At 35.1% G+C, this 288,358-nt stretch overlaps 4 protein-coding genes across 13 annotated transcripts in view; 2 read left to right on the forward strand and 2 right to left on the reverse strand.

Annotated features, from left to right (window-relative positions):
• The first annotated feature begins 39,831 nt into the window (after positions 1-39,831).
• Positions 39,832-137,143, forward strand: LOC126753356 (zinc finger protein Xfin). Its single transcript, XM_050464737.1, has 7 exons — positions 39,832-39,861; positions 85,185-87,174; positions 87,250-87,651; positions 87,726-88,082; positions 121,742-121,945; positions 134,351-134,743; positions 137,091-137,143. The coding sequence occupies exons 2-6, from the start codon at positions 85,214-85,216 to the stop codon at positions 134,676-134,678; spliced, it is 3,252 nt and encodes a 1,083-aa protein (XP_050320694.1). The 5' UTR covers positions 39,832-39,861; positions 85,185-85,213; the 3' UTR covers positions 134,679-134,743; positions 137,091-137,143.
• Positions 135,640-224,093, forward strand: LOC126753358 (cytohesin-1). Of its 4 annotated transcripts, none has more exons than XM_050464742.1 (9): positions 135,640-135,885; positions 137,091-137,164; positions 207,579-207,711; positions 216,773-216,871; positions 216,941-217,215; positions 220,209-220,414; positions 221,609-221,720; positions 221,786-221,887; positions 221,995-224,093. In XM_050464742.1, exons 1-9 carry the CDS (start codon positions 135,804-135,806, stop codon positions 222,145-222,147), a joined length of 1,236 nt encoding a protein of 411 aa, XP_050320699.1. In that variant the 5' UTR covers positions 135,640-135,803; the 3' UTR covers positions 222,148-224,093. The 4 variants fall into 4 exon arrangements, with proteins under 4 accessions (XP_050320699.1, XP_050320698.1, XP_050320700.1 ...); XM_050464741.1 differs by lacking the exons at positions 135,640-135,885; positions 137,091-137,164 and adding exons at positions 138,748-139,094; positions 196,505-198,172; XM_050464740.1 differs by lacking the exons at positions 135,640-135,885; positions 137,091-137,164 and adding exons at positions 144,042-144,321; positions 196,505-198,172.
• Positions 224,094-259,038: 34,945 nt separating this feature from the next.
• Positions 259,039-260,696, reverse strand: LOC126753360 (uncharacterized). Its single transcript, XM_050464745.1, has one exon. It carries the CDS (start codon positions 260,694-260,696, stop codon positions 259,812-259,814), a length of 885 nt encoding a protein of 294 aa, XP_050320702.1. The 3' UTR covers positions 259,039-259,811.
• A 21-nt stretch (positions 260,697-260,717) lies between these two features.
• The window catches only part of LOC126753357 (semaphorin-1A), a 505,489-nt gene continuing 477,848 nt past the window's right edge, over positions 260,718-288,358 (reverse strand). For 3 of the 7 annotated variants that reach the window (XR_007666123.1, XR_007666126.1, XR_007666122.1), the window contains 5 exons: positions 282,095-282,302; positions 281,677-281,923; positions 279,398-279,451; positions 274,983-275,045; positions 266,485-266,554 (listed from right to left, as the gene is read on the reverse strand). Coding sequence is in view for 1 of the 7 variants with exons in the window: in XM_050464739.1 (XP_050320696.1) it covers positions 260,718-260,869; positions 266,485-266,554; positions 279,398-279,451; positions 281,677-281,923; positions 282,095-282,284 (713 nt within the window). In the remaining 6 variants the exon portion in view is untranslated. Of the gene's footprint in view, positions 260,870-266,484; positions 266,555-274,982; positions 275,046-279,397; positions 279,452-281,676; positions 281,924-282,094; positions 282,303-288,358 lie in introns of those variants that run through there. The other 4 variants (XR_007666127.1, XR_007666125.1, XM_050464739.1 and 1 more) reach the window with 3 other exon arrangements.

The following is a 288,358-nucleotide window of genomic DNA, read 5'->3' on the forward strand; positions in this document are numbered from 1 at the left end:
CTGAAATATGAAAGCCAAAACAAGTCAATATTATTGTGGTTGAATATAATGAATGAAGGACTAGTAAAAATGTTGATTTTTGACTGGCGACTTGTCAATGAATGTGGAAATAATTAATTAGGCTTTAGCGTGGCTTAAAGCATTGAAATGATTGTCAAAATCTTATCCCTTGTATTATTAGCTAACAAATACATATGCATGTGTATTTAAAAGGCGCGGGAAAATTTGAAGTCGATCAGTTTGGCCGCTTCTAAAAGTTTTGCAAGTCGATTACACTAAGTTGAAAAACTCTTAAAAACGCGCACATATCTCCGAAATATTGTCTTTTTTAAAATTTTTGGAAAATATTTTCAAATACATGTATGTATGCACATATGTATGTATACATATGGTGTACGATAAGTGTAAAAAATTTTTTTTTTAAACACTCAAGAAGGGGTGTTTTTGTCTAGAAAGTAAAAAAAAAAATAATAAATAATTTTAATAAGTTTTTAGTAAAAAGTTAGTAATAAGTAATAAGTTTTTACGAAGAAGTTAAAAAATTGAATCGATTGCTGGATAGCGTCAATCGCCAAACAATTTTTTCAACGAATAATTCAGTCTGATAATATATTTAATATTGTATTTCAAAAAAGTTTAATAATTAACATTTATCTTAAATAATTTTGTGTAATCATGAAATATTAATAAAGAAATGTTAAAAAATGTATGGCGAAAATATCATATAATTCTTTTTTGACAAAAAGTGGCTCGAAATTAGGTCTCTAGACTCAAATACAGCTTAATGATAATTATAACAAGTAAGGAAGGGCTAAGTTCGGGTGTCGCCGAACATTTTATACTCTCGCATGATGAAGTGATAATCGAGATTTCATTTTCCGTCATTTACATATTTTTCAAATACCGTATTTGTGTAAAGTTTTATTCCGCTATCATCATTGGTTCCTAATGTATATATTATACAGAGAAGAAGGCGTGGTTGTGAACCGATTTCACCCATATTTCGTACATGTAATCAGGGTGTTAAGAAAATATTATATACCGAATTTCATTGAAATCGGTAGAGTAGTTCCTGAGATATGGTTTTTGGTCCATAAGTGGGCGATGCCACGCCCATTTTCAATTTTTAAAAAAAGTCTGGGTGCAGCTTCCTTCTGCCACTTCTTCCGTAAAATTTAGTGTTTCTGACGTTTTTTGTTAGTCAGTTGACGCACTTTTAGTGATTTTCAACATAACCTTTGTATGGGAGGTGGGCGTGGTTATTATCCGATTTCTTCCATTTTTGAACTGTATATGGAAATGCCTGAAGAAAACGACTCTGTAGAGTTTGGTTGACATAGCTATAGTAGTTTCCGAGATATGTACAAAAAACTTAGTAGGGGCGGCGCCACGCCCACTTTTCCAAAAAAATTGCGTCCAAATATGCCCCTCCCTAATGCGGTCCTTTGTGCCAAATTTCACTTTAATATCTTTATTTATGGCTTAGTTATGACAATTTATAGGTTTTCGGTTTTCGCCATTTTGTGGGCGTGGCAGTGAGCCGATTTTGCCCATCTTCGAACTTAACCTTCTTATGGAGCCAAGAAATACGTGTACCAAGTTTCATCATGATATCTCAATTCTTACTCAAGTTACAGCTTGCACGGACGGACGGACAGACGGACAGACAGACATCCGGATTTCGACTCTACTTGTCACCCTGATCACTTTGGTATATATAACCCTATATCTGACTCTTTTAGTTTTAGGACTTACAAACAACCGTTATGTGAACAAAACTATAATACTCTCCTTAGCAACTTTGTTGCGAGAGTATAAAAACGATATGACGAAATTATTTAAAAATCTTATAAAATTATGTTTAAAATAGTTCAGCGTCTCTATTTTGTTTGTTTTACGTAAGATTGTTGGAAATCGATCGTAGTTTTATTTTTTCTCCATATCTCGAATTCGTGAATTTTCAATATCATACAAATTTCTTTCCGTAACTCGTAGTCTCTCTAACTCGAAGTTTTTTGTAAATTATGGTGAGTTAGGGAAGTTCCACTGTATAAACTTGTATAATTGCTTGGATTCCTATCCACTGGTCGACGGTTTGCACATTAGTATACATATTGACACAGTTTGTTAAGATTTTTGACAACATATTTTTGTGGCTGCCAGACTCTCACACATTTTGGAACCAAGTTTTCAGCAGTTCATTAAAGAAAACGGTTAACTTATTGATCGCGAAGGCTTCAAAACTCTTTCTCGAAAATTTTTATTTATGTTGTTATTTAGTTAGACTAGTAATATTATTCTCATCTCTCCGAAGGAGTAAGTCAGATGGTTTGTTGTTACCAAAAATCAATACTCTTTGCTGTTGTCATCGGAGATATGAGGTATTGTGAAATTTTCCGAACCATATAAAGTGCATATGGGTTTGTTTCTACCATTGAAAAGGTGACCATGTGTAGCAAGTGTATGTCCAATTCTGATGCTTATGAATGTTTTTATATTCTTACTGGTGATGGTATCAGAATAATGTGGTTTTTTGCCTGATGGGTTAGAAAGTTTATAGAAGTGGTTGTAGTGTTTCCAATCGTTTAGACTTAAGTCGGTTATATGTTGTTTAACGTTGTTCTTAATATCTGACGTATGCAAAAGTTTTTTGTTTGCTTCTTTTGTTCAGCTATTTCGTTTCCTTAGATCCCTGCGTGCCCTGGTATCCATGCTATGGTGACACCGATCTCATTTTTCAGAGATGCGTCTGTATATGGTTGTATAGTTTCTTCATATAGCTGAACATATCCCGTGGTGCTGGTAGATTGCTTGTGTTTTTGTTATGTAACGCTGATACAACATGACGATAATGTCGTGGAAGGCCGAGGTTGAACCATTGTAGAGGGCTCGTAATTATCCCGAGTAGTTTAGAAATAATTAGACAACGCATAATATTACTCGGAATTATTATAAAACTAATCAATAATCCTTTAAAGGGTTTGAAACACCGAACAAAAAATTTAATTCACAATTCTTGAAGCAAATAAATAAAGGGTGCAATTATTTCAAGGTCATAAATGACATGATCGTGTCTAGTACTTCTCATTTCATGCTTCAAAATTATGAAACAACAGCGGCTGTCAGTCTAAAAAATGTGATTTTCGGGTTCTAAAAAACAAAAGCTACTGCTGAGTGCTAAATAAAATGTTTAAAGAAAAAAATTTATATTCTTTAAAGAGGTCATTTTACTGCAGCTAAGCAAAATAATTAAAAAGAAAAAATTCTAATTTTTAAATAAAATTAAAAAAATAAAATTTAATAAAATTTTTCATTTTTTTTTCTTTAAATCGACTTTTTTCCATAAACTCACACTTAGAATGTGCTGGTAAAGTAATTTTCCGAAATATATAGCAGCGAGAAAGTAAGTAGAGTGCGTGCCCGACACACCTGAAATTTTAAACTTTTTTTTTCTAAAAACGGTTTTATCGAATGCTTTAAAATTTAATGGTAGATTCATAACATACATACATGTATGTGGTTATCGCCCGAACTAGGAAATTTGAAAAAATGTTTCGTAAAAATCAAAAAATTATGAAATTTTGGGTTTTAATGTTTACAAGTATTTAAAAAAAAATAGTTTTCAAAGTTCGTAAAAGATTTTAAAACGTTTTTATATAAAAATATTTTGTTAATTGCGAGATTTATCTGCCATCTGTCTTCAGATCTACAATTTTAGGTTAGCCAATCTGCATTTTTTTTTTAAAAGTTTTAAATTACTACCAAAGGCTTCATAACATAAAACATCATTTCAAAAATGTTTTTTAATTAAAAAAGTTCATGGTATTGAGTAATATACAAAAGTTCATTTAAGATTCTCTTACAATTATATTAGATATAATATCGGTGATTTTTTAAGAGCTTGATAACTTTTTTAAAAAAAAAAACGCATAAAATTTGCAAAATATCGGTTCTTTATTTGAAACGTTAGATTGGTTCATGACATTTACTTTTTGAAGATAATTTCATTTAAATGTTGACTCATGTGGTTTCAACAAGATGGCGCTACATGCCACACAGCTCGCGATTCTATGGCCATTTTGAGGGAAAACTTCGGAGAACAATTCATCTCAAGAAATGGACCCGTAAGTTGGCCACCAAGATCATGCGATTTAACGCCTTTAGACTATTTTTTGTGGGGCTACGTCAAGTCTAAAGTCTACAGAAATAAGCCAGCAACTATTCCAGCTTTGGAAGACAACATTTCCGAAGAAATTCGGGCTATTCCGGCCGAAATGCTCGAAAAAGTTGCCCAAAATTGGACTTTCCGAATGGACCACCTAAGACGCAGCCGCGGTCAACATTTAAATGAAATTATCTTCAAAAAGTAAATGTCATGAACCAATCTAACGTTTCAAATAAAGAACCGATGAGATTTTGCAAATTTTATGCGTTTTTTTAAAAAAAAGTTATCAAGCTCTTAAAAAATCACCCGATATAAACAGATGAAAATGTATCACAAACCGCTGCAAAAACTTGCCAAATTATAACCCAATGACGCACTGTAAATTTAATTCAGCCATATTGTAGAAATGTTTCCGTTCATTTACAATATTTATGTATTAATTTAAACCTACTTAATTGTTTCCTTCATACACACAGATGCATACATATTCATATATACATACATACATACATATGTACTCACTAACGAATCGTCCCTCAATCATCTAATTTGCTTTTACCCCATTTAATTCAAATTATTTCCATATCTCGTCACATTCCGTCTCTCTTCACACCTTGTTGTTGTAACAATTTCTAACAATCTCCATCGTATGTATTTTCCATCGCACCATTATGGTTGCCTATTGTTGAACTCTTTCGGTGCAGCTTAGTTGCCGCAGCAACACATTTGCCATCTCGTTTTTCGTCATGTCTTTGCTGCCATCGCATCGTCGTTGCTCTCCCAACCAGCCACCAAACACATTCGTCAATCAATCAACTGTCAAAAGTCTGGGCTGCACGAGACGCGCTGCGCTGCGTGCCGTGGAACCTGCTTGTCCACTTCGAAACGCAATGGTTGCTCTGCCTCCATTGTTTTGCTGTTGCTCAACTTGTTGTTGCTTTCATCTGCTCTTTGGTAATTTGACTGCTCACACTTCTGCGCAGTAAAGGCAGTGTTTGGTGGCTAAAGGTTGTTTAGATTTTGTTTGGCTGCTTCGTACTAACAGTGTTAACGGTGTAATTGAGGAGTTTTAAAGGATGGCTATATGTATGACTAATTGAGTTGTAGCGAAGGTCAGAACCTGTTTTCATTAACCTGTAAATTATTTTAAGTTTTCTAAAATTAAGATTTCTTGAAGATATACAAGTTTCGAAGAGGGATGCGATGGTTGTTTAAATTAAATAATTCTCTATATTGAATGTGGCTCTAAATAGCGTTAACTAATGTCAAAGGGGAAAGGGTGAATTCATAAGAATTAAATTTTCATATCCGGATGATATGGTTTTGAGATATCTACATATGTACATGTATGTATGTATGTTTTACCGGCTGTTATTTGTTGTCTCAAATTCTACAAGCTGGAAATGAGGGTTGGTAAGAACTTTTTGAAATGGAAAAAATTTTCGATTTGATAATGTTTTTTTATTGAAATCGCGATTTCAAAGATTTTCTTTTATAGTACATATAAACCTAATCGAAAATAATTTTCTTGTAAATTATTTACTCTAACGACCGCCTTAAATATAGAAAACTCTTTATATAGAACTATAGAAGAATATAAACCCCTTTATAAAAGCTCATGTGACTATATCGTTATGCTCATGGAGAATATTAATTCTAAAAAGAAAATTTTATATAGATCTTAGTACCGATTACTTGAGTAGAAGTCCTTCCAAAGACGATCCATACCCGAGAGAGGCAATGAAACATGTGTTTTTCATATTAATATCTTTACAAACATATGTACATATATAATGTTTTTTATAAATTATTTCACACTCAAATTTCCGTCTTTTAATGGTACAATAAAGTGGATGCAGATTAATTTTTCAACCAAGTTTCTGGAGTTTTTGGCGAGTTTATATCGATATGTCTGACCTAGCGTTGAGCTTGAGAAAACAATTTCTCTCATTTTGGGCGAAGCTGATCCTCTCTTTGTGAGTGCTTAATTCATACGCTTTAATTGTTGATCAGCTCATTATAGGTGACTACATGACAATCCACGCCACTTCCCTTCAACCGCGTTCGTTTTCGCCAATTATTATTGTAAATGATCCACTTTACAACCGTCTATTTCAGAAACGGATAAATTTTGTTGCGATTCAGCAGCGGTTTGAAGATGAAAATTCGGTTCTTGCAGATTTTTTGTGATAGTTTGCTAATCTTTTTACTTATTGTTGTTGTTTTTCTTAGATTTGAGGTAGAGGCATGCTACCAGATTGACATTGTAAAAGTGACAGTACTTAGTCGTACCTACTTGTTGCTGGTACTTGGGTGGGCCTTTCCCATTTTTTCGCCAAGTTAGCATGACTGTTAGAACTCTTAAGTCTTACTCTATTCTCAGTTTCAAAATAGCAATTCAAATGCGAACTAGCACAGGGTTTTTCTAGAAAAATAATGGTCTGAAAGAGATATTTGTGTGTATATTTTCCCATAGTGGAGTGAGAACGGCAGCAGGCAACAGGAATGCGCCACGCCAAGTTACTGCTAAAAGTTTACAACTTAGCAAGAGACAAATTCCGTCTGCTTGTGGCACTCTATACTGGGCATTACAGGCTCAAGAAACACTTGTTCAACATGGTCATAGTTTTTTGCGGAAACTCCAGAACACCTGATTCCAGATTGCCTAACAATTTGTAGAAGCAGGTCCAAGGCCATAGGACCCATCTACGTGGACAGGGATCACATCACCTCCATCGCCCTTAGCAAGCTCCTGGAATTTCTCAGAGTGCTGGCCCTTTGTGACCATAGGTCATATAGGAGAGGGCACAATAGACCATAGGTCGCAGCTAAACCTTTATTATTTTCAATCTTCTATATATCTTCTCAAAATATCTCTCGCGTATCTATTAAATGTTCTTATGTACATATATTTAGGAATATTCTCCAAAAATTTTAAGTTGGTCCGGCAAATAGTTTTGAAGATATGAGCGTAATCAAAACATTTTTTTATTTTAGTATGATCGGCTTCCAAAACTTCGAACGGTTTTTCTCGAAACGACTCGACTGATCAACATGAAATTTTCACATGACATTCTTAGACCTACCTGTCATGTATTGATGGAAGGAAAAATATTTTTGATAACAGTTTTGATTTTTAAGTCAGTCTGAAATGTAAATTTGTTTCATAAAAATATATATTTTTTGAGAAAGTACCTGTTTTGTCAAAGGTAAAAACTTTTTCGGTAGTTTTTCTAGACACTGGCTTCAGGATCTAGGAAATCCAAAACTTTTCAAAATGAATAATCCTCTTCTTTACTAGCATAGACTCATTTAATTGACAAATCTTCCGCAGAACCTTTCTCTCGAAAACTCATAACGTCGACTCGTCAGATGTTGTCATCGTCCATGCACCATACATATATGTAAGTAGCATGACGGGTATGATGAGTGACTTATAGATTTTGGTCTTTGTTCGTCGAGAGAGGACTTTACTTCTCATTTGCCTACTCAGTGCAAAGTAGCACAGATTTTGCGTCAGATTTCAAGGCTGATTTGGTTCCTGGTGTTGTTGCTGGTTCCAAGATCGACGAAATTATTCAAGACGTCAAAGTAATGACTTTGTGACGTGGGAGCCAAGACGCGAGTGCGATATCTTGCCCTCATTTACTATCAGACCCATTTGCTTCGCTGCCGTATTCAGCCTGTAGAAAGCAAAACTGACAGAGCGGTTGTTGAGGCCAATGTTATCAATATCAACGGGGTACTTTAAATTTTCACTCTTATATAATTATTAAATAAAATGTCTTTTATAAAATCACCAAAAAAGCTTTTTTTCTGACTTGAATGTGGATATAACCTCATAAGTCTATCACAAATCTTTTGATGAGGCTAATATCGATCCGAGTCAATATGATAAGAAATGGTAAGGCGCGACAGAAATGGCAAGGTCCGAGCCAATAGACTTAGTTCACCGTTATCATAGTCAGTATAGTGAAGCTCAATGCTGAAGTTAGCAGTTCACTTCATTCAGATAAATTTTGCTTTACATTTAACCTAAGTGAAAAAACATGTCTAGAAAGGCCAAGGGTACATGTATGCTAATATTTTCAACACAATAGCGAAATTATAATATTCATAAAAATAAGAAAAAACTGTACACCATTAAATATGTTACAATACACAAATCATAAATAAGACACAGCGCCGGTAGAGTACTTTTTTAATCTTGGCAATCTGCTTAAATTTTAGACGCCCGACACTACCATAAACAAAAGTAAAACACTATGCACCTTCTCTCACATACATACATATATATTGTTGTACTCATATTTTAAATAACGCCATTAGATGTTTAACTCACGTCTCACCGACGCCGCAAGGCGAAACTCACCACCCCACCAGCACGGCAGCGCGGTGGCGCAGAGCTGTCGAGTCAACCCCCATTGACTGGCATAAATCTGTCACTTTTAATGGTCCTGGCCTGGCATATAATTTTATTTATTTAATACGCACAGCTGTGTGTATGTATGTGTGTGTGCGTATATATGTATATGTGTGTGTGCGTATGCATATATGTGTGTGTGCTCGTGCAACCTGCAAAATTTTCCGCTTTATCTCCTGCCCACTGGCATAATACAGCCACCACCGGGCCAGCGAGTTATGGCTTGCCACCACCAACAAGCTCTGGACCAACTCAGACTACCTTCACACACACACACACACACGCATACATTTTTATACTGTATTAGCATTCGTTGCGCCACAAGCGCATCTCAGAAGACTCACAAATTTCATAAAGTGGCAATTCAATCAATCAATTCTGACATCTGCAACGCAACGCGCAGCAACTTGGGCTCAACGATGACTCGGTCTCGGTCTTCCGGCTTGTAAACTAGTGGGTTTGCAAAGCAACCCTCCGCTCGGTTGGCTGGCAGCGAGTAGCCGAGTGATGTGACGGCCATTATTGTTTGTGTATATATATAGATTTTTTTTATTATTTTGTTGTTGTTGTTTTCGTTATTGTTGTAATTTTTGTAGTGTTATGTTTTGCTGTGAGCGCTGACTGACAAGCGCGCTGAGGTGGAGGAGTGAGTTAGTTTACCGACTACTTAAACATTTACCGTTATGTGCACGTACGCAATTATTTACTGTTGTTATTGTTGTTGTTGCGCATTTAATGTATTTTTCTATTTTATAAAATATCTATTATGGAAGAGATGCGCTATTACAGGCTCAGCACGCTTTAAGCTCGGAAGGCCGTACACATACTTACATACATACATATGTACATATATAATTTACGTCACCAAAAATGCAAAACAACGTATCATCAAAAAATTGAAAATCGTTTTCATATATAATAACCAATATATAACCATTTTTTAACGAAAACTGTTTCAATATAACTGTTTGATAACCAATATATAACCGTTTTATAACCAAAACTCAAATTTTCTTTCAATTTTAGTGGTTTCTATTATATCGCTTTTTCTTTCGCCTGTAAACTTATGAAAAGTGATGTTACGTGGTTTTGCATTTTAGCTGACGATATACATACTTACATATGTAAGTACAAAGCTACACCCACAATCCTACTATTGTCTTACTTAAGCTTTTTGCCCTCCGAAAAGCTTTGTCTTTGCCTTTGTCCATCTGCTCATAGTGTCAGGTATGTACTCGCCTGTCATTTACATAACATTTAGAAATCCGCTCGGGGCCATTCAAGTCAAGCAATCAACCGTTTCACCCTGAATTTGGCGCTTGTCCTGCCACTTTGGCAGTTTAAATATTTTTTTAATTGCGCACACGCCAATCCAAGGAAGACCTCATACCAACCGAGCAATCCAAAGTATGCCGCTTGTCCACCCGCACAATCCAACATAGCCCACACGTCTTCAGAACAATCCTACATACCTCGCAATTCCCCCAAACAATCCCACATACCCTCTACCTCTCTCGAACCATCTTGCATACCCTCCACCTCAGCCGCACAATCTAATTCTACACCGTCAATCTCCCCTGACGCTCCGTTCGCTGCCTATTATTTTTATTTATTGCTCTTTTTGTGCTTCTTATTGTCTTTCGGTTTGTTTTGCGTCGGCCATTCGCTCGTCTCATCAAATGCCAATTGTTTTGTTGCACCCTCCCAGCCGTTCGGCACAATCTTCAATTGCCATTGCAATATAAAATCAAAGACAAATGAATTCGACAAAATTTCGTGTGCTAAATATTTTAACACAAACAAATACTGCTCGGTTGTGTCTCATTTCCTTGACGGCGTTATCCTTGGGGAGTTGCGTCCGTTGCACGCAGTTCTAAACATCTCCCAGCCATCTCTAACCTCTCCCACCCATCTCTAACCTCTCCCAGCCTTAGAGATGGCTTCCACCCACCGTCAAACTACCTGCTTTCTTGCTATAGCCTCTAAACTGCCATCTCTTGTTGCCCTCCCTTCGTTTTGTGTGTTGATTTCGCTTCGTTTGCGTTCCTCTTGGTTGCGTCTGTCAGACGCGCTTCAAATGTCTTATTGTCATTGCGAGCGTGTCAAGAAAATTGCAATTACAAACTTTTTTTCGGAATGTGTAAGTAAAGTCAATTTCGCCTACGTCGCCGCGCTTGTTTTTTGTGTTGTTGTTGGTTGGGTATTCAAAGTTTTGTGAAAATTTGATTAGTATCGCCAGTGATGGAGCCCAAGTAGAAAATCACTTCATTTCGCTTCAATGCGCCAAATGGTACGCCCGTGCGAAAGTGTTCGTATTAAAAATTTAAGAGTTACAGAGAAAGCGCTGTCTTTAAAGGTGGACTCTGACCTCATTTCAATTTTGAAAATATTCATATTCTTTAAAATGTTTGAAAGGAGCTTACCTAAAAGAACCTGAAGCTGTGATCTTGAAAATTAGTATAGGGAAAATATAATTTATATAGAATCTTACAAAAGAGATTCAAGAAAGGACTCTTTTCGAGAAAAGATTGGTGTTGATAACGAGAAAGCCACATTTGTATTAGCATTAATGAATCCTTCGGGATTTTCTGTAAAAATCTCAACTCTCCAACTCTTTATATTTCTCTATGTGTGACCTTTTTATACCGCTGTCTTCTTTATTTCTTTCGTTTACCAAACTTGACTAGAATTTACCAGCAGATTAGTGAGTAATGATGAGCTTTCGTATAGGTCAAGTAAAGTAAATGATAGCTTTTGGTTAACCAAAAGTCATGACCGTGTCAACTCCCTTCAGGGTTTAAGAAGTGGGCTATGATGCTATGCTACTTAACTTCTACATCTCGTAACTGCGTCACCCACCAGAGGGAATTTTACAATAATGATGTCGGAAATGGATATTTCTTCGACCTTTTTCGTTTCCTCGCTGCACGAAACGTAATATGTACTCTTCCCCACTAAATCCTTAGCGACCATATTCACAAACTGGACGAAGGAGTACAGACTTGACCTTAATATTGCAATATGCTCGACTGGATGCAGTAAAACGCAGACTAGGAAGCTTCAGATATGTCAGAACACTATACTCCAGACTACAACGGGATGCTTCTTGATATATCCTATCAAATATCTACGCAAGGGAGGCCCGTATGCTCCCGGTTAAGGAAGTTTCTTCAGGTAGTTTCTGCTGTGATGTTCGTAAACACCTTCACCGACTCGCTCTCAATGAATGGCGTACTTGTAGTCAAATCACCCCCCATTGCAGAAGACTAGCTGGAGTTGCCGTGAGAATCGAGTGCTGAATTGTGCAGCTTTGCTCTCGAAACTGTAACAGGTTCAACTCTTATTTATCCCGAATAGAGTCCGCGCATCACACTAACCATCTCTTTGCATGTTCAGCTAACCCTGCACGTTTGACACCTCTCTCCCTATGTTCCGACACCTTCGAAACACCACGTTTCCTGGACCTACCTTGGATGACCTCGATGACAACTTATTTGAATCTGAATCCGAAAAACGGTATCAGGTTTGGAAAAATAAATCCATTGTTTCTGTATTAAATGGAAGCTTTTAATTTTGAATTTAGTTAGGTTACGTTAAAAGGTTGTTCCTAACATGAGTCCGTTGTGGTACTTAGGTCTCCTATCATTTAGATAGTTCACAAATTTATTGAGACGGCTAATGTTTGTTTCGGATATGTCTCTTGGTTTGCGGAAGGTATGGCTGCCGAGATCTTTTAAGCTTAGTCTTCCAAAAGCAGGACAAGGGAGAAGAAACTGTCTAGTTGTCCAACTCAATTTCTTCCTTACAAGTTTGATTGTTTGCGTCCGACTGGACGAGTCTGTTGGATAATGTCCCGAACACCTACGATTTCGTCAACATGAACTTCGCTAAGGGCAAGTAGTTCATTAGATCTCTACACTAAGTCAGAAGGGTCGCGTTGAGGCTGACCGTCTACAAACATCTTTATAAATCAAGTGCTAGAATGCAAGATGGCAATTGGGGATCCAACTCGTTCCCATTCCGATGTTAGCGCGATAAACGTACTCGCTCATCGGCTATGCAGTTACCAGCGATTTCGCTATAACTATACACCCAAATTCTCATAGATCCAGTAATAGAATGCAGATTGACCAGAGATCCAACTCGGTTTCATTCTGTTGTGAGCGGAGTAAGCGTGCCACATCCTCCTAGCTCATGGCCTATGCAGTTTCCAGCGATTTCGCTATGACCATGCACCCAAGCGAGTCTAATAATGAAGTAACTTGAGATCTAGTGAGTACAGACATTTCTTCACTAACTTTGAGCGCACAGTTGGCGAGCTCAACGCCTCGCTGCTGTCGGAGTAAACCCACCCGCCTGATAGCAGCTTCACTTTGGAGCAGTAGGTAAGTCTGCTGCTACTTTAATGGCAGCTACTTCTGTTTAGTTGGTATACTCCGATTTATGTCGAATATGCAAAGTTTTGTTCGGTAACATGATGTCACTTGGAAGCTAAGTCCATAACTTTTTTTGAAAGTTCTTATTGACAAAAAAGCTGGAAAATCGGTTTTCAGAAAGATCACTTGAGGTAAATTCCATCAAAATCATGCGCCATAGACAGGACTTGTTATCAGAAGGATGCATAAGAGCATCCCAACCAAGCTTTCAGAAGTTCTGACAAGACACTATCGTATTGGCCAAAGGTGCTCATTTCTGTCCGATTGCTTCCTTCAGACAGTCCATTTTTTGACAGTACCGGAAGTCGGAATCAAGATTTTGGCTGTTGTGGAGTGAGTTCTATTAAGTTGTATGTAACCAGCGTTGCATCTGCATGTATTTAATTTTACATGAGCCTGAGTTAAATAAATAGATCCATTCAACTCCGAAATGTGACCGACAAATACAAAAGGCCGACGACACCCCAAACTCCCCTAACGTAAATAAGTATGAACAAGTAATGTTAAAAGGACAATACCACGGGCCAGGAAACGAAGTAATTAACGGCCGTGTGAGATGGGCGCTTTGGCTCGTTGCTGCGCCGTTTGAAGCCAAACGCAGGCAATTACAAATGATTGAATGTTAATTTTAGTTGAGCAAAAACAAAAAGAAAAAACAGAGCACAAGCGGGAAAGTTGAAGAAAAAGAGTTTGTTGTAAAGTTGATGTAGCGCCGACGGCCAATGGAGCAGCCGCCAAAACCAACAACCACACGAGCGAACAGCCGACTCAACCACCCGCACAGGCACATTAACTGCTCAATTCAGTGCACCGCATAAATTCTCATTATTTATAGCATTTGCTCTGTTTGTGATATTTTATTTCGCGCTAAGAAGCACAAACACACACACGCGCCAGTTTCGAAGTGCGCGTTTCAGCAGCGCCTGTCCAGGGCATAACCCCATCCTTTATGCGCGCAGCAACTCAGCGAGCTCACCGCTTTCCCCACACACACTCTTTCTTTGTCACTCGCTCTTTCTCTCGCTCGGTGTATGGGTGTGTGTGTGTGTGTTTGTGCGCAGACAAACAACGAGCAGAAATTGAAATGAGCATGAAAAACGTCGAGAACTTAACAAAGAAAAAGCGTAGGTCCTTTGTGAAATTAATTGCCGAAATATTCGTAAATTCGAAAAACAAAAACCAGCTCCAAAAAAGCAAAGAAAAATCCTGCACCAAGAACAAGTAGCACAGCAACAACAGCAGTGGGGGTTATGGGGAGGTTAGGGGGGTATAACCCGTAGTTGTGGCAACGGTACATATTAAACGAGTCAACCTAACGATTTTAATTAATAAATTGGCTACGAAATTGAAAGGATTCTACCAGAAACGAACGACGAATGCCACGACGACAGCGATGAGTGCGCATACAGCTATACTTACAAGCACAACAATTACAACAACACTTGTTGGTAGCGTGTTGGCGGTGGTATGTTCGTTTCTACGTTCTTCATACGCGAGCGTTGGGTACGCCAGTCTTCCATGTCTTGTGTTGAGTTGTGAGTCCTTTGGGCGTCCTTTTTTGTTTGCTCATTTCATATGCAAATGATTTATGCGCTCAATTAATGGACAGAGTTTGCGGCAAGTACGGCAAGTTCAGCGTATGGCAGTATATGGAGAAAAAGTGGATTAGTTGTGTGCTGCGCGCCAATTCGTTGGCGCATTATTGAGGTCATAATTTCCAATATGCTGTGTGAATAATGCCTTGACAATTGCAGCATGCAGCCCATCCATGTCTACGGGGTAAGTGCGGCGCAATAAATAGAAGACGAGCGCGTGAATATATAAATATAGCAGTAAATATATAAGAAACACATAAGTGATTATATACATTTATTTTTGGCGTATCAGTTGACAGATTGATAAGCCGAAACAATTCTGACGCCATATGGAAGTTGTTGGATATATGATATAGTTTCTTAAGGGGGTATTCTACTCTAGAATTTTGAAAAATTCGATTTTTTTTCATATATTTAAAGTTTAAACCCTTAAGAACATATTCTCCAAAGGATTTTTAAAAACTAAATTATTTTAAGAGCTACAGTTACTTTAGTGACGCAGTACCTAGCCCGGTTCGGCTAGACTCACTTTTTTAAACGCGTTTTTCTCGAAACTACTTTTTTCCACACGGTACTGGCATTATCTCAAGTTCTATACAACCGATTTACTTGAAATTTTGTGTGAACCTCCTTTATATAATCCTTTATCGTTCCTACCAGCATCGTGTCAAAATTTTTGTTTTCAATATTTTAAAAAAATTCAGGAATTTCAAAAAAAGCATAAAAAATTATTTTTATTTTCAGGCAGTCGCCATTTTTCAAAAATTTTTTCGTGTTTCCTGTGGTAGGGACTATAACAGCATCCTTACTGATTAAGAATTTCTTTTGATTTTTTTTTTTCAGACCACCAGGAGAGTCAGGTTCAATGTCACCAGGATGCGCCATTTTTTTTTACACCTGTCTCTTCCCCCCCTCTAATTATTTTAATTTTTAATATTTTTTTGTAACATTTTTTTCTGTATTCTTAAGATATCAATGAAAACACCATAAAAAAATTGATAGTCAAAATATTTTTTGGTTTTTTTTTTAAATAAAATTCAAAAAACTGCCCATAATTTAATTTCTAGACTAGAAATACCCCCTTAATATTTATACTTGCCATACTTTTTGGACTTGGTAGACTAATTTTAAGTCATTTGCGAATATTCGAAAACCTTTTTGAAAGCATACTTAGAAATAAACTACCGTTCAGTAGCTTGTTAGAGGGCTACCTCTTTTCAGAGATACCAATTTTTTTCCTCCACTGATTACTTGTAGAGATGATCTTCATAACAGTTTGTTGAACGTTAAATGAATGTCAGTATAAGAATGATCCATTTTTGAAGAGTAATTATTTTTTGAAGTGTTTACTCATGGTCATCTATACCTTTGTATGTATGTATCGTCTTGTCTTTCCCTGCTTTTTTAAAGAAAAAACACACAAACCTCAAATTTAATGGAGAATTTTTATTATCATTCGAAAGAACATTTCTTGGCATTTATTTTGTGAAGATTACCTCTTTCAAATGTTGGCCGCGGCTACTTCACAGCTGGTCCATCCGTTGAATTTAATTTTCGATGACTTGCTCAAGCATTTCAACTAATAACTGGCGAATGATCCGCGTGATGTTTTGTTCCAAGTCTGAATCGAAGAAAAATGGTCCGCATAAGCTTTAGACTTTATTTAACCCCACAGGAAAAAGTTTAACGGTGTGATATCACACGATGGCCAATCAACCGACCCAAAACGTGAAATTAACTGCTCGCCAAAGTATTCTCTTAATAAATCGCATGATTGACGCGATGTGTGGGAAGAGGCGCCGACTTGTTGAAACCAAATGTCGCCGAGATTTGGAGCTTCAATTTCAGGCTTCAAATAGTCGCTTATCATGGCGCGATAATGGTCGCCATTGACGGTTACGTTCTCATCGGCATCATTTTTGAAGAAACCACCGCCGGCCCACAAACCACACCAAACCGTTATTTTTCTGGATGAAATAACAGCTCTTGAGTCTTTTCAGGATGCTCTCCGGATGCAAGCAATTTTGCTTGTTTATACACCTATTGAGCCAGAAATAAGGCGCATCGCTGAACAAAATTTGGCTCGAAAACGTCGGAACTTCTTGGAACTTTTCAAGAGCGAAGCGATGTCGCTTGGGAAAGTCGAGCTACTTCAGTTCCTCAGCATTTAAAGTGATAAGGCACAAACCATTGTTGAAACGCCGTTAAATACTCAAAAAGTGTCTGAATCGAAAGATTTTGTTTCTTTGGTTCCAACAAGACGACACTACAAGCCATACAATCAACGAAACAATCAATTCAACTTTTGTTGATCACATTATTTTGCGTCATGGGCCTGTGGCGTAGCCTCCAAGAGTGTGCAATTTAACACCGCTGCTCTATTTTATGTGGGGTTATGTGAAGTCGCTTGTATATACAGATAACCTCGAAACGATTGACGCTCTCTATTGCTGGTATACATAAATCTCAATAGGCTGTTGACTTGAGATTCAGAATTTTGAAGAATTCAAGGGCAAATATATCGGGTGATTTTTTAAGAGCTTGATAACTTTTTTAAAAAAAAACGCATAAAATTTGCAAAATCTCATCGGTTCTTTATTTGAAACGTTAGATTGGTTCATGACATTTACTTTTTGAAGATAATTTCATTTAAATGTTGACCGCGGCTGCGTCTTAGGTGGTCCATTCGAAAGTCCAATTTTGGGCAACTTTTTCGAGCATTTCGGCCGGAATAGCCCGAATTTCTTCGGAAATGTTGTCTTCCAAAGCTGGAATAGTTGCTGGCTTATTTCTGTAGACTTTAGACTTGACGTCCTGCGTCCTGCTTTGTTTTGTTTTACATTTTTTTCTTCGCTTTTTCATTCCTGTATTTACTTTAGCTGCTGCTACTTAAACAGCACATCAGTAGATGTGACAGCGACAGCGCACAAAGTTTATCTTTCTTAATGGTTATAGTGAGGGTGACACTTTGCTTAAATACTCGGCCGTTTCGGAAAATTAGAGTGGCTCCTGCATGGCAGCGCATGGCAGTAAGAAGACGAAGATGAATTTCGTTACAATATAAAGTAGATAGCGATAAGCGAAATGTGAAATATGTCAAGGAAAAATGTTAGTAGAAAGTAGGTTGATGAAATGGGAATATACTATCTTCAAGAGGTTGTTTTATTTTACTAGTAAGGATGGTTAAAAAAACAAAAACAAAACAAACTGGGTCCACGAATCTCGTACACAATATTAAAAAAATTTCGGAAAAATTCTTCTCGCTTTAGCTTTTTATATTCATTACCATTATTTTTCTTAAGAAATATGTCTCTTCTTGCGAAAACCTTGCTTTCTTTTTAGAAAACAAAATAAGAAACGTCAACTCTCTTCACACACAAACCAGGTTTCATATAAGAACTAGATTTTTATCGGTCAGTTTGTATGGCAGCTATTTATTAGACAAGTATATCCGATCTGAACAATTTACTCGAACATTGTAGGGTTGTCTAGGAAAACAAGCCATGTGAAATTTTGTACAGATATCTTATCAAACAAAAAAGTTTCGCATATTGAAAAATGAGCTCAAGGTCAAGCCTTACAAGTTCCTAAAGGTCCATGATCTCACACCGAAGCAGCCACAAGTAAGACTTGAGAGAGCGTAGCAGTTGCTTCGCTTGGCCGAAAGCGGTCAAATACCGAACATTGTGTTTTCTCCAATTGAGCAATTCGTAAACTCTCAATACGATAGGGTTTACTTGACCGACCGTTCATACCAGAATCTAAGTCATCGGTTGGCCACCAGGAGGCAGCAATCGCCACAAATAATGGTTTGGGCCGCTGTCAGCGCAGATGGGCGCTCTCCAATTGTTTTCAACGAGCCTGGCGTCAAAGTAAATGCGACGTATTATCGGGAAAGTGTTTTGGAGGCTGCTTTGAAGCCGTGGGCAAACAAACATTTCGGTTGCAAACCATGGACGTTTCAACAAGACTCAGCACCGTCTCACAAAGCGCGAGTGAACCAAGAATGGCTGAAAAACAACGTTTCGAACTTCATTACGACCACACAATGGCTCTCGAATTCACCAGATGCGAATCCAATGGATTATTCTCTCTGGGCCATTTTGGAGAGCAAGGTCCGAAGTAAAAAATAAAGTAACAGAACGTAGTAGACAGAAAGTATATAGACAGAGAGAGTAGATTGTTAATATCGAATACATTAGAAATAAAGAAGTTGCATCGGAGAGATATGCGTGTGACGTTTTTATTACTCCATACACGAGCGAAGCTTTTTAAAATGCAGAAGATTGAACTGTACCAAAATTATAAGAGCGGAAAATGTGATACTTCATAACAGTTGAAGCTGAACACAGGTAGACTCGTTAGTTCGCTCGAAGACGGCTTCCTCTAAAAAATATAGCATTACATATTGACACCCTGTATTACCCAAGAAGTAGTACTACCAGAGGTACATAGACATAGCTCTAAAAAAGAACTCATCGCAAAATCAGTACTTTAGTCTCGTTAAAATCGCAGGCTGAAAGATATATTCCATATTGACACGCTGTGCTATTTAGTAAAAGTATTACCAAAACTAAGTTGGTTAGTTCGCTTGAAGAAGGCGATCTCTGTTCCATATGGTTTTTCAGAAGAAATTTATTTGTCTTTGCACCATGCCAGGGATGATTGGGAATTTTGTCAATTAGGTATTTAATCCAACTGACAATCATTTAAACATTTGGAATCACAACAGCTTCCGTCTTTCTGGGATGGTTCACTTCTATACACTTTATCACTACGTTTTATGAGCACTCCACTGCTCATATGTAACACCATATTTCGTTGCTCATATGAGCTACGACCTATTCTATCTTGTAAGAAAATCTGATTGGGATATTCCACTCGTTCACATATGTAGTTTGCCAAATCGTTAAGTACTCATTATTTCAGAAAGATTGACCGAAGCTCCACATTTTCTACTGAGCTCCTGATCTGTTTTGCAATGTTTAATAGTTACCATCGTTTTATTGCTTTGTCATATCGTCTCTTCTCATCGAAAGTACAAGAAAACTGGATTTGGCCTCCAGCAGCCAAAAGATATGTTTTCATTCCACGCACCTTAAAAATGCCTGGAATATTTTTTAAATAACATTTTTCTTTCATCCATTATATGTCCACAAGTAATTATATCGGGTGATTTTTTAAGAGCTTGATAACTTTTTTTAAAAAAAAACGCATAAAATTTGCAAAATCTCATCGGTTCTTTATTTGAAACGTTAGATTGGTTCATGACATTTACTTTTTGAAGATAATTTCATTTAAATGTTGACCGCGGCTGCGTCTTAGGTGGTCCATTCGGAAAGTCCAATTTTGGGCAACTTTTTCGAGCATTTCGGCCGGAATAGCCCGAATTTCTTCGGAAATGTTGTCTTCCAAAGCTGGAATAGTTGCTGGCTTATTTCTGTAGACTTTAGACTTGACGTAGCCCCACAAAAAAATAGTCAAAAGGCGTTAAATCGCATGATCTTGGTGGCCAACTTACGGGTCCATTTCTTGAGATGAATTGTTCTCCGAAGTTTTCCCTCAAAATGGCCATAGAATCGCGAGCTGTGTGGCATGTAGCGCCATCTTGTTGAAACCACATGTCAACCAAGTTCAGTTCTTCCATTTTTGGCAACAAAAAGTTTGTTAGCATCGAACGATAGCGATCGCCATTCACCGTAACGTTGCGTCCAACAGCATCTTTGAAAAAATACGGTCCAATGATTCCACCAGCGTACAAACCACACCAAACAGTGCATTTTTCGGGATGCATGGGCAGTTGGCCACCAAGATCATGCGATTTAACGCCTTTAGACTATTTTTTGTGGGGCTACGTCAAGTCTAAAGTCTACAGAAATAAGCCAGCAACTATTCCAGCTTTGGAAGACAACATTTCCGAAGAAATTCGGGCTATTCCGGCCGAAATGCTCGAAAAAGTTGCCCAAAATTGGACTTTCCGAATGGACCACCTAAGACGCAGCCGCGGTCAACATTTAAATGAAATTATCTTCAAAAAGTAAATGTCATGAACCAATCTAACGTTTCAAATAAAGAACCGATGAGATTTTGCAAATTTTATGCGTTTTTTTTTTTTAAAAAAAGTTATCAAGCTCTTAAAAAATCACCCGATATAATTACTTGTGGACATATAATGGATGAAAGAAAAATGTTATTTAAAAAATATTCCAGGCATTTTTAAGGTGCGTGGAATGAAAACATATCTTTTGGCTGCTGGAGGCCAAATCCAGTTTTCTTGTACTTTCGATGAGAAGAGACGATATGACAAAGCAATAAAACGATGGTAACTATTAAACATTGCAAAACAGATCAGGAGCTCAGTAGAAAATGTGGAGCTTCGGTCAATCTTTCTGAAATAATGAGTACTTAACGATTTGGCAAACTACATATGTGAACGAGTCGAATATCCCAATCAGATTTTCTTACAAGATAGAATAGGTCGTAGCTCATATGAGCAACGAAATATGGTGTTACATATGAGCAGTGGAGTGCTCATAAAACGTAGTGATAAAGTGTATAGAAGTGAACCATCCCAGAAAGACGGAAGCTGTTGTGAGTCCAAGTGTTTAAATGACTGTCAGTTGGATTAAGTACCTAATTGACAAGACTCCCCATCATCCCTGGCATGGTGCAAAGACAAATAAATTTCTTCTGAAAAACCATATGGAACAGAGATCGCCTTCTTCAAGCGAACTAACCAACTTAGTTTTGTTAATACTTTTACTATTTAGATAGCACAGCGTGTCAATATGGAATATATTTTTCAGCCTGCGATTTTAACGAGACTAAAGTACTGATTTTGCGAGGAGGTCTTTTTTAGAGCAGTCTATGTACCTCTGGTAATACTACTTCTTGGGTAATACAGGGTGTCAATATGTAATACTATATTTTTTAGAGGAAGCCCTCTTCGAGCGAACTAACGAGTCTACCTGTGTTCAGCTTCAACTGTTATGAATTTTCCGCTCTTATAATTCTGGTACAGTCAATTTTCTGCATCTTAAAAAGCTTCGCTCGTGTATGGAGTAATAAAAACGTCACACGCATATCTCTCCGATGCAACTTCTTTATTTCTAATGTATTCGATATTAACAAGCTGCTCTCTCTGTCTATATACTTTCTGTCTACTACGTTCTGTTACTTTATTTTTTACTTCGGACCTTGCTCTCCAAAATGGCCCAGAGAGAATAATCCATTGGATTCGCATCTGGTGAATTCGAGAGCCATTGTGTGGTCGTAATGAAGTTCGAAACGTTGTTTTTCAGCCATTCTTGGTTCACTCGCGCTTTGTGAGACGGTGCTGAGTCTTGTTGAAACGTCCATGGTTTGCAACCGAAATGTTTGTTTGCCCACGGCTTCAAAGCAGCCTCCAAAACACTTTCCTGATAATACGTCGCATTTACTTTGACGCCAGGCTCGTTGAAAACAATTGGAGAGCGCCCATCTGCGCTGACAGCGGCCCAAACCATTATTTGTGGCGATTGCTGCCTCCTGGTGGCCAACCGATGACTTAGATTCTGGTATGAACGGTCGGTCAAGTAAACCCTATCGTTTTGAGAGTTTACGAATTGCTCAATTGGAAAAATTTTTTCGTCAGAAAACACAATGTTCGGTATTTGCCCGCTTTCGGCCAAGCGAAGCAATTGCTTCGCTCTCTCAAGTCTTACTTGTGGCTGCTTCGGTGTGAGATCATGAGCTTTTTGAAACTTGTAAGGCTTGACCTTGAGCTCATTTTTCAATATGCGAAACTTTTTTGTTTGATAAGATATCTGTACAAAATTTCACATGGATTGCTTTCCTAGACAACCCTACAATGTTCGAGTAAATTGTTCAGATCGGATATACTTGTCTAATAGCTGCCATACAAACTGACCGATAAAAATCTAGTTCTTATATGAAACCTGGTTTGTGTGTGAAGGGAGTTGACGTTTCTTATTTTGTTTTCTAAAAAGAAAGCAAGTTTTTCGCAAGAAGAGACATATTTCTTAAGAAAAATAATGGTAATGAATATAAAAAGCTAAAGCGAGAAGAATTTTTCCGAAATTTTTTTAATATTGTGTACGAGATTCGTGGACCCAGTTTGTTTTGTTTTTTTTTTTTTTTTTTGTTTTTTTAACCATCCTTACTAGTAAAATAAAACAACCTCTTGAAGATAGTATATTCCCATTTCATCAACCTACTTTCTACTAACATTTTTCCTTGACATATTTCACATTTCGCTTATCGCTATCTACTTTATATTGTAACGAAATTCATCTTCGTCTTCTTACTGCCATGCGCTGCCATGCAGGAGCCACTCTAATTTTCCGAAACGGCCGAGTATTTAAGCAAAGTGTCACCCTCACTATAACCATTAAGAAAGATAAACTTTGTGCGCTGTCGCTGTCACATCTACTGATGTGCTGTTTAAGTAGCAGCAGCTAAAGTAAATACAGGAATGAAAAAGCGAAGAAAAAAATGTAAAACAAAACAAAGCAGGACGCAGGACGAAGGACACGTCTTGTCTGTCACTCCAAAATGTCACGGTGGCACCGAATACCAATGTGGAAAAATCCCTAAACAACGAGAGCCAGCAAAAACAAAGCATAGAAGCAACAAAAACAAAGCATAAAAGCAACAAAAACAATGCATAACAGTAACAAAAACAAAAAAAATAAAAAAGTGAAGGAAAAACACACTTTACACACACACTGTTCGGCTGTGCCGTGTAATAATGGCTGCTTGCTTCGAGGCAGCAGGATAATAGCCTTCTTCTTCAGCTTGGCCGCTTCTTAGCGCGGCACCGAAAGAAATGGCATAAAGTAGAAACAAAAACCAGAAGGTTGTGCGCTGATGGACTTTACCGAGTCGACGCAACGACAACGACAACGACCAACAACACCGACGAGCGTTGGAAACGTGCGAGCGAACAGGAAGTGGTGGAAATGCCAGGCGGTTGAGTGATTTATGGCGTTGCGAGTGACGAGAACGAAGCAGCATTCTTCAGCATAATGCCAAGACATAACGAGATTGTTTTATGTGCAAAATATAAATACAACAACAAACATATATACATAAATACATACATATAAATAAACAGAAACTTGACATTTCTTTTTTTGCTCAGAGGTGTGCTTATATATTTAGGGGTTTATGCGCAGCATAAGGACCTTGAGCAGCAAGCACGTGTACGCACACACATGCAAGTAAAAGTTGTGCAAAAAAACACACTTTTTGTTGTTGTTCTTGTTAAAAAGTGTCGGCAGCAAGAAAGGCAGAAATTACTTGAAGAACATATTTCACACACACAGAACTTGAGGAAGCATACACGGTGGCTACAAAGCGGAAGCACACAGCAACACACACACACACTCGTACATGTATAGCCGGTATATTAGTTAGGCAGACAGGCGCACTGCAGCGCGTACCTTCAATCAAAAGCATAATCCTTATTTAGTAGCGTCACGCTGTAGCATTTGCCGATGATAATAAGGTGAGGCGGGATTTCCAACTTGCTGAGAGTGTCTTAGTTGAGGTTGCGAAATCGAAATGTGCAATGTGTGTATGACGAGATATACATACATGTATTAGGGTGAGCCAAAAAAAAACAAAAATATTATTAATGAGTTTACAGGTTGTCTTAGCTGAGTTTGCGAAATCGAAATGTGAAATGTGCGTATGGCGAGATATACATATATTAGGGTGAGCCAAAAAAAAATAAAAAATTTGTTTAATGATTTTATGCGATGAAGTGAACTTGTTATAGAGAAAACAAGAAGACCAAAATTATAATACTCTGCACAGGTGCATTTATAATGGCATAGAAGGGTAGAAAAATAATTTTACCCTGATTTTGGTCGATCCATTTGCATGGCAGCTATAAGCTATAGTTGTATGATCTGAACAATTTCTTCAAATATTGTAGCATTGTCTTGGATAAATATATATGCCAAATTTCGTGAAGATAAATTGTCAAACAAAAAGGTTTTTCACATAGGGACTTGATTTTGATAGAAAAGTTTGTATGGAAGCTATAAGCTATAGTTGCACGATCTGAACAACTTTTTCGTATATCGTAGTTTTGTCTTGGATAAATATCTATGCGAAATTTCGTGAAGAAAACTTGTCGAATAAAAAAGTTTCCCATATAAAGAGTTGACTTTGATCGATCAGTTTGTTTGACAGCTATATGCTATAGTAGTCCGATTTGAACAATTCATTCGGAGATTGCAGCGTTAACTTTGGCAATAGTTTATGGCAAATTTTGTAAAGATAGCATGCCAAATAAAAAAGTTTTTCATAAAGGGACTTGAGTCAGACTAATCAGTTTGTATGGCAGCTATATGCTATAGTGGTCGGATCAGAAACATTTTGTTGGGGATTATAGCACTGCTTTAGACAACCATCTGTACCGAATTTCGCAAAGATAACTTGTCAATTAAAAAAGTTTCCCATACAAGGACTTGATTTGATCGATCAGTTTATATGGCAGCTATATGCTATAGTGGTCCAATTTCAGCGGTTCCGACAAATGAGCAGCTCCTTGGGCAGAAAAGGGAGCGTGAAAAATTTCCGATCGATATCTCAAAAACAGAGAGACTAGTTCGTCAATATACAAACGGACAGACAGACAAACAAAGAAGCATTCTCAGCGGAAGTTAATTTCGATTCAAAAGTGCATATATTTAAAGCATAGAAAAGTGAAACACTGCAGAAATATTTTTTCATACTTTTTTCACTAACTCGATATTAGTTTTTTGGCCCACCCTAATACAAGATTATATGTACCATGAAATATGTTAAAAACCCTAAAATTCTATATATCGGGTGATTTTTTAAGAGCTTGATAACTTTTTTTTAAAAAAAAAACGCATAAAATTTGCAAAATCTCATCGGTTCTTTATTTGAAACGTTAGATTAGTTCATGACATTTACTTTTTGAAGATAATTTCATTTAAATGTTGACCGCGGCTGCGTCTTAGGTGGTCCATTCGGAAAGTCCAATTTTGGGCAACTTTTTCGAGCATTTCGGCCGGAATAGCCCGAATTTCTTCGGAAATGTTGTCTTCCAAAGCTGGAATAGTTGCTGGCTTATTTCTGTAGACTTTAGACTTGACGTAGCCCCACAAAAAATAGTCTAAAGGCGTTAAATCGCATGATCTTGGTGGCCAACTTACGGGTCCATTTCTTGAGATGAATTGTTCTCCGAAGTTTTCCCTCAAAATGGCCATAGAATCGCGAGCTGTGTGGCATGTAGCGCCATCTTGTTGAAACCACATGTCAACCAAGTTCAGTTCTTCCATTTTTGGCAACAAAAAGTTTGTTAGCATGGAACGATAGCGATCGCCATTCACCGTAACGTTGCGTCCAACAGCATCTTTGAAAAAATACGGTCCAATGATTCCACCAGCGTACAAACCACACCAAACAGTGCATTTTTCGGGATGCATGGGCAGTTCTTGAACGGCTTCTGGTTGCTCTTCACCCCAAATGCGGCAATTTTGCTTATTTACGTAGCCATTCAACCAGAAATGAGCCTCATCGCTGAACAAAATTTGTCGATAAAATATTCCGGCCGAAATGCTCGAAAAAGTTGCCCAAAATTGGACTTTCCGAATGGACCACCTAAGACGCATCCGCGGTCAACATTTAAATGAAATTATCTTCAAAAAGTAAATGTCATGAACCAATCTAACGTTTCAAATAAAGAACCGATGAGATTTTGCAAATTTTATGCGTTTTTTTTTTTAAAAAGTTATCAAGCTCTTAAAAAATCACCCGATACATATGTGTGTATAAGTGAAATACGTCGGCCATTCCCCATACGATATGCGTGCAAAAATGTGAGCGAAGCGGCCTTGTAAATCCAGCGATTGTTTCGTCAGGGTGTATGTCTTCATACGCAAAACAAAAAATCACAAAAATAAGTGAGGTTGGCAGGTGTGTGCTTGCATGGACTTTCTTTCCTTTATGAAGCCGTCAAAACGATGATTTAGCAGAAATCATTTCATTTTCTGTGCGTGCCTGGAGAAAGCTGTGATATTAAACGTGATGGTAGCGTCTTGAAGCTTTGCATACAGCTTGCGTGGAGTGCCGTTTCTTAGCAGTAGTGACCTCAATGGCATATATGTTTAGTGAACAATTTTCTTTTTGAAGGGAAAATAGGTCCTAAGGCTGATTAAAGCAGTAATCATATCCAATTGAATTTGTGTTTTGTGTGTTGGTTATCACAAACGAGTTCAACAACTCACTCATATGTGTAGACCCATACCACAGAAGACCTTATTTTCCCTACAGAATGATACTAATTTTGAAAACAGTTAAGATAGACTCGTAAAAAAGTAGGAACATACTAAAAATTCAAGACAATAATAACCTAATTTTAAGATGATGGCAACCATATTCAAGTTAGCACCGCTCTGAAAGATTTTCCAAGAATCTATACTCAGTTCTTCACTTTGCTTCGCCTGCATTTTTAAGATATGCTATGGAGATATTACACCTAGTTGACCTTGAAGAAAATTAACGTTATGAAAGGCTTCTGGCTGCTTCATTATGCAAAAGTTTTGACTGGGTACTTACCGAGTTAAGCAGGGTTACTTACCAATCTTAGCAGAGTTAGACCTTCATAATAACCTGTCTATGTGTCTAGATCGGTTAGAACTTGAAATAAACTGTTCCTGTCCGTAACACGATCCGATTACCGATCTGTTCCTAGCAGCAACAGAGTTGCTCATTACGCTTCTGATCCGTGCGGGCGTTGAATACAACATTAACTCGAAGGACGAACACGAACTCGAAGGTATTTTTTGTTTCAAAAGTCTTTATAAAAAGTCTATTTCGTCTATTCAACAAAAAAAAACTTGGAGCTATCGTACTGCTCCGGCATGCTGCATAAATTTGATCGGCATTATCTTCAGAACACATAATCAACTTGAAGATATGATAATTAAGAGACCACAAGCTCAGTATCGTTCTCAACTGCGTCCGCACTTTGATCGAAATTTCACGTTTGGGCTTGGCAGCACCGCTGATTCCACAGTTTGTAGTATAAATATCTATCAAGTATAAATGTCAATGTTTCTCCATCTCACCTTGGAACTTCGACCTTCTTTTCCTAGAACCTGAACATTACTGATCGCTATAGCCGAAAAATTTTAACAGAAATAAGGACATCTGATATATTTTTTAGAGTAATTTTCCTCATTTCCATGGTTTAGTAAGGTTAGATTAAAATATCGATCCAAAAACGGATCCCTTTTAAACAGCTGAGAACCCCGGTTCATAGCGATATCTAAATACTCCGAAGTATTAATCGAAAATGCTCCCAAAAGTCTTCAAACCGCTTTGAACCTACCACAAATTATTCACTTCCGGCTGTTGCTCAGCTTCGGCGAAGATATGACTGCCCAAGTGTTTCGATCTCAGTATTTAACCGTACATTGTAGTTCTTCTTCTGCCTGAATGTTTCCAGCTCACATTCCTTCACATAATATTGGAAAGAAACTTCTACAGCTGCAGCAAAATGAATCTTACAGAGAGCAAACAGTTCAAAGGATCTCCTGCTTTCCGCAGTAAGTCAGGAGAATCTCGCAATCGCAAGCTCAGAGGTCTAGCGCTAGAGCGCAAGAGGGTTACAGAGACCCAAATCGTTCCCAATCTGATGTATTCGAGAGAAGAGTGCTCTCACTTGCAAGCTTATTGGCTTTCCAGTTTACAGTGATTAAGCTATATCCGCGCAACCAAAAACTATAGGGAGCAGGTTCTGCGTCATAGTAATCTAAATTTTCGGAAAAAATTGAGAATGTCCCAGTACAAGCTCTTCCATTACTCAGTTTCTCTGAGTCTTACAGCGACTTTCGCTGCAATGAACCTGCCGCCTATATCTTACATCCAAATTCAGCGGAAAAAAGTCATGGGCTACATATATGACTCGCTAGAAACTTAATCGAGCTTTGAAAAAATAACTCATCTTACGTGGTAAGAAGTGTTTATGTTGCTGGAAAACAAGAAGCTTTCTAATAAGACTAGTTTACAGTCATTTTGCGACTGTAAAGTTAGAGTCTAATTCCTTGCTAATTTTGGGTTGTAAAAACCGAAAATGATTGTAAAATTTCCAAATAGTACGTAGGGTTTTTTTGCTGTAGTCCAGGGGTTAGATATTAAATTAAAATTACCAAAATAACTGTATGTAATGTAAGAGATTTTTGAACTCAAATACCGCATAGAGTTCTCAATTGGAGATTCCTAGTGTAGCCAGATCATCTCCAACTCCAACTCTAACGGAGTGGAAGTCTTCCTCTTATAATATTAATTTCAGAGCTGAAGTGTTTTCGACCATTCGGACGAGATAACCTAACCAGCATAGCCGTTGTCTCTTAATTCGTTGAACTATGTCAATATCGCCGTATATCTCGTACACGGTATTCGCCGTTACCAATGCGCAAAGGACCATAAATCTTCCGCAGAACCTTTCTCTCGAAAGCTCGTAACGCAGACTCATCAGATGTTTTCATCGTTTATGTCTCTACACCATATAGCAGGGATGATGAGTGACTTGTAGAATTTGGTCTTGGTTCGTCGAGAGAGGACTTTATTTCTTTATTGCTTACTTAGTCCGAAGTAGCACCTTGCCAAGAGTTATTATGCGTTGGATTTCTAGGCTGAAATTGTTGTTGGTGTTACTACTGGTTCCAAGATGGGCGAAATTGTTTACGTCTTCCAAGCAATGACTATCAACAGTGACGTGGGAGACAATTTGTTTGATGACAAGAGATATTTAGTCTCGTCCTCGTTCACTACCAGACGTATTTGCTTTGTTTCTTTGTCCAACATGGAGAAAACAGCGGCTGTTATGGCCAATGATATCGATGTCATCGGCGTGCACCAGCAGTTGTACACTTTTGTAGATGATTGTCCCTTCTTTATTTAGCTCTGAGCTCGAATTATTTTCTCCAGCTGTGGATTGAAGAAGTCGCACGATAAGTAGTCGCCTTGTCTGAAACCTCGCTTAGTATCGAACGAGTCGGAGAGGTCCCTCCTGATCCTGACGGAGCTTTTGGTATTGCTCAACGTAAGTTTACACAGCCGTACAGCCGTTTTGCAAGGATACCAAATTCAGACATATGGACATAAAAGCAGTTCCTTTTCATTGGCAGCAGCTTAAAACCGAAGAAGAGGTGGTGTGGATTTGTCTCCTTTTCACGGGACTTCTCTAAGAGTTGGCGCATGGTGAATATCTCTATGTAGCTATACTAAATAAGGAAGCTGTAAAATCCACAGATACTGAGATGATGGTACCACAGTGCTGAGATTATTCGATTATCGTTATATAAAAGTGAAAGAACTGCTTTGATATTTGCAGAGTTTTCTCGTTTCCACAAGATTATGACGTCGCAACTGTATAAAATGTGCCCAAAAAGTTAAAGCAGCTTTCGGTAACATAATGAAATTTATTGTTAATTTATTGAGATTTTTCTACTTGTAACACGAATAATTAAAGAACCGGCGTGATTGCAATAGAAAAGATAATAAAAAAATGCCGGAGAAAGTCTACTCAAAAAATATTCCCAACCTTACTACCGGCGTCAACAACCTTCCTCACTCACTCTCTCAAAAAAGCATCAAAGCCCGCCACTTGTCTGTCCGTCGCTTCGGCTTCGCAGGCAATTGCACTTTGTCATTTGCGAAAGTGAATGAAATGCTAAGGAATATTCATGAGGAGATTAGAATTATTTCTCGCGCTGTCATTTTCATTTCCACTTCTTGTGCGTTCATGTTTAATTTTGTTGAGTATTTTTGTTGCTGTGCGCTTTATTTGTTGTGTTTTTGTTGCATTTTATGCGTTTTTTGCCCGCAGCTTGCGCAACATTTCACTTGCGCTCACTTGCACTTGGCGGGACAGGAAAAGCGCCAACGAGCGGCCGAAAGTGTGAAGCACAACACGCCCATTGGATCTACAAGCTTACAGTTATATAGCGGTACATATATATTTTTATGTATATGTGTGTAAATGTGTGTGTGCATTTATCAACGTCGTCTCCGCCGCGCAGAAATTATGATTTTTTGCTGCCAAAAGGGATTAAACTTGTGCTTACAGGAGCTGTGAGCTGGCTTGTATATACATATGTCTATAGGTATATATGTATGCAGGTTTGTGTATTTATTTGTATATTTGTTTGGCTGTGCGCACTTCATGTTCCTGACGACTCGCCTTGCGCCCAGCCGTTGCCATAAATATGAATCATTGTTGCTTTTACAGTTTGCTGCATATACAACCATTTTCGCTGTGTTTGTTGTTGCTGTTGTTGTTTGTGTTTGCATTTAAATATTTTTGAAAATTATTATGAAAATGCGTAAAGGGATTTAATAAATTACTGTAACTGCTACGTAACTTGTATTTCTTAGCAACGTTCTCATAACCTCACCACTCTGCCGCTGAGCCTTGCCTCCGGACTCCGTGTGCTGTAACACACGGCTCAACTTCGCTACTCGCTGCAGTCATAATTTCACTTGTTATACCCTGTACGAGGTATTTTAAGTTTGCCATAAAGTTTATAATACCCACAAGCAAATGTCTGAGGGCCTATACAGTATATACATATACATATAAATGATCAGCATGACGAGCTCGGTCTATCCGTCCCTCTGTAATATGCGAACTAGTCCCTCAGTGTTTGAGCGATCGCTCTGAATTTTTGTACACGACCTTTTCTTCCTAAGAAACTGCTAATTTGTCGGAACTGATGATATCGGAGCACTATAGCATATAGCTGTCATACAAACGGACCCATCCAGCTCAAGTCTTTGTATGGAAAACTATTTCATTTAAAAAGATATCTTAACGAAATTTGGCACGAATTATTGCTCCTAGCAGCGGTATAATATCTGAAGATATTGTACAGATCGGACCACTATAGCATATAGCTGCCATACAAACTGAGGAATCAAAATTTAGTCCTTGTATGGGAAACTTCTTTATTTGTAAAGCCATCTTCGTGGAACTTGGCACATATTATTTCCTACAACAAAGCTAAAATATCTGAGAAAATTTTTCAGATCGAGCAACTATAGCATATAGCTGTCATACAAATTAAATGATCAAATTCGAATCCTTTTATGAAAAAGTTATCTATTTGACCAGATATCGTAACGAAATTTAACTCGAGTTACTGTTTAAGACAACGGTACAATCTCCGAAGAAATTGTTAAGATCAGATAACTATAGCATATAGCTGCCATACAAACTGAACAATCAAAATTATGTTCTTGTATCAAAAAACTTTTTTATTTGTGAAGGATATAACGGTTATTCTTGTTTGTTGTTCATTTTGTTTTGCGCCTTTTCGCTGCGCTTCGTTACCGCTATAAAACGCTTCAAGTGGGCGCTAAGCGACGAAGCGGCGCTCATTGGCGAGCAACGTGGCTACGGTCGGTTTTCCTTTCATTGTTTTAGTAGTCTCTAGGTTTGTTGCGAATGCTACAGCTTCCATATATTCATACAGACATACAAATATTTTATTTGTATTTTTGTTTATGCCTTTGTTGTTGTTTTGCGGAATTATGTTTTATCCTGAATTATGGATTTTGTTTCGTTGTTTTCTGTCAAATTCATAATTCGTCCTTACTTCCCTCGGCAAATGTCTTTGACACCCTCACTCATTTACATACCATATGTTTGTTGCTCTTGTTGTGATATTGTTGTGTTCTTTTGCTACTTTAGAGACCAATGATGCCGCTGACTCCAATTCAAAAATGTTGCACCCCACTAAACCCACACCCACACCGTTGCTAACACACTCGAGCAAGTTGAAGGCGTTCGCTCTACTCGATTTGGCTGCATCTCATGGCCCATTAATGAGGATTTGTATTGGCAATATACAAATATACGCATGTGTGTATGTAAATATATATGTTTTTGGTTTGGCAAGGGGTTGGCCATTAAATAGTGCTGCGGAGCGCAGACGTGGCGCGGGCGCCTTTACTGTTATTTTAGTTGTAAATTTTCAAAAACTTTTTCATATAATTTTTACTTAATGTTTAGGAATTATTTCTGTACAAATTAGAAGTTATGCGCAATGAATCAGTGAATGAATGTTTTTCATACGCAGCAGTGTTGCATTGGCGTGTGTTTGGTGCGTGTGGCGAACGCTCATTATTCCAGATGTAGTGCCGTTTCGGGATTTACGAGCGCCGGCGATTATACCGACTCAATGCGCTTATATTTGTTTGGTGAAAATATGAGTTAAAGCGTTTCAAGTCGATGTTTGTATGCTCTAACACTCTCTCATACTCTTTTGCTCTCAAAGCAGAAATTAACTCAAACTTAATTAATTAATGGTCAATAAAAAAATTAATATTGGCCACATTTCCCTTATTATAGTCTCGTTTTATTTTTTTTCAAGTGGCAAAACATCATTTCACAAATCTTGATAAAAAATCTTGCTTATTATCTTCAATAAGCTCCTTTAGCGAATTTTGTTTTATTCTTTCGATCGACTGAAAACGGGTTTCAAGGTGCGGTAATTGCAGTTTGGGGAACAAGAAAGAATCACAAAGCCAAATCTGGAGAATATGGTGGTTGATCGATGGTATTCATTGTCGTTCATCGTGTAAAGTTCTTCAATTTTTCTTTAACAATTCCGGCCGTTTTCGACGGATGTTCTCACGCAAACGCCTCAATATGAGCAAATAGAACTGCTTATTGAACGTCTGTCTCTCCGTTACATATTCATGAAGCACCAAACCACAAATATCGAAAAAAAACTATGAACATCAGCTTGATTTTTGAGCGGAGTGGACGTGATTTTTTTGGTTTCGGCCCGTTTTTTCCCCTCCATTCCGGTGATTGCTGACTTGTTTGCGTGTCAAACGCATGATTCCATGTCTCATCGGCAGTTATAATTCTCTCCATGCATGTGGGATGGGAATTCGCACGATCAAGTATGTCTAAAGTGACCTGTTTACAGTACTTTTTTTGAAAAATATTGAGCTTTATCGAGGTGAGTCGAGCAAGAATACGTTTCATACCCAAAATATCCACCAAAATCATTTGAACGTAGTCGCAAGAGATGCTTAGCTTGTTTGCCACCTCTCTAACACGATTTTCAAGCACCTATCCTTCACTTTTTTAATATTTTTATCAGTTGAAAAGGTCGAAGGTTGTCCAGAACAAAGCCTGTCTTCAACGATCTCTCGACTGTTTTTGAAGGTTTTGTACCACTCGCAAGCTTGTGTTTTTGATAAAACTGAATTACCGTAAGCCTTTACCAGCATTCGCAATGATCCCGCAAACGAAATTTGGGTATAGGTACAAAATTTTAGAAAAAATCCTTGTAAAAATCCTTGTTCGATAATTGTATCTAAAAATTGGACATCGACGGAGTAATACAAATAACTTGCTGTAAACAAACTGGCATTGATAGATCACACTAATATTTGTCGATTCCAGTAATTAAGGACATGGTAGGACTGTGGGATAGTCTCAAATTTATACATTTTTTTCAACCTGGCGGATTTTGAGAAAGAACTAAAGGCACGAGAAAGAGATCCACAGAACTACCATCTGTCTGTCTGCTCTTCGTTTCTTGAGTTTTCTTTCTTCGTCTAACCTGAAATCCAGGTCAGATTAGGTGACTGATACAAGATGGCATGGGTTCGTATTTATGCTGCTAAATACAGTGTTTTGTCTATTCTTGTATTTAGATACTAACTCTCGACAAAACGCCTTGACCCTATCACAAATCTGCTTTATTTCCATTTCCGCTATTTCATTTGTATCTCTAAAGGCATGAGATCGGAGGTATTTAAGCATTAAGCAGTCATAGACGAGACAGTCGAGAAGGAAGTGCTGAGTTGATTCTAGATCATCTTCTTCCAAGCAGATGATGCAACTGATATTCAATAAAATTTTCACTCTTATCGCATAAATCACCAGTTGCCCAGTTAGAAGAAATCTAGACTTATCTAAAATTAAAAAAAAAAAATTATATTGAAAAAAACTGGTGATCCAAACCTACAATATTACCTTTATGTTGAGTTTATTAAAACTTCATATACTAAGCTGAAAGTGATAAATAATCTCAAATTATTTAGATCTGTTCTACATGATTCCTGTGTCAGTATCAAACTAGACTTCCATTCTAGATCAGGTTAAGTTAGGGCTGATCCTGGCACTAAAGGTGATGGCCTTACCCCAAATCAATGCGTTGATCAGCGCCCAGAAAATGCCAGGCTTTTTCAGTACCAATTGGCATTGTAGAATGGACACACTAACCACCTTGGTAAGGTTCGAAGCCCATCTAAAACCACTGTCGTACTTTGGGTCCGGCACCCAGTTGCAATGCAACTCCACATTCAACTGATAAAGTGTCAGTTCTTTCCGCATTCGATATTTCTTGCACAGCTGTGAACGCTGGGCTCAATGGATCGACGAAACATTTTCAACATGCCACACATTTTTCAATCCGGTTCTCTGTCAATTCCAGTAACTTCGCCAGGTTCACCTAATGTGTCTACCGTGTCGCTCTAGATGATTCCACCTCACTTTTTTTGACATAACACTTTCGTCCAACAAGAAGAGAGTACCGGTGACGCAGTATCTCTCTTTGACAGCTGTGAACGCTGGTTTCAACAGAACGACGAAGTGTTTTGAACATACAGCACATTTGTTAAGCCAGCTCTACATTAATTCCAGTAACTTCACCAGGTTCACCTACTGTGTGCCTACAGAGTCGGTCTATGGTTCCACCTCCCATTCTTTCACATAGCACTTTCCGTCCAACATGACAAGTGCACTGGACCAGATGGGAACCTGTTGAACCCCATATCATGACGGCGAGATGCATCTTACTAAGAGCAAGTTTTTCAGAGGATCTCTTGCGCTCCATTTTGAGCCAGAAGCAACTTCAGAAGCAATTCGATTCGGCGCGCTCACTCTCAGAGGTAAAGGTACCAAGCTCCAGCAAGCTCAGCAACTTTTTAGTTTCCAGCGATTCCTCTCTGAACCGTCATCCAAACAACTCGAATATTAAAGTAGTCTGAATCCCTTGATAGAAATGTCAAACACTCCTTGACAAGTCTGGAGGGCTCTGTCCAAGTTAACAGCGATCCAATCTTCCGAATTTGGAACGCTACTTATAAAAGGGCTAAGTTGCGCCAATTTGAGCTACGGCAAATGAGCCGAAAGAGAGTCCGGTGTGCTACTACCAATGCAACTCTGCTTAATTCCCTTTGTAAAGCATCAGAGTGTGTATTTCCGTTCGAACCGATTCAGTCGTGCATGTAATTTAAAGCATCCTCATTAAGATATAATATTAAAGTAGGTTAGTTTTTCTCTAAACTTGTCTTCAAATAACCGTTCCTCTTTATTATGTTTGTATATGTGTCCATCAGCGCTATCAGACTCTATCTAAAGCGGGTATGCTCTAGTGAGCTCAATGATTTCAGTGTAGTCAGGGTGCGCATAATTTAGCTAGGGATATACTTACGTCGGGGCACCTACAAACATACCGACATACAAACGAGCCAAGCGAGCAATGATTGCCATCTCATGTTGACTCTGCAACAATTTACCGTTACTTGTTTTTTACGAATTTTAATTTTCCGCTTGCACAGCGAAAACCCATTGTAGATGGATATTCATATTTGCGTTGACGCACCTGACTGTCACACACCCACGCGCACGCTTACGAAACGCCACAAGCGCAAGTCTCCGACCGCAGAGGTCAGTAAAGGGCAACGAGCAAACCGATATGGTTCAGGTTTTTAGCTTTCGCCTTTGTTTTTGTATTTGTATTTGTGCCTTGTGGCGCTCTAATGACGGATCCCGGCGACCTGACTGAAGTGAAATCAAACCCCTGCCAACGGACGGACAAACGAACGAACGGAGGAGTGAACGCACGCTTGGTGCTGGCGAAAACGCGCCGTTTACTCGCCACTAATGACGAACGACAACAAGCATAACGGTATATACATATATATGCATAGATGTACATATGTGTGTGTATATATATGTAAATTAATATGTGCTTGTTGTTGTTTTGTGGCTCTTGATGAGATTCCGCTGCGACATTTCCATCCACCATGTTGATAATGCTTGATGCCGTTACTGATGCCGCTGTGCTGATGATGCTGATGGGTTGCTTGCTTGACATTGTTGATGAGGGTGGCTGACTAGCTGCGGCGTGTGTTGTGTGCGAGCGAGCGAGTTATGTAAACGGTTCCATCCTGGAGGGCTGTCGCAACACGCGCTTAAGTAAACATTAGCACACACACACACACCTACGCATACATAGCGCTGTTGTTAGTATTTGTAATTTCTCCTTAACTGTCATATGAACGTGCCACATCCGCTTAGGGGTTTCCACCGACGACTATCGTTGTTGTATGCGTGTGTGGGTGCGCTAATGTATTTAAGCGCCTATACACATATATGTGTGTATAGGTGTGTGTTGTTGGTGTGCCCGCTTGTTTGCTTAATCTAATGATTTATATAAAATTTAGGTCGCCATACAGTCGTCGCATTAATTACGCCTCATAATGAGTGATTTATGCGTGCTCAGTGCTCAGTGCTCGTTGCTGCAGCAGCGCTTCAGCCTCAGCCACAGTCTCAACATCAGCATCAGCCTCAGCAGCACAACAACAACACTAACCCACTACGACTACTACTACAAACAGCTTTAAGTATCGTTTTGTCGTTTTGTCTGCCATCAGCCGCCGAGCAAGCCAGCTTAACTGTCGCGCGTGTGTTCGTCTGTGCCGCGCGTTGCTTTGGTGGCAGCAGGATAATGAGTAGGTTGCCTCAGGACACGATTTCACATTAGCACAAATGCCATCATAATTATAACATACACACACAGATGCACGCACACAGTCACACATTCCCGCCAGCATGCTGACACTGTAGCCTACACCCGCGCATCATCCCCAACATTCGGCATGAAAATGCCACGAAAAGTAAAAGCGATGATGTGGCAAGCAGCTTTTTGCTAATGTGTAATGTTTTTGTGCAGTCATAATTTTTGAAACATATTCCAAATTGCGTAGAGATGACTATTTGTTATGCGTGTTCTTATATATTTATGTGATTTTCACCATTTAGTTATGTGTTTTGAAAGAAAAACTAAGAAAAAAAATTAAACATATTTTTCACAGAAACACCAGGAATTGATTTCCGAAAGAACTATATTTTTTTGAAATTATGTTCGAAAATTAATTTTATAAATTTTCTCGCGTTTAATTGAGAAACTGTTTTGTGTAGCCATATTGGAAACATAACTTTTATCAGGAAATACAATTTCGGAAATTAATTTTCGAACACAATTTCCAAAAACATTGGAAAATATTTTCGGAAATCAATTTTTTGTTATTTTTATAATAAGAAATTTTAATAATTTTTATCTGCCGATTTTTTCAATTTTTTTCATAGTTTCGAAAAAAAATTCGAAAGAGATTTCGATTGAAACTATAAAAAAAAATTGAAAAAATCGGCTGTTAAAAATTATTAAAATTTCTTGTTATAAAAATAACAAAAATTGATTTCCGAAAATATTTTCCAAAGTTTTTGGAAATTGTGTTCGAAAATTAATTTCCGAAATTGTATTTCCAACTAATTTCGCTTTAAATTAAAGAACTATTAGGTTAGCCATATTTTTCTCGAAAAAGTCTGTTTCGACATTCTTTTTCATATTTTCGAAAATATCTTTGAAAGGGAAAGGTTATGAAAATTTAACACATTTTTAAAGAAACATCAAAAATTTATTTTCGAAAGTCATTCCCTTTTCTTCGAATTTAAGTACGAAAAGATACAGTAGTATAATACAATAACTCCGGACAAAAATTTCATAAAATTTTCTCCAAATGCTTACGGGTTTAATTCGCTCTTAATTGAAGAATTGATTAAGGGTAGCTATTTTTTTCGAAAAACGCTTCTTATCTTATCAATATTTTAAAGAAACATTTAAAACTGATTTCCAAAAGTCTTTCGATTTTTTCGAATTTAAGTTCGAATTTAAGTTCGAAAATATACTTTAGAACAGTAGCAACGGACATTAATTTTCGAGAGTTCCTTCCAAAGGTTTTTGTGTTTAATTGAATAAAGTTGCCAAATTATATTTCGAAATTTTCTTTTCAAATGCGAAATTTTTTTTCCATTTTTTCGAAAAAACTCTTTTTATTAAGCGATATGAAAGTGTTTGAAATTCTTTTTGATGATTTCGAAAATAATTTTAAAAGACAAATTTATTAAAATCAAGCACCATTTTTATCGAAACACCAGGAATTTCTTTCCAATGTTTTTCAAAATTATGTTCAAAAATTTATTTTTTAAATTTTTTTTCCAAATTTTTTCGCGTTAATTTAAGAAATATGTACTATAGTTATCTACCACCTTTTTCAACATTCCTTTTTATATTTTCGAAAATAGTTTCGAAAGAGAAAAGCTATTAAAATTTAACAAATTTTTTATAGAAAATTTGATTTCCAAAAGTCTTTTTATTTTTTCGAATTTTAGTTCGAAATTTGGAATTTTTGTTTTTACGTTTTCGGGTTTATTTGAATAACTTGACCATATTTTTTGGAAAAATTTTGGTTTTCAAAATTTAACAAATTTTTTATAGAAAATTTGATTTCCAAAAGTCTTTTTATTTTTTCGAATTTATGTTCGAAATTTCGAATTTTTGTTTTTACGTTTTCGGGTTTTTTTGAATAACTTGACCATATTTTTGGGAAAATGTTGGAAAGAATTTTTTTAAACAAATTTTTTATAGACAATTTTTTCCATTTATTTTTTCGAATTTAAGTTTAAAAAATTTTTGAAATACAGTTAGCGTTTTTGACCATATTTTTGGGAAAATTTGGTTTTCAACCGTTAAAATTGTTCAACATTCTATACCATTTTTCGAAAATAATTGTTAAAACAATATTAGAGCTAAATACATTCATAAACAAACATTTTTTTAATTTTTACCATTTATTTTTCGAATTTAGTTAAGTTTAAAATTTGAACATTTTTAGACATCAAAATTTCGAAAATGCTTCCCATACTTTGTTGGAATAGTACTTTTCAAATGTTCCCTTCGTTCATATTATTACTAAAAAATAAATTTTGAATGTTTTTCAATTATCTTACAAATGTATCTATACATATGTATATATGTATGCAGAAAATTTTAAATTTTTCTATTGTTTTTTTTTCAGAATCAGCTTCGGAAAAAACATTTATTTAAGGTAAGCATATTAAAAAAATACACCTTTTATTTAATTTTTTTGTAAACTTCTTGGTATTTAATTTTTATATTTTGGTATAAAAAAATTTTTGAATAAACTAACCGCAACTTTTTAAAAAACCCATATGTTCGAATAAGAGTTCTGCAACTATAATTTCTGTAATTCGGATCCCAAAACTTTAAGCGTGTTTTTCTCGAAACGTTCCTTTCAGAGTCGGAAAAGTTTTCGAAAAGGCTAGACCGATTGACATGACTTGTAACTTCCACCTGACCAATACGATGTTTGACAAAAGCTTCCTGCGCTGAAGGGTAATTTATTTTTTTACAAAATCAACCTGTTTTGAGCAAGTTAAAAATTGTCAAAAATTTGGCTAGCTCTTTGGATTGGATTGGTCCTTTATCTGTACTCATTTACAGTAATAATTTAATTTTTTGATTTTCGGTTTTGAGATTTAAGCAGAAAAGTCTGCCTCACCGCCAGATACCTTTTTTTGGAGATCCTCCAGGAGATTTGCACCGTAAGCAAGGAAATCTAAAATATTTCAAAATTAATCGCCGCATTATTTTTATACAGATATTTATTAAACCAAATGTCTCTCCAAAAAAAGCTCACAAAATAAACGCATTTTTTCCAAATTAAACACTTAACTCCTCTTCCTTAGAATGGCTTGCATACTACCTGATTATATTTAGGCACTCTTATCCACTGTAAAAATATTCTTCGCGTAGAATAAAATTACTATCATGTCAACATTCGTTTAAGTAAGAACACCCCTATCATTTATGTTAATATATACATAACTCTATTGCTTATACATAAATATAGAAACCAACACACACAAACACATGCATACACATATCCGTTCTTTGTCACCGTTTTTGACATTTTCAAGTTCTCGAAATTTAATGCCTCAACGCCATTTGTGCCAATGCCGATAATATTTTGTACAAAACTGAAAAGGATCGAGTCAACGTGTCAGAGTCATTGCCAGCGAAATGATTTATGGCATTTTGTCCTATCGACAACTGACACTCCGCATAAACACACATACACAACACATACACATACACGGATATAAATGAACAGACGCGAGTGAGCCAATGGACGTTGGGTGAATTATGGTTGATTGACAGGCACAAATATAGTCACACAGGGTTGATATTGCGTTGGTGTAATGTACTGAAAGTGAGAAAGAAATTATATTATGTAAACGAGTACATAAATTCATATTTTGTATAATAAATTGGGGAGAAAAGAGAGATAAAAGTTGAATGGCTGCAGTCAGCAGAATGTTTTGTAATAACTGTACAATGTACAGTTGTATAATGTAAATACATACATAAATTATAATAAAGACTGCTTGCTTATATTTAATTTGGTTACAAAATACGTTTCTATACATTAAACGCATTTCAAGTAAGAAAAAACGTTAACTTCGGTTGCACCCTTCACAGGTGCATTTCTTTAGGAACTATGTGTTCAGTTCATATGGAAGCTATATGCTATAGTAATCCGATCTGAACAATTTTTTCGGAGATAATATTATTACCTTAAGCAGTAATCCATGTCAAATTTCGTGAAGATACCACGTCAAATGCGAAAGTTTTCCATACAAGCTCTTGATTCCGATCGTTCGGTTTGTATGGCAGCTATATACTATAGTGGCCGATCTGAACTATTTCTTCTGATATTACATTATTTCTATAAACAATAACTCATACCAAATTTCGTGAAGATAAATTGTCAAATGAGGAAGTTTCCCATGCAAGCATTTGATTCCGATCATTCAGTTTTTATGGCAGCTATATGCTATAGTTAGCTGATCTGAACAGTTTCTTCGGAGATTACATAGTTGTCTTAGAAAATAATCTATACCAAATTTCGTGAAGATATCTTGTCAAATGTGAAAGTTTTCCATACAAGAACTTAATTCCGATCGTTCAGTTTGTATGGCAGCTATATGTTATAGTGATCCAATATCGGCAGTTCCAACAAATGAACAGCTTCTTGAAGAGAAAATGACGTTTACAAAATTTCTAGTTCCATACAGACAGACGGCAGTTCCGACAAATGAGCAGCTACTTAAGATATACATAATAGGGTCTGACGTTTACAAACTTCGTGACAAACATAATATGTGACCTGGTCTACGAAAAGGGGGCTAACGTGCGAAAACTAGTTTTCTGGGAAAAGCTGTTAAAAATAATCGTCAGTTTCTCCTTATCTCATTAATTGTTCTTCTTTTTTTTGGCACCTAGCCCCCTTTTCGTAGACCAGGTCACATATACCCTGTTCAGGGTATAAAAATAATTAAATATCAACTTCGATCATAAAGCCATAAGCATGGTAGCTACATGCTAGAGTGATCAATGACAACCTTTGTAAAGATTTCTTAGAAAACAAAAAAAAAAATTCTTTACAAAAACTTGATTTGGATCCATCAGTTGGTATGGCAGCTACATACATATAATATATCCTATAGTGGTACGATATACGCGATTACGACAAATGAGCAGCTTATTAGGGAGACGTGAGAAAAATTTCGGATCGATCTCTCATTAACAAACTAGTTTCGATGATCATTTAAATATATTTATACCTTTTAGGGTCTTCGACGCTTACTACTGAATGCTACAAACTTCGTAGCAACCTTGATAATCGAAGAAAACTGTCAACATAACGTTGATTTTTGACCTGCTTTAAGGTGGTTTTTGCGGCTTCGGCTCACCTTTGCCACGATATTCGGCCGATTGATCGTCTGTTTTCGCTTCATAAATACAGATTCAAGACTTCAACGCCAGTAAGAATAGGTTTCATGACATCCTGGTAATCGGAAGCATTGATTCACAGACGTTAACGCGGTCGAAAAAAACTAGTGATTTTGGTAGTAATCATTCTTTTAATTTTACTTAGGCCCGAATGATCTTTCGAAATGGTTTTCACTGATCCTTCCGGTATTCCAACGATGCCAGTAAGATCTCCGACATTAATCGTCATCGTAAAAATCGCCGAATGCACTTTATGTATTTAAGAAAGGCAAGTGTATACTAAACACTAATGATTTTATTGATGTGACATTTGGAACAAGTGGTTAGTGACACTCATAAGTCATGAAATAAACAAGAAAAATTCGACAAATGTTTTTTAAAGAGGCGGTAAACAAAATTTCTCTGCTTAAAATTATCGCAAATTCAAATACGAAAGAATTATATTATTACTATAGATGATTACATGTAATGATAGAAGGATTAGTCAATATTTTGATTTCTTAAAATTTTCTTTCCAAAAAAGTCGTTATTTGTGAAAAGTTTGCACTTCAATTCAATTCAAGAAATTATCGTTTTTTGAAATTCGCAAGTGAATAAAACCACCTTAAGTTTGTAAAAACTATTGAGAGCTATCTGTGTTTCGTATATTTTTGAGATTGTGTTGGTCTGTTCAGTTAATGCTTCCACTCAGCTTCAATTGAAATCTGGTTTACGTACATTAAAAAAAGCTCTTAAACACGATGAAGAATTCAACACCGACGCAAGCAAAATTCCCTTTGGAAAGCCCAAAAGTACAAGAATCCACCAGTCGACTTCAACGTGCTTGGTTGGAAATATGAAGAGGAAAAGCCTAATTTTTTTGCAAATCACATAGAAAAGGTATTTCAACGTAATTGCCCAAAGAACAACTTTAAGCTGTCAATCTTACCCAACACAGCTAATGAGTCACTCGAGTCTTTTAAGACTTCATCTTCTGAAATGAATAGAATCACAAAAGAACTTAATTCAAAAAAGTCGCCAGGATATGATAATATATAATACAATATTGAAAAATGAGCTCAAGGTCAAGCCTTACAAGTTCCAAAAGGCCCATGATCTCACACCGAAGCAGCAATAAGTAAGACTTGAGAGAGCGAAGCGGTTGCTTCGCTTGGCCGAAAGCGGTCAAATTCCGAACAATGTGTTTTCTGACGAAAATTTTTTTCCAATTGAGCAATTCGTAAACTCTCAAAACGATAGGGTTTACTTGACCGACCGTTCATACGAGAATCTAAGTCATCGGTTGGCCACCAGGAGGCTGCAATCGCCACAAATAATGGTTTGGGCCACTGTCAGCGCAGATGGGCGCTCTCCAATTGTTTTCATCGTGCCTGGCGTCAACGTAAATGCGACATATTATCGGGAAAGTGTTCTGGAGGCTGCTTTGAAGCCGTGGGCAAACAAACATTTCGGTCGCAAACCATGGACGTTTCAACAAGACTCAGCACCGTCTCACAAAGCGCGAGTGAACCAAGAATGGCTGAAAAACAACGTTCCGAACTTCATTACGACCACACAATGGCTCTCGAATTCACCAGATACGAATCCAATGGACTATTCTCTCTGCACCATTTTGGAGAGCAAGGTCCGAAGTAAAAAATACAACAGCCTCGAGATGCTCAAGAAAGCCATTGTCCGTGAGTGGGCCAAAATACCGGCAAGTCACATTCGGGCAGCTTGCGATTCGGTTTTTGACCGTCTCAAGGCCATAGTTAAGGCAAAAGATGGTCATATCGAGCAAAAATGAATTGGTCCTGAATTTATGATTATTTTCAGACATTTTGTACTTTGAAATAAATAAAAATAATTGTCCAAAGCGAATTTATGTCTTTTTTAATTGGTTACACTTCGAGTGCCGGAACCTGTAACGAAATAAGAAAAGCATTTGAGCAGAGAGAGTACTGTTCAGCAATATTTCTAGACGTAGCTCAAGCGTTTGATAAGATGTGGCCTGAAAGCCTTTTATTTAATATTAAAAAAATTCTATCTCTGCAATTGTATAAAACATTGAAGTCTTATTTAAGTTGAAGTAAACGATTTATGGTTGAAGTAGGAGATTTCATATCTGATGAACGACAGATGAGGGCTGATGTACCAGAGATCAGTGTTTTAGGCCCAACTCTAAACATTATATACAGCAGATCTACCAACAGCTAATAATGTTTTGACATCAACTTTTGTGCATGACACAGCTTCAGTGTGCTGTCATAAATGTCACATTATACATAGCATCAGGAATATTAGCCGAGCACTTAAGTTCTGTCGAAGAATGGCTCGGTATTTCTATGGTAAAGAAAGAAGTAGAGGACATCTGAATGAAATATATATCTAAGCTTCGAGATCACCAAAACCCATTGGCTAATGCTTTAGTACATTCCTGCGATCAAACACGCTTAAAGAGAAGAGATATGCCTGCGTACTAAAGAGCAACGTATCACCAAAGCAATTCTTAAATAGATTTAAGATTTTATAACTTACCGTTAGGCTTTTAAAAAACGGCATATCCAAAAAATAAAGGAGTATTGCAAAAAAAGACATATATTATAATTAAGAGTAACCTTTTGAAGTATTTTATAACTAGAATAATGTGTAATAACTTCAAAACTAAGAAAATAAAAAGTGTCAGCTATTAATTTAATTAATAATAAATTATTTTGTGCACTTAAAATTCCGAAGCACATTAAAGTCAAGCTGAGAATGCAGCGCTGCAATTCTAAATGTTTTTTTTTTTTTTTTTTTTATTTAGAAAAACAGTAGTCATAACTGCGTTGCTCCTTCGCCATAAAGGCTCTCAGATCCGCACTTACTTTTCCCGATTTGTTTGCATGTATTGTAGGAATATTCCTATGCCACCGTCGTCGTTATATTGCCATAATGATCACATTGCTTTTGTTGTAAGATATATAGTACTTTTCAATTTTATGTTGTTTTTGTTGTTGCTATTGTTTTTATTGTCGCAAACGTCAAGCTGCATGCTTTGGTCATAAAATTAACGCGCTCACTGCAAACTCGCTTACACTCGTGTTTGGCTGGTCGTGAGTACGAGTCACCCGCCCGTTGTTGTGTTGTTGTGAAAATCATTTTTATGGTTGTTTAATTGTTAAATTGTGTTTCATGTTGCATATAACATTTGTTGTTATTGCTCAGAGCCATTGTCACCCGCTTGCCCTTTGTAATAAGCTAAATGCGCATTTAATGCATGCATGTGTGTGTGTGTGTGTGTTTTGAGGAAACTCCCATAAACATCAACGGTTAATTTAATTTTATGACATTTTCGTTTGTCAAACTGGGTTTTAAAGTGTCACTTTTAGCGGCGGATTAATGAAGAAAGGCGATTTGGTGAGCGCACACATCTCCCGCTGTTATTTCACTTAACGCGCTTGTAGACGAAGATGCGAGCGAGAGAGAAAGCGGCGCACGGAGAGCGTGACGGCGTGCGATTATTGCGAACAATGGCATATGAAAATATGAGAAGCAATATTCGACAGCTAAGTTAATAGCTGAGCTGCTAAACTTAATGGTGTTGAGAATAGTAATATTTTTATGATTATTGAAAAATAATTGCAAAAGTATATGAGCTTACTTTTCGCTGTTTGGCGCCAATTGGAGATTCCAAGTGCAGCCAGGTTCTTCTTCTTTCCAACGGAGTGGAGATCTTCTTCTTCATACGCTTCCTCGTTGAATACTCTCAGAGCTGGAGTGTTTTCATCCAATCGGACAACATGACCTAGCCAGCGTAGCCGCTGTCTCTTAATTCACTGAACTATGTCAATGTCGTCGTATCTTCCGAAGAACCTTTCTTTCGAAAGCTCGTAACGCCGACTCATCAGACGTTGTCATCGTCCATGCCTCTGCACCATATAGCAGAACGGAGATGATGTGTGACCTGTAAAATTTGGTCTTTGTTCGTCGAGAGAGGACTTTACTTCTCATTTGCCTACTCAGTTCGAAGTAGCACCTATTGGCAAGAGTTATTCTGCGTTGGATTTCTAGGCTGACGCTGTTGTAGGTCCTGGTTCCAAGATAGACGAAAATATCTACAACTTCGCAGTTTTGACTGTAAACAGTGACGTGAGAGCCAAGTCGCGAATGCGACGACTGTTTGTTTGATGACAGGAGATATTTCGTCTTCCTCTCGTTCACTAACATACCCATTTGCTTCGCTCCTTTTTTCAAACCTGAAAAAGCAGAACTAACGACGCAGTTGAGGCCCAGCAGTTATGCACTCTTGTAGAAAATTGAACATTTTCTATTCAGCTCTGCAGCTCGAATTATTTTCTCCAGCAGTCGATTGAAGAAGTCGCACGATAGAGAGTCGCCTTGTCTGGAACCTCCATTGGTATCGAACGGCTCGAAGAGGTGCTTCCCGATATTGACTGAGCTTTTGGTATTGCTCAACATCTGTTTATGCAACCGTATTGGCTTTGCGGGGATACCAAATTCAGACATAGCGGCATAAAGGCAGCTCCTTCTCGTGTTGTCAAAAGCAGCTTTAAAATCGATGTAGAGATGGTTTGTGTCAATCCTCTTTTCATGGGTATATTCCAAGATTTGGAGCATGGTGAATAAAGATGCCTGTTACTAGTTACGGTTTTGCTATTTTGAATTGAATATAATACCTTCCGCCTTTGAGCTCCCAAATTAATGACGTTAAAGACTTTTTCGCTACCACTTCGACATCCATCTTCAGTACACTTTTAAATTGATTCTCAAGACTGTGTAAGCATTGAGTAAAAGCGAATAGAATATTATAGAAAGTGGCTGATCTCCACGGCTATATAATGTACTATCTTGCAGCTTGGCTTGTTTTCAGCTAACCGACAATTGCCTTTCTCTTCACGGCTTTGTAATGCAGCCACAGATTTAACCCACAGTGCAGCTCAGGATTCCAAACTTTTACCAAATAACCTACAGGAAGGTAAAACATCCACCTCGTAATGGCCAAGATGGATGAGGGGAAAGCAACACGTCTAGCGAAAGTCTTTTAGGATTTAGGAACTCAATTCACATATTAGAAAAAAGTAAAATGAATAAAGTTTTATGCGTTGGCTGTCTAGATCGATAATATTTATACCCTGAACAGGGTATATTAAGTTTGTCACGAAGTTTGTAACACCCAGAAGGAATCGTCGGAGACCCTATAAAGTATATATATAAATGATCAGTATGTCGAGCTGAGTCGATTTAGCCATGTCCGTCTGTCTGTCCGTCTGTCTGTCTGTATATATACGAACTAGTCCCTCAGTTTTTAACATATCGTTTTGAAATTTTGCAAACGTCATTTCCTCTTCAAGAAGCTGCTCATTTGTCGGAACGGCCGATATCGGACCACTATAACATATAGCTGCCATACAAACTGAACGATCGGAATCAAGCTCTTGTATGGACAACTTTCACATTTGACAAGATATATTAACGAAATTTGGTATATATTATTTTCTAAAACAACAATGTAATCTCCGAAGAAATTGTTCAGATCGATTAACTATAGCATATAGCTGCCATACAAACTGAACGATCGGAATCAAGTTCTTGTATGGACACATTTGACAAGATATATTAATGAAATTTGGTGTATATTATTTTCTAAGGCAACAATGTAATCTCCGAAGAAATTGTTCAGATCGATTAACTATAGCATATAGCTGCCATACAAACTGAACGATCGGAATCAAGTTCTTGTATGGACAACTTTCACATTTGACAAGATATATTCACGAAATTTGGTATATATTATTTTCTAAAACAACAATGTAATCTCTGAAGAAATTGATCAGATCGGTTAACTATAGCATATAGCTTCCATACAAACTGAACACATAGTTACTAACAGAAATGCACCTGTGAAGGGTATTTAGCTTCGGTGCAACCGAAGTTAACGTTTTTTCTTGTTTTACAATATTTTGTTTTATTTATTGCATCTGCTTTTATTTTAAACAATAAGTTATAAAATCTTAAATCTAAATAATTGATCGAGAAGTTTAGGTGATACCTTGTTCTTTAGTACGCAGGTATATTTCTTCTTTTTAGGCGTGTTTGAACGCCGGAATGTACTGAAGCTTTAGGCAATGGGTATGGGTGATCTCGGAGTTCAGACATATATTTCATTCTGTTGTCTTCTACTACTTTCTTTACCGTAGGAATACAAAGGTCTTTATGAATATTTTCATTACGCATTGTTCATTGTTCTAAGAATGTTCTTCATCTTATATAAAAGGCCTTCTTGCCACACCTCTAGAGAAATATACTTAAACAATACTCTCTGTGCTCAAATGCTGTCTCATGTCGTTAGTAATTCTATTAACTTCTTCTATCGAGCTAAAAGTTACAATAAAGTGCAAAGAGAGCAGCTCTACAGCATCATTTTGTAACTCAGTTAGCATTTTTGGGCTAATATTAATATTATTATTTTGTGATTCTAATAATTTCAAAAGGTGAAATCTTAAAAGACTCGAAGGACTCGTTAGCTGTGTTGGGTAGAATCGGCAGCTTATAGTTGTTCTTTAGGCAATTAGGTTGAAATACCTTTCCTAGGTGATTTGAAAACAATAAGCCTTTTCCTCGTCACTTCGAAATCATAAGAACTGCATTAAATATATATATTTTGAAGTAATGACCTTTATCAGTTTTGGAATGGTGTGCTTATAAATTATATGAGAAGTTATTCAAATTAAAAATATATTAGAAAATTTAGCCTGGTTTTTTCAGTGTCGATAATTTTATGAAAGATTGTTTCTGTATTTATACCCAGAAATATACACTGTTCTGCCAAGAATTTAGTAACGCAAAAAAAACGTTTTCCTAAAAAGTTGCTAATTTTTCGGAACTTCTGATATCAGACCACTATCGCATCTAGCTGCCATACAAATCGATTGAGCGAACAGCAAAATCAAGGGCTTGTATGGAAAACTTGTTCACTTCACAAGATAACTTCACGAAATTTGAAATGGTTTACTATGCAACTCAATGCTAGAATCTCCGACCCTGTGGGTCAGATCGGACCACAAGATCGTATAGCTGTCATGTAAACATGTAATGTAATGTAATGTATTAATAACATTTTCGTTTTGAATTTAGAATGGATTATTGTACAACGCAACTCTACAATATTCAAAGAAATTTTCAAGATCTGGCCACTTTGCCTTATAATCCATCAAAATCGAACCCTTGTATGGAAAACTTATCGTAAATTATTAGCAAATACAATTTTAAACAAAGAGCCTTCGAATTTTACCAGCGAAGTAAGAAATATTTGTTTATGCTCTCACAAGAAGAAGCAACATAAAATTCCAGTCGCACACACGCACCGTCATACTCCGTGTCAAGCGTGTAGTTAAAATAACGAAAATATTATGATTATGTGACGGCACGTCAGTGAGGTGAAAAACTGCCAACCATTGACAGCGAAGTCGAGTTCTTCAATTGTCAATATTGTCTACGCAATGTAAAAAAGCCGAATGACAGGCAGACAGACAGTTGATTGTTCGCCAATGCAGATGACCTCGACATTTATGCGATTTTTATGGGCGCTACGCGGACATATTTCAAAAAATAATAAAAACCAACAACAACAACAGCTGACAGCAGATTTCGCCTTAAGCAGGATGTTGCAACGTAGGCAGGAATGTTGTGACTGCAACGGCGCGGCTGATGCTGAGGCTGTTGTCTACGGCTGTGGCCTAATCCTCGACTTTGCGCACCTTATTGTCCAGTTAGGACGTTGTGACGGTGGCTCTTTGTTGATTTTATTTGTTTTTGATTTCGGTGTTGTTGTTTTGTTTCGTTATGGTTGTTGTTGTTGGCATTATTAATGCCGTTTTTGTTGTGCAATATTTCATGCGCCCAATATTATGGCTATCCTTGCTGTAATTTTCAGTTTTTGTTGCGTTTGTTGTTGTAATTTTTATTGTTGTTGTTGTTTTTATTCTTGTTGTTGTTGTTTTTTCGTTCTTGTTGTTGCTTTTTTGTCTTGTTCAGTTATTGCAATCGACGTCAAGTAATCGAAAGCGCTCGTAAATCACGCACTTTACGAGGTCCTAAACAACATCAAAGCATCATAAAATCAAGTGACAGACACAGTGGCCAACTCGCAAACAAATCAAAGCGTTTTGGTGGGAAAAGAGTGTATAAATAACAAAAAAAAATAATATATTTACAGGCACAAATGGCGCGGCGTTGTTTGTGAGATCGCGACTCCAGCGAAGGTGTAAAAAATTCGCAGGTAAAAATTGTTGCGAAAAAGAAATTTTGACTTGCATACGTAACTGTATTTCCGTTTAAAGCAACAACAACAAGTGTGAGCGCATTAAATTCGCCTTTCTCCTTGCGATATTAAAGGGAAAGGCACCAGAATGCCATGCTGATGACTTCATTAGTGATGCTGGCAACTACTCACATATAAATATATACATATTTGCGTATATATGTATGTATATAATTTTCCTGCACATACTATATATTTATGCATACACCAATTCCATGCATTTATATACACCAAAAATTTCACACAATCATACTCTCACTTCACACATACATTTCTACCCAACGCCACAACTGCTTGCCACAGCTCATTTTGTTCGCTGACTGTTGATCGCGCGCTGCTGATCAAGATATCGCCAACATTTGTTGTATTTGCTCATTGCGTCGTTGTCGTTGTTTTTGTAACTGTTAATGCTGTGCAATCGCTCAGCGTTCGCTGGAAATGTGGGAGTAGGTGATAAATCCGTGTTAAGTGCCGCGTTAATGGGTCCTAAATTTTTTATGTGCACTTGAATGCGGCCACCTTTGTGCTATATATTTATATGTATGTATGTGTTTGCAGCGATCGCTATAAACATTTGGGTAATTTCAGCAAATGTGGTGGGAAAAAGTATGCTAATTGAAAATTATTACTTAATTAACTGTAATAATTTTTTTTTGTAATAAATATTTTTTGTATGAAAAATGTCCGAAAAGTGCCTTAAAACGGGTGATTCAAGTAGAGATACTGTTTTTAATAGCCTTTTTTTGACAGAACGCGCGTGAGTTGTGTCAAGCTGTCATCTTATTTTTGTTAAGTATTGTTTAGCATTTCATCGTGGAAAGACTTACGCCTGAACAACGTTTACAAATCGTTCAACTTTATTACCAAAATTCACGTTCTCTAAAGAATGTGTTACACGGGCTTCGATCAACTTATGTACGTTCGTCACCCATCTTGAGACCCAGAATTCATTATTCCATAATAGTCGACCGAACATACCACGCCCAGCCCGCAGTTGAAAATATAGCAGCTATAACTGAGGGTATAAACGAAGACTGTGGAGAGTTGATTCGGCGCCGTTTGCAGGAACTTGGACTGACATGTGGTATACAAAGGCATACAAAATACAGCTAGCGCAAGAATTTAAGCCGCTCGACCTTCCCAAGCGACATGGCTTTATGGGCTATTGAAAACTTCCACGAAAATTCGACGTTTTTCAGTAAAATTTTGTTCAGCGATGGGTTTTATTTCTGGCTCAATGGGTATGTAAACAAACAAAATTGCCGCATTTGCGACGAAGAGCAACATGAAGAGGTTCAAAAGCTCCCATTTCATACAGAAAAACAGCGGTTTGGTAGGATTTGTGGGCCGGTGGAATCATCTGTGCATATTTGATTTAAAAATGGTGTCGGTAAGAATATAACCGTCAATGGCAACCGTTATCGCGCCATTATAACAAACTATTTGATGCCTGAAATTAAAACTCGTGATCTCCGCGACATTTGGTATCAACCAGACGTTGCCACTTCCCACACATCGCATCAACCAATGGATTTATTGAGAGAACACTTCGGTGAGCAGATAATTTCACGTTTTGAGGCAGTCGATTGGCCACCAAGATCACATGGTTAGACTCTGTCTTGTCGGGATATGGTGGGTGTGAAGGCATATCCCATTCAAGCTGGAAAAGCTTTTGGCGAGTCATAAAACTTTTATGAGACACCTTTTCTATTGTTCAATTCTGCCCTCCTCTGTTCGAGTGCATAACTCAATTTGTCCATCTGATCACAACACACACTTCAGAATTAATAGTGGTATTATCAAAATAATTTTTTTTGTCATTCTGGAAGCTTGATTTCCGATTTTACATATCCTCATTCATATTTTGGCAAGTTCCAAGGTATTTTACTTAGGGCACTGTTTCTACATCACGCCTTTCAAAACCGAGTAGGCCGCTATAATCGCTTTACCTAACAACCTTTTGCACATTTATCTAAGTCCATATAAAAAGTTTTCAGAAAACTTCTTTGGAACATTAGTATAGATCTCTATAGTCATATACATTAGACTTTATACTCTTATCAAGTATAATTTTTTTTTTTTTCAAAAGATACACTTCTTTTTTGCCTAAATCCACTACAATAATGAGAGATTGTGACAAGAAAAATACTTGTTTCTGGTTATGACTGTTTCCAATCAAATTCGGGCTACGGAATCTTTGAAAATGTTGTGATAGTGTTTTGGGGAATCTTCTTTTATTACGAACGCAAGTATTTTAGCACAAAGCATTCAATGAAGGACGTGAAGATATCGAAAACTTGCCTCGTGCGCGTTGTCCAACCATCTCTGTTAAAGACCGTGAACAAAGTGAAAAACAGTGCTTAATAATCATGTTGTTGGCAGGAGAGAGTTTGTGGAGCGTCTCCATACTCCTTATAAATTGACACAATACTCTTTGGTGAATGTTTTTGGTGGATGTTCAGAACCGTGCGAGTACCAAATGACCTGAATGCGCCGTCGAATTCTGGCATTGAATTTTAACTAACTTTTTGGACAAACACGAAACAAGAGACATAGCTCAGTCACTGTATTCGCCAGATTTCTTTTGGTAATGACCTCAGTCACTTATTTTTTAACTAAAAACGAAATAAATCAAATCAATTTTTACAAATAACTAACTATAATATAACCATTTTATGAGCTGCACCACCATACTCAATATTATGAGGATAATGTTGTGTGCCAATGATCAATTCCCTACTTAGGTTATGTTATTTTAGGTTAGGTTAATCTGGTAGGCCAATAAGCCACGCATACAACAGTTTCGGTCCTTTGCGATACCAAATGGAGTTCAGACGCTAGGTTCAAGAGAAGAAGTCATACATTTTCTGTTAGTAAAATTCATGCATGTCACATGAGATGCTTTGGGCTCCTATAATTGACTTCACAGAAGTTCTAAAAAGCCTGTTAAAAAATTATTCGACCTTAATCTGGCAATGATAATCTGATATCAGATAACAAATTTATCATACGTAGCCTTTCATGTTTCAAGATTAAAGAACAAACCCAAATTTTAATCATCGAAAATCGCTTTACTGTTTTCAATAACCCTTACCTTCGACTGATCTTTACTTTCGTGACTTTCAAGGGATTTCTTTCGAAACTGTGTTTTTGAAGTCGGTTGGCAAGATTTCTCGAGAACTATTCAACATATCTTCGTGAAATTTTACACATGTCTTTGAGCTACAATTCTTAATGACTTGGGCAAAGTAATTTTTTTTCGATTACAACTTTTTTCGCTGAAGTTTTAATTTTTTTGTAAAAAGGTTCGCCAAAAATTCAATTTACAGTTTTTTTTCTTCGTCTATGTTCTAAGTTAAGGTTTTAACTAAAACACGTATTTTTTCCTCTTTAGCAGATCCTGAAAGAAGTTATCCTGCCAATGCGGGCGAGTTGAAATACTTTTTTTTTCGAAAAATTTCAAAATTTCTTTGTAAATAGTATATATGGATTTGTAAAAATAAAAAATTTTAATAAAATATTTAATTTTTTAAATGAGAAAAAAAATTGAAAAAAGGCTACTTTTACACGAGGAAACCCATGTAACCCCTTAAAACTCTTATGCAACCCGGTACTCCCCGAGAAATAGTGATGAAGAAGTACTACCAATTATTTTATATAGCAGCTATATCTTATCATAAAGATTTCTAAGCATTCTTGAGAACTCTTTCTCTGGAATACGCCATTTTTCTCATTTCGTACTCTTTTTAAAACTATACATGCAACACTGGTCGCTTTACTCGTTATCCACTTCCCACAAACCATTTGCGCGCACTGTGATTGCCTGAAGTGTAACACGCGCCCACTAATACCGCGAGCCTACACTGAAATAAATTTATGTACAAAATTTTTTGAAGAAAAATTTAAAACTTCAAAGTAACCTGAGGAAATATATCACAAAAACTACCCGCTACTTTCTACGCCTGTAGCCAAGCGTTTAACGCATGCGTGACGCGTGGGCCGCGCTACCGGCTGTTAGGCTTATTTGCGGCTATTAAAGTTTTTAGTGCACACAAACACATACGTGTATACATATGGTTCACACACATGGATAAGTGCACCCTTTGCTGCCTCATAAATTTAACAATTTGTTTGATTGCTGCTTTATTATTGTGGTCGCTGATTGCCCGCCTGCTGTTGCAAGTACGCCGTTGCGATTTATGTCGACAATGATCCACCGCGATTGTTGTTGTTGTTATTGTTGTTGCTTTTACTGTTGTTGCAGCGACTTTTATTGCTGCTTTGCCGCTTTTATTTGCTGCTGCCGCTGCGGCTGCTGTGGATCTTGCTGATGCGTGCGTATGAAGGAGTACTTAATGTCAAAATACTCGTGCCGCATGTGGCAGGTTTTAAATAAAAATTGTTGTATGTCATAAATTATTATTAAAAACAATTTCAAATCATTAAAAATCAAGTGGTAGAAGAAATATGAAAAGAAAAATACTACAAATGTGGGCGCGTATTTTTTCTCATTTCCTGTTGCACCTCTGATGGATGTCGACTGCATTTCATACATATATATGTTTGTTTTAGACACGCTTGCTTACACTACAAGCTTAATGAATGCAAGTGTTGTACATATACATTATATAGTCATATGTGCCACAGACTTTCATACAAACGCGCGCTGCTCTCCAACACTGCACACTGACGCCTTTGCTCATCATTACTACGCGCTGCGCTGCACGCCGTTAGACCGTTAAAGTCAATTAAGCATTTATGCCACTTTTTACTACAACTCATAAGCTTTATAAAATATTTATTTAGCGAAAATATTCGCCAAATATGCGTAAAGCAATACCCACTAGACGTCACATAACGTTTGGCGGACAAGCCGTTTGCGAAGCGCCACCAACGAAGCTTCCTCTTCAACGCAGTCAAAGTCTAATTTTACAGCGGCATTAAGGATTATAAATGTAATTTTTATAATGCTTATAGAAATTTAGAAATTCTTCGTCAACATTTAAGCGACAATGCGAGGAAATTTAATATTAATTATTTTGCGGAATGTTGAATGGTGAAGGAAGCAGGTATGTGAGCAACAGCAAGACACAAATATACATACATATGTATTACAGTTATATATAAGAATGTGTATATATCAGTGCTAACAGCAACAAATATTTATATAGTGATTATATATTCTTCCTCTTCTGCTTTACTGGCGTAAACACCGCTTACGCCGTTATAGCCTTGACAGGCGGCAGCGTTAATCCGGATTAACTGCGCACTTAATCAGATCCAAATTTGTAGGTGACAGACGGCAGCTATGCGAGTTTGAAACTCTCATCAACAGCTCATTGTCCTTTTTATAATATTTTCAATGAAAATTGATAGAAGATTAACATTACGGTTGTTAGCCGACAACTTTTACCAAACCATTTTTTATTACAAAAGCATATCAACACATTATTTTTAAAACTGCATCATAACATAGAAGTTTTATTGATATTATATTGAGAATTTGATAAACAGCTGTCAGGGTTGCTTGTATTTCATTCACAATAGATGAAAATTGGCCATTTTTAACAATGTTGCCAACGAAAATCTCACAAACTCCCTAAAATTTTGAGAGTTATTTTTGGATTCAGCAACGGAGTTAGCTGTGGTAACTCCTGAATTAATCCCGAAAAATGCAATTAATCTGGTTTAACGCTGCCGTTTGTCAATGCTATTACGGGCAAGTTAACAACATTTATATATTAGTTGTCATTATTGTCTCTGAATATTTCTATAACCACCTGTCTCATTCCTTTTATTTATTTTGGCTTTAAAGAATATTCTTCATAAAAATTCACTACTTTAAAAAGTAATAGTAACTTTGAAGGAAATGTGTCGCCTGGATGTTTTCAGCTAAAATCTTCTTCTACAAAAACTGTACTAAATTTTAATCTTTTATTATTAACCTTCTCACATCCTTGTCCGTTGAAAATGTCCATTTCAAAAGAAGAAAATTAACCCCTTTTGAAAGAGTCCATATAAGTGAAATGCTCCACAATATTTTTGCGCTCGAATTTTGCTAGTATTCCAAGAACTAGGTGATATAATGGGATAGTTTTATGCTTCTGCAACATGTTGCTACAGAGCATAACAGATTTGTTCCCCTAACAGTTCTGCGTATCACTTATAACTAAGCAAGATATGTATATAATTATGTACAGGGTCCGGCACTCGAAGTGTAACCAACTTCAGACGATGGAATTCAAACGTATTAGTCTGTGATTGCTTTACATTTAGCTGGAAAATCACAGCCAGCAATTGTTCGTGAGCTCAAACATCTTAATGTGAATAAAGTTTTTGTTTATCGCACCATCACTCGTTGCAATGATACTGGCAAAACTCGCAAAACGCCATGGAGGTGGTCATCAAAAGACTGCAACGTCACGTGAGATGGTTCGGAAAAGAAGAAGAAGCGACTTGAGCGAAATCCACGACGAAGTGTCAATCAAATGGCTAAAGAACTGAAAATATCCGACCGCAGCACCCGACGCATATTGAAAAATGAGCTCAAGGTCAAACCTTACAAGTTCCAAAAGGCCAATGATCTCACACCGAAGCAGCAACAAGTAAGACTTGAGAGAGCGAAGCAGTTGCTTCGCTTGGCCGAAAGCGGTCAAATTCCGAACATTGTGTTTTCTGACGAAAAAATTTTTCCAATTGAGCAATTCGTAAACTCTCAAAACGATAGGGTTTACTTGACCGATCTTTCATACGAGAATCTAAGTCATCGGTTGGCCACCAGGAGGCAGCAATCGCCACAAATAATGGTTTGGGCCGCTGTCAGCGCAGATGGGCGCTCTCCAATTGTTTTCATTGAGCCTGGCGTCAAAGTAAATGCGACATATTATCGGGAAAGTGTTCTGGAGGCTGCTTTGAAGCCGTGGGCAAACAAACATTTCGGTCGCAAACCATGGACGTTTCAACAAGACTCAGCACCGTCTCACAAAGCGCGAGTGAGCCAAGAATGGCTGAAAAACAACGTTCCGAACTTCATTACGACCACACAATGGCTCTCGAATTTACCAGATGCGAATCCAATGGATTATTCTCTCTGGGCCATTTTGGAGAGCAAGGTCCGAAGTAAAAAATACACCAGTCTCGAGATGCTGAAGAAAACCATTGTCCGTGAGTGGGCCAAAATACCGGCAAGTCACATTCGGGCAGCTTGCGATTCGTTTTTTGACCGTCTCAAGGTCATAGTTAAGGCAAAAGGTGGTCATATCGCGCAAAAGTGAATTGGTTCTGAATTTATGATTATTTTCACACATTTTGTACTTTAAAACAAATAAAAATAATTTTCCAAACCTAATTTATGGCTTTTTAATTGGTACACTTCGAGGACCCTGTATATGTAAATGATAGGATAAAAAGAAAAGTTGAAATCCTGTTCAGTGTCTGTCTTTAAAACGTGGGTGTGGTGCCTCCCTCTGAAAAGTTTAATGTATATTATATATCTCTGAAATCATTTAAGTCACAACAACCAGCGCAAATGTTATAAGAACCCCTACAGACAGGGTAAAAATGGATGAAATAGGATAGTAACCTCACTCACTCCTCATATAAGGGTACTGTTAAAAACTACTTAAAGCGCGATAAATCAATAACTGAATACGTCAGAGACAATAAATTTTACCTGCGAGATGGTAAAACAGGATTTTAATGGTTTCGGTGTTAAAATTGACCGATGGGCGTGGCACCGCCAATTTTTAGGTGAAATCACATATCTCGAGACCCACTCGGCCGATTTCGACCAAATTTTGTATATTAATTTTTCTTCATTTTAGTGCAAAAATGGGTGAAATCGCATTAAAACCACGCCTACCTCCAATATAACACAATTTTAAATTCCATTTGATTCTTTCACTTTCCAGTACGCAAATCAAGAAGTAATTAATATAACGGGATAAAATTTCGCCGTAATAATTTCTTTAAAGTATGCCACCTTATGACCAAAAACTGTGAAGTCCCAAGGTAACGAATACAGAGATTGTCCGGAAAGTAATAGGACTGATTTTCTTCCGCCACGACTGTTTTTCGAAGCGTGAGCGCACCGACTGGATTCGGTAGGGCCTAGCTAACGAACGAGCGGCTAGTCAGTTGTCTCCGAGCACCTGGAGAGTCAGGACACAATCATTTTCGCGCGGCGTGTTTCTGTTAGTGATGTGTGAAACTCGGTAAATCTGCGACGAAGATGCCTTCATTCATTCAGGCTTACGCAGATGTTGCCTTAGCAAGAAGTGGTGTGTTTCGGTGGCACCAGGCCTTTTTTGGACGGCCGGGAAGAGGTCGCAGGTGAAGGCCGTGCTGGGAGACCAGCTGATGCCCTACAGACAAACTCTTCGGATATGTACTATTAAAAGTAAGACCGTCTGAAGAAAGCAATCGCCCAAAAGCGGTCAGCTTTTGCCAATAGGAGAGGCATTGTGTTCCTTCAGGACAACGGCTGGCCACAACCATTTATAGTAGATTCGCCAGAAACTCTGGGAACTTGGTTGCAAGGTTTTTATGGATCCACCGTATAGTTTGAACTTGACACCAAGTGATTGCTATTTCTTTCTCTTTATAGCAAATAATTTTTCTGGCGAAATATTCGTCCCTACAGAAGCGAGTGCAAATCGATAGCTCCAGTCTAAGTCAATAAGGGCGATACACTATGAAATTTTTGCACAAATTATCTAAAAACTGGTTCATATTTCTCATTAATAAGTCCACTATAGAAGAAGATACTATAGAACAACGTCTATGCGAAAGCATTGATAAACTTCATCCAGGACCACGTGCTGGTTCAGAAAGGACATAATATAATTATGAGATAATAGTCCCGGTGCTTTCATAATGGGCTTCCTAGAGGCCTAGGTACGTCTTCAGATATTCTTCTTCTTATATACACACTTACTATATTGACTGAATGTTCTATCTATAAGCATCAGCATATAAGTCGGTACAGGGAAATACCAGATAAGGTCCTATATATATACCTACTAGATTGGACAGACCTCTCTTTCAACCGTTGGTACAAAAACATATAAAATTTCTGCAATATCGATTTCGCTTGACAAACCATCGCTAGTGTCAAATGCAATCAAACTAATTGCTTTTGGCATTTATCGCCCTTAAGTGCAAAGGTATGAGCGCGTATGATTGCAGGTAAGAGTTTATTTCAATTTTTGCCGCTGCAAAATATGTGTGTAACTTTTTTTTTATTTTTAACATTTTCCATTTTATTGCTGGCGGCGACGCGACACATCACTTTTGTAGCGCTTAAAACGCTGAGCAACGTTGATGATTGCCGCCAATGCATTTGCACTGCGGCTGCTGTTAATATTGGTTGCTGTTGTTGTTGTTATTTTTTTTTGTTTATTTTTCATTTAATAATTATTGCACTCGTGCTCTTACTGATGCTTGTCACAGCGTTTTGTGATATCGATTGCCATTTTTATTTTTATGTCCACCACAGGTACATTTCGCGTTCAATTTTAGCTTAACGCCGCCGCCGCACCGCGCCGCGCCACCACTAACCATACGCGCTGCAGCTTTAACATGCGTGCGCGTAAAACTTTACGACCGTTTAATACCTTTCGAATGCAACGCATCAATGCGTTCTTACCTACCCATCAACAAGAGCGCGTCACCCCAGCGCTTCCCGCGCGCCACCACCAATGTTGCGCTGCCTGTGCTTGATGATGGAATTTCGCTGCGCATTTATTTTATGATTTTTTGCAAATTAAGGAAATTTATATTGAATGTAACGTAAATTTGGCACGCCACCATCAGCGGCCGCATTGATAGCAGCATGGCAGTCAGCGCGCAACTCAATCCATTTCGTTGTCGTCCGTTGTCGACTGCGACGCGCTGGCGGTGACAGTTGATCCGCCGCGTCCATTAAATGCCAATCCGTACCAATACGCGCGTACGCTGCGCGCATCGTATTTTTAATGAGCGCATTTATAGCATGTCTGCTTGTTTTGTTTTTTTGCTTGCATTGCGCTTCTTCCTGTCGCTGCTGTCACGCGTTGGCTATGGTTGGCCGCGCTTGGCCCATGATCCCAAATTATTGGCGTTGTTATTAAATTAATGCAATCGATTTGCATTTTTATTCATGCCGGTAATTTACGCTGAATAATTTATTGCGCATGCGCTTCCCTTTACATCATACCGCACCGCGCGCCGCCTTACATACATAGCGCGGCCTTAAATTTAGCGCGCCTGTTGCAGTTTGCACGCCGCCAACCGCTCGCGCGCGCTCTCAACGGCTCTGCTTGATGAAGATGACTTGTCGCGCTGTCGCTGCATGTGCGCGTTCGTGTGGTCACTCGGCTGGCTGTGTTGATTGTCCATTGTCAGCTTTGCGTTTGCCATTATTTTGCATCTTCCGCTGCGCGTTTGTCAAGCGTTGTCCATTTGTAAGCGTCACTGCGTCCATGCATTTTTTATTATTTCGCCTTTTTTCGGTTGGCTGTTAATGTCATTCACTCGTTGTCATTGTCATAAATGTTGTTGCTGGCATAATTTTTGTTGTTGTTGTTGTTGTCACGCAACACAGCACTCATCTGCTTTATGAATATTATATTTTTATATAAAAATGTCGTAAAACTCTTGACGTCCATCAGCGCGCAGCTATTTTCGCCTGCAATCGCTTGCATCAGCAGCATCAGCAACCTCATTCACAGCTTCATCAACAACCTCATCGTCAGCAGGCGCATCATCATCAAGCGCGCCATACTCATCGCTTTCCCATCAACGCCGCTGCACACAGCACCTCTCTCTCTCCAGATCATTTTTATGGCCAATACTCAAATGCATTTGTCGGAATGTGTCATTTTATTTGTCGCTTGCGCTTGCGCGTAAAATACCGTTCTTTATGGCACTTGATTAATAATTTACTTCGTTGACATTTTTCGTTAATGACCCTTGGAATTGATACAAAAAAATGTGTGCAACAAAAATTGTCGCGTTGCTCTCCATTTGGCGTCTTAATTATGGGTGCTCTTCATGAAAGTCATCAAATTTTTAAATATGAACTTCTTCTTCTTCTTAAGCGTAGTTCTTAAATATAAACTGCAGTTGGCAATTAGGCGCATTTCTGCTGCGCTGCCTGGCAAGTGTGCAAAGAATTTAAGTTTAATATAGCACCTAAGCTCACGTTGGTTGCTTTGCCGTCTGCCCAAATCTGCGTAATTGAACACACCTTTGATGACGAATGCCTTGAATGGTTGAATAAATATTTTGAATGATTAAGAAACGAGTTCATATTTACATCATGTTTACTTGAATAATTTTAGACAAAGCAAATATGTCTAGAGATAAACAACCAATTGTCGTTTGAGGTTAGTTTTTTCCAAATTTATTAACGCGCTTAATTTATTAGACATTTGTAGTAACATGAGAAGAGTGAGCGCATTAATGTAGAGACAGTGTAAAGAGAACTTGTCTTAACCAGCTCTGCATGTACATATGTATCTCAGTTTCAAATTGAGCTTTTATATACCTGAATATACGACACTCATCGCTATTGTCAAAAAGCCAAGACTGTGAATTTTCACAAGCTTAAACAAAACACAAAACAAAACGTATTTTTCATCAGAAAGTCATTGAATCATTAAACATAGATATGAAAGTTTACTAATCCCTTGGTGACAGGTCCTCACTGTAAGGTGGATACATAAAAACCATCCAACCAAGCTAACAGAGCTTTTGTTAAGCCACTATCGATGTGTGTAGTATCTTCATGCTCTGCTGATAGAACACAAATTCTTTTCTACTCACCAAAACTGGACCCCTATGGTCGAGGTTGTTGCAAATTAGTTTCCAGATCGACAGACCTTTGCTTAGGAATACTCTAACTCTATAAATAATTATGTTTAAATATACAAAATTTCAATCAATTGTTGTATTCTAGACAGTCGTCAAAACTTCTAGCCTCTATGTAAACATACCTGATATTATTCATAATCTTTGGATAATCAATTCACTTATTAACAATTCTTATAAGCTTCTTTTCCACGTTTTCCATTCTTTGTTCTTCTTCTTTATTGGCGCAGACACCCCCTAATGTAGTCATAGCCGAGTTTACAACAGCGCTCCAGTCGTTCTTCCTTTTCGCTGTTTGGCGATAATTGGAGATTCCAAATGTAGCCAGGTTCTTCTTTATTTGGATCTGCAGCTCGATTTATTTACTCCAAGAGTAGATTGAAGAAGTCGCACGATACGAAGTCGCCTTTTCTGAAGCCTAGTTTGATATCGAACGGCTCGTAGAGCTCTGGTAATTGCTATTCGTACTTCTTTATGGTCGTTCGCTCCATCGTCATCGATTATGGAATCAAGTTCACCATCTCCTGGTGTTAAGCTTTCACTGTCATTCAGCAGACAAGAGAAGTGTTCCCTCCATAATTTCAGTATGCTCTGGGCATCAGTCACTAGATCACCTCTGAGGGTTCTTCAAGAGTATGCTCCGGACTTGAAACCTTCTCTTAGTCGTCGCAACTAAAACACTGGAGACTTCCGTCTATCACAACTTGATAGATCTGGTTGGTGGCTTTTCGATCTGGAGACCGCCAGGTAGCTATGCCGGAATCTAGTACTACAGATTACCATACATCAGGCTCACGAGGCTAAATCGATCAGCTTCAACCCGCTTGAGTTTGTTTCATCATGGAAGCTGAACTTACCGACCGTTGTGCCCAAGATACCTTCTTTGCTCACCCTGGCGTTGAAGCCGCCTACTCAATTTTGATATCGTGGCGAAGGCAGCTCTCATAGGTGCGCTCCAAGCGCTCATAGAAGACATTCTTCGTTCATTATTTCCAATAACATCTTTCACTTTCTTTGACGTCATTATTAGGCACACAAGTCTTCCGATACTTACTTACTTCAGATTCTAAGAAGACATAGTTATTGAGCCTCTTAGAATTATTTCACCATTGAACTCGTGCAAGGCTTCCAATGAAAACTTCCGTAAAAATCAAATTACAGCTTAGAATTAGTAAATGGCTTACCTAGTAATCCTAGCAGATCTTCCAACCAATTAAATGTTTTAATTTTCATTGGAGACAAAAGCCGCAATTTCAAGCGAAGTTCCTAATAATAATAACGAGCTGGGAGATTTTTTTTTGATAAAATTCATCAGCCATTAGAACACGAGGTAAAATATTCAGGACAAACCAGTCGAAAGTTTGTAGATTCTCAACTTTTACATGGTCCCCAGTTTGCAGAGCAAAGCTTTAAATTTAAGAACCAAAGATTTTCTCTACATACTATCGTAAATACTTGCAGCTCGTTGGTGACATTTTTATGATTCCCGCGCCTGATCTTAGTTACACGAAAGCAGGGAAGAAAGTTTCTAAGCTTTTTAGAATAGCTTTTGAAAGTTTTGAGACTCTAAACCTTTTAGAAAAGATTTTGAAAGTGTAAAGACTCAGTTAGGAATCAATAAGACACTTTACGAGATTTCGTCGTCTCTATTCCTGATCATAAGTTATTTAACAGAGCGATTTTATCATTTTACGACTCTCAAAGAATCAAGCTCTCGCTGTAAATTTTATTAATTTTGTACAAGTTATAACCTTAACAGGCTCGTGAGTCATTATACTGGATTCCATTATGACTTCTTTTTATTCCACACAATGCGTGAGTAAAGTTTGGGCTTACTGACTCCAAAGACATTTTCTCACACAAGACCTTGCCTTGGCGAAACCCTAGAGAAATTCCTAAAGACATTTTTTCATACAAGACCTTGCCTTGAGGAAACCATGGAGTAATTTCCTATACTTTTTATAAGTTTTGTTATGACCTATCGGTTCGTGAGACGTTTTATGGGAATGCGGTCTGTCAAGTCTTCTTAACAACGCAAATAACTCGTTAGAAATAATTGTTGTTTTCCGATACTCAAAGATATACAAGGTCTGTCGCAAAAAACAGAACTTTTTAAATATAACTGTTTCTGGTGGCGCCACCTATTGGTGGGTATATGAAATAAAAATTTTGATCTCTTGTTGACATTTCGTAAAAATTTTAAGACAATTGGATAACTACAATCGATGTTATCGATCAAAAAGTGACAGCAGCTTTTGGTCATCGGTCGAAAAATGCAAAGAGCAAATATTAAATTTTGTTTTAAACTTGGGAAAACGTTCACTGAAACATTTTAAATGATGAAAAAAAGTTTATGGTGATCAGTGCCTATCCCGTAGCAATATGCATGAATGGTTTAAGCGATTCCAAGAAGGTCGTGAGGACCTCTGTGACGATCAGAAGTCGGTCGTCTTCAGAAGTCAAAAATAAAGACAATGCTGATTTGTTTTTACGATTCCGAGGGTATTGTACACCGAGAGTTCGTCCCACCTGGCCAAACGATTAATGCTATGTTTTACCTTGGTGTTATGAAGCGTCTTTTGTTACGCATTCGGCGTGCTCGACCACAATACCGTGAGGCAGGGTCCTGGCGCCTGTTGCACGATAATGCGCCGTGTCATCGGTCGACGCTTGTCACTGATTTTTTGACAAAAAACTCCATATTAACCATTAATCACTCACCCTACTCACCTGATCTGGCACCCTGTGATTTTTACTTATTTGGAAAACTTCATTTGCCCATGAAAGGACACTGGTTTCAGGGCATTTCAGCTATTCAAAAGGCGACGACCGATATTCTCAAGAGCATTCCGAAAAATGACCTTAAACACTCATTTGAAATGCTAATTGACCGGGCTAAACGCTGTATCGAAGCACAAGGAAACTACTTTGAATAAAAAAATATACTTTTGAAAAATATTAATTTTTTGTTGTTTTTTTTTAACAGTCCTGTTTTTTTTTTTTGCGACAGACCTTGTATTTCGTCTCAAGACTTTATTGTGAGGAAAGCATAGATAAATCTGCTAAACTTTGTTATCAAATACAGGCTTGTAAGTCATTTTTCTGGATTCCGTCGTGTTTTCTTATTATCCCACACAATTCGTTAGTAAAATTTAAGGCTTTCCGATTTCTAAAGATATTTGCTCATTCAAGACCTTGCCCTGAAGAAACAATGGAAGAAATTTGCTTAATTTGTTTAAGTGTTGTTGACACCTAAACACCTGGGAGACGGTTTACTAACTCGTGAGTAAACTTTGAGGCTCTCCGACTTCTAAATATTTTTCCATGCTCAAGTCCCTGTTCTGAGGAAAACATGGAACTTTTGCTATCGCCTACAAGCTCAGTTAACCTACAGCTTTACTATTTTATTTTACCGCTTGTAACTCTTGTAACTGAAGCTGACCTTGATGCCTGCAAAGGTAAAAGTAAAGACTGTAATTCCGTTTACTGCTTTTTCAATCCTAATCTAAGCAAGTTCATCTAAATTGTTTGGCTATTTTAACCACCATTTCGTAGTTTCCCAAACTAATACGGCTGCGCTCAAACCCTTTAGGCAACTCGTAACTTTTTCAGCCCTCTTTAACTCTATTTTATATGACTGCTGGTAAGTTTTTTCATTGACTCACGTGCCACATTCGACAGTGCTTGCAAATTGACTAACTGCTAACTGGCGGCGACTGACACACACTTAACGCAAACTTCCGCATATGAGGCAACAACAAATACAAATACAAAAGAAACAGAAACAGAAACAGAAAGCCAAACAATCACGCGTGTTATTAGTACTCGAGCGCTCACTCACTCACTCGGGCGCTCAACCGCCAAAGCAGCCAACGCGGCATTCTTCAGTGTTTTACGAACTGTCCAAAATGAAGTTTATTACGTCTGTACACCGCAGAATGTTGGGGGCGCATGAGCGCGTGGTAATGGCGCATATTACACAGTGCGACGCATGGAGCCATCAACTGCGGTGGAGGATGGTGAAAACGATGGTTGTGACATTGTACGCTGGAGCTTGCGAAGACACTTGTAAACGGAATTAGAAGTGTCATTCCGGCCATATGTGACACAACGGTATTGTGGCTATGCGTTGCATGAGTGTGAGTAGCAAGGTGGGAAGTGAGAAGATACACCGTCGTGTCTATGGCAGCGTGACGCATGTCCTGCGCGCAATCCACACATGAACGATGTTTCTATTTCCACTGACTGCTTGTGTTATTGTTCTATGCTAGTTAATAATTTTACGTGTGTGTGCGCGCGCGCCAAGTGTATGAAGCGCGCAACAACAGTGTACTTGCCGCAGCACACCATAAAATGCCAAGAATTCATATGAAGTCGCGCACTGTCTGTGTCTACGCGCTGAGGTTAAATGCTACGTTGACAACACTTACGCGCGCACAGGCAGCGGCATATACACAAGTATATGCTGGCTTGTGTGTGAGCGCGCGCGCGTAAGTAACGTGTGAGTTGTGGCACGTTGCGCCACAGTGGTAACAGCAAACAATTTCGCCATGATGCACAGCTGCCACATTGCTCAAAACAAACAAGCAGCAACAACGAGTTGTAAGCGGCACTCATACGTGTGAGTACTTAGTAGGCGTACAGCACTTCCTTGAAGCGCGCGCGCGCTGTGTATGACCACGCCGCACCGCGTCTCCTACTACAGTGCGGCGCGGCAAATGCGCCTTAGTTAGCGGTGACGTTGACGCCTTACAGTTGGCGCAAATGGAAGGTCGGTCACATTGCTCATACGCAACGGTGTGTGCGACAGTTATATGCAACAACAACAACAACAACAATTGCGGTCATGATGCTGGCAAAAGGGCGCGCGACAATTGTCCTTGCACGTTTACACTTTTCCACTTTTCTAATTTGTTATTGTTTTTGCTGCTAGCGTTTTTGTTGTTGTCATTGTCTCTTTACTGTTTTATGAGTGATAAACGTTGCTACGTTTGTTTAACAATTAACATTGCGTATGAAACACGTTGCAGTTATTTATACGCAATGCGACGCGCGGACGGATGTGTGCTGTTTCGCTGCGCGCATGTGAGCGTAAGAAGCTACAGTCAGGCGCTGTGTATGTGGAAGTGCGCGCAAGTGTGTGTGCTTGTTAAAACATATACTCGCATGTATTTAAACAACATTTTTGCGCTGCTAATTAGTTGACTTGCTGCAGATACACAGTCATACAAAGACAGATGTGTGTGTATGTGTGTGCGTATGTCGCTCTAACGGTTAATGGTTGGAGGTAATGAATGTATTGTTGCTTCTTCCACTCTGGCTGTCTGTGTTGATGCTGCTGTTGACGTTGTTGTTGCTGTTGCTTTTGTTGTTGCTGTTGGTGATAAATGATAATGGCTTATTATGTACGCGCGCATGTGTGGCCGCTACACGACTTTTGTAATTGCTTTTAAATAGCAAATTTTCAGCAAATTTACGAGTGTGCGCCGTCTGCTGCGCTCACACACAGCCACTCACTCACATAAATTACAGCAAATCTGCATTCTTTGTTCTCTTACATCACACATGCATCTTAATGGCTCAAAGGGTTAGCTAACCAAGCTGAATTTAGATTATAAAGCACTTTCGGTTTCATTGTTGCTTTCATAATTATACTCCTTCTACATTCTTTAATGTGTGAAGATGGTGCTTTGGTTTCTTTTGTGACATTTATTTGGCTTAGAAATATGTGGACTGTTATTTAGTCGCTTGACAGCTGGTGACAGGTACTGGAAAGTGAGAGAGCGAGGGAAATGGATTCAACATTTTGTGAAGTAGACTTCTTGAGTAGAGTTTCCTTGTTATTTAAACTGCTGAAGCACGAAAGCGGTTCTATGGCAAATTTATCACCTCAATAAGTATAGAAGTAAAACCAAAATTTTGATAAAAGAAAAAAATATTTACTTCGGCTTACTCAAAGCTATAATGACTTCTTCAGGTGCTTTTCTTATAGTTTGATCCTAAAAGGGTATAAAAACATCTTTATATTGGTTTATTGACCAGTTTGTATGGGAGTAGTCCGATCTGTACAATATGTTCGGAGATTGTCTTAAACAATAAGCAACGCCAAAATACATGAAGATACCTCGTTTCTTCCAGTTTCCCATACCAGAACTTGATTTTTTATGAGTTTGTATGACAGCTATTTGCTGCTGAGGGTGTAGAAAAATGGATTCCGCATCATCGTGCCACTTGCAGGCCACTAAAACCCCTTTCTAAGGAACCGACGCCCACCCTGGGACCACACTTGCATTACTTCACGGAGGCATTCCATTTTTCTCATTTTTCCAGGTCCCGCTTTTTGCTGTGTAGCAAGATTCCAGTATGACTTCACTCTGCAGTATAACTGTGTTTAAATTGTCCGCGTTTATTGGGCCATCCAGGTCTTCTACGGGGTGCGTACTCGTTGCCGTGAACGGATAACAGCTGGTTTGTGTTAAAATCTACTTCTGCGAATTTATGGCTTGTCCATGAGTCTAGATCTTTTATTAGCCTGGCCGTCCATCTGCCGCGACTTTTATTCGCTTGTCTTTGTTGCCTTATTGTTATAGTTTCTTTCTTTATTTGTTCTATTGCGCTCTTGTTATTATCGGTTGCTTTTTTTAGCTCCCACAGCTTTTACGTTTCGTATGCTAAAAGGTCAATTGGAGCATTACCGTTTATAACTAATATTGCATCGCCTGACACTGTCCGGTAGGCTGACGCAACTGTGAAGGCTGCGGTGCGGTGCGCTATGGCCACTAACTTTTTCCTATTCAAGCACGTCTGCCCAGATTCCAGCTCCGTATCATAGGACGCTGATTGTCGTCGACATTAGGAGCTTCCACTTTTCTTGGCTGGGGTCTCCTATGTTGGCCATTAGTCAGCTCAGTTGGGGGGTGATCTTCGCTGCCTTTCCTGCGTGCCCAGAAGGCTAGTCTGGGGTCCACTCTTACACCTAAGGAGCTTACAGCGTTTTGTGTACTAAGAATATCCGTAGTCGTTTGGATACTTATTTCAGTGTCTCTTGCTGCAATTACTGCTGCAATGTCGTCCGTGTAGCCAATTAAGTTCGTCTTACATTTCGAGTTTTAGTATAGCGTCGTAGCTGATGTTCCACAAGTCTGGGCATAAAATGGATCCTTGTGCTGCTTTTTACGTGACCGCAATCTGTCGTGATCCCTCTCTAGTTTAGTAAAGCAGGTTTCTGTGGTAGTCGGGTATTTTAAGCTTTTTTCGAGAGCGTCGATCATATCCACCCATCTAGCGCTGTTGAAGGCGTTTCGGACATCTAAAGTCGCCAGCAACACTATTCTTTCGTTTTTATGCTATCTACGCTGTAAGGATTCTACACTTCTCTGCCGGGCTAAACTTCTTCTAGCTCAATTGATCTGTATGCATAGTGGCAAGTTGGGATCTCATTTTTTCCTTTTAATTAAACCCTTTCTGCTGCTTTCACTAGATTTTCGAAAATCTTATAGTCTGGGCTAGATCACTAGCTCTTTTTGCATGTTTGGGAAACGTTTACGATCCATTTTGACTATATCCAATGTTGCTAAAGGAGGAGTCTCTAGTTTTTGTTCACATTGTGTTTTCTAAAACTAAAAGAGTCAAATTTATATACCAAAGTGATCAGGGTTCGAGTCTGGATGTTTTAGTAGCCTTTCATTTTCCCGTCCCGCTGTAGTCAAGTATTCCCGCTTGGCATAGTGGTTAAAGTGGGATCTCATTTTCCTTTATAAACAAAAAATATTAAACGCTTTTGAAACAAAGGATCGCATTAGAAGGGCATATTTGGACGTAATTTTTTTGGAAAAGTGGGCGTGATCCGCCCCTACATTTTTATATATCTCAGCGAAACTACTATAGCTATGTCAACCAAACTCTACAGAGTCGTTTTCTTAAGATATTTCCATATACAGTTCAAAAATGGAAGCTAATCGTAATAACCACGCCCACCTCCCATACAAAAGATTATGTTGAAAATCAGTGCGTTAACCGACTATAAAAACGTCAGAAACATAAATCGGAAAAATTGTACTGCATGGCTTTTAAAAATTGAAAATGGGCGTGGCCTCGCCCATTATGGACCAAAAACCATTTCAGAACTACTGAGACCGATTTCAATGAAATTCGGTATATAATATTTTCTTAACACCCTGATGACATGTACGAAATATAGGTGAAATCTTCACAACCACGTCTGGGCTGGATCCATCTTGCCTTCTCTGTATAATATATACTTACATTGAACCAATGATTGCGGAAAAAGTACGTTTTTGAAAAACATGTAATGATCCATTCTCGATTATCACCAATCAGCTGGTATAAAATGTTCTCGAACGTCCCTTCCTTTTGTTTCCTTACTATTTCATACCCAAGAGCCGAATTTAGAACACCGGCGATAATTAGTTGACCTTCTCCTGGCTGTGCCTTCAATATTTTCGAGCTTTTCTTGGAGATTTTGTATGTTGTCGGTTGGCGTCAAGTAATTACTGTGAAAAGACACATCTTGCTAAATATCGATTTCAGTCTCTTTTAACTCGAGGCCCTTGACCAATTAAATTAGCCATCATTTTTTTTTTTGCTTTTATGCCGAATTAACCAGATTAACTCGACTGTTCCTTGGTTTTTGGTGTTCACCAATGGATCTATGTTTCATCGGTGGTCACGAAACGATGACAAACTCTTTCGAATAGCGCTAAAGCAGCGTTAAACTCCTGTTGTTAAGTGCTCTCGCAATTGAACTTATAGTTGGGAATAACCAAGTCTCGCGCCAATAATGGCAAGAGTTTTTAGGTGTCCATTATTTTATGCAGCATATAAATCACGCAATCTTCGGAGATACACACTGTCTTAGTCATTTCACGCAAAATATCAGACACCTCTTTGATCCGCGGTTTTTTGATCTGTCAATAAGAGATCGTGGACTTTTGTCACCTTATCATTTACATTCTAGCCACTTAGTTGTAGCTCTTCGAATTCAATGTGCGCCTCGTTAAATTACTTCTTAACGGTCGTCATAGAGAAAGAAGAATCTCTATATACAGCATCTAAGCATTCTTTGGCTTCACTGGACATTTTCTTTCCAAAAAGCAAACACCAAATCACCAACCAATACAACTGCTTTTACTTCGGCCTATTTCCTCGATAAGCGCTTGTGAGGATCATACCCAAAGTTTTGTATTTCGATTTGCATTTGATCACCAGATATTTAAAATTTTCTGCAGAGACTTACTAACAAACACTTGCATCATGCTTAACAAGGTGTTGGTAATCCCAACCATCTAATAAAAAAGATTTTACATTTGAATTAAACATATTAATTTTGGTGTTTAAATCATGAATGGGCGCCAGAGCTTTACAGTCTCTACTAAGCAATGATAAGATCGATTCTGTAAGAAGTGTTTGGTGAGATCTGAAGGATGTGGTATATCATATGCTTCTAAAACCTAGTCAAACTGCTAATACTAGTCGCTACAAACAACAAATGGCTAACTTGAACCATGCAATTATTATAAAACGACCAGAAAGACACGGACGGATCTTCTTGGACTTTTCAAGAGCCCATAAAGCGAAACCATGTCGCCTGGGAAGGTAGAGCGGCTTCATTTCTTGCACAACCTATATTTTGTACGCTTTCAATTTAAGATCTCGACGTAAACTGCGCTGAGACGTTCCATAGGTCAGTCCGAGTTGCTGCGAACAGCGCCGAATTGACTACTCACGGTCTTCATATAAACTCTCAGCTACGGCTGCTATATTTTCTTCAGTGATTGCTGTATATAATCTATTCGGTCGAATATTATCCAATAATGAATGCTGAGCCTCAAGGTGGGTGATGGTGTTGCGAATAGTATGCTCAGTAGGCCGATTATTTTAACCATAAATTTACAGATCTATCAAAAAAAGGCTATTGAAAAGAGTAGCTCTACTTGGATCACGCGTTAATGGAATTTAGTGGGTCCAAGGAGAGATCCGTCCTATGAAAAAGAAAAACATATTATTTCTATATTTCCTTGAATGCCCTTTATAATTATTCTGAGATTAACCAAACGGTTTTGGAGGCACTAAATCTTATGAAACTGCCACCAGTATATTTTTTTTTAGTCACCCACCAAAATGAACTCTGTTTGTTTAAATCTATATAACTGTACATGTCTACAATTGTTAAATCACACATTTGACCAACAAACCAAGGCAATTTATGCAAAAGCAAAAAAGTATTTCATTTGAATTTAACGAATCATAATGGTTTTTAATCCTATTCGCTCGTTCGACTGGTCGATTGGTTGGCAATTGCGCGAAATTGAGTGGCCTTCTGCGTCAATTCGAATATTTTGTCGAATTCTGGTGTTGGCAATTAAAAAATCCTGAATTGTGACTGTGCCACATGTTGTATCGCCGCCACTCACACTGACAATAAGAGCGGATGACCCCAACAGTGCTGAGCGGCAATTAAGTGGGTTACTTTATGTGTTCTAAGTTTGGGGATAATATTTAAAGTCTACATTTCGGCGCGGAAGTAAATTTTGAATTAAATTTTACGGTGTATTAGAGAAATCGTATCCTTAGATAAGATAGGAATGGAAGACAGACATATTTGTCAATCAAGGATGCTGAAACCCAAGATCCATAATCCTAGATGAATGAAAAGATAAGGACAAAACCGATCTATATAGGGAACTGGGAATCCCAAAAGCCAACTATTCTGAGTTTCCAGTAGAAAGCGGTGAAATTTCTGTTCCATTACCCAACTAGGGGAAAGTTTATCAGTAAATCTATAGATTAATATAGAATAAGAAAGCTGCAGGTGCCGTTAGTGCAAAGATCCAGCTATTCTAAAATAAGGCCGAAGGGTTCAGAAAGATAGAGCACGAAACGTATTTTCGCAGATAATTACTGTTTCTCTTGATGAACGGAATTAAAAAAAGAGTTGAAAAGCTTGAGAGATATCATATTAGGATGATCACCCATTAAGAAAAGGAATAGAAATGTTTTTTTAACTTAGTGAATACGAAAATCTCAAATTATGTAATAAAGAGCTTTATCAACTGATGAAAATTAAGGCAGATTGTACCGTATAAACTGTGCTCGCAAATATTATATTAGATTATACTGACTGGCTGTCGTGCCATACACTTACCTACAGGTCCTTTGTAATCTTCTTCTTTATTGGCGTAGGCACGCTTACACGGTCATAGCCGACTTTTCAACAGCGGGTCAGTGGTTCTTCCTGTTCGCTGTTTGGCTCCAAAAGGCCGTTTTCTTTTTTTTATTGTGGGTGCACAACCCTGGGGAGGGATGTTTCGGCTTCTCACTATAGCTCGCCTTCAAACGGATATTTTTTGGCTAACCAGAGGATACTTGGTCTAAGACCAGATGTCGTGAGTTGCTTGAACCATGTGTAAAATAATCGTTTTTAGCCACTCCCAAAAGAATGGCGCTCAGAGAACTTTCCTCACTTGCGTGAAATTCTAGACATGGCCAAACCTCCAGTAATACCAGATGAACTTTACTTCCAAAAGAACGTCAACTCTTTTTATTATATATTTATTATATATAAGCCGAGCTCTAGATAAGGCCCTGCAGAAGTAGGGAAAACCATCCAGGGTCTCTCAAATACCTACTTCCATGCACTTTCTACCTTGATCTTGGCGATTCCATCTCGTCCAGATCCATCTTTCAGGCCTTTTGGAATTTTTAAATTTGTATATCGTTTTAATCGACTTGCGGATTGCCTGAACTGGATTCGTAGCCCAGCGGACTTTTGGCAATCTCATCGGCTACTTCGTTTCCTGGAATTTGTATTTGGTACCTGTTTTGATACACCCCGAAAAGTTTATGCCAGGAATTTTGTATTTCCAATGGAACCAAGGCCATGGAATCGTTGAAAATGAAGTATTTTGGAGAGTCTACAATATCACGAACAAAATTATTTGAGTGGCAAAGAGCATTAATTGAGGGTCGTCAAGTTATCGAAAACTTGCCTCATGTTATGATAATATCGACAAACTTAAGGAAACGGTGCTTGAAAATCATCGTATAGACATCAGAGAGATAGTTGAGTATATCAACATGTCTTACGGATCTACTCAACACAATTTGGTTAATGTATCGGGTATACGGAGTGTAAATCCCAGACTCGTACCAAAAGATCTGAATATTTTGCAAAAATAGCGTGAAGTATAAGTCACAAAAGAGATGGTTGACAGCTGAAGATCTTTCGGTCGCTGTTCACACGACAATCGGGTCTACGTAACCGGAACTGGCTCAGATTTTTATCCGAACAAGGGCTGTCAACTCGGCAGAATTCTGCCGCTACAACAACAATATCCTTCAGTCAATAAATGCTGGTGCATGCATGGTTTAAAAAACATGACCTCGAAATTGTCCAACAATCTATAGAACGACGCTCCAGAAATGAGTCGAAAATGCACAAAAAACCTAAATTTTCTGAAGGCACACAATGTATGGACTATTGTATTAAGCGTTATAAAGCTTGTATTCTCTCAAAAGGTGCCTATTTTGAAGACGATAACAAAGGTTTGTATTGAAATACGAGAAAATTTAATTTTTTTGACAGTCCGGGTCAAATTTGATCACATGCCATATGAACTTTTGAACGAAACAGTTAGCTTAGTTATGTTTATGTTATATTCTTGACAGTTCGAGTCAAATTTGATCAGAAGGTTTGGGAAGTTTGGGATGAAGCTGGGAGCTTTACGATTAAGCTGATTTAATCAAATCGTCTAAAGATACGGTTATAACTACCCAACTAAGAACCGAAAGCTTAACACCGACTTAAACTAATTTTGAAAAGTCTCTAGATTAAAGGAGGTCGAAATATTTGAAGTCGCGTCGGGATTCATGTTTCTTGAACTTGGTGTGTCGTCATGATATAAAAGAAATTAAGGAATTTGAGGCTCAAGAAACATAATTTTTTACTAAAAGTGAGCGCTCTCCTGGCAGCCGGGTCTATGAATCTAGTTACAGATTTTTATCCAGCTGAGGGCTGTCAACTAGGTAGCATTTCCCATAAATATTTTGCAATATTTGTTTACGCCGCTATAACAACAGCAACATTTTTGGAGAATCTAAAATACAAGTATGTCAAGCCGCGCACAAAAAAATGTAGTGACCCTAGTATTCAGATCATACAACTCAATTGTGGCGATTTTTCGAGTAGTTGTTGTTTTGTGCTGCAGTTGTTGCTTTATGTTTATATAGCACTTGCTGTTGTTGTTGTAGTTGTGCAGGATAAACTTCTAAATTTGCCGGAAACGTCAGCAACCGCTGCTGTACAATTCACCACATACAATTGTTGTTGCTGTTGTTTTTTCTATTTCTATGCAGGAATATAAATTTGTGCGGATTTTTTTTTCTCACCAACAAAACAGCCACACCCCATGCAAAAACCCGCGTGAGTTGGTGTTAGTGGTGACTGCAGCTGCATGTTTGTGTGTGTGTGTGCGCCACGGCTTGTGGTACTAAATTGGGTGATAACTCCTTTTTAATGGTCGCCGCGTTTTTGTTGTTGTTGCTGGCGAATGTTTGTTTGTGTAGGTTTATTTGTTTGTGTCGGTGTGTTGGCGCAGTATATTCCAATTGGCGCGCCGCGTTGATGTCGCTTTGACGATGTTGTCGCTGCTGTGGCTGTTGCTGTTGTTGTTGCCACATAGCCGTGTTATTCGCTTTGCGATTATTGCCACAATGCGTTGCATGTACAGCGCTCGTTGGTGTGAATATATGGTTATCTGATGTAAAAACACACATACATACACCTACATTTATCAAGCGCGCTTGTGTATGCCCGTCGTCGCCACTCAGCCGCCCGCGCTATTGCACTGTTGTTGGCTGCTGTGGCAGTTAGTGCTATTGCGCGCCGTCATATCTCGCAGTCGTAAATGTTGTTGGTACACCCTGAACGGGGTATATTAAACTTGCCACGAAATTTGTAATACCAAGAAGGAAACGTCGGAGATCCTATGGCAGCTATAGCATATAGCTATCATACAAACTGAACAATCAGAATCATGTTCGTATATGGAAAACTTTTTTATTTAAAGAAATATCCATACGAAATTTGGCTCGAGTTATTTTTTAAGAGAACGGTACACTCTCTGAAGAAATTGTTGAGATCGGACCACTATAGCTTATAGCGGCCATACAAACTGAACTATCAAAATCATATCCTTATATGGAAAACTTTTTTATTTGATGAGATATCTATATGAAATTTGGCTCACATTATTTTTTATGGCAACGGCATAATCTTCGAAGAAATTGTTGAGATCGGATCACTATAGCATATAGCTGCCATACAAACTGAATGATCAAAATTCGAGTTTTTGTATGGAAAACTTTTTTATTTGAAGATATATCTGCACGAAATTTGGCTCGTGTTATTGGTTAAGACAACGGTATAATCTCCGAAGAAATTGTTGAGATCGGATCACTATAGCATATAATTGCCATACAAACTGAATGATCAAAATTATATCCTTATATGGAAAACTTTTTTATTTGAAGAGATATTTGCACGAAAATTGGGTCGGGTCATTGATTAGGACAACAGTATAATCTTCGAAGAAATTGTTGAGATCGGATCACTATAGCATATAGCTGCCATACAAACTGAATGAACAAAATCCAATCTTTGTAAGAAAATCTATTCAAAATCAAGTTTTTGTAGAGAATATTTTTTATTTGTTAGGGGTATTATAGTTTCGCTACCATCAAAGTTAAGATTTTTTCTTGTTTTTGTTGTTGTTTGTTATTTTTACGCCGTTGTTGCTTGTGATGTTGATGACGATGCCGTCAGCGGGTGTCACAAATGCAAATAATGGTCGCAATTGTGTTTTTGCACTTTTGTTGCCCTACCAACAACACCAACACCCCGGCCAGCGCGCACATCAACAACAACAACAAAGCTATAGCGACACTTGTACAACTGACATTTTCGCCATCAACCCACACCCGCTGGCTCAATGCTACAGCGGCGCTCCCAAAGCCCTTACACTCATTGCCGCTTTACGCCACTTATTTGCATGTATATGTGTAAGTTTGTGTGTGTATTTGCGCCTTCGCAATTGTATGCTTAGTATTGTTCTGTCATTGCATTCGGTGTTTTTGTCGCCATCATATCGTTTTTATTATTTAATTCCTATTTTGTGAAATAGAAATTGCCGTGACGATAGTCGCGAATTATGCGCATTGTCTGATAGCAGTTACCAACGGGACCACACCAATGACAAACACACACATACATATGGTATATACTGACATATCATTGCCACATTGGTTGGTGTGTGTGCACTTGTCGCGACAAGTGCGTCTGAATACCTTGTTCGACAACATACTTTAGGCCAAGTCGCAGCGCAGTTATTATAGCGAGTGGTGTGGTGGTCGAGGGGCGAAGGGCTGCTTGCAATATACTTGCTGGATTTCAAAGGATATCAGTAAGGCACTAATTATACAATTTATTGGGTGTATATGTTGGGAAATAAAATGTTTTTCAGGCTGCAACAGCTTACTTTGAATTAACTGTTTTATGACTTAACGGTGTTTCAGACGACGAAAAAGCGAGCTATCATGGTCCTATACATAAATATGAATAAATTAGTTATATCTAAAAAAAGTTTTTGATATTTTTTTCATGAACATACGTGTAGATTTAATTTAAAAAGTTTACTATTTCCGAAAGTTGGTAACTCTATCCAAAAATTTATCCAAAGAGGATGCTCCACGAACAGTTTTCTGCAAATCTTTTTCCGATTGGCACACATTTTCGATTACTTCCTAAATCTTAATATTTTAGGTATGTGGCAACTCTGTGCCTAAAATCGTCTAAATATAATATCTTAATATATACATATGCTATCATGGTTCTATACATATTCATGAATAAATTAAATATTTATAAAAAATTTTCTTGATATTTTTTCAAGAGTATACATAAAATATTAGTTCCAACAGTTTTACTATTTCCGAAAGTTGGCAACTCTATCACAAAACTTTTCATAAGAGAATACTTCACAAATCTTTTTTCGATTGGCACATATTGTTGGCTACTTCCTACATTTTAATATTTTAGATAGGTGGCAACTCTGTGTCTAAAGACCTGTAAAGTATAATCTCTGAATGCTTTCCGTAATTAATACTTTCTTAAATACTTTAAATAGGCACATATTTGATGTTGTTGCTTTAAGTTTTGCTTTTGCCGAAATGTGGCAACTCTACCAAAAATAAATTAAAAAATACTTTTAACACTATCCGCAAGGCTTTCTTACGAAGGTGCACATTTCGTAATATTTTAGCTAAGTGGCAACTCTGTTCCAAAATAAGTCGAAAAATCTCGTAATATCTGAATACCTTCTGGTTGGCTTTCTTAAATGGTTTCACTTTGCAAAGTTTTAGAATTTCCAATAGGTGGCAACTCTACTCACAAAGAGCAAACTATTCGATTTTTCTTGTGATGGGTTTCATTATTTAACACATACCAATTTTTAGTATTTCACATACATGGCAACTCTACTTTCAATTCGTCTGAATTAAAATTTCCACATACGCTGCGCAAGACGATCTTATAATGTTTACACATTACACGGTACACTTTTTGGTTTTAGTCCAAAACAACAAAAATTATCCGCTTACATACGTCCCGCAAGGCTTTCATAAATGCCTTTATTTTTAAAACTTATTTCTGAAAAATGGCAACCCTATTAAAAAACTAAAAACCATAATATTTTCTGCAAGATTTTCTAGTTATAGCACACATGTTTTAGTACTTTCAAAGTTGAAAAATTTTACAAATCTGGCAACTCTGTTCCGAAAGATATCTAAATTATAATTTTTGAATATTTTAAAGAATAATTTTTAATGGTGACGTGTATTTGGTTTTATTTTGTGCAGTTTTACTGTTTCCAATAGGTGGCAACTCTTCAAAAAAAATGTTTAAACTTCCTAAATATTTTCCAAACTGCTTTCTTGTGAATTTTTATAACATTTTCTATAATTTTTTTGCAGTTTTAATATTTTGCGTATATGTGTATGTGGCAACTCTAATCCAAAATTTGTCTAACTTAAAATCTCTTAATACTTTCAGCAAATTATTTTTATTGTCAAGCAACTTATATGTAAAAATTTTTGTTTTAATTTTTATTCTGTTTCAGATTTTTCGATAAGTGGTAACCTGATTATGAACTGTAGTATACTGTAAAAAGGGTGATCCATTTCGAGATTCACTAGTTTTTCACAAAAACTTCAAATTTAATGGGAAATGTTTTTAATCATTCCAAAAAATATTCTTTGGCATTTGTTTTTTGAAGATTATTTCTCTCAAACAATTTCCTCGGCTACGTCTTAGATGGTCCATCCGTTGAGTCCAATTTTCGATGACTCGTTCGAGCATTTCGACTGGTGACTGGCGAATGAATCGCGTGATGTTTTGCTTCAAGGCCTGAATCGAAGTGAGATTGTCCGCATAGACTTTAGACTTTACATATCCTCACAGGGAAAAGTCTAACGGTGTGATATCACACGATCTTGGTGGCCAATCGATCGGCCCAAAACGTGAAATTATCTGCTCACTGAAGAGTTGTCTCAATGAATAGTATAATAGTCGGTTATCATGGCGCGATAACAGTCCCTTGAATCTCTTCAGGTTGCATTGGACATTGCGCCAGAAATGGGCCTCATCGCTGAACAAAATTTGGCTTGAAATCGTCGGATCTTGGAACTTTTCAAGAGCTCAAAGAGTGAAGCGATGTTGTTTAGGAAGGTCGAGCGGCTTCAGTTCTTGCACAAGCTGTACTTCAATTGAAGATGCGCCAAGTTGTTCCATACGTCAGTCTCAGGCATTCTCTTGTAGTATTCAGTCTCCATCCCATATTGCTCAAAGGTGCAACTCAACTCAAACTGAAAATATGTAAGTTGCGTTGAGGTCAGAAAATCAGATGGAGTTTGGACAGTGCCATGCTCTTATCATCGCCATGTATGCACGAGGTTCTTACTATATTTCTGAATAGGGTCTGTTTTCAATCCATTTGGAAATCGATAATCACTTCTTTCTGTCTCCCTGTAAAACTAGGAGGCATACCAGTGATGCTGAGGTTGCTTTAAAATCTGCGATTAGTTTCAGGTGGTTGTGTTTTTGATTAAAATACCTATTCTGCTTATATCTGAGTCATAATCGAACCCATTAAACCATATTTTAAAGTTTTATGTCATGTTTGATTTTTGTTTTCGACTACTAAGTCATTATCATATGCATTTCACTATCTTTGTGCGATAAAAACTGAAACCCCTTGAAGGTTTCAAACTGAAAACCAGCAATACTTTGCCATAAACACAGTAACTATAACTTAGCGCGCCATAATTTTACTCTCAATGAGTGCTTTATCGGCGCGCATTTCCTTTTTTACATTTATTTATGCGCTTAGCTCCACTACATTGCCGCGCCTACTACTATACTTCTGTGACGATTGTCGAGTGCCACAATGTGCTGCTAATTGCGCATAGATTGTCAGATGTGTGAACGATAATCAGCAGCGCCAATAGCAACGTCATATCTGCGACAGTGATCGCTACGAACTAATCTCTTTACCGCACGTGCAACGCCACGAACGCGGCACTAACAAATGTGCTGCTGTCATGAAGCTTCGCACATCTAAGCACGCGCACATCAATGTTGCGCTGCCTAGCTATGTGGTGGTGCGACAACTCTATTCGCACGGCGGGTATGCGCGCGTCGGTAACGATGGTCGCTGATGCGCTCCCACTGCAAAAGTGATTGCAACGATTCGGATCGCGCTTATTTATTTCAAATTGACTCATTTGGCAATATTAATAATTTAAGGCGCGCGCGCAGACGCGAACGCACCAAGCGCGCACGCATACCGACTCGCGTTTGTGTGCATGTAGCGCGACTAAAAGCCACATTAATTGTGTGCACTTTGTTTCACCCTTTAAATCGTAACTCTTATGAAGGCAAAGCGGCAAAATGGAAAGCATAGGCCAGGCGTGCGTCATCTTGTTGGCGCGGCATGAATGAAAGCCGGTACGCGCGTGCGACAATAGCAATAATCAAATAGCGCGCTGACCGATCGCTTCACAAGCCGGCATGCATAAGTTCCAACATTCAATTGCGCATCATTTCTGTGTGCAACGACGCGCAACATGGCTGACCGGGCTTTCTGTTGCCAGCGCGCAATACTCATAAGTTGTAGTGAAAATGTTGCACATTGTACCTGCTGAGATTTGTGTGCGCCTTCACATCATTTCTCTGTGCGCGCGCACGCTGCATCGTCCAATGCGTTCAAGTTGTGCGCGCGCAAGCAAAGGCAGTGATCGGCGGTCGCCGCTTGTAACTCAGAAATCATTAAATAAGGAATGCGCGATACTTTATGGTTTTGCGCGTCGCAACGGAAATATACGAGTGGGCAGTCAGGTTAGTTGATTTCAGCGCGCGGCATAGTCTACTCTGCAATAAATGCACGATGTGACTAGCGTTGGCAATCGTCGGCACGCTGTCATTGCCATGGCCAATAGGGAGACAGGAGCGTTGAAATGGTATGCCTAAATTATGGTTAACGATTTGTGCTGTTAATATGCCTCGTAATTTGTTGTTTTCCAACAATTTTTAACGATTTCATTTCGCCAGCGCGTTGACGAAGTGCTGCTGTCATGCGATGCGCGTAAATCAATGGCAAGAATATGCAGCGCTTCGGAGGCGCGAGAGAAATGTGTATGCAGTTGTTGGAGTAGAAGGAAGGGTGGCTAGTTGTTGATTAAAAATGTAGTAAGCAAGCACGATTCTGTGATTGTAGATGAGCGAAAAGTTTTTAAAACAGCAAGTGATATTGATGACGGCATATTTAGCGTGAATTTCTATTATAAAGTTGTTTTCTAGTTAAGAGAGAACTGTACAGTTTTCAGGTATTGCTTTTCCTTTTCCACAATTCATGCTAAAAATATCTAGAAAGCTCACTAGAGATATCTGGCAACCTCAAACGAGCTGCAAATTCGCAGCTCTCCTTCGAAATGATTTTTGGAACATACGAGATCTTGAAATCTTCCTATAAAAACTTTCGAAACACAAAATGTTTCTAATTCATTAAAAATAAGAAAAATCTGACTTCGGCTGCACCGATACTTGAATATCATCATCACAGGTGCATTTATTATCGCTCAAAATTGTATCAAAATGTCCAAACTTTGCTTACGATTGGTCAGTTTGTAAGTCAGCTAAATGTTATAGTGGCCCGATCTGCACAATATGTTCAAAGATTGTATCGTTGTCTTGGACAAAAATCGATGCCAAATTTTCGTGTTCGAATCCAAAATTTTTCCGCACAAGAACTGGATTTAGATCGACCGTTTATATGGCAGCTATATGTTATAGTAAAACGATCTGAACAATCGAAGATTATACTGTTGTCTTGGGCAATAATATGGTACATGCCAAAATTTCGTAAACATAGCTTGTCAAATGAAGTTTTCCATAGAAGAATTGCATTCCGATTGTTCAGTTTGTAGGGCAGCTATAAGCTATAGTCATCCAGAATAGGCAAAAACGACAAATGAGCAGTTTCTTTGGAAGAAAAGGAGGGACTAGTTCGCGTATATACAGACAGGAGGCTTTTCAATAAGAGCACTACAAAAGTTTTTTTAATTAAACCAAAAACGGTTTGGGATATCAAATATCCCTGTGAAAGTACATTCAATGCCATTATGTATGGAACTCGATTTCTTTTGCATGGCCACCATAGGCACGCTTGCAGAAGTCCAGACGCTGAACCCAATTTTCGACAGTTTTCAAGCATAAATCGGCCGATACTCTTGCAATTTCACGTTCGATATTCGTACGAAGTTCATCAATCGGCTTGTTGGCGTAGACCATGACATAGCCCCACAGGGAATAGTCTAATGGCGTCAAATCGCACGACCGAGGCGGCCAATTAACTGGATAATTTCGTGAGATAAAACGTTCACCAAACTTTGTTTTCAATAAATCGATTGTGATATTCGCTGTATGACTTGTGGCGCCTTGCTGTTGGCACCACATATTGTCCAAATCCATATCATCCAATTCGGGACCAAAATATTCGGTTATCATTGAGCGGTAGGGATTCCCATACACAATAACGTGCCGGTCTTGATCATCACGGCAGAAGTACGGCCCAATGACACCGCCGGCCCACAAACTGCACCAAACCGTAATTTTTTCCAGATGCAATAGTGACTCATGGAGTACGTGTGAATTTCTGCCTAGCTAATAATGCATATTTTGCTTATTGACAAAGCCATTCAGCCCAAAATGAGCCTCATCGCTGAGGATGATTTTTCGATTTAAATCTGGATCATTTTCAATTTGTTGCTCAGTCCGATTTACGAATATATGATGATACTGGTGGTCAAGCGGCTTCAGTTCTTGCGTCAATTTGATCTTGTAAAGGTGTGAGCTAATATCTTTTCACAAAATTATCCACAACGACGTGTGAGAATCTTATTTGGGTCTTCCTCAATTGATGTGCAAGTAAGAGCAATATTATCGACACTACAAGTACTGCTTTGACTCACTGGCTCGGGCACATTTTCTGCTATGCCTGTGGATTCAAATTTTTCCACTAGACGATTGATCTGACAGACCGATAATGACGACCATAAATTGGACCAGCGCTCTTAAAGTTGAGTCCTTTGACACCGATTCGGTAGTAAATTTTAATAATTTTGACTCGCTTTTGGATCGTATATCTTCGCATGATGAAATAGCAAACCTTACTGAAGATAAATGTCTTATTCGTAGTTCTCTCCTAAAAATGGGTCAAAAGCCATCGGAATCTTCAAAGCTCATATGAAACATTTTGCTTCTTAATTTAAACAAATATATCTTGCTTAAAGTCCACCTTTCATGTTCCCTTGTTTTCCGTTCCCTTTGATTAAATTTTCATATAAAACGACGCATTACTGAATTTAAGGTTTTTAATTCTTTAGTTCCGCACATGCCTAGGGGTGAATGACGAAGTTGGTGGGTTCTTCAAACATCATGAAATAAAGACGTTTAAAATTCGTTCTCTTAAGAAACGATCGCTCGAAATATCTACTTTTGATAAAAATGGATTAGAGTAAGAAAAATGGTCGATCAGTACAGGGATCTCACTTAGATAGCTTTTAACGTTGGTCCCTTGAAGTACCTAGAAGTTTTATAAGGCTATATAGATCCTCACAAATTGACGAATCGCTTTGAGCAGATCATTAAGGGGTTGTAAAACGGGTTCGAATCCGCGCGGTACATCCTGGGTAACGTTGAATCATTTACGATCTCTACTTTAATGAAATACATATATGTAGTATATATATATATTTTTGTTTATTACTTTCAGATTAAAATCTCCAATTAGCGAAACGCAAAATGATCGAGCCCGACTTGGACGACACACATCTCTGCATCAAATGCAGCTCTACCATTGTTGGACTGGAGGCATATATCCAACACCGAAAAACACAATGCACCAATCTCAATAGCACCGCTGCAAGTAGTAAGCGGGAGCACACCACTACGCACACGGTGCACTCGGAAATAATAACAACGCCACGTGCACATCTCGATCACACCTATGACGCGTTCACTTTTGCCGAGCCGGAGTCGTATGTCAAAGATTCAACACACGGTGGTAAAACCTCAAAATCGCTGTCCGACGCTTACGAGCTGCCATACGAGCTGGGCGCCGATGTGTTCTTCTCCTCACTGCAGCTACAAAGCGTACAAGCAGCCGGGCCCTCAACGAGCGGAAAGCAAGGGCTGAGCGCGACGAGTCAATCGCTGAGCAGTCTGCAGCAGCGACAACAAAAACCCGATCATACCGTACATATTGGTGCTCCAGATGAGCCTTGGATGTCAGATGCGCAAGCAAGCAGCAGTAATGTAGAGCAGCAACAAAAATCCTATGAAGTTTTTAAACCGCTTACATTCGTGCACGAATCACCCGACGCAAGTGAGGAGGAAGAAGAGGATGTGGATGTGGAAATGGATGAGGATGATGATGACTATGATCCGATAGCAGATGCGCATGCGAATGGTGGCAAGTGGAAACCACCAACAATGCGTCACTCACCACCGGTGGTGCCCGAGACGCATACCGGTGGCAAATGGCGACCCGAATATAGACCCGAATTGAATGTTACACATGCACAGCTCACACGGCTCTCACCGAACTGGGACGAGGCGGTCGAGGAAGTGGAAAATGTCGAACTGCTTGAAGGTCAGCATCCGCCTGCCGAACACACGAAAGGTAAATGGATACCCGGCACCAAAATGCAACGGCTCGAATATAAGGAGGAAGTAGTCGAATTAGCCAAGTCGGCAAATCAAGCATACTGGTGTAATATCTGTTGTCGACGTTTGAAGAGCAAAACAAATTACGAGAACCATCTAAAGACCGGTTATCACCGCAAACGTGCGGAGCCCGAACGGCAGCTCGAAAAGGCGGCGCTAGGCAATATACAACGTGTTGAATTAAGTAAAAGTTTATTGGCAGCGGCCTTGGCGGAACCCAAACCAACTACCAGCAGCAGTGGTGTTGTAAAAAAGCGTAAACGTCGTGCTACCTACATTAAATGTCAACTCTGCAAGCACAGCATGTTGCGTCATCTAGTGGGCAAGCACTTGATATCGCACTTTCACTACCGACGTATGCAGCTGAATCCCACGAAGTCACTGCACATGATACTAGACAATATACATTCGGTGGTGCTGCAGTCACCATTCCAGTGTCGCCCCTGCCGCTTCTATACGAACACCGAAGAGATGTTTCTGCAGCACTGGAGCTCGCCCACACATTTGGACGCCACCGAGGGGCTCGGCAAATTTTGGTGCAGTTATTGTCACTTCGAATGCGAGGACAACAATCAAATGCGACGCCATCTGCTCAGCGCCGAACACAAGGAGGTCATATTGGCCATTAATCGTTCCGTGCCCATTTGCATTAGCAAAAAATTGAGCATCGACTGCAATCGTTGTCGTCAGAGTTTCCGTTACAACGCCGAGTTGCGACGACATGCCTTGCTCTGTCATCCCGACAAGGAATTGTGCGGCACCGCATCGGACGGCTATCAAAGTCGTTACAAGTGTGAGTTATGCGCGGACAGTTTTCGTTCGAAGGTCGCGTTACAACGTCACGAGAAGAACAAGCACAGCGTCAGTAAATATTTCTGTTCCATATGCAAATTGGAATTCAATACGCCTTGCAAGGCGCGCAGGCATCGCAAAACGTTGCAGCATCGGAATTGTGCCGCAGCAGCGGAGAAGAATGCGGGTGTGCGACGTGTGGCGGCCGCGAAGGACGTCAAGAGTTGTGATAAATGCAATTTCGTGTGAGTTAATTAAGTTATTTAACAAGATTTTTTTTTTTGAAATAAAAATAAATCTATATTTCATCTCACTTACAGCGCCTCATCGGAGGTTCAAGCAATGCTACACGAACTCTCACATCACAAGAGCGGTATTACTATGCGTAATGTCGTGATTGCCAAAGCTAGTAGCACCACAAGCACCAGTAAAAACAATAAACTCACCGATAAAACACAGAAATCTAAAGTAAACGAGCAACCCAAACTGAAGTGCAAGGACTGCGAAGAGCTCTTCGCCGACAAGGCGGCACTTAAAGCACATCGCGAAACCTCGCATCCGCTATTATGCCACGTCTGCTTGAGTTGTGGTCAGAGTTTTGCGCTGGCTCAAGCGCTCGGCCGTCATACGCGCAACTGTCAGCCAAAGCCTAGCACTTCGAAGGAAGCACAGGCCCAGCGCGGCACGGCAAGTGACTGGCGCTGCGACAAGTGTGATTTCAGGTTTGTAATACTTAAAATGTATTAAACTCATTACTAAAATTATTAATATAACACCAACCACTTTGCACCCACAGCGCTGCTTACGAATCGGAGCTAATCTTTCATCGTCTCCACCATACCCTTGGTCCAATGGCTAAAAATCAAATTATCGCTTGTCCAATTTGCACGAAAGAGTTTCGTAAGCATTCGTTACGTTGCCATTTGCGACAGCACACGAATGAGAAGATCTTCGCTTGTGAATTGTGTGAAATGAAGTTTTCACGGCGTCACAATCTCAAGGATCACGTGAAGACTGTACATAATGTGCCGGCGGCAGTGCCGAAGGATTTACAAATGTCGTCCGCTGGCGAGGAAATCACAAAAGTGAAGAAGAGAAAAATTGATGGCGACAAATTTGCTTGTGGTCTTTGCTCCAAAGCATTTAGCACAGAGTGAGTAGACGCATTTTAGAATTTATGTTCCTTTGAACCATCGTCCATGCCTCTGCGTCATATAGCTAATTTGTCTTTGTTCGTCGAGAGAGGACTTTACTTCTCAATTCCCTACTCAGTCTTATTTGTTGCTGACCTTGTTGTTGGTATTGATGCTAGTTCCAAGATAGGCGAAATTATTTACGACTTCGAACTTACGACTATCAACAATGACGTGGGAGCCAATTCCCGAATGCGACGTCTGTTTGTTTGATGACAAGAGATATTTCGTCTTGCCCTCGTTCACTACCAGACCCATTTGCTTCGCTCTCTTATCCAGTTTGGAGAAAACAGAAACAATTGGTGTTGAGGCCAATGATATCAATTTCATCGGCGTACGCCAGCAGCTGTAAACTTTTATAGCAGATTGTACCTTCTCTATTCAGCTCTGCAGCTCGACTTATTTTCTCTTCATTTGGTATCGAACGACTCGTAGAGGTCCTTCCCGATCCTGACGTAGCTTTTGGTTTGCTCAACGTCAGTTTATACAGACGTATTAGTTTTGCGGGGGTACAGGCTCCTTTTCGTGCTGTCAAAAGCATCTTTAAAATCAGCGATGAGGTGTCGATCCGCTTTTCATGGGTCTTTTCCAAGATTTGGCGCATGATGAATATCTGGTCGGTTGTTGCTTTTCCAGGCCTAAAGACATACTGATAAAGTCCAATCAGTTTGTTGACGCTGGGCTTTAATCTTTCACACAATATGCTCGATATAACCTTATATGCGATGTTTAAGAGACTTAGCCCATGGTATTTAGCGCAGATTGTGCAGTCTTCTTTTTGTGAATTGGCAGAGCTCAATTAATTTCCCATTGTCGAGCATGCTTTCTTTCGACCATTCATTTATTCTCCAAATAAGCTGATGCATGCTTCGTATCTGCTATTCGTCGCCGTATTTGAATAGCTCGGCCGGCAATCCATCGGCACCCGCCGCTTTGTTGTTCTTCAGACGGGTAATTACTATTCGAACTTCTTCATGGTCGGGGAGTGGAACGTTGGCTCCATCGTCATCGATTGGGCAATCGAGCCCAGCATTCAGCAGGCTCTGGACATCAGTCACTAGATCACCTCTAGGGGTTCTCCAATAATCTGCCCCGGTTTTGAAACCATCTGTTAGCTGTATCCTTTCGTACAATTTTCGAGCATTACCTCTGCCGAGGTTATAAAGCTTTGCAAATGCGTGCCGCTTCTCTCTACAACTCTCGGTATCTGTCCATTATGGTCGTTTGTGACGTTGCGAGATAGGCCTTCGTGATATTATTAGCTCATAATAAAATACGCCCTTTAGAAACCCCAAAGACATAATATTATCTTGTCGTCACGGCGTTTCCGTTGAGTTTGAATTGCTGGTTTCATTTGACCAGGCTTCGTCTTCTATAGTGAGAAAAAAATAATAAGACAATAGTGCCAAATGTCACATCAAAATAATCATTAGTTTTTAGTATACGCTTTTCTTTCTGAAGTACCTAAAGTGCATTCGGCGATTTTTTTGAAAGATCGTTTGGGCCTAAGAAAAGTGAAAGCACGATTGGTTGCAAAATATCAAAATTTTTTCGAAAAACAGCATTCCATTGACATCTGTGAAACAGTGCTTTCCGACTAGCAAGCTGTCCTTAAACGTATTATTACTGACGATGAGTCCTCGGATTTATGTCTACGACCCGAAAACAGACGATCAATCTGCGCATATTCTGATAAAGGTGAGCCGAAGCCGAAAAAGCCATGTCAAAGTAGGTCAAAACCCCAATGTTATGTTGACCGCTTTCTTCAATTATCGATGTGTGGTGCACTCTGAATTCCTTACGACTGGCCAAACTATCAACAAGAAAGATTATTTGAGTGTCATGCGTCGTTTGTGCGAAACTATTAGTAAAAAGAAGCTGGAAATGTGGACCGACAACTCTTGGTTTTTGCACCACGATAATGCACTGTCTCATACTTAATCGATTCTTCGTGATTTTTTCGCCAAATTTTTAACCAATATCTTGCCGCAACCACCATATTCGTCTGATTTAACCGTGTGACTTCTAGCTTTTCAACAAACTCAAACGATCGCACCGCAGAAGCCGTTTTGGGTCAATTGAAGACATTAAACGTGAATTCGTGCATTGAAAAAAACGTTGGCACAAGTTTATTGGGGCCAAGGAGGTTAACTTGGAGGGGGACGACATAGATTTTGAGGAATAAATTAATTTTTTTTTTCAATTATGAAAAAAGTTTTACTAGTTTTTGTTTTGTACATAGTTTTTAATTAGAGAACCAATATCATCCTCGATACCCTTAAACAAGTCCTTAGCATTCAAGAGGTGCATCCTTTATATCTGAACTCCGGTTTCATCCTTTATATCTAAGCTTTAAATATTATTTCCGGTTTCTAATCTAGAAAATGATGCCTTAAAAGCTTAAAAGCCTTAGCCTTTCTTTATTCTCTCTTTTCTCTATTTCACCCCCAAACTTATTTTAAATAACTGTCAAAATTAATTTAAAATTTACGAATTCTACGCAAACCATTCTTGGCGACAGCTGTTTTTCCCTCCGGTCGTTTATTTCTTCGCCATAATTATTTTCTATGAAACATGTCTGCAGTAACTAATAAACCGGCCAAGCGGACCCTCAAGTAAAATGACTAATATAAATATTGTAAAATAGTGAACAAAGACTTATATTAAAATTCGTCCTTCTGTGTATGTGTATGTGTTGACCAAAAATAGTTTCAGGAGTATATTACGACGGTACCCTCATTAAAAATAACAACAATATTACGATACACCACAACGCCATGAACAGCAATGTCGCCAATATTTGTGTACATAAAATGAACGCAAAAAAAAAATTTGGTTTTGCAAAATTAAATGTCGACCAAATTAAGAAATAACAACACCGACCACAAATTGAAAATTCCTGCCCGAAAAGCGGTACGAAAAAATTCAATACAAAGTCTACAAAGAAATGAAAATAACTAAGATGCCCAAATAACTCATTAATATGGGGGTAGAGGTAGGTGTGTAAAGGGGTAACTAGCAAACACACACGAACCTTTTTTGCTGCCTTACACACAAGTTTTGCGCCAAGGACTGCTCATATGCAGTTGTTTGCTACGAGAGCGGGTGCTAAACGCCTCAAAGTATGCAATGCATGCACAAATCACATACGCGGTTTTCGGCGTAGCATGCAAAACGCCGCTAAGCAAAGCGAACCTTGTGTATTATTATTATTGTTTTCTTTTCTTTCACTTTGCCTTTGGTCGAAAATTTACTGCGCATTCGAATTGCACTGCAGGCCATGGAATTTGCATTAGTAAATGCGCTTTATAGACACTCAGGCGTATTATAGTGTGACAACAAAAGGAGTACCATAATTTGTGGAAAAAAAGATTGCGTGCAAACTGCATAATTGTGGAAAAGCGTTTTCAAAGTGTATGCGATAAATCCAGGTCTTTTTGAGTCTTCTCTAGTTAATTAGAAAATACATACCACATGAAGGGGATACTGTTGTTCTATCATCACTAAAAAGTTAACCAGTTTGCTCTCACCTTTCATAAATGACGAGAATTATTTTCATACATTTTCTCTATTCCGTTCCGTTCCGCTTTTTTTTCTGTTTTGACATAACAAAACAATGTTAACTGTTCTCTACTATATTATTGCTGAATAAAGTCATAAATCGCATCACATCTTTGTTACATAAACTTAACTATTATCAGAATAATGGAATGGAATCTCCGATCCATCGTAATCGATTAGAAAATCGGGTTTACCATCTCCTGAGTTATACTTTCACTGCCAGCATTCTGGAGAAGTGTTCCCTCCATAATTTCAGTAAGCTCTGGGCATCAGTTACCAGATCACCTCTGGGGGTTCTACAAGAGTCAAACTCCTCGTATTCACGCATTTCGTCCCCTCTTTGTTTTGTCTGCAAATGCGTCTCGCTTCCCTTTTTAACTCGCGGTATCTATTCCATTCCGCACGTGTTGTGGTCGATTGTAACGTTGCGCGGTAGGCAGTCTGTTTTCTCCCACTGCAACACAGCACTCGTAATCTTACCAGCTGTTCTTTTGCATTTTCCGAAAACCACTGGTTTCACCACAATTACCTTATACCGAGTTGCTGATGAGTGCGAGTGCGTATACAGCCAGGTGGCTTGATGAATTTTCTTATTCTATCATCCAGTACTACAGATAACTCTATTTCGGGCCCCAGTGAAGTCGATCAGCCTCAACCCATTTGGATATGCTTCATCGTGGATGCTGAATTTACAGACCACTTACCCAAATATACCTTCCTTGCCCTACCTGGCGTTAAAGTCGCGCTCCAAGCTCTCATAGAAGGCATCTTTAGTCACATCGTTTTTCTCTTCCATCAGGGCGTGGGCGCAAATTGGCGACATGTTGAAGAACTTCGCTTTGATGAATTTGCACTCCTTTATATGGCCACTGCTGTAAATGGCACAAAGACCTACTCGTCTCAGTCTTTGTCTTGCGATGATGTCAGCCAATTAAGGGACTGGACATTCCAGGTGCATGCTTTTAAATCACAATGCTCAACACGTCATCAAAAGAAGGGTTCTCATCTTCTCATCATCCACATCTGTTTCCTTCTTTTCATTGGTAGTGTTTTTTACGTGGCAGGTCCCAAACCCAGCACACAACCCTGGGGTGGGGATGCTTCCTTAGACTTCAAACGAATGTTTCTTGGCTACCCAGAGGATACTTGGCTTAAGACCGGAAGTCATGAGCTGCTTGAGCCATAGGGAATGACGCTCAGAGAACTTTCCTCACTTGCGTGAACTTCTACACATGGCTCTATTCTCCATACATTTACACTTACCCTTCACTTTTATGCTTCTTCTTTCCAAATGGAAGTTCATTTAATTTTACCCAGCTTCTTTTTCGCATTTTTGAGGAACCGTTCGAGAAATACTACTTAGTTGAGGAGAAGCCAATCCTTTTTATAGCTATAAAAACTGCATCTGACATCTTTATCTATCCTTTGATTGATTGCTTGGAAGGTAATGTCGAAAAACGTTCATTAGGATATTATACTCCCAAGAGAATCTCAACTTAGTACAATTAAATAACTTTCTACTTTTGTTTCCAATTCATATTCGATTCATAACCATCAGAAGGATGGCTACTCGTATTCGCAATCGCACTTTTTTTGTTGCTTAAGCCACCATGCTTTATTTGCATTATGCAGATTTAGATTTATCAAATTTCTAGAGGTAAACACTCTGCGTTGCCCCTCATATTACTCCATTTCCTATTTCCTAAAAGTAGAAACCTTTTAGTTTGTTCACTAGCCTTTTTTTCTTCTTTGGCCCTACAACCGTCGACCGGTCTGAACCGAGAACTCAAAGCTTCGCTAGCAGCTTTTATTGCTTGCCAGCTGGCAGCTGTACATTCCAATTGCAGGCAAGTCCCTTATACATTTGGTTCTTCTATTTGGTGCGTAGACGCCCTTGCTTCCGTTGCCCACCCTTAGATCATGAATATAAGGATCTTTTCGCTGGAGAATCCTCTTCAATGCGCACGACATTGTCTAACCTGCATATTCGCTAAATTTTTATACACTTAACTATGTATATCCATGTCGCCGTAGAGGTCTTACTGCTCGTCACTCGGATGGCTCCACAGAGTTTGCAAAGAACAGTTCTCTCGAATGATCTAAGTGTTTTCTCATCTTGGTTCTTCGTCGATGATTCTAGGCCGCATAAAAAGACAGGAAAGTTAAGTGACTTATACAGCGTATAAGCAACTCCTGTCAGTGCAGTCGAAAGCGGTAGCGGAAAGTTTTTATCATCTTCGCTTGTTTTAAGCAGAAATTGCTGGTTTTGTAGTAAAAAAGATCAGCAATTTCAGGGGAATCAGGACAGTAATGGAAATTGCTGCCAGAAACAGGAAACTTCACTTCTACTGGGTAACACGTCCCAGTAAAACGTGATCAACATTGCGAAATTCTTTGTCTATATGACGATCTGGACAGCAGCATTTTAAAGAAAATCAAAAAACGAGCTACTCGCGTGCAAAACTGCAAAAGTCATGTGCAAAGCGGTACATCGGAAGTACACAAAATTCTTATTAGCACTCGATAGAAAAAACTGTGGGAACATGATAGGAATACTAACTGGTTGCTGTCTGGTGGCGACACACGCCCGCAGGATGGGGCTGACAGATTGCGAAGTCTGCGGAAAATGTCTAGAGTAAGACACCTGGGAAACAATGGAGCATCTCTTGTGCACTTGTTCCGTATTGGTAGGACTACGCTGTAAGCATCTGGGGTCCTCACGGTATGTTACACTGGAAGAGGTATCGATAGTGGCGCAACAGAGTTTGTTGAAATTTGCGTCAATATCAGGCATCCTAAAGGATGGTTACTCCTCATGATACTACTAACTGAACTCCAACTGGTAACGCAAAGAATCAAAACTGGTCTATGCGTGGCTCATTGGCCTACCAGACTAAGTATGACTAGACTAATTTAATTGATTCTTCATTATCTTATCGAAAAAATTCTTTAAAATATACTTATAACCTCAAATTCTTATTCTAGCCATTTCAATTATTTTCTTTCAAAGTATTTCTTACTTTTGAAGAATAAAAAATCATAATTTCCTTCAAAAAAAAATTATAAATATTTCTTTTAGTCTCTTGAATAGTCTTCAGAAACTTTTTTCAAAAAAAAAATCTTACAAATTCATAACCTCAAATTATCCTCGTTGAAAAAGCTTTGACTTAATACGTGAATATTTCATGTTCGACACATACATTGTCTCCTAAAGTATTTCATACATTTGTAAATTAAAACCATTGAGCTTAAAAATGCAAAATCTCATGGACTTAATGATGCCACCTCGTCACACATGCAACACCGACAAAGCAAACCCGCGCCAAATTACATAAAAAAGAATAGAATATTCCTCAACGCCCGAAGTGTTGCATAATTGCACAAGTCATAGTCACCAGTGCATATGTAATGCAAATGGCTCCCGTACTGACCATTCTTGTGCCTGTACACAAGAATTCTATGTCGGATCGCTGCAAAACTAAATAAATAAATGCCGAAATTCTGCATTCCCGGTTGCCATTATGCGCTCTACTTACAACGCTATCTGCAGGCTTATGAGATATGTATCGGCTGCTCATTGGAGCTGACACTATTTGTGTCGTCCTTTCGCATACACACATACATATGTAACCGATTTCATTGTCGTCAGCAGCGCCAACACAATCACCATCACCATCCATAACAGCGTCATTGTCGCTGGCCGTCAAGCGAAGCGCTTGTTGGCGCTGGCTGTTGAAATGAAGTTTTGTTAAATTGAGTCTCAAGTGACGAACATCACACAAAAGCACACAAAAAAAACAAAAAAATAAAAAAAAATATATAACGAAATAGCAAGAAAAGTAGAAAATAAGAAATGAAAATGAAAAATTCTTACAACGAATTCCTAATGCGTGGCGCTGACAACTAAGCTGCTGCTGGCTGGTGACTGGTGGCTGCCGCAGGATAACGCGGTGTGAGCGCGGCACTGTAGCGCATATGAATTGATCAGGATTGCGGCACCACATCAATGTGTGCAATGTGCACTGTCTGAAGCATTTAAAGTGAATCGTAAGTTGGTTGGTTGTGGCACTGGAGGCCATTAAAATGAATTGCACTGCACTTTGTGCCATCAACAGAGAGCTGGTGGACCAGCGCGTATTGCATGCAGCAGCGCGCTGGAGTTGGTGTTGGTGTGGTGTACCAGAGACTGTTGTTAGAGATGGCAGTGTTTGTGTGAGCGACATAAAATAAACTCCCGGACAGAGCACTGAATGATGCAATATAGAAATAACTAAAGCAAAATACGTTCAAAATAAAATAAGTGGCGAGCAAATGCAGAAAGCAACAACAACGACAAAAGCACAAAGTTGTGAAAAATGAAAATGTGAATTTGAAAAAGGAAACGAGAAAAATGGTTAACTTCGTTTGCACCGAAGCTATAATACCATTCACAAATGCACAATATTCCACGGATGATTGATTTTGATTCGTCAGTTTGTATGGCAGCTATATGTTATGGTGGTCCGATCTGAACCATTTCTTCGGAGATTGTATTGTTGGCTTCGGAAATAATTCTTACTAAATTTGGTTAAGATATACCGGCAAATAAAAAAGTTTTCCATACAAAAACTTGATGTTGAACGTTCAGTTGTATGGCAACTATATGCTATAGCCGACCGATTTGAGTAATTTCTTTAGAGATTGTATTGTTGGCTTTGGAAATAATTCTTGCTAAATTTCGTGAAGATATCTTGAAAAATGAAAAAGTTTCCCATACAAGGAGATGATTTTGAACGTTCAGTTTGTATGACAGCTATATGCTAGAGTAGTCCGATCGGAACTATTTCTTGGAAGATGGTATTGCTGATTTGGAAATTAAACCATACCGAATTTGGAGAAGATATCTTGCAAAATGGAAAAGTTTTCCATACAAGAGTTTGACCCCGATCTTTCAGTTTGTATGACAGCTATATATTATAGTATTCCAATATCGATGCTTCCGACAGAAAAGCAACTTCTTGCGAAGAAAAGCATGTGTGTAAAATTTCAGAGCGTTATATGAAAAACTGAGGGAAAAGTTCGTGTATATACAGACAGACGACAGATCGACTCAGACTCAGATCCTATTGATCCTTTATGTATATCTATTATATGTGTTACAAACTTCGCGACAAATCGAATAAATCCTGTTCAGGGTATAAATTGAAAAAAAGTAGAAAAAAAAGCACACAAAGCATCAAAGAAAGTAAAAAGTTAGAAAGCTCGCTCTTCATGCGGCCGCTGCGTGGAGAACAGCAGCCAACTTCACAACACATTTGCGCCATTTCAATAAAAGTGAATTGCTGCGCATTGAAATTGCAAAACACAGTCAGAGCGTGTAGGGGCGCGGTGCGGCGCTAGCATGTCAGCGCAGCGCGCGCTCGACTGATGAGGAAGTGTTTTGGTAGTGGGAAAGCTTTAAATTCTCAATGCTGCCTTAAGTGCAGTGGACCAATGCCGCAACGACTGCAAGACTATACGATGTGGCGCACTATGAAATCTAGCACTGCAAATGCACGGCGCGTCAGTGAGTGAGTGACGACCTCAAACTTAGAGACAGCCAGCCAACCAACGAACCAAATAGCCAGTCAACCAGCCAGCCAGCAGTCAGTGTGCTAAACAAGCGTCGACGTCGACGACTTTTGTTATTGCCACACCATTGCTAGCAATCGTCCAGTACCATCAACTCACTAAGTAGGTTGTTTGTTGCACACCCAACCCAACCCAATCCAATTCAACTCAACTCAACCCAAAATGGGTGCAGAAGAAATGTGACCACCGACCACTGACTGCTGACTACTGCTGCTGCTGCTGCTACTCTTGCTAGTTAGTTGGCTGCATTGCATACTTGCTGTCGTCGTTTGGTCGTTAGTCGTAAAAGAAAAGTATCTACATCAAAATACAGCGACAATAATTTTAAATGAGCACTAAAATAAATTTTACCAAATAATCACTATACGGGAAGTGTTCGTCGACTAGTAGTCGCAACTTCTAGAAAATCGTAATTTTTTTTCGTAATTACTTTTTATATTTCTTTTGCGTCCATATTTTTGTTGAAAATTCCATTTGAAGGAAATGTTTCTAATGAAGTTGCAACATTAGAAAATTTACTGTTCTGTTGCAGCTGCAATTTCGGTGATCTTTAAGTAATTAGTAGCCTGATGTTCTATTTCTAGTACTCGTCTCTAATTTAAAATGTTCTCTGAACATCAATATTTACTTGGTTAGTTCAATAGCAAACTAAGGTGGTTCGAAAATGTCTGACCTTTCCTCAATAGCGTACAAGTACTTTGTATGAAAATTATTTCGAATATCTTAGCGTAGTATAACTTATAAGAAATGTAGTGTGGTTGAGCTTTTTAAGAAGTTGGCCTAAATGACTTCTCATACATCTCGCATTCAACACAGATGAAGTTAAGTTTGGTTAGATCAGTTTTGTTTGGGTTCTACCTTTGGTCAGCCTGATTTGTGTTTTAGTCGATTACGGAACTTTTGACTTATATAAGTTGACGTTATAGAATGCTCTCATGTCAGTTGTTTGTATTCACCTCGATTCCTACTTTATTGTGCGGCTTTTGGTGGAATCTTTTAGATTCGAAGCTCTTTGAAATATACGGGATGTATATATTCTTTAGTGGCGTAGACACCGCTTACGAGGTTATAGCCCAAAACCGATATATATATTAGCAAAATAAGGCAGTGTAAACTGACGTTAAGCAATACCAAAATCTCAGTCAGGATCGGGAAGGACCACTCCGAGCAGTTCGATATCAAACGAGGTTGCAGACAAAGCGACCCCTATCGTGCTACTTCTTCAATCTACTCTTGGAGAAAATAGTTCTAGCTGCAGAGCTGAATAGAGTGTACAGCTTATGGCGTACGCCGATGGTATTGCTATCGTTGGCCTCAACAACCGCGCCGTTAGTTCTGCTTTCTCCAGAATGAATAAGGAAGCGAAGCAAATGGGTCTGGTAGTGAACGAGCACAAGGACGAAGTATCTCCTGCCATCAAACAAACAGTCGTCGGACTTGCGACTAGGCTCGAATCGTCAATGTTGACAGTACATAACTTCGAAGTCGTAGATAGTTCCGTCTATCTTGGAACCAGTATCAACCCCAACAAACATGTCCGTCTCGAAATCCAACGCAGAATAACTCTTGCCAACACGTGCTATTTCGGACTGAGTAGGCAATTGAAAAGTAAAGTCCTCTCTCGACGAACAATAACTCGCGTTTTCAATAATTAATTACATATTTTGTATGACAAGAGAAGAGTATAAAGTCTTGGTTGATGTGTAAATTCGATTAAATTTAGATTTTAGAATATCCACATATAGTGTAAACCGAAAAAACTTAAGTGAGAGTATCCCTATAAGGTGTAAACCGAAAAAAAAACTTTCTGAAAATTAAGAAAGAGTCTCATATTGCTATCAATTCTTAATTGAACTCTATTAGACTATATCGTTTACCCACTTTGTCACTCACCAGTAGCATAGGTATAGTATAATCCTTGGAACATTTCAGAGAAATTTCCATTCGGTTTTTGGATGATTAGAAGTACATCCAACACATCTGATCAAATTTAACTCGGACTGGTACATTTAAGCTGCACGTGTGAACCGAGTGAGTAGCGACTTTAACGCCAGAGTGGTCAAAGAAGTTATCTTTGACAGAATGGTCGGTTATCTAACATTGACTCGGACCACTATCTAAGATAAGAACCCGCCTCTGTGCAACAGCAAACGAACGTCAAGAAACACAAGGAAGATTCGACGTTGAGAAGCTGCAATCACAACAAACTGCCTACCTCGCAGCGTTACAATCCCCCACAATAAGTGCGGGATGGGATAGAAAACGAGAGCTGGAGAGGCAAGGGACACACATTTGAACTTGACGAGCTGACCGACAGGGGAAATGCTCGAAAATTCTACAAAAAGATGCCGCGACTAACAGAAGATTTCAAGACCGTAGCATGGCTCTTGTATAGCCCCCAGAAGTGATCCAGTGACTGATGCCCAGATCATACTAAAGGAGGGAACACTACTCCAACCTGCTAAATTGTAATGAAAGCATAACACCAGGAGATTCCCAAACCATGATTATGGAGTGGAAGTTCCATTGCCGGACAATGAAGAAATTCAGTCTGAAGAACAATAAAACCGTGGGCCGATGGATTTCCGGCCGAGCTGTTCAAATGCGGCGGCGAAGAACTGATAAGGAGCAAGCATTAGAATCTTTGTAGAATACAAGAATAGTCGAACGAAAGCAGAAACGATTAGAATTTAAGTACGCCCTGTCCAATCCACAAACGACGACCTCATAATCTGAGAAAGCCAGCTACGGCATACATCGCGTATAAGGTTCTCGAGCGAATTGTTACGAATGATTAAAGCCACCGTCAACAAACGGATTGGATCTTATCATTGTGGCTTAAGGCCTAGAATTGTAGAGAAAATATTTTCTAACAACGATTGGTGCTTTACCAGTAATTACAAGGTTCCGGAAGTCCATAGTATACGAAGAAGTATCTACTAAAATCCTTAAGTCGTTCAGACGTGATTTCAACAGCGGACAAGATACAAAGAAGAAAAGTGAAAAATGAAAATAATATTAGTCAAGGGTTAAAGCTCCACTTGACAGGAGTTTACTTAAATTTGTAAACTGCTGTTTTAAATAATCTTTGTCGCAACAAAATTCTCAAAATACTCATACCTCCAATGAAGTATCTCGAATTGTGTTCAAAGTACTTCACAAAAATAAATATCCAAAAATCTTGCAACAAAATATTTACCACTTTCTAGCAAATCCAAGGCATAATTTTTGTATGCAATGCGCGAATAACGGCATCTTTGCCTAGAAGAATGCTTGAAGAAACTTTCCTAATTACAAAGGCAATAATCCGTGCTTAGTATGGCGCGCTGACAATGATGGAGCTGATGCCCCAAACGAATGAGTGCCAGCAGGCAAATTTTGCTGCCAGAAGGAAGTGTGTGTGCGTGTGTCATTTGTGAGGATTGGCATTACAGCAGACGTGTCAGGACTGATAGTTTAAAGGTAAACACATGATACTTTGTGCACCAGCATGCCAAGAGCGCGCAAACCGGAAGCGCGTGATGTGTGTGAGCGTGTGTTTCTGTATGTAATTACTCGCACCGACGGAAAATTGTGCGAAAAGTGCAAGGATATGTTGCAAGATGGCAGGCACAAATAACGGTAGATGCGTCTTATTGGAATACGAAATTAACAGACAACAGCAGCAACAACAACACTAACATGTCGCAGAACAAACGTGAACTGCTGTGTGTCATAAATATTTATGCGAGTTTTGGGAACATCCAACACAATGTGCCGAAAAGGGGAGGAGAACGACTTGCTCGAGCAACTTGAGATCACGAAGATGACAAAGAAGGCAGTGGAGTAGCTGCATTGTAATGCAGATGCTGACAAACATTTAGTTGTTTTAGTTGGAGTGTATGAATGTGTGGGTGAGTGTGTGTGTTTAGGAGATGCAAGACGTTGAAATAACTACACTGACAACATATTCTGACAAGGCAATCACAATGCAACACCCACCTATCGACTGAACGAAGTAAACACCTGCTTTAGGAGGCGTACTACTTTGGTTTTATACCCAGGCAGCATGTTGCTAGAGTAAAATAGTTTTGTTCACCAAATTGTTGTTAGTAGCCAAGCGAAGCCAGGTCCTTCTCTACCTAGTCTTTCCAACGAAGTGGAGGTCTTTCTCTTCCTCTACTTCCCCCGGCGGGTACTGCGTCGAATACTTTCGGAGCGGAAGTATTTTCGTCCATTCGGACGACATGACTTAGCCAGCGTGAACCATGTCGTATATCTCATATTTTTTGAAACAGAGAATCAGCACAATGGTTCCTATGCTATCAAATTTTTCCATCTTTTTGACTCTTAAAAGAACTGTGCCGGCAGCTTGGTTGGCCAAAAATAAATCAAGCCAATTGTTCTGATGTGAGGGCGTCCTGCATCGACCAGAACAAATAGCAGTCAGAAGAAGCAAGGTCGAGCCATGTCATGATGGAAAATAATTTCCTCGTATCTGCTCACAAATGCTGGATGTTTTTCGGGAATCGCTATCTTATATTTGATGAGTTATCAGTTACGTTTCTCATTAAACCTATAATATAGCAGGGTGTTCTCAATCACCAAATTCAATGCAATACTTTGAGCTGAGTTCAGGCCACAAGTTGACGGTCTAAGCTCCAAATTTAGCTGTGAACATGCAGCAAACACCCTCTAACCAAGAGCGACAGGAGTGGAGGGTTCGGTTAAAAGATCTGAAATATCGTACGAATATCCAGTCACGAGGCGAATAAATGGCGCTTCTACTTAAGCAGCCACAAACGCGGAAAACATACCCATAAGAAGGAGGCAAGCCGTTAGACGAAAAATTCCCAATTACTTAGCTCATCCGGGATGACAGAATCCGGACAGTGAACGTTCTGCAAGACGTAGGCAAGGTGTGAAAAACAAATAACTAACCTCCGACCAAGAGTACAAACGTTAAACTAACGAATGAAACAACAAAGCAGGACCACGATTTTGAAAAACGATATCTAAATATTGAATTTGGACCGACCGCTGTGGCATTCTATTACCTCAGTAAGTAAGAGAAACATCTTGCAGAAGTGGCTTTCATGATAATATCACAGGTGCCTATGTCCCATTACTACCATGGCAGTTCCTCAAGTACGTTCGATGTTACGTCGTTCAGACTCAGTTGATTTAAATTCCATAAGGTTTCGTGTCAACCATCGTGCGGCCTCCTTACGATGCACAAATTAGCACAGGGACCAAAACTGAAACTGTACGATCCCGCGGAGATAGCGACTTGAAGCGAGGGCCCTTACAACATGAATAACGAAAATAATGAAAACAAGTAAGCAAGGGCTAAGTTCGGGTGTCACCGAACATTTTATACTCTCGCTTGATAAAGTGATAATCGAGATTTCATTATCCGTCATTTACATATTTTTCAAATACCGTATTTGTGTAAAGTTTTATTCCGCTATCATCATTCGTTCCTAATGTATATCCTCGTATTATACAGAGAAGGCATCAGATGGAATTCAAAATAGCGTTATATTGAAAAAGGGCGTGGTTCTTAACCGATTTCACCCATATTTTGTACATGTCATCAGGGTGTTAAGACAATGTTACATACCGAATTTCATTGAAATCGGTCTAGTAGTTCCCGAGATATGGTTTTTGGTCCATAAGTGGGCGAGGCCACGCCCATTTTCAATTTTTAAAAAAAGCCAGGGTGCAGCTTCCTTCTGCAATTTTTTTCGTAAAATTTAGTGTTTCTGACGTTTTTTGTTAGTCGGTTAACGCACTTTTAGTGATTTTCAACATAACCTTTGTATGGGAGGTGGGCGTGGTTATTATCCGATTTCTTCCATTTTTGAACTGTATATGGAAATGCCTGAAGGAAACGACTCCACAGAGTTTGGTTGACATAGCTGTAGTAGTTTCCGAGATATGTACAAAAAACTTAGAAGGGGGCGGGGCCACGCCCACTTTTCCAAAAACATTACGTCCAAATATGCCCCTCCCTAATACGATCCTTTGTGTCAAGTTTCACTTTAATATCTTTCTTTATGGCTTAGTTATGACACTTTATAGGTTTTCGGTTTCCGCCATTTTGTGGGCCGATTTTGCCCAACTTCAAACTTAACCTTCTTATGGAACCAAGGAATACGTGTATCAAGTTTCATCATGATATCTCAATTTTTACTCAAGTTACAGCTTGCACGGACGGACGGACAGACGGACGGACGGACAGACAGACATCCGGATTTCAACTCTACTCGTCAGCCTGATCACTTTGGTATATATAACCCTATATCTGACTCTTTTAGTTTTAGGACTTACAAACAACCGTTATGTGAACAAAACTATAATACTCTCCTTAGCAACTTTGTTGCGAGAGTATAACAACATACGAGAACAAAGCCAACAAGTATAGGTCAACGAATTGAACAGACTCAATAATTTCCTAAAAATCTACTGAAAGAGTACAGCAGCCGTTATGACCTCTCATATTATGTTGTACTTGTAAATTATTACCGCGTATAGAAACCCCTTGTTTTAAGAGTCTAAGAGCTAATGCCCATCACAGATCTAGGCTCTTCTATAGAGACATCCTAAAAGTAAAAGGAAGGAAAATGGCAGAGCCACTTTACCTCATAGCTAACGACCTCTCATCGGAAACCGTCTGCACTAAAACCTTGATGATCGAAACGACGCTTCGGATAATAACGAATACCGCAGTCGATGGAATGATGACCTGCACGAGATATACAAATGACAACATTGGTACAGTTCAGCAAAGACCTCCCCACTCATTTGGAAAGACCAGGTGGAAAAAGACCTGGCGACACTTGGAATCTCCAATTTGGCAGTGTTAAGCGTTGTCTACGTCAATAAAGAAGCGGATAAACAGATTAAAAGTTGACTTAGCAGAAAATCTCGAGAATGCCGAGCTCACAGTCGTTGTAGTCATATTTTCTTTTTTTTTTAATTTTCTCATAGAATTAGGTATTCAAAGCTGAAGTATGAAACTTCAAACCGCTAAACCTGACCCACTCTGAACTCATGCCACTCCCACAGAAGCACTGGTTTCAGTATTACTTCGAAAAAGTGACGAGTCATTTTAATTATCCTCTGTGATACGAACTGACTGACGGCGAATCTGCTGAAAATGCCTCAGTTTTGTTTCAAAATCGAGGGCATCGAAAAATACTTCTTCAAAGTGTTCTTTGAACCCAACATGGGTCAGACAACGTATATAAATCCAGATGCCTTCCGCTGTCTTAGATCAAACTTGCGCATGGACCGGCGGAAGATCTAGTATATCTAACTATCCGTTTCACCGAAGAGTGAATGCTGTTTTCAGAAATACCTGAATTTCGGGCATCTTGTCGTCAGTTCGTGTTACTCTGATAGAGCACCAATGAAAGTGCAGAATGTGGAGTAGAGCAGTACAGTGAATGAAATATGTGATGGAATCTTAAAATTTAAACTACCGAAGAAAGCTACCTTGGTAACTAGATTATCTCAATATAGAGTATAATGTTGGTAGTGGAGTCCAAAGATAAATCATTAGAAAAGCTCTAGAATTGATACCTTGTTTGACAGATTTTTGAGGTTATAGATTATATAAATCCGACATCTTTCCGATTTCTCAAACTAACGTTAGATCTAAGATCCGGCCGACGATCTAGTATATCTAACTGAGTGCAGATTTCCTAAAATATCGAAAAGAGTTAAGAAACGGGTTTTAACTGAGTTTCTCTCAATCAAAAAAATCAACATGCTGCATTTTGTTTCGAGGGAGTTTTTTAATCCAAAAGAACGAAAGAGAATCCAAGGTTTCTTGCTTAAACTAGTATTTTTCTGAAATAAGTATATGAAGTTATAGAGTTTTATAACCAGTTAAGCTTCCCTATTCCCAGTTTAGATTCTAACAAATATACGGACGGTTTCAAAATAGTATCCGGTTTCACACGAACTTAGTACTTCCTTCATTTACTTAGCAGTATTCGTCTTGTCACTATGCTTCTGCCGCTATAACCCAAAGAACATCATCCGACGTCTCTAACCCCTTCCGCTGCCAGAAGTTTCCTTTGTCTTTGAATACCTTGGAGGCGAAAGCCACTTGCCTGCCGCCAGGGTTGCATTCGCTTGCGAAATGAATGACATGCTCAAGTTGACAGCTGCAACAAGAGAAAGATGCCACAGCCACAACAACAAAAGCGCGACAACAACGCGCACACCTGACGCAAGGCACACGCACACATATGAATGTATGTGCTTAGGCGGCGTAGCGCTCGAGGTGCTAATGTTGCAGCTGTTCGTACATGCCAAGATTGTCGGGCATTAAGCGCGCTACACATACACACCCACATACATACACATACAACACCTATACAAATAAATGCAGCAGCATCACAAAGGCGCACAAAAACAAAGTAGCTGCTTGCGCTTGTGTTGGTGTGACGGTGTCGTAGTGGTGCAGGCAATCACCGGTCACAGTGCAAAAACTTGACATGGCACAACAGCAAAAGTTTACGCCTTCAAGTGTGAAACATTTCGTCAGCCATTACCGTTTGTTTGTCCGTCCGCGCCGTCGCTCCTTGCTTTCTCATAGCTGCCGCTTTGAAAGACTTGCTGCGGGAGTATATCTGAAATATTAAGATCTTTCGCCAACTTTATTCCTGTTTATTCGCCATTCGATTGTATTGTGCTGCTTAATCTTCGTCGTCGTCGTTGTCGTTGTCGTCGTCTTCGCTGGCTCTGTCGTTCTCGTTCTCATCGTCATTGTCGTTCACCATATCCCATTGTTCTCTGCCGCGCTTTCTTTTGCGTAATATCTGCGAAGTTTACCTTTTGTATGCCATCGTTATTGTTGTTGTTATAGACATATTCTCACAATGCGGAAACGGAAGCAGTACGAGTACTATGTTGTGTAAGCGTATAGATTCAAAGGTGTTGGTACGGCTTGAGCTTAGCATTGCTCAACTTTATTCGCCAAATATGTGAGAATTTCGGCGATTAGCGCATTGAGAATAAAGTTAAAGCTATTTTTAGGTGCTTTTATCAAAAATATTTGTGACAGTCGATTTTCTAAAACAAATTTGAAATTCAGGAGCGCCTTTTAAGCCGCTATGTTCTCATTTAAACGGATCTTAAAGTTCTGCAAAAATCTATTTATCCTTTTTGCTCAGGCTGAGGGTAAAAAGCTTTACTAGTAATCGCAAGTTTCAACGGTATGAGTTCCCATTAGTTAGATTAGGTTACGTTAGTTTTAATGGCTGATTCTCAAGATGCGCATCGCACTTGGACTACTATATACAGTCCTTTTTTAAGCCTTAAAATATAACTCTTAACTTTTAACTTATATCTCGACAACGCGCTTTGAGTTCAATACAAATCTACCTAAGCGTTTTATATCTAATCCCACAAGCTCAGCGGAATGTATGAAAGTGTGCGCTCTCAAAATTTTTGATCTCATAAAGGCGAGGCACTCAACCAGGAAGTATTGATATGTTTCTACTTGGTGTTTTACCAAAAAGTTTCTGGAATCAGCGTCCGGCAAGATTCTCAACCTTAGCGCGTGAACACCCATAAGGAAATGACCACTGAAAGCCTCTATAATGGGGAGTAGACTAGCTGTACTAAAGACGACAAGCACACTAGATCTCTTACGATCCTCCTGGGTTATCTCACTTGTTGAAACTGTCCGTTTTTCATATCTGCCTAACATTCTGATGTTTATCGTGTCATGCCAAAACATTACTATTAAACAAAAGATTTTACTACTCCGAAATTTACTCCCATTAATCTCAATATGATAATACTAAAATTTCTCGATAGTTCTAAAGAATATATAAAATGGATTCGTAAAGGCTACATAGGTAGGAGTGCCGTGAAAACGGTAATGAAAGATACTATACTATATATTAAAGACTGATGGAGACAACGCTGCTCAACGATAGAGGTTCTCCTTCCACAATACTGAAATTAAACTTGCGCTTCCCTTCCACTTCGAGGACCAAGGCAATGATTTTTTATACTAGTCCAAACGGAGTTAGGTCGCCAAAATAACGGCCCCTAAACGGAAAAAATCGGGCTCAATTCCGGTAACGTGGAACTGGTTGTCGTGGTTCGAGACTGTCATTGTTTTTGGTGTTAATTCTGGTTCGAAGATAGACGAAATTATCTACGACTTCAAAATTATGACTCTCAACAGTGACGTTGGAGCCAAATCGGGACTGCGACGACTGTTTATTTGATAACAGGAGTTATTTCGTTTTGCCCTCGTTCGCTATCAGACCCATTTGCTTCGCTTCTTAAGCCAACCTGGAGAAACCAGAAGTAACGGCGCTGTTGTTGTAACCAATGACATTAATATCATCGGCGTACGCCAGCAGCTATACATACACGCGTCTATATATCTTATAGAAGATGGTAACTTCTCTGTTTAGTTCTGCAGCTCGAATTATTTTCACCAAAAGTAGATCGAATACGTCACGCGATAGGAAGTCGCTTTATCTGAAACCTCGTTTGATATCGAAGGGCGCGGAAAGGTTCTTGCCGATCCTGACTGAGCTCAACGTCAGTTTACACAGCCGTATTAGTTTGCGAGGATACCAAATTCAGATACAGCGGCATATATGTAAGTAGGTGGTGTCAAAAGCAGCTTTAAAATCGACGAAGAAGTGGTGTGTGGCGGTCCTCTTTTTAGGGGTTTTCTACAAGATTTGGCGCATGGTAAATATCTGGTTGGTTGGTGATTTGGTGGAGTAGGCTTATCCCACGGTAGTTGGCCCAGATTGTGAGGTCTCCCTTTTTGTAGATTGGTCAGAGCACACTTAAACTCCAATCGGCGCGCATGCTACCGTCCGACCGTATTCTACAAAGAAGTTGATGCATGCTCCTTATCAGTTCTTCGCCGCTGTGTTTGAATAGCTCGGTTGTTTTTCAGGCGGGTAATTGCTATTCGAACTTCTTCATGGTCGGGAAATAGAATGTCCGCTCCATCGTCCTCGGTTGTGGATTCGGGTTTGTCATATGCTGGTCTTATGCTTTCACTGCCATTCGCCACATTGAAGAAGTGTTCAAACCATAATTTAAGTCACTAGATATCCTCTGGGAATTCTGCAAGAGTATGCTCCGGTCGTGAACCGGTCTAAGACCGGAAGTCGTGTGCTGCTTGAGCCATATGTAAAGGAATCATTTCTGCACCGTCCCAAGTAAATGGCAATCAGAGAATTTTCTTCACTTGGTGAACTTCTACATATGGCTATATCCATATACTTGTAATTCGGTACCGTTAGCGCTTCCTTACTATCTTCCTTCTACCGCCCTCAGCTACCCCGCAAGTCATCACTTAATCTCTCGCTGTCAAAGCGCTTTAGCAAAACATCAAACGAGTATTGCATATAAATATTCCAAATGCTCGTTTCCGTCTGCTGCTCATTTGACATTTTCAGCGTCAAGCGAAAATGAACACAGACAACAAAAACAACAAAAAAACGCAACTACTTTGCACTAGTAATGCGCAACATTAACAAAGTTTCAATCTTTAATCTAAATTTGTGTTTACGGCAAACGACAACTAACCAAGCAACCAACAAACAAAAACAACAGCAACACTCCCCCACCCCTAGCACATGCCCTGCAGCATATTTGCCAGCGTGGCGACTACAACAGCAGGCAACAATTTCATGCAGGATAACGTTACACCGACATTGTCATGCATTTCTAATGATAACGCTGCTGCTGCTGCTGCCCGAAGCACAACAATCGGATGCAGTCACTAACGACACCGACAACAACAACCACAACAACAACAAATAAATAGTTTAGCAGTTATATGTAAGAGTACAGGTGCGGTGCCAAGGTGCCAGCGCTTCCTCTGCGGACCGGAGATGTTGTTGACAGTGTTGATGCCGTTGACGGTTGATGTCGGCTGTTGGCTGTTGTTGCAGCTACCGCTGCTGATATGTGAAATGTCACATTGTATTCGCGCTTTGAAAAGTCGAAAACTTTAATTCGTCGCCCCGCCCCCCTTTCGCTCACTGTGTTGGTGTGGCGCTGAGCTTGAATGCATCACGTCATCGCAGCAAACAAAAGGCGGCATTGAGTTGTGTTTTGGTGCAAGGATAATGGCGACATTACTGCAAAGAAAACGAGCAAATCTATGGAGAATTACAAGTTGTTGATATTTTTTCTTGTTTTGTTGTTGTTGCACACAATGGGCTTAGCAGGCAAATACCCTGCGCTCGCGTATGCCCGCAATTCGCCTGGTTAACCTGCCTCAGCAACGTTGCAGGCAATGTTGTTGTTGCTGTTGGCTCAAAATTATCTCAGCTTTTAAAGCTTTTTTGTTGTTGTTGCGTTGCCTTTTTGTTAAATGGTTTATAAAAATGTTGACTTTTAATGCGCTCATAGAGTGATTGAGTTTCGTGCTTTGAATGGCAGATGTTTCAGGCTTAGAAAGAAAGTGAGGACACCTAGCAGACGGAGTACCGTTAAAAAATTTAATGAAAACGAAAAAATTTTAAATATATTTCTTTAATATAGTCGTGTTGTCATGTTTTTAGAATGATATTAGATGGTCCATCCGTTGAGTCCAGTTTTCGATGACTCGTTCAAGCTTTTCGAGTGGTAACTAGCGAATGACAAGCGTGATGTTTTGCTGCAAGGCCTGAATCGAAGTGGGATTGTCCGCATAAACTTTAAACTTTACATATCCCCACAGGAAGGAGTCTAACGGTGTGAATGACATGATCTTGGTGACCAATCGACCGCTTCAAAACGTGAAATTATCTGCTCACCGTAGTATTCTCTCAATAAATATATTAATTGCTTGATGTTTGGGAATTGGCGCCGTCTTGTTGAAACCAAATGTCGCCGAGATCACGAGCTTCAATTTCAGGCATCAAAAAGTCGGTTATCGTGGCGCGATAACGATCGTCATTAACGATTACGTTCTCACCGGCATCATTTCTGAAGAAATATGGATTGATGATTCCATCGACCCATAAACCACATTAAACCGTTGTTTTTTTTGAATGAAATTGCATCTCTTGAATCTTTTGAAGTTGCTCTTCGTCCCAAATGCGGCAATTTGGCGGGTTTACAAACCTATTGAGCCAAAAATGAGCCTCATCCCTGAACAAAATATGCCATATTTTACAGTCTTTGACTCTAAAATGTCGAATCTTCATGCAACTGTGCAAGGGACCATAGAGCTAAGCGATGTCGCTTGAGAAGGTCGAGTGGTTTTAGTTCTTGCACAAACTGTATTTTGTATGATTTCAATTTAAGATATCGATGTAAAATGCGCTAAATCGTTCCATACGTCAGTCCGAGTTACTGCGAACGTCACCGAATCGACTCTCCACGGTCTTCGTGTACACTCTCAGCTACGGCTGCTATATTTTCTTCACTGCGTACTGGACGTAGTCTATTCGGTCGAATGTTATCCAATAATGAATGTTGTGTCTCAAAATGGAGGATGGCCTTGTGAGTAGTATGCTCAGTAGACGGATTGTGTTGACCACAAGTTGAGCAAAAGGCCCGAAACACATTCTTTACAGAACGTGAATTCTCGTAATAAAGTTGAGGGATTTGTAAATGTTGTTCAGGCGTAAGTCTTTCCATGCTGAAATGCCAAAACATACTGAACAAAAATAAAATTAGCGCTTGACACGACACACGCATGATCTGTCAAAAAAAGGCTATTGAAAAAGTATCTCTACTGGGATCACCCACTTAACGGGTGCTTTTAAGCTTACAATCTAAAACTAATCATATTTAGATTATAAAGAGTTCGACTTTTCATCAGTCTTTCAACTGGTTTGAAAAGTTTTGCCTTTTTGCAGCCTTCTGAAGACTCTCAACTATTTTGCAAAGCATTACCTTGTTATTATTATTATTCAAACATTATAAAAAGTCTATTAAAAAGAAATCTAATTTCCTTTAGACGGCCTTAGTAGTATGTATGTATATCTCCTTCAATAAGTGCGATCGGTTGTCGCTAAGTGTATGACATTAAGTTAGGTTAGGTTAAATATCTGATCCCCATAATGGCGAGAATCACAGTTAGACTATTATATAGAGTCCTTTGAGTAGTAAAACAATAAACTTCTGTAGTTGGATATGAACTAGCGACAAAAACATTCGAAACCTATCACAAATCTGTTCTGACGTTTTATTTCTATTTCCGCTATTTCAACTTTATATCAAAGGGTATGAGATCCAAGATAATTTTGCCTTAAACTTGCAAAAGCGAGACATTCGAGCAGACAGTGTTGTGGTTATTCTAACTCACATTCTTCCAAACAGGTGATTCAGCTGGCATCCAGCAGGATTTTCGATCTTACTATAAGAGACCCGATCGGACAGTGTTCAGTTAGAACTCCTACAACCATTGAGAGGTGGCCTTTAGTGAGAGCGAAGAGTTATATACACCTCTTACAATTTGCCAGAAGGTCATTGCGACTGCACAGCTGCTGGTAGCTGACCAATGCTTGCTGATTTTGTCTGAGGCTCAATCGTCCCATAATGAACCGCAAGAAGCCAAAGAAGCTCCTACCAGATGGCATTCCGCATTTATGTATTGAAACTGGAATACCTGAAATTCTCAAACAATTTAGCGATTGCTTGACATAGTGACCAGTAAAGCGTTAATATGTCATATTTCACAGCCTTTCATCGCTAAAATCAAAAATGCAAGCCAGGCAACCGAAAATCTGAATACTGTTTATAGTTTTAATACCGTAACTATACTGGTAATTTTGATGTCAAAGTTGCACCAAACTCTGAAAAACTAATAGAAAAAATGTATCTAATAATACAAATTGTTGTATCCGACTTTCATTCATGCAGAGTTTCGGAGCCAAGAAGCTAAGCGTTGCACAAAAAACAACTTTAAAGAAGGCGGGAAATAAAAAAGCTCGATGTATCGCTATCACCCGAGTTAACGCGAAAATAATCGCGGACCAAATTTCCATTTGCTAATCGCAACAAAATGGCCAAAGTAGGATTTTACGGTTCGAAAAGATTTGCTATGGGTTTTTTGGGATTGGCATGGCAGCATATACTATGAACTGCTCCCTTACTTTCAAACTCCTAATTCTGACCTCAACTGTCAACAATTAGACCGACTGCTAGAGAGAGAGAAAGCTAGAAAGCATCCAGTTTCAGCCAGAAGGTGTTCCATTAAGGCAACGACATACTATACTCATCGATAGTGGCTCGCAAGAAGTTCCGCCAGCTTGGTTGGGAGCTTATTATGCATTCACCTGGCAACAAGTGATTCTTCTTCTTCTTTATTGGCGTAAACACCGCTGCATATCGTTGTTAATTAGTGACTTGTAGAATTTGATCTTTGTTCATTCAGAGAGGACTTTATTTTTCAATTGCCTATTCAGTTCGAAGTAGCACCTGTTGGCAAGAGTTATTCTGCGTTGGATTTCCATGCTGACGTTGTTGTGATAACTACCTACTTATTCCTGTCTATGGCGAGAGATTTTGTTGGTAAAAAATTCACATAACAATAAGCCTTTGAAAATTTACAGTCCAAGTGTTTTTCCATTAGAGGGTTCTTTTAGGAGTATGAAAATCGACTATGAGAGCAGCATTATGACGTTAAATTATTTTTATTACTAGACCTTTTATGCATAATATCTCAACATGTTACCACAACTCCGAATTATCGGCTTCACACATGGTGAGAGAGAGGGACAGACAATATGATCATTTTCAACCCGATCATATTAATAGACCTTACCTTATATTTAATTTCCTTCCCTCCTTATATTATAATTCCTTCTGATACTCTTGGTATCCTGAGTCCGTTGGGTAGATTAGCAAAACTTAATTCTTTAAACAGCTTAAAAGTCTGCGCAAATAAACTTTAGTATAAGTCTTAGACACTCTTAAATTCAGTTTAATTATACAGCAAGGGAAACACCAAAGTCTACTCCAAATTCACCACTCCTTTTAATTATTTCTTAAAGCCTCTAACAGCTTTGCGTTTTCGTATTCCAATTGAAAAATCAATCAAATTATATATTCAGTGCATGATTCACTTCATTTTTCTCGAGTTTCTCGAAATGTCACCAGTAATTAGAAAAACTTTTGTGCCGTCGTCTGCTGGCATCTGCATACAACCAAGCCACCTTCAACTCCATACCAGTGGTGTTTACAACACACGTACAAGTATGTCCAGTAATCACATACATATGTATGTACATACTACATAGATATAGGCATTTACATAAGGGGGGAGCAACAAAGGATTCACTTTTAGGTCGAAAAAGTTGTTAGACACACATTCAAAAGTTTAAACTGGACTAAGGTTGGGACACATACGGCAAATGAGTAAATTGGAGTCGGTCTATCTATATCTTTACAAATTTGAAACATCGCAGAGAATACTGTGCCCAAAAAATAAGGTGACATTGTATATTTTCAAAATTCTTTATTTATTCTTCCAAATCAATTTCATCCCCTTCAAAGCCAACGAATTTTCCAATCTTTGAAACACTGGTTGTAGTCACTTTTCGGGATTGCCTTCAGTTCCGTCTTCGCTGCGGCTTGAATCTCCTCTATCGTATAAAAACGGTGTCCCCGGAGCGGTCTTTTTAGCTTGGTGAACAGCCAGAAGTCGCACGGCGCCAGATCAGGTGAATACGGTGGTTGCGGAACGATATGGGTTGAGTTTTTGGCGAAATGATCACGAATTACGAGGGCAGTATGGGATGGTGCATTATCGTGGTGTAAAAACCAAGAATTGTCTTTCCACAATTCCGGCCTTTTTAGGCGGATAGCGTTACGCAAACGACGCATAACGTTCAAATAATATTCCTTGTTAACTGTTTGACCGGTTGGAAGGAACTCATAATGCACAACACCACGATAATCGAAGAAAACAGTCAACATGACCTTGATTTTTGAGCGACTTTGGCGCGATTTTTTTGGTCTCGGCTCTCTTTTGGCACGATATTCGCTCGATTGATCGGTTGTTTCGGGGTCGTAAGCATAGATCCAAGTCTCATCGCCAGTTATAATGCGTTTCATGACACCCTGGTAGTCGGAAAGCATCGTTTCACACACTTCAACGCGACGCCTTTTTCCAAAAAATTCAATGTTTTCGGTATCAATCGAGATTTCACGAGCTTGAGGCCCAAAACATCCTTCAAATAATCGACGGTTTTTCAACACTAAATCTTTGATTTGTTGAACGTGAGCTTCGTCGGTTGAGGTTGATGGTCGCCCTGGACGCTCTTCGTCTTCGACACGTTCATGGCCGGCTTGGAACTCACTATACCACTTGTAAACATTTCATCAACAAAGGCTTTCTGCTCCATACCGTCCTATCCTCAGTCCTAAAATCGCCTCACAGATTCTGAAGAGATTTGAAGCGAATAATATGTACACCTTCTTATCCCTATCTATATATCTCCTTACAAATTTGAAGCGTCGAAGAGAATGTTAAACTTTTCTCAATCTATTTATCATTACCATTAAGATTCTTTTACATATGGCTAAAGCAGCTCAAGACTTTCGGTCTTGGACTAAGTATTCTCTAGGTAACCAAAGAACATCTGTTTGAAGGCGAACTAAAGTGAGGAGGCGAACCATCCGCCCCTCCCCCGGGTTGTGCATTGCGTTTTCTACCTTTTTAATCATAACATCGAAGTCGTAGATAATTTCGTCTATCTAACAACAATATCAGCCTCGATAGCCAAGGTAGAACAACTCTTGCCAATAGGTGCTACAATCAGGTGAATCAGTCCGAAGATTTAGGCCATTGAAAAGTAAAGTTCTCTCCCGACCGACAAAGACCAAACTCTACAACTCCCTCATCACTCCCGTCCTACTATATGGCGCAGAGGTATGGTAAATGACAACTTCTGATGAGTCGGTCTTAGGAGTGTTCGAGAGAAAAGTTTTGGTGAAGATTTATGGTCCTTTGGCCATTGGCAACGGCAAGTACAGCAGTCAATGGAACGATGAGCTCTACGAGATATTCGGCAACATTGACATAGTTCAGCGAATCAAGAGGCAGCGACTGCGCTGGGTAGGTCAAGTTGTCTGGATGGAAGAGAACACTTCAGCTTTTAAGGTTATTTGATTTAGTACCCGCCCGTTGAAGCAGAGGCAGAGAGGAAGAGTAAGACCTCCACCTTGTTGGAGAGAACAGGTGAAGGACGACTGGAACCCTTTTGTTTTTGGCTTAGAGACCACGAAGCAAAATTTTTGGTTGAGAGCCAGAGCCAGAGCCAACTCTACATTATAGCTATTTTTCTTGGTGAAAATATTAACATCCAATTAGTCGAACTTCCATAGCACCCTCTCCCGCTTAAAAATGCACTTCTTTTGCACCAAGCAGAAGTTCTTCTATTTTTTATGCGTCCAGTGGACGAGCAATGGTCACCCCACCTTCTAACCGACCGTCTGTTGTACCGATTAATTAGCATTCGTAATTGATGTTTGCAAAAGTTTTGCCTACGATTTCTACATTTCGGACGTTTCAACACAAAAATGTGTCCAACTGACCGTACATCTCTTGGTGTGTCTCCGCTTTTGGCGGCCGGCTATGTGTTGTCGGGAGTTGCCCTTTTTTGCGTGTGGACACAACGCGCTGTGGCTATGTTTGGTATTACCTCGTAGCTCACGGTGATGTTATTGCAATGGAAGTTTTGCAGTTGTGGTCCACCGGTTTATGTAGGTTTGTATGCACTTATATATGCGGATGAATGTTTTCAGTCCATTGAACGTGCCGGCGTACATTAGTTTGGTACGTGACTTTGGTGCGAATTACTTTTGCTTTGATTTAATGTAATTAAAAAATTTGTAAGCAAATTTTAAAAATAAATACATATGTATGTATGTACACACATTCGTATGATTAATTAAATGATGCCGAGTGGCAAGAAAAGTAGTATAAAGTGGTGGGTGGATGAGAAGAATTATATTTGCTTTTGCTAGAAAATAATTTATTAATCGCTTTTACGATTGATTTCACGCATACTTACGTATGTATCTAGATAACATATCAAATCTAAGAGAATGTCAACTGAGGAAGCTCTATTATCGTTGTTGCGGTCATTTCATCATCATCTTCTTTGGCAGAAGTTGAAATGTAAACCTTTTCAGGGTCGCTTCCAGAAGATTGTCGCGGCTTGCGCCACACTACACTCTACAATGTATTTTAAGATAGAAATTCTTGCTTTTGATCTAAGGGTCTTCCTTTGTAAATTTAATTGTGTGTTGTAATGAAAAACAATAGTTTACATTAGTTTACATATCTAGGTTTTATGGCTGATTCTCGATAAGGATACCTCATTTCAACAATTTGAATCATTTTAAAAATACTATATATTTCTGCGGTGCCAAAAACCAATGCAGATAAACTAAATACTCGAATAATTTGGACATATTAAGTCCATCAAAAAGCTGCAGAGACAGTTAATTCCGTTTCTACTGAGTGTATCTGTAGAGCAGAAGATGAAAAGCCAAGTTTTTTTTTAATATGAGTCGAGCGGGAGGAGCAGAGGGAAGTGTCCAGCTGATTCTACCACTCCAAGGCTTCTACCAGAATTGGCATTGGTTAAAATTTAACTTTAAAACTCGTGGGATATGATCTTTTAGGAGCAAACAGCTCATCCGACTTCTTGTCATTCCCCGATACTAAAGGATCTTCAAATAGTATAGAACAAATACAGCAAGTGGACGTCGAAACTCACGTCTGTCATAGTCTGATCTTAATGAGTATACTCTATTTCTACTGACTGATTAGCACGCCATACCCAGACTTCTCTATATACCATAAAAATACTAATAAATAGATATATTGCTTTAACAGTAAATTTAAGATATCGGTTTCCAAAGCTAGAATGATCCATTTTTGATCAAATATGCACCGTTTTGTCCAACTGTTTTGTTTTGTTTTTGCATTTTGAATATAATTTCATAACTCTTATAAAACCGCTGTTGTTGTTGATGTAGCGGAAGAATTCTGCCGAGTTGACAGTTCTTGGCCGGATAAATATCAGGGTCCATTCTAGTTACGTAGACCGACTGGGAACGGCTTATAAAAACTCTCGTTCTTATCGGCCAAAAGCTAGGACAGGTGAGTTTCATCAGCTTCTCTTGATGCGAGTTTTTCGTCAGCAAAATCATTCCTCATTGAAATCATTTGGTAGAAGTCCAGACTATAAGGTGAATGCATAATAACCTACCAACCAAGCTCCAGCAGCTCTGGTAAGTCTAATGACCTGACCTTGTCTTGATAGAACACAATTCCTCTTGACGATTGCTTCCCTCAGACGTCCCAATTGTTGGCAATATAGGCCCAAATTTGGGGTTTGGCGATAGCAGATCAGCTTATATTTGATGGTTCTGGACCGGAGAATGACTCACCAAATCAATGTTTTGAGTGCTCAAAAATGCTGTTTTTTCAATCGCTGTGTAAGCGCCTAGCATTGTAGTGGTGAAGAGTGATTCCGTCTTCGGGGGTTGGTTTTCTGCTTTCTTGAAAGACAACTGGCAAACAGATGGTTGTCTATCACTCAGAATTTACTCGTTTGCGTTGTTTCAGTGGCATGATTGCGACCTGTGCGGTTTTTCCAAAAAACCCAAGCAACCATTTGTGTGAAAGTGCTTCGTGCTCGAACAACTTTAGTTGAATTCGGCTCATCTTGAAACACCCATACACACCCGACCAATCGACACGAGCCTTTTTTTGAGCGATCGACAAAGTAAAAAAAAATGTGCACAGTCAAGTGTTGATGCAATAGTAAATGTAAGAGTATGTATGTATTCTGGTCCCACTAATGCCCATAGTTGTCTCAACCTCACGATAGGTCACAGGACGTTCTGGCAATATTAGTTTGTGCACAGCATCTATAGTTTCCTGAATAACAACCGATTTTGGACGACTTTCTCGAAATTCGTTTTGGAGTAATCTTCGACCACGATTGAATTCGCCATACCATCCATAAGCACTGGTCCTTGATGGAGGACCATCGTTAAAAATTGAATTAAATTCATCTATGTATACACTGTGATGAGTTAATCCACGTCGAAGGTTCTAAAAAATAATCACGCGAAAATTTTCCGATTTTATTCCGTTTTTTGGTCGAGAAGAATATTTTCTCGTTCTTATGTCAAAACGTTCTAGGTATATATGATACTAGCTGACCCCGCAGCCGTTGTCCTGCGTGAAATTATGTGTTTTGAAATGAAAAGAAAATTAAATTTATTATTAAATTTTTGTTTTTTTTTTCAATGTAACAGCAGCTTGATAAACAACATTTTTTGGTTTCTGTTCCGGTGTACAGAAAAGATGGTTTTCCAACTCGTGAGCACGCCACGGCCGTGTGAAAAACATAACATTTCCAAATTTATGCCTCACACTATGCGACTATCTTTCGGTGATTGTCATCTCACATGCAATTTTCACTGGAAACGAAATACGTTTGAATTGAAATGGGAAATCGTTAGAACTCAAAGGAATTCGTAGAATCAAGCATTCTGCCCCTTGTATTCGACAGGTGCGTCACAATCAGTCGGGTTCCATTACACAGTTTCGGCGCATGATGATTGCGAAACATAATAACGACCGATCCTACTTTGAGACGCAAATGATGCGGTGGCATACCAAGCCTGTCCAAAGAATTTAGAAATACCACTGGATAATTCACGGCGCCGTCTTCATTGTCAAGACGATCGATCGATTTGTATGAGCGCAAGTCCCCCGGAATTTGACTTTGAATCTTCCAGTTTAAGTCAACAACACCGGTATTTTTGGCACCTAACATTGCGCGTGCACTTAAGGAATCGTAGTTACGATAATTTGACCAATGTCCGAACATTTGTGATGAGTTCATCTTTCGTGAATTGACAAAGGGAAGATGGAATTGATATCGAACCACCGGAAGTATCAACCGAAATTCTACCATTTCCAATTTTTAGCGAAGGACATGTAAAATGTCTTCGGCAATGTCTTTTTTGTTCGTATCCCATAATTGACGCGGATTTGAAGGCTGATATGTCGAAATGATTGTCGCGATGATTTCATTCCAGTGATTAACGTGTTCCAGCAATTCACAGTAAGCAATGACTCAAATAAAGTTGAACCGCGTACATTAATCAATAGCAACCGAAGGTAGAAGCAGTCGTCGTTTTTCGGGTGGATTGTGTAAATTCGTCCTAATGCATTAGTTGAGAACACATCTGGATGTCAATCTACTGGTTGGCCTTGCTTTCTGCGCAACTATTTCTTCGACGATGCATTCCATGTATAATATCAGGGTATTTCCGAATAGAGCAACGTTCTCGTAAACGGATCACTGACGAAAGTTGAGAAAAAACTCGTCAATGTTAATTTTGTTGCTGGCGGTGTTTCCACTGGCTGTACTGTATTCTGTATTTTCATTAATGTTTAAAATGTAGGTTTTACAATAGTTGGACATATGCCACCGCGGAGTTTTTTGTAGACATTATGATGTTCTTCAATATTGTTGTGCATTATTTTGTTCTATCGCTAATAGTTTCGGCAGCGCATTCGATGAAAGACATTTTAAGACTCATTTTTCTACACCTTCGGTTACATTGTTCAAATTTTACCAAGGATACCTAATTTTTTTCAAAATGAAATGTAGCCTATGTCAAATTGGAAGAATGTAGCATTCTATTGGTGAAAGAATTTTTTAAAACGGCCCAGTACTTTTTGAGCCTATTCATTACAAACATACAAACATACAAAAATAGGTAAAAATCTTTCCTCTTTATAATATTAGTGTAGATCAAAAATGTAAAACTTTAAGATAAAATTGTGAGTTGCCAGATTGCAAAACTAGGGTTGCCAAATCCCGAAATATAAAAGGAAAACTACGTTCTAAAATTACTTCTTCTCCGGATGAGGGGCTAGAAAATGCCTTCCGTGTCATCAGAGCTGTCGTCCCAGCATTTGTATGTGCCACTTGAAGGTCACTAAAAACCTCCTCTCTAAGGAACCGTCGCCACCATGGAACCGCGTTATATTTTTCTCTTTGAGAATTCACAGCTTTTTGTGTTTTTAGAGTATCCTTAGTCGTTTGCATCTTTATTAAGAGAGGAATGTGCTTATTCATCAGCAATAGTAGCTCTGGAGGTTATGTTAGTCGATCATGTCCATCCATCGCGCGCTATTGAAGGTGTTTCGAACGTCTAAAGTCGCCAACAGAACTATTCGCTTGTATTTCGGGTATCTACGCTGTGCGACTTCTACACTTTCAATGACGCTTCGGATTGCGGCTAGAGTTGACCTTCCGGGCCTAAAACTGTGATGTCTGGGGAGAAATCGCCAGCGTCATTGATAGCCGCTTCCAGTCTAGGTTTAACATATTTTTTACATATTTAAGTGTACTTCGGCTGGTTCTGCGGCGATTTCCTGCTGAAATCCCGTCCAGGCTGGCCGATTTATTAGTTTTGAGCTTGTCAGCTGCCCGTTGCAGTTCTTGGAGGGTGAACTGGGGGATTTCCGAAAGTCTTATAACCTTTTCTGGTTCACTGACTCTTTTTTCATGTGTGGAAAAGAGCGCGTTAGCGATGACATCCATTTTGATAGCGTTTAAAGCAGCGGGCTTGGTTCGAGCTCCGAGTTTCTTCATAACTTTGTTATACTGGAGTCCCCAGGGAGTTTTGTTAACATCCCCGCGTAGTTGCTCTCATTTCTCCCGTTTGCTTGCCTCGATGGCATACTTAAGCTCTTTTTTCGCCGCTTGATATTGCTCTGCTTCCTCGGCTGTTGCTTCTCTGTGCCTAGATCTTGTGTATGATTTGCGAAAACGAAGACATGTGCGTCTAAATTGAGCCATCGATTACTAAAATAATTAATTTAAACCTTATTAATAACAAAAAAGCTTGAGGCAATTAATATGTTATTAAACACTCCTTAACTAGTATAGAGCGGTGGTTTCGCTGTCCTATCCGAGAAACTACCTACTACTGTCTAACGGACAATGCTAGTAACTCCCTACTAACAGAGCCGGAAATTAGAGTTAATGAAGAGACTTACTTACTAATATTCATCAATTCGCGAGTTGGAGTTTTACCCTATCGACAGGCTGTAGAAGAGTAGCTGCCGTCGAGGGAAATAGTTTTCGGAAATTTTGTACATAGCTATATTATAGCTATCGGATAGAACTCATCCAGTGTTACTCGAGTACATGGTTTCTTTTTTAACAAACAAAACCAAACTTTCACCATAAAACTGCGTCGACTGTCAAAGCAATCGCTTTCCTCAAGTCTCTAGCAATATATGTATTTAATACCTCAATTCAAAGTAGGTGGTAAAAATCCATTTAAATTTGTTTTAAGATCTTTTAGAATAAACAATAATATATAGTTCTTTGCACATTCTTTCCATCGCTCTCTCTCAGTTAAACACCTATTTATTCATACAAATTACTCTTCTAAATATCTATCTTCTTATGCTTCACAGTTACATGCTGAAAAAACATGCTGCGAGCCATGCCACTTTGCCGTCGGAAAACGCTGAAAATACTTGTAAATATGAGAATTGCAAATATGTTGCCGCAAATGCAACTTTACTGCGCGTTCATGCGGCATCACATGCCAAGGAGCAGCTAAAATGCAATGAACCATCATGCAACTATGAAGGGAAAAGTTTGCTGCACTTAAAGAGGTAAGCGATTTAATATTTAATTTCATATTTATACCAAAGCGTCGTCTTTGATTCGGCCAACACTTAGCAAATAGTGAGTAGCGAAACGAACGAGCAACTTGCATAAATACAATAATTGGACCAGTGCTATCCAGAAGCTGTCTCAAATGTGTTTAGAGGATTTTGAAGCTTGGGAAATTGTGTTCAAAAGTTTTAATAAAGGACATTGGTACTGTCTGTTTTAAGAGACTATTCTAGAGCCATGCAGCGGCAATTTCAGTTTTGGGGAATAAGAAAAAATTATACGGGGCCTTTTGGCGTTAAATTCGGTCACAATCGTTGCTCGATGCGAAGGTGCATTATTTGTTCTTCCACAAATCCGGCCTTTTACGACGTATGTTCTCACTTAAACTTGATTTTTGAGCGGCTTTGGTGTGAATTTTTAGTTTCGGCTCGTTTTTTTCTCCATTCCGATGATTGCTGACTTGTTTGCTTGTCGAACTCATAAACCCATGCCTCATCAGATGTAATGACCTACATGAATGTGGGATCGAAATTCGCACAATCAAGCATGCCTTAAGAGACCTGTTTAGGGTAGTCTTTTAAAAGAAAGTTTAGCATTATCGGGACAAGTCAAGCAAGAAGCTAGCGTTTCAAACCCGAAATATCCACCAAAATCATTCGAACCGACTCGCGAAAGATGCTAAGCTCTCTTGCCATCTCTCTAACACTTGCTTCACGATTTTCAATCACCATATCCCTTCACTTTTTTAATATATTCATCAGTTGAAGCGGTCGAAGGTCGTCCAGAACGAGGCATGTCTTCAACGATTTCTCGATCATTATTGAAGGCTTTGTACCATTAATTAGAATATAAGTTTCGTCACGCACCTCACAAATTCCCTGTATATTCTGAAGATCCTCTGATGTTTTTCAAGCAGAAGTGGCGGCAATCAAGATACTTCTTCGAACTGTAGTTTTTTTCAGGGTGGTATGCATTCAGTCCGATAGCAGACTGCTATACAGGCCTTGAGTTCGCTGACAGTGCGCTCAACTATAATCAAGGGGTGTATGAGCCACTAACAGAAACATCCAGTTACTTGCAAGTTAGACTTTTCTGGGTGACTAGTCACAGTAGAAAAAAACCCTTACCCAAACCAAATCACATCAAGTTGGGAACGAACCGGTGTATATCTGTCTTCATACATATGTTCTGTACCTATAAACCGTGAGCGTGAGCTCAGCAATCGTTCGTCAGCAATCAGCACTTGTACGGTTGCGAAATCTTTTTGATCAAGTTTGGAAAGTAAGAGGTCTATTGAACTCTCTCTCTTAGCAAAATTTACATAGTCGCAATGATAGGTGTTGTTAATAGTCCCCAGGCGGGGAGGCTAAAGACTTTGGATGACGTAACTTATCAAAGTTGAATGGAAACGGCTGGACACTTTCTTCTCCACTGTTCAACCAGAAGGTTGAAGCATAGTCATAGTTTCTACGAAGCTAAATGGCTAAAATGGATTTCAACCATCTCAACATGTGTAGCTGGCTCAAAGCGAGCACCTTGTCGATATACGACAGATCTTTTTGATCCATATCCAGGAGTTTTGCGCGAGCAGGTATCTATTGTCTAAGTGAGATTATTCGTGGCCTTATCAATATCAGCCTTTCTCTTAATCTAACCTAAGGAACCTGTGAAAGACTAGAAGAGTAAGGTCTTGAAAACATATCCGTAAAAGAGCTTCTAACGTGGCGAATTGGCTAAAATTGATAATAGTTGGTTCAGTAGTTTTGTAGTAGGCCCATCTCAGTGAGCCTTTTGTCGAGTAATTTTGTGGCAGCCTCAAGGTGGGCGCTTTGTTGATACGCGAAAATCTTTTTGATACCTATCCAGAAGTGCTGGACATTATGAACAGGCATTTCTTGCTATCCAAGTCGTATTATTCATGGCCTCACGATTATCGATCCATTTACTGAATATAATCTAAAGAGCCTCTAACCAAGATTAGGTTGAGTAAGGTTGAAGCATATCCATATGAAGTAAGTGAATTTTCTAAAATTGATATTAATGGTCCCAGTAATTTTAAGGTAGTAAGGTTTGTCGTTACGGGACGGTCTTTTTGATCTCTTCCGAGGAGTTTTGGGTATCACAATGGACAGACCTCTCTAGCTGTCTAATTAAGATTATACGTGATCTCACGAATATCAGCCTGTTTACCCAACCTACCATAAAAAACCTCTAACTGAGGCTAGGTTGAATAAAGTTGAAGCATCTCGTTTGTCATCGCGGTCAACAACGGTCTTTCTGATCCATTCAGAGGAATTCAGGGAATCACGGTGGACAATCGTCTTTATCCGTCCAATGAGGATTATACGTGGTCTCACGAACCTCTAGGAATTGATAACAAAAAAATTAAAGTCTTGTTGTTAGTTGATTTCTGAGCGACCATCTTTCTTTCTAAGTTTAGCCACAGTGATATTTTTTTCCCAGTTTGAAAAAAATCGTATATTCTACACAGCTTCACCGCCAAATACCAAAACAATGTAACTGAATGTACATATACCCTGTGTCTACGAACATGAATATGAACGTGTCTCAGCGCTTGGACACGCATGTAAAATTGTAATAAACCAAACAATGCAGCCAATGATCCAAATCAGAGGGAATCGCGGCTACCAACGAGCGCATATTTCAAGGTTAAATTGACTTCAATAACCGCCACCGCATTTACCCACCATTAACGTGCGGGCATAGGACCACGAGACGACAGCATCGACAACCGACAGACGCGCCAACCAACAGCCAACCAACCAACAAAAAATGGAAAAGGAAAACCGAAGAATGAAAACTGTCGCGCCCGCGCTTTGGCGATCATCGTCATACGCCACTGCAATGTCAGCAGTACAACAAAGTTTTCAGCAATGCCTCGGCATGGTAATCATTGCAGCATACGATTACATGTCGTCGTCAACGTACGCGCGCAATCCAACACATCTTCGTGCTGACTTCGGCTCACATGAATTTTGCGCTTGTAGCTTTTGCCTATGTCATCGTCATCGTAGTCTGCTTCGTTGCCGTGTTGTCGTCATCAGCATCATCGTCGTCGTCAACATACACACACTCGCCGCAGCATGAATGCGATCAGGGGCGGACAGCGTATTGCAACAACAACAATGCTACGAACAACTACTGTAGATACTCGCTGCAGTGGCAAATGCACAGCGCAGAGCACACTGCAGCCGCCAATTGGCTGAAGCCGGCGATATGAGCTGCTGGCGAGATCGTCTCAAATGGCTTACGGGGTAACAGGGTGGCGGTGGTGGTGTTGGTGGCGTATCGACTCTGGCGAAATATTACAGGAATTCAATGCGCATATCAAAGCGATCGATAAGTCACGATTCCTGAGGGTATGGCTTGGAATTCGTTGTCGGTTGGCTGTTTGCTTGCGCGGTTTGTTTGCTCGATTTGCTCCGTAGCTTAGCTGGCATGGTGCGCGCTTAGTGGCTAACTGCCAGCGCTTGCTTTTATTTGCCTGCGCGTCGTTAAAATTTCTATTTGTTTTCTTTCTTCAACTCTTTTTGCCTTTTTGAAGATTGTATTCGAGTGCATTTATTTTTTTTTTCGCTGCCGAGTGGTTGCTTCTAAGACGGCGGCTGGCCGCGGCCGTCGCACGACGATTATGCGCTGCAACAAAATGTCAGTAGCGGCAGCTGCGATTTGCGAATCTGCGCCTTCGTTCATTGCTTTGCCTTCATTTTTTTGCTGTTGTTGTAATTTTTTGTTACTATCGTTTTTGGTCAACTTGTAAATGTTTGCCCATCAATTTATGCATGCAACGGCAAACGGTTGCGCGCACATTGCAATTATGCCTTCGGTTTCTCTCTTCCAGTAGGCTTATCTGTCTTTTGTAGTGCCCGCTGCTGGCGCTGCTACCAACAATGCACGCTTCGCTGGCAGAACGCGTACTTGTGTGCGCGGAGATGAGTAGCTGCGTAAGGTCCAAGTGGATAGCGCCAAGGTGACCAAAATAAGTAGCGAATTATGCTGATAATTATTGCCAGTCATTGGGAGAGTGATGGTGCAACATAAGCAGTCAATGTAGTGATTAGTTTCGGGCAGACATATGCCTTTGTAGTTATATATGTAGATGTACAGATGTGTTTACCAGCGCATATATGGTAGGTGTAGTAAGTGAGAGTGGTTGCTAGAAAGACTTGTAAAAATTTGTTTTATTAATTAGTCTCTCACTTTGACCTCTCTTCTCAATTTTATATCTCGCTTTGACACCGAAAATGCTATAAACGATCAATAACGACTCGGACCTCATATAAAAAACAGTAGAAAATCCGTTATTTTGGATTTAAATTGAAGGTTTTAATGGGTTGTCAAAAAAGTCTTGCGGTATTTTTATTGAATTTTTTTTTATTGAAATTGAAATGAATTTTTGATGACTCATGCCCAGCTCTTGACCGATGCTACGGCTGCTACTATGCCGGTCTCTTTCGACCAATTTTTATATTTATTTTATATTTAGCATGGTTAGAAGAATCCAATTTAGTGTACCGTTTTGTCTAATAACCTGTCGCCATTTTGAATAATGTCATAGAAATGCTTATCCTTATTGGAAAAAAACTGGTACAGTCGATTCTCAATGGCTTCTCTTGAGACGAATTTTTTAGCAGTAAACTTGATGGGAACTGGTAGAAATCACTTGGTCACAAGTTCGTACTATGAGATGACTGCATAAGAATCTCCCAAACAAGATTCCGGAGCTTCTGGCGGGTCATGTAACTTGGTGTTGTCCTGTTGGAACTCTATTAATCTCCTACTGGCCAAAGTTAGACGCATCTGGGCAATAACTTCCTTCAAGTGAACCAATTGTTGACAGTACTACTTCCAATTGAGCGCTATGAGGCTAGCAGATAATTCCTTGTCAAATCTAGTAAACAAATACCAAAACATTCTGATCGTAATCCCTCTCCCGTTTTCGCTGGTTTTCCGCGTTTCGACGACGACATTTTTCGCTTGACGTTGTCATAAGTGAGCCACTTTCCATCACCAGTAATCTTCCGCTTCACAAATGGATCAATTTTGTTGCGATTCGCAAATGGAAATTCAGTCCATGAATTAAAATTTCGTAAGATAGTGTAGGAAGTCGACACCATCTCCAAAAACTCCACTATATTAACTTTCACACGATCTCTTACGAACATTTACTGATCCATATTCCTTCATGGTTGCGAAACTACATAAAAAGGGACATGAACATACTTTTAATATAATTTATTTATCTTAGTAGTGGGGGAGGCTGCAGCCCTAAGAACCTCGCGATTGTTCCTTTAGTCCTTTGTACACCTGTAGTTTACTATACTATGGGTCAGTTGGGCCTTAAGAGAACTTAGCAAGTACTGAGCAAATCTTCTAACATTTGTAAATCACAAGAGGACTAGTGAGCTTCCTGCCATCAGAAAGGAAGTGCAAGAAGGAATATCGTTAGATAAATTTTGGAGCTGCGCCATTGGAAAATACTTTCATCAGGATTTTGAAATTTTCTTATATTTGAATCAGGAATCTTCAAATGGAAATCTCGCCCTCATTCAACATTTATTGGTGACATTACCGGACTTCCCTTGTAAATGACATATATTTGAAAAACCTAATCTTAATAACAAACTTTTCCTTATGCATTTGAAAGCATTACAATTCAAATATTCCTACTTTTTATTAACCAGAAGATTGCGAACGTTTGAAGCAATACGAACAAAAGATAGAAAGACTTTTTAGTTAGAAGGTTTTCAGGACTCTTTACTGCGAGGGTCACTACTTTTTAAAGGAAAAAATACAGAAACTTCATATTTAATGGGGAATAGAGAAAGGAATTTATTATCATTTGAAAAAATATTCAATTATTTTTTGAAGAATCCAATTTTCGATGATTCGTTCGAGAATTTCGATTGGTAAGTAGTGAATGCGACGCTTGATCTTTTGCTCCAAGGCCTGAATCAAAGCGGTTCACCGAAGTGTTCTCTCAATAAATCCATTGATTGAAGCGATGTGTGAGAAGTGGCGCTGGGTTGTTGATTAGTCTAATGCTGGTTTTGTGATGTCATCTTAGAGTTTTTGATCTTTTGCTGCCGTAATAATCCTACAAGATAAAAGCTTTGAAAAATAATATTCCTAAGCGACTAAGCTTTATAATACCCCTTAAAAAAAACAAGATTTGCAAAAGCTATGTTCTTACCAACCTGGGTTAAGAATTTATAAATTGTTTAAAAATACTATTTCTGAGGCAATAAATTTTTGAGCTTTAGCTAGCATAATTTTTTACAAAAACCGATATTATAGTTTTTCAAAACACTATTCCTGAGCCACTATGCTTTGGAGCTTTAGTTACCAAAATATTATTTTAAACAATCAAAGACTATTCCTGAGCCATTAAACTTTAGAGCTTTGGTTATCATATTACTATTTTAGAGAAAAAGCTTTACAAAAGCTTAAGTTAGAATTTAATAATATTATCCCTTCAAAACAAAAGCTTTGCAAAAGCTATGTTCTTGAAAATCTGCGTTGAGAATTTATAAGTTTTTCAAAATACTTTTGCTGAGCCACTAAGCCTTGGAGCTTTAGTTACCTTGACATCACTTAAGAGCAAAATCATTGCAGAAGCTATGTTCTTGGAAAGCTGTGCTAAGAATTTATATGTTTTTCAAAATGCTTTTCTTGGGCCGCTAACCTTTTTAGCTTTAGCTACCATAATACTATTTTAAAGCAAAAACTTTGAAAAAGGTATATTCTTGCAAAACTCTTCTGATCTTAGAAAGCTGTTTTAAAAAGCTTTTCAAAATACTATTGTTTAATCACCTAAGTTTTGGATACCAAAATACTCTTTTAGAGACAAAGGCACTAAGTTTTGGAGCTTTAGTATTGTAATATCCCATTAGAGCAAGCAGAGCTTTACAAAAGTAATTTTCATGGGTCATTGAGATAATCGGAACTCAAGTTCAGGCACATCAGGTGGTTTGTATTCCAGAGTGACAGTGACAGTATATTTCAAAGTGACAGAGACAAGAAATGAAGATGATATTCCCGCCGTTATGCAATCGTTGAACTTTCTTTCTTTTTTTCAAAAAAAGCTCGGGCTTCAGAAAACATAACTTTCATCCAGTTTATGCTGATTTTCGGAAACAAGAAATCATTTTTATTTTTTATAATTGCATCCGACACATTCACCAGGCGTTAGTCATTTTCGTGTTTGTCACAAAATATGTTTTAGCATTACTCGCAAGCAAACTAATTGTGAGCAATAGGAATATCTGCAATTAGTGATCGCTGAACAGCGTTTATTGCTTCTGTTGTTGCGCGCTTTGCTGTTGTTGTTGTTAAGCATGCACATGGACTTGTGAATTTCCCTTTCTTGTTCACACACACACACACACACACACAGGCACACATATCGACTTTGATCTGTGTACGATTGGTCGTCGTTGTGCTGCTGTCAGGGCTGGATTGTGGCCGCAACTCCACTCCGAAATGAGGTGGCGAGGCACGCAGACCATTATTTGCCGCTAATTAAGCTCACCGCGTGCGCGCACAAACCCACACACAAACATACATACAGTCATACATACAATCGGACATATTTACGTAGAATTTACAACGAACTGAACGCAGCGCAAAATACCACTTGCCAATTCCAGCATAACACGCGTTCCACCGCGCGGCAGCTGAAGGTCCTCTGGCGGGCGACAACAGCGGTGCGCGCCGACGGACGCACGGACGGATGAACGTACCGAGATACAACAGCAACACCAGCACTTTTGTTGCACTGCGTTTTTTGTATGTTTTTTGCTTTTGTTGTTTTTGTCCACTATCGATTGGGCAGGCGGCTTCTGGAACGGCTTTGGTGGCAATTAATTCCACCATAGCAGTCCGAAAACTGATAAATGCTGTGAATGTGCGCGCTGCGCTTGGCCGGTGAATCGATGAATTGATGGCGGGTCGCGCGGCGCTTACATACATACTATGTATGAGGACGGTCCGATAATGACTTAGCTTTACGAACCGATAGCTTTAATATTGGAAAATAAATTTTCTGTCGTGTACGATTTCTTAAGTGACCGCTGTCAAAATATAGGGAAAAAGTCGAGGACATGTGGAACAAGTCAAGAACGTGTGAAATAAGTCGAGAACGTGTGGAACAAGTCGAGTTCGCAGCTTAAAAAACCCGTAGAAGAGCTAGTTCAGTCGGTTATTCGCTTCTGGTTTTTGAAAAAGAAATCGTGTGGTGAAATCAAAGATTACTTGGATGCTCTACCCAGTGATTCTTCTCCCACAATATCGACTTTAAAATTGGTTTAATAAGTTTCAAGTTGGTCGCACGTCGGTTCTTGGTCAATCATACTTTAACTGTAATGTTTAAGTGCAGTCCGAAGTAGTTTTGGCCTTACTTCACGACCGTCGATAAGATATGGATCCACTAGTACCTACCAGAAACTAAGGAACAGTCCAAACAGTGGACTTCATCGGCGAACTTGCTCCGAAGGAGGCAGACGACTGTCATAACGATCATAGGGCTCGTCTATGTAGAATTATTGATGACTTCGTGGCCGTCGATAAGACATGTATCCACTAGGACTCACCAGAAACCAAAGGACAGTCCAAACAGATGACTTCATCGAGGAAATTGCTCCGAACGAGGCACAAGACTGTCATAATGTAGAATTATTGGTGAATTCGTGACCGTCGGTAAAATATGAATCCACTAGTACTTACCAGAAACCAAGGAACAGTCCAAACAGGGGACTTCATCAGTGAACTTGCGCCGAAGGAGGTAGAAGACTGTCATAACGATCATAAGGCTCGTCTATGTGGAATTATTGACGACTTCGTGACCGTCGATAAAACATGGATCTACTAGCACTCACCAGAAACCAAGGAATAGTCCAAACAGTGGACTTCATCAGCGAACTTGGTCCGAAGATGGCAAAAGACTGTCATAATGTAGAATTATTGATGACTTCGTGACCGTCGATAAAACATGTATTCCCTCGGACTCACCAGAAACCAAAGAACAGTCCAAACAGTGGAGTTCAACTTCCTAGGGGTTTTATATGCAGAATTATTGCTCGGATTCGGGCTCAATTTGGCGAAGACTTCCACCATGACAAGACACCGGCTTACAACTCTGCTGTCACTATGTCCAAATTGGTCGAACCAGACTATAAACTGCTCTTCTTCCTCAGTATTCTCAAGGTTTGGCTCGGTACGAACTCTTTTTTTTCGGTGCTGAATAACGAAAAACAGCCCGATTTTGCTAAAACTAAAGTGTTCTTCTACCAAAACAAGACACCGTTTAGAAGTCCGCTTTCACCTTGAACAAATTGGTCGGACCTATCTGATCTGAATTATCCTCAAGGTTTGACTCTTTATATTTCCTTTGTCACAATAAAACCACTCGTCGGGGTGGAAATTTAATCGAATGTGAAGACATTTTCTCCGACGGAATGATGAATTTGTAGAATATTCTTCTTCTTTATTGACGTAGACACGCGGTTTTAGCCGAATTTACAACAGCAAGGCTGTTTTCTTCTTTTCATTGGAAGTAATTTTACGTGGCGGGTCCCAAACCCAGCATCTTCTCACTTTAGCTCGCCTTCAAACGAATGTTTTTTGGCTACCCTATACTGGGTCTAAGACCGGAAGTCGTGAGCTGCTTGAACCATATAAAAATGAATCGTTTCTGGCCACTCCCAAGTGAATGTCGCTCAGAAAACCTTCCCCACTTGCGTGAACTTCTACACATGGCTCCATCCTTCGAGAATGATCTCAAAAATCGCCAGCTAAACTTATACTATTCCGAGAAATAAAATTCCATGCTTCCAAAATTTCCGTCATCCTTTGTTAAGCAAACTAATTATCGAACCAACCTCGTATGTGTGTGTTGTTATATGTTATGTTGCAGCACCAGGCACCAGTCGTCGTCGTCGTCGGCGCGTTAGAGTCGTGTTTTGGTGATTTTAACTCACATTTCATTTCATTCGATTTGGACATTTTCATCTGATTTCAGTTCACTACAGCCGAATGGCGAATTAGTTTCGTTTGTACAACTCTTGTTGTTGTCGTTGTTATTCCCTGTAGCTACTCGTACAGGACGAGGCAGAAATTCCTCAGCGGCTCATTGTGGTCGCATATGGCCATTGATTAGCTGTTGCTGCTGGTTTATATGTCCAGTCGCTTTGGGTCGCTATTCGGCACCGTTTGGGGCATGGTGCAGCATGTACTCGCTGGTTGTTGTTGTATTTCGTGCGTATTTCTCATTATTTATTTCCTTATTTCCTTGTTGGAGTTGAGTTGGGTCATTTTGCGCGCGCGGCAATGATGTGTCGTCCATCGATAGATCGATCTGTGGCGGTGTGCAAGACTCTTAAATTAACAATTAACTGAGGTTTTGTGCAAACTTTCGTTGCCGATTGCCAGTTTTACGCTTTGTTTACTACCTACTTGTTTGAATTACAAGTATTTATGCGATTTAAACCGCGAAAAAATACTCTAGAAAAAAGAAACCGTGAACGCTTGGTGGCTGCCTCACACTTTATCCCTTGCCAAAACCACATTGATCCTTTCTTAAGATAAGCAGTGAGTAGCTTTGAGCTCCAGTGGTCAGATTTGTAATTACGCTTGGTAGCTTTCTCTCTGAAAGCAGCTTGATCTCTGAGTTTTGTCAAAATATATTATACAACACTTTGAAGCTTAAATACCGTTGAGTTTTCTCAAGTGGTGATTCAGATTCCCTGCTCTGATTTGCTATAGATTTGCCAACTGAAGCGTGAAATGCTAGAAAACGATCGATCGATTTATACTAATTACCATCCACCGAGCTCGCAGATACTATAAGAACTCCAAATCTACATAGGTACAAGCGCTGAAAAGAACTTCCTTTCTTGAACTTTACGCTTTAATATTGGCTTAAGCTCCATGCTTTTCGAAACATCTTTATGTTCTTGTCCAAGTACTCTACTGGAAAATACTAGTCAACGATGCGCGTCTTACGTTCATTCCTTTGTAGCCATTGAGAATACTTCTATATCGCAATGAAGGTCTTTTGAAGCTTCGGTCCTTTGAATTTTCGACGTAAAGGAGAAAGGATGGCATAAATGTTGCATAAAGTTCCATAATCAACTTCCGTGGAATCACTCAGATAGAATTTTTGGCTTTATACCCATTACTTCGTTAAGGAAGAAGTGTTCTATTCTTTATTCTAATTCCCTCGTAGCTTCTTTCGTGGTCAGTGAAAATATTTCAGTACGCCTTTTTGGAAAATGGAAGGTAAGAGCATCTCTGCGAAGCGTTACTTCGTGGACTGTGGCAATTTACCCGTCTCACTTTTTGGAACATTGAAAGTTAGATAGTGTATTCCATATTTTTTGCTCGGAGTTCCGGAAGTTAGAGTTTTTTTATCTCAGAATCTTACATGGGTTCTAAGCAGGGAGCAGTGCTTAACCAATGAAATAAAGATGGTGAAAATAATGGTCTGAAGCATTTTGGGATAGTTTTCTGTTTATTTTATCTGGATTAGTGTTGTTGTTGCACCTAAGTCCTCTTGGCGGAAAGCGCATTGAATTCACTTAACGGTAGGTCCAGGAAAGGGGCTGTTTCTGCAGGTCGAGTGATAGAAAAGAGGTGTGAGCAAACCGTTCCCACGACAGTCGGGTTCATGTAACCGGAACGGAGCCGGATTTTTATCCAGCCAAGGATTGTCAACTCGGCAGATTTCTGCCGCTACAACAACACACAGAAAAGAGGGAGTTGTTTTGGCGAGGCATGCAAAGAAGTGATAGTAGTGTAATGCGACTCTTTCCTTGCAGGACATACATACTTATATGTTTAGTATATCAAGGTCTAATCTGATCTATCTGCGATAGGTGTTGTTTCGACTCCAAAGACATCTTTCAATGAAGGAGTCAATGAAAGTATTAAAATTTCCACTGTGAATGGCATAGGTACTCGTCAAATTAATTCCCACCACAAACGGTTAGATGTTACTCATATATTATGCGGGCAAGAACTGTTATTGCAATGATCTCGGGTCAATTCGGGCAACGTAGAAAGATCTCGACAAGTTTCTTCATAAACGAGAGGAGCTGTCAAACTTTTATAGTACGTGCAAACACAGCTTTCCCCTACTTTTATTTATGAGGTCCCGGACTAATATATTTTTCTGTCAAACGCTCTCTATGTCACTCTTGAGAAGAAGTTCCGTTCGGCCTGCCAAAACGTAGGTGCCATATTTTAAGAGAATTTTATGATTAATCCACGGAAGGTCTACTGCACTTTTTGGCTTCCTGAGCTTTACTTTCCGTTATCTGTACTGTTAAAAGAACTTGAAATAATTTATAAAAACCCTCTAACTTCTCTTTTCCCGATTGCAGGCACTCACGCACCCACCTAGCGCCATCTAAGTGGTTTACGTGCGACAAGTGTGAATTCAAGGCGCGCATCAAGGGCCACCTCAAACGTCACATGCGCACACACACAGGTGAAAAACCCTTCCAATGTCGCTACTGTCTCTTCCGCTGCAGTACTTTCGACAATTTGCGTAAGCATGTGCTCAAAACTGGCAAACATCCGGGCAAATTCATCTACGAGTGTGAACATTGTAACAACGTCGGGCAAAAGAAGTCCTACAAAACCAATTCATATCACGAGTTTCAGGCGCACAATGCAGAAATGCATGGCACGAGAGTGCAGGCTACATAAGTAGCGCGGAGGTAGTAGGAAGGAACGTGTTCTAGTCAATTAACGCCAGCAATTAATAACATAAGGTAAGTCCCTGCGAGCCAGCTATCGGTTAAGTCACCGGTTAATTACGAAACGGTGCTACCGGAGATTTCTGATAACGTTTCTTTGACTTTTTAAGTCCGAATTCAAGGCACTGCAGTTTTGATAGGCGGGTGAGTGCGGCAAGAAAATCTACTTTTTGTGCTTTGTAGAAGTCGCTGCTAATACAGGTTCGAAACTTAGCTAAATTTGGTTTACAGCACCATCTAGTAGTGAGTTTGACATTTGGTTCATCATCTATCTTTATCTACACTTTATCTCACTTTTCGAAACGTCAAACTACTTAGCACGCCACCTCTAGATGTAGCGACACCTATTTACCTGAGCACGGTTTGTGACCGTACTAACTCTACTCCCTTTATTTCGAGTTGAAATCTTGAAATAAGGTGTGTCTGTCATTTCGCAAATTTTCTATAACCTTACAAAATTTCATTAGAAATTTCTGAACTGTAGTATGAAAAAGATTGAAAAATAATATTTTTTTCCATAAAATAATAATTTTTAACCTTTAAATCATTTTGAACCTTAAATTATATTTTATTTTACAGTATAAAATTGGCAAAAAATACAAATATTCATACAATTTATGCACCCTGTTTGGCACAAATAATGGGAAGTAACAAGTAACCAAAAATATTAAAGTTGCCATTTTCCATTATGACTTTACTTAATCTTTTTGTTACTATTTTCCGCAGTTTAGTTCAAACAAAACAACAAAATTATTGTTAAACCTCTACAAACAATTATTTTATAGTATAAACTTTACTTTTACACCTAAATTTCTTTAAAAAAAAGTCGCATAACATTCTTTATTTAACAACTGAATGTCAAAAACTATATGGCATCACTGTCACAATTTGACTTTTCTCTATGTGAAGAAACGAGAAGAAATAAACGCGTCGAAACTTGCAACGAAAAAACTCCGATTTGTGTTCAATTCTTCTATTTGTGTATTGTGTGTGTGAAAATTGTGAATATTCATAATGAAAATAATTAATTAAATCTATAAATTAGTGCGGTAAATAAAGCTGTGCGTTAGCTAAAATGATTAGTGCGATGGATAATCGGTCGTACGGTGCGATTTCGAAGGCGTCCACCGCTGGACGTAGCGACTTTACAGCGCCAGGTAAATTGAGAAGGAAAAAAACGAAAAAGCAGCAAAGCAAAGCATAGAAAAATGAAAATACTGTTGGAATGAAGTACTTGCTACAATATAAATAATTAACCAATTGTGTAAATTCCAACATAATGAAGTATGTGCCTCATTACAAAACAATTGTATGCTATATGATAAATAAACATGAGCTTATATATGCAAATAACAACATATGTATGTATATAAGTACATAGATGTATGTGCAACAAATTTGATGCTAAGCATTTTGTTGACGTTCATGTTTTTATTGGCAGCCAGGTGAAAGTCCAGGAGCATAAAATATGCCCAGTTTTTTGAATGGATTGAAACTTGTGTAAATACATGTGAAATAAACGGCGTTTATTTAACTAAAATGTTACAAAAACACAAATATTTATAGAATGTGTGTTCCTTCATTAATTACAATATATTAATCATGCAGTTCATTCCCTGTTGAGCAATGTCTTTTGAATTTAATAAGCGCTCATTGAATTTACAGCGGGACACTCCTTGGCTGCCAACGTTCATTGACGTCCGTCCATATTTATTGAACACAGCAAATTAATTCTAGGCTGTTTTGGTACGTAAAGCCATTTAGCAATTGGCTTAATTGGCGAATTGGGGAGGTGGCTTACCTAATTTGTGTGCGACAACAAAGGTATTAGGAAAGTAATTGACACACAAGAACTAGACGCACATAAGAGCTGCTTGTGTCAACACTTTTGGGAAGTGTACAAAATACGAATATTGTGGAAGTTAAGAAATTTTAGTGTCATTCTAAATTTATGACTGGCGATTTATTACGGCGAAAATGGGTGAATAAATATTTGCTGAAAAGTGTTGTTTGCTTTTAGTTTTATTGCAATTGAATTGTGCCACAAAAATATAAACAAGAAGAACTGACACAACAAGAGTTTGTGTTGCCTTTCTTTTGTCATAAAAATAATATTTATATATAATTAAACTCATTGCCGCTAAATATTTGTGCCAAATATAATATATAAATGGCTTTCATAAAAAATAAAATACTGCCAAACAGCGTACCGCGCTTAACACTGTCTATTGCCATTCTCTGTGGCATACTTTGCGCATTTCACCTGCCACATTTTTACTATGCTTGCTTACGGTTGTGCTATTTTTTTAATTTTGTCTGTCTTAATTGCCATAATTTCTTATTTTATTCTAATTTCTTGCAGAATTAACTCCTGAACAGCAGAAGCTGTTAATTGAGCTACGTCGAAAAAAGCAGGAACTTTTGCTGGAAATTCAGGTAAGTGCCTTTGCTAATATTAGCATAAAACTTGAAATTTTTCGTTGTTCTTACATACTCTTCCATAGTTCATTAACTCCAATTGGCTCATACAAAAAGCGTGTCTTATCTTCCTGCAATTAATTCGTCATTTACTTCTGCTGCTCTCAAATCCACTTTTTTAGTGTCAAAATGAGTCATATGTGTAGTGTTCAATGCGAAAAGATTTGTTTTGTAGCTCAATTCAAGCCGTGTGCAGATTAGCTGCTCAACCGCGCCTTGTAAAGTCAGACTTTGCTTCTTTGGCTTTGATCAGGCTGCAGTGCAATGTCGCTGTCGCTTTGTTTGGTTTTGTTTCTAATGTCAAACGTTGTTTTTATTGTAAAAAAGACACTGTGTTTTTTAATTTGTTTCGGAAATAATGTTTCCATAAAGCAAGTAACGCTGCCCCAGCACTTTTTATTGGTTCGTCTTAATTTGTAAATACATCATGTTTTTTTTTCTTATTGTAATTTTGGCATTACCCCGCTTTTCTTTGTTTATTTGGTTTGCTTGTTTACTAATTGAGTGGCCAATTCGCTGAAATGTTGAATTTTTTCAGCTTATTTGCATACATGCTTTATTGTATGTTTCCAATTACTCATTGACACATTTCCCATTTCTCCGACAGTTTGGCTTCTCTTTTACAGTGTCATGTGGGCAGAGTTATAAAAATTCATTACATCCTATACAAAGTTTATTAAGTTTGCCATGGAGGTTGTAACATCTTGAAGGAAGCATCGGAGGTCCTATGAAATATTATATGTAAATGTATAAATGATCAGCTTGACGAGATGAGTTAAGTTGATTTAGCCTTGTCCGCCAGTCTGTATAAAGTCGAACTTTCCTCAGTTTTTGAGGTATTGCTCTAAAATTTTGGGCACGTCCGTTTTTCTCCAAAAAGCTGTTTATCTGTCAGAACTGCATACATAAGTATGTAGTTGCCATATCAACTGTACGATAAAAATAAAGTTCTGGTATGGAAAAAAAATTTATTTGATGATATATTTTCACGATAATTGTGCAATAATGTCCAAAGATATTATTAAGATCGGAACACTATAGCATATAGCTGTAAATTAAAACTGATCTATACTCTTGTATGTTGTAAGAAATCAGCTGTAAAACGTATTACTATTGCTTTAAAACAGCCGCAGTTAACGTTTTTCTTGTTTTCATTAAATTTTTTTTCAACTATATATCTTATCACACCAACAAAATACATGCTAAAAACCGCATCACGTCGTTTACTCACGCGACTTTGTTTTTTTTTTTTCAAATATGTACATACATTTATTACAGTGGGCGTGAGAATTACGTATTTGTCGGCGAGACTTACCGGCGTTTTAAATTAGAAATAATAAATTTTTAAAATAAACACAAGCTGTTTGGGCGGTCAGCGCGTGCCTAACTAGTTATGCAAATTTGTAACAACGTGCACCATAAAAAGTGACCGATTGCAACCAGTTTTTGTTTAATATTAGTGATATAGTTGCACGTGCTGACGTCCGAAAGCAAGTAGTAAACAATTTTGTTGTTTTTTTTTGCTTGCATTTTTTCACTATTCCCTTTAAAATTGTTTTTCGAGTTGCGTTTTAACTTTTTTTACATTTGCTGAGTCGACTTTTTCGGCTAGCACATGGATTTTTTTTTTGCCGGAAAGTCAACTTGGCAGTTGTAAGCGCACTCTGACAATCCAATTGTCCGAACGGTAGTTCCCGCCTGATTTTAGTGCTAATAGTTAGTTGTTCGTTGCAAAATTAGTTAATTGTTCGTTGCCAAATTAGTTAATTGTTCGTATGGTCTTCCGCGTAAATTTCCAAATGCAAGTGCTCTAATGTTTTAAATTGTAAAAATTATGAAAGTAATGCAAAAATTAGTCTTTCGCAGAAAAGTGAAATACACCATACAGGTTAGTAAATTTTGTTTTAATTACAATAATAAATGGTTTGTAAATATATTTCTATAATCGCATTGTTTTCGTTGTGTTAACTATAAAGAAAACCACCAAAATAGCTGGTGTTATCAGCGCATTAAGTATGTCAATGTCGTAAGAAAATTAATTGTATTTTTATTTTCTTAAAAAAATGTTATGAACTGCTAGTGCAAAGATAAGCTTAGCGCACTTGCAGACATATTTACATATGTACATACTTATGTATGTATTTACATTAACATACATACATATGTACGGGTAGATATGAACAAAGAAAATTCAGTATCACCCGCATATTTAAAAGTGAATTAAAAAAATTGTTTTTACATTCTTTAATCAAAATATGTATGTAAGTCTTATTATTTTGGACTTCAGTGTTATTGTTTTAGTGCTAGACTAGAGTCGATAATATTTGGAAACAAAACCAAGAAAAAACGTAATCTGCGGCGGCACCGCGTTATCTTTATCTTGAACTAGTCAGTTATATGCTACTATAGGCCGATTTAAATACTTTCTTCGGATATTATACCAATTGGGAAAGGACCTATGCAAAATTTTAGATCGATATCTCAAAAACTGAAATACTTATTCGCGTATATACAGGCAGATGAACAAACGGCTATAACTAAATGCCGTTCTCACGACAATTGGATACACGTATCCGGAACGGAGCAGGATTTTTATCCAACCAAGGTCTGTCAAACCGGCAGCATTTCTTCAAATTACTTCAGGAATGTTTTCTGCCGCAACAACAACAACACCAAAGACTCAGCTTATCATGTTGATCATTTAGAAGGTAGAAGATAGAAAATAATTGAGGCTTTGCACTGCGACATATAGTCTATTATGCGCTTTCCTATATCATATATGGGCAAAGATGTCCAGCACTCTGAACAATTCCAGGAGCTTGCTAGGCGCCACTGAGATGATGTGATCCACGTAGATGGAATCTAGGGCCTTGAGCCTGCTTCTACAAATTGTTGGGCAATCTAGAATCAGGTGTTCTGGAGTTTCCTGTTCCATGTCGCTAAACCGGTAGTTTGAGAAAGAATATTCCCATGCTGGGAAGTGCATCCTGAGCCTGCAGTGCCCTGCATAGAGTGCGACAAGGAGGCGGAATTTGTTTCGGGAGAAGTTGTTCATATCTTTAAACTTTCAAGGTTGTACCCTCCAATACTTAAATCCGATCTAAACGGGGTTAGATCACCGAAATAATAGCCTTTGGCCGGATAAAATCCGGGTCAATTCCGGTGCGTAGAACCGGCTGTTGTGGGAATTGATAGCGACTCCGATGTTCCCATGAGGCTGTTAAAAACTTCGTGCCAAACTTAATATATCGATTTCAGGGCACACAAATCGTAGTAGAATGAAACCCATTGGAAAATGAAGATAAACTAAATAATATTCCGGCGGATTTGAGTCGATCAGAGGAAGAGGGATGGTAACATTTTCAAGGGTATAAACAGTTTAACTAGATTTCCGGAAAATAACTATGGAACAACATGGAAAAAATTTACATGGCAAAGTTGTAGGTAATAAAATATCTACAATTTTCTTACTAACAACTTAAAATTTATGTGAAAATATCCAAGTTTTCAGATTTTGTTTTTATATATGTGACCTGGTCTACGAAAAGGGGGCTAACGTGCGAAAACTAGGGAAAAGCTATTAAAAATAATCGTCAGTTTCTCGTTATCTCATTAATTGTTCTCCTTTTTTTTGACACCTAAGCCCCCTTTTCGTAGACCAGGTCACATATGTATAAAAAAAAAAACAAATATTTAACTAATTTTGGCGATCAGAGTTCTGGAGACCTGACTATCAATGGTTTATCTCATTTACCGGCGAAACTACGAGTCCTATAGAAAAAACTGTATGGCAAAGTTGCAGATAATAAAAAGATCTGTTCCAAGACAGTCAGCTCTAGGTAACCGGAAAGGACCCGGATTTTTTACCCGGCCAAGGACAGTCAACTCGCCAGAGTTCTGCCACTACAGCAACAACACAATGAAAATAAATATACATTTTGTATACATACTTTTTTCTCTTAACCTCAAAATTTATGTGAAAAATTCACATAACCCAAAAACCGTAATTTTCAATAAAAAAAAAAAATTCTGAAGTCTAAATATCTATGTTTTTTAAGAAGTCAGTAGATTTTTTGTTCGTGGAAGTCCATACTTTCAGATGGTAAGCCTTCTCTAAAATGCAAACAATTTTGTTTGAATTGAAATATTTATTTTTTCACCTAAAACTATTTTAGAGAAAATTCTCACATCAAAATATCAGTTTTTTTTTTTTAATTTGATAGGCTTTATTTTCGGTAATATCTCTGTATGTACATACATACATATGTGTAGGTCTAACATCACAGTTTTTAAAAAGTTTTTATTCAAACAATTTCTATATCAAATTAAATCAAAGAATTCATCTGCTTTCAAGCAACTTTTCATGCGCCCAAAAGTATGCAACAACATTTGCCTATGTTCGTAATGCTAACGCAATTGTATGTGTTCACATTCAACAAAGAGAATTTTATTATTAAAACTTTTAAAGAGAAAGTCTATAATCTTATTGTTTATGGCTAGAATTCGCACAATTCATTTTCAAAAATTTTCGTTAGCGCTGATAACAAGTGAGTAATTTGTTCATTTGTAGTAAAAATTGTTTACTGAGAAGCTTGCAATGATGAATTAATTAGTATCCATGCGGATTGATGCTTCATATGCGCTGCGCGTATGTCGCTGAATGAGTCATATTTATTCCGTTAATGAAACTCAATAGCGCTTAGTAATTGTAGGTACTTAAGGTTTGGGCAGATCTTTATTTAATATATGTATCTTTATGATTTTAATATCGCATTTCCGTTAAATTTTGAGGTTTTTCGTTGAAGATGCAGAATGGGAAATTCTGTGAAATTTTTGTATTTCTGTTTTTAAGTGCTGAGAATTAGTTAAAAAAGCTTTGTAATGTATGTATGTATGTACATATGTATATCTGTATGATATTGCACACCTCTCTGCATATTCCCTCGAGTCCATTCAACTAACACACCTTTCCATATATGTACATACATACATATGTATATCACCTTCACCAAACTCTCTTTTAAAAGAGCAACCTTTATACGATGTTGATGATGACATTCAAACTTACGCCTAACCACATGCGAAATAACTGTTAAATTACAACAACTGCCACTTGTGTACCCTGAACAGTATTTTAAGTTTGTAACACCTAGAAGGAGACGTCGGAGACCCTATAAATTCTATATTATAAATTACATACATACATATATACTCCAACTAGTCTCTCAGTTCTTGAGATATCGCACTGAAATTATGTGCACGTCCTTTTCTCCTCAGTTAGCTCCACATCTGTCAGAATAGTCGATTTCGGACTACTATAGCATATGGCTGCCATACAAACTGAACGAGAAAATCGAGTTCTTTTAAAAAAAAACTTTTTGTTTGACGAGATATATTCTTGAAATTTGGCACCGATTATTGTCCAAGCCAATGCCATAATATCCGAAGAAATCGTTCAGATCGGACCACTATAGCGTATAGCTGCCATACAAACTGATCTATCAAGATAAAGGCAGTGTATGTAAAACTTTTTTATTTAACAAGATATTTTCTCGAAATTCGGGATGTCCAAGGCTATGCCATAATGTCCGAATATATTCTTCAGATTAGACCACTATAGCGTATATGTATGTAGCTGCCATACAAACTGATCGACTAATATAAATACCGGGTATGGAAAACTTTTGACACGGTATCTTCTCGAAATTTGGATCAGATAATTGTCCAAAACAAAGCCATCATATCCGAAGATATTCTTCAGATCAGACCATTATCGTGTATAGCTGCCATACAAAGTGACCGATCCAAATCAAGCAAAAATACTCTTTAACCCTTTTATGCTTAAAGAAATGCACCTGTGAAGGGAATTATAGCTACTTTGTAACCGAAGTTAACATTTTTCGTGTTTTACTAAAGTTATTCCACCTCTAAATATACATATTTATTTTCATACTAGTTAATTTTTATTTAAATTTAACCTTTTTTTTTTGTAATTTTCCTTGTACCAATAACCTCTAAGAGCCAAACTTATCCACTTGTTTGTCTTCTAATCAGAAGATCTTGCCACCCGTCTACACTCTTCTAGTTTACTCTATTATCATTTTACGCTCTTTTGTAATTTTCTCTCACTCCCTGCCTATTCAGCGTTTCACTCTCTCGTAAAAATAATGCAAAATTTCATCAAAATAAACCCTGTAGTTTGACGCGTCCATATAAATATGCCAAATATTTGCGTATCTTACAAATTTATACCCGCACTTTCGCTGTACCAACTAAGCGCCGTTGATTTTGAGAGCATTTGACATGTATGCATAACTTTTGACAACCACAATGCGCGATAATTTTCCATTGATAAGATAAATAAAGTGCTAAATACTAAAAGCAAACAAATGAGCGCGTGTATCTTCGCCAAGCATACAAAAAAGTTACTGATCCATCTCAGCGTAGCGGCAATAGCAACAGTTGCCAAGAGTAGTTGGTGGCGCTCCACCAAAGAAAAACAAAACCCCAAACGCAAGTCAAGTCAACAACAAGCGCATACAAAATAAACATTGTCGTGCAGCGGCGAGAAGTCAGCTATTCAGCCGTTACTTAAAACAAACTTCCGGCAGCCAACGAGAGCGTATGAGCGTATCAAAACAAAGGCAGCAATCGATAGAGACGTCTCTGTAGTTTTGGTCATTTGCTGACTGCGAGAGCGCGCTCACCAATTGAGGGCTGCCTGGCAGATTGGCTGGTTGCTCGGGTTGTCCGTTTGCTTGTTTGTTTGACTGTAGTTGCAGCAGCGAGACCTGCTGAACGTTTCAGCTGTTATTTTTGACGTTACGATTTCAGTCTGAGTTCGAGAATCTAAACAAAATGTTGACGTGACGGTCGATAGACGCGCGCGTAAGCAACAAAACGTTGATAAAATTTGCAAATTTCAAAAATATAATAATAAACAAATAAGTGCAATAGTTAAATGAAAAGTTAGTCAGTGTATACTTTATAAATTTTTATAAAAAAAAATTATTTGCAAATTGTTTGCCAGCTTTTTCGTTGAAAGTGCGGCTGACGTGTTGGCTTAAAAGTGTAAAAAAGTGAAAAGAAAGTGCAAAAATTCTTTGGCCAAAGCAGTAAGCATTGCAAATATATAGTGAATATATAGTGTGACTGCAACAACAACAACAAAGTTATAATGAAAAGCAATAGCATGATGCCTTAAGTGCCCTTCGATTTCTTTGTTGTCGCGAATTTTGTACACTTACATACATACAAATACGTGCATAGTATTTGGCTATCGTTTGTTGTTGTTTTGTTGGCTATATTTGTAGCCATCGACCGCCGACCAAACGACCGAAGGAGGAATGCACGCGCAAGTCTGCTGCTAAGTTTTGTTTTGACGGCTCGCAAACTATCTGTAAAACAAAGAGCAAATCATCACTTAATAGTCATATGTAGTATATGGTTGTGTGTGCGCGCTTCTCTATTCTTATTAAGTGGTTTAAAGTGTGAAATTAAGTACACACTACGTATTATCTTATCATCGGCGCTGCTTATGAGCTTTTAAAAAAAAAAATAAATGAAAATAAAAATAAAAATTAAAAAAGTAACAAATTTTGAACTTTTCCCTTACAAAATGCGATTTTTGATTAAGCAGACTCGTTGCTTGCGTTATATTAACTTCAATCTATCGTACTATATACTACATATTGTATTTACATATGTATGTATGTTTTTGTGAACTTCAGCCAAATTCTTTATTTGATTATTTTGCTTTATCAACAAAGGGCAACAACACTTTTAGCGATTTAACCGGTCACCCAAGCAACTACATACATATGTATATTATGTATTTGCATTGTGACGAGTTCGCACACTCTCTACTCGCCAGGAAAAAAATAGAAAAATTATAAGAAAAGATTTTTCGCATGCCTCGCATGCAAAATGAATTGTGTTGTTCTCTTGCTATTTTTACGCATTTTTGCATATTTTTCGACGGTGCAGCCCAGCAGCGCTAGTAGCCGGAGCTTTTTGCTCATTATACACACTCTAGAAGGGAAATACCTACTATGTATATATATGTTTGTGTGATTTTAATAATATCAACGTTGCTTTTAGCAGGAACGCAGCAGCATGCTTATTTGTTGCTGGCGCTGGCCCAGAGTGAAATTTCGTGTGTCGCCAGCCACAATTTGGATAGTCTGCCTTTGTTGCGTTGGTATCTGCTTCAAAAGCGCACATGTGTTACACTTATAAAATTTTGCCTGGGCATTATAATGAAATGTTACGCTTATAAGTGGCTACAAATGTATGGCAATTGATAGCAAATTAGCTACGGCGCTATGTGAACAGTGGGTTCCCAAATACATATGTATGTACATACATCTGTGGTATTAAGTACAAGTGTGGTTTATCGGCAATTAAAACAAGAGAAATTGTTATATACTGCTGCACTGAAGCTATAATTCGCTTCGCAAATAAAGAAGTGTTCCATAGAAGAACTTGATTTTGACCGTTCAGTTTGTATAGCAGCTGTATGTTATAGTGGTTCGATTTGAACTATATATTCGGGGATTGTAACGCTATATTGGATAATAATCTGTGCCAAATTTCGTGAAAAAATCTCATCAAATAAAAAAGTGTTCCATACAAGGACTTGAGCTTGATCAATCAGTTTGTATGACAGCTAAATGCTTTGATGGTCCGATCTGAACATTTGTTCGGAGATTTGCCGTGGTATTGGATAATAGTCCCTGTCAAATTCGTGGAAATATCTATCGCCAAATAAAAAAGTTTTCATTTAAGAATTTGGTGCTTCATTCTGTGATGGTTCAGGACTTCATTTTGATGGTAGCTATGTTATTGTGGTTCAATACTTGATTTAGATGCTTCTTGGTGAGAAAAGGGTGTGTACAAAATTTCAGTGTACATACAAGTATATTCGAAAAACTGAACATTTATATTTTATAGTTCTCCGAAATAAAGAGTAGCACAACTTTAAGATTGCGGCTGGGTTCATGCCAAAATCGTATCGTTCCTGTCCTTACTACTTAAAATTCTCTGAGTCAATTTGCAGTTATTCCGTTTATTAGTTTTTTCGTCGAAATCAAAAAAATGTTTGACGTCAGTTATGGCTTGTTGTTATACATATACATACATACATATGTATGTATATATAAATGTATAATATTTTCTTTAAATGTTTACTTTTCTGTCACCAGCCATTCCATATCTATAGGTGACTCATATCTTTAGTTTACTTTGCAGTAATTCGGCAAAAAGTTCGTTTTCTTAAATTAGCAAACAAAATAATAATTTATTTTGGCTTTGTATTCAGTGAAGAAAAAATATATACATAAATAAGACAATAAATCTTGAAAAATTTAAAAGTATTTCAAGAATGTCTACTTAAGTTAGCACTGCCATATTAAAAATAGCATATTGTGTTCAAACATGTTTTTTGTTTGTTTGTTTATTTTTTGTAATTTTTAAAATATTTTTTTTCAATTTTAAATATATTTTTTTAATTTTAAATATATTTTTTTTTTAATTTTTAAATATTTTTGAAATTTTAAATTGATTTTTTAAACTTTGAAATTTCTTTATATTTTTTTTATAATTATTTTGTATTTTTTTTTATAAATTATACCTACATATTTTAAAATTTTTATATTATTTTTATATTTTTTTATATTTTATTTATTTTTATTGAAAAATTTGTTTTGTGTATCTTTATCCTTAGTATATTTATGTATATTATTTTCTTAAATGTGCGCATTTTCAAAAATTACTTCCTATAAAATTTACATACATATGTACATACATATCCACGTTATTTCGGAATTTTCTTTCCTTCTTGTTCTTATCGGTGACCTTGAAGCAATCATTCAATGATATTTGCGTCTACCGTGTATTTTTCCAGTAAGATTGTGACAGTTTGTTAATCTCTAAAATATATTTTTGTTTGTTTAGTCTGCCAGTATTATTAATTAAATTTTTATCGAAATATTTTAAATTAAAAGCTTCAATATTTGCTTTAGCAATCTCTCAAAGTAGCTTAAAAAGTCATCGTGTAGACCTGTTGCGTCAAATAAGTTACGTAAGACTTGTTGAGTTACGCTCTCATTCAGTTTTAAGAGAAAGACATACGTTTTGATTTAACGGGATTTAAAATTACGAGTTGCCTGACTTTCATTAAAGTTTTTGAACTTTTTGCTTGCTTTACTTGCAATCGGTTAATCCTCTCGAAAGAGATAGTATATTAATTATATACTTCTAGGCATATGACGTCAATTATAGTAAATATTAACATAAGCATTAATGATACGGCGTTTAGTTCTTCTGTTCACTTTATTACTCAGAAGCTGTCACTGTGCAAAGCACTGGTCCTTCACACACACCATAGTTTATAGGAAAAACCCAGTTCCGATAAAGTTGTTTACCATTTTATTTTCGATTACACTATGCTGTAATAAATCTCTATCTAGCTTGAAGGTTTTGTATGTATGTATGTAGATCACACTATAATAATGTATTACGCAATTATAACACCCGCTATGTCTAATAAATTATTATTGGTGGTCAATCACACTAGAAGCAAGCGAGAGTGGCAGCGCACTACCCGAAATTTGAATTTTGAGTTATTTACTACACCGGTCAGGTAGACGAACACACACTGCTTCAAAGGACAGCAGAGGGGTTTGGTAGAAGTAAGGTAATCTCATCCCAGCGTGAAATACTACTGGTTCTTCTCCCAAAGGACAGCATTACCAAAAGAATAAACTTCACTATTAGTTCAAGGTTACCCTTAGCAGCAAGGCTGAATGGAATGGTTCGAGTCCCGAGCTACTGCTTAGGGATAGTACAATCAAGTTGTACACCGAAGGCTTGAAAACGTCGGAGGGAATTGGTGCAGAACCACGCACTAAAATCTTCTTACATATGGGATGTTTTCGGAACATATTTCAAGCAGAGATCTTCTCTATAAGTTGGTATGTAGAGATAAACCTCCAATGCAACTAGCGCAACGAACTTATAACCATACTTAGAGATACTTAAAGCAATCTCTGCCTACGATCGGGATAGTATAATCAAGTGGTGGTGGTCAATTGGTGCAGCAATCGCAGGATCACGCACTAAACTCTCCATACCTAAGGGAAGTTTTCGGAACGAAGTTCAAGCAGAGGCCTTTTCCATAAATCGGTGCATTGAAATAAACCTCCATCGCAACTATCGCAACAAACTTATAACCATACTTAGCGACAGTCAAGCGGCACTTAAAGCAATCTCTGGCTACGAGACCAAATCGCCACTGGTGCAGGAGTGTAGCTTATCTGGGTGTCCGATCACAAAGTTATAGCCGGGAATGAACTGGCTGTTGAGCCCACTCCGCAGCATCCACTAACATGGTAGGGCCTGAAACCTTCATCGTGGTGGGTTCTCATACCATATAGAAGCTGCTCCGTTAGGAAGAAGGTATAGGCAGGGAGAGGTATTAGCAGTAATTCTATGGCATGTGCCAGACAAGTTTTTAATGGATGGTAAACACTTCAGCAGGTTTAAATATCTAATCACCCTGCCAAGGGACAAACTCAGGCTACTTTTCGGATTCTACACAGGTCACTGTAAGCTCAAGAACTAGTCCATCGGTTGTCGAGTTATCGAGCTCAAATTTCGCACACGTCCTTTTTTCTGCAAGAAGCTGCTTATTTGTCGGATCTGCCGATATCGGAACACTATAGTATATAGCTGTCATACAGACTGTACGATCGGAATCAAGTTCTTGTATGGAAAACTTTTTTAATTGACAAGGTATCTTCCCATAATTTGGCACGGATAATTGCCTAAGACAATGCCATAATATCCGAAGATATTGTTCAGATCGGACCACTATAGCGTATAGCTGCTATACAAACTGATCGATCAAGATAAAGACCGTGTATGGAAAACTTTTTTATTTGGCAAGGTATCTGCCCGAAATTGGACACGTGTTATTGTCTAAGACAACGCTATAATGTCCCTAGATATCGTTCAGATCGGTCCACTATATCATATAGCTGCCATACAAACTGACCGTTCAAAAATCAGTTCTTCTATGGATTTGTGAAGGGTATTATATCTTCCGTGCAACCGAAGTGAATATTCTTTGTTGTTATTTTGTTCTATGATTTAATTCGATTACTCCAACAATTTACTACCACTGCAACAACAATAACAGCCACATTGTTTCTATATTTGTTAACCAGTCGCTAACATTCTAACACATATGTATGTAGCTACTGCGGGTAGGTAGCCAAAGTTAAGTGATAGTTTCCTTGCTTGCGGTAAATTTAGTTGTGCCCGCATTGGCGGACCGCGGCTTTGTTCAACGGATGTTTTAGAAACAGTACATGCATACTTGCTGGTGCCTTTGTGCCTTCAATGCTTTATATTTGCAACTCACTTACTTACAAGCGTAGATTTTTGGCTTTTGGTCTGCAGTTGTGAGCCAATGTTTACACATACATAAGTATATCTAACTAACTAGAATTGCTATAAACACATATAGGTATATGCATTTGTGTGTGTGTTTCTGTGCATGAATGACGACAATTGTCGCAAACTGCTGCGCCAATCACATTGTTGATTTCCATGTAAATTTTCACCAAGCAACTTTGGATTTTGCCTTTTTACCATCTATCTATCTACATATCTTTCTATTATCCTATTCGCGTTCGTCGCATTGTTGGTGTTGCTGTTGCTGGTGGGGTCCCATTAGCGTTAGCGTCGCTGTGTGGCAAACAATGAAGCCGGCCGCCGCGCCATTTGGCCGTTGCACAATTGTAAATGTTGTAAATTGCTGTCGTAGTGACAAATGCATTCTAACGACTTGCCACAAACACAAGCACCATTGGAGGTGCTGCTGCTGCTGGTGAGTGGTGTTGTGCTGCTACATGGCCTTCCAGCGTGGTTGCAAAGGGCGCGAATTGTGCCAGCGTATTGCGGCGGGGAGCAGTTTGTGAATGGTTTATTGTAATGTGCCATTACTCCAGGCTTGTGTGCATACTGTGGGTGCAAATAGTCGGTCGTCAATAATGTTTGATAGATTGTGTACTATAATATAGGGACGTATGTGGACCGAATATCAGAAATATATGGAAAATGGATGCAAGTGTGCTTAGCTCGGGGACCTCTCCTGACAGTTATAAGAAGAATTGAAATACTCTTCGACTATCTAGCTTCTTGTCTATCTGGCTGGGTAACTTCCAAAGGATAATATATCAAGCTGAAAATGTTGACCCTGAAGATTTTTCTGAGACATTGTTGACAATGTTGTAGCAAAAAATATATTACTAGATTCTTGAAGTGTTGAACCTGGAAATTATGGGAAGATGTGATACTTTCTTCTGCGAAAAAAAATATATTTCATCTTTTTTGATATAAAGTAGCTACTACATTGTTTCATAAAAAATATTCGAGACTTGTTTTGAAAAATTAAATTATTGAAAAAAAAGTTTAAAATATAAAAAAAATTTAAAATTAATAACGAGATTTGTTTTGAAAAATTAAATTATTGAAAACAAGTTTAAAAAAATAAAAAAAAATCTGAAAATTAAGTAAGATTTTTAAAAATTAAAAAAAAAAATTTGAAATAAATAAAAACAAAAAAAATTAAAAAATGTTAACTAAATCAAAATAAAAAAGGTTTTTAAAAATTAAAAAATAGTTTAAATAAATAAAAAAATTAAAATTGTTTAAATAAATATAAAAGTAATGTTTAAATAAACAAAATAAAAATACAAAAGGTAAAAAAAAAATGTTTTTAGAAATTAAAAAGTAGATTAAATAAATAATAAAGTTAAAAATTGTCTAAATAAATAAAAACAAAAAAATAAATATTAAAATATTATTAAAATATGCTTAAACGTTAAATTCATTTACGTATGTATAAGAATTAGAATAACACTTAAGTATACCAAATTGCTAAAAATTGAGCTGAAACTTGGGTTACAAAGTGTTATACGAATACTATTTTGAGTCACTGTATGTACCTATTACTTGAAACTTGAACATTTTTTGTGTATAAAAAAGTGAAAATGAAAATGTCTCAAAACTGCACTGCGACTTGATTTACATACCTTATTACGAACAATTTTTGGAGTCACTGTATGTACTTACTACCTTAGTTTTCGAAATTATGTGTGTAGAAGAAATAGAATAATGTATAAGTGCACAAAATAGTTGAAAATTGAGCCGCAACAACTTCACAAAGTCTTATACGAACACTATTGGGAGTCACTGTATGTACGTAAAACTTGAAACTTGTACATTTTGTGTGCTAAAGAAAGTGAAAATGAAAAAATCGCTCAAAACTGCACTGAAACTTGATTTACATACCTTAATACGAATACTTTTTGGAGTCACTGTATGTACTTACTACAATAAATTCGTAAATCAAGTATAATCGTCATAAGGCATTTAAAATAACAAACTAGCTTGAAACTGAGTCGAAATTGGACTTACAAACCTTTGTACGAATACTTTTTTGAGCCACAGTATGTGTCTACTAACAAAATTTTGTAGATTATGCATTATAAAAAATGTTAAATTGAAAATAAATTGAAACTGAGCCAAAACCTAGTAGACAAAATGTTGTACGAATTCTTTTTGGAGCCACTGTATGTACTTACCACTTCACATTTGCCCATTAAGTTCGTATGGAAATTGAAAGTGAAAAAATATACACTTCAGAACATCTGAATAGACGCACAATAGTCGCGCTGAGCGGATGTGAAGTTCAGCAGCGGCGCATTGCATTTGATTAATTGGCGCTGAAAGCGGCTTTGCGTGCATTCATTAACAATTTACAAATTTTCACTCCAATAGCAACATGCGCTAGCTAAATTTACTAGCCTTTTAAACAACAATAAAAAGACAGCTAGCCTAGCGTGCGTCTGGGTCGTGTATGCAGAACAGAAGATGTGAGCAGCCGGCTGAAAGCCACTGGCCAGCAAATTTTTGCAACACTCAAACACACACACATATACATACATATGTATGTATATCTAGATGTATATATTTGTTGTTGTGTTATTGGAACAATCCGGTTGTTGGACACACCTGCCGCTTTTCTGTTGTCGCTGGTGGTTGTTGTTGTTCGGCATCTTGTGTTGTTGTTGATTTTACTGTTGCCGTTGTTGTTTTATCGCCGTTGCTGCCGCTGTTCTAGTTAGAGTGGTTGTTGTTTTTTTACTTTTGTTGTTGTGATTTTTTACGTATGTTCTTGTTGTTTTTACTTTTGCTATTTTTGTTTTTTTTTTTACTTTTGTTGTTGTCTTTTTTGTTGTTGTTTTTTACTTTTGTTGTTGTCTTTTTGTTGTTGTTTTTTTTACTTTTGTTGTTGTTGTATTTTACTGTGGTTGTTGTTTTACCTTTGTTGTTGTTTTTACCTTTGTTGTTGTTGTTGTTCTTTACTTGTGTTGTTGTTTTTACTTTTGTTGCTGTTGTTGTCAGTGTGTATTTCTGCACGTGCTTGCGAAAATTACACCAATAACGGTACCAGCTAAATTACCAACCATCGCCAACAACAACAGCTTGCCGGTCCCCCGACAGCCACACCGAAAACCATTATCGATTAATAATTTTCCGGTATGAAAAAGTTGTTGGCTTTGCAATCCGACCAGTTAGTATGTGTCTATGGGTGTGTGTACGTGCGGCGTTGTCAGGCTTAAACCCGCTGTGTTGACAGCTGAATTTATAACTGCTAGCCTACACGAGCACTTAATGTCCTTCAACTTACCACATAAGCAGATACATACATACAAACATACATATGTTTAGTACAAAGACCGACCACTCTTACCTCACATGAGTGGTGTGCGATCCTTTTGCTGTGTAAACAACACATATCCTAGGCGCTACTATTTGGCTAGACGCCATAAAGCGTAGAGCTTTTAAGCAGCCAACGCGCTAAGCGCATATCTGTCTACATAAATGCTTACCGACATACTTATGTATGTGTGTACTTGCATTAATTGCCGGGTCCACACTCAGGCGTGCATGTCTGCGCACCATAACCGGCGCTGCATGCGCACACAAACACATACATATGTACAGCACTAGTGAGAATGGCGTCATATTTTGCGCAAAATATTACTTTCTCCACAAGGCTATCTCATACACTAACGGTACTACAGTGGTCACCCGCGTTATGTAGTGCCATGTGTCCTTGGTATTTTATTAAATATTAAAGCACTTACACGCTCACATCTCTTCGCGTGCGAACTTTTCAGCAAACAACAAACACTTACAATTGTTGCTTTAAATGTTTCGCCGAATTTCAGCTTGATAACTTTTTTTTAAAAAAAAACGCGGCTGCGTCATGACATGAAGATAATTTCATTTAAATGTTGGTCCAAACAACAAACACTTACAATTGTTGCTTTAAATGTTTCGCCGACAAGTTTTCCACCGCCCCACTCTCTATCTCTCTTTCTCACACACTATCCATTCAAGCAGTCTTAAGCTGCTATCGCTACTTAGTAAATGCCGCTATTGTTGTTGTTGTTCTTACAAAGTATTGTGGCGCGCAAATTATCCACTTCCGGTTGTTGGGTGACAAATGCCCGCTGGCACTTGCATGCCAATCGTGTGACGAAGGCGAAGTTATGGCAGCTGAATTGACCCCAAAACACATTAAGAGATCAATTATTGTGTGCTTGTAAGCGTTTTTTTATTTCTTAAATACTGTTAAACGGCAGCTGTGCGCTTTGAGAATATGCTTGAGTACAGTGGTGTGACAAAATAAAGGGACAATTTTGAATTGTAATAACGCATGGCTGAAGTTCGGCTAATTTTATAACTAGAATCCTTGAGTAAACGGTAATTGAACATTCAGTTCAGCGAAGTCTCAATAAAAGTGCTCTCTGAAAGTGGGTCTTTCCATAATTTGTAGTACTGTTTCAAAATTGCAGATAATGTTTGGTTAAAGCGTCGAATTTGTGCAATTTCGAAACTGACTTTGAGAAAAAGTCTTAAGAAAAACTCTACTTAAAATTTGGTCTTCCCAAAATTTGCTTGGAAATTTCAGATCTTATTTGGATAAAGCGTTGAATTTGTGGGATTTCCAAACTAAGATTAAAAAAAAATCTTATGAAAAGCTTCATCTTAAATGTCGTCTTCACAAAATTTTTAGTGTTGTTTCGAATTTCCAGATCTTATGAGAATAAACTGTCGTATTGTTGCAAATTTGAAACTAAAACTGGGAAAAAAGTCTTAAAAAAAACTCTATCTAAAATTTGGTCTTAGTACTTTTTCAGAGTTTCAGACATTATTTGGCCATTCGAAAATTTGTTTGGAAATTTCAGATCTTATTTCGATAAAGTGTCGTATTTTTGCGATTTTGAAACCAAGATAACAAAAAAGTCTTAAGAAAAGCTTCGGCTAAAATGTCGTCTTTCCAAAGCTTTCAGTGCTATTTCGGAATTCCATATGTTATGGGGATGAAGTGTTGTATATTTGCGACTTTTAAACTAAAATTGTGAAAAAGTCTTATGAACACGATCTTAAATGTCGACTTCCAAAATTTTTAGTGCTGTTAGGAAATTCCAGATCTTATGGGAATAAGGTGCCGTATTTTTGTGACTTTGGAAACAAGATAACAAAAAAGTCTTGAAAAAGCTCGATCTAAAATATCGTCTTCTCAAAGCTTTCAGTGGCCCATTTGATCTCAATTAAATTAGTGTCGTGAATTGGAGAAGGTTTTATCACCAAATTCAAGGTGTACCTTTATTCTAAGTGTAAGACACTTCCCCACACTCGACTAATAAATGATAAAGCATAGAGAAATTCCTATAACGTGATCTTATTTTCAGGAAATGATCTGCTATTAATCTCTATCTAGCTTTTGGTGTTGATATCTTACGTCTATGTGATGTCTGAAATCATTGTAGATATTTATCCTTAACTTCCAGTCATCTTTTGTGCTAAAAACTTAAAATCCACTCAAAGTATTTTATGGTCCTTCATGTGTTCCTAACATGCCAAGATCTAATGTTTTCCTCTTCGGTTCACTCATTCAAGCACCATTCGCAGTTACTGAAAGATATAGAGTTTCAGTGTTTGTGTACTCATGACTTGAATTCGCCCAAAGTATGTAGCGATCCTTCAAGAATGTTCTCCCCATTTGGTGGTGCTATATTGGGTCTGTAATGTTTTGAACAGTAGTAGATAGTTATCCTTCAGTTAGAACATTAGTTTTTAGTTAACTTATAACTTAAAACCGCTCAGAGTAAGTTGGTATCCTTCATGTGTTCGTGGTATGTCAAGAGCTAATGCTTTCCTCCAGCAGTAATATTTCATGAAGTTTTCCTGTTTGGGAGGGGTGTTTTCTAAAAGTTTTTCTAAAGCTTTCACTCTCATTTGATATTTTATTAAATTGTATAGCTCTCTGTATATAGTAGTTTTTGTAAACGTTCAATCAGTAATTTTTTGTGAAAATTTACTATTGGATTGTTTTCTAAAAGCTTTCACTTCATTCACTTTGATAATCTACTAAATTTTGAAGCTCTCTGAATATAATTTTTGTGAATGTTCAAGCAGTAATATTTCATTAAGTTTTTCTGTTGGAAAGTTTTCTAAAAGCTTTTTTAAAGCTTTCACTTCACATTTGATATTCTACTAAATTTCAAAGCTCTGAATACGATTTGTTATCTTAGGAATTTCCCTTACTATGGCATTGTGTCCTCAAAGCTGCTCTAAAGCTTTTTCTTAAGTTTTTCTTTACATTTGATATTCTATTAAATTTCAAAGCTCTCTGAAAATAATTTTTTTAAACGTTCAAGCAGTTATATTTCATGAAGTTTTCCGATTGTATTGTTCTCTAAACGCTTTTGTAAAGCTTTCATTACATTAGATAATCTATTAAATTTCGAAGCTTTCTCAAAACAATGAATTCAATTTTTTCACAAAGATTTTCCTGTTAATGTATTGTGTGCTTTTTTCTAAATCTTTTTTAAGCTTTCTCCTTACATATGATTTTTTTCAATTTCAAAGCTTAAACAAAACAATTATTAAGACAGTCATGTAATTTTGCAAGAAATTTTCTGCTTTCCATCATCTTTCTACAAATCAACGATCACAGCGCTATCTACCGTAACATTTATTTTAAGAAAATGCCTCATCGCCGCATCGCTCATTATGTATTGGCCACCACTTGAAAAGTATTCGCATTTCCTACATTTGCTCAACAAATAACCGGATAATTCTTTGTCACTTGAACAATGCCACAGATTACATTCTACCACATCGTAAAGTTCTTAGAAAATCAAAAACAATAATTTCAAAATTGTGTCAGGCTACATTCGCACAACAACAACTAATGAAAATTGTACTAATTTAACAATATTTTTCTTCTATTTATTTATTCCACGCTTTTATTGCGCCTTCCTCTCAGTTCTGTGCTGGCATTTGAATTTTTATGGTCTTTGCTGCTGTGCTTTGTGAGATTCTACAATTAGCGTAGTGCTAAAAATTTTACTCTTCGCATAAATCAACAAAACAATTCACATAAATTAAGTTTTATTAATATTCGTGTTGAAGTTGAGATTTTTCTTGCTTCTTGCGCTACTAAAATTTGCCAGACGCATTTCTATTTAGTTAGTTTGTTTGTTTAGCTTGATAAGGAGGACTAAATGAGCATGATAGAGTGAACATATGTGTAAATATTGAGATTCATACGATCGTATATGTTTGTAAGGGAATATTTAGTATCCATAGATTGGTATACATATGTTGCTACATAGAAGTCTATAAACCTTGGTTATGGTGCTTCTTGGGCGCATGCGCCAGTAGGTAAACTTATAATTGATCTCTTGTATTTTTTTAGCTTAACTTATTTGTTTTTAATACAAAATTATATCGAGCCCTGACCTTTTTTCTGAAAGTGAATAAGCGACATCGTCCTCCGATAGCTTTAATACACAAATTTCAAGAACCAGTCAAGATATGTCAAACAAACTTAGTGGAGACAATGATATATTAAAAAGATTTTTAATGGCACTAGGACTGATTACGGCAGCTTCGCTAGCGGTGGTCTATGATTACATCTTAGTTTGCCACAAGATCATTTTTAGTCCAAAATAAATCAGAAGAAGTCTAATGAGCTCTTCGCTCTCAATAAGGTTGGCCTTCTTTTGAAGGTAGAGGTTCTAACTACACATTGTCTTATCGGAGTTCATGGGGTAATGAGAATCTTACCGAATGCCACTGTTTGGAAGAAGACGAAGTGGAAATATCACTGCATACAGATTAACCCACCTTTGCGAAATCAAGGCTACCGTGAAGCTCACACTTTCAGATATTCCGCTGACCTAGTGGATATAGAAATAAAGCGCTAAAGCTGATTTGTAATAGACCCAGGGCGCTTTACAGAAATGACTACATGTGTTATTTGTCTGGTTTCACAAAGGTCTATCTATAAGGTTTTTCAAGCACATTCGTCATTTTAAGGATCAGCCGAAAAGACTCAACTAAACCTCGATGCGGAGTAAATTTATTATAAAACATGCTCCTAACCGTCTCTCAGTGGAGCTTATAAATTGAGAGATCGAAACCCAGCACCGGTTACTGTCCATATACTGCCGTTTATGAGTCGCCCAGTTATTGCAGTAATACATAGCTTTATAATATCCGCGATCCCTTTCAGGAATTGACCCTTTAGGTCCTTTAGACCCCATATAATAAATATATACAACAGCAGCCGTCCTTCTGCATTTATACTATATATAGATATATAGCAGCCAACAATTGAGAAATCTTAATAAAATTAGAGTCAGATTTTTAGCTTTTCGTAGTATGATTTGGATTATATTAGACCACACCTTATCCTAAATCCACAAAATTTGTAATATCAAACAAAAGATGACGACGAGTTGAGCCGATTTAACCATGCCCGTCTATCTTCCTTTATATACGCGAACTAGTCCCTCAGTTTTTGAGATATCGATTTGAAATTTTTTCACAAGATATCTTCACCACTCCTTTACAGACGCCACCAAGAAGCTGCTCATTTGTATACAGAATCCAAATCAGGTTCTTGTATATATGCATATTTTACGGAAATTCATCCTTTACTTACCAAGGACCACTATATCGCACTATAGCATATAGCCATACAAACAGAACGATCCAAATCAGGTTCTTGTATGAAAACATTTTATTTGACGAGATATCGATCTGAAATTTTGCACACGACCTTCTTTCTTGCTCATTTGTCAGAACCGCCGATATCGGACCACTATAGCTTATAGTTGCCATACAAACTGACCGATCCAAATCAGGTCCTTGTATGGAAAACTTTTTCATTTGACAAGATATCTTCACCACTTTTGCACAGATTACAGCTTAAGACAGACGCCAAGATCTCCGAAGAACTTCTTCAGTTCGGACCACTATAGCATATATAGCTGCCATACACACTGACCGGTGAAAATCAAGTTACTTCTAAAAATAGAAATTACAATTCAAACATTTTTTTTGTATAATTTTTCTAATGTCATTTATTGTCAATTTCACACCTCCATCTTAATCGAATTTAATTATTTTTCTTTTATTTCACCAACTTCTACTGCACGCGTGTTCAAATAAATTTCGTCTCACTTACCTAGGTCAATACGAAAACAATATCATTGACCTACACGCACAAACAAATTGATTCAATTAATAAAAAGTGCGAACTCCATAAAAAATTTGTGGAGCGTAAAAATGTTAATTTTACTGTTGAGCTATGGCATGGTATGCCAACTGACCCTAAAAAATTTATATTTCATCAAATTTGTCGAGAATATGATACCCTTTCTTTGTTGGTTCGCTGGCATTCACAATGTCAATAGAAAAATTAATTTAGCAATTGAAATGAGCGTGAATGCGTCACTGCTTATGAGCGCTTGTGAGCGCCGCCGCTCTCACTTTATTTGTGTATTTTGTGCATTTTTTCTTGATACGTCACTTTGACAGCGCTACTCAATGGGGTGAGAGTGGCGTTGCTAAACTTTATATTATTATTTTTTTCCTTTTTTTTCAATATTAGTTTCAAGCATGAAATTGCTTAGTTTATTTATAGCATTTTCATATTCTTGAATTGCAAATTAATGTTTATGGCTCTGCGCAGAGCAAGCGGGGATATAACGTACCCCTTTAAAGTGGCTCAGCTGTTTTATGGCTTTAATTTACAGTTTCTATTAAATTTTGTTGAGCTGTCGGCTCCAACTAGCTGCCTCACGCTAATTATCGGCGTCACTTACGCACACACACATACACACGTGTCGTACCTTCTTGCCACCGTCTACCCTAACTCGCGCTCTCGCTAATGGCTTGCTAGCGCACATTTTTCATTTCAATTCATTTTTAGGGCTGTTTTTATAATTTATGTGGACATGTCAGTAGTTAAATGTAGTTATTATGCTCTAAATACATAAACTACACCAATAATGTTTTAATTATTTTATTTTTGTTTTTGCTTTTTTGCCCTTTTGGTCTTTGCAAGGTATTACATATGTAGTGCCGTTGAAATTCTAGCTGTCAAATGGCTATTGGGCCGTCGTTTTCGTGTCGTGTGGCACATAACAGCAATGTACATTTTGGCATTCATGCCTCACTGACTGGCTGTCGGCCTGACTGCCCCGCACATTGCCTGCCGGGCCATTATAATAATTAGTTTACTTAGGTCATATATTTGCAAGGGATCGCATATACATATACATACGTATGTATATTTACATACAAATTCCATATTTTAGTATTCCTTTTTGATGGCTAAAAGTGGTATTTATTGAAGCTATATAGTCGGTTTGCTTGATTTCTCACTGGAATTTACTTTTGAAGACTTTCTTCGAGTTCTCCAATAATTTCATTCGAACTTTCCGGTTTTCAAATTCTTTTTTAACTAGTATAACCAATAAAAAATTGATGTATTGTGTTCATAAAACTTCGAAGCTTTAGGGTTTTAAATAGTATATAGATATATACCTATTTTGGATTAAAGCTCTTTTTGAATTTTATTTGGTATACTGTTTTAAGGACTCTATTCATATTTCTTAAGCGGTTAGTTAGAAGATTGTTTTTATTTTTCTTTAGATTGTAGTTAAGACTTTTCCTTTTTGCTGACTAAAAGGGGTATTCATCGAAGCTATATAGTCGGTTTGTTTGATTTCTCTTTGGATTTTACTTTTAAAGCTCTTGGAGTTTTCCAATCATTTCATTTGAACTGTCCGATCTTCAAATTCTTTTTTAACTAGTATAACCAACAAAAAATTGATGTATTGTGTCCATAAAAGATAGGCTTTGGCCTTCCAATTCATTAATATTTAGTAAAACCGTCGGAAAAGTTGTGTTCTGTCCATAAAACATCGAAGTTTTGTAGATGATCTTGAAGGTTAAGGTGGAACCAAAAAGTAAGCTGAATTTGTTTACAAAAAAGTGGATTCTTTATTTATTCTTCCAAATCTATTTCACTCAAAATAATCACCCTCCGATAAGACGCATTCTTTCCAACATTTTTTCCAGTCCTCGAAACAGGCGGAATATGCTTTTCCGGTATAGACTTCAAGACCTTCTTCTATTCAGTTTTTATATACTCTATTGTGTCAAAACGGCGTCCCCGCATTGGCCTTTTCAGTTTTTTTTGGATAGCTAGAAGTCACACGCAGCGACATCTGGCGAATACGATGGTTGCGAAAAGATAGGAGTCAAGTTTTTGGCAAAAAAGTCGCGCAGAACCAATGCAGTATGATCATGCATTATCGTGATGAAGAAATCAAGAGTTGTTCGCGCATAAATTCGGCCGTTTCAGACGAATAGCTTGACGCAAAAGTCATGAAATGATCAAATAATATTCTATGTTGACAGTTTAGACCGGTGGAACGAATTTATAGTGTAACACACCACAATAATCACGTCATCTTATTTTTTGATCACACTATATGTATGTTCTTTACAACTCAAAACAAAGTCGAATCCGCTGTTCTAACTCTCTAGAGCAAGCTGCTATTTTTTTCCGACAAAGTTCGATATTGCTTCCCTTTCGTCATCAGAGCTAACAAAGTTCCCATCAGATCCCATTTATTAACTTATCAGAATAACCCGCCTGAATATCTGTTAGGACTTCTGGAGCTCACAACATACATCGTTTAAAGCTTTTTTAAGTTAGGAGGTTTTTTATCTTTTGTTCTAGGTTTATGTCTTTTGCATTTCTGAGCCAATATGAGGAAGAACTTAACTCTATGAGGTCCCTAGCAACCAAATTTCCAGGAACTCCTGGGGTTCTATGACTAGTATTCATAATTCCAGATTTCCGCCGGTACTGAAAAGTGGTCTCATATATTTTTGAGATCTCCTTATCGGGGCGAATTAAGCTCTTGGCGACTGCCGGCGTTCTTAGAGGAACTTCAAATTAAATGGCATTATTAAGCTGATGGCTTAACTGCTAGTGCTATATATATAAAATTGTAATTGTAATTTAATTGCCTTTTCATTATCTCTTTCAAACGTTGGCCGCGGCTAGTTCTCCATGCGTTGAGTCCAATTTTCGATAGCTCGTTCGAGCATTTCGACTGGTAACTGGCGAATGACACGCGCGATGATTTGCTCCAAGGCCTGTATTGAAGTGGGATTGTCCGCATAAACTTTAGACTTTAAATTGAGGACAAGTTCTCCCAGGCTCGGAGTTCTCAGGCGGACCCGGCGCTTCACAACATTCTTTTCGCATATTTTTTTGTCCCACACTTTATTACAATTCCCGGCCCTGGTTTTCTCTCCACGGCACTGATTATATTCAATAAATGGCGACCTCACCGACCATCTCTAATTCAATTACCACATTTTTCCTCCACTTTGTACCATAAATTTCCTAGCCAGTATTAAAATCATGGGCTACAACATGTCGACTAGGCTTAACTCGCTCATCTAGCATAACTATTTATATTACAGCAAATATTCATTATCCCTACGGTAACTTTTGTTACCAACGCCTGAAGTCCCAGCGCCACTCTGCTACCCTAACCACACTATTTTTCGCCACTAACACGCGTCTCTTGTGTGTGTGTGTGTGTGTGTTCGCCGTATACTTAATGACGCTGCTTATAGATTTATTACACTTTATGCCTAAGAGCTTAGAACCAAGTGCAACACTGCCATAATTTCATATTTATGACTGCAGTTACAAGCGCAGTCAGCGCGGCACGGTCACCCTCAAGTCACGGCCTGCAATGTTTAGTCTTCCTTCGACTTGCGAGCATACATAATATTTCTATATAGTATATATGTATATATTTAGCATGTAGTTAGTTAGTCCGGCGGTCGTTAGTGATATGCGCTATCGTTGCAATTTCATCTCGCTGCGCAATGCGGCGACATCCCGTACACGAAGCAGGCAGCTGATTGTGACTCGGACGTTCACGTCGCTCGCTTGTTCGCTCGTTTTGCCGCGCCAATAATGCAAATTTGCATCGGTCGCGACGTGTTGGCCCAACAGCGCCAATTTGCGGCTGCTGACGTCCAGCTTACACACAATACACAATCACAATCATACTTGAATGGCGTCTTGCGCTTTTATGACTAATGCGCGGCCGCTTGCCCTCCGATATGGGACCATCTTTTGTTGTTTGTGCATTATTTACAGTTCACATTTGTATGCTTGTTTTGCATCTTATTTGTTTTGTGCGAAATTCACACATTTACACTGTGCTACCAAGTGCGCTGCTGAGTCCTCTACTAATATTCCTTTATTGCCTGCGTCTATTATTGCGCGCGGCCAGCGGGCATGTTAGTCAATAACTCATATATAAGTACATATATTTTGCAGCAACAAGTGTTTGTCATTCGCTATTTTTCGCTCATGCTCATAAAGTATGCAATTCTTGCTGGGCGCTCCTGCCTGGACCCACCTTTGTTACCTCTACCAGCTAGCTGTGCCACTGCACGCGTTTTTCATTCGACTTTTATTTGCTTTTAGTTTTTGTTTTTATTATCTTCCTTTTATTCTCATTCGTTGTGCTATCTCTCCAATAATTTCTTGTTTTTTTTAAATATTTTTTTATGACATTTTTATGACTTCATTGACCCGGCCGCTGCTCGACGACAAATATTGCTGTTATTGCGCGTATCAGCGAAAAATTTACCTACTATATACCTATAAGTAAATATCGCGTATATGTATGGTATATATATATATATTTGTGTGTGTTTGCGTATGACAATTGTCGCTAATTTGTTTATAATAAAACTAAAAGACACTCTGAAGTGAAGTTGTTGTTCACTTGTGTTTGCTGCTTTGAAATTACTCGCGTAAAGGTGATCTTCATTGTTTTGTTAGGCAATTAGTTTTTATGCGCTGACAGCATTACTAAGCGGTATTTTTGCATAATATTTTTTTCAAACTGTTTAGGAATCTTGAAATTGATTATATATAGAAATTTTACTTAAGACTCGCTGATATCTCGGTAATAGTTCTATCACTAAATTAAATTTTATGATGGAGCGATTTTTGGCTGTTTCTATAGAAACGTAACGGTCATAATTTTATACGTTTCTGCCACATTATTCTCGAATATTTATACATCTTTTTGAATTTTCAATCCATACCACACCCTTCGAAAAAGAAGTCCATCGTAGCCCATGTTTTTCATTTGGTAAATTTTTTAAGTTGCCAAAAGTTTAAGATCTGATAACTGGCATAAATATTTTCTTTTGCCGGAATAGTGGACCAAAAATATCTATTTTACAAAAGCTATCTAACTAAAAATCCAATTTTGGTAGAAAAAAATTGTTGAACTCGTTCAAAGACTCTGGTAATTTCAATCAGGACTAAAGGGTGATCTATTTCGGGGTTCCCTACTTTTTTAAAGAAAAAACACAGAAACTTCAATTTCAATAATGGAGAATATTTATTATTGTCCGCATAGACTTTAGAATTTACATATTCCCACAAGAAACAGTCTAACTGTGTGATATGACACGAACTTGGTACCCAATCGACCGGCCCAAAACATAAAGTTGTCTGCTCACCGAAGTGTTCTTTCAATTAATCCATTGATTAATACGATATGTGGGAAGTGGCGCCGTCTTGTTGTAACCAAATGTCGCCGACATCACAAGCTTCAATTTCAGGCATCAAATAGTCGGTTATCATGGCGCGATAACAACTGTCGCCATTGGTGGTATCATTTTTGAAGAAATATGGATTGAAGAATACACAGGCCCACAAACTACACCAAATCGTTGTTTTTTTTTTTATAGAAAATGGCAGCTCTTGAATATCTTCAGATTGCTCTTCGTCCCAAATGCGGCAATTTTGCCTGTTCAATATACCCATTGAGCCAGGAATGAGAATCATTACTGAATAAGATTTGGCTCTTGGAACTTTTCAAGAGCCCATAGAGCGAAGCGATGTCGCTTGGGAAGGTCGATCGGCTTCAGTTCTTGCACAAACTGTATTTTGTACGCTTTCAATTTATGTTCTCGATGTAATATGCGCCAAGTCGTTCCCTACATCAGTCCGAGTTGCTGCAAACGGCGCGGAATCGACTCTACATGACAACTTGACACGACTAACGCGTGATCTGTTAAAAAACAAGGTTACTGAAAAAAAGTACCTTTAGTTGGATTACTTGGTACATTGTTTTGTCGCGACTTTCTTCCGAGGAACTTCATCGTTTCGCAACAACCATATTCGCCTTAGGTGGCTCCTTGCAACTTCTGGCTAAACAACAAATAATAAAAGCCAATGCGGGGATGCCGATTTGACACAATTAAAGAGATAAAAGTCGAACAGTAGAGCTCTTGAGGGCTACACCGAAAAAGTTCACGCCGACTGTTTAGAAAATTATAAAGAGCTTCACGAAAAGTGCGTTTTATCGGTTGGGGATGACTTTTTAGGGGCTGAAATTGAATAAATATAAACAAATTCACCTTAATTTTTGAACACATTATTCTATTTTTATCTTTAGATCATTTTTTCGCAAAATGGCGGGTTTGTTATATTATATTTTCGATAATTAAATAGTTTACTGCTCCATAGTGCTTTATAAATAACAATTTCCATAAAAAACGAACCAGTCATGTGAAATTTATTAGATAATATTCAAGTTTCAAGTGAATGCGTATGATAGTCTCAGAGTTCTAACGTCGTTTCTTAACCCAACAATTTCTCCGCGACAACAGATTAAACAAGGAAACAAATTTTCCCACTATTCTAGTAATTGAAATAATCTTCTAACTAAAACCGTTGCAGTCGTCTGCCTTTCTGCCTTGGCGAAAATCAATTTTATTTTGGAAATTGATAGACTGGATTAACCAAGAAATAATCTTCTAACTAAAACCGTTGCAGTCGTCTGCCTTTCTGCCTTGGCGAAAATCAATTTCATTCTATTATACTTAGTATATGAGTATTAGAATCTTCCTAAGGTTAATTTATAAGTTCGAACACAGGAATAATTTTTTTTTTTTCTATGGCTTCACAAAGGACTGAATTGTATTTAATGTGCGATCTTTCTAGATCTACAAGGTCTGTCGTAAAAGAAACGGGACTGTTAAAAAAACAACAAAGTAGTTTCCTTGTGCTTCGATACAGCGTTTAGCCCGGTCAATTAGCATTTCAAATGAGTGTTTAAGGTCATTTTTCGGAATGCTCTTGAGAATATCGGTCGTCGCCTTTTGGATAGCTGAAATGTCCTGAAACCAGTCTCCTTTCATGGGCAAATGAAGTTTTCCAAATAGGTAAAAATCACAGGGTGCCAGATGAGGTGAGTAGGGTGAGTGATTAATGGTCAAGATGGAGTTTTTTTGTCAAAAAATCAGTGACAAGCGTCGAACAGGCGCCAGGACCATGCCTCACGGTATTGTGGTCGAGCACGACGAATGCGTGACAAAAGACGCTACATAACACCAAGGTAAAACACAGCATTAATCGTTTGGCCAGGTGGGACGAACTCTCGGTGTACAATACGCTCGGAATCGTAAAAACAAATCAGCATTGTCTTTATTTTTGACTTCTGAAGACGACCGACTTCTGATCGTCACAGAGGTCCTCACGACCTTCTTGGAATCGCTTAAACCACTCATGCACATTACTACGTGATAGGCACTGATCACTATAAACTTTTTTCATTATTTGAAATGTTCCAGTAAACGTTTTCCCCAAGTTTAAAAAAATTTTAGTGTTTGCTCTTTGCATTTTACGACCGATGACCAAAAGCTGCTGTCACTTTTTGATCGATAACATCGATTGTAGTTATCCAATTGTCTTAAAATTTTTATGAAATGTCAACAAGAGATCAAACTTTTTATTTCATATACCCACCAATAGGTGGCGCCGTCAGAAACAGTTATATTTAAAAAGTTCTGTTTCTTTTGCGACAGACCTTGTAGATTGTTTAATCTTACCTAGTATCCATCTGATCTGAACTTAGTGAAAAAAGGTCTTTAGAACCTTTTAATGGCCACCCTACGTTAGAAATTGTTAAATCAACTTTCTAGAATCCGTCTGTTCTTATCAATAAACCTAAGGGCTTGCCAAATTACAATAGTATTGCTTGTAAATTTTGGTCCATTTCAAAAGGAACGTCATTCATATAATATAATATGTATAAATATCATAGTGCCTTTCATACTACTTATTAGTTTTTAATCACTCTAAAGTTCTCGACCTAACCAGTCTATAGTTAATTCTAATAATAAACTCGGCGCTAATGAGTAAATTAGCTCTAGCACAAAGCAACTCTGCGTATCATTAACGGCATATCATCCACACAGCTGTGGCTTTTATCTTTCAACACACATTTCTAGTTGCCTGTTTCGATTTGGATGTAACTGTCTGCTGCGCCAAGACCCAATCATTTCTTCCCACCATATAATTATTGAGTGCAATCCGAAGCTTTATTTATATATTGAAACATCCACTTTCTTACAATTAGCTTATTAACCTTCGCCATGATTTTTATTTTTAACTTGCAACGAGTACGAGAAGTCAATGATGCTGAGCGCTGCAAATGCATTGTGTTTACACGTTTGGCGTGCGTCGTAGATTTACTTGGCGTCTAAAGCAAACGAAACATTGCACACTAGTTGCTTATTAATTGTTTACAATATAGAATGCACTTTGGAGTATAATTATCTGTGTATGTAAATAGCTTTTGGCGCAATATTGTTTAGAGTTGTGTACGGCTGGCATCCCTAAGGAGCAGAGAGCTGCTTTAGGGAGCAGAAGATTTGCGCTTGGAGGGAGAAAGAGTTTATTTTTTCAACGAAAATGTTATTGTAAACTAATGGGTCTATAGAGGGAGCATATGGTTTTCTGATATTTTTTCCTTTAGTTGCTGCAATTCTTCAGAGATTTACCTCGTTTGAAAGTCCCTTTAATAGTTATAGTTTCCCTTATCAAGTTCTTACCGAACCGAAAAAGCATTTTATTGCTGCATCTACATTTGTATGTCTCTCTCTCTAAAATTAGCATACACAAATGCCCTGCGTTGCGCCATAAAAAATGAATCGAAATAAATTAGAAATACTGCATTCAACATGCGATCCAGCACGTCGCTTCATATAAAGCATTGCATTGTTGATACGCCCAACAAGCAATACATTTGCTCGACTAAGCTCTACCGCACTTCCGAAGGGCCATCAACGTCATAAATTGCCGCAATACCGGCATAAGTACTTTGCTCGCACATGGTAACCGTATAGGAAAAAGCTGGGTCAATAATACAAAAATTATCTTGAGGATGAATATAATTTATTGGCCCTCACCCGACTTCAAATGAAAAATATCATCTTCGAACATACATATTTCCGAACTGTAGAAGTAGAAAAAATGAGACTTATTTATTCTTTTTGGCATATTTAGAACTAGTCTTATACTAGTGCATTTGTCACTAGACTTTTTTGATGTGATATGTAACTAGTTACAAACCAGTTTTTTTTTGGTAGAAGCTATTTCTGACATAATTACACCAAAGAACAGTACAAAAAGAACAAAAAGACGGAAAACTTTCGAAAAAAAATTGGTCTCATTGACATATTTAGAATTTGCCTGGAACTATAGACTTTATTACAAGGTCCTAAACTATTTCTTCACACCTTCAATTAGATTTCCGAATTGTAAAAGTTTAAATAAGTATTTATTGTTTCTAATTGACATATTCAGAACTAGTTTTACACTAGTTAATTTGAGACCAGATATATTTAGTATGACTTGTTACTGGTGCCATCCAGTTTGATTGTTACCAGCTTTTCGACATCATTTATTTTTAATTAAACTGAGGATAATAAAAGAGAGATGATTTTCAAAAAAAAAAAATTCTGAACTAGTCTTGAATTAATTAATTTGAGACTAGATATTTTTAGTATGACTTGTTACTAGTTCCTAGTTCCTAATAGACTTTTCGACTAAATTTAGTGTTAATTAGCATAGGAACAGTATTTGATAATAAAAGTTAGATAATTTTCGAAAATAAAATAAGTGAAATATTTAGATTTGGCTAGAATTTGGTTACTAGATATTTCAGTAAGATTTGCTATTAGTTCAAACTAATACTATAGTTTTATAGATTTTCAAATGTATAACTAGCGATCGATTCATTCGATTAGTTTCGAACTAATATATAATATGACACTAGTTTAGAACTAGTCCATTTGACACTTGTTTTTATATGTCAAAATTAAAATTTTTGCTTACCATAAAAATTGCTTGCTTAGTCCATTAAAACATATATACCGCTTTTGAACTGGTATAAAACTAGTACCAATGTAACTAGTCCGTTTACAGTGAAATTACTACCAGTTGGAAAAATTATTTGCCAATGCCATTATTTCTGCTAAATCCACCAATTTTTTTGATATACCTCTTTTGAACTCGTATAAAACTAGTACAAATGAAACTAGTCCTTTAATTATAATATTGTTACCAGTTCGAAACACTATTATGCTAATGCATTTATCCATGCTAAATCCACAAATTTTTCTAACTCATTTTCGAATTCACCACATCTTCAACAGTCACCACCACCAAATTTTCCCTACTGGCCACTTTGCAATCCACACATATGCCCACATGCAATAGTATTGAGCTGCATTGAGTGATGATTAAATTGCACTCATATTTTACTCGTCCAATTCACATTAATTTCACCACTATTTATCTGCCATTTCTACGCCATTGCAGCGTTGCAGGAGTGGGGAGCGGTGCGCCACATCAATCAGCTGCATACAGCTGTTTTTGTTCTAGTTTTTCCTGGCAATTTATTTGCCTTGCACGTTTTTATTCAATTTCGATTAGCCGACAAATGCAAATGCTTATGATTGCTCTGCGATTAGTGTTGTTGATTTAGTAATGAAGAGTGCAGTTATTTTGGCTCTCGACCTGACGATGAGCCTCTTGTCCTAGTGAAATTTAGTTTAGTGGCAATAATTTTTGTGCTGTTCTACTTTCGAAGTGTTGAGTGGTATGAATTTGAATTGGAATATGCAATTACATGCAGATAGCACAAAATGAACAGGGTGACTCGATCGGGTATAGAGAGAAATGTGTTTTAATAATATAAAATTTTACTTGTGATTCAATTGGAAACTCTAAAGTTCCAAGCGAACTCGAAGTTCAATAACTTTTTTCGTGGTAAAAATCGCCTGACAAATTTTTCGCTTTATAAACAATGCATAAATTTACGAAAAAAATGTATCGATTCAGTTTGGTCGCCCAGTTTAGAGAGTCCAGTCTGGTAAAATTTGATCATATGGTAAATATTGTATGTATGAAAAAATTTCTAAGGTTTTGTAAGAACGCTGTTTAAAGGGCCCAGTCCGGGTCAAATTTGATCAAACGTTAAATTGTACATATACATATGAAAACAAATTTATAAAAATTGTAAGAAATGTTTAAAAAATAAAATTTTTTTCCATAATTAATGGAATTTATATTTTTTAACCCCTTCACGGCTTTCACGGCTTCAAAAAAAAAGAAATTTTTGATTGTCCTATTTAGTTTTATAACATCTCTAGAATATTGTCCTAAATTCTCAAGTTAATCCGTGCAATAATTTCGGAGATACAACCTTGAAAAAATTGTGCTCTCGAGATCAGCGCGAAACTGTGCTGCCAAACCAACAATTTTTACTTTTGTTTTATTGACTTGAATCTTCTTGAAATAAGTCCTCGTTTAAAGCAACTAAGTCAATTTCAGACCCTGATTTCGTTGGACAATAGTACACATTGAGCTTTTTCGGCTTTTATAGTGTAGTTTGAATAGACTTTATTCGGCAGCTGAAAACTCTAACTAAACTCGATTTTTTCGCTCTTTCATACCTTCTACCCGATATAAGGCTATACCGAGTAATTGAACTCGTTGATAGTGATCATGCAAAAGAGAGTTTTCTCCTGTAGTCGCTAATAACGTTATAACGAGTAAATTAACTCGTTAGTTTAATAGTAGAAAGTAAATTAACTCATTAGTTTACTAGTAACGAGTAAGTTTACTCGTTAGTTTACTAGTGACGAGTTAGTTAACTCGTTAGTTTAATAGTAAAGAGTAAATTGACTCGTCAGTATACGAGTAACGAGTAAATTAACTCGTTAGTTTAATAGTAACAAGTAAATTTACTCGTTAGTTTACTAATACCAAATAATTTAACTCGCTAGTTAACTAACTTCGTTCTTCCGTCTAGCGAACTCTCTAACGTTTGAACGATTGATTAACTCGTTGTGCAACTGGACCTATCAATAAGCATTCTCTCCCATCCATTGAACTAAAAGACGACCCTTGTATACGTTTCTAGTAAAATTGTCATAATTAAATATAAGATTTTGACTGAATATTTATTTTTGTAGATGTTTTTTGTTCGGCTGTAAATCGTATATAGATATACATATATTATATATGGTATGTATATTTATGACCTCTACTAACATTAAACGTCGCAATTTTCTCACACCAGCCTTAAAATGTCTTTGAAAAATTCATAATTTTCAGTTTTTCTTCTTGATTTCCTTCATATTGTTGTTCTTTTTGCATTTTGTTGTTGTTTTTGCTTTTTGTTGTTGCCTTCTTACAATTCTTATTTTCTAAACGCCCATTTGGCTGACAACAAACGACTTCATTCAACACCAACGAATGCGTTTTCCCTCTAGACAAGCGTTTCGAAAAGAGATTTTCTGCTTTGTCTTTTTGCAGCGCTTGTCACAGCGCGATTTTATCTATTGAATTTATGTTTTTCCAAAGTTTTCTCATGTTCTTCTTCGGCTTGTTTATGTGTGTATGTGTACATATGTTTGTTTGTTTTTCGACACATGTATGTTTGTGTGTGTTTGGTATTGTTTATTTGCTATGTGACATTTGCCACTGATTCGGGTTAATTGTGCGTATTGTGGGCTGCAGACGCGCAAACACACACACTCACACACATTTATGATACACATACATATTTATTTACAACGGTATGTGGCAGCGTAAAACTAAAGGCCATCACCCTGTCGCTGTTGGGGCGTGTGTTTTTGCTGCGCCAGTTGCGATTTATTGAGCGCAATTCACGCGTAATGACTTCTTTTATTGGATGCTATCTGTCACATCGCCACCGCATACGCGTGGCTAGCTGAATGCTGGAGAAATTAGCGCTTAAAAAATTTAAAAGCGATTACTCTTTTTTATTAAATTGTAAATTTCTTCATGTAAATGATGCGTTGTTAAATTATTTTATTGAATTTTTATCGATATAAAATTTTTAGTTGCTTGTAAAGTGTTGGATATTGTAAATTTTTTTTAAATCTATTTTTTAAAATTTTATATTTAATTTTTTTCTTTAAATTTTAATATGTTAGGCATTATTTTTATTTTTTATTATGCAGTTTTCTTACGCAATTTTTAATTATTTTATTTATTCTTTTTTAAATTACTATAAAAAAAAAATGTATTGTTTAATTTTTTTTTATTTTAAAATATTTTATTAAAATTTTTTGCTTTATGTTTTAAATTTTTATATTTTGCTTATAAAGTGTTGGATATTGTATTTTTTTAAATTTTATATTCCAAATTTTTCTTTAAATTTTCACTTCTTAATATACATAGGTACATTTTTTTAAATAAAATTTTTGATTTTTTGTTTTATTTTATTTATTTTTTTTTATTTATTTATTTTTTTTTTTTTTATTTATTTATTTTTTGTATAACTATAAACATATGTTTTTATTTTTTAATTTTTTATTTTAAAATTTTTTATTTAGCTTTTTGCTTTAGACCTTAAAATTTTTATTTCCTATATTAATTTTTTAATTTTATATTTCAATATCTTCTTTAAATTTTTATTTTTATATATACATACATTTTTTTACAAACTTTTTAATTTTTTTATTTAATTTAATTTTTTTTTTGTATAACTATACAATTTTTTTTATTATTTCTTTTTTTGTGTTAATTTTTAACTATTTTATCTTAAATTTTAATATTTTTAATTTTGCTTTTAAAGTGTTGGATATTGTATTTTGTTTTAATTTTATTAATTTTACATTTGAGTGTTTTCTTTAAATTACAGTTTATTTTTTATTAAAATCTTTTTTTTTATTTTATTTGATTTATTTTTTTTTGTATTACTTTAAACGTTTATTATTTATGTATTGTTAAATTTTTTTATCTAAAAATTTTTTGCTTTAAACTTAAATTTTTTATTTTTTTCTATTAACATAATTTTTTTGATTATTTTCTTTAATAAGCTGGATATAATTTACTTTTTTTTGTTTTTAATAAAAAATGTACATTTTTTAGTAATGTTTTTGGTCATCCATTTTATTCTTTTGCTAAAATTTTTATTTGCTTGTAAAGTGTTTAATCTTTTTTAATTTTTATTAATTTTAGAATTTTGTTTGTTAACTTTTTTATTTAAAAATGTTTTTAAATTTTATTTTTTTTATTTTTTATATTTTTATATATGTATGTGTGTATGTAAGTGTATTTAATAAATATACTTTTTTTATGAATCTTTTAATATGTTTTAAGTGTTTCTTTTAGTTTTTTTGTATTATTTTATTTGATATATTTTTTTTAATTTTTAAATGTTTTATTTTCCAAAAAAGTAAACAAAATACAACTTTTTATTTATTTTATATTTTACATTTTTTTAAATTATTTTATAATTGTTTTATATTATTCTTTTCTTTTCTAAGTTTATTTTTAATTTTTTGAATTCAATTTTAAATTGCGTGTTTTTCTAAAATTTATTTCCTTTGTTTACATATTTGTGTTTATTTTTTGAATATATTTTAATTATTATTTATTTTATTTGTTTTTAATTTTTTAATTTATAATTTCCTTTTTTATTTTTTTATGTAGTTTTTAAATTATTTTTTTGTATTTGATTTTTTTATATTTTATTTGCTTGTTTTTTATTTTTTACTTTTTAAGTTATTTTGAATTCGATTTTTTATTTTGAAAATATTGTATATGTTTTGTATTACTCATCATGTTTTTATTATTTTTATTGTTGTATTACATTTTTTTTATATATTTAAAAATTTTTTAATTTTTTATATATGTATATATTTATAATTTTTTATTATATTATGTTCATTGAATTTTTATTTTTAATTTCCTATACAATTTTAATTCGCCAGCACCGCTTAATTTTTGTGCTACATTTATAATGCTCTCATAAATACAAATGTTTTACAAATACTTCCCTCATTTCTAATATTTATATGTATATTTTTTGTTTGGCTTCTGGCAGCACGCGCCACTCAATGGAGCCCATTTCAAACGGATAGAATGTAAATAAACGTTCAGCGCCCGACATGGCCCAGCGGCATTTGTTGCTGCTGTTTGCCGCTGTAGCAACAAATTATGAGCTGCTTTTATTGCCTCAATTTTTTTATGCTCCACTAAAAGCAACATTTTCTATTTGTTCTTGCAGTTAAATGCCGAAAGCGTCATAGACAAAACAATTTATGTATTTGTTTAAACAATACATACAGACACAGGCATACTATATTGTGATCTCTGTATGTATGTTTGCATGTATATTTGTCTAATTTATACTTTACTTATTGGGTTAACCTTGATTTTGTACCAGCTAATACCGCTCCGCGCCTGCATGCCGGCATGAAAGATGGAAATTATGTCAGTGGCATGCTTCAGCCATGAGTCGTTGCTGTACAAATATCGCCACAAATATAAATATGTCATACAAATCTACCTAATTCCAACAGTAAATATAAAAAGCTAAAATATGAAAATATTTGTTGGGAAAACACAAATGTGCGCCTTACTTTAGGTACAACTCATTATTTAAAAAAAAATTGAAAATATTTTCTCTCATCATTGCTTGACAGTTGAGTTGAATTTTTCTCCTTTTCACGCTTTAAAATAAACATTTTTCTTCGTAATACAACAACATTTAGTGTGCGGACCAATTACAGCATATTTACCTTTTCAAAATCTTGAATATTTTTTCTTACATCCGTTTCCTATTTCAAACTCCATCTCAATTACGTTTTCAAGTGCCGTTGACAAGCACAACAGTTCACACTCCTCTCTGCTGTGTGTGAAGAGATAAGCGTAAAGTAAAACAAAAAATCTCAAATGCAATCTGAATGTGTGGGATACCTGAGAGTTGTATTTAGTCTCATATAGACGTTTAATTTGCCTTACAACGCCAGTTTATCAGATTATATAATTTGTAAACAATTTTAAAACAGTGACTTTTTCACAGAAGTGACATATGTGTGCATGAAATCTTGATTGTGTGGGCAGCCAGTTCTATTTATGTATAGAGATAAGGACCAACGATACACTTGAGAGACAGAAGGGATAAAATACTGTATATATTTTGGAAAGTTAAAAGCATATTTGTAAGGAAGTATGAGCATATTGATACTCATATATACATATGTCTGCTTAATATGTACATACACACAAGGTCAGAATTTTATTTCCTACACACACCTAATTGCTTTGTAAACAATTGAAGATTAATTGGGTTTTGAATGCTGATTGTTTACATTAGAAAAACATGGAGAGTGAGCCAGATTGTCTATGTGTTGTGTTCTATGTCCATATGTAAAAATCCGTTAGTGAAAATTTATGAACCAGAAAGAAACGTCGGTGTGACGAGCTGAGTCTATTTAGCCATGTCTGTCTGTCAGTATATTGTCCCTCAATTTTTGAACTATCGATCTGAAAATTTGCACACATGATTTTCTCTCCAGGAAGGTCCTCATTGGTCGAAACCGACGATATCGCAGTACTATAGCATATAGCTGTCATATAAACTGAACGATCAAAACCAAGTTTTTATATGGAAAACTTTTATAATTGTCGAGATATTTTTACGAAATTTGGCATGAATTAATGTCCAAGACAAGGGTGTATTCTCCGAAGAAATTGTTCTGATCGGACCACTATGTCATATAGCTGCCATACAAACTGGTAACGATCTTAAAAAAATGCAAAAATTTTTCTAGTTTTTATCTAGCGAAAACTTTTCACTCTCACAGTTATCTTTGCTCGAATTTGGACACGGATTTTATTTCTCAAAATTTTCAAAAATGGTATTAAAAACTCCAACTCGGGCAAAAATTCCAGAAAATTGTGTCAAAAGTGTACAAGATATAAGGCGAGAATGGGTTTTTTCTATGGCTTTTAAATGTCTTGATAAATTTATCAAACCAAAACCCGTTGAACGGAAAACGTTTTTAATATATATTATTATATCTTCACGAAATTCGGCATGGATTATTACCAATGACAACGGTACAATCTCCCAAGAAATTGTTCGGATCGGACAACTGCATCATATAACTGACCAATCAAAATTTAACGATCGAAAAATGCCGTGGAAGAATTTTAGCTTCGTAAGTGGAAAACTTTTTTTATTTTTTTGACGATATATCTTGGATGAAATTTTACATATATTTAATGTCTTTTAGGCTTTCAAAAATTCATTTTTAGTGTTGTATCTCGACAAGAAATTGTTAAGTTGAAGAGAGATTTCTCTTGAACCACTATAATATATTCTTTACTTTTTTTCACATCAAACTGAGCTTTCAAAGTTGACAATTATAAAGATACATTTTCACTACTATACCAAAAAGTTTATTCATCCTTTTCTGTAGTAAATATGCCAGCTCATGGATTAGGACAACGTCTTTATTTGTTATAACTTATTATAGTTTGCATCCAAAAAAATTTTGATCTTTAATTGACTTTCAAAAGAGATTTTAGTGTTGCCTTTTTTGCTAATATATCAATTTATTTTGTGACTTTTATTTTCTCTGAACTTTATAGTTTTGACATTATTTCATTTATATAAATATATTCATTAATATATTTCAGTACTCTTTTTTCTGAACTTTAGTGACTTTCAAAAATTCTTCTTATAGTTTGTACCTTCGACTCAAATAAAGTTGGGTTAGATTGAAGCGAGACTTCTGTTGTCGATCGATTCGGTTGTAAATACATATGAATGTATATTCTTCTACATCATGTCTTTCTGCAAATGTAACAATTATAGCCATTTTCATGTTATTAAACATTTTCAGTACCAAAGGCCAAGCCAAAATGTGTATTTTCATCCTCTTCTGAAGTAAAATCCTAAACTCATAACAGCCGAAACCAATAACAGTTCTGCAGAGTTTCCTCAACAACAGCTCTTAAGTTCGTTCCACATGATAATTGTGTGATCTAGTTAGCTTCCAAATGTGGATCCCACTACTGATGCTATTTCTTGCAAAACTTCTTGCATATTCCTCCCAATATGCAATATTTTGTCAAATCTAAAACTTTTGTTTTCTGAATTGAACTTGTAAACTGTTTCTGTCAGCCTGACGTTCGAATTCTTCATAAATACTACTCAAGAAAACATTTGAGAACGATGTCGCTTTGCCAATATATGTATGTATGTTTCTGAACTTCAGAGGATTTCCATATCAGTTGAGTGTTCGTTTGGCACTCGCTAAACAAAACAACACGTATAAAATCAAAACAATTATATACAAGTATTACGAAGAACAAGGGGCCTTCGAAGGTCTATATTATTCAGTTATAAATCACAAGATGATGAAATAAATATTCAAAACACAAATTAAAATCCCTCCATAATAAACAATGTAATTGATTGAGCAACTTTTTAGCGTTGTATGGTAAGCTAGTTCACTACCGTTATCGCTGCCACCCAAGGGTGTATCGGTCATTGCTTAATCATGCATGCCTAAAACTCATGTTCGCAAAGTGGTGTTATCCAGCTCAGCAGCATTGGTTTTAGGCCGCACATTGCACTCGTTTCGCTATAATATGTGGAGCTCCAGCCTAAGCGACATTTTAATCGCGCGTCGCGGCTCTAAACTACATTGAGCTCAACTCTGTGTGATAAAACATTTCCTGCTCCAGTGCCAGTTGCTTTGTTTCAAGCTGTGTGCTGGGTAGCTGTATATAATGCTGATGTTTTATCACACTTCGCGCGGGTTGCGTTCCAAATTCTAACGGTTTTTGTCGCCTGCTTATCAGCTGCTTAAAATATATACATATATATTTTTTTTTTTGATTCAAAGTCCAGCCGTTGGATGCTGAAATTATATTATATGATTCGAATTTGTAGAAATTTGTTGTTTTGTTACAAATATTTTATTGCTTTTAAATCTTTTTTGTCTTTTCAAAATATGTTTTTCTACATTTTTCCGTAGAAATTGTTTGTAGTTTTTGGGGAATTTTTTCATTACTTAAAAAGAATGTATTGCCTTTTAAAAATAAATTTTCTTGCCTTTAAATATTTGTTTAGCCTTTTTAATTTTTTTTCATTGATTTTTTAATTTAAAATTTCGTAGAAAAATGGGGAATTTTTTTCACTGAATTTAAAAAAAAACTTTGATTTCCTTTTAAAAATATTTTGTTGCCTTAAAAATTTTTTTGTCTTTCGAAATATTTTAATTCTTTCGTATAAATTCTTTGTTTTTTTGGGCATTTTTTTATTACGCTTTTACAATTTTTTTTTTGCCTTTACATTTTTCTAAATTGATTTTCTAATTAAAATTTTTATTTTAATTTTTTTTTAATTATTTTTTTTTTTTTATTTTAATTTTATTTTTTTTTTTTTTTTTTATTTATTTTATTTTTTTTTTTTATTTTATTTTTTTTTTTTTTATTATTATATAGTTATTTCATATTTATATTCCATACCACATCCCATATTTTTTTTTTTTCGTAGCAAAATGGGGAAATTTTTAATGGCTTTAAAAAAATTTGATAGCCTTTTAAAAAATATTTTATTGCCTTTAAAATTTTTTTTGTCTTTCAAAATATTTTTTTTTTAATATTTTCGTAAAATTAAAAAAAAAATGTATTGCCTTTTAAAAATAAATTTTATTGCCTTTAAATTTTTTAATTAAGGTTTTTTTTAATAATTTTGTTTTTAAATTAAATTTTTTTAAAATTTATTTTTTTTTAATTGTTTATTTTGTTTTTTTTATACTTTTTTATTCTGTTTTTTATTTTATTTATTTATTTTATTTATTTATTTTTTATCTTTTGTATGTTTTTTTTTTATATTTATATTTCATACCATATCCCTTATTAGCCAATCTGTCTTTTTTATTTTTTTTTTATTTTTTTTTATATTTTTTTTTAGTTCTTTGTTTTTATTTATATTCCATACCATGTCCCTTATTGACCTGTGATTTGTCGGAATTACTACAATTCCAATTAAAAACCGAATAAATTCAAAACACAATAACAATAACAGTTTGTATATTCTCAAGAGATTAGTGCCGCTTAAGCTTGAGCGTGTGTTTTTAATTTAATTTTCATGTTAATTATTGATAAGCAATTTCACAGAATTCATTTTATCAACACTAAAAGTTGTTATGAAAATCGAGTTTTTTTAAATTAACATTCGCTCTGCGGTTGTTTATCTCTGATGTTTGCTAGGGAAACAATTTTGCAATTTATATTTTGGTTTCGTTGGTTTGTTTTGTTTTATTCAGTAGTTAGAATTCGTTATGTAAATATTAGGTTCAGTTGACTTATCTATATACTTAAATATATTAATATTCACATATTTTTATTCTGCTTTGATTAAAGCCGTAGACTTTTCTATTATCTGCAATACAATAAATATATTATTAATTTTTAAATTTGTTCCCATTACGATCTGAGCGGAATAAGGGTGTCGCTGCTTGGGAACTCATCGGCTCTGCGGGTTCCAGCGATTCCGCTATGACCAGGCAACCAAACGTGTCTGATAATGAAGTAGCTTGATATATTAGTGTGGTTAGATCCTCCTTGACTAACTTGGAGCGCAAGGTTTGTGAACTCAACGCTGTTATTGCCGCTCCGCTGTCGAAGTAAATGCTCACCGCCATGAAAGAAGCTGCACTTCGGAGCAGTAGGTCTATTGCTACTTAAATAGCGGCCACTTTTCCCTTTAAAAACACTACAAAAGATCGCTAGCCTACAGCTAAGCTTGGTAGAGAGTTCCTTACCTAAGACTCTTCCTCCAACTTTCTCTCCTAGCTTCGCCCCATCCGTGGAAAAGCTCATTGCGTCTCTTTTCCAGCGACTTGTCCCCGTTCACTTATTCGTGGTCGGTATATAAATGAAGAAACAGCCACGAGAAGTAATCTTTGTGGTCCAACTTTTCAGGTATGCATTTGAAAGAGTAGAGAATTTCAGCATGACCCCTGTTTGGATTCCTACGTAAATATACCCAGCTTCTCTGAGATTTAGAGCCTTAGATCGATCATCGCAGCAATGCACTTGGCGGCTATATCCACAGTTGCTTAATAAGCATTAAGTGCTAGTGTGTTCCGCAGTTCGCCACAGAAGCCGTTGAGAACCGCTCTTTGAACATCTATTGACAAAATACGAAAAGACTTTTTCGACTACCAATATAATTAATTTTTTCAAGTTGGTTCCACTTCTTGTTTGTAATTTTTTTTTTCATTAACACAATTAAGTTTTGCTTTTTATTCTTTTTTTTTCTTTGTTTTTTTTTCTTTGTTTTTTTTTTCTTTGTTTTTTTTTTTTTTTTTTTTTATTTTTTTTTTATTCACTGTTATAATTTAAAAAAATGTTTTGTTTATTTTTCAATTTTTGTTTAATTTTGTTACATATTTTTTCACTCCTACTGTGTTTCCATGCTGTATTTGTTGCCTTTAAAATTGATTTATTTGTTGTTTGTTTATTAAATTTAAAATTTTTCGGAATGTTACATTAACATTTAATCCCATTGGACCGGTTGTTGCTGCGCGCTTACTAAATGGAATTTTTTGAAAGCATTGTGGCTTTTGTTTGGACCGGTATATCACTTATTTAAATGTATTTATGTATGTGCATTTGTCTATTGAAACATAAAAATTTGTTAATGGAGAAACCTTAGCGTATAAACAAACGTTCATTGCTGTATTTAGAAGCATGACGCCATAGATGAGCGCGCGTTAACCGCGTTTAGTAGTTCAGTGATCAATTGATTTCCACTATATTTGAAATATTCAAAAATGGAATATTGTTTTCTGAATATTTTTCTCATATTTATCTAACGTAAATGTGTATTTCCAATATATTTTAACATATAATAGGCAATTTTGGAAGTATCTATATCTGCGTAATGTAAAAAAAAATAATTTTTTACTTTTCTTCATTTATTACTTTTTTATTTTCTTTAATATATACATGCTTACATATTATTTTTGGATATTTTGTCGAAATACATATTATTTTTGGATATTTTATCAAAATAGAAACGGCATTGTTGTCTCTGGCGTATTTGACTATTGATTTATCGCTTTTTAGTACTTATGGGGAGTGAGCGGGGTTATTGTACGAATTCATGCATTTTCACACTTTCGTAGGGGTTATTATAGTATTTATCTTCAGAGAATTTAGTTTCTTTTGGCTTAAACAGGTTAATATGTGCATTAAACCTATTATAGGGCGGGAAATGTTGAGAAATATTATCCGGAATGCCAAACTCGACCGCCATTGTCGAATGGCGAGATCCAGAAAGATTTGAATTTATCGAACGTTGTTCATATTGTAAGAAAAAGGCTATGAGATCAATGAGATAACATCTGAGCTGACTAATAGAAAAATGTAGGAACATATTTTGGATTGAAGAGTTGAAAATTATTTTTTTATGCCAGAAAATGGTCTCGAGAGTATGTGTGAGTTATACAGAGTATGACCCACCACGAGAGGTTTAAAATATAATGGGCGAAGTATAATGGTAATGTTTCTCCTGTAGAGGCGTTGGTCCGATCCATAGAACTGAAGACATCACGGATCAGCATGCATATGTCAATATACAGCAAAATGTTAGGCTAACATTTGCAGAAGATAATTTGCCGCTATTGACTCTTTCACTCGGACAATGAGCCAAAACACACTAGTATGTTTGTACAAGAAAGGTTTCGAGTCAGTCGTATTGAGATTATAGACTATGCAGTTAGATCTCCTGATCTCAATCTCATTGAAAACCCTTGAGCTTATATTAAGGAATGTGTTTGGAAGACTAATCCAAAAACAAGAACGGTCGGTGCTCTGTATTTAAGGGTTCATGGGGAACTATATCTTCAAACAGATGCAAAACCTGTGGGCTCTATGAAGAAACGTGACTGAAGGTCATACAATGTACATATGTATAGGTATAGACATAACTGCGAAAATATCTTTCGAGAATCATTTAAGTTTACTTTTTATATGCCTCTTCTCTTATTTATTGGCTTAGACATTGCTTACGCGGTTATAGCCGAGATCTCTCATACAAGACTGTTGTGACGTTTTTATTGGGGTTGTTTTTTACGTGGCGGGTCCCAAACCCAGTGCACAACCCTTGGGAGGGATGGTTCGCCTTCTCACTTTAGCTCGTCTTCAAACGCAATGGAAAGGGACTTTTATATTTGCAATGCAAACAGAGCCAAATCTATTTAAAATTGTTAACATTTGAAAAAGATTTAGAGTGTTGATACCACCTACTATTTCATTGCGCGCAGCTGTATATTATTATATATTTTAAGTATTTTTAAATTTTTTATTTGATTTTTTTTTATTTTTTTATTATAATTTTTCTTTCATATTATATTTGTAAGAATGATATTTTTTTCAGTAATTTATTGTTAATTTTTATTATAATGATTTTTTTAATATACTACTACTTTTATTTTAAAATTATGTATTTTTGTATTTTTGATTACATTTTTCTAAATGTTAATTGACTTATTAATTTTTATCTTTATTATTTTTCATTAATTTTTTATTATTTTTAATTTTTTTCTTATATAATTTTTTTTGTTGTATATTTTTTCATTATTTTTTGTTTTTCTTTATCAATTTTGTTGCTGCTTTTTATATATTTTTTGTTGTTTTTTCTATTATTTTTTCTTTTATTTATTTTTTATTTCTTTATTTTTGCTGTTGCATTTTAAATATGTTTTCGTTGTTCTTTATTTTATTTTTTTTAATATTTACTTTTTTTCTTTTTATTTATTTTTAATCTTTTTTATTTATATTATATTTGTTATTCCTTTTTTTTAAATTTTTTTTAATTTTTTTTTTTTTAATTTTTTTATTTTTTTTTTTTTTTTTTTTTTTAAAATTTTTTTTTTAAATTTTTTTTATTTTACTATTTACAATCATTTATTTATTTTTGTTCTTTTTTATTTTTTTTTTTATTATTATTATTTCTTCTCGTTTTGCATTAACTCTGTTTTCTCTCTTCAATAGTTTCTAATTATGAACATTTGCGCATTACTGCATTGTTCAAAATTGAACGTGCCAAATCACCTTGGCGCCAAAATGAAGCGACTGCGGCATAAATGTGTTCTTAATTAAATTTGAAATTCTGTAGCGCAAACTTTCCAATTACCGCGGTTTCACGTGCGTTCTTCGCTAGATTTGTATATTTTGTTGTTGCGTAGTCAGAATGCGAGAAGTCATGAATACTGACCTGCTATATACAAACATACAAACATATATATGTGGTTTCATAGAAGCATTTATGTATATATATACATATGTATATATTTATATATACTTATATAAGCGTATTAAATTCTTGTACTTGATATGTGTATTTGTAAGTTTTTTGAAATCTTCACTCCAGCCAGTTGGGCTAGCGCTTACTCCATTCATGTCTGTATGTGTGGTGTGTTGGTTGGGTGTGTTTTTCTTTTTATTTGGGGAATTTCACACATATGCAGGCATATGGACGCATCTGTAGTGGTAGCAACACACAAACACACCTACAAAGCGTAAACAGCTCATTGAAATTCCCCACTGTGTGCCCATACATAGAAGAATAGAAATATCCAATAGAGTTTTTGAAGTGCGAGTGATTTTCTTCAAGTATTTTTAGACCGCATAGCACGCTGGGTATCGCTTGCAATTTTCGTCGTTTTTTCGTCATTACACACATGTATATATACATCTGAGTACCTTAAACTGCAGTAATGACAGTGCGGCACAAATTGTTGTTGATGTCGTTAGTTTGCTTGTTTGTTAAGGTTGTGTATTTTAGTGCTTGTGAGTGTGTGTGTGACAACTGTTGTTGTCAGTTGACGCATGTTATTGTAGGCATTTTCTTTTATTTACATTTCATTGTATTAACGAGATAGGCTGAAAAATCGCCATACGTTGAAAAATGTTGGTGAATCGATTTTGCACACACATGCTTACATATGTACATACAGACATACATACAGTGGACCAATAAAGTTTACATACACCTAATTCCATTAAATTCCGACACGTTTATTTGTTTCAAAATTAATAAATTTTGTGGTTTTTTTCTATCCATTTCAAGATATGTATATTTAACATTAAACATAGCATATCAAAATATTTTTTTTTTTTTACAGAAATAAAAAAAAATTAAAGTTAAAGCTTAAAATGAGCATAATTTATATCAAAAAAGTTTACGTACACTTATGATTGTTTATAAAACAAAAGTAATTACAATACTAAACGGTTTTTCAGGCCTACATTTTGTTGCTATCACTGTCCCTAGACATCGTTGTATGCTCCTCAAAACAAATTCTAGAATTATTTCCGGATATTTTGACCCACTAAGTCCATGATCCAGCTTTTTGGCCTTATTTTGATGAAATTCGGTGTTTTCGAATACGGTTTTCCAAAAAGTTTCAGATATTTTGAATGGGATTAATGTCTAGCGATTGCGGGAACTATGGAGTTATTTTTATTTCCATAACAACCATTCACGTACAAGATAAGTTGTGTGTTTTGGGTCGTTATCCTGTGGTAAATAGAAATGGCTGCTATTAACAGCCGATTTAAGCACACTTAAAATTTAAATTTTTTTCCTAAAATGTTCAGATACATATGCTTATCCATGTTTTCACTAATAAAGTCCAAATGTCCAACTCTAGATGCAACCATAAACCCGCAAACCATAACATTACCCCCACAGTGCTCTACCATTGGCAATACATTTTGTCCTTGCGACTCTTCATCGATCTTTCTCCACACTTTTCGTGATCTATTCGAACCAAATTTATTAAATTTTGAATCGTCGGTGAACAATATGTTTTCCCAAAACCAATAAGGTTTGTTTAAATATTGTTTAGCAAACGCCGACATTTTCTTTTTATTAACCTTATATATGTATGGCTTACGACGCGCGACTCGTCTATGATAACCAGCACTCTTCAACAAATTCCTTACTGTTTGGGGATTTATTCTTTTGTGTACATTTCAAAAATGTATAAGCATATGTATCTGAGCATTTTAAGAAAAAGATTTAAATTTTAAGTGTGCTTAAATCGGCTGTTAATAGCAGCCATTTCTATTTACCACAGGATAACGACCACAAAACACACAACTTTTGGTTTGGTTGTTATGGAAATAAAAATAACTCCATAATAAAGATATCTTGGCAACATATAATCCCATTCAAAATATCTGGAACTTTTTGAAAACCGTATTCGAAAACATCGAATTTCATCAAAATAAGGCCAAAACACACATGGACTTAATGGGTCAAAATATCCGGAAATAATTCTAGAAATTGACGTGAAAGTGGCCAGCATACAACGATGTCTAGGGACAGTAATAGCAACAAAATGTAATCCAAAACTGCGTTAAAGGTATTGTAATTACTTTTGTTTTAGTGTAAACAATCATAAGTGTATCGTAAACTTTTTTGATACCTAAATTATGCTCATTTTACGCTTTAACTTTAATTTTTTTTTATTTGTGTAAAAAAAAAAAATAAATTGATATGCTATGTTTAATGTTAAATATACATATCTTGAAATGGATAGAAAAAAACCACAAAATTTATCCATTTCGAAACAAATAAACGTGTCGAAATTTAATAGAACTATGAATGTTTTTTATTGTCCACTGTACATATTTGAAAGTCGCTTGTTGATGGCACTACACACCGTCTATATATATTTATATATATGTGTGTGTGTTTGTTGACGAAATAACTTATGCTATGCATGCGTAATTCTCTGCAAACCCTGCGCTGACATGCATATCTGATAAGATATAACTTCGTATGGCTTCGTTAGATGAGCGCCCATCACATGTGCTTGTATGTGCCTATGTTTGATGACAGCACACATGCTTACTAATAGCTAGAGCCGCATAAAATTACAATAGGTTCCGCGCCTAAAACCTTCGAAATACCACCAATTCGATAAGCCTATTGACGCATGCGCGTTTACTCATCGCATGTGTGTGTTCTAACTCATGTGTCGTTAGTGGGTTGGGTGTCAAACGATTTAGGTCTCATCAGTTAAGGTTTCTTCTGTGCTAAAATGTTCATTTAAAGTCTTTCTTATATAACTTGTTGGACTATGTATTCATAAGTACTAACCTAGCTCGTTTAGCTCGTTTACGGCCTCAAAAATCTTCTTTACTCAGCGGCTTCTTCATTTTAGAGTCACAATTGATAAGGTTTTGCTCATACTTAAGATTTTAACTAGGTAGTACTAGTCACATCCTGCAACATCCAGGTACACGACATGTCTGAAGTTGGCTTTAGAACCCAAAGATCGCACACATTCAATATTTAAATGAAATATTATCAGTTAGAGGATTTCAAGTTAACATTTATATGTTAACAAGATGTCATTAGGTTGCGAGATTGTGCTAGAATCCTTAATTCCCGATAACCTCATTCATTTGAGTGTTTTAAAGAAGAGTTCTTGAGTTCTTATGAATTATTATGGACCTAAATGTGGTGAGCTTGCTTCGTCAGCGATTTGTTAGCTTATGATAAAACGTGCTTAAAGCATACGAAAACATGATTTCCTTATAACGAATATCGGTAGGTTAACTTTGTACACTTAAGATCGTTCCCCAAAAGCTGTCACGACATAAAACGCACAGAAGCCTTATCATAGCGCGGGCTTTTAAAGAAGACGGACCACAAAAACGAGATTTTTGGAAGATTAAATTTTCGATAAGTTTTTTAAGCCTCTATATACATATATTGAAAAAACAAAAACAAGTGTATACCGCTATTTTTCATATAACTGCATACCTTATATAAATATAAGAAGCTTTTTATTTTACATTTATGCCCGTGATTGTACGTTTTACAGCAGCTGCAAATACTATAAATGTAGAAAGAAACAACCTTTTTTTCATATAACAAATATATTACAAAATTCATGTGAAACGCTTAAAAGCTTTATATACTTAAGCTTTTGAGCTTTTATTAAAACACCGAAATTCAGTTTTAAAACACATTTAGATGAGTGTTACCAAAGAAATTATGCTTAAGAGCTTTATTTCGCTTAAGCTTACTGAAGCTTTGGAGGTTTTATTAACACACTGAAATTCGGATTAAAAACACATTTAGATGAGAGATACTAAAAAAAAATGCTTAAAAGCTTTATTTGGCTAAGGCTACTTAAGCATTTGAACTTTTATTAGAACACCGAAATTCAGTTTAAAAACACATTTAGATGAGAGATACCAAAACATTATGCTTAAAAGCTTTATCTCGCTTTCATAAGCTTTTGAGCTTTTATTAAAACACCGAAATTCGGTTTGAAAAAACATTCAGATGAGACATACTAAACAAATTATGCTCTCAAAAGCTCACTTTTGATACTACTCTCAAGTGAATTCCAGGAGTGCTTAAAATCTTTCTGTCAGTTAAAACTGGTTAAACTATGAGCTTTTGCTATAACACTGAGATTCACTTTAAAAACATAATTAGATGAAAGATATAAAAAAGAGTCATGCTCTCAAAAGCTCACTTTTGATACTACTCTCAAGTGAATTCGAGGAGTGCTTAAAATCTTTCTGTCAGTTAAAACTGTTTAAACAATGAGCTTTTGCTATAACATTGCGATTCACTTTAAAATTCCATTTAGATGAAAGAGATAAAAAAGTCACGCTTTCAAAAGCTCACATTGTATATTTCTTTTAGGTGGTGTAACCGCTTGATATTCTATATTTATTTGAGCATAAAAGAACTTTTGGTTCAAAACTGCTGTATGTTCGCTTTGCCACACGGCAAGATCTACCGAATCAAAGAGGGCTACACGAAAGCTGTCAAAGCTTTCTTATTTTTATTGGAGATCTTAAAATCGTGTCTTTTGCTGATTTATCTAAATTCTTATATAAATATAATACAACAAGAATGTTATACATACATAGATATGTGTCTACTATATGTAGATATGTAAAAATATTTACATATCTATGTAGTATATAATCGCAAAGTCAATGTCTGCTTATTCATCATTCGATTATTCACCAACATATTCCAGTTTTTTTTTAGTTGACTATTACAATTTTTTGTAGCTGTTCAGCGTGATTACGCTCATTGAAGTGCGCATATAATTAAACTGTGATCATATTGTGATCACTTGTCAAAGGCGCGCTTTGCATGCCAATGTTTAATTAATCTGGGCGTTTTTTTTTTTGTTTTTGTTATGTAAAATTTTAGTGCACAAAAAAGTAGTAGAAAACAAACCAAACGTTTCACTTCGGTTACACGGAAGCTGTAATACCCTTCACAAGTAATATGTTTTCAGTAAAATCACTTGATTTTGGTCGATCAGTTTGTATGGCAGCTATATGTTATAGTGGTCCGATCTGAACGATTTCTTCGGAGATTGTAGCGATGCCTCGGATAATAGTCTTTGTCAAATTCGGTTCAGATTCCTTGTCAAATAAAAAAGTTTTCCATACAAGAACTTGGGTTGGATCGATTAGATTGTATAACAGCTATACGCTATAGTGTTCCGATCCTGACAATTTCTGCAGATATTGTAGCTTTGCCTAGCATAATATTCTATGCCAAATTTCAAGAGGATATCTTGTGAAATAAAAAAGTTTTTCATACAAGGACTTGATTTGGTCGACCAGTTTTTATGAAAGCTATACGCTATAGTGGTCCGATCCGAACAATTTCTTGGAAGATTGTAGCGTTAGCTTGGAAAATAATGTATGCCAAATATCGTGAAGATAACTTGTCTAATGAAAAAGTTTTTCATACAAGGACTTGATTTGGTCGGCCAGTTTGTATGACAGCTATATGTTATAGTGGACTTATATAGTAAATTTTTGCATATATTGTAGCCTAGTCTTGGAAAATAATCCACCCCAAATTTCGTGAAGATATCTTAACAAATGAAAAAGTTTTCCAAATAAAGACTTGGTTTTGATCGTTCGGTTTGTATGACAGCTAAATGCTATAGTGGTCCGATGCGCGCGATTCCGACAATTTTGCAGCTTCTTAATAAGAAAAGGACGTGTGTAAAATTTCACGTCGATATCTCGTAAATGAAGGGACTATAAATATTATATATAAACAGACTTCGTTAAATCGACTCAACTTGTCTCGCTGATCACTTATATACCTACATATGTATACTTTTAAGGTCGCTGATTTCCTACTGGGTATTACAAACTTCGTGTCAAACTTAATATATCCTCTTCATGGTATAGCAATCTTGCACAAACTAGTAGCAGACAACAAATGTAGTAGAAAAATGGAATGATTCTCGAGAGAATGCGGGTTTGCGTTATAGACTTGTATGTATCTAGTCATTTATTATATACATATGTATGTATGTCTTTGTATTTATGTACCTCATTCATTTTGTTAACTCAATTTGTCATTTAAAACAATTAGCGCTGGCCCTCAGTGCCGCTGATACGGGTGTGAATGCGCCGTCACCGTGTCGTTTACCGACTCTCCACTCCTTTTAATTGCGAAAAGTGAAAGCTTAGCTCAATTTACAAACCGCTTATGCGGATTATTGCACATTTTCATAAGTTCCCACTTAAGTACCAAGCGATGCAACGACATACATACGGACATACGAGTATGTATGTCTAAGGTATATGGCGAAAATTGTAAAAATTTCCACGCCGGCTGCCGAACATCAACGACCTGACCTGGTGGCAACCGCATGCATTGGTTCTTTTTCTACATCCATAAGACCGCTTTATTCACTTAATTGGATTACAATTTTTATTTATTTTCTTTTGTTTTTAATTTTCCATCGACAAGCGCTACCTTTTTTCTTCGCCAACCTCATCGTTTTTCTTTCTTCGTGTCATTCCTTTGCATTCTAAATTACTTGAAGAAAAAAGCTATAAATCACCTCTTCATGAACTCTATCTATTTGCTATTTGGACTCGTGCTACCTTGTGGCGGCGGCGGCGTCTAATCGGATTCTCGGTTCATTGATTCGGTTGTTCTTATAGCGGTTTCACCTCAATGTGGCCACTTATATGGCACACCATCACCACCAACTGTTTTCTGTTCTCGGTTGGCCCCAACCTCCATTCGCCAAAGAGTTAATTCTAAATGTATTTTGCTTGTCATTTAAGTGATTTCTGTTACGCGCTCTTATCTAGCCGTTGATATTTGGTGTGGCTTCCTTGCGGTGCGTATAGCAATTCAGCCACTAATCGGATTGTGTTTTTTATATTGCGTGCTTCTTTCTGTGTTTCGCTTTGGAGAGATTGATGGGTGATTGATTCTACAAATATACCCATATATCTATATGGTATATACATACATATGTGTGGTTACGTGCCACATCGCTTTGTTGCGCATCTTAAGCAGTTCAAGTCTGGCTTTCTCAAGCTTTTCTTTGGCTTCATTTATTTTTAACTTCAGCCTAAAGCCGTATAAAATGTGAAATGGAATTAATGCAATGAAAAGTAGTGCATAAGCATTGGAAAATTGAACTTTATAACTACTTTTTATAGCTGGTATTGAATAAAGGTGTCGTTGAGGTTGAGGAGCGAACGATTCTGAGCTATCAACTCAATATGCTACTTTTATAAACTCACATCCTTTTCTTTGAAACAGTAATGAACTTTAAACTCATTAATAAGAGAAATGGATAACTCTGTTGTTAGAGATAAAGATTCTCTGAAACAGTAAGCGATTTGAGGTGCAAACAGCAACTTAGGCCCTCAATATACATACGTCTCTTGTAAACTCTCAACCCCTAGATATTAAATACTTATAAAGAAGTTAAGAAACCCTTCATAAACTTAAAACCCATTTTTAAAGACAGTTTTGCATAGCTCGGTTGTTAGGAGACGCTATAAGTTAGGGGCAAGATTATCTGGAACCGAACGTTTTATAAACTCTCATCCCTTTCATTGAGTCAGTAATGAACTTTAAACCCCTTCAAGACAGAAATGCATAACTCTGTTAGCAGTGATAAAGATTCTCTTAAACAGTAAGCGACATGAGGTACAAACGTCGACTTAGACCCTCAATATGCATATTTTGTAAACAGCCCCTAGATAGAAACAGTATTTAATAATGAGGTTAAGAACCCATTCTTAAACCTGAAATCCAAATACACCATAGACTTAAAATATGTAAATTTTCGACCATACGAACGTACTCTAAACAAATCGGGAATCGAATTTTCTACTGCGTATTTCTTTTTAAAAAGGAAAGGAAGTTTTTCCAAGCCAGAACTTGTGAAATGTTCTTAGCAATCCGGCTTCAAAGTATTGTCTTCAACTTCCAATTTTGACTTCGTTAGAAACGAACTTGCTTTAATAAAAAAAACATCTTCATCGCGTGATTTGAATTTTCTACGGGTATTCCTTTTTAAAAAAATGATTAAAAGAGAGATTTTCAAAGCCAGAAATGGTTTAATTTTATCGAAAACTATTTCATAAAAGTTCATAAACTCTGAAATCTGACATTATTCCGATCTTATTTAACATTTTTAGAATTTTACAATACTCGTATGGTATCCAAGAAACACACCACAAGTAGAAGGAAAAGCTTAGAAATTGACTTAGCTTAGTTTTCATGTAATTTTTTTTTATCGAGGACTAAAAGGTCAGGTACTTTATTTTGGTAAGCATGAGAATAAGATAACTACTTTCATTAGAGCGCAATATATAGCCTGCTTGGGTGTATGACTTCGCTAAGTTGTTATGACTTTCATTATGCTCTTTTCCGGACGGTATCATAAAATAGATGACAGTTTATTTTATAATCTAAGTACATATCTTATTGACCTTGTCTTCGACCTGATTTCTGCTTTCCTTCCCATATGGTTTCATATGACTACTTCCATTAGCATCCAAATATCTAATTGGAGTGTGCCTTCGCTAAGTATTTGTTTCCAAAAAATTTAATTGGGTTTTAAGAAATATTTGCGGAAGTAAAACAGAAAACTATTATAAAATTTATTACTTTTCACATACTAACTACATATCCAATCGCTCTACTTTAAGCTATACACCGGAAAATGTTATCCCATTATACCCTTTAATTGACATTCAAATCTTGAAGACTGACACTATTATTTCCCCTTTTGTTTTTATGCACTCGCTAAGTGTCTACCGTGTGACTCGCCGCCTATTTGTCTTCAGAGTTCATTCTCTTCCAACGACCTTTGCATTTCTTTGATCATTTTTTTTCACTTTGCTTACAGCAAACAGGTAGCCGCTACCTGTTTATATTATACCATACTTGTCTACTATCCGTTCGACATGTCTACACGTGCATCGGCGCTGCAGGAGGGTGTGTTGTGATTTCAATTGATTGAGTGTATTGTGTCTTCTATAGACAATTTTATCGGCGCTACTACCTGCCGCCACTATCAGTCGTGTGTTGTTATTGCATACGTATCTGGATATGAGTTTATATTGTATTACGATTGTATAGCCTAGCCATATAGCGTAGCATTCTATTCATGAATCCGACACACTCAAAACAAAACTCGTCTGACGCCATTACCTTTTCGAGTCTTATTGTCTCCTCTATAGTGCGCGACGTTTTTGGTAAATTTGATATAATAATAAACATAATAATAGTGGCAACACATTCAGTCGGCAGTGTGATCGTATGCCGAGGTGTTCTCATGTGCAAATATACTTTTGGTTGTTGTGTTCACGTTAGTGTTGTAAATTGCAAAGCAAAATGAGCATAAAATACGCTACTATTTAGAATGTCACATAAAATTCGTGTTCGGGTCGCCTAACGGCTTGTTATGCTCGGTAAAAGTGCTATAAAAATGTGATTGCTGCTACTGGCAGCGTGGTCGGAAACGTTTCTTATGCTTTTGTTTGTTAAACAAATATATTTATACGGTTTTACATCATTTTTTAAGTTTATACCAGTTTTTTCAGCATCAAAAGAGTTTACAATGTTTTACACCAGTTTATGCCACTTTGAACCAATTAATCATCCGACTTTATACCAATTACTTATCCGACTTTATACCAGTTTATACGACTTTATACCGGTATATGCGCGTGTGTTTGTCACAAAATTGTTCTTATGCTTTTCTACACAAACAAGTATACTAATACTATATACTAATCAGTTAATTCAAATTTATACCAGTTTACGTAACTTCAAAATGGTTATAAGATTTTATATCAGTTTATGTTAGTCCACACTATATACCTATCCGACTTTATACCGGTTTATACGACTTCATACCATATAATTATCCGACGTTATACCAGTATATGCGACTTTATACCGCTCTATGCCCGTGTGTTTGCAACAAAATTGGTTGTTGTTCTGTGTACAGGCATCTAGGCACTTGGCGCGCAGTTCTTTATTTCCGCTTCGTCTATTTTAAATTGAGACTACCACATTTAGTACGTTGTAATTTATGCGTCGTGTAGCCCAACTCCATACACACTGCTGCCTACTTCGCACTTCGTGCGCTCCTTTATCCTTTTTTCACCGCTTCTTTGTGCGCCTTTCTTTGCTGCCAAGTTACGTAAATTAGCGCTATTCGTATGCGTGTGTGTACTCGTAACTTCGAAACTTTATTGCCGCAATGTCTTTGACGTCCAACGTCTACTAAATGGCAGTCAAAGTCATTAGTGTGTATTGTTGTTATTGTTCAAATGGGTACTGCATCTTAGTTCGGGTTCTTGGTGCGCATGCAATCCTTTTAGTCAACTTATTTGTGGCGGCGTCTCAGTCTAATTGTTGTGCCAAGAGATCATTACAATGTAACTACTAACTACCGGATGCTTGAAAGCCATCATTTGTTTGTTGGTTGTTGTTGTTTTTGTTGTAGTTGAGTTTACTTTCAATTTGATTTTAAAATATTGCAAATTGGTTATTTGCTGTAAAGTGTTGTGCGAGTTAGTTCGAAGAGTAAATCGCTCAGTTGAGTTTGTGACGTTTAAAGTGTTGAACATTAATTTTAGACGTGCGTTTTTGAAGTGATTTTAGTTGGAAAATTGGTTAATATTGAATTGTAATGTACTTCAATCAATCAAATTATGTTTTTTACTGAAAAACTAGATATAGTTGAAATAAGTTATATGTATATATAAATTAGCGACTGGAGTGAAAGTGTGTGTTATGAAAATCTAAATCGTTTATACAAGATTTTCTGCGCTTAAGTTTTCATGGCGTTGAACTCTAAAAGCTTTCTTAAATTACCTACCAACTTATGCGAGATGAAAAACTGTCATAATATCTAGTTAAAATCATATAGTTTGGCAACAAATTCTCTTATTTTACCGATGAGCAACACTCACTATAGCTTTTAGTGTTGAAAAGTGAGAGCTTTCTTGAAGCTTCTAAGCTAGAAAGCTCAAACTACTTTGAATTTTTTACCAATTGGTTTTCAAACGACTTTTAATTGTACAAAATCCATTGCATTATCTGTTAGAAACCCAAATATTTACTGTGCTTATGTTTTTTTTCAAAGAGAGTGGTTGAAAGAGAGCTTTTGGGTTTTACAAAATTTTAGAGCTAAAACGTCAAAATTATATTGTGCTTTTTATTCACTCGGCATAACTTTTCAACTCCAGTCAAGAAAGAGAGCTTTTTGAAAGCTTTTGAGCTGCATAGAATGTCAAATTACTTTGCATTCTTTAATAAATTAGTGTTAAAACGGTTTTTACTTGTATAAAATCCATTGTCTTATCTGTTAAAAAGCCTAAATCAGTCATAACAAAGAGAGCTTTTTGAAAGCTTTTGAGCAAAAATATTTAATTACTTTGCATTCAAACGACTTTTAATTATATAAAATGTTGTATCTATTAAAAATCGTCATGGTTCTCCCATTTTTTACAAAAGGGAATGGTAGGAGAGGGCTTTTTGTAATATTTCAGTCAGCTTCCCTTAGCTAGAAAGTCAAAATTGCCGAAGTCCAAAAGCTTCACTGTTAAAACCGTTATCTACTAAAGCTTATAATTGCTTTCTAAAATAGTTTGGTAAAGCACAGAAGCTTTTGCAAAAGGTTTAGTTTGGCATATGTATATTTATAAAAAGTGATCCATTTCGAGGTTCCCTACTTTTTAAAAGAAAAAATACAGAAACTTCAAATTTAATGGGGAAGGTTTATTATCATTCGAAAGAACATTCTTTAGTCCTCTCAATAAATCCATTGATTGATGCGATGTGTGGGAAGGACGCCGTCGTGTTGAAACCAAATGTCGCCGAGATCACGAGCTTCAGTTTGAGGCATCAAATAGTAGGTGCATGGTGCGATAACGGTAACCATTGAAGTTTACGTTCTCACCCTTATCTTTTTTGAAGAAATATGGACAGATGATTCCATCAAACCACACAAAACCGTTCTGTTTTCTGGATGAAATGGCAGCACTTGAATCTCTTCAGTTTGCTATTCGTTCCAGGCAATTTTGCTGGTTTGAGTCAGAAATGGGCTTCATCGTTGAACAAAATTTAGCTGAAAACATCGGATCTTCTTGGAACTTTTCAAGAGCTCACAGAGCGAAGCGATGTCGCTTTAGTAGGTCGAGCGGCTTCAGTTCTTGCACTAGCTGTATTTTCTACGCTTTCAATTTAAGATCTCGATGTAACATGCGCCAAGTCGTTCCATACGTCAGTCCGAGTTGCTGCGAACGGCGCTGAATCGACTCTCTTCGTTTACACTCTCAGCTACGGCTGCTATATTTTCCTCACTGCGTGCTGGAGGTGGTCTATTCGGTCGAATAATATCCAATAATGAATGCTGGGTCTCAAGATGGGTGATGGTGTTGCGAATAACACGCTCAGTAGGTCGATCAGGTTGACCATAAGTTGAGCGTAGCGCGCGAAACACATTCTTTACAGAAATTGAAATTGTCGAATAAAGTTGAACGATTTGTAAACGTTGTTCAGGCGTAAGTCTTTCCATGATGAAACAATACTGAACAAAAATAACATGACAGTTTGACACGACTCACGCATGATCTGTCAAAAAAAGGCTATTGAAAAAAATAACTCTACTTGGATCATCCGTTATCATTATTTTAAATATTCTTTTATTCTTTCACTTTATAATATATAAACCAAGAAGCAGTGACGCCATCGAAACAAGACTTCATAAATAGTTTCTCACGTTAAAATATTGTCGAAATAATCAAAACTTCTCAAACCCAGAAATACCGAACTTGTGGACCTTAGTGCCTATAAAACATAGCAGAGCATGAGATAGCATATTTATATGATTTATATTTAACAGAATTCAAAAGCAATTAAAACGAGTCAGTGTAACTAAAATACGCTTAAACTCCTGTGCTTAGTTTCAAAACAATTATCTTTAACATTTAAGACGATTATATAAAGATTGTGATTTTCTTAAGTGATATGAGAACATAAGCGCTCAGGTGATCGTTGTTCGGACTCTGGTGTTGTTTTTTTTTTTTTTTAATTTTTTTTTGTGTTAACTCTTTTATGCGCGCAGAAAAGCGGCATTCCACCTTCGGCCTTCAACAAACGATTTCTGCGGACTTTCTGTGAAATATATATTATATACTGTGTGTCGAATTGTTTGTATGTATGCGCGCAGATGCACTTGATTGCTGTTGAATGCTTGCTTGCATTCCTAAAATATCAAATGTAACAATTTTTTCCAATACAACAGTTGCAACCGGCAGCAGGAGAAGCCACAATAATTCCGACGTGTAATGAGCCACAGGAACTGGTTTTTGATAAGTACAAACATAGTTATGCCCATAAAGGCTGCATGTGCTTGCAATCAGACAACAAGTGGCAAAGTGATTACGTTGAAGTCGTAAAAATTTACAAAACAACAATAAAAAAGTTGAAAAGTTACAAAGGAAGTCAATTCATGTACAAAGCAAGAACTTGATAAAACAAAAAGAAACAATAATAAAAAAGTGCAACAAAATAAAAAAAAATACAACGCCGCAGGCAGGAAAAGAAGTGCAACAAATTAACGAGAAAATTATAACTCGAAACACACACAACAACGCGCAGTGCTGCAACAGTTGATATTGAGCCGACTGCAAACAAAACGTGTGTTTGCACCAGCATGGCTTCGCTGCAGCAATACCAACACCAGAAGCGGCCAAGCATCACAAACTGGTTCTCCTCGCTACGCCGACAGCCGAAGAATAAGAAAGCCGCCGCATTGCAAACCGGCGGCGACAAGCATTTTCAACGCAGCTGCATCGATCTCAGCGCCAACAGCACCTTCTATGTGCCGCAAGTGGAGCTCGGTGATAAGAAGGGGGGTCAATGTTACTTGCCCAGCGCAGGCGCATCCATCGACAATCTGCAGGACGATGAAGATGCCACAAGTGATGACAAGCGCGCTTTGGTGAGTGGCAAACGTGTCTCGCAGCTGTGCTCACGTTGTTGCTGCAGCAGCAAGTATGCGACGTCATCACGTCCCGAAACGCCGCAAATGCGGAAACGTGCCGACACAACGCCGGCGCACGTGAAAACGAAGCCAACAACACCAACTACGCCAACAACGCCAAAGCCGAAAGCCAAGTCACCGGCAAAAGAAACACCGTACTTCAGCATGGCCAGCCACCATATACCCGCGCTCACCGACAATCCCATTTATGAGGGCCTCACCTCGACGGCGCCCATCACGTTGAGCAGTCAACGCACCGTGGAGAAGGAAGTACGACGCAATGTCGATGTGACGCGCGCGCCCTGCGACGAACCGAACACGCTGCTGCTGACGAAACGCTCGGAATTCACGCGCTCTGTGACCACGACCATACAGAATACCATGGTGATAACGCGACCCGTCGAATTAGTGTTGAACGAGCGCGGTGAGGTGGTGGCGCGGCGTCCACAACGTGAGCGCGTCAAACAACGCTCGAATAGTTTGGACAACGTGCTGAATGAGGATGAGGAGTGCGGCGGCGATGCTGATACGGCGAGCGCGAATAGCATGCCAATCTGCGCGTTGCGGCACGGCGCAAGTCCGCTTAATGATGTTGGCGGCGGCGATTTGCGTTTTATTGACGACAGTTCAACGTCACAAAGTGAAACGGAACGCAGCGCGCAACAACACAACAACAAGGAGAACAATAAGCCGAGCTGCAATGGTGACAACAAAGCGTTTGCGAAGAATCTACAATTAAATTTGAATGTGGAGGAAGTAGGCGGTGGAGGTGGCGGCGGCGGCGGCGGCAATGGCGTTCTCAGCTGTGGTGGTGACACTAACGGCTATGACAACAACAATTATCTCTGTGATGACTGCCGGAATGTCTTGGTGCGGAACCGCAACAATGCGGCGCAAAATGCTGTGATACTGCGCAACAACAACAAGGTAGGTACATAGATACCATCAGTCAGCAGCGATTGTGTGTGAAAGGCAACGCGCGCCGCAGGTGTGCTGCGCGTGTTTGTGTGGTAAGCGCGCTGTAGCCAGCCAGCGTGTAAAGAATTAGCTAAGTTTAGAGCGGCATTAAAATATTTCTTAATTGTTTTGCTGTAGAATTTTATGTTTCTTAATTTTTATGTTAGCTTTTTATTACACCGAAACCGGTTGGAACGCGTTTTGAATGCGGGCTTAGCGCGGAATTTTGATCAATTACCTGTACGCCATCTCTATGTGCTTATTATATTGCGTCTTCTATTAAAAAATTGTAAAGAACTGGTTTTAATCTACACTTAGTGATCATCGCAGCGCTTTACAAGCGCGCTGTGTTTGTGCGCGCCCGCTGTCGCATGCTCTTGCTGTACGCGCCGCTTGTGCGTCTCACTGTCCGGGTCATTAATTGTCTAGCGCGGCGGCTAGTTGGCATTCGCGCATCTTTAATAAGCTACTTCGGCGCAAAGACGTTGGCTTTTAATTAACTATTGACGCTCAGCTTCGCTAAACTTTGTGCGCGCTGCGAAGGTGTAGTGTGCATTGTTTTTGTTGTTGCCGGCGTTGGCAGGTAGCAATCTATATATTTGCGCGTATTATTTTCTTTGTGCAGATTAAAGATTAAAATGCCGATTTAAATATATGGCTCGCGCTTTGCGAGAATGAGTAGCTGGCGGTATTGGCTGTAGCGCTCAGTTACAGGTGCGCGTATTTTGTTAGATAGTAAATCTTCTGCAGCTTATTTTATTTTTAAATATATATTAAGTCTGGGTGAAATCGCGTCAGTGTATAATTAATTTGTTATTTAATATTTTCGCCAGTTACAAGTTGGTGAAAAATATTTTTTTTTATCTTTCCAGTGGTTGTGATTATTGGAAATTGTCTGTCTGCTATTTTCATAAATTTCTAAGAAAAAAATTTCGCTTTCTTTCCTCAAAAAAATCGAAAAATATTTTTTCTTAGATATTTATGCTGCTATATTTGGTTGTTATAATATTTGCTTTTGCAGGTTTTAACTTTTCTTTCCATTTTTTAAAAGCGATAAGAGTATTATTTTTATAAAAAAAAATAATTATAATAAAGTTAGAAATACAAATGCTGTATATAGAGACTAGAGCTAGGGCAAAATATGAAAAACAAAAATAAAACTGTAATTCAAATGAAAATGAAAAAAAAAAATTAAATAAAAAAATAAATGAAAAAACAAAAAATTATTAAAGAATTATAATAAATAATAAAAAATAATAATTAAAAAAGCAAAACAGTAAAAAACTAATGAAAAAAAAACTAATAAATAATATATTAATTAATTAAGAAGTCAGCAGGGTAATCTGGCCTGTTTTATTGACATTTTTTTATATAGAAATTTTTATTTTACAATAGAACTTTTTTCACATATCATGAGGTATATCGTGGAGTGTATAAATAATTTTTTTCGGAAATGGCTGGGTGAGATGTGTTGTTTCACTGGCGGACATGATCATGTTTGGATCATCTGAAACACAAAAACCCAATTTATTCTTAAAAACTACGTTAATGGTTATCGTCTCTACTAGAATCATGAAAAAATGTTGATAAATAAAAAAGTAATTAACGTTTTTCTTTTTTTTTTATTTTTTTCCCATGTTTTTTTTCACATAAATTTTGTCTTAACATTGTCAATAAATTATAAAAAATTTTGAATCTATATTGCCAGGCGTTTTGTGAACATCAAAAACAATTAAGCAAATCGGTTGAGTAGTTCGACCAGAATCTTGTCCGCCAGTTTAAAAAAGTGTGTTTTGAGAAAAACGCGTTTAAAGGGGTATTCTGGTCTAGACGCATGAATTTTAGGCATTTTTTAAACTAAGATTAAGAAAAAATGAAAAACATTTTTACTATACATTTTTTTATATGTTTTTTATTGACATTTTAATAATATAAAAAAAATTGCAAGAAAAAACAAAATTCGTCGAGACACGGGCCGGTGGAGTGGGGGCTTCAAAAAAAAAACGGTGCGTCCTGCTTGACGTGATTTCAACCCTTGTAAAGATCTAAAACACAAAAAACAAGAAGATTCTTCATTAGTAACAATGTCGTTATCGGGTTGACTATTTTCAAAAAAAAAAAAATAAATAAATAAATAACCAAATGGCGTCGACTTGAAAAAAAAAAAAATTTTTTACCCGATTTTTTCGACCTTTTTGAATTTTTTAAAAATACTTCAAATCGAAATTTTTGGAAATCCAAGGCAGACACGATAGAGCAATGTATAAAGAAGATATATACCAAATTTCAAAGGAATCTGTTCAGTAGAACTTGAGATATCATGTCAACCACCTCAAAAAAGTAGTTTCGAGAAAAACGCGTTTAAAGTTTAGGAGACAGTCGTAGTGAACACGGACGCCACGTCACGAAATCGGCTGTATCTCCGAAAATAAGTCGAATTTTGAAAAATCATTCCAAGGCCATATTTTTGAAAGTCTAAACTTTCAAAAAATGCAAAAAAAAATCGAGTTTTTCAAAATCAATAAAGTTTGAGGTGTGTATTCCGAGCGCTCCGAACGTCGAGTGGTATTATAATTTTTGGCCTTTTTTCGAAACCTTCCAATGGCGAACAGATAATGCAAAAAAAAAAAAATTTTTTGAAAAAAGATTAATTAATAAAAAAAATTTTAAAAATAATTAAAGGAATAAAAATAATAATTAATCATAAAAATAAATTATTAAATAAATATGCAAAAAAATTAAAAGGCATTAAAAAATATTTAAAAAATATGAAAAAATAAAGTAAAAAATAATGATAAAAAAGCAAAATAATTAAAAAAAATAATAACAAAAATATAATGGGTTGTCAAAAAAGTCTTGCGGTATTTTTATTGAAATTGAAATGAATTTTTGATGACTCGTGCCCAGCTCTTGACCGATGCTACGGCTGCTACTATGCCGGTCTCTTTCGACCAATTCAGCGATTTTATCGGAATTTTCGACGACAGGCCTTCCGGAGCGTGGCGCATCTTCGACCACCTCTACATCAGAACGAAAACGTTGAAACCATCGTTGTGCGGTGGAAATGGAAACTGTATCGGGTCCATAAACTGCACAAATTTTATTGGCGGCTTGAGATGCATGTTTGCCTTTATCGTAGTAGTAATGTAAAATATGCCGTATTTTCTCTTTATTTTGCTCCATGTTTGCAACGCTATAACCCACGAACGACTTAAAAGAAACGACAATCAATCAAACACGTGTAAGCACGTGAAATGAGCTTTCCAAAAAGGTATAGCATGACCCGATGCGACGAATAAAATTAGAACTACGCGCTTTCATCGCCAACTAGCGCAAATACCGCAAGACTTTTTTGACAACCTATTATTAAACTAATAATAACTAAACATTAAATTAACCGTAAAACCCACAAAATTGTGCAGTAAAAACAATAATTAAAGCAAAAAAAAAAATAATAATAATAAATAATTAATTAAAATAGCCAAAAAAATAAAAGAAATGTGAGAAAAGAAAGTACAAAAATTAAAACTGAAAATAACTAAACATTAAATAAACCTCGAAATCCATTAAAATTATTATTATATATTTTTTCGTCTTTTTTTTTAATTTTTATTTTTGTTTGTAATTTTTTTCATTGTTCTGTAATTCGATTTTTTTATTTATTTATGTTTTTATTGTTATTTATTTATTTTTTTCGTTGATTGTCATTTCATTTAAATTATTTTTTAATTAACATTTTTACTTTATTCAATTGCTTTTAACATTGCCAGTAACTATTGTCACTATTGTGAATTCACAAATGTTCAAAAACAGAATTAAAAATTTTATAAAATGTAAATTAAATGTTTCTAACTGTATAGCAATAGTTACTAGCAATGTTAAAAGCAATTGAATAAAGTAAAAATGTTAATTAAAAAATAATTAAAATGAAATGAAAATCAACAAAAAAAAATAAATAAATAAAAATTGAAATATAAATAAATAAAAAAATCGAATTACAAAAAATTAAAAAAATTGCAAATAATATATGTAAAGTAAAAAAACGTAATAAAAATATTTAAAATAATAGTAACAAACAAAGATAAAGCTTAAAAGTCTTTCAAATTTTATATTAAAATTAATAGTTTTTTTAGACGTTTACTGTACCTGGTCATCATACATATATAAAAAAAAATTATTGCATACACAATATATAAAAAATAAATAAAATATATAAAAAATATAAAAAAAAAAAAATAAAAAAAATTAAAATAAAAAACTTTAGAAAGCTATAAAAAATTAAAAAAAAAAATGAAATAAAGAAATAAGAAAAATATGCAAAATAAATATAAGAAAACATTGATTCATTAAATAAATAAGGAAAAAATATATAAAATAATAATAAAATATATGAAATAATAAAAAAATATAAAAAGTATAAAAAAGATATAGTACGAAAATTTAAAACGTATAAAAATGATGAAAAAATATAAAATTTAAGAAAATAAGAAAATAACAAAAAAATTCAAAATAAAATTAACAATTTTTTAAATAAGTAAAAAAACATATTAACAATTGAAAAAAAGGGGAATAAAAATGATAAAACATACTAATATAAAAACTAAAAATAGATATAAGAAAAAAGAAGAAAAAAAAATTAATTAAGAAAATTAATATATTAACAATTAATTCATTTAGTAATTATTATTACTCGCAATATTATTATTATAAAATAAATTGAAAGAGTATATTTTTTATATTAAAAAGCAATTTTCTTTTTAAATAAATCGAACCAGTAACATATTTCCTATATGTATATTGTACTACAAAAACAAAAAAATAGAGAACAAGTCTATAAAAGACGAAAACATTTTTGGTTTTTGCACTAAAACCACAAAATTCTTAGAAATCAATTACTTATTCACGCTTTAACATTTATTTTAAATATTTTCATTTTTTTTGCCGACATAAATTCCATAAAATGTATAAAATTCAAGGCAAAAAATCCAGCGCACCTTGCGAGATCTCAACAAAACTCATAAGTTTTTTCTAACATTGTTTTCTTTTTTCCCTTCTCTTCAATTGCTATTTATAAAAATGCGTATAAATTAATACTTTATCATGCGGGTATTTTTATATAATATTTATTTTATTGTGCCTTTCAAGCGCGTTTTTCCCAACTAAGAACTGCTGTGGTTATTGTTTTCAAACATATTTAGAATTCCTTTGTCATCAAAGAAAATTTTATAAAAAAAAATTTATAAATAAAATGCTCGTCACCTTTTCGCGTTAAATTGTGAGATCATCAACGTTTCATTTAAATGTAAATACCCACATAACTTAGACAGTGTGGGACAACTAAATAAGAATACTGTCATTAAGTAGTTATAACATGTGTTAAGAGTGTGTTTGAGGAAGAAATTTTAGAAGAGACTAGTAGATTCTTCATTTGAATCGAACAAATAGTTTATTATGTATCTCACAAGATAAATTTTTATTTGTAATTGATCTTTTCATGCTTAGTTATCTGTATTTTCATGCCACGTGATCAGTTTTTTATCGAAAAACATAAATTTTTTCTTTGATTATCGAAGTTTTGTTAAAAAAAACTCTTTCTGGGCACACCGTTAGTTGAGAAAGCAGTAAATTGTTCAAAAAAAATGTTTAAATAATTTTCAACGAAATTATTCAGGAGATTAAGTTAAATTTTTTCGAAAAAAATATGAAAGATCGGATCCTTACTATTTTTCGTACAATATCGAAAAATATAAATTTTTTATATGATTATCGAAGTTATGTCTGGGTTTACGGCTAGTTGAGAGAGCTGTAAATATTAAAAAAAATTATATAATTTTCCACGTCAATATTCAAGATACTAACTAAAATATTTTCGTAGAAAATTTGAAAAATTTCACTTCCTACTATTTTCCCGTTCCCGGGATCTATAGGAATTGTTTCATACTTTTTTCTTGCAAAATGTGCAAAAATGACAAATTCTTATTATTTTTCGTTCCCTGTTACTATACTCATGTAATTCTCCACCGGTTTATAATATTCTGCTTATATGTATAAGTTGCTCTAGCGGATAGAGCCCTATTTTATTGTCGCCTATTGTTCTCTATTGTTCTAAAATACAGCATCTTACAAGTCAATGGACCCAACGCAACACCTTATACACGTAATTAGTACTTGAATAGTTCTCATACATATGTATGAATTAACAATTAAATGAACTTGCGCAATTGGCTATAAGCAATTATTAGCGCATTGCTAGTGTTTATGAGAATGTGTTAACAATAGCTGTAATTTGTAATTGCTAAAAGAAAAATTCAACAAAAACAAACGTTAACTTCAGCTGCACCGAAGCTTTAATACCATACACAAATAAGTTTTCATATCAGAACCTGTTTTTCATTGCTCAGTTTGTATGGCAGCTATATGCTGTAGTGATCCGATTTGAACATTTTTCTCCTAAGATTGTACCGCTACCTTAGAAAATAATCCATGTCGAATTTCGTGAAAATACCTTGTCAAATAAAAAAGTTTTCCATACAACACCTTGTTTTCCATTGAAAAGTTTGTATGACAGCTATATGCTATAGTGTTCCGATTTGAACAATGTTCTCGGAGATTGCACTAGTGGCCTTGGCAATATTTCATGCAAAATTTCTTGAATATATCGCGTTAAATGGAAACTCTTTTCATACAAACTCTTTATTCTGATGGTCCAGTTTGTATGGCAGCTATATGCTAAAGTTATCCGATATTGGCGATTCCGACAAATAAGCAACATCTTGATGAGAAAAGGAAGCTTGCGAAATTTCAGATGGATATCTCAAAATTTACTGACTTGTTCGCGTATATACAAACCGAGAGGTGGATATAACTAAATCGCGTCAGCTCTCTGTCACGCTGATAATTTATACGCTATAAGGTCTACGAGGTTCCCCTCAGAGTAGCCTATTCAGGGTATAAAAACACTGCTCACAGCAAATGCATACGCAGCAAACTCAGCAGAGAACAGCGCGTAGCCGCGCGCAAATTGTCTTTTTATATTGACTTGATGCTGTCATATTATTAAAAATGTAATTTGCTATAAAGACCGGTGTACCGATTCACACCGGATCGTCATAAATTTCCCATGCAAATTACAAATGTAGACACATGCCTCGTTGTGCCGTCATTGCTGCGTTCATCGATACCTTCAAATGTCATTTTGAGGTTAATATTTGAACGAGGTGAAATTTTTTGCGGAGAAAAATGCAACAAAATTAAATGACTTACAAAAACAAGAATAACAACAAACAATAATAATAACAAGTGCCAAGTTATGAGCGAGCCAAAGCGACAACACTTAAATTGGTAAATTACTTCGCTTAAGTGACAGCGACTGGGTTATTCAAGTGTCACTTAAATAGCAACGCTGAGCGCAGACAAGCGCGTATGTTGTTTTGGTGAAGTTTTTTTATATTTTCAGTTTCGCATTTCTTTTGTTAATTTTTTTTTTTTTTAATTTTTTTTTTTTTTTTTTTTTTATTTTTTTTTTGTTTTTTTTTTTTTTTTTTTTTTTTTTTTTTTTTTTTTTATTATTTTTCCAGTTTCGTAATTTTTGGCTTTTCCTCGTTTATGGCAAATTAGTTTCGTATTTAATGTTGGGAGCGCTGCTTACATGGTACGAATTCACACACGTGTATACCGTTATTTGCGCTAGAAAGTGTAAAAATCCATTTGGCAAAGGAAATGAACTAATTTAGAATGCTATTGTTGTCGCTCTTTGATTCGCACACTTTCGAATTCGCGAAATGTGCGCGCAAACGAGCGGTGTAGTAAGGAAATTGTGAGGAATTACGAGGGTTGCTGAAGTGATTTGTCAACTGGCAGCAAATATATGGTGTTGCAAAATAATTTCGCTATAAAATATTAAAAAATTTGAGGAACAAATTGGTTTTATTCTAAACTATATGTTCAGGTTTCATCACTTTATACGTTGGAGATCCTATAAAGTTTAAGCACAACTATATAAAGGATCAGCAGCCGCGGTCAACATTTAAATGAAATTATCTTCAAAAAAGTAAATGTCATGAGAACCAATGATTTTGCAGGAAATTACTATCATGGAATATTCCACAATCTCCGATGAAATTTTTTTCAAATCAGATCACTATATCATATAGCTGCCATACAAACTGAACGATCAAAATGAATTCTTTGTATGGAAAAATATGTTAGTTGTCGAGATATCCTCAAGAAATTTTGCACAGATCATGGTCCATGACAACGATACAATTCCCCAAGAATCAGATTGGACTATTATAGCATATATGTACATATGTAGTTGTCATACAAAGTGAACGATCAAAATCAAGTTCCTGTATGGAAAGCTTTTTTGTTTTTCGAGATATCTTCAAGAAATTTTGTTAGGATCATTGTCTAATATAACGGTACAATCCACGAAGAAATTGTTCAGATCGGACTTATATAGCATATAGCTGCCATACAAAGTGAATGGTCAAAAATAAGTTCCTGTAGCGAAAAGAATTTTAGTTTTCGAGATATCTTCACGAAATTTTGCTTGGCTCATTGTTCAAGACAACGGAACAAACTCTGAAGAAATTGTTCAGATCGGACTACTATAACATATACTAGCTGCCATACAATCTGACCGATGAAAATCACGTTTTTGTCTGAAATCTTTTGTATTTGCAAGTTGAAGTGAAGTTAACGTTTTTCCCCGTTTCTAATAATTTTATGTGCAAACACGGAAATATGGTAAATATACTTTCATACAAATTTCAAAACTTTTGTGCTAACCCAAGTATTAACGCCACATTTAAATTACCATTAAAGGCACATCGTACCTCGCTTGTTAATTACAAAACTCAGCTGCATTCGTTATTTTGCCAGTGACAAACGCATTTCGGCTGAATTTCAAGTAGCTTGTATTTGTAAACTTTGGCTATTTTTAAAATTCACCAAATGTCGTCGTCATCGTCAACTTTGTTGTCGTCGGTGTCGTCGTTTGCCAACAAAGTGTGTATCCTTCCTCTTCCGCTTGAATTTCGCATACGAATTGCAAATTTCATTGACACGCATTTTCCAAAACATACATATATATAGTTTTTGTATACAAATTTGAAATATACAGAAATTTATAAATATACATAAATACATATAGACATAAATTTTAGATAGACATATGGTGAGTATACGAAAATTTAAGTCTCATATCTTTTAACTTAATTTGCTGGCGGAAATGCAATTCGCCACTGCTGTAAATTCAATATTTAATTTGCTTGTATAATTGCTTGTAAGCGTGTAATATTAAACGTCTTCCTTTTCCTGATTTCTTTTGTAAATCCATTATTTAATTTTACCTTTTCCTTTTGTACACTTGCAGCAAATCAAAGATGAACTCGGTGAGGTCGTATCGGAAATGGAGGCGCTGGACGTGCCCGAAGAAAATAAACATTCCAATAAAGAGAAACAAATGTCAATTGGGCGGAAAAAGTTTAATATGGATCCAAAGAAAGGTAAATAATGCATACACGATTTCTATTTGTACTGAAACTCTATAGTTTAATCGAAATTAGTAGTTCGAAGAATTATGCGAATTATTGCTTCGATTTTCATTTAGTACCTAGTCTAAAAAACCCGAAAATATTGAAAGAAGTGAATTTATTTATCAATAGAGCCTCCGTATAGCGATACCTCGAGAGTTCCATTTAAGAAGAACAAGGGCGGCAAGATAAGTACTCAGCCTATAACAAAAAATTTCGAAAAATCCGATTTATTGCTCATTATAGTCTCCTTTTAACTACATACCCTAAACCCAGCGATGCTCCAACTTGCTTAAACCGTCTCCCTGTTACGATAATTTCCTCTTTCGAATAAATTTTTGCTCGGCGAGTGACTTTTGTAAGTTTGGGAACAAAAAGGTCGAGACGGAAGAAGTGTAGTCTTTCCGGCGATGGAGCCACACACACTTATTTAACTGGAACTGGAAACACTCTAGAAACCCTGAAAATGAGTAGAGTTCTTTACTCAACCGTGTGTCAGTATATACGCGAACACTTTAGTTTTGAAGATATCGACCCGAGCTGTTGCACACACCTTTTTCCTTGCAAGAAGCTGCTCATTTGTCGGAACCGTCGATATCGGTCCAGTAAATGATATGGCTGTCATACAAACTGAGCGGTGAAACTCAAGTCCTTGTATGAAATTTTTGTTATTTGACAAGATATCCGCTCGAAATTTGGCATGGATTATTGTGCAAGGCAACGGTGCAATTTCCGAAGAAATTGTCCAGATCGGACAACTATAGTATATAGCTGCCATACAAAATCATCGATCAATATCAAGTTCTTGTATGAAAAACTTTATCATTTGCCGAGATATCTTCACGAAATTAGGCGTGGATTTGCAAGGCAGATTATTATCTAAAGAAGCACCGCTACATTTCTCCGAACAAAATATGATCAATATGGGAAAACTTTATCATTTGCATATATCTTCACAAATACAGATTATCATCTGATCATATCGAAAAATTAAGATAAAAACTGATATTCAAAATTAAGATAAAGTCTTTTTTATACTATAAAAATGTATCTGTGAATAACTCCAGTGCAGCCGAAGTTAATAGTTTTCTTGATTCATATTATTATTATTTTTTTTTCATTTCTTGCTTTTTCATTTTCACCGGTTTTGCTCACAAAAATCGCATCTTTAAATATACTTGCTGAATTAACTTTCTTCGTGCGAATTATTTAACAAGTTTCTCGAAGTTTTGAACCATTGGGAAATACCTTAACCGATAATAACGAAAGAAATTAGCCGTGCACAGCAAGTACGCTTCAATCTGTATTTATAAACGCTTATTAACCGCTGCTGCTTTGGCTTTCCCCAATACTATTAATAACCGAAAATAAAGTCCTTTGTGCTAAGTGTTGAATAAATGACATGCAAATGCAAAGAAAAATGCACAAGCAACAACAACAGTGGATGCAACTGCAATTAAGGCGTGTCACTCGCGCCTCTTTTACGCTTAAATATGCCGACGCACAGCCAAGCACACAAACATGCATTTCCACATCGTGTCTGTCCCTTTGCGCGTCCACTCGCGGCCTGTTGTATTTATATAGGCAGTGTTTTTGTTGTTTTTTTTTTTTGTGTACGCTTCATTTTTCGCTTACGATAATTTAATTAAATTAATTAGCCGCACATGCCACTTTTAAACACAAACATCATTCGTTTTACGTGCATATGTTTGAGTGTGTGTGTATCGTGGCATTCGAGTAATGTGCCAATCCCTTTCAAATGTCAACGAACTGTCAAATTTGTCAGTCGATATGCATTTAAAGTGTTATTTACTTGATTGCCCAGCAACACACTTCAATTATCCGACCCGACTACAGCTGCTTCAAAGTTGCCTCGAGCTTGTGCGCCGGTCCCCTGAGAACTTGAGTTCCCTGCCCGCTTTTTACTTCTCACTTCATTGCTACTCGCCCTCGTTCATCCTTCAAGCCGTGACATATGTCATACAATGTGATAAAATTGTCATTAATTTGGTGATGTTTGATTTTTCTGTCGCTTTAGCACGACACTGAGCGCAAGCTAAGCTATTTTCTCTCCACAATTAGGGGGTGTGTTGAGTCCAAAGCGCAAAAATTGCAGCAAAAAAAAGGAAATTAAACGATTAGTGGATCAAAGCGCTGAATGCCTTTGCATTGATCGTTTTTGTACCATCGCAACATGTTCAGCAGTGTATATTAGTTTTGTTCACTTAAAGGTTGATTATGATTACGAAAACTAATCGAGGTAGATATAACGTTAAGTTGACTTGGTCCGAACGACTTTTTTATTCCTGTCCGTAAAAAATGAACTAAAAGGTCAACGTTTTTCGACAGCTGAAAAGGCGGTTAATGCGTTCAAAACGCATATTTTGTAGATATCTCAATCAGAGTGGCAAAAGTGCTTCGATAATTGGCTCAAACGCATGCAAAAGTGTATAGATCTTATTGGAGAATATTGGTAGTCGAAAAAGTCCATTTTTTTGTCAATATATGTCGTTGCAGTCGTATATCTCTAGTGCTACCCATCACATTGAGTGATATGATATATCGGGTGATTTTTTAAGAGCTTGATAACTTTTTTTAAAAAAAAACGCATAAAATTTGCAAAATCTCATCGGTTCTTTATTTGAAACGTTAGATTGGTTCATGACATTTACTTTTTGAAGATAATTTCATTTAAATGTTGACCGCGGCTGCGTCTTAGGTGGTCCATTCGGAAAGTCCAATTTTGGGCAACTTTTTCGAGCATTTCGGCCGGAATAGCCCGAATTTCTTCGGAAATGTTGTCTTCCAAAGCTGGAATAGTTGCTGGCTTATTTCTGTAGACTTTAGACTTGACGTAGCCCCACAAAAAATAGTCTAAAGGCGTTAAATCGCATGATCTTGGTGGCCAACTTACGGGTCCATTTCTTGAGATGAATTGTTCTCCGAAGTTTTCCTCAAAATGGCCATAGAATCGCGAGCTGTGTCGCGTTGTGGCAGATCGTTCGGCTTCAGTTCTTGCACGAGCTGTATTTTATACGGTTTTACACCAAGATCTTTGCGTAAAATCTTCCATGTGGTCGAATAACACAAACCCAATTGCTGCGAACGGCGACGAATCGACATTTCACGGTCTTCAGCCACACTCTCAGAAACAGACGCAATATTCTCTTCTGTACGCACTGTACGCATTCGTGTGGTTGGTTTAATGTCCAATAAAGTAAACTGAGTGCGAAACTTGGTCACAATCGCATTAATTGTTTGCTCACTTGGTCGATTATGTAGACCATAAATCGGACGTAAAGCGCGAAACACATTTCGAACCGAACACTGATTTTGGTAATAAAATTCAATGATTTGCAAGCGTTGCTCGTTAGTAAGTCTATTCATGATGAAATGTCAAAGCATACTGAGCATCTTTCTCTTTGACACCATGTCTGAAATCCCACGTGATCTGTCAAATACTAATGCATGAAAATCCTAACCTCAAAAAAATCACCCGATAGTATTGGAAAGGTGAGATCATCAACATGCTTATGCTAAAGCAGCTAGGCTCGACGGGAGTAAGTTAGCTCACCAAAGTCCTCAACCTATCGCTGACCACTCTTCAAATACCCGATGTGTGGAAAGTCGGTGGAATGGTCGGCAAAAACTGGGAGAGCTTGGCTGGGAAGTTTTGATGCATCCACCATATAGCACCGACCTTGCACCATCGGACTACCATTGGTTTCGGTCAATGCAGAACTCCCTTAATGGCGTAAAGTTGTCTTTAAGAGAAGCCTGTGAAAATTACTTGTCGCAGTTTTTCGCCGAGAAACTTTACACTGATGGAATAATGTCTAGCAGAAAATGGTAAAAAAAATGGGCGACCAAAATGGTGCATACTTGTATTTGGTACATTAAAGTTCATTATAAAAAATTAAAAAAAAAAAAAAAAAATAAACTGAAGTTTGATTAGAAATACGAAAATACTTTTTCGACTAGCCTATATGTAGGCAAAATATTATATCCTGCAAATTATGCGAGCATAACCTTTTCGACTGCACTCGAACTTAGCCCTTCTGTACTTGTTTTTTTTGTTTTGTTTTGTTTTTCATAATAAATATGCTATGAAGACAGCAATTTGTGCGGCAATTTAAACACAATTGTCACTCTGCGAAAATGAGGGGTTCTCCATAACCTAAAATATATGCGCGCTGATTACCAGTGAAACGCCGCAGTCACTTAATTTCGCGTAAATAAAAAAAAACCACACACATACATACATACCTATATTTGCAGTAAATGCTGACGCACCTCTTTTTCAACGCCACTTAATCGCTCCAAAGCGACAGTTATCAGCGTAACCGCAATTTCCAAACAATGAAAAGCATAACAACCTAACACATGCCCATGCAGCAGCGATTGTAACGGTTATACTTTTGCATTTTGCGAAATCGTCACCAACTATTATTATTATTATTATCATAATAACCGACGTCAGCCATCCATCACCGGCACACACGCCAACAAATACAAGTATATACCACGATTTACACAATGTACATATGTATGTATGTTGAGCTTTTGGGTGCGCGCTCGGGGGGCCTACACGGCGCTTTCGTCACCGATTTAATTGCCGCAAATGCTTCACTGGCTGTCGGCATGTCTGCTCATTCATTTTGTTGCCATTTGTGGTGCTCCCCATGCGCACCGCGATTGCCGCCAGGCCGCAGCCGTCAGTCCACAGTCAACAACTCACCTTTAATACATACATATGTGCTTGCGCTGTATTTTTTATACATTTGTATATGTGTGTGTACATGTATGTGTATGCCACTAATCTCTCTCTGTTTGTTTACTTTGTTGTCTGCTTCCAAAATCTAGATTGGATTATGTGGTCGCTCTTGTACTGTTCTGCATTTGATTGCTCTTTTCCAGTTTGCATACAATTTCAGTGTTTTCACAATTCTTTCCCCCGGTTTTGTGTGGATTTTTTCGATTTGGTTTTGTCGCATTATCATGTTTTTTGTTTTTTTTTTTTTTTTTATTTATTTGCGAGCAACGTTTTGTTTCCTTGGAATATACTCTTTCCTGTTATGAGCTTGATAAGTGTTTAGTGGGTCTGTGTACAGAAACAGGTCGCATTGATCTTGATTTTCTTGAACTGTGCTGGGGTTCTCCGTCTGACTCTTATTTATGAATATAGTCAACGATATTTGTGGTCAAATTCGAGCAGTTAAAGCCGACTCACGGTAAAACCCAGTTGTGGCTTCAATACATATTTCCGAGAGGTTCACAGTGTCAAAATTTCCTTTTTTTACACTTAAAATTTTTTCGAAAAATCAAGTGCTAAAATCGAATTCTTGACGTCGAAATCAACCCTGCAAATGACTCCTTACATATTTTTTATCTTACCTCTTTATCGGACGATCTCATATTCACGAGGAATGCTGCTGTAGATCCTGTCCTAGGTCGAATACAGTCAAGATATGTTTCTGTTATACCAACTGAATCGTCTGTAGAAGATAATGCTGAACTGAGGCATAAAAGGTGTTCCAGCCACTCTCCTATGCATCATTCTCTACACTCTCTGCTTCTATCGTCGTTACTTATGCCCATCCGACCCGCATGTTATGCCAGTAGCTTGTGACCTGTAGTAAAAAACATACGAGTTTTTTTATGGGACTCTTGCACACGATATCCATCCATTTGGCCCTAACTTGTCTGTCAGTTCTTTCGTAAATTTCATTGTAAATCGTGTTTAACGGTAGTCAGACGGCAGGACGGAGATTTGACAATCTCATCAACTGCTTCGTTTCAAGGAATTCCTTTGTGACCAGGAACCCAGCCGATTTTAGTTGGACACCACATCTACTGCCTACTTGTTTCTGAGAACATACTCTCACGTAATGCAATGTGAGATTATTATATTATATCCCGTCTGTCTATCGACATATATGTACATATATTTATCCTTTTTATGTTGTTTCCTGCGCTGTTAGCTATCTCAGCCGCAAAGACTTCCGCCTGGAAAATACTATAGTATTCCGGAAACTTGAAAGCTTGAAGGGTCGCCTTGGATCCAGCTTTGAGCAATATATTCCGGTTCTCCTTCCTTAGCCAACTTTGATGTATTCCTTAGCAATTTTTGTTGAATTCCGGAAGCTTGAAGAGTCGCCTGGAATCCAGCTCTAAGAAATATACTCCGGTTCTCACTCCCTTAGCTAATTTTGATGTATTCCGGAAGCTTGAAGAGTCGCCTTGGAATCCTGCTCTTAGCAATATATTCCGGTTCTCACTCCCTTAGCCATTATTGATGTATTCTGGAAGTTTGAACGGTCGCCTGGGTTCCAGCTCTGAGCAATATATTCCGTTCCGGAGATGTTTTCTGAAAACAGTGTTTCGAGAAAAACGCGCTTAAAGCTTTGGAAACCAAATACATTAAGTGAAAAAATTCTCAGAAATACGCTCATATCTTCGGAACTCTTTGCCGGATGAGCTCTAAGTTTTCGGAGAATATACTCAAAGATATGTACATTCGGAATATATGGAGAAAGCAAACAAATTTTTTTGAAATTCACAAACGGCTATAACGCCTTAGGCATATCTAGAAGGATTCAGCACTACATAGTATTGTTATTACTCTCCTCACCCTTTAAGGTCACCGGGAAAAATTAGAGAGAATTTTATCCAGATAACTCTAAGATTTAAATTTTGAGCTTTCCGGCTCCAAAAATCTAATTGTTTCAGGGTTGACTAAGTAAACCCTAAAAATTATTAGTTCGAAGGCTTATAATCGTTGTCTATTTGAGGATCTAGTTGCTATTTGTTTTGAAGTTTTGTACCTTGATCTTATGACAATAAATATTGATTTTGTAACTCGTGAAGGTCACGGGAAATAATTAGAGGGAATTTTATCCAGTTAACTTTCCTTGCTTAGATTTAAATTTTGAGCGTTCCGGTTCCAAAGATTTGATTGTTTCGGGATTGTCTAAATAAATCCTAAAAACTAATTAGTTCGAAGGCTTATAATCGTAGGATTTAGTTGATGTTTTTTTTTGAAATTTTTTACCCTGATCTTGTGACTGTAAAAAATCAATTGTCTACAGGGTCACATTTCATTTCTATATTTCCAGTGTCTACTTATATCTTTGTTATACTACATATTTACTTAGTGTCCATACTGTGCGCATGGTATTTATGTTGGACACACCTTCACTTACCAGTGTATACATATCAAGAACGTAATTGATGCTGTGTGTACAATTCACTTGCAACACACAACTTAATTTCAAGTTCTCATTGACGTATGTAAATATGGGTATAACAATTGTTTATCTTATTACCTTTTAGCTGTGTTTTTTGTTGTTATTTTTTAATTTTTGTTGTAACGTAACGTTGTTTTTGTTTTGTCTCTTTTATTTTTGTTTTTTAGTTTTTTTATTTTTTTTTTTTAATTTTTTTTTTTGCTTTTAAGTTTTTTTTCGTTTATGTTCTTTGGTTGTTGTATTGCATTTGTCAAATAATATCCGGTGAATGGAGAACTATCGATATTGACTTAGGCACACCTATTCTGCAGTTGTTGTTATCTATATAAATTTTGTATTTCAACAATTTTTTGTTATTGTCAAACCGAATATTAATTTAAGGTTATGTTTTTGTCTGATTAATCTGAGTGGTTGCTTTCAAAAAAATAATACTCTTTTTCAAGGTTATGTTAATATTTTCAGGCTGTTCTGGGTAGGATATTTGTTTAATAAAAGATTTTTATCGATAAATTTGCAAATCAATAATACAATTTCTTTGGCTGTGATATTGTCAGCTTGTTTTGAGTTACGTCTATGAATTATTAGATATTTTTATTAATATGGGCTCGAATCCAAAATATATTTTTTATACCCAGAACAGTGTACATTAATTCTGCCACGCATTTTTTAACACCCCAAGCAATATACATACATAAATTGTACATAGTAAGTATGTACATATATTCAAATGGTCAGAGTCACGAGCTGAGTCGATTAAGCAATATTCTTCTGTTGGTCTCTATATAAAAGAAGTACTCCCTTAGTTTTTGAGATATGGATCTTAATTTTTGCACACGATCTCTTCTCCTTAAGAAACTGTTCATTTGTCGAAACCGCCAATATCGGACCACTATATCATATAGCTGCCGTACAAACTGATCGATCAAAATAGAGTCCTTGTATGGAAAACTTTTTTATTTTACAAGATATCTTTACGAAATTTGGCATGAATTATTTTTCCATCCAACAATATAATCTCTGAAGAAATTGTACAAATCGGACCACTATTTCATATAGCTGCCATTAAAAAAAACCATCAAAACCTAGTTGTTGTATGGAAAACTTTTTTATTTTACAAGACATCTTTACGAAAGTTGGCATAAATTATTTTTCAATCCAATAGTATAATCTCCGAGGTAATTGATCAAATCGGACCACTATATCATATAGCTGTCATACAAATGGAACGATTGAAATCAAGTTCTTGTATAGAAAACTTATTTATATGATGAGATATCTTTATGAAATTTGACACAGACTATTTTTCCAATAAACGCTACAATCTCTGTGCGTATTATTCAGATCGGACAATATAGCCTATAGCTGTCATACAACATGATCGATCAAAATCTAGTTCTCGTATCGAAAACTCTTTTATTTTAGAAGATATCTTCACGAAGTTTGGTTTGGCAACGTTACAATCTTCGATAGTACTGTTTAGATCGGACCAAGAAAATATTTTTTTTTGTTTGAGGTTATGTTATTGCCTGTTTAGTATAGGACGTTTTTTTTATTTACTTTTTTGTTTGAGGATTTTGTGTAGGTTATATGTAATTATAAGATCGATCAAGATTATGAGGTCGAATTATTTCCTAGACTCAGGCAATATTTTAATTTTTCTATTTTCCATATTAAGTTTAATACTTATGATTGTTTTAGTATTTGATAATCTGTTAAGATTGTGCATAGAAACTTAGAATATAAAAATTTAAATATTTTAATTATTATTGTTTTTTTTTTCTCTGCAGGTATTGAATACTTAGTGGAAAATCGCCTGCTTCGACACGACCCCCAAGATGTTGCGCATTTCCTCTACAAAGGCGAAGGTCTCAATAAAACAGCAATCGGTGAGTTAACACAAATACACAATTTTCAAATAATTAATAAATAATAACTCAATATTTACTTACCAACAGGTGACTACTTAGGCGAGAAGAACGACTTCAATGAGGACGTGCTGAAAGCATTCGTAGCGCTGCACGACTTTACGAATCTAATATTGGTGCAAGCTTTAAGACAATTCCTGTGGTCATTTCGGCTTCCGGGTGAGGCGCAGAAAATCGACCGTATGATGGAATGTTTCGCGCAACGCTATTGCCAACTAAATCCGGATATATTCACAAATACCGATACGTGTTACGTGCTAAGTTTCGCCATTATTATGCTCAATACATCGCTGCACAACCCATCGGTGAGTAAAGTTTGAAGAGAGCGGGTGGAGTTGGAGGAGGGTATAAGTAAAAATGCGCCGCTTAAGCGTCTGCATGTACAAATTATTCGCCGCGAGCGGAAATCAATTAAACAAATTAGCAAAAAACGTAAAATAAGAGAAAAAGCGAACAAAAAAGAGATGCTGCAAAATTTGCAGTACTTAACAGCTCAATGATTTTATGCCTTTCTGCTATTGTGCACGCTTCCGATCACATACTGCGCGTGCCGAAATAGTTAATTGTTTTTTTATCATTTCTTTTTTTATTTTTTACTTTATATTTTTCTTTTATTATTTTTTTCTTGTTTATTTTTGTTTTATACCCTGAACAGTGTATATTAAGTTTGTCAACTAGTCTCTCACATTTTAAGATATCGACCTGAATTTTTCGACATGCGGATATCAGACCATTGTATGACAGATATATGCTACTGTCATATAAACAGAAATCTAATCCGAACCACTATAGTTCGAAATCTATAAAATTAGGCATAAAGCTTTATTGATTAAAGCAGCGCCATAACAAATTATTTAGGATCGAACATTGATCTTTTTATTCGTAAAATTTGAAAATTGTTTAAAACGCTTTTTTTCATTCTGGACCGTTCAAAATCTAATCATTGATATTTTTAATCGGTAAGATACCGTCACAAAATTTGGCATGTATTATTTTTAAAGCAACGCTATAATCTCAGAATAAATTGTTCAGATTGAACCACTATAGCATATAGCTGTCATGCAAACCAAGCGATCAAAATCATGTGCTTGCAGAGAACTTTTCGATTTGTGAAGGGTATTTTAGCTGCAGTGCAACCGAAATTAGCGTTTTTATTTTTATTTTTGTTGTTGTTGTTTTTTATATAAATCTTTTTTATTATTTATAGCTCAGGGTTTGTCGGACGTTGGTCGCACACACCAAGCTCTCTAAACAATTTGTCGAATTTTTCGCGTAATTCAAAAAGCTCTTTTTTGTTGTTGCTATCGGCAGCACGCTATGCATATTCATTGCATTTGGCATGCACGCTAATAGCAGGTGGCCGCCACTGACACTGTCAGGCTGTTTCAACTGCTGATGCAACTTATTTATTTCTTTACAAAGTCGGTAACATCCGCCCCAGTTAGCTTGCTGCTCTTGATCATCACTTTTTTTGGCTTGTTTTTCCTTTATTGTTTGGCATAATTTAGTGCGAAACCGGCATTTACACTACACGCCGCCACCATTATCCACCCACCAACACCTCACCCTGCAATTTGCTCATTTGTTTCCATTAAAACAGCATGTAAACGACTCTAATTGTTTGCGGCTTGTTGTTGCTGTTGTTGTTGTTTGCCTGAATGATCTCATTTGTTTTGAGTAATTGCTTAATTCTAAAAATAGGTCAAGTATAATTTGAAATGTATTTTACACATTTTATATTTGCCTTACAAACACATATACAATACATATGTATATATTTTGTTTGTGTGTTTCTGCTTGTTGAGCTTTCGCAACTGTTACGTCTTATAATTCAGAATCCGGTAAACGCTCTCAATTAATCTGAGTACTAAATAAAATAAGTAGATGCAAAAATTCGCATTTACGGGTCTACTTGTCACGCGAAGAGGGCAATGACCCCTATACTAGCGCTTTTAAATCGAGAATACTAATTTTTTCATTTGAGCAAAATTAATGCAAATTAAATATAAAGGCTAGACAAACTGAAAATTTCGTGAATACTTTTTCGAAAATACTTTTTTTCTTATTTCGATTTTATTATTCTCTTTGGCAACCACATATATGCAGGGTGATACTTGTATATGTACTCTTTTTAGCAAAATTTTCGAAACCATTCTTGAAGTAGTCCGGCTTTGAGTATCGAACTGAAATTTTGCACACCACCTCTACTCCACAAATAGCTGTTAATTTGTCGAAACCGTCGATATCGGAACACTATAGCATATAGCTGCCATACAAACTGATCGACCAAAATCAAATGCCTATATGGAAAACTTTTTTATTTTACAAGATATCTTTACGAAATTTGGCACGGATTATTGCCCAAGGCAACATTTGAATCTCCTACTAAATTATTCAAATCGAACCACTATAGCATATATGTAGCTGCCATATAAACTGATCGATCAAAATGAAGTCTTATATAGGGAAAACTTTTTTATTTGACAAAAAATCTACACAAAATTGGAAATATATTATTAATAAAGGCAACTCTGCAATATCCGAACAAATTGTTCAGATCGAGCTACTATATCATATAGCTGCCATACAAATTGAACGACCAAATTAAAGTTCTTGTATGAACAACTTTTTTAATTGACGTGATATCTTCACACTTTTTTATTTGAGGAGATATTTTCTTGAAATTTCACGTCGAATATTTTCGAAGACAAAGCTGTAATTTTCGAACAAATTTTTCAGATCGAACCACTATAGCATATAGCTGCCATATAAACTGATCGATCAAAATCAAGTCTTATATAGGGAAAACTTTTTTATTTGACAAAATATCTACACAAAATTCGAAATATATTATTAATAAAGGCAACTCTGCAATATCCGAACAAATTGTTCAGATCGAGCCACTATATCATATAGCTGCCATACAAATTGAACGACCAAATTAAAGTTCTTGTATGAACAACTTTTTTAATTGACGTAATATCTTCACGAATTTCAACATGTATTATTGTTCAAGGCAGAGGTACAATCTCCGTACATTTTGTTCAAAACGGTCGATTACAGCATATACTTAGCTGTTTAACAAACTGGATCGGTTGGATTTTGATTTTTTTATATTAACAACTTCCACACAGCCCAAGTTAACGTTTGTTTTGTTGTTTTTTTTTTTTAATATTTTTTAAATATATTTTTTTTTATTTTTTTTTTATTTTTTTTTTTTTTTTTTTTTTTTTTTTTGCTTTTAATATATCATATAAATTGTCCTTGTTATAGTGCTAATTCTTCTCCTCATTTCTAGGTTAAGGACAAGCCCACCGTTGAGCATTTCATTTCAATGAATCGCGGCATTAACAACGGCGGTGATCTACCCCGCGGCCTACTAGAATCCCTTTACGAATCAATACGAACGGAACCATTTAAAATACCACAAGACGATGGTAATGATTTGATGCATACATTCTTCAATCCAGACAAGGAGGGCTGGCTGTGGAAGCAGGGTGGACGGTAAGTCAACTATTTTCATTAACTTTGATTATTATTATTATTTTTTTATTATTTATAAATAGTCAAATAGTCTACGTAATCAGACACAATATATAAATTTACAAAATAATCATATACCAGTTATACATAACCGATTTTAAGCTACTTCTAGTTAAGTTACATAGTTATATGATTAATTTTGTAGCATTTTGCACATTTCGAATATCAAGTATTCATCCAAAAATATTATTTCGTACCTAACCTAAAAGTTTAGTTTATCCAAAGCAATTATTTCGGACTTAACCTAAAAGTTTAGTTTCGAGATTTTGAATTTTTCTACGCATACCATGTTGAAATCATACAAATCAGGAATATATCTAGAAGTGCGCTTAAGTCGGAAAAAATTATGTTGAAATTTCTGCCAAAACATTCGGGAATCTCCCTAATATATTTTAATATTTTTGGCTTTTTAACTTTTTTCTATACTATATGGTACTATGTTGTTGATGTAACCTAAAATATACCCCAAAATATTTCGATAAGTTTGCACTTGCTCTAGAGTCCTATGACCTTGCTATCAGCGATCGCCCATCGAGATCCGCCATGGTGCAGTGTTTAGTACTACTTACCGATATAAACGTTCTTGGCTGAACCAATTCGTTGTTGTTGTTGTAGCGGCAGAACTCTGCCGATTTGACCATCCTTGGTCGCATAAAAAATCTGCGTCCGTTCCGGATGTAAAACCGACCGTCGTGGGAGCGGCAACCAATTCGTTGGTAGTGTTCGCTCTCTGACCTCACGGTATATATAATGGTCAAAACTCGAGCGAATTTGTCTCTGAAAATCGTCTCACAAAATGCAATATTCTTTTGAAGATGCTCTATTATCGTCGATTAAAGAGTACATTGAAAATGGTGGGGGTTCAGCCCAACGTCAAGTGGAGCTTTAAAGGTCAATAATATGTATTTCTTATTCTCTCGTCAATCACGGAGTGAAGTCTTAGTAAAATTTACAAAAACATGTTCTATAATTTGAAAATTTGTTTTTTGGCATTATTTCTTTACCGTTATGTTTATAAGTTTTAGTAAAATAATTTCGGAGTTAAATAATATGTAACAAACTTAATTATGGACCAAGTGTATTTATAAATCCTAGCACATAAGAATTGTATCTAGTAAACTCGCAGAGCTGATTAATAATCTCTTATTGTTGCAGTTATAAATCGTGGAAGCGACGCTGGTTCATATTGAACGACAATTGTCTGTACTACTTCGAGTACACAACGGATAAAGAGCCCAGAGGCATCATACCACTGGAAAATATATCGGTGAGTACTGAAGAATGATATTTCGCTTATTTACTGTTACATTTACAATTTTTCATTCTCGGCAGGTGCGTGAAATACACGATCGCAGCAAACCGCATTGTTTTGAACTGTTCGCCACCGGTGGCGCTGATATTATTAAAGCTTGTAAGACTGACTCCGAGGGAAAGGTGAGTGTCATGGCTTATATATGTATACCTAGCTTATATATTTATGGTTTATATACATTTATTGCATATATTACCGGATATTCACACATCTATATATACACTTGCAGGTTGTGGAAGGCAAACATACGGTATACCGCATGTCGGCGGCAACGGAAGAGGATCAACAAGAATGGATCAAACGTTTAACACAGTCGATTAGTCATAATCCCTTCTACGATATATTAGTACAAAGAAAAAAGAAGGCGCTTAGCAAAAGTTAGTATCCGACGGCGGACAAGCAAGCAATGTTGACAATCCAAATGATGGATCTCAGTGCGCCTCGCCACCGCAAGAGCGAGGAACAGAAACAGTGTCGTAGCTGTTGTCAACGTGAACGTCAACGCCGACAACACAAACGCCGTCATCGTGTACGCGACATGCGTCGTCGCACAAACAGCTGCAATGTAAGGTAGAAAGTTTGCGCGTGACACGACTGTGACTGCAATGAATTTAAGGGAAATTAAAGAAAAGACTGTGCTTGTGTTTGCGGCATGAAGCCAAAGGCACTTGTGCTAATGTAATGTCGTCTGTTGCTGATAACGACAATGCAGTTATGCAGCGGCTGCGCTGCGCATGCGCATACACCATGCAGTGTCTCAGCATAACTTGGGGGTAAATAGTCGTAAAGCAAAGGCTGTTGTGACGCATGTTTTTGTCAACTTCTAACCTAAAATATTGTGCTACATACAGTTATATGTTTGTATGTCACACGGGAAACCAGCTGTAACGTGTAATATTCAAACGAAAAAAGTATGTGAACGTTGTAATTTGTAATTATTAGTCTATAAATAGTTTATTGAGCTTGTCGATCATATGTTCGTTCTTTTAATGTCCTATGAATATTGAATTGTAACTACTTGATCGCGCACAAAACGCAGTTGTCTTTATTGTTGTGATATAATTTATAATTTATGCTTAAAATTTGTATTGTATTTAAAAAAAAGTGTTTTTTTTTTGTTAAAGCAATTATGGGGTGTAGAAAAAAAAAACAATATAATTTCTAATTAGTTACATTTAATATTAATGTCAAGTAAACTACTTATGTGTATGGCAAAAGTATCCAAAAACTGCTTATTAATGTTATTATAGTTTATTAGTGTGTCTGTTGTTACGCAAGTTGATCTTTTTTGTAAACGATACTAGAAGTTTCAGTATTTGCCATAAAAAGAAAGGTTGCAATATAAACAAGCGCTTGATTTTCAATTTAAAACATGACAAAATTATTTTTTGCATGATTTTTTAATATTTTGCTTTAAACAAGAAAAGTTAAAACTATGAAAAAGCGTTCTTCTAAATAAAAAAAAAACATATTCAAACTGTGTCAAAATCATATTTCATGTGATGACTTGACATTTTGCTTTAAATAAGTAGAGCTGAAACTATGAAAACGTTTTATTCTAACAAAAAAATGTCTGCTCTACAAAAAAGCTCTTAATAATTTTTTTCATAAAACCACACCTTTAAACGTTATATGCAGTCAAAGTTATGCAACAAATACACTGAGTCTTCATACAAGTGATTTATGCATTATTCGTTACTCATACAACATGGTGTACTGTTTGCATAAAATGTACTAGCATAACTTTAACTGCGTATAACTTTTAAAGCAATGCTTTTATGAAAAAAGTTATTAAGAGTTTTTTTGTAGCGCACTAAATTTTGTATTAGAATATCACGTCTTTAAATTTGTGGGCTTATTTTTTCTGGAGATAAAAAAATGTTTGCAAAAGCTAAAAAATCACATATAAAATATCTGAGAGAAATAAAATAATTGAAGCACGGTTTAAATTGTAAATAAAGCGCTTGCTTATGATTGGATCCTTATTTCTAGGACAAAAACTAAAACTTCAACGTGCGTTTACAAAAAAATCAAAAAATTTGGAAAATAACGAACACCCTTTATATATAGACAGAGCAACATATCGTGCGAAAGCTGGACTTTAACAGCTATCTAAAGCGTAATTAAGTTAATTTTTATGTAAATCAAAGAATTGTAATTAATTGTATAGTAAATAAGGTTTTGTTAAACACACACACACGCATGTATGCATGTTTTGTAAAAACAACAAACATAATAAAAATAATGCTCAGCAATAAATCTAGTTGGACATATACACACATACCACACTATCGGTTGTGTATGTGTTTATATATACATATAAAAATATATATATAAAGAAAATTTCCTTAAAAGTGCTCGAATAGCCTACCTTGTAACTAAACATATGTATGTATTGTAAGTAATAAGGAAAAGTTAAACAAAAATATTAAAAAAAAACAAGCAAATAAGGAAATAAAAAAAAATATTAAAAGAAAACGAAAAAAAAGAAAAGAAAGCAAAAATAACACAAGAAAATGCAACAAAAACAAGAAAAGAAAGCAAAAATAACACAAGTGAAGCCAACAAAAAGCGAAACACGTCAACCAGTCAAAGCAAGTTCTTCCAAACATTGATATTAAAACGCGTAAACCAAATGCTACTTATGTGTGTAAGCAGTTAGTCATAGTTGCAGCGGTGCATGCTAAAATTTTGTAAATAAACTGCTTTACTACTTTATTTTAGTCGCATATTAGCCAACAGTTTGCGCATGCGCAGGCAATTTTCAGTGCTGCTGAGCGCGGAAAGCGAATTTATTTGTCAAGCAAATCAAAATTTAATGTAAAGAAACGCTTGAATCATGCTATATGTACACATAACTCGCGCTTGCTCTTATTTTTGCGAAGTATTTAAATTTTAAAAATTGTTAATTTGAAAAAAATTAAATATTGAAATTTCTAAAAACAAATTTAAATATTAAAATTTCCAAAAAAAAAAAAAATGTTTGTACTGATATTAAAAACAAAATTTAATTTTGAAATTTCCAAAAAAAAATTAAATCTTGAAATTTCAATAAAAAAATTAAAATTTTATTTTTGAAATTTCAATAAAAAAAAATTCAGCGAAAGTATTATGCACAGCCTTGTATTAAGTAGGCGAAAATTAAAGCATAAAATTATGCCTTTTTTGTTGAGAAAAAATTCAACTACTTGCTGCGCAACGCCTATTTTTGTTCTCAAGCAATATATTTTTTTTTCGATGAAAGCTCAATTTTGACTTCCTTTAGAGAAATCAGACGAATAACAATAAACTTTATTCGGTAACTGAAAATTATGTGCTCATGTTGCAGAAAGATATAGCATAATAATAATTTTATTTTCGCTGTCTATTAAGGATTAAAGTGTGATAGTTGCGAATATATACTATTTCGTTGGAAAAAATGCTACTACAACAGTTGCTAAGCGCCTTTGGTTTGGTTCTGAAAAAATTGTTTTTCGAAAAAATCTGCTGTTTTGACATGCTTTAGTGAAAAATGCAGAATGATAACGGGTTTTTCTGTAACTGGGAAGCATTTACTCATGTTGGAGCGAGATAGAGCATAAATATTTTTTTTCGCTAGCTGGCATATGATTAATCTTCATTTAGCTTCAATATTTTTTCAAAACAATTTTTCGATTTTTTTTTTGCAAAGCATAGTGAAAGTAAATAAGTATTTAAAATGGCAAATAAAAATTTAAAACATATACTAAAGGTTTATTTTTGTTTATATGAGATTGAATCAGGGTTGCAAATAATGCACTAAATAAATTATTCAATTAAAATTTAAATTATATATTTTTTTTTACTTTGTAATTTTGAAAATCTTCTTTAAAAATAATTTTCAAATTTCCAATCTCGAATACCGAATTGAAAAAAAATGTTTATACCAAAATCGAAATTAAAATTTGAAAATTAAATTTTTGGTGCCAACATCTTGTATTGAATATTGAAAATCTTAGTTAAAAATAATTTTAAAATTTGTAATCACGAACACTGAATTGAAGAAATGTTCATTCCAAAATCGGCGTGAAAAATTGAAAATAAAATTTGTGGTCCCAACACCTTTTATTTAATATTGCAAATATAACTTTATTCTTGAAAATCTTAATTAAAAATATTTTTAAAATTTCTAATCCCGAATACCGAATTGAAGAAAAAAATGTATTTCAAAATCGGTATTCGAAATTGATAATTAAATTTTTGGTCCTAATATCTTGTATTAAATATTAAAAATATAACTTTAATCTTAAAAATCTTAATAAAAAAGAATTTTAAAATTTCTAACCCCGAATACCGAATTGAAGAAAAAAATTTATTTCAAAATCGGTATTTGAAATTAATAATTAAATTTTTGGTCCCAATATCTTGTATTAAATATTAAAAATATAACTTTATTCTTAAAAATCTTAATAAAAAAGAATTTTAAAATTTCTAACCCCGAATACCGAATTGAAAAAAAATTTTTTTTATTTTTTATAATTAAATTAATAATTAAATTTTTGGTCCCAAATCTTGTATTAAAATTAAAAAATATAATTTTAGTTAAAAAATTGCAAATTATTATTATTTTTGAATTGACACAAATGTAAAAAAAAAAAAAATATTAAAGTTTAGATTATTTAAAAATTATTATTTTTGTAGGTTATTTAAAATTATTTTTCTTTTTTATTTAAAAATTATTTTTCTTTTTTGATAATTTTTAAATAACCTAAAAAATTATTTATGCAGAAATTTACTTTGAAACTCGTTAGAATTACTCATAATTATTCTCAAAAGCAAATATATAAATTTCATATAAACAACAATAAATTATTAGCATTTGCGTTTTCACGCCAACAAAAAAGTAAAATTTTGTTGCAAAATCGTCCAAAAGTGAAGTGAAATAGTCTTATATAAGAAACCGCCCACATAGCAACAAACAAAACATCACAACGAATGAATATACAACAAAATTTTCTAAAAAAAAAAATAACAAAAATTTGCTTCAATGTATTTTGGCTTAAGCTTGATTTGCCTGTAAAGCGTTTGTCTATATACATATATACATACATACATATATATGTGTATATATATAATTATTATATTTAAATATTTATGTATAGCGAAAAATTAGCGCTTTACACCACAATTCAACGATTGCAATATTATTTTATATAAATTAGTTTAGTTAGTTTATTTTAGTTAGTATGCATGTAATATTTCTTCTATTTTGTCTCCAACAGCGCTTGCTGCATTTGGAGCGTTTTTTTAACTACTTACTTATTTCCTTAAAAATGTGTGCGTTATAAGTACATACATATGTATGTATGTACTTAACTCTTATACATATATTGTATTCGTATTACATGCATACACGCATACATACATACTTACGCAAATATTAAGACAAACGTGTTTGTATTATACACCATAAATAGAATTTGTATGTAGGGTATTATATAGTGTAGTGGATAGCCGATAGTGAGTATTCGTTTTGTATCAGCTTTTGTCGTGAATTGTATTATATACTATAATTAATATATATAAAGCAAATATACAAATTAAATATGTAATATATAGAAAAAAAATAATTAAAAAAATATGATAAATATATAAATATAAAGAATAAAAAAAGTGCATTTCAAATGGAAATTGTAATTGAATTGGATTGTGTTTTATTTAAAATATGAAAAAAAAACTTTTTAAATGTGCAAATTTAATATGAATGTACAAACTACTGTGGGCAAAAAATAGTAAGACTTTTCAATACAAATTTCGTGTGGGCAAAAAATAGTAAGACTTTTTAATTTAAATTTTGCCCGGAAACCATTCGTGGAAATAATTTTATTTCTGGGTTGGTATGACTGTCAGTGCCAGTGCCAAATAGCACACCAACATAATCATTACTGTTTAGTATACGTTTATCTTAAGGGCAAAACAGACCTTAGGTCGCCCTGCAAACCTCATTTACTTATCCAACACGCTTGTCTTTCTGGAGCGCATAAAGTGCATTCGGCGATTTTTACGATGAGTGAAATTATTCAACAAAGAAGTTCCATTCAATTTTGTTCAATTCAGAATGTTGGAAAAGGCATTCGATCATATTTGTTTGTCGCGAGCAAGTGTTGATTGGCACAAATTATTCAAAGAGGGTCAAGAACGCGTTGAAGACGAACCACGTCCAGGACGGCCATCAACATTAACTGATGATCAACACGTCAATAAAATAAAGGAAATGGTGATTGAGAATCGCCAAATTTTCAAACAATATCGTGCCTCAGTATTCGCCTGATTTAGCTCAGTGTGATTTCTGGCAAACAAACAAACTCAAACGACCGCTACGGCGAAACCGTTTTGAGTTAATTGAATACATTAAATGTGAATCGCTAAGCGCGTTGAAGGCTATTCCGGAAATATGAACCAAATCTTACAATTTTTTGTTCTTAGTAGTATACATTGTGACAGAAAAGTACCCGGAAATTGTAAATATTGTAAAACGCAAAATATTTAATTATTCATAAAGATTTATTTGTTCGCTTCCAAAGTAATCCCCATCAAATGTAATACACTTATGCCAACGATTTTTACAGTTTTCGAAACACTTTCCATAAGCACTTTTTTTAATGGCTTTTAGCTCCTTCAGTGAATTTTGTTTTATCTCTTCGATCGACTGAAAACGGGTTCCACTGAGCGGTAATTTCAGTTTGGGAAGCAAGAAAAAATCACTCGGAGCCAAATCTGGTGAACACGGTGATTGATCGATGGCCTACGGCTTTAAATTCGATCATAATCGTTGCCCAATGCGATGGTGTATTACCATTGTGTAAAGTCCATGAATTGTTCTTCCATAATTCCGGCCGTTTTCGATGGGTGTTCTCACGCAAACCCCTCAATACGGCCAAATAGAACTTCTTATTGACTGTCTGTCCTCCGAAACAAATTCATAATGCACCAATCTACGATTATCGAGAAAAACAATAAGCATCACCCTGATTTAGAGCGGCGTGTTTGGCGTGTTTTTTGGTTTCGTCTCGCGTTTCATACCCAAAATATCCACTTCAATCATTCGAACGGACTTGCGCGAGATGTTTTGCTGTCTTGCCATTTCTTGCCTGACGATTTTCAAACACCATATCCGTCACTTTTTTAATATTTTCATCAGTTGAAGAGGTCGAAAATCGTCCAGAACAATACCTGTCTCCAACGATCAATCTTCGACCGTCTTTGAAGGCTTTGTACCACTCATAGGCTTGCATTTTTGATAAAACTGAATCACCGTTAGCCTTTTACGACATTCGCATTACCCGTATAAGAATCGGTTCAATTACAGAAAGAGTTCAGCAGCAAACAGCCATATAACCGATCTTTCTCGCTTCATCTTAGTAAAGAGTCTGACACTCTCCTCCACTTAAACACCAGCGACAATATTCGAGAACTGAATGCAGGGACAGGAACTCTAAGATTTTCGGTGTTACATTTGACAGCCGGTGCTCCTTTACTCTGCCGCAAAAAACTCCTCAAGTCGCTAGTCGCGACATCGAACAATATACTGACCAGACTATACCTTAAAAAAAAAAATAAAAAATAAACTTGAGACATGCTTTGATCGCCATTCACAGTGGACCCAATAACACCTTCACCGACTGCCATCCAGGGAATGATGTACTTGGAGTTAAACCACCATCCAGAGCAGACGAAAGCTGGAGTCGCCCTGTAAATCTAGAGTAACTCTTGCGCAACGTGGTTCTAGATATTGTAGCAGGAACACCTCCAGATCTCGACATACCGAATATAAAGTAAGGGACAAAAGTGTTTACGAATATATACAATTTGAGTTCGCTTGTGCTTTTCATCAATTTGACATCAGTCTGGCAATGTTTTTTATGGTAAATTTTTAAGCGTTGCATTGCGTTGTGGAAACTGATAAAGTTATTAGAGAGATCCCTGGAGTCAATGTCAGAGATAGTGCAGTACGAAAATGTGTATATCGGGCTCAAGTCTAGAACGATGGTAAAAAAACCGTTCTTAACGGATAAGCACCAGTAAGGCTCGATTTAAATTCGTCAAAACAGAGGAACATCTCACCATCCATGATTGGAACAAAGTTAGTTGGTCCGATAAAACCAAAATTAATCGAATAAGATCAAGTGGGCTCTACTGGACAAGGACTGACAAACTGGTTGGTGTACAGCATATGCCAACAATGAAATTTGGAGGTGAATCACTCATGGCTTCTGGATGTTTTCGCGGAAATGAGCTGGGTGTCTTTCGACCGGTCGATGGTATAATGCGTGTCACAGCTTATATTGATATTCTGGAGTACTCAGATCTATTAATTTAGGATATATTCGGACTCCAACAAGGACAAGGACAAGGAGACATTTTCGTGCAGAATAACGAAAGGAAAAATAACAAAAAAATTGGCAAATTGTGGTTTTAGGGTACTGGTATCAAACTGCTCGACTAACCCCTCAAATTTCCATATTTTCTCGAAAAGGAAAATCCAAAGACAGTAAATAAATTGTGGAATTGAGCTCTTACTCCACTTAGTGCATTTTACGTCGAAATATAAAATTGAAAGCGTCAAAATACAGCTTGTGCAAGAACTGAAGCCGCTTGATCTTCCCAAGCGACAACGGTTTGGTGTGGTATGTAGTTCGGTGGAATCGTCGGTTCATAGTTCTTCAAAAATGATGCAGGTGAAAACGTAACCGTCTATAACGACCATTATCGCGCTATGATAACGGACTACTTAATGCCTGAAATTGAAACTCGTGATGTCGGCGATATTTGGTTTCAACAAAACGATGCCACTTCCCACACATCGCATCAATCAATGAATTTATTGAGAGAACATTGAGAGGTGAGCAGATAATTTCACGTTTTGTGCCGGTCAATTTGGCCATCTAGATAGTGTGATATCACATCGTTGGACTTTTTCCTGTGGGGATATTTTAAGTCTAAAGTCTATGTGGATAATTGTGCCTCCATTCAGGCCTTTCAGCAAAACATCACGCATGTTATTCGCCAGTTATCAGAAAGATATGCTCGAATGAGTTGTCGAAAAGTAGACTCAACAGATGGACCATCTGAGACGTAGCTGCGACCAACATTTGAAAGAGGTAATCTTCAAAAAATAGATTCGAAATAATGTTCTTTCAAATTACAACAAACATTCCCCATTGAAACTGAAGTTTCTGTGTTTTTTCTTTAAAAAGAGTAGGGAACTTCGAAATGGTTCATCTTTTAGTATGTCAAATAGGATGAAAGCTGTAAGTGGCCACACACGATATTAACAAAATGTGAACCGAACTTTTGAGTCAATGAACAAAAGTGTTCACACGTACTTCTTTTCAAGGTTGAGTATTTATAACGAATTAAGTTTAGGTTTTTGTATACAGTTATTGGTTTGAATAGCAAATTTAATAGTCTTTTGAAAGTATTTATAATTTTTCATATGCATTGTGTTTAATAAAATTTCTAAAAGTCAAGAGAAATACTGGCATTTTCGTGAGCTGTGTGGTCCTTAACTAACCTTCATGCAATGAGTCACGACTATGACTATAACCAACCCCGAGTTTAGTACACATCTGAAACTTATTCCAAAAATAAATTCTAGTTACCTCCATACTTACCATAGCTCAACTCGTTTGATTAAAAAGACTATTTATATATTTTTTAGTTATGTTTTTTTGTTTTTTTTTTTTTAATATAATATTCTCTATATTTGTTTTCAGTAATGTTTCTTTGTTACTTTTAAGTTTCTATAATAATATTATATAATTAAGAATTTATCATTTCATCTAAATATTTCAGTTAATAATACAATATAATAATAATTAATTCATTAATTAGTCAATTCAGTAATAATAATTCGCCATTTGCTTTCCCACTGGGCAATTGCTGCTGCTGTTTCTGTTTCTGTTGTTTCAGTTTCAGTTACTGTTTCTGTTTAAGTTTCTGTTTCTGTTTTCTTCTTTTGTTGTTTTTACTTATATTTTTGTTTTTCTTTTTTGCTTCGTTTGTTTTATTTGCAATTTGCCATCTTTGCGATATTTTATTTATTAGTTAATAATTGTTTTGCTTGCGGTTTCCTAATGCTTGAATGCGCTACTTTGAATTCATTTGCTTCGTTAGCTGCTTATGTATATATATGTATATGTTTTTTACTTTTATTTTTAATTTTTTTCTTTAATAAATATGCGTCTCACGCCCTTTGACCTTTGCGCATTTATTTATTTGTTTGATTTCTTCAAGTTGTAAATTTTTTCTTTTAATTTCTATATATTTTTGTGGTTTTGTGTGTATGTATGTGTGTGTGTGTTTGTGTTTTGTTAATGCCTTCGAATTCAATTAATTATTTTCGAATTTCAAAACCATTTTCGTGTTCTCTTCGGCGCCAATACTCAAGTTTGTATGTAAGAAAATATGTATGTATGTTTATATGCATATAAGTATATAACCAAACATAGTCTACAGTCGTCGTATATATTCCTATATCTATATATATGTATGTATATATAGCTATATATTATATAAAGAGCAAATTTGTATCAACAAAGCTTGTAAAGCAAAAATCTGCAATTGAAACATTCTTTATTTCTAATATTTTCGTAATTTTTGTTTCAATATTATTTTCGGTTTACTATTTGCACGCGCTCAACTGTTTTGCTGGCGCATTTTTAGTTTTTACTTTAATAATTTTTTTTATTTTTTTCTTCTTCTTCTTCTTCCATATTTTACTTACAATTTTTAAGCGTTATTAATTCAAAACAACTTTTCGTTTATTTACGTATTTAACGGTACATAATTAAGTTGGCTGCTGTTGTATGACTTTTTCGTTTTCGTTTTGCATTTTCCATTTTAAATTTATAATTTTAATTATTTAATTGGTTTTATTGTTGTAATGCCATATTTTGTGCGTTTTTCTATGATAATTGTATACAATAAATCAATCGCAGTGTTTTTATGCTGTTTCCTATTTTTGTTTTTGTTTTGTAACGCCTCTTTTCTATGATTCATCTGAAATGGACAGCTCACAAATTTTTTCATAGTCAGTTTTATTGCAGTATTATTCTTTTTTTTCTAGGTTAGGTGCAGGTTGTTTTTACTATGGGATTAAGAGTTCTAAGCCGTTTTTTGTTACGAGTTTACTTTTTGTAACTGTAAAATTTCGAGGCCTAAGTGCTTTTAGGAACTGCTTTCATACATTGAACAGAAGTTTGTCTGCAAAGTTTTGAGAAAAAAATATTGAACTTCAAACAAAACTGCCAAAGAATCTGCAGCACATTAGAGACATGTTTTCTGGACTCTCATCAGACCTTTTTTCTTAAGATATCTGAAGAAAGCCTTCTCACTTCCACAACACCTAATACAAAAAATTGGGAATGGCTGATTTTACGAAGTATTTAAGTATTGGAACTTTGTTATATCGTTTGGTTTCTTTTTCTCAAGAACTTATAAACAAGTTTCTTGAACTTTTAGCTGACATTTTTTGTTAAGATAACTGCAAGAAACCTTCTCAAAAGGTGAGATACTTTCGCCAATACCTTGATTACTTTATTTAGTGCGAAAAATTGAGAATAGTTGATTTTACGAAGTATTAAAGTATTGGAACTTTGTTATAACATTTTATTTCGCTTTCTCAAATTGAACTTCACACAAAATTGCTAGAGAGACTGAAGAACATTAGAAACATGTTTCTTGAACACTTAACCGACTTTTTTACATAAGATGTCTTAAAGAAATCCTCATAAAAAACTATAACTCTCAGAAATTACATGAAGCCTATATTATTAGAACATTTTTACTCCGTTTCTTTCGCCATCTGCAAGTTTGGATGTAGTGAAATATGTTTTCTTTTGAAACCTTTACTCTTCTGAAAATCTATTTATTCCTAATTGTGCCGTCATATCTGTCAAGAACCGCAAGGAACCATCCGATGTTAAATAAAAAAGGTTACTAACTGCTTGAGTATACTTTTAATCAAAATAACTAAAGTGTCTGCGTTTTTAACATCAGTATCTTCGATATGAAAAATAATGTTTCATATTTAGTGAAAAGTCGAAAGTCAAGTCGAAAGGTTTGGATGATAAGCGAGAGAATCTTTCCGAACCATCCGATACTAATTATGAATGGTTCCTACCTGCTTGAGCATAATTTTAAACAAAATAAACGAAGTGGTTGGGTTCGATCATTTCCTAATTGTTCCATCAGATTTGTCCAGAACTTCTCGGTACTAGCTGATATTAAATGAAGATTTTAAGGAGTATACTTCTCCGCATAAATATATTTTTAACCAGAATAATAAAAATACGCTAGTGCGATGTTTTGAAGATACATATATTAAAATGAAGACTTGTGTTGATAACATCGGCATTTTTAGTGTGAAAAATAATAATTCAAATATTCTGAAAACTGTAAAGTTGAATCAAAAGATTTGGATAATGATTAAGGCAAAAAATACCCAAGATGTGATATAAGATAAATGCCTCATAATAGTCTAGTTAATAATTTCAACTATTATCTATCCGTACCACTTTCAAACAGATACAAATTAACATGGTATGAAGCGCATGAGGTCCTCCTGCTGGCTGTCAAAATTTCAAGGCCGAGGAGGACAGCAATCGAAATATGTATATATACATAGAAGGTCCGAATGAATTAGTTCTTTTAGGACCGAATATAGTTTCTTTTATAAGATTGCCTTTTTTTCTTAATTTTTTTGTTATAATTACCTTCAAAAGGTGAAAGAAATTGATGTTCTCGTAGCGGAAAATTGTTCAAAATTGAAGCTTATGTACATATGTACAAGTTCCTTAAGAATTGGCAAATTTTTTATAAAGCATTTACGAATTTCAACTAAATCTCTACGTTCTCATACCACTAGCTCACCTTTACATCCATTTATAGGGATATTACCTCTATCGTATATGAGGATATATATTTTCTGTTTGTACTTTTGCTAATCCTTTTCTCTTTCGTATATGAGTATGTACTATATATCTTCTGCTTGTACGTTTGCTAATCCTTTTCTTAATCTGTGTTACATGTAATGAAGTCTTTAAGTTATGTTACGATAAATGAAAGTCACCAAATATTTTGAGACATATATCTTTTGACTGAAGGGTTATTATGAGAATCATTTTGAAGTCAGATCGAGATCTGTTAATGCTTACAGGAGCTAATATACTGTTTCTCTTGAACTTTCAGTGATTTGCTTAACCTCTTTTTGAGCTTTCGCCGTGTGTTTTTCCACCAGATGAAGTCAAGTATTTAGAATAATAACTGGTAAGACTTGATATTTAATCACTTAGATTTAGGTGTGATTTAAGTCGAGCTACTCTTTGAGTGCAAATGAGAGCTTTCACTATCTGATTTTTTACTAAAAAGCGGTGTTAGTTTGTGTGAAGTTCAGTTTAAGTGTAAGAAATATTTTAAAATATGTAGTATTGAATGAAAACATTTAATTTCGTAAAATTTAATGTACTAACAAATCGTTCCTTGGTTTTTATCTGACTAGTGAATTTAAATGAAAAGTGAAAGTTTGTGCTCGCCAAAAAAATTAAAGCTTTTGCTCCCCAAATTAGCTTTTGCTACTTTGAAAACAGACTTCATATATTAACTGTTGTGCTGTGTGAAAGTGAAAGCTTTCATCTTAGCTCAAATGAGCGCTTGTACTATTTCATATTTTTGCTAAAAAGATGTGTGTAGTTCAACTTAAGTGTTCAAATATTGTAAAACGACTTAGGATTGAATGTCACACATTTCATTTCCTAAGATTGAATGATCTAAACCGTTTTTTGTTCCTTGCTCCTTGCCTAATTAGAGAATTTAAATGAAAAGTGGAAGCTTCTTTTTTTAAAGCATAAAAGCTTTTGCTATTTTCAAAATGGGCTTTATGTGTTAACAAGATTGTTGCTTTGGAAAGGGAAAGCTTTCATTAATTTAGTCCTAATGAAAACTTTTTCTGTGTCATCATTTGCTAAAGATGCAAGTTTGTGTGTAGTTCAATTTATGCATAACAAATATTGTTAAAAAATTTGCTCTATACTGAAACAAACTTATGTTCTGAAACTATCTAGTGAATTTAAATGAAAATTGAAAGCTGTTGTTCGTAAAAGTATGAAAGCTCTGGCTATTTTGAAAATTTGCTTCATATATTAATGGTTTTGCTGTTTGGGAAAGAGAAAGCTTTCATTTTAGTGCTAATGAGAGCTTTCACCGTTTGATTCTTTGCTAAAAAGGTGTGCAAGTTTGCAAGCAGTTCAAATTAAGCTAACAAATATTGTTAAAAATTTAATATACAAAGTAAAAAAAATTACTTTTCTGAAACTTTCTTAAAAATTTAAAAGCAAAGTGAAAACTTTTGTTCGTAAATGTATGAAAGCTTTTGCTATTTTAAAAGTTTGAATTGAAATGAAAGGTGAAGGCTTTTGTTCGTAAAAGTACGAAAGTTTTTTCTATTCTGAAAACGGGCTAACTGTATTAACTGTTTTATGCTGTTTGGTTGCTGGTTTGCTATGAAGAGTATACATATGTACATATTTGGACTGTATATAGTATGTATGTATTATTTAACGAGCACCTAAATCATCTGTGTATGTAGTTGTTGCATTACTGGCTGAGCTTTCAGCTTTTCTCAGTGTTTTTTGTTTTTGTTATTTTTTTTAGAAGAAGTCAAAGTTGCCTACGCGATTTTTTGCTCTTCTTTTCATTATTTTTAATATTTTGCTTTTGTAAGTTTTTCAGAGTTTGTTTACGGTAATTGTTTTTTGTTTTTGTGTTTTTATTTGGTAGCTCAGTCTTTTACTAACGATTACTTTTGTTTTTGTGTTTGGTTTTTGTTACTTTTTACTTTCTCTCTATCTCTCCTTCTTTCTCTCGGATTAAACTACGAGTTTTCAAAAGCACACAAATATTTAGCCGTATTTGCGGCGCGCCGGTTTGTGTGTGCATGTTTGTATGTATGTCTGTGTGTGTTGTTTTGATTTTGACAGTGTTTTGAAAAGAATTATGGTTTTTTAAATTTGGTTTATAATTAAAATTTGTTTTTTATTTTACTTTCGTTTATGAGTCCCCACAGCGCAAGCATTCACATTTTCAATACAAAATCAAGTTAATTAATTTGAAACCTTTAATTTTGCATATAATATTTTTTGTTTCTGGTTTTGGAGAACCGAAAATTTTAGGCCTAAAGTGTTGATTGTAACAAATTTGTGTGTGTTGTTGCTCTTGTAAATGCCTAAAATCGCTTTATGTTTGATTTTTTTTAATAATTTTTATTTTTCAAAACTGTGGGGACCTGCATTGCTGCAATTGACTTTGCCTGCCGTAAATTTTACAATGCCGTTTAGTGGCAATTTCGTGGCTTTTTTAAATTTTATATTAAATTAATTTGTTTTAAAATCATTTTTTAAGTCAATTTAATTAATTAATTTTTTTTTAATTATTTAATTTTTTTTTAATTATAATGAAATTATTATTTTTTATTTAAATAATGTTTTAAAATTATTATTTTTTTAATTATAATTTTTTCCACCTTTTTGAAATTATAAAATTTTTGTTTTCATTTAATTTCATTATTTTGTTATTTTATTTTTTTTAATTAATATTATTTTTTAAATTTAATTTAATATTTTTTTTTGATTTTTTCGAAATTTAAATTTTTTACTTTCTGTTCATTTTTTAATTTAATTTTATTACTCATAATTTTTTTTATTTTATAATCACTTTATAGCTGTCATTTATAACTTGATTCGAATTTTGTTTTCGAAAAACTTTTTTCTGAGTTTCATACCGTTATTTTCAATCACGAAGTTTTTCACAAATCTTAATTTATTTGGTTTCACTTGCTGCTATGGTATTTTAAATGTTAAAACTATATTTTCACTGTACATGAAGTGTATGTTAGGGCTCAGAGGAAATTTAGTGCCGATAACATTTTTTTTCAAAAAAAAAAAATTTAGTCCCAAAAAAATTTATTTTGCAAAAAAAAAATTTGGTTCAGCAAAAATTATTTGTTGCGCAAAAAAAATGAAAATATGTTTTAAGCTATTTGTTTGAATTTTTAAACCGCTTTGCTCGTAGCTTTATAACGCGGTTTTAATTTAACTTTGTTTTTTAAGTTTTTAGGGCTTTTACTGTGGAGCTGTCGTAACGAAAACGCAATTTTAATAATTTTGTTTTATTTTTTTTAAATTAATTTATTTGTTTCGTCAGCTATCTCTAATTTATATATGTATGTAATGTAGTTTCTTTAATATCTACACGCACTCACTGGAAGTCTCGTTGATTTTCGTAATTTACGTATAATTTTAGTTTCATACATCCATGCAACACTGCACTCTAACGGTAATAGCAAGTTGACTAGCAGGAAAAAATGCTTGCAAGTGTATTTACAATTGTGGGTTAGTATGGTGTGTGTGTGAAAAATTTTCTTCTTCACTACATTTTCGTTAATTTTGGCTAATTTTATTTGAAGAAAAAAATTAAAATCAATACAAAATTATGAAAAACAATTAAAAAGCGTATTTCGTTGATCGACAACTAACTTATATTAAAAAAAGTTCAATTAATTTTTTTAAATTAAATTAATTTTTTAAATTAAGTTAATTTTTTACCTTGCTTTAATTAATTTTTTAAATTAAATATCAAAAAAAAATATGGAGAAAATTTTAAAAGCCTCTTTCATTGAACAACAACTAAATTATAATAAAAGAAAATGTATTTATTTTTGTTTAATAAAATTATTTTTTTTAATTAAATTATTTTTTTTTACTTTTCTAAATAAAAAATCAATAACGAGTTATTAAAAAATTTAAAAAGCGTTTTTCGTTGATCAACAAATAAACTAAAATAAAAAAAAATAATTATTTTTTCTTAATTAAATTAATTTTTTGAATAAATTTTTTTATAATTTTTTTAAATTACAGTTCAAAAATATTGTTAAAAAAAATTGAAAGCGTCTTTCGTTGATCAACAAATTAATTTAATAAAAAATTTAATTAATATTTTGAATTGAATACAATTTTTAATTAATTTTTTTTAATTTTCTAGATTAAAACTCAATAAAAAACTACGAAAGAATAGTTCATTATTTTTTCAATTAAATTAATTTTTGAATTAATTTTTTTTATGAAAATTATGAAAAAATTTAAAAATTGTCTTTCGTTGATCAATAATAATAAAAACATAAATTAATTTTTTAAATTAAATTAATTTTTCTTAATTAAATTAATATTTTAATTAATATTTTTTTTATTTAAATTATTTTTTCGCTATATAACAAACCACTGCGCAATGCATAAAACATGGAAACAATTGTCGTTTTTGTTGTATTTAAGTTTTTTATTTTGTTTTTATTTCAATTTCAATTTTTAATTCTCAATAATTCTTACGCATGTAAAACTCTAAAGCGATTACTTTTTGAATACTCGTTTTGTAGTGTTTTCTATGGCTGTGTTATTACTTTTTTATGTATTTTTTTGTTGTTGTTTAATGCATAAATTTTCATAAATTAATCATTACCGCTAATTAGACTTAGTTTTTAAATAGTATCGTTTATCATTATAAGTAATATATGTATGTATATATATTTTTTATTAATTATATAGTTTTACTTTAATTGTAATTGTTATGTATTATTTTTTGTTTTTGTTTGTTTTTTATGTTTTATGTAAGAAGCACTTGAATATATATTTCGTGTAATGAAAAAGAAGTTTTTTGTTTTTGTTTTTTTTTGTTTGTTTATAATACTATTAACTTTAAAATTTAGTTGCTAATAATATCTCTTAGTTCATTACTTTAAATAACATTATTTATTTAATTACCATTACTTTCTTTAATTCAATATTATAATGCTTTCTTTCTATTTTTTGGTTTTTTGTGTTTTTTTTTTGGTTTGGAAAATATTCCAATTTTCTATGAGAGTTAAAACGTTTTTATATATAGTATGCACTTATATAGCTGTAAGTATGTATATAACTAGGTATGTATGGTATGTAATAGTATATGAGATGCTTTTTGTATGTATATATGCATGTAGGTATGTATGTATGCAAGTATTTACTAGTTGAACCTACGGAGTGATAGTGATGAGATGAGAGCGTGACATTTTTTTAATGGAAAATCGATTTTCGCTAGGCAAAGTAATGTTTGTTACTGTTATTTGTGGCATAAACTACAGAAACTGTATTTTAAAACTTTTAAAAATTATTATGAACTTATAATAGTAGTTTGATAACAATTTCTTGTACAAAAATTGGCTCAATTAAAAAAATAAAGACTTATAAATAAAAAAATACAAATGAATTTTTTTAGGTTAGAGTCGATCTTTGAACAATTCTTTCCGGGTTCTGCGTTCTCAAGAGTTATCTTTGTTTTCTGCAACTATTTATAAGGTATATGATATAAGTATATTGATGGATCAGAACCGGACTGTGTTCTCTCTATACTCGCCGGATCCAGGTTTTTTCTCTAAGATGTATCTGTCTTAAGAAAGCTTAAGTTTCAATGCAATGTATAATTTAGGGTTTTAGTTGGATGTAATTTTCAAAACAAGGTCTTCAGTTGACTTGAACTTGACCAAAATTGAGACCAATTTTAGAACTGTCTTAACTGACAACTTTGTGCTTAAAAGCCAGTTTTTAGCTGTCAAAATTGACAGCTCAACGCTTAAGTAATTTTTCTGGCTGTCAAAATTTCCGACTTTAGGTTTAAGACATTTTTGAATCTATCAAAACTTACAACTCAATGCCTGAGCAAATTTTTGTTCTGCGAAGACTGACAACTTTGTGCTTAAAAGCCAGTTTTTAGCTGTCAAAACTGACAGTCCTAAGTCGTTTTTCTAGCTCTCAAAATTGCCAACTTTAGGTTTAAGCCTTTTTTCTAATCGTCTAACTGTCAACATCGACAACTCAATGCCTAAGTAAGTTTTCGAACAGTCAAAATTGACAACTTTATGCTTAAAAACCAGTTTTTAACTGTCACAACTGACAGCTCTACGCCTAAGTCGTTTTTCTAGCTATCAAAACTGCCAACTTTACGTCTAAGTTTGTTTTTATGGCTGTCAGGACTGGCAAGTTTATGTTAAAACCATTTTTGTTATTTTCTAAAGTTGCAGCTTCAAGCTTAAGACATTTTTCTAACTGTCAAAACTGACAACTCAATACATAAGTAATTTTTTGAACTGTCAAAACTGACAGCTTTACGCCAAAGCCGTTTTTCTAGCAAAATTTAGCACATTTTGTCAGAACTGACAGCTATACGTCTGAGGCATTACCAAAAGTGTCAAAACGGACAGCTCTAAGCCTAGGCTAACTGGACATAGTTTCTTAAGCGTTGCCTATTTGATTCGACTCTTGATATATTGTATTGTAGTCTTGTATTGTAACTTAAATATTAATGAAAATTATATAGAAATAAACTGGTTTGCATACTTTTAGCTAACACTGTGGAGCAGCAAAAACGTACATGAAATATAATAATATATGGATTAATATAAATGAGTAATATAAAAGTATTTTAAAAATATTTTGTAAATTATTTTGTCTTTCAAATATAAAACGAAAAACTCACTATATACATTATGCACAAATCGGCTTTGACTGCTGATTTAATTTCATTATTTTTTCAATGCTGTGTTGTTGCTCTTCAAATATGCACTACAACTATTTAGTGTCTGTGTTTATGCCTACTATTTCGTAATAATCTCTTTATTTTCACTATTTCTTAAATAATTTATTTGTTTCTTTGTTTTTTTTTTGTTTTGCTTGAGTATAGGTTTAGAATAAAATTTCAAAGCTAATCTTACTTGAATAATCGAATTAATGCATTAGCATAGCGTTCTACAATATTTTATTATCATACAAATAGAATTTGATTTGATTTTATCATATTCCATCCACATTCCTCCTTCTCCTCTGCTTTCTTTTAGATGCAATGTACAGTTATAGTTAATGAGTTGCTCTTGTTATTTTTGTTTTTGGTTTTCATTTCCTTTATTCGATTTCAATTTCATTTTCATTTTATTTCATGTCATTTAATAAGTCCTCTAATATTCATAACCTCTAAGTATATTAATTGTTTGCTTACATAATTATTTAAAAATTTGTACCAAATCACAATGTTTGTTTTTTCTCATGAAAGCATAGAATTTTGCATAAACAAAATGTGAAGGGATTATGTGGGATTACTTTTAACATGATTTTTTAATAAATTTTTTTCGAATTGTTTCTTTTCGTACTTTTTATGCGTTAATATAATATTTGTAAACAAATAATGGATTAGTTAATATTTTCGTATTGAAAAATACATGTTTTCTTACTTATGTAGCTTTCAATTTGCCACTTGACATGTTCCAAGTCACTAATCCGTAAATAACCAATTCATTAGCAAATTAAAATTTTTATGACAAAATGATTTGGTAGTGTGTTTAAGTGATTTGTTGGTAAAAATTAATATTTCGGCATGAATAATATTAAAATATTAAATGTTAAAGAAAAGACTGTAATAAATATAATAAAAACCAGGTTTGGTCTCTCATAAAGGTCACTCTTTAAATTGATTAAAAAAAAATTAATTACTAAAGGTCTCATTTCGAAACACTCTGGTTATACTATAATTAGAACGATAGTTCTGAATGAAAATGGTATGGAATTGCTTCAAAATTCTGAACTTATTTATAATGATATGAAGCTGTTCCGGAAAGAGTATTGACTAGACCGGATAGAACCATAATTTGGGTTTAAATGGTATGAAGTAGCTTCAGAATACTGAACTTACTTATAATGATACTAAGGTGTTCCAGAGGAGTAAAGACTAGACCAGATCGAACCACTATGGATTAAAGTACATAATTTTGAGTGAAGATAAGCATGAAATTCCTACAGAGTTCTAAATTTTCTTATATTGCATTTCTCCAGAACTTTTGAAGGAGTAATACCGACGATACCTGAAATTAACTAAAGCCGCAACTACTCTCCCATGGATTATTTATTTTTGCAATCTCTTATGACCACTATTAGCTTTGATAATTTTTAGCCCTTTCTCTAACTCGGCTTTAGCTGCGTATGCGTTGTCTACGCCAGTAAAAGGAAGACTAGCTCTTATCCTATAAATGATAATGAACACAAAAAAGAGTGCAAGAGGAGAGAGCAAATCGTAACGTGATTAGAATCGTATTCTTTTTGCTGAATTCGATTGTAAATGAGTACTATTCTCGAACAGCTCAGGAGAGAGCTTTTTGTGGTGGCATTTCACCTGATAACTACAAAGTTATATTCAGAAATGGTGTCACTTTATTTTAACTCATTTCTAGGCAAAGACTGTGTTAATCAGAAAACTCTTTTTGTCACTAATATGGGCAATTCTCTTTTAGTGTCGCCCATTGCCTTCACATTTGCCATACCAGTCAGAAAACATGAGTCGGACAATCTGAATTCACTTTCTTACCAAACTTTCGAATTTTTGATAAACTAATTTTTGTACAAAAAGACACCTTTGATTGAGGTTATCAAAAGTGTGGAAATATAATGATATCTCTACTTTTATTCTTATTTATACCCATGACTTCCTAGAGAGGTAGTAGGTTTTATGAAATATTCGTCAAATATTCGAGACAATTGGAAAATGGTGGGAAGTGGATCTAAACTACATAAAAGAATTTTTGAAAAGGTTTTTAAAACGTTTGCTCATTATGAATATTGCTCTACTCAAAGCGAGATTTCCAATTTTGTTCACGCGACGCCATCATGTAGTTTATTTACATAAATGCATTTCTTTGTATCCCTTTTTTGCAGCCAATCTCAAGTCAACCTCAAAGGGTTCATATAAGTGTATTTTTTAGTCGCTTACATTGGAACTTTTTAAAGTTTTATTTTTAGTCTACCTCAACATTTTCTTTTTTTTTTTGAAACTCTTCCCAAGTAAATGTTTTCTCAACTTTCTTTTTCATGAATGATGACTTTTGTGTTTGCTGATAAACCCGCTCCAACATCAAACTGTCGTATGTTTTGTGGTGTATTTTTATTTTGATCCAATTTTTTTAAACTCACATCTCATATAAAATTATGTAGCTTTATGTCCTCTTATTGGTTAGTCTTTGTTATCCCAATCTCTTCTCAAGCAACTTTATTTCGATATTTCTCTTTTCGTGTATGATCATTAAAATCACTCTCTCCAACACGGTTGCTCATATAATTTCACTATCATCATATTTATTGCTCGTGACCTCCTGTTATTGGTCTATTAGAGGCTCTTAGAAGGTTTACTTTGGTCGACATGTAGACAACGGCAAAGCTATGGTCGTGCAGACGGGTGATTGCTACTGTTAATGAAAGTACATGAAATCCGCTAGATCTTCTTAGGTCTCAAATGAAATTGCAACTACCCATCTTAATAAATGAAATAGTTTTAGTTACCTAGTGAACCAATGGCTGACAAAGAGTGACACATGTATCCAGCAAACTGAATTTTAGCCGATTGCTATGGTGATCCAAGGTGATCCAAAGCGTTTGAATCCAGTAGTGTTTCGAAATTGTATAAATAAAATTTTATTCAATAAGGCGAGTAATTTATAAATATAGAACATATGTAGTTGTTCAATATTTTTTAAAAAGAGAGAGTTTTTATTAAATTCAAATTTTTAGAAATTGAAAAAATATTTAAAAACAATTTCAAAAAATTGTAATACCAAATAATTCATTTTTGAAAATTTTCTTTTATAGTTTTTTGAATTTTTTAAAAAATATATTATTTTTTGAAAATATAAAAAATATTTTTTTACATATAATTTTTTTTAGAAATTTTGTAAAAATTTATAAAAAAAAATTAATTTTAAACGTTAAAAAAATTTCTAAAAAAAATTAACTTTTGGAAATTTAAAAATTAAAATTATTTTTAATTATTTTTTTATGTATTAAAATTTAAATATAAATTTTTTTTTAATATATTTATAAAAAATTTGAAGAACTATTATTAATATTAAATTTAATAAATTTTAAATTTAAAATTTTTTCATAACATATTTTTAAAAAATTTCATAAACCAATAATAAATTAAAAAAGTTTTTGGAAATTTTAAAATACCGTTATTTTCTGAAATAAAATATTTTTGAATTATATTTTAATATTTTTTCTTTAAATTCATGTGAGGAAAACTCTTTTGTTTAATTTTAACTCAATTAAAAAGAAATCATACTTAATATACTCCGTGCAACATGTTGCCAGTTCATAAAAATGTACATATATACATATGTATGTACATATTTGTAATAAAACTTGTGTATTTTTCTCAGTTGTGCAAGTAACTTGTAAATTCATAAATATTCGCTTTAAAATGCAATATTTTAATTTCACTTGAAAAACTCATATTTTTCGGTAGTTTTTTTTTAGAAATTATTACTTTATATACATTAGTGAATTTATTGTTGTAATTTATATATATAACATATGTATATGTACTACATCTGCAACTAAAGAACTGCAAGCAAGTCTAAGTCTGCTTCATAAAACAATTTACAGCATTTAAAATAAAGCTTTTACACGCACATAAATTTATGGCACATTTTTCGCACGCCTACGCCCACTGTGCGCATAACTATTTGCTAGTAAGTGAATATTTAACGCATTAATTCAACTTAATTTTCATTTAAGCGAAGAGTTATGACTATAATTTTTGTTTCTGTTTCGGCTTTTGTAATCGTAAACTATTACTTTATGTATTTAGCGCAATTGAAAGTAATTGAAATGAGGAGCGAAGCTTTTCAGTTGTAATCATTTTGTTGCAAACGCTACTTTCGCACATTTTTGCATTACAATTTGTATTTAGCTGAGAATGTATGTGTAAGTAGGCTTTTAATTATATATTTTGACTGCATAAATATTTGCTTGTGCTACTGAAGCTCACTACGGCGCCGAGTTTTCTGCTTTTTCGCTATTTAGCTGGAATATTTATGCAATTGCGAATTTTTATTTTTTGTAAGGACTTTTTACTCTGTGTGTGTGTAAAATTCGTTTTACTGTTTGTTATTTTTTTTTCATAATTTTTTTTAATTTTTGTTGTTTTTGTTGTCATGGTAGCTTACACGCTTTCGATTACTGGAGATTAGTGGCATTATTATTATTTTTTTTAGTGGAGAAAATTAAATTTTTTTACAAATTATATGCTTCCTCTTGTTCTTTTCGTCATCTTGCTGCTTTCAAGGGCATTTTTATGCGTTTTCGTAGCAACTTTGTTAAATTTTTGTAATTTTTTTCCTTTTTTGGTATCAACTTCGTACATTTTTTTATTTTCTCTGCGCTTTGGTTATCGTATTCGCGTATTTTGCTTAATTTTTTTACTGTTATGTGTATTATTATAGCAAGTATTTTGTTGTTGTTGTTGTTGTTTTTTTTTTGTTTTGTAAAAGTGTTATAAAAAGAACGTGCGCTACTACTAAGTTTAATATTTTTATTTTTTTTTTAATTATATTATTTTTTCATACTATTTTACAATCCAAAATTATTGTTTGTCAATAAGTTACCTTTTTACAAACGTAATATATGCATGTAGATACTTACATGCAAGCTAATTGCTATTTGCTACTTACTCACTGCGTCGCTAAATGCCTTTAATATAATTTTTTTAAATTAAAATTTTTTGATTACAATTTTTTTGTAATTATAATTTTTTTTAATCATAATTTTTTCAATTAATTTTTTTTAATTATAAATTTTTTAATTAAACTTTTTTAATTTAAATGTTAGTAATTATTTTTTTTTCATTAATTTTTTTTTCAATTTTCCCTTTAATTATATTTTTGTATGCATGTTTTATATTAACTGGCGCTTTCATCATTTTTTTACAAAACTATGCCGCTACATATGTACTATAAAATGCCATAATAATCTTTATCTGCATATGTTTTTGTGTTTGTGTGTGTGTGTGTGTATGTGCGAAGTCCCATTAGTATTGGTATATAAAATATTTACTTTTTTATAAAACTTACAAACTGTATGTGTGTGTGTGTGTTAGCGTGTGTTTGATATAAAATTTTTTTTTCGTTTCAACACAAATTTTGTAATTGTTGTCTAATCACGCATGTTTTTCGCATTTTACATATGTATGTATGTAGTAATTTGTATAAATTTTTTCGGTTTAAAATTTTTTTATTACAAATAGTAAAGTATTTATTTGTGATCACTTTTATGTTTTACTATGCTTCAATAGCTGCGTCTGTTTTCTATTTTAATTTTATTTTATACAATACTGCTGCATTTTGATTCATTATACTCATTTTTTAAAAAGAAAAAATTTAATTTTTAAAATTTAATAAATTAAAAAATAATTAAAAAATAATTAAATTAAAGCTTTATTTTATAATTAAAAATTTAATTAATTTTAATTTTAAAAATTAAATTTAAATTTAAAAAGTTGAATGTAAAAAAATTTTAAGTTTAAAACTATATTTTATCATAAAATATTTAATAAATTTTTTAAATGTAATTTTTTTAATTTAAAAATCCTATAGATAATTAAAAAATCATATTAAAGTTTTAATTAAATTTAAATTAAAATATAATTTTTTAATTAAAATAATAATTAAATTAAAATTTTAAATATAAATTACAGCTTTAAAATTGAAAATTAATTTAAAAAATTTTTTAAATTAATTTTAATGTTTTTAATTATAAAATATATAAATTAAGTTTGTAATAATAAAATATGACTTTAATTTAAAAATTAGTTTTTGATTCATAAATTTGAAAAAAGTTTAATTTTTAAAATTTAATTTAAAAGATAACAATTTAATTTTAATTTAGAAAATTATAATTTCTTTCTTTTTAAATTAACTAAAAATTGATTTTTAAAATTAAAATATATTTTATAAATGAAAAATTATTTTTTTTTTAAATGCAATTATTAAATAAAAAACAATTTCTAGAATAGAAAATAGTTTTCTAATTATAACCTATTAAGTTTCCCTAACGGTATTTGGCGTAGATAACCATTATATTTAGAAAAAGTTAAAAAAAACGTATTTTTATATGCAAGTATGTAGGCTTTTTTCGTTGTAGGGAGATTCAATGCAAATAAAAAATAATAAAAAAAAAAATAATGACCAAAGTACGTCACATGTACGGTTAGCATCATCTCTTAGTTACTCTCTCTTTAATTTTGATAAAGAAATTAAATTAGTAAAATTTATTTGAACGAACATTTCAAGGATTTGGCGTTTTTGCACTTGATATGCCTAAAAACATATTTCATTTTCCAAAGTGCTGAGAAATAAGCTAATATTGTATATTACGAAGGTTTGTTGGTATATATGATCATAAAATTTTTTTCGATGTTAAGCTTAACCCTCTTTTTTAGTTTTTATTCACCAAACGTCCATTGCTCCATGTCTGAGGGCTTGATGGGGTTTAAAAATGATCAACAAGTTTTTTAGGATAGTTAAACTCTCTTTTCCTGCATTCCATTAGTGGAAAAAAGTTGCTCCAACAGTGCAAGGGTTTATGCATTTAAAAAATCGAAAAGAAAAATATGCGTACATATTATAAAATACAAGTATATCATAGTCATCTTCGATTCGGCACCTCTTTGCTCTCCTGACTAAAAAGTTCTATATTTACAAGCAGCCAGAAAGTGATCGAATTGAGTAAAAGTTGGTTTGCAGACACCCCATTACTAACAATTCTGTCTCGATTTGATTTCTTTTTTGATTTATGCCAGTTGTGTGTTCGTATCGCTACTCTCTAAGTGCTATTACTAGTTGTTGTGCCAGCTCTTTTCGATTAAGTCTGCCAATTGGTATTTTTTTATGTTATTCACTAATCTTTAGTTGGTATAATTGCCTATTGCTCTGCTTTATACGAGTTGTTTGGTCGATTCGCTACTTTCCAACTGGTATAAATGGTGGCTATTTCTTCCCTATCTGCTTTATGATTTTTTTTGTGTTTAACTACTCTTAAAGTTGTATAACCGCTTGCTTTGTTGACCGCTTGTTATCATTCACTATTCTCCAATAGGTATAAATGCTTGCTATGTTTTACCTACATACTTCATTAATACTTTGACTTGCAACAGTTGTTTTTTTTACCTTTCCGAGCCACTTATTGCAGTTATTTTACCTGCCTATGCCAGTTATGCTTGTTATTTGCTCGATTCACTGTTCTCCGATTGGTATAAATGTTCTCTGGTTCTACGTTTGGTATACGTATAAATGCTTGTTATTTCATCTATATTGGCTTTATGCCTACGTATGTAATTTGTGACAGTTATTTGTTTTTTACCTGCCTATGAAAGGTATAACAGTTGCTTGGCCGATATCTGTCTATAATTTGTTGATAGCAATTATACCAATTTTTTGCTCGATATCTATGTACCTATGAAAATTACACCAGCCTCTTTTACGAATTATTTAAATCAGTTGTTTGTCTGTCTTTGCCAACTATATCGCTTATTTGTATGATACCTGCCTATGTCAATTATACCAGTTCGTTTTGCGATACCTATTTATGTATTTCTATTTGTATTGGTTCGATACCTATATATGGCAGGTATTTTGAGATGTTTTTTTTTTTGAAACTTATTTATACCAACTACATCGCTTATTTTTTCGGTTCCTGCCTATGCCAATTATACCAGTTACTCGTTCAATACCAGTCTGCAATTATACCAATTGTTTTCTCGATACCTGTTAATATCAATTGTACCAGTTACTTTTTCGATACCTGCATTTGCTAATCATACCAATTATTTTTGCGATAGCTGTTGATTTCAGTTATACCAGTTACTTGTTCGATACTTTTATATGCCAATTACTTGTTCGATATCTATCTTCAATTATACCAGTTCCATGTTGGATACCTGCCTGCAATTATACCATTTGTTTGTGCGATACCTGTCTGTAATTATACCAGTTACGTGTTCGATACCTATTTGCTGTTATACCAGTTGTTTGTTCGATGTCTATCTACATTTATACTAGATACTCGTTCGATATCTGTCTGCAATTATACCATTTGTTTGTTCGATACCAGTCTGAAATTATACCAGTTACGTGTTCGATACCTATTTGCAGTTATACCAGTTGTTTGTTCAATGCCTATCTACAATTATACCAGTTACTTGCTCGGTATCTGTCTGCAATTACACCATTTGTTTGTTCGATACCTATCTGAAATTATACCAGTTTCTTGTTCGATTCTTGTCAGCGATTATACCATTTGTTTGTTCGATATCTGTCTCCAATTACACCAATTATTTGTTCGAACCAGTTTATGCCAGTTATACCAGTTTAACTACTCTGTGAAGTATGCCGAATCTAAGAAATTTAGCAAATTATCCAAAATATAATTTTTTTAAGATTTAAAATTAAAAAAAAATAATTTAAAATAAATTTTTTTTCAATAACTTAAATTAAAAAAATAATTAAAACAAAAATAAATTTTTAAAATCAAAAATATTTTAAAATGAAATATATTTTTTAAAATAAAACATTTTTTTATAATTTTTTCCCCTAATTGTATGTCAGCCTCGCACTACATACAGCTATCCGCTCTATAAGCAAAGCTTTCTTTCTCACTTTACTTTCGCTCATATTTAAATTTTGCTTTTGTGTTATTTTTAATCGTAATTCTTCATTTATTATAAGTACAGTGGAAATTATATATTTACACAGTTTCATCACAATGCCCTGCCTACTAAACCACGCGCTTATATTTAATTCTTCATTTTTTATCAATAGTTTTTGTATGTGTCTAAAGTGTTTTTTATCATTTTTTTCTTGCTAGAATTGTAAGTATGTATAATTTTATAATTTGAATTGCTTTACAATGGTCCCAACCATTCTATGCTACAAAAGTACTGTACACTTCCGCTATTAACTCTGCGCTATTTATATTAAGCATGCGTTAATTTTGTGTTCTTTTAATTTTCGTTTGCGTTTATGTTGCATATTAAATATTATTTTTGTTTTTTATTAATTTTTCTGCACCACTTGCCCACTGTCGCACGACTTTGCTTGGCATTCATCAACTACATACTATATGCGCTTGTATGTATAATCAGCAAATTTCTAACTTTTCTACTTAAATCTGTAGTATCATTTTGGAAATTGAGTATTACGGTTCATAATTCATAATTTTATATATATATATATGTATATATATATGTATTTAAATTGTACATATGTATATGTGTCTAAAGTTTCGCAACGCTTTCCTTATACAAATTAATATGCTTTGCTAAATAGTAAATTCCCTTCAATACATACTTACATACAGTACAGTGAGTTTGTATATATTTACAAAAAGAAAAGCAAAAACAAAACTGAAAAACTAGTACATACTATATACATGTGTATGTAGCATATGCATGTGACGGCTAAACCTTACAGCCATTTATATCGAAAAGAGGAAGAGAATTAGAAATTTTGGTTTTCCCTTTTGCACGTTTGCCACATCTTCATTACTTTTCATTACTTTCGCGCTTACTTTTGTGTTTTTATTTTTGTTTCGCTTTTTTCACTTGCTTTAAACTTCTTTAACTCAGCTCTAATTACTATATTGAAGCATATTTTGTTTTTTTTTCTTAATTTTCTTATTTTTTTTTTAATTATAAATTATTAATTACTTTCAATTATGCTTTACTTATCACTTTAATCATACTAATTTAGTATATATGTATGTATATCATCAGCATTAATGCGTTAATTCATCAGTTTGCGTGTATAAGTATGTATATGTAGGTATGCACTATGTATATATAAGTAAGTAAGTAAGTAAGTAAGTAAGTTGTATGCGCATATATTGCACAGCACAAAACGCTCGAAATTAAATAATCGCAATAATCCAATAGGTAGTTATACTAGTTCTTCTCGCTCCACTTTCACTTCTTCTGTTTGCTTATGCTTTCTGTTTTGTTTTTGTTAATGTATTGTTTGTAATAAGAAAATGCTAGTTCGCATGGCTCGTAATTGTTTGTTGTTGGTTGTTGCTCTTACTTGCAATTGCATAAAGTTCAAAGTTGCTTCTAAAAAGTAATGATTTGTTGCTTCCATTGCTATGTATGTACCATATGTACTATATGCTAGTTAGGCTAATTTATTTATTTAATTTAATTTAATGCGCTTTCAAGTTGCTTTCTAGTTGAAGTTACTGTATTTACGGCAGGCATACATACATACAGTTCGGTTTATTTTATGTTTGCAAATATTTCTATTATTTCTTGTGTATATTATTTTATTGGTTTGCTGCTGTTTTTGTTTCTTTTGTTGTAGTATTATGTAAACCTGCTATGTGTTTGCGGTATTCCAACCAATTGAAATACCTTAATTAATATACAGCTAGTTATCAAGAAATGTATGAAAAGCTTGAAAAAATATGAAGATACGATAATATAATTTATACGAATTACAATAAATATTAAAAAAAAATAACTATATATGCCTACATAACTTATAAATAAAAACGTGTATAAAAGCATGCAAAATATTGAAAGAAATGCCAAAAAATAAAAAAAAAATAAAAATAAAATGTTAAAAGTATAAAAAATTCAGAAGAAACATAAAACCTTTAATAGTAAAAAAATAAAAAAATTAAATTGTAAAAAATATTAAAAAAGAAAGCAAAACAAAATGTTAAAAAATATAACAGATAAGAGATTTAAAGAAATATTAAAAACAAACTATAAGGAAAGCAAAAAGTGTATATTACTTGAAATAAAAATATTTAAAACTATACAAAAAAATAAAAAATTACCAAAAGAAATTAAAATATACATAAATAAATATACCAACAAAAAATAAAAAATATGAACATTAATGACATAATAAAAGATTATTAAAAAATAAAGCATATATAAAAATATGGAAATAATATAAAAACCATTGAAGCAAAAGTATTTAAAAAAATTTTGAAATGTATAATAACGTGTGATCCATGTAGAGGTATCAATAGCCCATTTTGACAGATCCCGCGTGAGTCATCTAAAGCTGTCATGTTATTACAGTAGTATAGTTCAGTATTGATTGGCATTTCATCATGGAAAGACTTATGCCTGAACAACGTTTACAAATCCTTCAACTTCAATCGAAAAATTCACGTTCTGTAAATTATATGTTTCGCGCACATCGTTCAAATTATTGTCAACATAAACGGCCTACTGGGCATACTATTCTCAAGACCATCCCCCAACTTGAGACCCAGTATTCATTATTGGTAAATATACGACCGAATAGACCACGTCCAGCACGCAGTGAAGCAAATATAACAAAAGTAGAGGGTACTCGAAGGGTACTCTTAAAGAGTCAATTCGGCGCCGTTCGCAGCAACTCCGACTGACGTATGGAACGACTTGGCGCATTTTACGACGAGAGCTTAAATTGATATCCTACAAAATACAGCTTTTACAATAACTGAAGCCGCTTTACCTTCTTAAGCGAATCCGCTTCGCTCTATGGACTCTTGAAAAGTTCCAAGAATATCCTACGTTTTCGAACAAAATTTTGTTCAGCGATGGCGCTCATTTCTGACTCACAGGCTCAAGAGCTGCCATTTCATCCAGAAAAAATACCGATTTGGCGTGTTTTGTGGGCCGCTGGAATCCACAATTCTTCAAAAATTATGCCGGTGAGAACGTATTCGTCAATAGCGACCATTAGTGGGCTATGATAACCGACTATTTGATACCTGAAGTTGAAGCTCGTAATCTTGGCGACATTTGGTTTCAACAAGACGGCGCAACTTCCTGCACATCGCATCAGTTAATGGGTTTATTGTGAGAAAACTCCCGTGAGCAGATAATTTCACGTTTTGGGCCGGCTTTTGACTGTGGGTATATGTAAAGTCTAATGTCAATGCGGACAATCCCGCTTGTATTCATGCCTTGGAGCAAAGCATGACGCGTGTCATTCGCCAGTTACAAGTCGAAATACTCCAACGAGTCATCGAAAATTGGACTCAACGGACGGATGGTTCATCTGAGACGAAGCCGCGGCCAATATTTGAAGGAGATAATTTTCAAGAAATAAATACCAAATAATGTTTTTTCAAATGATAAAACACATTTCCCATTAATTTTGAATTTTAAAAAGTAGGGAACCTCGAAATGGATTACTCTTAAAAAAAAAGAGTAAAAAGCTATTAAAGGATATTATTTAAAATATTGGGCCGTTCACTAACTAATATCGTTTGATGACAACAGCTGATCTTACTAAATTTTTTCGTTGACAATTTCATACTTAACCGCTTTACTGTTATAGATTTGAAGAGCTGATAAAGCAAGGCTTGTTAGTATGAAATTTCCTTAAATTTTTTTCATAGCTACATTATTTTGCTGCCAATCGCAGATGGGAGGTCAAAAACAGCATTTTCAGCATATTTATTTTAGAGTTTTACTATTAAAAGGGTGTGATGTGTACGAAAAAGGTGTGATGACCGATAGCCAATGCCAAAATTGGTTTGCAAAATTTCGGTCCAACAATTTCGATCTTGAGGATGCACCATGTGCTGGCAGGACTTTTGAAGCCGATGTGGATAAAATAAGGTGGTTGGTCGATGCAAATCATCGAATAATAACTCGACAGATTGCTGAAGCATTAAATTTGTATGATACGACCGTTTACAAGCACAGGAAACATAAAGAGTTATTTTCGTAGCTTGACACATGGGTCCTCATGTTCGTAAAGAACAAAATTGGCTTCGTAGCACTAACGACTGTGATTTGCTTATCAAACGTCAAAGAAGTGATCCAGTTTTGAAACACATTATTACTGTCGACGAAAAGTGTGTTGTTTACAGGCATATAAAGCGCAAGAGATTATGGTCTAAAGAGCATGGACCAACTCAAACCACTTCTAAGGCCGATGGTCACCAAAGAAAGGTTATGTTTTCTGTTTGGCGGGATTTCAAAAGTATCGTTTATTTTCTTATGATAGGCAATTCTTTTTCTTTATTGGCGTAGCCAACGCTTAGGTGGTTATAGCCAGATAATACCACGATTAGTACTGAAGTATATTGAGCTCAGCTCGAAAAGTCGAATGAGGCACTCTAACAGAGGAGGCCAAGACTGATCGTTAGAAAGGGTGTAGTGCTGCAACAGGATAATACAAGTTTAATGAGGCGCCAAAAGCTTTTGCAACTTGACTGGGAAGTGTTACCACACCTACCATATTCCTCATATTTGGTACCTTCGGACCGTTACTAGTTCCGATCTCAGCAAAAGTTTTTGGATGGGAGAACCTTTACCCCAAACCAGGACGTCAAAAACCACTTGGGTCGGTTTTTTGACTGCAAGGATCAAAAATTTAATGAGCGTGGAATCAATCTCTTGCCAGAAAGATGACAAAAAAATAGTTATTAATTGAGAATGCATAATTTCATAAAATGTTACACACATTAAACAAACGAAACTACTTTGTGAACGACCAAGGACATTTTAAAAATATTAAGTAATTAAAAAAATTAAAAAAAAAAAACAGTTTTCTTTTTATTTAAAGCAAAATTATATAATGAATATGGAAATATGGAAAGAAATAAAGACATTTATTTAAACATATGTAGAAATAACCTCAAAACAATATTTTCTAGTATATTAAATACTAAAAAAGTTTTTAAAATTAAATTAAAAATTTATGTATTTATTTATATATTATTTATTAAATTTGAAAACACTTGTAAACAAAATATTATAAATTATATATGAAATAATAAGAATATAAAAAATTTTGAAAAGCAAAAAAATAACATAAGATATAAAAAGAATACAAAAAATATGGGAATATTAAATTTTTATAAATAAAAAAAAACATTAAAAAAAGTAAAAAACTAATTATAAAAATATTTATATTAATTATACAATATTAAAAAAATTAAAAGAAAAACATATATATTAAAATTATCAAAAAATACAATATTTATAATAATTAATAATATTTAAAACTTAGAAAATTTATCAAACAAAATATTTTCAATTTTTAAAGATTTAAAAAAGTTTTGAAAAGCAAGAAAAATAGCATAAATAAATATATAAGTACATATACCAAAAATATTGAAATATTAAAATGTATATAAAATTAAATTAAATTGATTAATAAAAAAATTATAAAAAAGTTTAAATATAAAAGTTATTTAAAAACCTATAAATACTTTTAAAACCTAGCTATTGCAAAATTGTATTGGTATTTGTGAAAAATTTCAAAATCCTGAGCTTGTTTTGGTGGCTTCAGTTAGTCATTGAATTCAAAAGTCAACTGTGATATGTACATAAATCGTTATGTGTATGTATATATAGTGATCCATATCTATTTAAGTAAAAAAAATAAAAATATTTAGTCATAGTGTATTGTTGGCAGTGTTCGTGTGTCGCCCAAAGGCGTTGTTGCATTAAAATATGCGTCGCAGCTAATTTACTTTAATTTTACTAAATAAAGGCAAAAATAAAAAATTTTAATTCAGTAAAATAAAAAGTTTAAATTACTAAATAAATAAGAAAAGTAATTGAATTTAAAATATATAAAAACATTCATAAATAATTGCTCTTTGCTTTGTGTGGACCGCGAATGTGTGAAAAAAAATCTTAAGTCGGTTTAAGATAATATTATATAAATAAAATAGCAAAATGCCATGATGACTTTTCGCCAGCGTATTTTTCTATTCCAAATCAAAACCATTCAAAATCACAATTAATGCAAAAACAAACAATAAAAAACTTTTTTTTTATATTTTTTTTGGCATTTGTATTCGTACTAATTTATTTCGGTGTACATTTTCTTCGTTTTCGTATTTTTTGGTATACTTAACTTCATTCGTATTACTTAAAACATAAACTAATAATAATAAAGTTATAAATTGCACTAGTTTACAAATACAAATTTTATTTAAAAAATTATAATTCTAAAAAATAAGCGTGTGTAACATAATACAAAATAATTAAATTTTTTTTTCAAACAATTTTACTTACGAAAGCTTCTAAAAGGAGGAAGTTAGACAAAAGCGTATAAGCGCATATTACTTAAAAAGCTATGATTATGTTTAAAAATAATCGCTGTAAACTAGTGTAAATAATGCTTATTTTTTTATATTGTACTTATAATGAAGCAATGTACAAAAGGTGGTACAAAATTATAATTACAATTATTTAATACGCTTATTACATATTGAACTTATAATGCGCCTAAAAGCAGACTAAAATACAAAATAACAGTATTTGAACATATAAATACTAAAAAAAATATATTGTATATAACTGAAAGCTCAAAATAATTAAATGAATTTTTTAAATTTTTATATTTTATATTATTTTATAGAAATATTCATATTTTTCTTAACTTTGCACGACTTTGAGTACTCCTTCAGTAATACATTAGCTAGCAAGCAAGTCTTTATTCATGCGAAATACTAGTTTCATGAAGTTATCCAAAATATTGAATAATAGACACGCCACTGCCGAATTTCTTTAATGCAAACTTGTTTTCAAGAAGAAAACTAAATGTTTTAGTTTTCGGGACTGATCCCGAAATTTCGGGATTTTTCGTTTAAGCACTGTCGCTGGTCGCCTACAGCATTTTAAAAAACTAAATATTTTACATTTCAGAATTGATCCCGAAATTTCGGGATTTTTCGTTTAAGCACTGTCGCTGGTCGCCTACAGCATTTGAAAAAACTAAATATTTTACATTTCGGAATTGATCCCGAAATTTCGGGATTATTAGTTTAAGCATTGTTATTAATTGCCTGCAGCAGTTTTGAAACGACCGAAGTCCGGGAACGATTGTGAATTTGAAATTTGTTAATTCTATATTATTGTGTATAGAAATATTGGATTATATTCCTGCGCTTTTTCTTTCCCAATTGCTGGCATACTATGTTTAGCGACGTCTATTTGTTTGTAATCAGTATGATCATCATTTTGCAATAATAAATATTTGCCATGTATGTAAGTACCGAAATTCCTTTGTTTTATTTGTTTTTGAGTAAAATTTTGATATTAGAGTTTTCGGAATTAATACCGTAATTTTCAGCTTAAGCGTTTTTGCGATAAAAAGTTAAAAATTTCCATGTAAATACCGAATACCGTTACTTAAAAATGTTTGTTTTTAATGCAAAATTTCGTACTGGTATTGGTCCCGAAATTTCGGGATTTTCAGGTTTAGTGTTTTTTTACTAATTATTTACACTTTTTTTCAATTTACCATGTAAATACCGAAATTCATTTATAAAAATTGGCTTTAATGAAAAATTTTGTATTATGGTTATCGGGATCAACGCCGAAATTTCGGAATTATGAATAATTGAAAAAGGCATTTAAGTCATTTATAAAAATTTGCTTTAATGAAAAATTTGGTATTATGGTTTTCGGGATCAATACCGAAATTTCGGGATTAGAAATAGTGGAGAATGATATGTAAATACCGAAATTCCTTTACAAAAAATTTTATTGAAAAATTTGGTATTATGATTCTCGGGATCAACCCCGAAATTTCGGGATTATGAATAGTTGAAAATAACATGTAAATACCGTGATTCATTTATAAAAATTGGATTTAATGAAAAATTTGGTATTATGGTTTTCGGGATCAATCCTGAAATTTCGTTCGCCAGAGAGAATTCCTAACATTGCTGAGACTTAAAGATCACCCTGCGATCATAAGCAGTCCGAACAAACGCTGAAGTTATTAAATTTTGACGCTTATTTAAAGCTGTTCAACTTTTATACATTTTTGAACATCAGTCTTTAAAGGACTTGGTTAAACTCCTAAAGGCAGCATTGAAACTTCTCAAAGTTAAAATTTGAAACTTCCTCCCTTAACTTCTATTGGGGCATAGTGCAAAAAATTCTAAGCGCAATTCTCGAAATTTTTGAAAATTTTCAAAACATTTTTTTGTGATCTTGAAAAATTATTTATATATTATTTATTATTTTTTATCTTTTTTATTAATTTTGAATTAGCATACATAATTGAATATATGCGGATATTTCCTAAAAAATATATTTTTTTTAAATCGATTTTGTATAACATAATTGAAGATATGCAGCTATTTTCTAAAACTATAATTAATAACTAAAAACAACAAAAAAATAATTTACCCTAGCGACTCACAACCGTTATAGGGTGAAACATACGTATTATGCGAATATTTGAAACTCGAATTCGAACTCGAAAATTATAACTAAAATTGCTTATTTGAGTAATACTAAGCGTTTATGTATTATTATTTATACATATATACACTAAATATGCTAATTTTTAAGACAAAATTTACAAAAATTTTAATCAATATAAATTTGAAAAAAATATACAAAATACTACTGATTACAAAAAAATGACAATGGTGTAAAAAAAGTTTACGAAATATATTACTTTTCAGTATAAAAAAAAGATTAGAAAATACTAGTGAGGGCATGTTTGGAACACCGCATGGTTTGTTTTGTTTGTGGCGCAACTTTAGTGTTGGTGTCTATTACTAGTTCAGAGCATGTGTGCGTGAAGACATAACATCAGAATGCCGCTGTGTGTGCTTGTTGGCATCCATGTATGTATGTATGTATGCGCTTACACAAATAATACAACTTGTCTTTTTCGTTATTTTATATTATAAATATTATTTAAATATTTCTCAAAAAATCTTTACTTTGCCGAATACAAAGTCTAATACAGCTACGCTTACTAAGTGATTAACGCTTGCGGTCTTACTCGCTCTTCCGCGCTTATTTTACTTTACTGTTATTGTGGCCTACTGGTACACTTAACGCTACTATGTACTTTGCTTCATCTGCTTATGCTGTTTTTTTGTTTTAGTTTGTATGTATGTACGCATTTAAATTATGATTATACTATATATATGTATGCATGTAGATTACTATTATTTATTATATGCTTGTTGTATTTGTATATACTATGTATGTATTTCGAATGGAAAAAGTATGCATGTGAGACTACGTTTAAGCCAAGTAAAGAAACGCCGAAAGTGTATACATACATATGTATGTATGTATGTAAGCAGAGCGCGCTAAAAGCAGCAAAAGCGCATGCCGCCCCTACGCCTTACGCCCAAGCCAACCTCAATAGATATCATTCTCATCCCAATCCACCGATTGCAACACCAATTTGTCCAACTCCTTCGAATCGCCAGAGCTGCTGTTGCGCCGCCGCCGCTTACGATGCAACTGTGTCCACTTCTTGTTCAATTGCGCCATTTGTGGCGCCGCAAACATCGCGGCCGCTGCGGCACTCAGCTTGGTCGGCGTTATGGCGCTGGCAAAGCTGCTGCTGCTCGGCGTCATCGTCGTCGTTGGCGGCGTGTTGATGTTGAAGATTTCGCGATTCTGAAAGAGTTTCTTGCGCGTCGGTGGCGGTGGCGCTGTGGCGGCGCGGCGCGTACGTGTGGCGTGCGGCGGCGGTGGTGGTATGTGCGCGCGCGCATATTGTTGCAACGGTGTATCGACATACGGTGGTGGCGGTGTGATCATCGCCAGCGAGGAATCGTCCAACTCCAGCTCGTCATCGTAGTCGTCGTTGGAGTCGTCTTCGGACAGATCGAATGTGAAATTCGGATAGGAATGTGGCAGATATTCGCTGCAATTGTTGTAGCGATCGTCGTCGTCATCGTTGTCATTGACGCACATGGCGCGTGCTGCTGCTGCGCGGCCACCCTCACATTCGGGTGAGGTGGATATGAAGTGTGCGGTTGGTGATTTCGGTTGTACGGGTGTGGCTGGCACGGATTTGGCGAGCGTGTTGGTGCGCACCACTTTGCCGCATGTGCTGCGCGTGGCGGCGCTTGTTGTTGTTACGGCTGCATGTGTTGTTTTTGTTGTTGCGCTATTAGTTGTTGCGTAAGTGTTTGTTGTGGCGTTTGCTTGCTGCATTGCTGCTCTGGCGTTTACTGCTGCTCCTGTTGCTGCTGCTGTTGTTGTTGTTGTTGTTGTTGTTTTAATTAATGGCATCGATTTGGTATTACATATCAATCAATCACGGTAAATGTAACTACAATTCTTGGGGCTCTCCTGCGGACTAGGACTGCTGGAAGGTGGCGCTGGACTAGAACTACTATTTGACATCACCGGCGATGAACCGGAACTGGAGTGTTGTGCTGGACTATTCGAACGGTGCTGAGTTACTATATTGTGATGAGATGTAGAGAAGAAGTTCATTTAAAACTTTTTCAAATCAAACAAAATTTCATTAAACTAGCGTTAGAGTTAGCAAACTAGTTTAGTAGGAAAGTTAGTTCGAGTTACATAACAGCTAACACCTTAGAGACGAGCGAGCGGTTTTTACAATTAAATGCAAAGTGGGAATTATGTTACATACGGGGTATTTTTACTTCATATACATATGAAATTGTTTGTGTTTGAGCATACTGAAGCATTCAGCTAATAAGTTTTGAACTAAAAAAAATGTTAACGGTTACTGAAGTCTCTCAGTTTTAATTTCAACAGAGTTTAGCAATTCTTTTCAAATATAGCTCCTCTCTATATATAGAAGATTATTAAAATAATGGAAAATTTCGCGAGGGTCAATTGAAAAATCCCCGACCTGACACATTGATGGTGCCACTGTAGTTAAGTCCATACGATTTTTAGTTAGCCTCAGCTATCGGATCGTTGGCTTGCAATTTATATTAATGATTTTGAGTGAAGCAACTTTCGTTTTTGTGAAAAATTAGCTAAAACGAGTCTCGCGTGTTGATAAAATATTACTTTTTGAAGATATAAAGTACTGTTGAAGCAAAAAGTTGTCGTCATGACGAGTTTCTGGATTCGTTACAGTTTTTGTAGTGGTCTTCGCCATCGTCATTGCTGCACATGGCCCCCGGAAAGTCAACCATCAAGGATTGGCATGCTAAGTTTAAACGCAGTGAAATGAGCACCGAAGACGGTGAACGCTGAGGACTCCCAAAGAAGGTTGTTACCGAAAAAATATCGAAAAAGTACGCAAAATAATTTTGGATGACCGTAAAGTGCAGTTCTTTGGGATAGCTGGCACTTTAAAGATATCAACTAAACGTGTACAGCGCTGTTAAAAGTGTTAGCCGCGCGAGCTTCTTTTTGACCAAAAAACACGACGAATAGATGATTCGGAGCAGAGTTTTAAGATGTTGAAGCATAATAAACGCGAGCTTTTGCATCGATATGTGACAATGGAAAAAACATGGCTCAGTCATTTCGCTTCGAAGTCCAAGCGACAGTCATCCGGGTGAACTGCACACGCTGAACTCGCTCCAAAGCGTGGAAAAACGCACTAGAGGGCTGACAAGGTTATGGCGTCTGTATTTTGGCATGTGCAAATAATGATTTTTATTGACTTCCTTGAAAAAGGAAGGACTATCAACAGCGACTCTTACATAGCGTTATTTGATCCTTTAAAGAACGAAATCGACAAAAGCCATCCCCATTTGAAGAAAAAGGCAGTGAAAACGATGGCAAAAATCTATGAATTGGGCTTCTAATTGCTTCCGCAACCACCGTATTTTTCAGATATTGCTTCTAGTGACTATTTCCTGTTCTGAGCTCTCGACAGAATGCTCGCTAGTAAGAAATTTTCGGCGATTGAAGGGCTGATCGCTGAAACTGAGGACTATTTTGAAGCAAAAGACAAAACGTATTATAAAAATGATATCGAAAATTTGGGGGCCGCTATAATCAGTGCATCAACCTTGAAGGAAACTATGTTGGATAAAAAAACGAGCGGGGACTTTTCAATTGACCTTTTATTACCTCGAAGACATACCGCTTTGTAGCCAAATTGTGTACAAATCGGTTTGTGAATCTTACAGTCATGTCTGACAACTGTTTAACTTAGTCAGTTAGCTAAATGTCTTAGCTAATTGAAAGCTAATTGAATACTCGTTCATACAAACATTGAAATGTATACTGAAGTAAAATACCAAGTGATTCTGGAGTGATAATTTATGGTGTTTCGAAGTTTGGAAATTTCTTTTAGTTTAATTTTCTTTCAATTAACAAATTAATTGTTAAATTAACTTAATTTAACTAACGGGTATTTTTAGACGAGTGGTTTTCAGTAAGGCAATACTTTTTTAGAAGTTGATCTTTTTGACAGCTATTACTAGATTTATGCTCAGTTTGGTCTCTCATTTCATAATGAACAAACTTACTTCGAAACAACGTTGTAAATCGTGAAATTTGCTTACGAAAATAATGGTTCGGTTCGTTGCTTTCAATATACGACATAATTGCCCAGCAGAATCGGTATTCGAGCAAGTTTGCTTCGGTTTGGCACCACATATACTGTAGTGAATAATTCGCATCCACAGAGATGCCATATATTGCGCACCGAAGACACTTTTGCTGCTGTGGAGCAGACTATCGAAGAAGACCCGTTTGAGTCGATTCGCCATCGCGCGAATTTCAGCTGTGTTCATTCGCCTTATGGAAAATTTTGTGGAAGGATCTTGGTTTGCGAGCTTATAAATTCCAACTTTTGCAAGAATTGAAACCGTTAGTTCCTCAAAGAATCGCTGTTTGGAGATCATTGGTTCATATTTTTTTCAAAAAGTAAATGGGGAACGCTATAGAGCCGTGAATAATGACATTTTCGAGTCCGAGTAAGATTACGTTGACGACGTTTTGGTTACAACGAACGTGCGCTTTAACGCCGCTGGACTATTTCTGTGGAGTTTGCCGCTTTATTTTTGCTTGCAAACCATACGCCACTTCATGTACTAATATATATTTTAAAATCTCTGAACAATTTTTAGTAAACAATTTTCAAATAATTTTCTTAGTATTTAATTTTATTAAATTATTTTAATCAATTTCGGTTCAATTTGATTATATTGATATTATTTTCTTTACAATTTTGATTAAATTAAGTAAGTCTTTAATTTTCAATTCAATCAAATATTTTTTATAATTTTTTTCATTAAGTAATTATTGAAGTTTTATGTAAATTAATTTTTATTATTTTTTTGATTGATTTGATTTAGTAAGTATTTAATTTTATTCAATTTAATAATTTTTATATTAAATTTTTGTCATAATTTTCATTTAAGTAAATATTTAATTTAGTTGAATTTCGGTTTAATTTATTTATTATTATTAATTTTAATTAATTTAATTATTTTTATGTTAGATTTTTTTCCTAATTTGCATTTTTCTATTAAATTTTTGTCATAATTTTCATTTAAGTAAATATTTAATTTAGTTGAATTTCGGTTTAATTTATTTATTATTATTAATTTTAATTAATTTAATTAATTTTATGTTAGATTTTTGTCCTAATTTGCATTTAATGTAGTATTTAATTTTATTCAATTTCGATTGAACTTAATTATTTGTATTTCAACTTTTATCATAATTTTTATTTAATTAAGTTTGTATTAAATTTTATTTAATTTCAATTTAATTTAAATATTTTCATATTAATGATAAATATAACAAATTAATTTTTATTTAAAAAAAAATCAAATAAATTTGTTTTAGTAAGTATTTACCTTTATTAATTTCTTTTTTTGTTTTTTATTTATTTGTTCTTTCATAATTTTTATTTAATTAAGTATTCAATTTTATTTAATTCCCATTCAATTTAATTATTTTTTTTTTAATTTTACAATTAATTGTTATTCTTTTTTAATTTACCTTTATTAATTTCTTTTTTTGTTTTTTATTTATTTGTTTTATCATAATTTTTATTTAATTATGTTAGATTTTTTTCCTAATTTGCATTTAATTTAGTACTTAATTTTATTCAATTTCGATTGAACTTAATTATTTGTATTTCAACTTTTTCATAATTTTTATTTAATTAAGTTTGCATTTAATTTTATTTTATTTCAATCCAAACATTTTCATATTAATGATAAACATAATTAATTAATTTTTATTAAAAAAAAATCAAATAAATTTGTTTTTAGTAAGTATTTAGCTTTATTAATTTCTTTTTTTAATTATTTGTTTTTTCATAATTTTTATTTAATTAAGTATTTAATTTTATTCAATTCCGATTCAGTTTAATTATTTTTTTTTTTATAATTTTACAATTAATTATTATCTTCAATTCAATTTTATTTAATTCCCATTCAATTTAATTATTTTTTTTTTATAATTTACAATTAATTATTATTCTATTTTAATTTGGTTTGATTTAGTAAGCATTAATTTTATTGAATTTTGATTCAAATTAAAAATTCTGATTTTAATTTTTTGTCATAAGTTTGATTTGAATAAATATTTAATGTTGTTATATTTCGGTTTAATTTAATTTATTTTTTAATTGAATTAAATTTTCATAAAATTTTTTCATAAAATTTAATTATTTTTAATATTTAAATTAATTTTTGTCATAATTTTAATTTAATTAAGTATATGTATATATGATTGTGCTCAATTTTGATTCAATTTAATTATTTTCAAGGTTAATTAGTTTTTTCTAATTTATTTTCAATTAAGTTAGTATTTTACTTAACTATTTCTTTATACCACTATTTTCATAATTTTAATAATTTTTATATAACTTGATTACTTATTTTTAATTATTTTAATTTTGATTTTCCTATTTTAATAATTTTCATTTAATTAATGGAGATTTTGTTTCATTCAATTTAGAATTTAATTTTAAATTTTTTAATATTTAAAAATAAAATTTCGTTCCGTTATTATGATTATTATTCTTTTAAAAAAACTTTATATATTTTTAATTTTTATTATTAATTATTTCCCTTATTTTCTTCTAACCTCTTTCTTTAATGAAATTTTATAATAGTATAAATTTAAAAAAAACATCGAATTATTCGATTTATTTTATTATTTTTGTGTCCAATACTTGCAATTACTTCCGCATCCATAAAATTATCACTCCTTCAAACGCATAAATATCGTTTACAATAACAATTAGTTAGGGCTTACAGGGTTTACACGACAAATAGGCATGTTGCAACCAGCAGTACTTCATAAACTGGCATAATATTACATATTTCTTAATTAGAATGTTTGCATAGCAGTAGTAAAACAATTAAAAATAATTTGATGCTCGCTGCAACATGCAACATGTAGTAAAGAGGTTAGGGGGGAACTACTTTGCTAATTAATTCACATAATCTCACAGCATTTCATAGACGATAAGCGACAATTTTTTGTTTTGTTTTTGTAAAGGATTTTTACTAACTAGCACACCAGATGAGAAAATGGCAAAAGAAAAACGAAAAATATACGAATGAGCAAACAGAAAATATTGGAAAATGCTACAAAATAGAAAACAGGTGAGGAAATATAGTGTATTGTGTGGTTGTAGAGGTGTGTGTGCGATTTGTTGTAATTTGTATATAGTTTGAGATGAAGATGAGAGATTTGTTATAGTAGATACATATAGACATTTTCAAATTTCTTTTGTACTTATGTAATATTTTAGTAAAACAAGTGAAAGTGAAAAGTTTGAACTTCTATATATAAACGAATTTATGTATTGATTACGAGTAATTACATATATAACTGGTGATAACTCCTTTAAATATTGGAAAAAAGTGTGAATAAGTTTGAAAATTCATAAAACACTTTCTTTATTTTATTTATTTGAAAAAGTTAATTTAACTAATTTAGTGACTTGCTAGGGTGTAATTATATGTGGTAATTATGATTAACACTATGTAAGTAGTACTTAAACGAGTATGTAATTAGTTGAGTTTGCATAGTCGCATTAACGTAGTTTTTGTAACAAGTTTGTAGGTTAAAAGCAACAAGTATAATGAATTCTTTAGTGGTTTTGAGCACTTACCAATACCATGACGGGGCGGCTGCCTTCTTAAACGACCAAGACTTCTGTTACGTGTATTTGTGTTTACAGCCTGAGAGTGAGGGGGGAAAATTTGATTTGAAATTTGAAAAAAAAGAAAACAGTTTTCTTTGTATATTTGACATGTTCAAAACAAGTTCGGTATGTTTTTGTAATATTTTTTGTTTTTTCTTTTATTTTTTGCGTTGTGCCGTGAACTTTCGTATGTGCTCGTTTGTGGGTGTGTGTGTGTGTTTTGGCTGAGTTTGTGTGCGTGTGTTGCTTGCTTTTAATGCAAATTTAGTAATGCTTCAATTCGATTACGCAAATGCAAAATGCAAAACGTTGAGTTAACTATTTAGTATTAAGTGCAAACTACTTATGTAATTAACTTGAAATTGCTAAGAAATCAATCATAAAGTCTTATTTATTAAAATTCCATTCATTTTTAATGTACTTAAAGCTAGAATTCAGCATTTGACTGCTGATGGTTTGGAGTTCATCTTAAAATTGTCCGTGTTTAAATTTTTTATTGGATATTTAATGAAGTAATTATATATATTCCGTTTACTTGCTTAATGCAATCAGTTAGTAAAATATACTAATATAAACTGGGACCAAAAAACACACGAGAATTGTAATTTCCCAGTTAAATGATACAATATTTCAAAAAAACTAATTTTATTAAGTTGGTAGGACTGTCCTTAATTATTATGCAAAACATGAGCGCGATCTGTCAACCAGTTTGCTTACAGCAACTGCTTAAGCCGCTACACAAGAACAAAGAATTTGTCTCAAATTCTGTATTTCTAACCAAATGTCGTGCGTGGAATCGTTGCGAATGTTGAAAAAGCCTTGTGGTGATTCAGTTTTATTAAAAACACAAGCCTACGTGTGATACATAGCCTTCAGAGACGGTCGAGCGATCGCTGAAGGCAATCATCGGAATGGAGTCCGTTTTCAATCGATCGATGAGATAAAACAAAATTCTCTGAAGGAGCCAAAAAATGTTTAGGAAAAGTGTTTCGAGGACTGAAAAATCGTTTTATTTACAATATCCGGGCGCTTTTTTCACAATGTAAAGAAGCTTTTCGTTCACAAGGCGGAAACTAAACATGTCATAGGCCGGTTCGGCTCATGTTTCCTTAGAAAAATGGATACTTTCAGAGTTAGATGAAAGTTGAGAAATATCGAGCTAGTATGAGTAGCATGATATTTTTCAATGAATACAGGAACAAGTGCGTACTGAGCTCAACACTTTGATAACTAGTTTACATAAACACTATGTACTTGCCATATGGATCTGATCAAATTTGATCCGGACCAGTCCATTTAAACTATGCGCGCCAACCAAAACGGTACATTTTTTTTGTTATCAGGGAGCTAGCAATCGATCTCAACATCTCTTATGGATCGACTCAACACATTTTAGTTAATGGTTTGGGTATGAAGCCTGTCAGTGCTAAACTCGTATTAAAAAAACTGAATCTTTTGCAAGAACGATTGAAAAAAAAAATGCTTGACAACTCAATCGAGGAGCTTACATTCACTAAGGGGTCAGTAGAGTATTCTTCTTATTTTTTTTTTTTGCAATTTCTGTTCCCTTATACCCTTAGAATTAATGTAGAAACCCACCTTACCAACGGAAGGTTTCGAAAAAGGCCCAAAAATAATAATACCGCTCGACGTTTTTTTCAACGCTTATGCTCATCTTTGTATACCTCAAACTTTAAACGCGTTTCTCCCAAAACATACTTTTTTAAACTGGCGGACATGATTCCAGTCGAACTACTCAACCGATTTGCTTAATTTTTGTTTTTAAATGTTCACAAAACGCCTGGCTATCGTCCCTATATATAATATATATTATTATAATTTATTGATAATGTTATGACAAAATTTATGTAAAAAAAAAATGGGGAAAAATTACAAAAAAAACGTTAATATTTTTATATTTGTTAATATTTTTTCATGATTCTAGTAGGGACGATAACCATTCACGTACTTTTTAAGAATAAATTGCGTTTTTGTGTTTCAGATGATCCAAACATGAGAAATCGTGTCCGCCAGTGCATAAACGCATCTCATTCACCCAGCCCAGCTCCGACAGATGTCATCAAAAATTCCAAAAAAAATTTGTTTATATACTCTACGATATACCTTATGATATGTGAAAAAAGTTCTATTGTAGAATAAAAAATTCTATGAAAAAAAATGTCAAAAAAACAGGCCAGATTACCCTACTGACCCCTTTAACGCATCAATAGCGGTGACGAGATGTGGGTTTGTCTATATGGCGTCGAAACTACTACAAACTGTGCAACAATCCAGCGAATGACGCTCCAAAACTGAGCTGAAATCGGTAAAACTAGAATTCACTGCAGGCACTGAAGGCCAACCTAGCCAAGGCTTTAAACAAATGTATGGAAAGTTGGACCAAGTTTTGGCATGCTTGTATTGACTCAAAAGAAGCCTATTTTTAAATTGACAATAAAGAAAAAACATGTAACTTTTGGAAAAACTTCTATGAATACCGAAAAGATTTAAATTTAATAAAAATCGTTAATCTACAGTTTTTTTGAGACTTTATACGCAACATTGTGCAGGCTTTGTCCGGAAAGTAAAAGGACTGAGCCGATTTAAAAAAATTTAATGAACCAATCGTTACAATTCTTTAAAAACTTTCAAAATAGGCTCCTTCTACGTCGATGCAGCGCTGCCAGCGCGATTTCCAAGCATTGAAGCCATTACGTTCTTCGGAATAGCCTTGAGAGCCGAGGTGCATGCTGCTTGGGTTCACTTTCCCCGGCCTTTTCAGGCAAGGAAACAAAAAAAAATCCGGGGGGCCACATCTGGGCTGTAGAGTGGCTGTGAAAGAGTTGAGATGCCGGTTTGGCTAGGTATCTCTTAACAAGAAAGGCTGGGACATTGTCGTGGTGCAACTTCCAATCAGCTGCGATATCTTCGTGCCCTTCGTTAAAGTCTCTTGAGGACTTGCACCTTACATTTGGCGTTGACGGTTTGTCCAGGAGGAAGAAATTCATGGTGGACGATGCCTTTGATGTCAAAAAACACAATGAGCATCGTTTTCACTTTGGACTTGGTCATTCTTCCGGTCTTCATCACCGACCTCTTATACGATGTAACACAATTGTTATGTTATTATAGTGTAATGGCATGCTTGTGTTAATTTTTTATACTCTCGCAACAATGTTGCTAACGATGTTTTGTTCACATAACGGTTGTTTGTAAGTCCTAAAACTAAAAGAGTCAGATATAGGGTTATATATCCCAAAGTGATCAGGGCGACGAGTAAAGTCGAAATCCGGATGTCTGTCTGTCCGTCCGTCCGTCCGTCCGTCCGTCTGTCCGTCCGTTACAGAGCCGTTTTTAAGGCATTTCCATATACAGTTCAAAAATGGAAGAAATCGGATAATAACCACGCCCACCTCCCATACAAAGGTTATGTTGAAAATCACTAAAAGTGCGTTAACCGACTCATAAAAAACGTCAGAAACACTAAATTTTACGGAAGAAATGGCAGAAGGAAGCTGCACCCAGGCTTTTTTTAAAAATTGAAAATGGGCGTGGCGCCGCCCACTTATGGACCAAGAAGCATATCTCATTAGACCGATTTCAATGAAATTCGGTATATAATGTTTTCTTAACACCCTGATGACATGTACGAAATATGGGTGAAATCGGTTCACAACCACGCCTTCTTCTAATATAAAGCTATTTTGAATTCCATCTGATGCCTTCTCTGTATAATACGAGTATAAACATTAGGAACCAATGATGATAGCGGAATAAAACTTTACAAAAATACGGTATTTGAAAAATATTTAAATGACGAATAATGAAATCTCGATTATCACTTTATCATGCGAGAGTATAAAATGTTCGGTGACACCCGAACTTAGCCCTTCCTTACTTGTTTGATGTAGTAAACATTATTTCTCTATGAAACCAATGGTCACTATACAATTTAGAATTTATCTGATATATTGTATGTATATTGGTATTTATTTTATCACTATTTTTATTAGTTTTTGCATTTTGAGATACATTTCTGTAAATGAAGATAACTTCAGTATTGAATTTTTTTTCCACTCAACTACAGTTTTGTAAAACGTTCGAAAAAAACATTCACTATTAACAAAAAACACAACTACAATTGAGAACACATACATATGTATGTAATTATATGCGCTCAAACAGGGATATAACTTAATAAACGTTTAGGTGTGGGAAAGGAAGCCAAAGCCAATTCATTCAATTCAACGAACGAAACTGAGTTTTATAGTTTTTCTTTATATTTTGCGTTTTTATTAAATTTGAAAATTAGTTTTTGTTCAAAAGTAGTTTGGAACGAAAATCAGGATTGGAAAAATTAAATTTTTTTCGAAATTAGTTTACAACGAATATCAGGTTTGGGTTTGAGTGGTTCGTAAGGCATACATTACATACCTATGCAGCCGTACACGCATACATACAAACATATATGATCCATATGATATGCATGTGTGTCTGTATGTAGCTGCATAACTTTCCCAATGCACAGTTATTTGCTTTCTAATTATATGTATGCATTTGCACTACTGTGAAGTATAGAAGATAGATGTATGTATTCTGGTAATCAATAAGCATATCCATGAACAACAACAACAAACAAACAACAATACGTACTAAATAATAGTGAGCTAGTAGGCGGTACATTGTGGTTCATATTGCTGAGAGTTCGGGGCGTGTGAGCGGTTGGGTTGGCTGACTAATCCAATTGACCGATTGGTAATCGCCACAATGCGTTCGTGTTGGTAAATACATATTTATTTATGTGTGTGTTTCAGTTATAGTTTTGAGTATCATATTTTTCTGCATAAAAATGTTTTTTTTTGTGGTTTTTTGCTTTTGCTATTTTGATTGGCTATTGTTTAGTTTGCTCTGAGTATATCTGTTTTGATTAACTTTGCATAAACTGAATTGCATTCCGCTAGTTTTATTAAAGAAATTTTATTTTTGATTTATTTATGAAAATAAATGTGACAATGGCATTCGTTCGTTAGTGAGCAAAGAAAATTCTTTTAAAAGTGTTGTGGCAATGCAAAAAAAATAATATATATATATATACATATATATAATTTTACATATTCTGTGTGAGTTTAAAATGTATGAAGATGAGTGCGCTGTTCGTATGCGGCAGCAAAGTTTAGGCATTTTTGGTATGATGCAATATATTTTTTTTGGTTTGTTACGCAATAATAATAAGTTTGATTTGGCAAAGCAGAAATGTTTAAACGAGAGTATGAATGAAACTGACTAATATGCGGAAAAATTTGTAACGAAAGTTGCTTATATGTACATATTCCTTTAATTTTTTTGTTCTTTTATTTTGTGTTTTATTTGAGAAAAAATCTTTTTAAACTTGCTCCATAAACTATACATACTAAATAATATTCGATATTATGCTATTTTAACTTATAAATTATAATAAAATTTTACCCTTCGCGTTGTAAGTTAGTACAAAATTGTTAATATCTATTAAAAAATATTTTTTATATAAAAATTTCATCAACAAATATAATTCAAATTAAAAAGGAGAACTATAATAATCATATTTTTTCTAATATTACTAAAAAGTGAAAATATTCGTGTTTTATATTAACGAAAGATTTATTAATTTCATTTTTTTTAATATTACCAAAAAGCAAAAAAAAAATCTAATTTTTTTTTCAAAAAATTATTGAAAAAGCAAAATTAAATTGAAGGCCCCTTTTATTCAATAAATACACACATATTTGTGTCTAAGCCAATTAAAATTGTCAGAATTTAGAAAATTTGAAAAACTAATTTTTTTATTAGAAAATGTTTTTTTGTTTTGTTTCTTGGTTTTGCTGCAGTTGAGCATTCATTAATGTTTTTTAATAGGAATATTTTAATAATTTTTAATCAACAAAATTTTAAAATGAATAACAATCTAACGTTTTTAATTTGCTGAAATTTTAATTATTATTTTTTTTATATTGTATTTTAAGGGTTAATTTCGATTTTTTCACTCGCTGGTTTTTGTATATAAAATTTTTAAATAATCTCTATGTTTATTAATTTTAATATTAATTAATATTGGAAATTTTAAAAATTTATTTTAATACTTAAATTTGAAATTCAAATTTTATGTTAAAATTTTAAATTTAAAAAAATAAAAAAACTTAAATTTTTTTCAGAAATTGAGAAATGAGTTTTTTATGGGTTCTGATTTGGCTTTAGAGTGCTCTTGTAATTGCATTATAAATGTGACTAAATATTTTTTTCTCAACATTTTTTAATATAATTAAAAGTTTTTAAATTAAAAATTTTTTTGGAATACTTTTTTAAATCAAAATTTATTTTCCAATTTCTTAGACAGTTTTTGTGGATCACTCTTGTGCAATAGTTGGTTTCACTTTAAATGCGATTAACTTTTCTTGCAGCTCCGACAATTTTTAATATAATTTTCTAATATTTTAAATAAAAATAATATTTACTTTAGAAATTTATTCTTAGTGCCTTTGTGCTATTTCAGTAAATGTTACTAACTTTTTCAACTGGGAAACTTGTTTATATAATATATATTTTTTAATATTTTATTTTTTTTTTATGTTTTTTTGAAATTTTCTCATATTTTAGTGTTATTTCAACAGTTGACTTCATTATAAACGTAGCCAATTTTTTTTTGAACTCCAAAATTTTTTTTGTAATTTGATTAATTTTTAAAATAATGAGTTTATTAAAATTTTTTATTTAAAATTTTTTTAGATATTATTATTTATGATATTATTGTTTAAAATTTTTTTACTGTACCTTAGCTATTTCAACAGTTGAGTTTACTATAAATATAACTAATTTTTTTTTTCAACACCGAAAATAATTTATTTTCTACATATTTTTTAAATTTTTTAACTAAAATGTTTTTTTCCAATTTTTTGTAAGTTTTGTTGTCATAAAAAATTTTGGAATTTATTTATAACTTTTTAATAAATTAATAGTAACGGAATAAGCTTTTTAAATCCGAAAATAATTAACAAAATTTAAAATTTTTTAAATTAATATAATTATTTTTTTAATCGTTTTTAATTTATACATTTTTTAAACTTTATTTTATTAAAATTTAATTCTTTAATTTTTTCAAAATTTATTTTCACTTTTATTTTATATATTTTAAATATTGTAGTTAAATAATTCTGTTAAAATTTTTTAAGATATGCATTTATGTTTATTGGATTTTTTTTTGATAAAACTTTGTCAATTTTTTTTTAATTTTAATTTAATTGTACTGAAATTTGTTTTTAATTAATTTCTAAAATATTTAAATTTATTTTTTGTAATAAGTTTTTTTTATTAATTTTTTGTATAACGCTTTTTTAACATTTATTAAAAATATTTTAAATTTATTTACTGAAATTTTTTTAATTTAAAAGTTTTAATTTTTTTAAATGTGTTCGTTGTAATTTTTTATAAATTGTTTTGCGTAAAAAAAATAACTCTTTTTTAACATTTATTAAAAATATTTTAAATTTCTTTACTGAAATTTTTTAATTTTTTTAAATGTGTTCGTTTTATACATTTTTTGCGTAAAAAAAATTATTTTTAAATATTCCAACTTTGTTTTTAGTATAAAAATTGAATTCATTTGAATTTTTTGTGTTTTAGTTATTTTTTTATTTATTTTTTTAATGCCTCAATTAACATGTGGCTTTCATAGGTTTTAACTTTTTGTACTCTTTATACTAAAAATTATTTTCTAAGATTTTTGTCTAAGTTTTGTGTTAAAATATTTAAAGTTTTTAGTATTATTATTTTTTATTATAATCTATAATATTGTAAATATACATTTTTTCTTAATTTTGTTTTATTTTAAATTTGAGTTTTTAATTATTTTTTTATTTTTTAATTTTTTTTATTTTATTTTTCTATTTGCTCTATTTTTTAATAATAATTTTTTTGTAGAATCATTTTTTATTATAATAAGTTATATTTTCAAAATTAGATTTAATGAAATTCTTACTTAATTTCTTCAATTTTATTTTTTAATTTTTTTAATTGTTTTTTACAAATAGTATTTATTTAGTTTTTACTCAAAAATATTATGTTCTTATCGTAGTAGTTATGCTATTCTATGAAGAAACATACTTTAATATCCTAATTGTTGCCATACATATATTTATACTTGCATATTAATGAAACTAAAATATTTAATAACGGTAAAAGAGAAGGGACAAAGCAAATTTTTCAATATTATAAAAAAGAAAACAAATCAACTTACAGTTTAACTTACAAAGAGAAGGGTAAAATTTGCATTCCAATATCTATCAATTTCTATATATTTTATTCCCTGCATACATTCTAGTTTAATGCAAATTAAACTAAAATGCTTTCCTTTCCTTGCCTTGGCCCTAAAATTGCATTTGTCGTTTGAACACACCTTAAGAGTAGCAAAGTGGTGCTTAAATAAAAGTATTTACCATATTTTGGGTAATTAGTCCCTGACTGGTATCAGCCGCCCCATTCCCGTCTCAAAGGTAAACCTAATGGAGAAAAGGGAAGAAGAGAGAAAAGATAGATAGAATTTTGTTTTGTTTTTGTAATGATGTTTTTGTACGGTGTTAATTTTTCGTGTTTTTTTGTCAAAAAGTAAAAATTATTGTTTCGCCAAAAAATGCATAGTTATGATTAGAAGAAAGAGATAATAGAGAAAAGTATAGAGCATTATATGTAGAAGAAGAGTGGCAAGAGCGTGAGAGAATTAACTCAAAACTGCAACAAATTTGAATTACAATTTAACTACAAAGTCGAATAATAAATTTTCATTTTCAACGTACAGCAGATAGATATGGCAGCCCAATGGTGAAATTTAAGCCGAAAGTCACATGATTGGTGTATTTTATCGCAACCAGTTGAATATACATAGTTAAATATTGTGATTATTATTTTTAGAAAAAAACAACATATGGATGTTTATGAGGTAAATGGTATGAGGAGCTATGTAGACTGTACAGTAGATTATGAATACATATATACTTGTATATAATATGGCCACCCCCTTGCAATGAAGGTAATGAGAATTATATGTATTTTACGAGTAAATATATAATTACTTAAAATTACTAAAACCTTAAAAATTATTATATACATTTTAATATATGGCTATAATTATTAGTTATTTATAAAACTTTTGGTCAAATAACATACATATTTTGGTATGGATCTATGTTCTGATGTATTTATGTATATTGTCATTTTCTGGTACTTTATGTATTGTTATATAATTATGTACATAACTAAGCGACGTTTTGTTTATTGATAATATATCTAAAACTACTCAATTTTTTCATGAATTAGTAGAAGACAATGTTTTCGAAACTTAAAATATTAAGGTTGTGCTTCTGAAGAATATTATAAAAGTAGTTGAAAGTTGATCCTTAACCCTTATGACCCCAAAATATACATTTTTGTTTACGACATTACTACCGTGTACTTTAGGGCAAAAACTATGTTATTTTTGAGTTTCAAGTAAAAGTAATCTCTCTTTCAAAAACAAAAAACGTGTCTTCGGAAATGGATTTTAAGCAATTTCTGCATTTTTTGAATTTGGCTACTAAAATCGAAATATTTGCCTTCCACACAATTTAAAAAAAAACAGTGGAGTTGTCACATATAAACTATATCTACTAGGGAGACTGTTTTGAGATCAAGTGACCATTAGATAAGAGTATAATGCTTTATATATTTATGTATTTTTCAACTTTCGTGGGTGTTTAAAAAAAAATCCCATCCATGTATCTTGTATCACTGTGATTAAAACGTAAGCTGAAGTTATTATTTAAAACTGACGGGCATCAGGACGGCAGATAATTTTTTTTATATGTGGTACAATGAGTTCAAAGCGGATCGATTGCGCGTTAAAGACGTACCGTGCTCTGGACAACCATTAATCTTTACCGAATAGCTCCACGTTCAAAAAATCAAAGACCATGTGGTTCAGCTCATACAATTTTGAAGAATGTTTTCCAAAGTGTCAAATCTCATTTGATACTTGGATTTACGCATAACCCTGAAACCACCGACGAATCCAGCGAATATCGAGCAAAAGAAAAAGTCGTTCAAAAAGCAATGTCGTGGTGACAGGTTTCTTTGAATATATAGTGGTGTAGTGCACTAGGAATTTCTTCTGGTAGACCAAACTGACAACAAAGAAAATTATTTGCGCGTTATGCGTTGTTCGTATCAAGTTATTCCGCTGAAAGGGTCGCATATATGAGCGAATAACTCGTGATGTATTCATCACGATAGTAGTTCTTCGCGAATTTGCAAAAACGTCGACTCATATCGTCTCGAAACCACCGTATTGGCCTGATTTGGTTTCGTGTGAATTTTTGGTTATTCAGCGAACCACAAACGCTAAGGCGGAGACGGCATTTTGACATGATTAGGAAAATAAACACCGAATCAGAAAAGGTTTTGAAGACTATACCGGACTTTTTGATCACTAATAAAATTGATTGATAGATAGATTTTCGTCTATAAAAAATAATACAATTTTCGTCTTTCAAAAATAATCCAATTTTCACTTTTAAAATATAATGAATAACTAGAAATAGTGTCCTTTAGGGAACTTGATATTGAGTTGATACTTGGGAACAATGTATTTATTTTACAAAGGGTGTTAAAAGCAGTGGACTTTCGTTTCTCATGCGGTATAGGTAGCTTTACACAGAAACTCTAAACTTCGATTTGAAACTTTTGAAATGTTTTTGACTCTTCTTTTAAGATATGTAAAAATGAGCCTTTAAATTTACTAACTTATAAGCTTCGCATTGGATCTATAAAACCCCCTCATTCAAAATATAATTTTCTTGAACACAAAACTTATACCGCCGGATTATATTTGTTCAAGTTATTTCCTAAACTATGCGAATATTTATCCAGATGATTGCGGAGATAGTCTATTTTGGTACTCATATTCGTTCCTAGATTCTGAAAAATTGTCAGAATATTTTGCAGAATTTCTTCATCATTTGCTACTTTATAGTTACTAAGCAAATTTTCGATTACCAACATTTTTTTTTTTTTTTTTGATAGATCACGCTTTAGACGTGTCAAGTTGTCATGTGTTTTTTGCTCAGAATTGTTTGCCATTTTATCATGGAGAGTTGATTCGGCGGCGTTCGCAGCAACTTGGACTGACGTGTGGAATGACTTTGGCGCATTTTACATCGAAATCTTTATTATACAAAATAAAGCTTGTGCAAGAACTGAAGCCGCCTGACCTTCCTAAGCAACATCGCTTCGCTCTATGGGCCCTGGAAAAGTTCCAAGAAGATCCGACGTTTTCAAACCAAATTTTGTTCAGCGATGAGGCCCATTTCTGGTTTAATGGATATGTAAACAAGCAAAATTGCCGCTTTTGAGACGAAGAGCAACCTGAAGAGATTCAAGAGCTGTCATTTCATCTAGAAAAAACGGTTTGGTGTGGTTTGTGGGCCAGTGGAATCATCGGTCCATATTTCTTCAAGAATGATGCCGTTGAGAACGTAATCGTAAATGGTGACTGTTATTGCACCATGTTAACCTACTATTTGATGCCTAAAATTGAAGCTCGTGATCTCGGCGATATTTGGTTTCAACAAGAGGGTGCTGCTTCAAGCTCAACGCAGCAATCAATTTATTTATTGAGATAACACTTCGTTGAGCATATATGTACTTGAAATTTAACGTTATGGCAACATGTAAAATCTAAAGTCTATGCGGACAATTCCGCTTCAATACAAGCTTTGAAGCAAACCATCACACGTGTCATCGCCAGTTACCAGTCTAAATGTTCGAACAAGTCATCGAAAATGGGAGTTAATGAATGGACCATCTGAGACATAGTCGCGGTCAACATTTAAAAGAGGTAATCTTCAGAAAATAAATAACAAAGAATGTTCTTCGAAATGATACGAAATATTCCCCATTAAATTTTAAGCTTCTGTGTTTGTTTCTTTAAAAAAGTAGGGAACTTTGATATACATACATATACAAAACTCCATCTAATGAACTCCATCTAAGAAACGTGACTCAAATCCGATTTTCTGTTATTATTTTCTATTAAGTAACTTATTTACATACCGATTTTTACGCTGCGTATATTTTCAGATTATTTGTAGAGCGAATGTGTATCGGTGTATTATATAAATATATATGTTGTTCTTGCAAAAATATTTGCAATGTAATAACTGCATAAATCCCATATTCGAAATCACTCAATTTTTGCAATTTATTTGCGTTGCAGCATGACTTATGCTCTAACTAATACAATTAACAGAAAAAGTCTACAAATTGTCAGTGTTGAAGCGTGCAGTTAAGATTAGGTTTTAAGCAAATAAAGAGTCATAGCACTATATATACATATATGTATATACATACGTACAATATATTTACATAAATACATGAAACATTGAAAGCCGATGCTATTTACTTATTGTGATTGCATTAGTTGCTAACATTGTTAAGTTATATAATATAGACAAACAAAGCAGCATTCATACGCATATCTAAATTAATACATAGGTACATATAACTATTTACATACATATATACATACATACATTAGTAGACTACTTAGGAAAGTATACGTAGTATTTTTTTTTGTTTTTAGTACAGTTTTTTAAAGGTTTCGCTAAACATTTGAAAAATACACCAATCATTGACGACTGAGAAAGTGAGCAAGCGTACGTACAAGTTCACCTACTAAACATTCAAATCAATTCCAAAATAAATTAAAATTAAATAAAATTTCTTTCGCTTGTTGTTATACCAAAAAAGTTACCGTGAAACATCAATAGTTAAGTTACATGAATGGCATCATTGCATTGGTAAGCACGTATGCACAACCTACCTTCTTAACGCTGCGAGTTGTCGAAAAGCCATCGCCACGACGGTAATTATCACCCTGAGTAGTGAAAAGGAGAATAATTAATTAATTAACGGTATTTATTTGGGTGTGTTAGATAAATTTTAGGCTTAGATTAGTGACTGAGAGAAATTTTAATACTAAGGTGTACCTTAAATTATTTGAGAAATAATTTTTAATACTTTGTTTTGGGTATACAAGTACTGCTCAATCTAAATTTAGAAGAATTTTTAAACTAGGGTGGACCTAAATTAAAGAAAAAAAATTCTTTTTTGTTTTGGGCACATTATCTGTACCAATCTAAATTTAGAAGAATTTTTAAACTAGGGTGGACCTAAATTAAAAAAAAAAAAAATTATATTTGGTTTTGGACACATTAGCCATACCAATCTAAATTTTGAAGAATTTTTAAACTAGGGTGGACCTAAATTTAAAAAAAAAATTATATTATGTTCTGGGTATACAATACTGCTCAATCTAAATTTGGAATAATTTTTATAGTCGGTTGACCTAAAATTATATTACAAATTGTTTTGAGTATATTATACTCTCTTTGGGTATATGTACTATACTAGGGTGGACAAAAAAAATACTTTGCTTTTACTTTGCTTTTAATGCTTAATATTGAAGTAGTTCAACTTTTGTTGTATGCATGGTATGCTGATTTATGGGTAATTTTAAACTAGGGTGGCCCTTAAAAGAGCTCACGAATAATATTTAATAATTTGTTGTGTTTTGTGTATAAACTGCTCAATCTTAAATCAGTTAAACTTTAGGATTAGATTAATTTGTCTTAAAAAAACTTGTATACTAGGGTGGACCATAAACTATCTCAAAAATAATTTTTAATATTTTGTTTTGGGTATATTATACTGCTGAACTTAAATTGGTTTAATTTTAGATCTATAAGGGGATTTATATTAGGGTGGTCCAAAAAAAATTACGAATAATTGTTTTGAGACTAATCTGCTAATATTGAAGTAGTTAAATTTTTGTCGCAAATATGGTAGGTTGATTAATGGTTATTTTTAAACTAGGGTGGACCTTAGAAGAACTAAAGAATAATATTTAGTAACTTTTTTTTTGTGTTTGAACTGATCATTCTTAAATTATTTAAATTTTAGGATTACTTAAGTTGATTTACGATTATATTTATACTAGGGTGAACCTTCAAAAAGCTAACAAATAATTTTTAATGCTTTAATCTTCTTAACCTAATATAGTAAAATTTTAAAATTTTAGGCTTCGTCATGTTGATTTATGATTATGTTTATACTAGGGTGAACCTTAAAAATCTAACGAATATTTTATAATACTTTTTTTTGGGGTTTAATCTTCTCAATCTTGTATAAATTAAATTTTAATATTTATGTGTATATCTATACTAAGGTGAGCCTTAAAAAAAACTAGCGCATAATTTTTGATAAATTTTTTAAACTTTAATCTTTTTAATCTTCTACAATTTAGATTTTAGGCTTTGATACGTTGATTTATGATTAAATTTATACTAGGGTGAACCTTAAAAGTCTAAGAATAATTTTTAATATACATATATTTTTTTTTGGCTACACTGCTCAATCTAGGCTCGTAATATTTAAAGCTTAGAAAGTTGATTTATAAATTTAAAAACTTTAACGAATTATTTGTTTGGAGTCTAAGCTGCTCAATCTAAATTGGCTAACTTGTAGACTTAAGTAAGTTGTTTAGTAAAGCTTTAGACTTTGCTGGTTGGTTTACGAGTATTTTTATACTAGGGTGGAGCTTTAAAGTATAAAAAAAAATTTTGCAGTCTAAGTTTCCAAATCTTAGTTCATTTTTAAGTTTATATCGGTTAATTTACAAATATCAATACACTAAGGTGGATCTAAAAAGTTAATTAAAACTATCTAACTAATAATCTTCTTAAGTCTCCTCGGTTTATACTCTATTGGCTAAGTTCGGAGATTATAAGGGTTAGTTTACGAGTATATATGTATGTACTAGGGTGGGTTTAAAACAATTCAAGAAGTAATTTTTTAGTCCATGACTTGAAGTGTTTAAATTAACAAATATCACGTTTTTAGCCACCTTTATGACGGTATAGTGAATCCTAGTTAGACCTTGGCGTTTTTTTAAGTAAAATTCACACAATGTTTTGTTTTTATCGTATACAATTTTATGCCTTCCACTGTATTTTTAAAATTTTTTCTATTTCCTTAAAATAAATTCTATTTAAAGAAAAAATCTGTTTAAGAACAAGTCCATTTCGCTATACTCATACTTACCATCACCTGATGCGATCGCAGTGTGCCGAAATTGTCGCGACCGCGATATGTCTGTTGTGTATTATAGCCATCGGGCTGGAATTGGAAGAGCGTTTCGGAGTTGGGTCCATGATGATGCATGGGCTTGCGTAGCGTACTCTTTGGTGAATGTTGCATTTTATTTTGTGGTGGTGGCTGTGGCAAGAGCACCGGTTCGGCGTACGTCACCTCCTCCACTTGAGGTAGAAGCTTGGGCTCGGCTTGTATGCTAAACGAACAGAGAATTGAAGGCGTAAATAATAGTTTGTGGCAAATTTAAGTTTGTAGGAAGGAAGCAAGAAAGCAAAAGGAGGTTTTCGCTTGTAAAATATTTTAATATCTTATATTAATATAAATATATGTATGTACTATATATATACTACATATTAATAACACTTACCGATTGACATTTTGACGCTGCTCAAAGTACTCATATTCCGTATCCGGATATGGTAAATTGTCATCCTCATCCTTGTGACAGCGTCGGCCACAGAAGTAGCCTGTAAAGAAGCCCACTAGTAGGGAGAAAATTGAACCTGCTAAGACGGCCATAACGAGCGTTTCGACGGTATACTGCGCATTGATAATATCTGCTGAAATTTGTGGACCTTTTTTAGTAGTTAAATATGGCGAAATGCATTGCGTGGTAATAAAGTTTTTTATAGGCATATTTTTACAAATATTTGAAATTGTATATATTTTTTTAATTTTATTTAATTTGTTATTAATTTTAAATGTTTTTTTTTTAATATTTGGAAATTTTTTATATTTTCAAAATTTTTTAAACAATTTTTTTAAATTTCGAAATTTTTTAGAGTTTTGTTTTTTTATTTTGAAAAAAATATTTAATAATTTTTTTTATTAATTTTTTACGTTTTGAGAAATATTTTGATGTTTTTGCATTTCCAAAATTTTTACGTATTGTTTTAATTTTGAAAATAATTTTTTTTTTTTTCAAAATATATGTTTATTTTTTATTGAAATTTGGATTTAGAATTTTTTGTTTTAAAGAAATATTTGAAATTTTTATATTTTATAAATTTATTAAGGGTTTTTAATTTAAAATTTTGTTTTAGATTTTTGTTTGATAATTTGAAATTTTTTTTTTTAATTTGATTTCATATTTTGAAAAAATATTTTTGATAAAATTTATTTTTTAATGTTTTTATGTTTTGAAAAAATGTTTAAATTTTTTTGTAAGTTCAAAAAGTTTCGGTTATTTTTTATTTTGAAATTTTTTTTCCATAAAATATTTTAATTGGGTTTTTTTATAGAAATTTGTTTTTTTTTTAAATTTTTTTATTTAAAATTTTTGTAATAATTTTTGGTTTCGTCGCATTTGCGGTTAACCATGAATAATGCATTTTCATTGTGTTCAAACGTTTCAGCAACGCATGTATTGTTGTTGTTGTTTATTTATGTTGTGTTGGGCGCACAAAAACCAAAAGAATACCAATACACCAACACCAACACCAAAGAACAACAGTGTATGCATGTAACAGCAACAGCAACAGCAACCAACAACAACGTTAAGTTTATTTAGGTTACGCACGACATCATAAATATGTAACATTGAGGTGGATTATGATAAACGCCAAGATATAATATATTTATTTATTTATTTGTTTGGTTTTGGTTGATAATCATTAAGAAAAAAGAAAAGAAAAAAGGAAGAGAATAAAGTTGAACGTTAATATTTTGCATTGCAAACGGGTATAAAGTGTGCGTGTGTAAGTGCAGTTGGTAGTATTAAAAAAAGATTTAATGGTTGGGAGGGTACATATGTAAAGGTGGAAACGCTAATGCTTAACTACAAAAAAAAAATTCAAATAAATTATAAAAAAAATTTATACAAGTGGAGAAAATGTAAATTAATTTAGTTTAATAAGGGTATTTACATGTATTTGTGTAATTTTCTAGCAAAAAAAATATTTTTCGAAAAAGTTTTGACATTTTTTTTTGTTTAGTTTTAATAAAATTTTACAAAACATGCAGTACATACATATGTATACATACAAAGATATTGCTTAAACAAAAAAATATAAAAATAGAAAATAATACATTCAAACTAAGAGATGGATAATGTATTAAAAAAACTTACTGTCAGGCTTTCTATTAAAAAAAATCCTTATATTGTAGAGGTAAGTACTAAGCAAAATTTTTGTGCAGAAACCCACTGAAAAAATAAATGCTAAACTTGCTAAAAAATGAATATGAGTGAAAAATAGTTGCTTACTGTATACATAAAAATATTTAAAAATTTTGAATTGACAAAAAACTCGCAGAAAGAACTAATTTAATGAATAATGAAAGGTTTTTTTTTTCCCCCAAAACCGCATAAATATTTTCTGAAAACACAATGAACACAAAACAGTCAATTGCGTCAAGCCATTAACTTTAAATTGGTACCAATACCATAAAAATCGGTGCAGTTTTGGCGAATTTATACTAACTTTTCGCACGTCATCTCAATCTGCATGCGGCAAATCTTCTTAGTCAATTCATGTAGCATGCTTTGAGGCGCCATTAAAAGAAATGTTATACAGCAAGGGTGTTGCTGAGAACAGGCAAACGAAAATACACCATAACTTCCTAAAATATGGACCGATCTGAATGATTTTGGTTGCCTTTGAAAGGGCAAAGGTTAGAGTATCGGAAAGTAAACCGAAGAATATTATCATCATAAAAGAGGTGTGTGTGACTTTTACCAAAATCAAAATATCTTTATTTATCTAAATTTCATTCGAATTAAGCGTTTTGATCACTGCAGGCTTTGTACTTAATTTTTGAGCATAAATGTGCGCTACCACAGGACTTTAGTTATCTACTTCATGTCAATATTTGCTTAAGTTAATGCTGCACTTTAATTGTTCATGTGAGCCTGATAACACTTTGCGTTGAAAACATTCAATATATCTACAAGTCAACGTAAGTGTTAGAACCCAGAAATAAGCACCAAGCGATTACCTTTAAACTGATATCAATATTATGAAAATCGGTTAAATTTGAATGAAGTTATACCGAAGGTTTTGGTTGACATCACTCATTTGAGTCGAGCACGTTTTCTCGGTCATTGCACCTAGCAGCTTTCAGGAATAACTCATAACAGCAGAAGGGATTGACAGAGGGAAGATAGTCTCATCCAAGCAGATGAAAGCCATAACTGATGAAATATCAATTGGCCTTCTGACAAGGAACAATATTACTGAACAAGTAAACTTCACTAGGAAATGTAAAGTTACCCCCAGCAGTAAGACAGAATGGAATGATTCCACACTGGACCAACACCTAAGAGGAAGCACCATCAAGTGGTACACCGACGGCTCGAAACGTCAGAGAGTAGTTGATGCAGGAGTCGCAGGACCATGGAACAAACTCTCAATTTCCTTGGGAAGTTTTCCAAGGATTATAAGGGAAAGTCTATGTTATATATAGAGGTAAGCCTCCAACGCAACTATCGTTACGAAGGTATTGCCATACTCAGCGATAATCTAGCGGCACTAAAAGCGATCTCCGCTTTAGTAGTTAAACCACTTTTAGCCCTGCAGTTTTTGCCAAAAATATGGGAAAGTAATGCTGAACAGCATATCTGATCGTAATCAATTGTACCTTATTTGGGTGTCTGGTCACAAGGATGTAGCCGGGAAAGAACTGGTGATGGTTTGCCCGTTCTACAGTTTCAACAAGAATGGTAGAATCGGAACCGTACATTACTGTTGATCCCCATACCCTAAAGGAGCTGCTCCGTAATGAAGAAAGAGCAGGCAGGGAGATCATTGCCAACAACTTCAAGGCATACTGCATACCAGGCGGCTTATGTGTGGTTACAACTTCTGCAAACTCAGGAAGCGCTTCCACAACATGGGCCTGACCTCTTGTGCAAACTGCCGGTTCTGCGACATGGAGCCGGTATATCCAGAGCACCTGTTAATAGACTACACCGCAGTCTGCAGACGAAGGATTAAGGACCTCACATCCATGTTTCACTAGCACCTAGCACCTAGCACCTAGCAACTTATTGGACTTTTTCAATGTGCTCGAGCTAAGTGATTTGTTATATTTTTCAAGTCTTCAGTGTAATGAATTTTATACTTGATATCTTTCTACCTAAAATTGCTTTTACCAAAATACCAATAATTAGGTCTATTATTATAGTGCAATTTCCAGAGACTAACTTGATTATTGTTCCTTTGTTCCATTATTTAATATACAGACAATCTAGCATGCGTTGAAAAGCTACTGTTCTTGTCCGTCTTCTTCAGCATATCTCATTAATTTGAAGCACAAGCAATATTATTTTTTTTTTCATTCAAATATATCGAATTTGTGCCTGAAAAACTGCTTCTGTGGGAAGTTCTTCTTCATTAATTTAGTATGAAGAAAATTTCAGTCGAAATTTATCGTCTTTTAGTGAAACTTTATAGTGATTTTGGATTGGAAGATGAAGAACATTTTGGACGGCCAAAAATGTTATGTGTAACTTGGCCAAAAGACAAATCAACGGGAAAGAAAAATAAGTATGCATGAGGTCAAGAAATGCACTGTATTTGATGGGATCAAAAGATTGTGCTGTGTCATGAGTTTCCTAAATATGGTAAACCCATTACTGGTTAATGCTGCCGACGATGTCTTGTAACACTTGAAGCAATCGATTTCTGCAAAATAAGGGCATTGGCGAATAAACACCAGGCCATCATGACCCGCGTGTGTCATTTGTGAGGGTGTTTAAAAACTATTTGGAAAGTAGTCGTTGGAAAGCTGCTGTGGTCTATGAGAATGCCATACTAGAACAATTGCTTGATACATTAATTTTTGCCAAAAAGATGGGAAAGTGATATAACTTCTAATAGGTTTTATTTTGATTAAGAATATTGTCTATTTTTTGAAAAGGGCAATATATATATAAGTATGTAGTTATCGACCTAATATATACATATGTATACCTACATGTATGAGATGCTTTATGAAACTTAACATAACCGTAATTAAGGCCATAAAATCAGCTTAAGAATAGAAAATTAATCAAATAAAAGCGCATAGAAATTCGAAAACCACAAAGCAATAACAAAAATAGCTTTATTCTAACATACATAGAGATATGCGTATTCTCACAGATTCATACATATGTATATCTAGAGCACATCAATCTACATAACTATAACAATATAGTGGCAGTAATTTTGATTGAGCACATGAACTGAAACCAATCAATGCAACTGCAAATGTCTAAAATGGCAAATAAATATCAACAATAAAAATATGATAAACTATAACAAAAAGCTTAGAAGCAACGAAGCGCAGCGCATATGAAAAAGCCAAGCACACACATACACACGCAAATAAAAGCAAGTGGCTTAGTCATATTTTTACAACAAAATACAAAAACATCTTTATATATGCACTAACAAAGGCAAATATGCACGTATAAGTTACAGCCAAGCAGACAAGCTGTCAAGTCGTGCATGCCGGCATTTTAAGAACAACAGCTATGAATACCAACACACACACACACTTATACACATACGTATTTTTATAAACAACCTCGGCTTAGTGTAATAAAATACGTAAATCAAAGGAATACATCATAAGACGCCAACAACAACAAATATATTGGTGTTAGTCAAGCATGTGTTAGTACAATTATATATATCCATTTATATGTGCGCGTCTGTGTGTGTACCGGTTATGCAGGTAAAAGAGTATAAGCGCATAACAAACGTTAAAAATTACACACTCTCAAGCAGTGTGCAAGGAGTAAACGAGTTTTAGTATCACTACCATAGCAATAAAAAGCAACAACAACATGCTTTAATATAAAATGCTATCAAAGAAAATGCGAAAGTGCCATAAATCCGGACAAGCTGTGTCACTGTCATCATTAACCGCACAGACGAGCGGTTGGTTGGTGGTGCAATATAAAGGTGGTCCAAATTGTTTTTTATAAAAGCTTTTATTAAAATTTTGCAAAATAAAAAAAGTAGTGGATATAAAAAATAAATTTTATTTAATTATAATTTTAATTAAAAATTAATTTAAAATTTAGGTAAAATTAATTAATCATTAAAATAATTAATTTTGTAAAAGTTTTGTAAATTTAATTAATTAATTATTAAATTGAAAAAAATTGTGGGATATAAAAATTAATTTTAATTAATTATTTTAAAAATTACAATTTTTTTACAAATTAATTTAAAATTTATGAAAATTTAATTATTTTATTGTTTTTAATTAATTAATTATTTTAATTTAATAATTATAATTACTTAATTAATTAAATTGAAAAAAAAATAATTTTAAAGTTTTAAATAAATTTGTAAAATTAATTAATTAAAATTAATTTAATTAATAAAAATTAAAATTAATTTAATTAATAAAGTAGAGTGATAAAAAATTAATTGTAATTAATTATTTCAAAAATTACTATTTTTACAAATTAATAGAGAGCTCAACATCTCTCGCGAGTTCATTCGAACGATTTTGGTGGATATTTTGAAACGCGTTATTGCTCGACTCGTCCCGATAAAGCTGAATTTTTTCAAAAAGTGTACCGTAAAAAGTTTGTTTAGATTCATGGAGAGCATTATAACTGCCGATGAGACATGGGCTTATGAGTCTGACATGCAAAAAAGTCAACAATCATCGGAATGGAGGGAAAAAAACGAAC

Source organism: Bactrocera neohumeralis, chromosome 3, assembly GCF_024586455.1.
Source record: "Bactrocera neohumeralis isolate Rockhampton chromosome 3, APGP_CSIRO_Bneo_wtdbg2-racon-allhic-juicebox.fasta_v2, whole genome shotgun sequence".
Classification (NCBI taxonomy): domain Eukaryota; kingdom Metazoa; phylum Arthropoda; class Insecta; order Diptera; family Tephritidae; genus Bactrocera; species Bactrocera neohumeralis.

Bases quoted from the DNA above. Each gene is read 5' to 3' on its own strand.
- LOC126753356 (XM_050464737.1), top strand. From the start codon at position 85,214: ATGATCGAGCCCGACTTGGACGACACACATCTCTGCATCAAATGCAGC. The intron at 87,175-87,249 runs GTGAGTTAATTA...TCTCACTTACAG, and splicing joins TGTGATAAATGCAATTTCGT to CGCCTCATCGGAGGTTCAAG. The intron at 121,946-134,350 runs GTAAGCGATTTA...TCCCGATTGCAG, and splicing joins AGTTTGCTGCACTTAAAGAG to GCACTCACGCACCCACCTAG.
- LOC126753358 (XM_050464741.1), top strand. From the start codon at position 196,916: ATGGCTTCGCTGCAGCAATACCAACACCAGAAGCGGCCAAGCATCACA. The intron at 216,872-216,940 runs GTGAGTTAACAC...ACTTACCAACAG, and splicing joins TCTCAATAAAACAGCAATCG to GTGACTACTTAGGCGAGAAG. The intron at 220,415-221,608 runs GTAAGTCAACTA...TTATTGTTGCAG, and splicing joins CTGTGGAAGCAGGGTGGACG to TTATAAATCGTGGAAGCGAC.
- LOC126753360 (XM_050464745.1), bottom strand. From the start codon at position 260,696: ATGCCATTAATTAAAACAACAACAACAACAACAACAACAGCAGCAGCA.